This window comes from Macaca nemestrina, chromosome 5, assembly GCF_043159975.1.
Source record: "Macaca nemestrina isolate mMacNem1 chromosome 5, mMacNem.hap1, whole genome shotgun sequence".
Lineage (NCBI taxonomy): Eukaryota > Metazoa > Chordata > Mammalia > Primates > Cercopithecidae > Macaca > Macaca nemestrina.
The window spans coordinates 101,245,654-101,534,011 of NC_092129.1; the positions used below are offsets into that span (position 1 = coordinate 101,245,654).

At 38.1% G+C, this 288,358-nt stretch overlaps 1 protein-coding gene, 1 long non-coding RNA gene, 1 other non-coding gene and 1 pseudogene across 5 annotated transcripts; 2 read left to right on the forward strand and 2 right to left on the reverse strand.

The window, feature by feature from the left end:
• Positions 1–57,569: 57,569 nt before the first annotated feature.
• LOC139363160 (uncharacterized) lies at positions 57,570–233,641 on the reverse strand. 2 transcript variants are annotated; one of them, XR_011623091.1, is made up of 3 exons: positions 232,363–233,641; positions 207,206–207,317; positions 57,570–57,671 (listed from the first exon to the last, which is right to left on the reverse strand). It is a non-coding gene; the product is annotated as an uncharacterized lncRNA (long non-coding RNA). The 2 variants fall into 2 exon arrangements; XR_011623092.1 differs by lacking the exon at positions 57,570–57,671 and adding an exon at positions 181,311–181,540.
• Positions 114,143–114,658, forward strand: LOC105496717 (small ribosomal subunit protein eS10-like; annotated as a pseudogene).
• Positions 233,642–243,455: 9,814 nt separating the features above from the next.
• Positions 243,456–276,223, forward strand: LOC105496044 (T-box transcription factor 18). Of its 2 annotated transcripts, XM_071096762.1 has the most exons (9): positions 243,456–243,747; positions 244,609–244,617; positions 244,887–245,091; positions 247,285–247,386; positions 250,814–250,985; positions 259,544–259,711; positions 263,564–263,628; positions 269,628–269,722; positions 270,806–276,223. In XM_071096762.1, the coding sequence occupies exons 1-9, from the start codon at positions 243,456–243,458 to the stop codon at positions 271,528–271,530; spliced, it is 1,833 nt and encodes a 610-aa protein (XP_070952863.1). In that variant the 3' UTR covers positions 271,531–276,223. The 2 variants fall into 2 exon arrangements, with proteins under 2 accessions (XP_070952863.1, XP_011764386.1); XM_011766084.2 differs by lacking the exons at positions 243,456–243,747; positions 244,609–244,617 and adding an exon at positions 243,803–244,062.
• On the reverse strand, positions 261,222–261,324 carry LOC112429354 (U6 spliceosomal RNA). Its single transcript, XR_003021546.1, has one exon. It is a non-coding gene; the product is annotated as a U6 spliceosomal RNA (small nuclear RNA).
• Positions 276,224–288,358: the final 12,135 nt, after the last annotated feature.

Below are 288,358 nucleotides of genomic sequence, written 5' to 3' on the forward strand. Positions count from 1 at the left end.
TGCAGCCTGCTGGCCTTCAACATGCCTCAGCTTCCTAGCCCGGGCAGCAGTTGCCAGAATTTTGTTTGCCACCAAATTAAAATCGTTTCTCCTCCAATCCCAAGGCAGCTATTAAAGTCAAACTGAAGCTCAGCGCCAGGACCAGATGAACCCAAGTCTATATGCTCTTCAAAGAGAAGAAAGGACTATTCAAAATAGAGTGTCCTAATGTAATGGTGCCCATGGGTCTCATATCCTACCTTCAATGTCATAGCAGATCAAGTTTTTGGTCACCCTCACAGCTAACTTGCAATTAATTTCCTAGACACTTGTGTCTACCAAGAATGCTATGTGAGCTGTTTTTATTTCCTAGGAGAAAGCCATAAGAAACCAATTTTCATTAGTTCAGGTGGTTTCCTCTTCTCCTTGTTTATTTTTGAAGACAAAGACAATCTGCTGTTTGTTTTCTTGACTGTCTTAAGGTCACTGGATTCCTAGTCTGGCAAGCTTCCTCCCAGTTCGTTTCCAATGCTGAGTGCTCTGAGGTGGCGTCATCCCTCATCCCAGCTCTCTTCCTTCCTTTCCTATTTCCCATCTGCTCAACTGTTGATCCCCCATGCATCTATTTCATAAGGATTTGGGCATCTAGATCTGTGGTAAGACTTGTAGAGAGCCACAGGACAGGTATATGACAAGGTCTTCTGCAAGGAAGTTCAGGTCTTCTAAGGACTCTGCATGATCTCATTGAGTTTTAACTATTCCTTGGATCCCTGCCACTCACAACTGCTTGCTTTTTTCATAAGTCTTTCTGTAAAAAATAATAGAATTTCTGTAAAAAGAATTCAGCTAAAAAAGAAGAGACATCTTGGCAAAACTTAAAACTTAGGCAATATTTAATTTTCTAGGAGAGTTTTATAGAGCAAAAGTCACTTTAGTTGTTTGGGAACATTAAAATATGTAATGCCTTAACAATTTGTTTTGCTCATAAAATTATCATATTTGATATATTCAGTATAAAATAGAGTTTACTGAGAAATATTTGAAATTAGCTAAATTGTATTTACTTTTAAATGTTTTTAATTTTTTTTTTTAAAAGAAGTTCTGTGCTGAGAGCTCTGAAAAATATAGCAGCTCTACTTTTTGCCATTGTGTGAGCTAGCCAAAAACCTGGAGGACAATAGTTCAAATATTGCTAGAAGGATTCTTGGGAGATGTAAAAACAACAGCAACAAAAAGTCCAAATAAGCAGTATTTTCTTCCAAGTTTTCCTCCTGGGTTCTTCTTTTTCTCCAGGACTCTTCTCCAGAGTTTGTGGATGGGTTTGGGAGTCCCAAATATTCATTGACTCCCAAAACCTTTTTCTGTGTCAGACTCTGAGTGGGCAGATTCTTCTCTTTGCTGTCCTAGATTATCTTATTTCTGGCTTCTTATTTCTTCACTGACCCTCTGCTCTCAGGATCTCTTTCCACACAGGTTACTCTGAAGAGTTTGAAGAAAAAGTACAGATGTGCATCTTCTGTTTTGTGACCTAGCACGCAGGCCTCTTTGAGGTCTGAATCCATGGTCCTTTCTGGTCAAAATTCCCACTAATAAAGAAAGGGTTGTGGTTTAGATGGCTTGGTAGTTGGCTGTTACAAATGTTTTTCTATGACCAGGTGGCAAGGTGCTTGAGGGTAGATGTATTTTATTCATCTCTCCAGAGTCTAACTTTGTACCTAACACACAATGCTGACACAATATTTGATTAACGAATGAACAAAAATTTTAAACATACAAGACCCTTACTAATGGTTTTTAAACATATATGCATATTATTTTAGATTTTTAAATTATTGCTATGAGGTACTTATGCCAACTCTGTAGTTATAAGCCAAGTAAAATGTTGCCATTGTATCTAAAAAGAAATAATGTTACAAAACATTTAGTTGCTACCATAATTAAAAATAATCTATGATATTTGAATTTTTTGGAGATGAATGTGAACATATAACATGATCCTGAAGATGTGCTTATTTAACAATAGCTTAGTTCTATCAAAATTCTCTTTTACCAAGAAATTCCATGAGTTATATATTTTTTTTATCAAATATTATGTTAATCTGGGTCCTACAAGAAGCAGATGTCAAGACAGGATTAAACATGCAAGATTTTATTAAGGGAAGTATCTGCATGGGAGAGACCAGGGACGGGCTGGAGAAGACAGGGAGAGACATCAGGCCATGATGCACATCTGACCTCAAGTGAGGAAAAGAGGAAGAGTAGGTTTGGAGGAGCATCCTGGACTGCTGTGTTATCTAAGGAAGTTTCAGTGACACTGTCTAGAGTCCTGGAGCCAAAGTTGGCTGTCAGAAGAGTCCCTAGTCTACCAGGAATGAGACTGTCTCAGCAGTCATTGGCTGGGAGCAGACTGTGGGAGGCACGGCCTCCATGCAAACACGATGGCACATGGTCAATTAGAAAGGCTCTCTGTAACAGAGGTTGGCAGGTGCATACTCATGGTGGTCATGTCTGTACTTTGATATGAAACACCCAGGAATAGCACTATGTAAGGAAATATCTTTTTCTTTACACTTGAAGTCAGATTAATAGATAATACAATAAAACTGCTTTATATTCTTAAGTATACACTTTTATGTGTAATATGTCAAATCCATATTTTTAGCAACTCAATGATATTGATAGGATAGTGTAGCAGACTGATACTGGTCTCCAAATCCTATTCCCTCCTTTTTCCTTTCAATAAAATTCCAAATTTTTAGGTAAGTTCAAGACCATCCAGAATAAGGATTGATTACCTAATATTCTTTGTGGTAGATGTGGCTGTGACTAGCCTCTGACCAACAAAAGTGGCAGTATTGTGTACAACTCACAGGAAATGTAGTTCATACATATTTCATACTTTCAGAGAAGTGGTGAACTCTTCTCTTCCTGTTGGATGGAATGCAGATGTGATAGTTTAAATTTTAGAAAACATATTGAATCCTAAAGTAGAAAAACTCAAGCTGAAGATGACAAAATAATGACCTAGAAGAAGCCTGGAACCCTGATTCCAGGCTTCTATACTAGCCCTGGATTGCCCAACCCCAGACTTTCTTTATGAGTAAGTTTAATAATATGGTTTTTAAAAATAATCTGGTTTTCTTCTTAATAATTTGGTTTTGGTTTTCTTTTACTCAGGATTAAACCTAATTTTACTAATACAGGAAGCCGTTTCTGAAATTGGGCCTAGAAAGACTAAAATGACATGCTTCTTATGACACAGGTAATAACTGGTAGAGTTTAGATTTTAGTCATTTCTCCTGCCTTTTAGATTGAATACCCATGGACTTAAGTGTGAAGTTTAATTAAATTAAAGTTCACTGTGTCTCAATTATCTAGGCACTACTGAACACTCAAAGAGAGGTCTTTTTTCTTTGTCCAAGCTTCCTTACCTATAAAATGGAAACATTCTCACCCTATCAATAATATGGGACTCCTAAAGTATTGTCATGAGACAACAATATAGATAAAAGTACTTTGTAAACTCCAAGACCTCAGAACAAAAGAGCTATTTTATCATCATCAATGTACTGACTTCAGATTTAAATAAAAGAAAGAAAAGTGTGTATTCCATTATATAAGACAGGGTTGACCCCAAGAAGTTTCAGGCAGAGTTCGAATCAGATTATTAAGTGGTATACCAGAGGATGAGGAAGAAGAATAATTTATCACTTAAATAGACAATATTTCATATTCTCCACTAATTGATTCCATGTCTTATCACCCCAACTGGATCATAAATATCCTAGATGCCAAGCCACATCTCACCCTTCTGTGTTACATTTACAGCACTTGATGAATTGGTTAGTTATAAAGGATATTGTTCCTTGCATTTCAAGAATCTGTGAGAGTCATTAATCCTACTATTTTCAAAAGATGACGTTCTTTTAAATTTTTCATCTCACCTTTTCTCTTTCCTGACTTAAAAAAGGTGAAAAAATGATTGGCTAGATTTCCAGTTTTTGGTAATTTCTCTAGGCTTTTCAGCCAAAGTCTTCTCTTTGTAAGTATTATTTTAACTCCTGATCTTGATTCAAACTCTAAAACATGGAAAAAAATCATAGAACCTTTTTTCTTAAATTAATTCAGAATAAATTGATTTGTATAATTCTTAGCTAAGAACCATGTGTATGTGAATATGTAGCATTTCATTTGAAGATATTGAGTAAACATAGGGAAGTAATAGAAATTTTGTTATGGAATATTTGTTGTATCATAAGTCTAACTGAAAGAATTAATGAGTGAGAAGCCATAAGGTCATAATCTCCCTTGAATAAATGGCCTTGCACTGTTAGACCACTCTCTGTGAAGTAAGACCTGTAGTGAGAAGACAGGGTTGTAAGCTTCTCCTTTTATATGGTTCATGTAAAATAAAGAGATGCCTTCCCTGCCTATTGAAAATGATATCATATTAAATGAGTTTGATTGTTATATTCCATTGAATTCCACAAGGTAATAGAATATATATAAAATTGCTACATAAACATAAAAAGGGAATCACATATATGAGACAATTCATGTAAAGAGCCCTTTAAATATACTGGCCACGAGTTGGCATTAAATATTTGGACAATAAATCCCAATGTTGCGGTAACTTCTCCTTACTTCAGCTAAAGATGGGGGTCCTTACCACAGGGCCATGAAAAATTAGGCTTACAGACAGTTTGAAGGGTGAGTAGGGCAGGGTTTTATTGGGTGAAAAGGGAGAAAAGGGGAAACAGAGACTCAGCAAAGCGAGAGTGTGTGCTTCCTGCCAGTGGGCTTTCCGCCTCACAGATTGAATCCCAGGTTTCACCCAGGAGGAGGAGGAGCCAGGCTCCTCCCCACTGTAAAAGGCAAAAACTTCTGTGGCTCCACCCCAATGCGCACTCCTCCCAGTGTGCAGGCCAGTTGGATTTTATCTCTGGGGACCCCTCCCACCTGGCTGTCTCACCAGGAATGGTGGGTAGACAGAGATTTAATAGCTATAGTGCTTATCTATTTAATGATATAGATGAATTTTCAGATTTCAGTAAAAAGGAGTGGTTAGAAGGGTGAGACTGGTCCTGAACTTTTATGGACGTTTCAAAGGAAGTGTTTTAGGAATGGTTGATAGTATTTTGGGTAGCTCTAAGTATATTCAGAGCTACAAAGTGCTCCTTATTGCAAAATAGTAACGTAACCAAAATTTACTTCTGAGCAGGTTATGACAGGTGAAAGTAGCATAGTATAGTAGTGGGAGTAGCCAAAAGTCATGGGTTCAAGCCTCAGGTTAGCCACTAACTAGCAATGGGATATTGTACAAGTTACTTAACCTTCCTGAACATCAGCTTCATTCCTGGTAAAAAAAAAAAATAAAATAAAAAAATAATAAAAAAAAAAAGCAAAAAGATTTTGCTTTGCCCTTTTAAATCTATATATACCTTCCAACTTGAATATTGTAAATTCTGCCTTTTATGCAACAAAATTGAAATATAAGATATATGACTCCAACATAAATAGTTGCTCATGGAGCTGAAATTTTGATGCATTTGCATTGAGAAAATACTACACAGGGGAAATATTAAGTTGGGGGAGAAGGTGACATCACATTTGGGCTGGGGACTGACTTGTAAAACAGGAATGGTGGGTGCAGAGATTATGTTCCTTAACTCTGAAAGTTTTGAATCACAAATGCTGTGTGTACATGATTCAGATGAAATCTGAAACAATTATTAGATATTTTCTAACTACCCAGGGGTTTGTAATTGTGTTTGACAAAACACATGGTTGACATCACATTTTTCAATTTTTATCCAGATGTTAGGTGTCATATGAGCCAGCCAAAGGCGGTCTATACTTCACAAAGGCAATTGGAAGTGATGAAAAAAATCAGTTTCTTTGGTTGCCACAGAGAACATTAAAAAACCAAATTATTGACTTGGGCTTGACATTAGCATGGCTGAGTTCAGCCAAATTGAACTGTGTTTTATGGCCTAGCTGGGTGATTATTGGTTAAGATTCTTCCCTTTGCTGTTTATGCTATCACTCTGCTTTTCTCTCTCTCTTTTTTTTAATTTAAGTTACGTCCCTCTTCCTTCACTTTCAGCAGACAACCTCACTATATGGTTTAGGGTATTTTCAGCAAACGAGAGAAAACGCAGCCCACATTGGCTTAGGCAAAAGTGGAATTTAGTGGTTAAACTAATTGAAAAGTCCAGAGAAAGTCTGGCTTCAAATGAAACTCAGAGTAGGGACTTAATCTATATCACCAGGACCTGGTTTTTCTCAATCTCTTTCTCTTTCTGGTTTAATTCCATTATTAGAAAAAGTCTTTCTGCCATGGAAACAAGAAAACTCATCCTCTCTGCTCAAAGTCCTGCAGGAAAATATACCTGCCTCTTAACTAGATGCCTGAGCAAACATCCTATCGCAGCCTGTTAACTCAGTTGCAACACATGACTGGACCGGTCACTATGGACAGTGGAATGTGATGTTCTGAGTGAGTTAGGACTGGGTCATGTGTGCCACTCCAGAGTCACAGGGTTGAAAATGGAATGGGGTGGTTTCCCAAGGGGAATAAGGGTTTGCTTGCCAAAAGAAGGTGGTATGAATGGCTCTGGGGCCAAACCCAGTTGTCCTTTGAACTGGGAATCTATTCTGTCAAGACAAGTGGAACCTCTTCCAACTTCCCAATTGATACTCTCTTTCTTCCCATCATCTTAGAAGAAAAGAATATTCCTTTCCCTGTTTACGGCTAGCCTACCCAGCACTGGTCCTGACTCCTTCCATCTAGTCCAGGGTCTTACTTCATCAGTCATAGTTACTATTTCACATGTCTTCACCTTTTCCCTTTCTATGGGCTCTTGTCTTAGTTTGTAAACATGCTGGGGTCTATCTTATCATAAGGTACACACACACACTCGCACTCAAATTATTTAGACTCATCTCTCCTTTTAGGTGCCATTTAATATGTCTCTTCTCCCTGTTAAAAGGGGTTCTCTCCCCAGAATGAGTCTATGCTTCTTGTCTGTACTTTTTTCATGGGTCACTTACTCTCAACATAATGAAAAAGGTTTTTGTCTCTATACCTCTCTGACACTACACTTTTTATCTTAGTAAAGGCTTGTTCACAAACAGACCTTATTGTGAGCATTTTAGTAAAGGCTTGTTCACAAACAGACCTTATTGTGAGCATTTTGAAGAGGGAGATATTTAATATAGGAAATTAGAACCATTATAATCATTGTGGAGCAAATTTCAAGGAAGTTGCTGGAGGTTCACAAAGTCCCAGTAAAAATACAGCAAATAAACACTCTTGTCTGTATCACTGAATTGAATGATTCTCAGGCCAGTACCCAGAAGTAAATTTCTGAGGCCATCTAAGGCCATCTGCTGATATTCGAGCACATAGCTTCAGAGAACCACATCTTCTCCCACATTCTATTCTTATGTAAGCATCTTAAATTTACAGCATCTAAATGGAGACATGACTGTCAAGAGAGTTGGAGTGATGTAGTTTCTAAGGCTTTCAGTCTCTAAAGTAAAAGGGAGTGCTTAAAAAGGTGAGACTAGCCCTGAATATTAATATATTGTATTTTGCACATTATCACTCACAGGCATTTCTTTTTTCCTTTACCCCTTTAGCCTTGTGGCTAAAAGTTCTGTCCCTGACCTACTATGTGCTCCCACTGTGAGCTCTCCTTGAGTTGCCTTATCTATTCTCATAATTCCAATCACCTGCAGTTGATGATGCCTTAGTCTATTACTCCTCTGCAGATGTCTCCATAAATTTCATGTCAGTCCAACTCTCTGCTGGGCCTTTTCCTCTGATTCATCCCTGAAGATTCCAAACTCAACTGATTTGAGAATGAAATATTTGTTTTTGCTCCTGATCCTGCTCTTCCTCCATAAACCTGTCTCCTTTAGCCACATATTCAATCAATTGCTAAATCTAATTTTTAAAATCTTTCCTATCTTCCTCTTCCCTACCACACTCTCCTGGCTCAGTAGCTCATTACCTTTTCCTTGGGATACCACCAACTTCTATTTGGATTTTCTGCTTCCAACCTCACCCACTTTGACTTTGTTCTTCATAGCCTCTAAAAGGACTGATCTGCAACACAAATCTGCAATGATTCTCCTTTGCTCAGAACTCTTGAATGAATGATTCTTTAAAAGGTAACAAAAAAAGAGAGTAATAATTTATCTAATAATTCTCAATAATTTATCAAAGAAAGTAGATGGATTGCCTGCAAGTATTTATAAAAGATCCAACAAAGTTGAGCATTGTAATGGGAAGAGAAAAAAAATGCACTCCAAATGCTCTGGTTCTAATTGCCCAGAATGAGTGTTTCAGTGTTTCGAAGGAGAATAATATGACGAAGAACCCAATCTTTTATGTTCTAGTCTTTATTATGCGTTTATTAGACGGTATGGTTAAGTTCATAAGCCTTGAATTGATTTCTCATACATTCTTAGTTTATTTCTTTTTTTTCAATATGTCAACCTCAATGTGTGGTCTCTTTAGATACCAGTTAGAATATGATGTATGGGAAGACGTTGATAAAGAAAAGAAGACCGGGCACGGTGGCTTACGACTGTAACCCCAGCAGTTTGGGAGGCCAAGGCAAGCAGATCGCTTGAGGTCAGGAGTTCGACACCACCCTGGCCAACATGGTGAAACCCTGTCTCTACTAAAAATACAAAAATTAGCCGGGCGTGGTGGCGTGCATATGTAATCCCAGCTACTTGGGAGGTTAAGACAGGAGAATTGCTTGAACCCAGGAGGCAGAGGTTGCAATGAGCTGAGATCAGGCCACTGCACTTTAGCCTGGATGACAGAGCAACCATCTAAAAAAAAAAAAAAAAAAAAAGAAGAAACTTATCTACTTGCTTTCTGCTCCCCCAAAATATATTTGGTTAACCTGAATCAAAGCCTTTATTGATAGTCATGTTCCAGACACCCCCTTCATCTGGGCCAATTTGAATCTGTGAGGAGAAGGGATACAAGTAATGTTGCCTAAACGTCATTTGGAGGGCAGGGATACAGAGGGCACACACACACAAATACTGGTAAGATAACCTTCTCTTGTGGAAGTAGGGTTGTTCATATATATATTCATATAAAATATATATTCGTATATGTTATATATATTCATATATATTATATGTTCATATATATCATATATATTCATATATATTATACATATTCATATATATTATATATATATGTAACACCTGGATGCCTAAGCTGGCCAGTGATCTCTGTGGTTGTTAATTCTTCCTTGCTTACTAGACAGGGTACTTTCTTCAGTGTTGGAGGGTCACTGAGAATCAGGAGCTGTTTTCTCAACTGTGTCCTGTCTTTCTGCATCCCTCTCCTGCCTCTACCTTAGCTTTTTAACACATCAAAATTCACCCTTATTGCCCTCAGCATTAATTATTTTCTTCGTCCCCCTCCCCCTCCCCCTCCCCCTCCTTCTCCTTCTCCTTCTTCTTTCCTCTTTTTCTTCTTTCTTCTTACTTCTTCTTTCCTCTTCCTCTCTTCTTCTCTGCCATGCAGTGGGTTATCTATTGTGGGTTTTTTGCATTCCACCTTCATACTGGCATTTGAGTCAATATGGAACCAGAAACTGATGCAGGATTAAATAGAAAATAAGACAAAACAAAAATTTGTATTTTACCGTTTTAAGCAAAGCTGCTGAGGAACTGTTATACCAATTTAGAGATTAAACCTCTCACTTGTTGATTAATATTTTACCTCTAGTAGTGCAAGCATTATATTTTTAAAGCAAAATTATAATCTCCTGGTAATAACATGTTTGGCTTGAGCCTGATTAAATGGTAAATACAGTAGTTCCCTACTTATAAAAGAAATGGGAAGAGGAAAGTTGGATGGTTAATGCTGTTAATGATAATAATGTTTATTGTTTATAGGGTCTTTCTTGAGCATTAGAACTCTCAGTCTATCCATTCATGGAATTAGTGCGGCATGGTGGTTAAACACATAATCTCGGACTATGACTACTCAGGTTCAAACCTAGGCATTACCAGTTACCAGCTGTATGATTTTGGATAAGTTTTTTTTTTTTTTTTTTTGATGGAGTTTCGCTCTTATTGCCCAGGCTGGGGTGCAATGGCACGATCTCAGCTTGCTGCAAACTCCACCTCCTGGGTTCAAGTAATTCTTCTGCCTCAGCCTCCCAAGTAGCTGGGATTACAGGCACCCACCACCACACCCAACTACTTTTTTGTATTTTTAGTAGAGATGGGGTTTCGTCATGTTGCCCAGGCTGGTTTTGAACTCCTGACCTCAGGTGATCCACCCTTCTCGGCCTCCCAAAGTGCTGGGATTACAGATGTGAGCCACGGCGCCTGCCCCCCCCCCTTTTTTTTTCTTTTAACCTCTCTGTGCCTCTGTTGTTTTCCCTCTAAAATGAGAATAGTAGTAGAGAATAGTAGTACCTAACTCGTGGAAGATTAAGTAAAGTGATATGGATATAGTATTTAGAACCTTTCTTGGAATATAAGACTTAAACATAAGATATACTTTTTAAATGTATAATTGAGGACCAGCCTAAGAGCTATTTTTAATAGTGATATTAAATATTATATTTATTTATAAATATTATTTGTAATTCATAAATATAAGTAGTTATGTAAAATATTTCTTAAAATTTATAGTTTTAGGGAATCAAATTTTTTTTTCTTCAACTTTTATTTTAAATTCCAGGATACATGTGCAGGATGTGCAGGTTTGTTATGTAGGTAAATGTGTGCCACGGTGATTTGCTGCACAAATTAACCCATCACCTAGGTATTAAGCCCAGCATCCATTAGCTATTCTTCTGATGCTCTCCCTCCCCCACTCCCCCAATAGGCCCCATTGTGTGTTGTTCCCTTCCATGTGTCCATGTGTTCTCATCATTCAACTCCCATGTATAAGTGAGAACACATGGCGCTTGTTTTTCTGTTCCTGTGTTAGTTTGCTGAAAATAACCACTTCCCACTCCATCCATGCTCCTGCCAAGGACATGATCTCATTATTTTTTATGGCTATATAGTTTTCCATGGTGTATATGTACCACATTTTCTTTATCTAGTCTATTTTTAATGGGCTGATTCTATGTCTTTGCTATTGTGAATAGGGCTGCAATGAATATATGTGTCATATATATTTATAATAGAATGATTTTTATTCCTTTGGGTATATACCCAGTGATAGTATTGCTGGGTCAAGTCTTATTACCTATCTAATAGGTCAAGTCCTATCTAGAGGTATTTCTGCCTCTAGATCTTTGAGGAATCATCACACTGTCTTCCACAATGATTGAGCTAATTTACACTTCCACCAACAGTTTAAAAGTGTTCCTTTTTCTCTACAACCTCACGAGCATCTGTTATTTTTTGATTTTTTAATAATTTCCATTCTGACTGGTGTGAGATGGTATCTCATTGTAGTTTTGACTTGGATTTTTCTAATGATAAGTGATATTGGGCTTTTTCTTCACATGTTTATTGACTGCATGTATATTCTCTTTTGAGAAGTGTCTGTTCATGTACTTTGCCCACTTTTTAATGGGGTTGTTTGTTTTTTTTTCTCATAAATTTGTTTAAGTTCCTTATAGACTCTGAATTTAGACCTTTGTCAGAAGGATAGATTGCAAAATTTTCCCCAATCTTGTAAGTTGTCTGTTCACCTCTGATAATAGTTTATTTTTCTATTCAGATGTTCTTTAGTTCAATTAGATCCCATTTGTCAATTTTTGCTTTTATTGCAATTGCTTTTGGTGTTTTCATCATGAAATCTTTGCCCGTGACTATATCCTGAACGCTATTGCCTTGATTTTCTTCCAGGGTTTTTATAGTTTGAAGTTTTACATTTAAGTCTTTAATCCATCTTGAGTTAATTTTTATGTAAGCTGTAAGGAAGAGGTCCAGTTTCAATTTTCTGCATATGGCTAGTCAGTTCTCCCAGCATCATTTATTAAATAGGGAATCCTTTTCCCATTGCTTGACTTTGTTAGGGTTGTTGAAGATCAGATGGTTGGAGATGTGCAGTCTTATTCTGAGTTCTCTATTCTGCTCCATTGATCAGTGGGTCTGTTTTTGTGCCAGTTCCATGCTGTTTTGTTTACTGTAGTCTTGTAAAATAATAGTTTGAAGTCGGGTAGTGTGATGCCCCCAGCTTTGTTCTTTTTGCTTAGGATTGTCTTGACTATTTGGGCTCTTTTTTTGTTTGTTTGTTTCATATGAATTTTTAAGTAGTTTATTCTAATTCTGTGAAGAATGTCAATGGTATTTTAATGGAAATAACATTGAATTTACAAATTACTTTGGGCAGTATTTTCATGATATTGATTCTTCCTATCCATAAGCCTAGAATGTTTTTTCATTTGTTTGCATCCTCTCTGATTTCTTTAAGCAGTGGTTTGTAGTTTTTCTTGTAGAGGTCCTTCACTTTCCTTGTTAGCTGTATTCCTAGGTATTTTATTCTTTTTGTAGCAATTATAAATGGAAGTTCATTCATGATTTGATTCCCTGTTTGCCTGTTGTTGGTGTATAGGAATGCTAACAATTTTTTCACATTGATTTTGTATCCTGAGACGTTGCTGAAGTTGCTTATCTTCTTAAGAAGCTTTGGGGCTGAGACAATGGGGTTTTCTAGATATAGAATCATGTCATCTACAAACAAAGGTAATTGGCCTTCCTCTCTCCCTACTTGAATACCCTTTATTTCTTTCTCTTGCCTGATTGCCCTGGCCAGAACTTCCAATACTATGTTGAATAGGAGTGGTGAGAGAGGGCACCCTTGTCTTGTGCCGGTTTTCAAGGGGAATGCTTCCAGCTTTTGCCGATTCAGGATGATATTGGCTATGAGCTTGTTATATATGGCTCTTATTATTTTGAGGTGTGTTCCTTCAATACCTAGTTTATTGAGAGTTTTTAACATAAAGGGATGTTGAATTTTATCAAAGGCCTTTTCTGCATATATTGAGATAATCATGTGGTTTTTGTCTTTAGTTCTGTTTATGTGATGAATTGCAGTTATTGATTTGCATATGTTGAGCCAACTTTGCATCCCAGGGGTGAAGCCTACTTCGTCATGGTTGGTAAGCTTTTTGATGTGCTGCTGGATTTGGTTTGCCAGTATTTTATTAAGGATCTTTGCATTGATGTTCATTAGGGATATTGGCCTGAAGTTTTCTTTTTTTGTTTTATCTCTTCAGGATGATGTTGGCCTCAGAATAAGTTAGGGAGAAGTCCCTCCTTTTCAATTTCTTGAAATAGTTTCAGTAGAGATGATACAGGTCTTCTTTGTACCTCTGGTAGAATTCAGCTGTAAATCCATCTGGGCCCAGGCTGTTTTTGGTTAGTAGGCTATTTATCACTGCTTTAATTTCAGAACGCATTATTGGTCTATTCAGGGATTCAATTTCTTCCTGGTTCAGTCTTGGGAGGGTGTGTGTGTCCAGGAATTTATTCATTTCTTCTAGATTTTCTAGTTTTGTGCATAGGGGTATTTATAATATTCTCTGATGGTTGTTTGTATTTCATTTGTTTGTTTTTCTGGAGATGGAGTCTCACTCTGTTGCCCAGGCTGGAGTACAGTGGCACGCTTTTGGCTCACTGTGACCTCTGCCTCCCAGGTTCAAGCAATTCTCCTGCCTCAGCCTCCTGAGTAGCTAGGACTACAGGCACACGCCACCGCGCCCGGCTAATTTTTTGTAGTTTAGTAGATTTGTATTTAGTTTCACCATGTTGCCCAGGCTGGTCTCAAACTCCTGAGCTCAGGCAATCCACCCGCCTTGGCCTCCCAAAGTGTTACCATGCCTGGCCTTGTTGTTTGTATTTCTGTGGGGTCAGTGGTGATATCCCCCTTATCATTTCTAATTGTGTCTATTTGATTCTTCTCTCTTTCATTATTTATTTATTTATTTTATTTAGATGGAGTCTCACTTTGTTACCCAGGCTGGAGTGCAGTGGCACCATCTTGGCTCACTGCAACCTCCGCCTCCCGGATTCAAGTGATTCTTCTGCCTCAGCCTCCTGAGTAGCTGAGATTACAGGTGTGCACCACCACACCCAGCTAATTTTTGTATTTTTAGTAGTGACGGAGTTTCACCATGTTGGTTAGGCTGGTTTCAAACTCCTGACCTTGTGATCTTCCCGCCTCAGCCTCTCAAAGTGTTGGGATTACAGGCATGAACCACTGTGCCTGGCCCTCTCTTTCATTCTTTATTAGTCTAGCTAATGGTCTATTTTATTAATTTTTTTCAAAAAACAGTACTAGGATTTGTCGATGTTTTAAAAGCCTTTTTGTATCTCTATTTCTTTCAGTTCTTCTCTGATCTTGGTTATTGCTTGTCTTCTGCGGGCTTTGGGGTTTGTTTGCTTTTGGTTCTCTAGTTCCTTTACTTGTGATATTAGGTCGTTAATTTGAGATCTTTCTAGCCTTTTGATGTGGGCATTTAGTGCTATACATTTCGCTCTTAGCACTGCTTCAGCCATGTCCCAGAGATTCTGGTACATTATATCTTTGTTCTTATTAGTTTCAAAGAAGAACTTCTTGATTTCTGCCTTAATTTCATTATTTACCTAGGAGTCATTCAGGAACAGGTTGTTCAGTTTCCATGTAGTTCTGTGGTTTTGAATGAATTTCTCAGTCTCGAATTCTAATTTGGTTGTGCTGTAGTCTGAGAGACTGTTGTGATTACAGTTCTTTTGTATTTGCTGAGGAGTGTTTTACTTTCACTTATGTGATCAGTTTTAGAGTAAGTGCCATATAATGATGAGAAAAAAATGCATATTCTTTTGTTTTGGGACATAGAGTTCTGTAGATATCTATCAGGTCCACTTGATCCAGAGCTGAGTTTAGGCCCTGAATATCTTTGTTAATTTTCTGTCTTGATAGTCTGTCTAATATTGTCAGTGGGGTGTTATAATCTCCCATTATTATTGTGTGGAAATCTAAGTCTCTCTGAAGGTTTCTAAGAACTCACTTTATGAAACTGGGTACTCCTGTATTGGGTACATATATATATATTTATTTAGAATACTTAGCTCCTCTTGTTGAACTCTTTACCATCATGTAATGCTGTTCTTTGTCTTTTTTTAATCTTTGTTGATTTAAAGTCTGTCTTTTCAGAAACTGGGATTGCAAGTCCTGCTTTTTTATGTTTTCCATTTGGTGGGTAAATTTTCTTCTACCCTTTTATTTTGAGCCTATGTGTTTCTTTGCCCATGACACGGGACTTTTGAAGACAGCATACTGATGGTTCTTGACTCTATTCAGCTTGCCATTCTGTCTTTTAACTGGGGCATTTAGCCCATTCGCGTTTAAGGTTAATATTGTTATATGTGAATTTGATCCTGTCATCATAATGCTAGCTGGTTATTTTGCAGACTTGTTTATGTGGTTGCTTCATAATATCACTGGTCTGTGTACTTCACTGTGGTTTTGGAGTGACTGGTAATGATTCTTTTTTCCATAGTTAGTGCTTCCTTCAGGAGGTCTTGCAAGGCAGCCTAGTGATGACACATTCCTTTGGCATTTGCTTGTCTGAAAAGGATGTTATTTCTCCTTCACTTATGAAGCTTAGTTTGGCTGGATATGAAATTCTGGGTTGGAAATTTTTTTCTTTAGAAATGTTGGAATATTGGCCCCCAATCTCTTCTGGCTTATAGGGTTTCCACTGAGAGGTCCACTGTTAGTCTGATGTGTTTCCCTTTGTAGATGACCTGGCCTTTCTTTCTGGCTGCTCTTAACATCTTTTCTTATTTTGACCTTGGAGAATCTAATGATTATGTGTCTTGGGGTTGATCTTCTCATGGAGTATCTTACTGGGGTTCTCTGGATTTCCTGAATGTAAATGTTGGCCTGTCTTGCTAGGTTGGGGAAGTTCTCCTGGATGATATCCTGAGGTATATTTTCCAACTGGATTCCATTCTCCCTGTCTCTTTCAGGTACCACAATCAGTTGTAGGTTCAGTCTTTTTACAGTCCCATATTTCTCAGAAGTTTTGTCTGTTCCTTTTCATTCTTTTTTCTCTATTCTTGTCTGCATGTCTTATTTCAGAAAGATAGTCTTCAAACTCTGAGATTTTCTTCTGTTTGTTCTATTCTGCTATTGATACTTGTGATTGTATTGTGAAGTTTTTGTGTTTTTCAGTTCCATCAGGTTGGTTATATTCCCCTATAAATTGGCTATTCTGGTTATCAGCTCCTGTATTGTTTTATTATGCTTCTTAGCTTGTTTGCATTTGGTTACAACATGCTCTTTTAGCTCAGTGAAGTTTGTTGTTATCCACCTTCTGAAGCCTACTTCTGTCAATTCAGCCACCTCAGCCTCAGCTCAGTTCTGTGCCCTTGCTGGAGAAGTGCTGTGGTCATTTGGAAAATAGGGGGAACTCACTAGTTTTTTGAGTTTTCAGCATTTTTGCATTGATTCTTTCTATTCTTTGTGTACTTACCTACTTCAATCTTTGTGGTTGCTGACCTTTGAATGGGGTTTTTGTTGGGTCTTTTCTGTTGATGTTGTTGTTGCTTTCTTTTTGTTTTTTCTTTTAATAGTCACCCACTCTTCTGTAGGGCTGCAGTGGTTTGCTGGGGGACCACTCCAGACCCTAGTTGCCTCAGGTTTTTCTGTTACCTGGAGGAATTACCAGCAAAGACTGCAAAACAGCAAAGGTGGCAGCCTGCTCCTTCCTCTGGGAGTTCCATCCAAGGGGGATTCTCACCTGTTGCCAGCCTGGATGCTTCTATAGGAGGTGTCTGGAGAATCCTCTTGGGAGTCTCACCCAGTCAGGAGGGATGAGATTGAAGACCCATTTAAAGAAGCAGTCTGGTTGCTTTTTGGTAGAGCAGATGTGCTACATTGAGGGAAAGACTTCCTCATTCAGACTGCCTGGACTCTCCGAGCTAGCAAGTTAGAAGGGCTGAGTTGTCTGAACCGTAGAAACTGTGGCCACCCCATCCCCAACCCCCAGGGGCTTTGTCCCAGGGAGAGATTTGAGTTATTTCCATATAACACTGGCTAGAGTTGCTGAAATTCCCACAGGGAGGCCCCATCCAGTAAGGAGGGATGAAGGTCCACTGTTAGTCTGAGGGGCTTCCCTTTCTAGGTGACCTGGCCTTTGGGGATTGGGGTCCCACTCAAAGAAGCAGTCTGACCACAATCTGGCACAGAAGCTGTGCTGCACTGTAGGACACTCCTCCTAGTCTGGACTGTCTGGACTCCCTGGCAGGCTAGAACTGCCAAGCCAACCTAAACTCCAAGATGGAGGGTGCCCCTGCCTTGAGTTTTAAACCGGACTTTTCCTGTTCAAAAGTGGAGTTTAGACTTGTTTTATAATAAAGATGCTAGGAGCTTTTTGGCAACCAGCATTTTTTTAAAGAAATGCTTTATAAAGTAGTTGGTCAGTTTGAAATCATTAGGTATTTCTCCTAGAAGTCAAAGACCACGTTCAAAGCAAATTATATGCACGCATCCTGAAAGTGTTAATGTGCTAATCTGCTGGTTCCCTGATCTAGGCAAAATGCCATCGTATTCCACATGAGCAAAATACCATGTTTTTTGAAGATTTCATATAAATATTACCCACTGTGTTTTCACATTTCCAAGTGTTATACTTCCTCATTAAAGTCAACAAGCTGGAACTGACATAGGGATCAGTAGAATAATTTCACTTCTAATTACAACCCTAAGTTCTTCTAATAAGAAAGAGTGAACTGATTCAGCTACTAATTCTTTCACTCTAGTAAACATTTTTATTCTTCATTATAACAGTGAAAACATTACTTGTGAGACAAATATTTTCTGCTTCTCCCTTGGGAAATATTTCTGGAGTTCACTGATAGTGCTGTTGAATGTTAAGTAAAAGGGATAAGCCATCCTTTAGTTCCTGAGAGTATACTTTTGATGCAGTAGGAGGAGAATGAGGCAGAAACACAGAGAATAGGGTGAAAAGTCACTTTGGTTATTGGGTCTAGGGAAGGCTCCATACTCAAGAAGGGCTATGAGGCAGAAGAATAGATTTAACAGGAAATAGAAAAATGCTCTGCCCATTTTTATGTCTTGGTATCTGTACTTTTACAAGTTAATGACTTTCATTCCTCAAAATAGAGGTAACCTTCTGCTCTTAGCTTAAATTAGGAGATTCTCAAGCATTCAGATTTTGTATAATTTAATCAATTCATCTTCCCAGCTTTAAAGAAATGGCTACAATTGAAAGTGCTCAAGTTTTTCTTTTTTTCCCAAAACCCCTTTCTCTCCAAATCTCTTATTCTGTTTCTTCTTTTGGTATGGACTTCCTTTTCATTGTGTCTAAAGCAACTCATCTCTTAAAGATAATAATGATGATTCATGCATATTTGGGTTTACAATCTATTCAGAGGAGTATGACACTACAGGTTGCATTTTTTTTGTTTTGTTTTTAATTGTACTTTAAGTTCTAGGGTACATGTGTACAATGTGTGGGTTTGTTACATAGGTATACATGTGACATGTTGGTTTGCTGCATGCATCAACTCATCATTTACATTAGGCATTTATCCTAATGCTATCCCTCCCTCAGCCCCTGACCACGTGACAGGCCTGGTGTGTGATATTCCCAACTCTGTGTCCAAGTGTTCTCATTGATCATTTCCCACCTATGAGTGAGAATGTGCGGTATTTGGTTTTCTGTGCTTGTGATGTTTGCTGAGAACGATGGTTTCCAGCTTCATCCATGTCCCTGCAAATGAAATGAACTCATCCTTTTTAATGGCTGCATAGTATTCCATGGTGTATATGTGCCACATTTTCTTTATCCAATCTCTCATTGATGGACATTTGAGTTGATTCCAAGTCTTTGCTATTGTGAATAGTACCGTAATAAACTTACGTGTGCATGTGTCTTTATACTAGAATGATTTATAATCCTTTGGGTATATACCCAGTAATGGGATTGCTGGGTCAAATGGTATTTCTAGTTCTAGATTCTTGAGGAATTGCCACACTGTCTTCTACAATGGTTGAACTACTTTACACTCCCACCAACAGTGTAAAAGCATTCCTATTTCTCCACATCCTCTCCAGCATCTGTTGTTTCCTGACTTTTTAATAATCATCACTCTAACTGGTGTGAGATGGTATCTCATTGTGGTTTTGATTTGCATTTCTCTGATGACCAGTGATGATGAACATTTTTTCATGTGTCTGTTGGCTGCGCAAATGTCTTCTTTTGGGAAGTGTCTGTTCATATACTTTGCACAATTTTTGATGGGGTTGTTTGTTTTTTTCTTGTAAATTTGTTTAGGTTCTTTGTAGATTCTGGATATTAGACCTTTGCAAAAATTTTCTCCCATTCTGTAGCTTGCCTGTTCATTCTGATGGTAGTTTCTTTTGCCATGTGGAAGCTCTTTAGTTTAATTAGATCCCATTTGTCAATTTTGGGCTTCTCTTGCCATTGCTTTTGGTGTTTTAGTCATGAAATCCTTGCCCATGCCTAAGTTCTGAATGGTATTGCCTAGGTTTTCTTCTAGGGTTTTTATGGTTTTAGGTCCATCATTTAAGTGTTTAATCCATCTTGAATTAATTTTTGTATATGATGTAAGGAAGGGATCCAGTTTCAGCTTTCTACAAATGACTAATCAGTTTTCCCGGCACCATTTATTAAATAGGGAATTCTTTCTCTATTTCTTGTTTTTTTCAGGTTTGTCAAAGGTCAGATGGTTGTAGACATGTGGTGTTATTTCTGAAGCCTCTGTTCTGTTATATTGGTTTATATATCTGTTTTGGTGCCAGTGTCATGCTGTTTTGGTTATTGTAGCCTTTTAGTATAGTTTGAAGTCAGGTAGCGTGATGCCTCCAGCTTTGTTCTTTTTGCTTAAGATTGTCTTGCAATGTGGGCTCTTTTTTGGTTCCATATGAACTTTATTTTTTTTTCCATAATACTTGTGAATATATATTTGTTAAATTTACAAAGAACTATATTTTCTGCATGAATTATAATTTTTAAATATTAATTAGAAAATATGAGAAATAATCACAAAATAGGAAACATCTTAAATTTAAATATCAGCATCACTGCTCCTATTATTCTTTTTTTTTTTTAACTTTATTTATTATTATTATACTTTAAGTTCTAGGGTACATGTGCATAACGTGCAGGTTTGTTACATATGTATACTTGTGCCATGTTGGTGTGCTGCACCCATCAACTCGTCAGCACCCATCAACTCGTCATTTACATCAGGTATAACTCCCAATGCAATCCCTCCCCCCTCCCCCCTCCCCATGATAGGCCCTGGTGTGTGATGTTCCCCTTCCCGAGTCCAAGTGATCTCATTGTTCAGTTCCCACCTATGAGTGAGAACATGCGGTGTTTGGTTTTCTGTTCTTGTGATAGTTTGCTAAGAATGATGGTTTCCAGCTGCATCCATGTCCCTATAAAGGACACAAACTCATCCTTTTTTATGGCTGCATAGTATTCCATGGTGTATATGTGCCACATTTTCTTAATCCAGTCTGTCACTGATGGACATTTGGGTTGATTCCAAGTCTTTGCTATTGTGAATAGTGCCGCAATAAACATACGTGTGCATGTGTCTTTATAGCAGCATGATTTAGAATCCTTTGGGTATATACCCAGTAATGGGATGGCTGGGTCATATGGTACTTCTAGTTCTAGATCCTTGAGGAATCGCCATACTGTTTTCCATAATGGTTGAACTAGTTTACAGTCCCACCAACAGTGTAAAAGTGTTTCTATTTCTCCACATCCTCTCCAGCACCTGTTGTTTCCTGACTTTTTAATGATTGCCATTCTAACTTGTGTGAGATGGTATCTCATTGTGGTTTTGATTTGCATTTCTCTGATGGCCCGTGATGATGAGCATTTTTTCATGTGTCTGTTGGCTGTATGAATGTCTTCTTTTGAGAAATGTCTGTTCATATCCTTTGCCCACTTTTCGATGGGGTTGTTTGTTTTTTTCTTGTAAATTTGTTTGAGTTCTTTGTAGGTTCTGGATATTAGCCCTTTGTCAGATGAGTAGATTGCAAAAATTTTCTCCCATTCTGTAGGTTGCCTTTTCACTCTGATGGTAGTTTCTTTTGCTGTGCAGAAGCTCTTTAGTTTAATGAGATCCCATTTGTCAATTTTGGCTTTTGCTGCCGTTGCTTTTGGTGTCTTAGACATGAAGTCTTTGCCCATGCCTATGTCCTGAATGGTACTACCTAGGTTTTCCTCTAGGATTTTTATGGTATTAGGTCTAACATTTAAGTCTCTAATCCATCTTGAATTAATTTTTGTATAAGGAGTAAGGAAAGGATTCAGTTTCAGCTTCCTACTTATGGCTAGCCAATTTTCCCAGCACCATTTATTAAATAGGGAATCCTTTCCCCATTTCTTGTTTCTCTCAGGTTTGTCAAAGATCAGATGGCTGTAGATGTGTGGTATTATTTCTGAGGACTCTGTTCTGTTCCATTGGTCTATATCTCTGTTTTGGTACCAGTACCATGCTGTTTTGGTTACTGTAGCCTTGTAGTATAGTTTGAAGTCAGGTAGCGTGATGCCTCCAGCTTTGTTCTTTTGACTTAGGATTGTCTTGGAGATGCGGGCTCTTTTTTGGTTCCATATGAACTTTAAAGCAGTTTTTTCCAATTCTGTGAAGAAACTCATTGGTAGCTTGATGGGGATGGCATTGAATCTATAAATTACCTTGGGCAGTATGGCCATTTTCACAATATTGATTCTTCCTATCCATGAGCATGGTATGTTCTTCCATTTGTTTGTGTCCTCTTTTATTTCACTGAGCAGTGGTTTGTAGTTCTCCTTGAAGAGGTCCTTTACATCCCTTGGAAGTTGGATTCCTAGGTATTTTATTCTCTTTGAAGCAATTGTGAATGGAAGTTCATTCCTGATTTGGCTCTCTGTTTGTCTGTTACTGGTGTATAAGAATGCTTGTGATTTTTGCACATTAATTTTGTATCCTGAGACTTTGCTGAAGTTGCTTATCAGCTTAAGGAGATTTTGGGCTGAGACAATGGGGTTTTCTAAATATACAATCATGTCATCTGCAAACAGGGACAATTTGACTTCTTCTTTTCCTAACTGAATACCCTTGATTTCTTTCTCTTGCCTAATTGCCCTAGCCAGAACTTCCAACACTATGTTGAATAGGAGTGGTGAGAGAGGGCATCCCTGTCTTGTGCCAGTTTTCAAAGGGAATTTTTCCAGTTTTTGCCCATTCAGTATGATAATGGCTGTGGGTTTGTCATAAATAGCTCTTATTATTTTGAGGTACGTTCCATCAATACCGAATTTATTGAGCGTTTTTAGCATGAAGGGCTGTTGAATTTTGTCAAAAGCCTTTTCTGCATCTATTGAGATAATCATGTGGTTCTTGTCTTTGGTTCTGTTTATATGCTGGATTATGTTTATTGATTTGCGAATGTTGAACCAGCCTTGCATCCCAGGGATGAAGCCCACTTGATCATGGTGGATAAGCTTTTTGATGTGTTGCTGAATCCGGTTTGCCAGTATTTTATTGAGGATTTTTGCATTGATGTTCATCAGGGATATTGGTCTAAAATTCTCTTTTTTTGTTTTGTCTCTGCCAGGCTTTGGTATCAGGATGATGTTGGCCTCATAAAATGAGTTAGGGAGGATTCCCTCTTTTTCTATTGATTGGAATAGTTTCAGAAGGAATGGTACCAACTGCTCCTTGTACCTCTGGTAGAATTCAGCTGTGAATCCATCTGGTCCTGGACTTTTTTTGGTTGGTAGGCTATTAATTATTGCCTCAATTTCAGAACCTGCTATTGGTCTATTCAGGGATTCAACTTCTTCCTGGTTTAGTCTTGGAAGAGTGTAAGTGTCCAGGAAATTATCCATTTCTTCTAGATTTTCCAGTTTATTTGCGTAGAGGTGTTTATAGTATTCTCTGATGGTAGTTTGTATTTCTGTGGGGTCAGTGGTGATATCCCTTTTATCATTTTTAATTGCGTCAATTTGATTCTTCTCTCTTTTCTTCTTTATTAGTCTTGCTAGTGGTCTGTCAATTTTGTTGATCTTTTCAAAAAACCAACTCCTGGATTCGTTGATTTTTTGGAGGGTTTTTTGTGTCTCTATCTCCTTCAGTTCTGCTCTGATCTTAGTTATTTCTTGCCTTCTGCTAGCTTTCGAATGTGTTTGCTCTTGCTTCTCTAGTTCTTTTAATTGCGATGTTAGAGTGTCAATTTTAGATCTTTCCTGCTTTCTCTTGTGGGCATTTAGTGCTATAAATTTCCCTCTACACACTGCTTTAAATGTGTCCCAGAGATTCTGGTATGTTGTATCTTTGTTCTCATTGGTTTCAAAGAACATCTTTATTTCTGCCTTCATTTTGTTATGTACCCAGTAGTCATTCAGGAGCAGGTTGTTCAGTTTCCATGTAGTTGAGCGGTTTTGATTGAGTTTCTTAGTCCTGAGTTCTAGTTTGATTGCACTGTGGTCTGAGAGACAGTTTGTTATAATTTCTGTTCTTGTACATTTGCTGAGGAGTGCTTTACTTCCAATTACGTGGTCAATTTTGGTGTAAGTACAATGTGGTGCTGAGAAGAATGTATATTCTGTTGATTTGGAGTGGAGAGTTCTATAGATGTCTATTAGGTCTGCTTGCTGCAGAGATGAGTTCAATTCCTGGATATCCTTGTTAACTTTCTGTCTCGTTGATCTAATGTTGACAGTGGAGTGTTGAAGTCTCCCATTATTATTGTATGGGAGTCTAAGTCTCTTTGTAAGTCTCTAAGGACTTGCTTGATGAATCTGGGTGCTCCTGTATTGGGTGCATATATATTTAGGATAGTTAGCTCTTCCTGTTGAATTGATCCCTTTACCATTATGTAATAGCCTTCTTTGTCTCTTTTGATCTTTGATGGTTTAAAGTCTGTTTTGTCAGAGGCTAGTATTGCAACCCCTGCTTTTTTTGTTCTCCATTTGCTTGGTAAATCTTCCTCCATCCCTTTATTTTGAGCCTATGTATGTCTCTGCGTGTGAGATGGGTCTCCTGAATACAGCAGACTGATGGGTCTTGACTCTTTATCCAGTTTGCCAGTCTGTGTCTTTTAATTGGAGCATTTAGTCCATTTACATTTAAGGTTAAGATTGTTATGTGTGAACTTGATCCTGCCATTATGATATTAACTGGTTATTTTGCTCGTTAGTTGATGCAGTTTCTTCCTAGCCTCGATGGTCTTTACATTTTGGCATGTTTTTGCAATGGCTGGTACCGGTTGTTCCTTTCCATGTTTAGTGCTTCCTTCAGGGTCTCTTGTAAGGCAGGCCTAGTGGTGACAAAATCTCTAAGCATTTGCTTATCTGTAAAGGATTTTATTTCTCCTTCACTTAGGAAACTTAGTTTGGCTGGATATGAAATTCTGGGTTTAAAATTCTTTTCTTTAAGAATGTTGAATATTGGCCCCCACTCTCTTCTGGCTTGGAGAGTTTCTGCCGAGAGATCTGCTGTTAGTCTGATGGGCTTCCCTTTGTGGGTAACCCGACCTTTCTCTCTGGCTGCCTTAAGATTTTTTCCTTCATTTCAACTTTGGTGAATCTGGCAATTATGTGTCTTGGAGTTGCTCTTCTCGAGGAGTATCTTTGTGGCGTTCTCTGTATTTCCTGGATTTGAATGTTGGCCTACCCTACTAGGTTGGGGAAGTTCTCCTGGATGATATCCTGAAGAGTGTTTTCCAACTTGGTTCCATCTTCCCCATCACTTTCAGGCACCCAAATCAGACATAGATTTGGTCTTTTTACATAATCCCATACTTCTTGCAGGCTTTGTTCATTTCTTTTTCTTCTTTTTTCTTTTGGTTTCTCTTCTCGCTTCATTTCACTCATTTGATCCTCAATTGCTGATACTCTTTCTTCCAGTTGATCGAGTTGGTTACTGAAGCTTGTGCATTTGTCACGTATTTCTCGTGTCATGGTTTTCATCTCTTTCATTTCATTTATGACCTTCTCTGCATTAATTTCTCTAGCCATCAATTCTTCCGCTTTTTTTTCAAGATTTTTAGTTTCTTTGCGCTGGGTACGTAATTCCTCCTTTAGCTCTGAGAAGTTTGATGGACTGAAGCCTTCTTCTCTCATCTCGTCAAAGTCATTCTCCGTCCAGCTTTGATCCGTTGCTGGCGATGAGCTGCGCTCCTTTGCCGGGGGAGATGCGCTCTTATTTTTTGAATACCAGTTTTTCTGCCCTGCTTTTTCCCCATCTTTGTGGTTTTATCTGCCTCTGGTCTTTGATGATGGTGATGTACTGATGGGGTTTTGGTGTAGGTGTCCTTCCTGTTTGATAGTTTTCCTTCTAACAGTCAGGACCCTCAGCTGTAGGTCTGTTGGAGATTGCTTGAGGTCCACTCCAGACCCTGTTTGCCTGGGTATCAGCAGCAGAGGCTGCAGAAGATAGAATATTGCTGAACAGCAAGTGTACCTGTCTGATTCTTGCTTTGGAAGCTTCCTCTCAGGGGTGTACTCCACCCTGTGAGGTGTGGGGTGTCAGACTGCCCCTAGTGGGGGATGTCTCCCAGTTAGGCTACTCAGGGGTCAGGGACCCACTTGAGCAGGGAGTCTGTCCCTTCTCAGATCTCAACCTCCGTGTTGGGAGATCCACTGCTCTCTTCAAAGCTGTCAGACAGAGTCGATTGCGTCTGCAGAGGTTTCTGCTGTTTTTGTTATTGTTTACTGTGCCCTGTCCCCACAGGTGGAGTCTACAGAGACAGGCAGGTTTCCTTGAGCTGCTGTGAGCTCCACCCAGTTCGAGCTTCTGAGCAGGTTTGTTTACCTACTTAAGCCTCAGCAATGGTGGGCGCCCCTCCCCCAGCCTCGCTGCTGCCTTGCCGGTAGATCACAGACTGCTGTGCTAGCAATGAGGGAGGCTCCGTGGGTGTGGGACCCTCCCGGCCAGGTGTGGGATATGATCTCCTGGTGTGCCTGTTTGCTTAAAGCGCAGTATTGGGTTGGGAGTTACCCGATTTTCCAGGTGTTGTGTGTCTCAGTTCCCCTGGCTAGGAAAAGGGATTCCCTTCCCCCTTGCGCTTCCCAGGTGAGGCGATGCCTCGCCCTGCTTCAGCTCTGGCTGGTCGGGCTGCAGCAGCTGACCAGCGCCGATCGTCCGGCACTCCCCAGTGAGATGAACCCAGTACCTCAGTTGAAAATGCAGAAATCACCGGTCTTCTGTGTCGCTCGCGCTGGGAGTTGGAGACTGGAGCTGTTCCTATTCGAGCATCTTGCTCCGCTCCCCCATATGAACTTTAAAGTAGTTTTTTCCAATTTGCAGTTCTCTTTGAAGAGGTCCTTCACATTCCTTGTAAGTTGGGTTCTTAGGTATTTTATTCTTTTTGTAGTAATTGTGAATGGGAGTTCACTCATGATTTGGCTCTCTGCCTCTTATTGGTGTACAGGAATGCTTGTGATGTTTGCACATTGATTTTGTATCCTGAGACTTTGCTGAAGTTACTTATCAGCTTAAGGAGATTTTGGGCTGAGACAATGGGGTTTTCTAAATATGCAATTATGTCATCTGCAAATAGGAACAATTTGACTTCCTCTTTTCCTAATTGAGTACACTTTATTTCTTTCTGTTGCATGATTGCCCTGGCCAGAACTTCCAACGCTATGTAGAATAGGAGTGGTGAGGGGGCCATCCTTGTCTTGTGCTGGTTTTCAAAGGGAATGCTTCCAGCTTTTGCCCATTCAGCATGATATTGGTTGTGGGTTTGTCATAAATAGCTCTTATTATTTTAAGATACATTCCATCAATATCTGGTTTATTGAGAGTTTTTAGCATGAAGGGCTGTTGAATTTTGTCAAAGTCCTCTTCTGCATCTATTGAGATAATCATGTGGTTTTTGTCATTGGTTCTGTTTATGTGATGGATTACGTTTATCAATTTGTGTATGTTGAACCAGCCTTGCATCCCAAGGAAGAAACTGATTTGATTATGATGGATAAGCTTTTTGATGTGCTGCTGGATTCAGTTTGCCAGTAGTTTATTGAGGGTTTTCACATCGACGTTTATCAGGGATATTGGTCTAAAATTCTCTTTTTTTGTTGTGTCTCTGCCAGGCTTTGGTATCAGGATGATGCTGGCCTCATAAAATGAGTTAGGGCGGATTCCTTCTTTTTCGATTGATTGGAATAGTTTCAGAAGGAATGGTACCAGCTCCTTTTTGTACCTCTGGTAGAATTTGGTTGTGAATCCTTCTGGTCCTGGAATTTTTTTGGTTGGTAGGCTATTAATTATTATCTCAATTTCAGAACCTGTTATCAGTCTATTCAGAGATTCAACTTCTTCCTGGTTTAGTCTTCAGAGGGTCTATGTGTCCAGGAATTTATCTATTTCTTCTAGGTTTTCTAGTTCATTTACATAGAGGTGTTTATAGCATTCTCTGTTGGTAGTTTGTATTTCTGTGTTTGTATATCATTGGTGGTGATATCCCCTTTATCACTTTTTATTGAGTCTATTTGATTCTTATCTCTTTTCTTTTTTATTAATCTTGCTAACAGCCTATCCATTTTGTTGGTCTTTTAAAAAACTATCTCCTGAGTTCATTGATTTTTTGAAAGGTTTTTTTGTGTCTCTATCTCCTTCTGTTCTGCTCTGATCTTAGTTATTGCTTGCCTTCTGCTAGCTTTTAAATTCGTTTGCTCTTGCTTTCCTAGTTCTTTTAATTGTGATGTTAGGGTGTTGATTTTAGATCTTTCCTGCTTTCTCTTGTGAGCATTTAGTGCTATAAATTTCCCTCTACACACTGCTTTAGCTGTGTCCCAGAGATTCTAGTATGTTGTGTCTTTTTTCTCCTTGGTTTTAAAGAGCACTTTTATTTCTGCCTTCATTTTGTTATTTACCCAGTAGTCATTCAGGAACAGACCGTTCAGTTTCCATGTAGTTGTGCGGTTTTCAGTGAGTGTCTTTACCCTGAATTCTAATTTAATTCCACTGTGGTTTGAGAGACAGTTTGTTGTGATTTCTGTTCTTTTACATTTGCTGAGGTGAGCTTCACTTCCAATTATGTGGTCAATTTTAGAATAAGTGCCATGTGATGCTGACAAAGATGTATATTCTGTTGATTTGTGGTAGACAGTTCTGTAGATGTCTTTTAGGTCAGCTTGGTGCAGAGCTGAGTTCAAGTTCTGGATATACTTTTTAACCTTCTCTCTCATTGATCTGTCTAATACTGACAGTGGGGTGTTAAAGTCTCCCATTATTATTGTGTGGGAGTCTAAGTCTCTTTGTAGGTCTCTAAAGACTTGTTTTATGAATCTGAGTGCTCCTGTATTGGGTGCATATATATTTAGGATAGTTAGCTCTTCTTGTTGAATTGATCCCTTTACCATTATGTAATGGCCTTCCCTGTCTCTTTTGATATTTGTTGGTTTAAAGTCTGTTTTATCAAAGACTAGGATTGCAACCCCTGCCTTTTTTTTTTTTTTTTTTTTTTTTTTTTTTTTTTTTTTTTTGCTTTCCGTTTGCTTGGTAGATCTTCCTCCATCCTTTTATTTTGAGCCTGTGTGTCTCTGCATGTGAGATGGGTCTCCTGAATACTGCACACTGCTGGGTCTTGACCTTTTATCCAATTTGCCAGTCTGTGTCTTTTAATTGGGGCATTTAGCACATTTACATTTAAGGTTAATATTGTTATGTGTGAATTTGATCCTGTCATTATGATGTTAGCTGGTTATTTTGCCCATTAATTGAAGCAGTTTCTTCAGAGCATCAATGGTCTTTACAATTTGGCATGTTTTGCAGTGGCTGGTACCAGTTGTTCCCTTCCATGTTTAGTGTTTCCTTCAGGAGCTCTTGTAAGGCGGGCCTGGCGGTGACAAAAATGTCTCAGCATTTGCTTGTCTGTAACGGATTTTATTTCTCCTTCACTTATGAAGCTTAGTTTGGCTAGATATGAAATTCTTGGTTGAAAATTCTTTTCTTTAAGAATGTTGAATATTGGCCCCTACTCTTCTGGCTTGTAGGGTTTCTGCAGAGAGATCTGTTAGTCCGATGTACTTCCCTTTCTGGGTAACCCGACCTTTCTCTCTGGCTGCCCTTAACATTTTTCTCCTTCATTTCAACCTTGGTGAATCTGACAATTATGTGTCTTGGGGTTGTTCTTTTGAAGTAGTATCTTTGTAGTGTCCTCTGTATTTCCTGAATTTGAATGTTGGCCTGCCTTGTTAAGTTGCGGAAGTTCTCCTGGATAATATCCTAAAGAGTGTTTCCAACTTGGTTCCATTCTCCCCATCACTTTCAGGTATACCAATCAAATGTAGATTTGGTCTTTTCACATCGTCTCTTATTTCTTGGTGGCTTTGTCCATTTCTTTTCACTCTTTTTTCTCTAAACTTCTCTTCTTGCTTTGGCTTCATGACCAGTGCAATCAGAAAATGGAAAGATCTCAATTTGCCCTCAGTGGTAAAGCCCTTGCTTTGCTCTTTTGACTACAGATTGCCAAGAAATGAAATGTCACAAAGCCCTCATCCTCTGCATTTCTCCAGCCATTTCCACCTTTTCTCCTGCCAGTCCTCCCCTGATCACCTTGCCTGATCACCCCACATTGCTGGGCACTTCACACCTCCTTCTCCATGCTCGTTTCTCTCATGACATGTTCTTCTTTCCCTTTTTTTTTTTCTTTTCCCTTCTGTTCATTCTTCATGTTTCAAAAGTCTCTTCCTTAATGCTTTACCCAGTTCCCCACAGAGTTAATTAATCTTTCCTCTGTCCTTCACAGATATTGGTCTATCTCTCTTCTCAGTAATTCTATGAGTTACTTAATTTTTCTATTTTTTTTTATCCCTCCCGATGGCAGGGATGGTACTTGATTCACCTTTGTAACTTCGGCTTCTAACCGCATGCTTAGTCCACAGAAGGCATTCAATAAAGGCTGAATGGATGGTGCTTAAATGAATAAATAAATGAGTAAATAAATAAATAAATGATCCATTCTGAAATTATGGGAGCAGAATTGTGCTACATTTGTTTGCATAGTATTGTAAAATTAGGATTCTCTACAATAAATGGAAATTGTATTTTGTGTGTGTGTTTATACATCCACAATACATAATAGAGACGAGCTAAATACACCCACAAAGACATTGAATGCTGTCTGCCTGTGCAGCCTCGCATTGTATTGTCTCAGCCTTCGTGTGTCAGCCTTCTCTGGATTCATCCTCCTTGCTATAGTTCTGCCCTCCACAGGGTATATAAACCTGCTGTGTCCTCATCTAGAAATATCTTCCCTTTCTTTCTCACTATGGTAATTTCAGCTTATCTTAGATCCCACCCAGTGCTCACTTCTTCAGGGAAGGCTTTTCTGACCTCCTTTGCTAATAATAATGAAAATAACCATAAAAATGGCAATAATAACAGGTAATACTTATCGAGAATATACTCTATGACAGGGTCTTACATTGATTATCTCATACAGTCCCCCCCAACAACCCTCTGATGCAGGACCATCATTAATCACATTTAAAAATAAGGAAAGAAAGCTCGGAAAAACTAGGCAGCTTATCCAAGCTTACATAGCTAAAGCATGCTAAACTATGCTAGTCATATATTCTCTTCACAGCTCTTATCACAGGTGCAATTTGACGTTATTTGTATGAGTTTTTGATTAATAACTTTGTAACCCAGAAGACTATAAGCTCAATAAGGTTACTATATCCCTAGTTCCTTACATAGTTATTGTGCCAGGTGCAGTTTAGATAATCAATAAATATTAGTTGAATGAATGTATTTGTTGTGTGGTTTCATTTTTATTGGGGCAGTGTTTTCATTTCTCTATAGCAATCACAAAGGAATTTTATAAGCACATATTAGCATGTAATCTTTTAATTAGAGTTTGATTTCTCACTCCACCAACTATAATTATAGTAAGTTTATGTATGCTGATGTCGAAAAAACTGGTCTCCCAGAGACATGACTATTAACTACATACACACTATAGCCATGCAGGATGTTATTTCAGTTCCGAAAGTCCTAATATTTGGTTAGTGATACAGCACATTGCTGTATATAATCCTGAAACAATATATTTTGTCATTAAAAAAAGATCTTCCGCAACATGTTTTCCTTTTGGCCCAGTGGCAATGTTATGTCATTCTCCAGGAATGTTCCTTTTGTATCCAAAGGCAAATTTGGCTTAGAGAAATGTTATCAGCAGTTCACCAAGAGGTTTAATTGTATGCTTTGAATAGCAGAAGAAGGGAAACCCTAAAATTTCAGTTTAAATCTATTAAGCTGAACATCCCAAGCTTGGTTGACTGCCAAAATACACCATGATAAGACTTTCAAAAGCTAATAATGGAAGAGATTAGAAATTGGTGTCCATTACATATTTGTGGAAAGCTCTTTCTTTGCATTAAGACTTAACAGCTGAACTGAATAAAATATTCACCCTTCATTTTTGTTTCATCTAGCTATAATTGCCATTTCGGCCCATGGACTCAATTCTCTTTGTGGTGTCTTGGTGCTATTCCTTCATCAAGAAATATGGTGAAAATCCTAAGTAACAGAGGTCCTGTAAGATCCTTCATTTCAATATGGGAAACAATGGATAAGAATGCAAATGAGACACTAAATAAACTATGTTTACAGTTGTAAATTATTTGTAGGTTGCAATTTTCATTAAACATAAGACCTTGTTACTTCTTAACTGCTCATTGACAAATCTTTTCGAGGCTGAGTTCTTATCTATCTACTATCTACTGTATCTATGTTTTGTGGCCAACCAGGTAGAGGCTTGCACAGTTGTGTAGGTGGCCTAGGCACAAATATTTTCCTGAAATACACAATTGATCTGGGTGAATGTTGTTTCTTTTGCCATTTTACTATTTATCTTTTTAAAAATTAGAGTGTAATTATGCTCATCTAATTGTAGAAGAATTCAAATTTAACCATATTTCTGAACTTTGAACCATTTTCTAGAAAATAACCATTGCACACAAATTCATTGAACTAGAGTGCTCTAGGAGGTATCATGGGCTTGACATCAGAAGATCTGGAGTCTGTTCATTATGTGGGCAACTATTTGGGGTAATCTTGGGTTAATCACTTTTATTTCCTATTTCCAAAGTATAGTGTATAATCCCTAAACTCCCTTCCTACAAGTGCTGAGTTGAAACATTAAGTATCACTGGCATCCAATTTTTTGCCAGCATGGAGTTATTTTATTAGTACCTCTCCTCCCCAACCCTGCAGCATTGCCATTGCTGCTATGGAAATACTTTTTTTCATACTGTATTTTTACCTAACAATTATTTTTCCCATTTTAATGAATCAAAGGCATATTCCGCTACAGTTCTAATAAATCCACAAAGGACACTGATATTTTAATTTGCCTGTAAAATATCTCAAATAAAGGCATGATTTCCATTGAATGTAATTAAATATTTTAAATAACTCTCAGTGACCAAAGTTAAATGACTGAGTAACTCATAGACACCCCTATCATTTCAGAGACTCCAGGTCGAAAACTCTGCCAAGAACAGTAGAAAGGAGTGAGCCTTTTTTAATGAGTGCAGAGAGATTCTTTAAATTCTCAATTCTGAGACTAAATGCATTTTAAATGACCTCAGTCCTTAGAGGTGAGGGGAAAATGTCACTAGAGTACAAAATCCTCTCTGGGAGGGACTCCTCATTTACCTTTGTAATTAAGGAACCCACAGAGCATTTGTTGTAGAGTAGGTAGGCCCTTTTGTAATTGGAAAATAAATATTAAGAAGTAAGAGGAGTGAGGCGTGGGAACAGAGTGGTCAGGGCACTAAGGTGGAGTAGTCAGTTACAGGGTGGATCATCAGAAGCTTCCAGTGACATCTACGACCATGGCAACACCACCAGTGACATCTGGGACCATGTTAATACCAGCAGATCTTATAAAGTAATGAGATCCTTCTGTGAAGTACATAGTGTCAGAGACTTATTCCTCAAGATTCTGATGTTGAAATTATCTTTGGAGTCATTCCAGCATGGGATTAGATTTGACTCCACCATTTATCAGTTATGTGAATTTGGTTGAGTTAAATTCTCTCTTCCTCTATTTCCTGGGTATGAAATGGAAATAACCACCCCTTAGGGTTAGAGTGAGATGATGAATGTTGAAAGCCTCTCACATCATAGACATGTGACAAATATCAGGTCCTTTCTCACTCTTACAATAGGTTACACAGAACAGGTCAGGCTGATGGCCTTAGGCATATCTCTCTAGGTTCTACAGTGAAACTATTACCTATTAAACGAATGATGAAGATTTTTGGCATCCCACTTAATGTTGCTGTGAATGACTAAGTCTCCAAATAGCCAAAAAAAAAGTTCTATTGAATAATCAAGATGATTTTTGCTTTTTTTTTTTTTTTTTTGCAGTTCCTTGTACTATAATTCAATAAAAACTTTGGCAAGAGTCCAGAACATTTGTTTAGACCTTGGAAGAACCCATGAAGATCACCATCCCTGCACAATAGCATTGAGCCACTATCATCCCCCAGCCCTACATTTATTATTCTTCAAGGCGGAGAGAGGTATGCCACATGCCAGGCTAAGCTATGACTAGGATCATTTCTCAGAACAATTCTCTACCAAGGCACCAATGCATAAAAAACAGGCACGTATCCCACAAGCCTCGCTTTCACAAAGCTAAGAGACAGACATTTTACTACAATGCTAGTTAGATGCCAAACAGAAACAAAAAATGAACACAAGGTTTCTTAGGGAAACAAGCCCTGTCTGGTTAGCATGTGCTCGACACAGAGACAACTGTCCTTTCCATCCCGTCTATGGAGGGAGAAACATCAGTACCATGAGCTCTCCTGAAACTCACTGGCTCAGAAAAGGAAAAGAATGTGGCTTTCAAGAAACACATTTTCATCAAGCTGAGCAAACATGGCTTTGACGTCAGGGAGGGAGTATACACACGGGTAACAAAGGAGATGCGCACCCATAGGGATTTTGTGGTACCTGGGCGACTGCCCAGAGCACTAAATCCTGGAGTTGAGAATCCCTTTGAAGACCCTTCACAATGCCTGGGAATTTCAAAGAATATCCTCATAATTCAGAAAACCCTCCAAATGTCATTTTACCTTGTTCTTTTGCCTCCCCATTGTGGTGGCTGTCCCTGGTGACAGACTGTAGCCCAGCCATAGCCTGGGGGAGGGAGTGGGTTGCAGCAGATGTGCACATCTGGATCACCTGCCACTAACCCATCAGGCTCCAGTTTCTCCATGGCTTTGGCTTCCACCAGACATTTCTGGGGGTGACCTCCTCTCTGAGATAACTGAATCTTTTAGAATGAGGGTTTAACTGCTGATTAAAACATTCTGTAATGTTCAGGCTGTTCAGTAAACTACACTTAGTCCTCTTTGGGGTATGGAATCTTGCTCATTTCCTTGTATGTAAATAATTGGGTCTTGGATTGTAGTCCTCCTAACAAATTTTAAAGTGGACAATACATAGCTTGGGGTATTGGGAGAACTAAAGGCATCTTTTGCATTCTGCTATATAAGTAACCTAGGCAAAAGGCAGCTTTGATTCCAATTCTACCTTCCCTCTGTGGGTTTTACACACAGTTCCTCTGAATACAGAAGGAAATTCAATATCTGCATGAGTGACATTCAACCCTGTCCTGCCTTATTCAGTTCTTTTGTTTTTAATCATTAAATGGCGAGCATACAATGACATTGCACATCTGTTTCTGGTCTGGGAAGATCAGTAAGGACGGGGGTGATTGAGAGTTACATTAGGTGAAACAATTACAAAGAAACGTTAAAAAGTATACGTGTACCATTTCCCCATTTAACCTAATACATCCAGCATTTGGGAAAGGATAATGTGAGGCTCCGTTGATGTGGTGACTTTTGGTGATGCATTAAAGTCAAAAAAATGGGACACTTTGCAATAACCTAGCTGGAAAGACTGCCTGCTAGGAGAGGTGTCTATGAGTGATGGCAAAAGCCATTGGCATTTGATGGCTGAGTTTGCCCTTGTGTGACTTTGAATGTGTGAGTGCTTCTTTATGTTTTGTCTTTAAAGACAACCTGGTATTTTAATTAGAATTTGGCATACTTTTCTGTATGGGATTCTAATTATCTTAAAGACCCTTGATAATTTTTAAAAGCAACAGACTTATTTCCAAGTAGCTTAAGCACTAGAAGAAACTAATATATTAATATTCAGCCCGATGGAAATGCAATTTCTAGTTTGAAGAACAAACATATGTTGAGAATTGCAAAAGTCAAAGTCCTCCAAGCAAGGTTAAGTTGCTCTTTAATACACTGAGTGTATGTATTTAGAAGTCTGGGGATTTACAATTGGCAAGAGGACTATAACTTTCTTTTTTTTTCTGGTTTGGTGTGTGTAAATTTGTAGTGCAAGTGTTTCATTTCTCTACACATTTGCATTTAATTTGCTGCTGATTTTAATGTGAACCAAAGAAAAAAATTAGTAGGTAAAGAAATCCTGTTTCAGAATAAATGCATTACATTTTGAGGACCATGCTAAGGTTTTCAGTTCCAGCTTGTAACAATGCTATAATCTCAGGGAAGTTTGTGCAAAACCCTGCTCAGAGCGTGAATTCTGAGCTTAAAGTAAGCATTTCTAAAGATTCCAAATAGTTGAGAGAGCCCAATTCTGCATTATAAAGTAACACTTTATCTTTATCTCTGTTTTATTTCATTGTCTAGAAGTACAGGCTGTCACTTTCCAACCAACTTCTTTTCTAAATCACTGGTGTGAAATATACGGCTTCTACCTTGTAATAAGAATGACAGCATGCATACTTTTTCCTTTTCTCCCACCTTTAACTTTTATAGAGCTTTTGTTTTCAAAAAAAAAAAAAAAAAAAAAAAAACTTGCTACAATGGACTGAATGTTTGTGTTGCCCAAAAAATCTTGTGTTAAAATCCTAACCCCCCAATGTATTAGGAGGTATGGCCTTTGGGAGGTAATTAGGTCACAAGGGTGGGGCCTTCAGAAATAGAATTAGTGCCTTTATAAAAGGGCACTAATATAGAGCCTTCTTACTTTATTTCCACCATGTAAAGATACAACAAGAAGTTATCAGTATGCAACTCAGAAGAAGGTCCTCACTGTTACCCAACCATATTGCCACACTGATATTAGACTTCCAGCCTCCTGAACTGCAGGAAATAAACTTCTGTTGTTTATAAGCTATGGCATATTGTTAAAGCAGCTCATACCAAGACATTTGCTTCTTGAGAAACTTAACAAAGGGAAGGCAAATCATTAAAAGAAAGGACTATGACACTGCAGTGACATTTAGGTTCAGAGTGATTTACGGGATGCCTTTGGGAAAATTTGGGAAGTCTTACACATTAGAGATTTGACTCCATAAGGATATTTTAGGGTCAGTGCCTTAGAGATTAATCTGGCAGCCACTTAAAGAATAGAAATCATGAAACTTGAAACATCTTCTCTACTTTAAAGGAGCATATGCAGTGGAAATTCATGATTTCTATGAACTTTATCAGGCAGTGAGAGTGCGTGGGCTCTCCATGGACCTACTCTGGGCTTCACTAATCCCAGCAGGTGTCCCCCTAGCCGTGCTGTACACAAGACAGCCTATCATGGGGTGAGAATAAAAATAGAGAGAAAAAGGACACATTTTTGATGTCACTGTTTATGGAACCCGAATCTTTGGTCTTCAAAGGTCTTAGCCTCATAGAGCTGTGGGCTGTTGTTTTTCGTTTATTCCCCTAAAAGAATGTAGAGGGGAAATATTACAAATATCCCCTGCCTTGGCGTTTGATTTTTTAAAAAATTAATAAAAACAGCTCCTAGCAGCTGGTTGAAACAATTATGCTCTTCACAAAAGTCTTTGCAGATGACACTGAATGTTAAGAAAATAATTCTTTCAATTAGTGTGTGGCCACTGCACCTGTGAACTGTAATCATCCAAGGAAACATATCTGTGAGTGTCAGTGAGAACAATTCAGGAATTCATCTACTCTGCCTTCTTCTATTGCCATGTTCACACAGATGTTAATCCTGGGAGTGCACACACTGAAAGGGCCACCCGCCTGTATCCCAGGAGCATGAGAAACCTGAGTGCAGATCAGGAAAATTATTAATTTCCAACTGTCTGCCATCAGTATCATTTCTCTTTGTTTCTAGGGCCACTATGTTTTGTTATTGTTGTTGTTTCCCAGGGAGCATAAGCATGCAGTAGATTTATTGTTCTATGTTTCCCCATATAATGAAAAGCAAGTTTTGCTGTTAAACATATTTGTATTCTATTTGCTGCTTCATTTCCAGTATTTTTAATGTTCTCTGAATTTTTTCCTTTCTTTTTTTCTAAACTTTTATCACAAATTGTTAAGAGAGTAAGACTGCCTTTTTATGTTTTTTTCAAACTGTGATATATAATTCATTCATAACTATGATGTATAATTTATTCATATTAACTAATGAACAGAAATTTATTATGAGTTAATACATTTCTGTTCCTTATATATTAGCCAATCTGTGTTGTTCTATTATGGCAGCAAAAATGGACTAAGAAAGTAAACATGAGTTTCACCTTGTGCATCAAGTATTGAATTCCTGAATAACAAACCCCTCCAAAACATAATGACTTAAAACAACTACCGTGCATTAATGCTTATAAGTATGCAGGTTAGCTGATAGTTCTTCTGGTCTGGGCTGGCTCAGTTGTTCTTGGCAGGGCTTATTCATCTGTGGTCAGCTGGTGGTTCAGCAGGTTGACTTAGTCTAGGTTGGTGTTGCTTACATGTCCAGTGATTGGCTGGCTATTGGTTGGAATGATGAGGATGGCCAAGTCACATTGTCTCACATCATGCAGAGGGCTAGCCCAGGCTCATTCAGAGAGTGACAACAGGTTTCCAGGGGAACCAGAAGTAGCATGGAAGACACATTAAGGCCCAAGCACAACAGTCGAAAGGTCCCTTATGCTGTGTTTCATTGGTCAAAGCAAGTCATAAGTTCATTCCAGATTAAAGAGGCAGGGAAATAGACTCCACCTTTTAGTAGGAGGAGCTGGAAAATCACATTGTAAAGAGTATAGGCGAAGTGTAGGGCAGAGTGAAGAATTGAGGCTATTTTTGCAATCACATTTAAAACATTTTAAAATCATATTCTAGAAATTAAAATGTCATATATTTGCACCTTATTGAATTTGGGAAACCTTGCCCATGAATCAGTTATTCCCTGAGAATCACCTGGTTTTACTTCAATATATCATAACCTCTAAGGCAACATTGTGGATTAGGAAAACATTGTGTTATAAAAAGGGGGACTAGGCTGGGCATGGTGACTCACACCTGTAATTCCAGCACTTTGGGAGGCCGAGGTGGGAGGATCACTTGAAGTCAGGAATTTGAGACCAACCTGGTCAACACAGCAAGACCCTATCTCTAAAATAAAATGTAAAAACTCAGCTGGGCAATGTGGTGTGCACCTGTAGTCCAACTTTTTAAACAATGTACTACTCAGGAGGCTGAGGCTAGACAATTGCTTGAGTCCAGGAGATTGAGCCTCCAGTGAGCTATGATTGTGCCACTGCACTTCAGCCTGCGGGACAGAGTGAGAACCTGTTTCAAAATAAAAGTGGGTGAGGGAGTACCACTGAGGAATTTCTCAAATCCTTTAATATTTGTGTGCCTGTCAATGGTCTTGGCATTCCTCAATCATATTTGACCTTTTTTCATGGAGTCACATGTATTCCAAGGAAAGTGCTGCTTCAGGATGTATTTCCTTTGTTGGACATTCACCCATGGAGTGCAAGGTATGGCATTCTATAATTAGAGACAGAATGATAAAATAAAATGGACAAAGGTAAGAGAGGCATGTTTTCATTCCCATAACATGCTCAGTTTTCCCTGTGAGGGAGGTCCCCAGAAATAAATGCCTCTATATAGTGTCATCGAGTCCTTATTATTGGAAGGGTCCTTAGAAGTCTCCTAATGAGAAATCTCAAGACTTTACACTCCCTTTAGTTTAATTAGATCCCATTTGTCAATTTTTTGCTTTTGTTGCTGTTGCTTTTGGTGTTTTAGACATGAAGTCCTTGCCCATGCCTATGTCCTGAATGGTATTACCTAGGTTTTCTTCTAGGGTTTTTATGGTATTAGGTCTAACATTTAAGTCTCTAATCCATCTTGAATTAATTTTCATATAAGGAGTAAGGAAAGGATCCAGTTTCAGCTTTCTACTTACGGGTAGCCAATTTTCCCAGCACCATTTATTAAATAGGGAATCCTTTCCCCATTTCTTGTTTTTCTCAGGTTTATCAAAGATCAGATGGCTGTAGATGTGTGGTATTATTTCTGAGGACTCTGTTCTGTTCCATTGGTCTATATCTCTGTTTTGGTACCAGTACCATGCTGTTTTGGTTACTGTAGCCTTGTAGTATAGTTTGAAGTCAGGTAGCATGATGCCTCCAGCTTTGTTCTTTTGACTTAGGATTGTCTTGGCAATGTGGGCTCTTTTTTGGTTCCATATGAACTTTAAAGCAGTTTTTTCCAATTCTGTGAAGAAACTCATTGGTAGCTTGATGGGGATGGCATTGAATCTATAAATTACCTTGGGCAGTATGGCCATTTTCACAATATTGATTCTTCCTATCCATGAGCATGGTATGTTCTTCCATTTGTTTGTGTCCTCTTTTATTCTGCACAGCAAAAGAAACTACCATGAGAGTGAAGAGGCAACCTACAGAATGGGAGAAAATTTTTGCAATCTACTCATCAGACAAAGGGCTAATATCCAGAACCTACAAAGAACTCAAATAAATTTACAAGAAAAAAACAAACAACCCCATCAAAAAGTGGGCAAAGGATATGAACAGACATTTCTCAAAAGAAGACATTCATACAGCCAACAGACACATGAAAAAATGCTCATCATCACGGGCCATCAGAGAAATGCAAATCAAAACCACAATGAGATACCATCTCACACAAGTTAGAATGGCAATCATTAAAAAGTCAGGAAACAACAGGTGCTGGAGAGGATGTGGAGAAATAGAAACACTTTTACACTGTTGGTGGGACTGTAAACTAGTTCAACCATTATGGAAAACAGTATGGCGATTCCTCAAGGATCTAGAACTAGAAGTACCATATGACCCAGCCATCCCATTACTGGGTATATACCCAAAGGATTCTAAATCATGCTGCTATAAAGACACATGCACATGTATGTTTATTGCGGCACTATTCACAATAGCAAAGACTTGGAACCAACCCAAATGTCCATCAGTGACAGATTGGATTAAGAAAATGTGGCACATATACACCATGGAATACTATGCAGCCATAAAAAAGGATGAGTTTGTGTCCTTTGTAGGGACATGAATGCAGCTGGAAACCATCATTCTCAGCAAACTATCGCAAGAACAGAAAACCAAACACCGCATGTTCTCACTCATAGGTGGGAACTGAACAATGAGATCACTTGGACTCGGGAAGGGGAACATCACACACCGGGGCCTATCACAGGGAGGGGGGAAGGGGGAGGGGGGAGGGATTGCATTGGGAGTTATACCTGATGTAAATGACGAGTTGATGGGTGCTGACGAGTTGATGGGTGCAGCACACCAACATGGCACAAGTATACAAACATGGCACAAGTATACATATGTAACAAACCTGCACGTTATGCACATGTACCCTAGAACTTAAAGTATAAAAAAAAAAGGAAAATAAAACACTACATATAAAAATCTATGAGATGCATTAAAAAAAAAAAAAAAGACTTTACACTCCCACATGGCTCGCCCAGTGCCACATTGCCAGTATTATAATTAGATATCACAGCTTCAGCTCATTTATGAAGTGAGTGCTCCACAAAGATGACTTTAAAAGATTCCTTTCTTAGTATGAAAGCAGCAGTTTTGGTTTTAGCAATTAAGGTAACTTAGTCATAAAGATGTTCCTAACTATCTTTGTAACACTGGACAAATGACCATTCTGACTTCAGTTCCTTTATTAGCAAATTAAGGATCCTAAAATAAAAAGGTTATTATTATAAAAGAAATTTATTCATCACTTACTGCACAATGGGTAAGTTAACCAGCACTTTCAAGCACTAAATCATCTAGCAAATATTGTACTCCTAGGAGGTGTTAGCAGGTTTTCCAGGAACTGGTCTACAGAGAAGGCCTCTGTTCCTATGAAGCTGTCATTTTAAGGGGGAATACAGGAGTGTCTGATAATAAGGAAAGAAGTATAATTAAGAAAATGTGAATAGTAAAACATACAACTATAGCCTTTTTATTCATTATCATGGACCAGAAAGTTACCTGTCACATTGCTATATCTTATTGTGTTTTAAATTAGTAAAATAAATTAGGGAAGAGAGCAGTGATCTGATAGGCTACTTTTATATTAAGAGATTGGATATGCCACAAGGAAGTGACATTTAAACTAACTTAAATGACAAAAGGCCAGCATGCAGAGTGCAGCGAATATTCCAGGAAAATGAAACAGCAGAGATAAAGGCCTTGAGAGTATTTGAGAAATGGAAAGAAAGTGAATACGAGTGAGACTGAGTAGATGATAGGTCATATGGTGACCAGATGAAGCTGGAGCCAAGACCCGAGGCCAGATCATGTAAGACTTTCAAAGCCAGGGGAAGGCATTTATCTGGGTTTTATTCTAACCTCTGAGTAAGGTTTTATGCAGGGGAGTGGTGTGATCTAATTTACATTTTAAATGTATTAATCTCTCTATTATATAGCACATAGATTATAGGGAACAAGAATAGAAACAAGGAGATTAGTTCCTGGGCTATTGCAGAGGTTTAGGTGAGAAACAGTGGTGGCTTGCCCTAGGGTGGTGGTGGCAGGGATGCAGAAAAGTGAATATATTTGAGAGATGCATTGGAAGTAGAGTTGAGATGACCTGGTGATGATGCATTAAATGTGTTGAGTGCAAGAAAGAGAGGAAGCAATAATAATTCCTAGGTTTGGAGTTTGGAGCAATTGGGCAGATGTGGTTTTATTTATTCAAGGAAATGGGTGGACTAGAAATAAAGAGTTCTGTTTTAGCCATATTAAGGGTGTGTGGCAGATTGTATATTCCAAAGTGGCCAGAATGCTCCTCTGCAATGTGACCTTTCCATTTACCCATCAAGAGGTGCAGTCTCATCCCTTTTCTACAAATCTGACTTGGCCTTAGAGACTTGCTTACAGCCAATAGAAGGCTGTGGCAGTGATGCTGCCTGACTTCCAAGGATAGGTCAGAGGAAGCTTTGCAGAGAAACACTTGCTCTCAGGATGGTCCCTCTTGGGCCTCTCTGTCTTAGAGCCCAGTTGCCACAAAAAGAAGCCCAAGCCACATGAAGAGGCCCCATATAGGTGTTCTGGTTGACAGTTGCAGCTGAGTCCAGCTTTTCAGACTTCCCAGCCCAGACACCAAACATGAGAGTGAAGCCTCCAGATAAGTCTAGTCCCCAGCCATTCAAGTCACCCTGGCTGTTGAGTTTTTCCAGCCGAGGCCCCAGACATCACAGAACAGAAATAAACAAACCTTGCTCTGACCTGTCCAAATTTCTGACCCACTGAATCCTTGGGCATAATGAAATCGTTATGGTTTTACAACAGTAAGTGGTGAGTGTTTCATTACTCAGAGGCACATAGAGCTGTGTAAGATGATTTCACTAGATATCTAAGCAGAGATATAAGTAGGTTGTTGGGTATTTAAGTCTTAATTTTTAGGCAGTAGAGATACGGATTTGAGAGTTTCAGTATTGGTCAAAGTGAGAGCAACCAGGGAGAAGTCAAGGGGTCCCAGTACCCAGCAGAGCACTCCAATATTTAGAGTTCTAGCAGAGTGGATAGAGTTGGCAAAGTGACTTGTAAGTATGGAAACCACACATCCAAGCTTGCCCAGGACAGCTCCTGTTACATCTGTTGGTTTAGCATTACATCTGTTGGTAACTTTTTTTTTTTTTTTTTTTTGACACAGAGTCTCACACTGTCGCCTGGGCTGGAGTGCAGTTGCACCATCTCAGCTCACTGCAACCTCTGCCTCCCAGGTTCAAGCAATTCTCCCACCTCAGCCTCCCAAGTAGCTGAGATTACAGGCATGTGCCACCATGCCTGGCTAATTATTTGTATTTTTAGTAGAGACAGGGTTTCACTATGTTGGCCAGGCTGGTCTCGAACTCCTGACCTCATGATCTACCTGGCTGGGCCTCCCAAAGTGCTGGGATTACAGGCGTGAGCCACCGTGCCATGCCGGTAACTTTTTAAACAATGTACTATCATCATTAATAGTTGCACTAAATGAGCAGGAATAGGAAGAACCCCATTTTGTACTTCTACTTTCTGTTGTGGTGATATCTGTAGTACATAAACGTAGGTGTAAGTTCACACATAAACGGGTAGTTACATCTGAAAGTTGAGCAGTAATAGATAACCCAATCCTCCTTTTCCAGCTGATTCTAGAATATATGTAATATTCCCTTTCCAGACAGCATGCAGTGGGCTTCTAATAAACTGTGTAAAGACACAAGTGACCAGGACCAGCTAACTGGCCTCAGCAGTAGTGAGACATATTCGTTGTTGTTGCTCCTGTCAGTCACTTGTTCATGTCCTATGAAATAGCCAAGGCCTTGAGGCTACCACCTGATAAGGTCAAAAAGAAACATGTGAGATAGGAAACAGAGGCCAAGCAGTCCTGCCTATAGAGATAGTCAGATAGCTCTTATTATAGTGGATGACTGTTTTACAGTAGGAGCTATAGCTATTTATTTTTCTACTGTTAGGTTATACTTTTAAAATTGTACAATAAACTCTATAGCAGCAATGAGCTCAAAAGATGAAAGTGCACATTTAGTTAAAAAGTAAGACTTGAATTTATGTTGAAAAAGTAAAGTGGTAAGACTGTAACTTGCAAAATATATATTTTTTGCTAATATATATCATCCATCATGGGGCCATAGTAATATTCATGACCCCATGAAAGGTAGATGACAAAAATCTGCTGAGAAAGCACGAGTGTCTACTTCCAAAGTGAGTAGTTATTCTGAGAGGGCATATCTGCTAAAAACTACATAACACATGAAGCTGCTGAAGATGGGTTTACATATGTAAGATACAATGCATTTCTCTGAGTTTCTCTTCAGGGATTTAGCCTGCTAACTTCCTTGTCTTTTGTTCTCAAACTCAACTTTCCTCTTCCTCTTTGCCCCTAGTTACTGTAAAATAGCCTACCCCTTTCCTGTCAGCTCTAATCAATAAGTCACATCTGTTCCCTTGGTTACCTGTACCCATTGTTCCCCTGAAACTGCACATCTCACATGCTCCACCTCTGTACCTCACATCCCCCTTCCCTTCTATATTTAGAAAAATATGTACAAGTAGCCAATCAGGTCAGCTCAGATTGTGTGGTCCAACCCCAGCCCATGGGGGAGTGACACAGAGGTAGGGGCAGTGTTAAGGATAAAAAACCCCTAGACTTCTTTGTTTGGTGTGCTCTTGAGATCTTGATTGATGCAGGTAGCACCCTTCTGCAGAAATAAATTGCCTTGCTGAGAGAATTAAACTTTTGCCTGAGTGCTGGTTTCACTTCACAGCACCGAGCATTTATTCCTAAAGCATTTTATATCTAGCAATTCTGGGGGCTCGTCTGGGATCCCCATTCTCCTTCTGGAAGGGGTCTTCTATCACCCTACCTAGGAGAGATGCGTTCCACTGCCCCATTGCGGTGGCCTCAGGTAGAAGAGATTGAGACCCACCCATTGTGACAAATGAACCTGGACTCTCAGCGATGCAGGGAGGAGAGGCTTGCAATACCACAGCAACCAGGTAAACTCTGTGCTCAGATCAATGTAGGAAATATCGCAGGGGCAACAAAGCACTTCCTTGGTGGTTGGGGGTGGGGGTTGGGGCATTCTGGAGGTTGAGTGTGTTAATGGTAACAAGCACTACTGCTGTGTGGAGTGACTGAGTCTAATCTGCGATTCTGTGGTCCCCTCATATGGCTTAGGGTGGTCCTTCGGGGGTCCCATTAGGGGTTTATTCTGACCTGCCATCAATGCTAAGAGGGACCTGAAATATTCCCACAAGGGAAGCAGCCAGAGCAGACAAAGCAAAAGAAGGATGCAAGAAGCCTCCAGCAGGTGGATGCTAAAGGATAGACAAATTGAGCCTTAGCAAAGCTTCCAGTGAAGGATAGGCAAGAGACCCCCTAATATGAGGGGGTGAGCCACAAGGAACCCCCCCAAATAGGCAAGAGGTCCCTAATATGAGGAGCTGAGCCACAGCAAGCTCCCACTAGGAAAGTGATTCCTAATATGAGGAATTGAGCCTAGCCAGGGCCCTTATGGGAAATATTACAAGCAAAAAAGATAAAGTTAGCAACAAAGATACCTCCAGATAGTCCCCTAGGTCTCATGTTAAAGCACTGGAAAGATAATTAAAATACTAAACATAAGAAAAAGCAACAAATGAAAAAATACTGCTGTTCCATTTAGACTCAAGAATCATTCCTTGAACCCTTAGTTTTCTGGCCAGAATTTGGGTTGAATGAGGAATGGATTTGTGAACTTCTAATAGAAAATGTTGCTAGTAGAAGACGTGCCTCCCGAGAGGAAATAGATTATGCCCTATATTGGTGGCAAGGACTTGTCCTTTCCCCTCCTCCAAGGATTGAAAGGAGCAAGTCAAAAACTAATCTCTGGAGGAAAATTAGTTGTACATGCGCCCCATTAAGGATAGAACCATCTTGAATGAAAAAGACAGTGAAGGAAGGGGCTTAGGGGATCCTAGCAAAAAGTACAGCACACAGGATCCCCTGGGCCATTCCCCACCTAATACACCTAACCCTTCCCCTCAGGTATCACTCCATAAGTCTATCCTTCCCCAGCCTAAGTCCCCCTCCTCAAAAGGACTCCAAGCTCCTAAGTTGCCAGGTGGCTTTTGTCATCCAAGCTCCGCGGCAATATGTTGTCAGTGTCATTGTACAGCCCGTAGTGCACCTCCGTGGCAGGCAAAGTCCATGCTCCTGCCCTACCAGCTGGTCCAGGTTTCCAGTACCCTATTGACGGTGGCTCTGCAGGACACACAGGCTGGGCCACAGCCTATGCCCCGAGCAGACTACATTATAGGTCATCTGCCTTACTTTTGCCAGGGCCAAGTAATACGGGGCTTCAGCCAAGGCTCCAGGCAGCTAGGCATCCCGGCAGCTAAGTTTCCTGAGCAAGAAGTAGAATATCTTTCAGCTGGTATATCCACTAGCCTTTATTGTGGTCAAACCAGTGTTAAAGGTGGAAGTATCCACCAGAAAAGAATTTGATTCTTTAAAGTCACTTATATTAAAATGTGCCACCAGAAAAAAATTACAACTGTGTACGTATGAAGCTATTCTGTTAAAAAGGATGGTTTAACATTAATTATTGATAATTCGCTTAACCTATCAAGTTTCTTAACGAGAGATCCAAATCTAAAAAGAAAGCACACGTTTAGATTTAAGTGATTACCGTACAAACATCCGGCCAAACTTATGAAAAACCCCCTTCAAAAGTGATTAAGGGAAAAAGAACATAATAAGTGTTCAGTAATTAATAGAAAAAGTTCCTAGAGAAATAAAATCAAAGTGTTTAATAATTAGTCTGTTCAAATTTATAAGCTGTCTGCACTTAGTCAAGCTTTAAATTACCTGCAAGACCCAGAAAGAACCATCTATACTAATTCTAAATATGCCTTTGTGGTAGTTCGTATATTTAGAAAATTTCAGACTGAATTAATAGTAACAGCCAAAGCCTTGTTTATGAGGAGTTAATCACTTAAGTCTTAAATAACATTCAGTTACCAGAAAAGAAAAAATAGCTATTGTCCATGTCTCCAGGTACCAAAAAGTCTGTCTTTCAAAAATCAAGAAAATAACCTAGCAAATCAGATAAGCCAAACTGGCTGCCGTTTCTCCTGTAGGCACTAAAGATAACTCAGAGAAATGTTATTCAAACCTCTTATGAAGGAATTCCTACCCACCTACATTAGAGGATCCATTAAAGACCCCAAGCCATGTATAGCACAGTCAAAGTTTATGCGTGTATAGGAATTTATACTCTTAGCCAAACAAGTCTAGAGACTTGGTTGAGATAGATCAAATGTCTTCTATCTTCCTATTCCAAACTACCTCTCAAAATAATCCACTGCCAACATTCCTACATGCTTGGTTTATCTTCCACTTTCTCTTCCCTCAGAACTCAAAATTTTCCAGTACAGGCACCACCCCTAGAGTGCCCAGTTCATCGACACCAGCCTGAGGAGCCCGCCTAGTGCTTCCCACCAGTGAAACTGCAGTCTGGACAGCAAGAAAAGATGGAGCCATCATACCCAAGTCAAGAAAGCACCACCATTCCCAAAGTTGTAGGCCACTATCCAAAGGAAAAACCCCCTCAAACTAAGGTTAAGAAAAGTTTAACTCTCTTTTATCTATTCTATTACCCTTTCTTCTTTCCTTATTCTATTGCTGACCTTGTTATCAATGTAGCTTAAGTCAGACTCACCCCAAATCATTAACTTTGATGCTTGCCTTGTTATGCCTTGTGAGAAGGAGGAATACTGGCAAATGTATGTCACTACTTTAGAAAAATACCTCTGCCTCTTCAGAGAAGCTACTGACCCCACACCTTGCTCGTGGCAGGCATACCAGGGCACCCCAAGTTGAGAGATATATTCTCAATGGGCAGATGTTATCCTAACTACCAGGGAACACAGTGGATCTCCCCAGAAGGCTGTACCGACCTAAAATCTTACCTCTGCCTCACCAAAAGAACCACCCCCTCTAATTGTCAACTTGACTATTGTAACCCAGTAACTATCTCTATTAACGCCCTTACCTCCACCAACCCGGCACCCCCTTTAGAATGCTTTTACGGCTCAGGAGCACAGGCCAATGGATATGACCCTATAGGGTTCTTTAAAATATGCTTTATTGACCCCCCTTCTTCTCCATCAGAACCTTCTACCCTAACTAAAATCAAAGCCAAAGTAAATATTGTAGAAGTAAAAGATTTAAGACAAACTCTAACAATTGAAACAGGATATGAAGATGTTAATGCCCGGTTGGAATGGATTCAATATTCCATCCGCACATTAAACAAAAGCAATTGTTATGCTTGTGCACATGGCAGACCAGAGGCCCAGACTGTCCCCTTTCCACTAGGATGGTCCTTCAATAAACCAGGCATGGGCTGTATGGTAGCTCTTTTCCAGGATTCCACAACCTGGGGCATCAAATCTTGCCAAGCTCTCTCTCTGCTGTATCCCAAAGTTCAACACCCTGTGGGTCAGCCTCTGAGCACCATTCAACTTCTGTCTCCCAATGTCAATTTCACCTCATGTCTCTCACGACAGGGGGAGAATTTGGTGTTCCTTGGAAGCTTAGTGGGATGCAATGAGCTTAAGCCTTTCCAAGAGCTTACCCATCAATTTGCCCTTAGTCATCCTTGAATGGATGGATGATGGTATTATAGTGGATGCTTATTAGACACTGCCAAGCAACTGGAGTGGCACTTGTGCTCTTGTCCAATTGGCTATCCCTTTCACCCTGGAAGTTCATCAACCAGAAAAATGAAAACCACAACACCGAAAAATAAGAAAAGCCCCTTATGGGTCTTTTGACACTCAAGTTTACATAGATGCCATTGGAGTCTCACGAGGAGTGCCTGACATGTTCAAAGCCCATGATCAAATAGCTGCAGGAATTGAATCCATATTTCCATGGGTAACTATTACTAAAAATGCAGCTTGGATAAATTACATCTATTATAATCAGCAGCAGTTTATTAATTATACCAGGGATGCTATCAAAGTAATAGCTGACCAATTAGGGCCTGCTAGCCAAATGGCTTGGGAAAACAGAATAGCTCTAGACATGTTATTAGCCGAAAAAAGTGGAGTTTGGATTATGATTAAAACCCAGTGTTGTACCTTCATCCAAAACAACACTGCCCCCAAAGGGAGCATAACAAAGGCTTTACAAAGACATCACTTTATCCAATCAATTAGCTAAAAATTCTGGAGTCAATGACCCTATTTCAGGATGGCTAGAAAAGTGGTTTGGTAAATGAAAAGGAATCATAGCCTCAATTTTTATTTCTCTTGCAATCGTAATAGGTGTACTCATTCTTGTTGAGTGTTGTGTCATACCATGCATCCGTGTGCTAATACAAAGGATTGTACAAACAGTACTTACTAGAGCCTCCCTTAGTTCTCCTATACCTTATTCAAGTAAGCTTTTCCTTTTAGAAGATCAAACTGGACAGCAAAGCCAAGATGTGTTAGAAAAAGTTTGGAGAGAAAGAATCATAAGAAAATTTAAAAGGGAGGAATTGTAAGATACAATGAATTTCTCTGAGTTTTTCTTCAAAGATTTAGCCTGCCAACTTCCTTGTCTTTTGTTCTCAAACTCAACTTTCCTGTTCCTCCTTGCCCCTAGTTACTGTAAAATAGCCTACCCCTTTCCCATTGGCGCTAATCAATAACTCACATCTGTTCCCTTGGTTACCTGTACCCATTGTTCCCCTGAAACTGCACATCTCACACACTGCCCTTCTGTACCTCACGTCCCTTTCCCCTTCTATATTTAGAAAAATATGTACAAATAGCCAATCGGGTCAGCTTAGATTGTGCAGTCTGACCCCAGCCCATGGGGGAGTGAAACAGAAGTAGGAACTGCGTTAAGGATAAAAACCCCCTGGTCGTCTTTGTTTGGTGTGCTCTTGCAATCTTGATTGACACAGGTGGCACCCTTCTGCAGAAGTAAATTGCCTTGCTGAGAGAATTAAACTTTTGCCTGAGTGCTGGTTTCACTTCACAGCACCGAGCATTTATTCCTAAAGCATTTTATATCCAACACATACCACTCTGTGAAGTATGACTTTTCTTATAGATTAAATGGCTACTATCCTAAATTAACTTCACTCATTCTTTAAACAGCTTTATTGAGGTAAAATTGGCAGACAATAAGCTAAATGGATTTATAGTGCACAATTTGATAAGTTTTGAGATATATATATATCTCCATAAAATCATCCTTACAATCAAGATAATGAACATATCCATCACCCCAAGAGTCTGTTCATGTCACTTTCTGGAACACAGGCTTTTCATGTTGGGCTCCCTCTGTAGTGATTTGTGGGAATAGCTGAGGGCAAAATTCATGCTTAATCACTGTATTCTCCACCACCACACAGTCATAATAAGACAAAATTCTAGCTTTACCTGAGAATGTTCTTATGTGAAGCAATTAGTGTGTTAATTTACTAAATCTCATCCATTGAACATCCATCTTTTTAATATTCTGTGTGATGAGAAGTATACACATAAAGTATTTCTGCTGTATGTTCAAGTATGATGGTTGCCTTGAGGAGAAGCACTTGGTGATTGAGTTGTAAGCTGAACTCACAAACTTTTTTCTGGGACACTATTTTTTACTCGAAATATTGAGTGACAGAAAAATATGTTTATTTGGACTTGTGTGGTTGGCAGGCATTTTCTTGAAAATAAATGAAATGGGCTTGTTGTTTGAAGGAAATCTTAACCATATTTGCTGCTAAAGATAAAGTTTCAGCTTTCAAAGAAAGTTAAGATTTTGGAAAACTCATAGCTGACATTGTGATATAAAAATCTCCTAATACTTAAAAACTTTTCTGAAGAAATCAGTGATGATATTAGCAAATGTGATTTTGAAAAATATTGTGTAAAGAAATGCATCAATATTTGGAAGAGTCACATACTTTAATGAACCAATATTTTCTTAATAACCATTGCATGATGTTATAAAACCAGGCATGGGTAAAAAATATTTATTCAAAGTGTGAATAGAACAATGGATTTTGATGCAACAGACTTGAGTTCATTAACATGATTTTCAGTTTCACAGTGTAACCATCATTTAAGAAGCCCTTCCACCTGGCATGGTGTCTCAGACCTATAATCACAGCAATTTGGGAGGTCAAGGCAGATGGATCATTTGAGATCAGAAGTATGAGACCAGCCTAGCCAACATAGCAAAACCCCATCTCTACTAAAAATTACAAAAAAATGGCCGGGTGTGGTGGTTCACACCTGTAATCCCAGCACTTTTGGAGTCCAAGGCAGGTGGATCAAGACCATCCTGGACAACATGGTGAAACCCCATCTCTATTAAAATACAAAATATTAGCTGGGCATAGTGGTGCACGCCTGTAGTCCCAGGTACTCGGGAGGCTGAGGCAGGGGAACTGCGTGAACCTGGGAGGTGGAGACTGCATTGAGCCAAGAGAGCGCCATTGCACTCCAGTCTGGTGACAGAGCAAGACTCCATCTCAAAAAAAAAAAAAAAAAAAAAAACAAAAATTAGCCAGGTGTGGTGGTGCACACCTGTAATCCCAGCTACTCAGGAGGCTGAGGAACAAGAATTGCTTGAACCTGGGAGGCAGAGGTTGCAGTGAGCCAAGATTTTACCACTGCACTCCAGCCTCCAGCCTCCAGCCTGGGCAACAGAGCAAGGCTATCTCAAAAGAAAAGAAAAAAAAAAAAAAAGAAAAGAGAAAAGAGAGAAGAGGAGAAGAGAAGAGAAAAGAAAGTGAGAAAGAGAGAGAGAGGGAGAGAGGGAAAGAGGGGATAGAGCAAGACTATCTCAAAACAAAGAAAAGAAAAGAAAGTGAGAAAGAGAGAGGGAGAGAGAGAGGAAAAGAAAAGAAAAGAGAAAAGGGAAGAAAGAAACAGCCTCATCAAATTTTGGTGTGGCATCAAATAATAGTATTCTCAATTATCTAAAAGGCTATTTAAAATACTCAGCCCTTTTCCAGCTACATATCTCTGTGAATTTGGATTTTTTTTTGTTTCCTTCGACAACAACAAAAAACATAATGCAACAGATTGAATGCAGAGGCAAATATAAGAACCCAGCTTTCTTCTATTTAGGCAGCCATAAAAGAGATTTGTGAAATTGTAAACATTTGGTGTCCTCAAAGTCCTTAGGTGTATAAAAGTGTCCTGAGACCCAAAGTGCGATAACTTCTGTGGGTTTAACCCTGAGTTAAATCCAGGTATGTTGTATGTTATTTGATTCTCACAAGAATCCTAAGGGGTAGACTTTACCATCCCCATTTTCTAGATGGGGCTAAGAATCTCAGGTTAAAAAACTTCCCTAATGATTTGTTCCTTTGACTCTCTAATGCCAAAATGCATGACTTCCCAGAATTCGTGTTAAAGTCCAGTTAGTCTCATCAAGGAAAATGATAACTGAGGGACACAGACTCAAAGTCTGGCAGGGTATCACCTTGTCCACTCTGCCACCTCATTCTTCAAGGAAATTTACTGGAGGAATGTTCAGTACTTTATGGGAGACAAGACTCAATTTTCTTGGCCTCTAGGAGCTGGGACTTGACTATGGCAGCAGCTTGCTTTTCCTATCTGGGACTGACAGGAGCCAATCATCAGAGCAGCTTCCCACCCCTGGAACCCAGCATTGATTGGCTCCCCTCAAGCCTCCATTTCCAGCTCTCCTCCTCCACCCAGGCCAGTTTTCTCCCTCCAGCATCACATCTGAGTGATGCACAATTTCCACCAAAGCCCTACAGCCACCCCTCTTCTGCCACATCTTCACCAGCTTCTGCTGGACCCCTCAATTCCCCCAGCCAGAGCTGCCCTGTGGAATGCTCCACCAGTGGGCTTCTGCTCTGGTTCTTTGTTGTTAGGAGGCTTTTCTGTGGATGCATTCAACATCCTTTTCTCCTTATTTGGGACCTGACTTCCCTTCTTGAGGCCATTTCCCTCCATCTTAAGAACAGAATGTGTCTTCTTGAGCTCCCAGAAGTCTGGGCTAGGAAGAGGGGACAAGAGGAATCCAACTTCATCTGCTAGACCTAGGACCAACCTCCACTCATCCTCTACACAGAGCCTTCACCATGTGGTTAAGCCCTCTCCCTCCCATCCTTGGCAGTGCATCTAATAAGGCAGTTCCTCTCATGACTGCAAGACCACCCACATAGTCTTTTGGGGTCTCTCTTCTGGTTTCTTCTGTACCCTCTACCTTCCCCTCTTCCTAGGTGATTTCACTTAAAATTATTTTATGTTAGCATTATTTTTTTCAGTGCTGTGACAGGTAGAAATTGGTATATTAATATGTTCTCGTACAGCTAATAAAGACATATCCAAGATTCGGCAACTTATAAAGAAAACATTTTAATGGACTCACATTTCCATGTGGCTGGGGAGGCCTCACAATCATAGAGGAAGGTGAAGGAGGAGCAAAGTCATGTCTTACATGGTGGCAGGCAAGAGGGCATGTGCAGGGGAACTGCCCTTTCTAAAACCATCAAATCTCATGAGCCTTATTCACTATCATGAGAACAGCATGGGAAAAACCTATCCCCATGATTCAATTACCTAGCACCAGGTACCTCCCATGACACATGGGGATTATGGGAGCTACAATTCAAGACAAGATTTGGGTGGGGATACAATCAAACTATATCATTCTGCCCCTGGCCCCGCCCATATCTCATGTCCTCACATTTCAAAACCAATCATATCTTTCCAACAGTCCCCTAAAGTCTTAACTCATTTCAGTGTTAACTCAAATATCTACAGTCCAAAGTTTCCTCTGAGTCAAGTCATGTCCCTTCAGCCTATGAGCCTGGAAAATCAAAAGCAAATTAGTTACTTCCAAGATACAATGGTGGTAAAGGCATTGGGCAAATACTCCCATTCCAAATGGGAGAAATTGGCCAAAAAGAAGGGGCTACAGGCCCCATGCACGTCTGAAATCCAGTGGGGGCAGTCAAATCTTAAAGCTCCAAAATAATCTCCTTTGAGTCTATGTCTCACTTCCAGGTCATGTTGATGCAAGAAGTGGGTTCCATGGTCTTGGGCAGCTCTGCTCCTGTGGCTTTGCAGGGTACAGTCCCACTCCTGCCTGCTTTCACAGGCTGGTTGAGTATCTTTGGATTTTCAGGCACACAGTGCAACCTGTTGGTGGATCTAACATTCTTGCACCTGGAGGATGGTGGCCCTCTTCTCACAGCTCCACTAGGCAGTGCCTAAGTGGGGACTCTGTGTAGGGGCTCTGACCCCACATTTCCATTTTGTATTGCCCTAGAAGAGGTTCTCCTTGAGGGCTCAGCCCCTGAAGCACACCTCTGTCTGGACATACAGGCCTTTCCATACATCCCCTGAAATCTAGGTGGAGGTTCCCAAACCTCTATTCTTCACTTCTGTGCACCTACAGGCTAAACACCACGTGTAAGTAGCCAAGGGTTGGGGCTTGCACCCTCTGAAACAACAAGCTGAGCTGTACATTGGCCCCTTTTAGCCATGGCTGGGACTCAAAGAACCAAGTCCTGAGACTGAAAAAACAGCAAGGCCCTGTGCCTGACCCATGAAACCATTTGTTCCTCCTAGGCTTCCTGGCTTGTGATGGGAGGGGCTGTTGTGAAGACCTCTTACATGCCCTGGAGACATTTTCCACATCATCTTGGTGATTAACATTTGGCTCCATGTTACTTATGCAAATTTCTACAGCTGGGGCTTGAATTTCTCCTCAGAAAATGAGTTTTTCTTTTCTATCACATAATCAGGATGCAAATTTTTTTCTGAACCTTTAGGCTCTGCTTCTTTTTTAAACCTAAGTTCCAATTCCAAACCATATCTTTGTGAATACATAAAACTGAATGCTTTTAACAACCAAAGTCACTCTTGAATGCTTTGGTGCTTAGAAATTTCTTTCTCCAGATGCCCTAGATCATCTCTCTCAAGTTCAAAGTTCCACAGATCTCTAGGGCAGGGGCAAAATGCTGCCACTCTTTTTGCTAAAGCATAACAAGAATCGCCTTTACTCCATTTCCCAATTAAGTTCTTCCTCTCCATCTGAGACCACCTAAGCCTGGACTTTTTGGTCAAAACTATTCAGCGAGTCTCTAGGAAGCTCCAAACTTTTCCACATCTTTCTGTCTTCTTCTGAGCCTTCCAAACTCTTACAACCTCTGCCTGTTACCCAGTTCCAAAGTTGCTTCCACATTTTTGGGTATCCTTATAGCAGCACACCACTCTACTAGTACCAATTTACTGTATTGGTCTGTTCTCATACTACTAATAATGACATACCCAAGACTGGGTAATTTATAAAGAAGAAGAGGTTTAATGGATTCATAGTTCACATGGCTGGGGAGGCCTCAAAATCATAGGGGAAGGTGAAAGAGGAGCAAAGGCATGTCTTACATGGCAGCAGGCAAGAGGGCAGGTGCAGGGGAACTGCCCCTTATACAGCTGTCAGATCTCATGAGATTTATTTACTATCATGAGAACAACATGGGAAAAACCTACCCTCATGATTTAGTTACCTCCCACCAGGTCCCTCCCATGACATGTGGGGATTATGGGAGCTACAATTCAAGATGAGATTTGGGTGGGGACACAGCCAAACCATATCATATGGTAATGAATAAATCTGCATTACTCTTGCCCTCATGAAGCTTATAGTCTACTTTAGTTTCTATATTCATATTTATTGCTCATCCAAAGAACTTGCCCAAAGCCATTTAATAGACATAAAGAAAATATTTGATTAAAAAATGATGTTCTTTTTACTAAGTTTTTGCAGTTATTCCAATATACATATATGGAACATTTATATACTCATATAGAAACTCTATACTCCCTTTTATGGTTTCTATAGCCCTTTGATCATTTTAGTATTTATAGTGCTCTTATTACTATGCAATATTTCATGTATGCATCTACTCTTAAAGTACACTCTGAATATCTTGAGGGAAAGAGCTATATCTAACTTACCTTTTTTTCCTTCCCACCTTTTCCTAGTACTAACTAACAGCTGCTGAGTACATCTAGAATGACTGATATCTCTTGCTGATCAAACAATAATGTGTTTTATGGATTATTATTTACAAAATTATACAAATGAAAGGCATAGTAGTTTACTAATGAAAGACATGGTTATTATTAATATTGTGCTGTTGCTTTAATAACAAGACATACTTTTATTAAGTGTTTTTGCACCCCAGGTTATTCTCTCTTTCTCTTGTATGTACAAAAGCAGATCATCCTGAGCTAAGTAACAGGGTTGTTTCAAATATTCTTAAAAAGTTAGAATCAGCTCCAAATAACACTGGGTATGGGTGCATAATACCTGATTAGGGGGGAAATTATAGATATAAAGACTTTGGGCAAATTCATGTTTTACGCATGTGGTATATGTACAGACTTTAGACTTTTGTCTCACTGTTTAATTCTCACCTTCCTCCAACCCTCATCAAAGAAAGAAACCCTAAAGGTGGACTGAAAAGCCTCATATGTCAAGAAGCATCTTCAGATAGAAAGCTCTTTTCTGAGCCCCTTTGGATAGTCAGTGGGCAAAACCTACCCTTTCTGGCTGGGAACAAAACCCACAGGCTATGATTAAGGAATTCATTGGAGAGTGTGGTTTCCATCTGGAGGAAGCATATTTTACACACACCTTGTCTGTGTTAGAAGAGGACCAGGGACACTCTGTGAATGTGTTTGGCTGACTGGCACATATCTCAGTAGAAGATCTCTTGTACACCTGTCCCCACTTACATGAGTGTCAGAACCAGGGCTTCGTCCAAGTTATCCCACTGGCCTCACTGTGGGGCTGACCAGAAGACCTGTGATCTGTGTAGTGAGAAAATCATTTGGTGTATTTCAGTGTTTGCATAAGATTTTTTTTTGTGTTGAGTATGGGTGCTCTGTATCATTGCCAGAGCATCGGGCAAGACACAAAAATCTCCATGGAAAACTATCTCATCTTTTAATTTTTCCTCATTGTTCACAAAACCTACATGGGTGCTCACTAATTTCTCCCATCTGAAATTTGGGCAGTGGTCCTGAGGTCTTCCTATTGGTAATTCCACACTGGAAATGTCATTATTAACTGAAGACAGATTATACCACCCAAATATCCTCATGTGTGTCTCATTTAGCTTCTTTAGCATTATGATTAGAATAAATGGCCCAGCTTCTGCTTGGAGCTTCCATAGAGAGCACCAGGCCTTGCCATGTTGGGTGAGAGAGGATCATCCATGCCTTTGTGGAAAAATATAAGATAAGTGACAGGCAGTTTCCAATAGGAGTAAAAATCACCTCTCTCTCAAAAAAAATAAAAAAAAAAAAATCACAAAGCTCCAATCAAGGACCTTGATGACAAGTGAAATTAAATAAAACATGAGTGATGAAACACTGTAATATGTTTATGGTGAGCTAGTCCAGACAGCTGATAATTAATTGTTGTCCAAATAGCAACTTGGCAGTAGATGACTGTAACCAGAACACAGAGCACTAGTTAGTTAAAAGTACTAATAAGATTTTTGCTTCTTTTGAAGACTCACTTCCAAGGGGAGGAAAAGATAGAGGAAAATCATGGACCTTCCATGTGCCTGGACTGCCTGCAAGTCTGTATTCTGACCCATTGTTGGCTTTTTGCTTTTACATTCCTTTCTGCCATAGTAATGCTATTTGTGCTGTGCAGTCCCAAAGCAAATGTCTGTGTGTGTTTTATCCTGGGCTACCACCCACAGAACCTAAAAAATCTGAAAACAAATAAATGCAGATGCGCACAATTTAAGTAAGTTAAAAAACATGTTCTTATTTATCTGCCTAGATTCTTACATTTAAAATAGCTTTGGTTTGAATCCTCTTCAGCCTCCTGTTTTTCCTGAATCTGAAAGCTGTCCTGCAGAGAAGAAAGATAGTGTTTAGAAAAAGAAACAGATTCCTCAAATGAACTTAAATAAAATGCACATATAAAAAGAAGCCAAGAACTAAAAGAAGGCCTTGGAGATTTCCCATTTGAAGTCTCAATTTCCTTACCTGTGAAATAAGATTGGACCAGATGATCTCTCTGGTTCCTTCAGCAATCCTGCTTCTTAAACTATTAGTGGCATAGAATTCAAAGAATGTGTGGAAGCTAAATCCAAACATGTATAATTTAAATGCCACTTAGAAGTAGAAGAAATGAGCTCAGCATGTTGGCTCACACCTGTAATCCCAGCACGTTGAGAGGCGAAGGCAAGCAGATCACTTGAGGTCAAGAGTTCGAGACCAGACTGGCCAACCTGGTGAAACCCCATCTCTACTAAAAACAAAAAAATAAAACTAAAAAAAAGTGCCAGGCATGGTGGCACACACCTGTAGTTCCAGTTACTTGGGGGGCTGAGGCAATAGAATTGCTTGAACCCAGGAGGCGGAGGTTGCAGTGAGTTGAAATCGCTCCACTGCACTCCAGCCTGGGTGACATAGCGAGACTCTGTCTCAAAAAAAACACAAACAAACAAACAAAAACCAAACAAACAACAACAGCAGCAACAACAAAAAAAGAAGTAGAAGAAATGATCATACAACATAATCCCCTAATCTGAATTTTTCCCATGGTTCTCGCAGTTTGTATACAGAGGTAATAGAGCTAAACCTCGGATAGCCAGAAATTTGTTAATTAGGCTTTCTACCTGATGACACACTAATAAGTATAAGTCTGGGCCTGCCCACTTCTTTTTGGAATTTTTTTTATATCTTCATCCATGTTTTGGTTTGAATGTATACCCACAAACTCATGTTGAAATTTAATTGCCATTGTAAAAACATTAAGACGTGGGGCTTTTAAGCAGTGATTAGATCTTAGTAGCTTCATCCTCATGAATGGATTATTGCTGTTAGTGCAGGAGTGGGTCAGTTCTCATGAGAGAAAGGAAACCCTCTCACACCTGCTGTCTTGCCTTCTGCCTTCTGCCATGGAATAACCCTAACCAGATACTGATGCCATGCTCTTAAACTTCCCAGCCTCCAGAACGTTGAACCACATAAACTTCTTTTGTCTGTATATTACCCAGTATGTGATATTCTGCTATAGCAGCAGAAAATGGGCTAAGACAATACCATTCCACTTCCACCTCATAGGCACCCATTCTGTGCATGTCCCTGCATTCCAACTTCCACTTATTTTTCTAAAATATGCATCCTAAAATATAGTATTATTATATTTTTTAAATTTTTATGTAAAATTTACATAAAAATCTATGTTTATATTTTTATATATGAATTGCTTCTGATCACTGTGTATTATTATGTTGATTGGATATATGCTCCATTTTGCTTATGTATTTTCCTATTGATAGACCTTCTCATTGCCTTGACTTTTACCCATAACTCTGTAAACAACATTCTTATACAAAAATTACTATGGAACATTTACTCAGGAATAGAATTGCTGGATCTTAGGGTATGTGCATATTCAAGTGCACTAGCTGCTCACCAAAATGAATTCAGAAACCCACCCCTAGTCTATGTCTGTTTATATTTCCACATCCCACCTTTATATTAATTTCTAATTCTTGACAATTAATGGGTTAAATGGTATTTACTGTTTGAATTTTTATACCTCTAATTATTCTTGAGGTTGAGTTGCTGTTATAAATGCAACAATGCTGTGTTCACTATCCAGTTTTCCTTTTCTAGCCACGGAGGAAGAATATACTTTACAGCTTCCCTTGCAGTTAGGTTGTGGCCATGTGAATGAGTCCTGGCTAATGGAATGTGGGTGGGATTGTAATATTATCATTTATTATATTCTGAGAGATTCTCAAAATGTTTGTGTAGTTATCTTTACTCCCCTCTCTCCCTTTTGCCCTCTATACAATTAGGAGGGGTGTGGGGGGTTCAGCAGGGATCCATTCTCATATGTGACGTAAAGAATGTACTATTAGCAAACATCACCATCATCCTCTAAAGTATAGCAACATGGTGCCCTTGTTGCCCTGGCCAAAACCTTATATATGAAGTAAATGGGAAAATGTCCTACTTGTGAAGGTTTCTTGTAGCTCAGAAAGTTTTTAGGGAATTTTTCCAAGTTTTGAAGAGAAACAAAAGGAATGAACTTCTGTTTTCAGAGGAGGGCTACATAGTACTGTACTATCTGTAGTTGTCAGTGTTGTGTAATCAGATTAGTGGTTTTAGCCTTTACTAAAAACAAACAAGAAGGGATCTGGCTTGAACCAGATAATAGTGAAAATATTATATTGACAATGTTACATTTGGTACTGTACCCCTTAGAGGAAATATCTTTATTCAACTAAGAATCAAGATATTATAAGTAAGGAAGTATATGCTTCCCATGCAAGCCATTGTCCAGCTTTTTACCACAGTTGCTAGAAATGCTTCTAAGTTTCAGTAACTTAAGAAATATAATTTTATTTGCATCTGAGAGGAGGGAGTAACAGTCTTTCTTTTAAAACAACATAGTCCATTTTATTTATTTTCTTGAGTACTCTTCATAATCATTATCCAATACTGGGCATGTTTTCTTACTCGCAGGGTTTATAATGCAACACACAGTCATCAATTTCCCTGTCAATCATGGCTGCTAATTATTCTTTTGTTCCTGTATGAAGAATTTGCATTGTCTTAATGCTATCCGTCCTCTTGCTCCCATCCCCCAACAGACCCCACTGTGTGATGTTCCCCTCCCTGTGTCCATGTGTTCTCATTGTTCAACTCCCATTTATGAGTGAGAACCTGTGGGGCTTAAAACCTAGATGACGGGTTGTTGGGTGCAGCAAACCACCATAGCACATGTATACCTTTATAACAAACCTGCACATTCTGCACACATATCCCTGAACTTAAAGTATAATTTAAAAAATTTTTGCATTGTCTTCAGTCTAAAGTTTAGCATCAACAGAATTAGTGGAATGAATTAATAGTACTGTTACAAATTCATTGCAAAAAGTTCATCACCCAGGCACATAGTCATCAGATTATCTAAAGTCAAGAGAAAGAAAAGAATCTTAAGAGCAGTGAGGTAAAAGCATCAGGTAACCTACAAAGAAAAATCTATCAGATTAACATCAAAGCTCTCAGTAGAAACCCTACAAGCCAAACAGTGTTGGGGTCTTAGCTTTAGTCTCTTCAAATAAAGTAATTGCCAGCCAAGAATTTAGTATCCAGCTAAACTAAGCTTGATAAATGAAGGCAAGATAAAGTATTTTTCAGACAAACAAGTGCTGAGAGAATTTGCCACTACCAAGTCAGCACTATAAGAAATACTAAAAAGAGTTCTAAATCTTGAAACAAAACCTCAAAATACACCAAAATAGAACCTCCTTAAAGTGTAATTCTCAGAGGGCCTATATAACAATAACACGATAAAAAAAAAAAAAGGTATCAAGCAACCACTAGCACAGTGAATAATACAATACCTCAATTCTCAACACTAACATTGAATGTAAATGTTCATTCAATGTTCACATGAACATTGGATGTGAACAATGGCCCAAACGGTTCACTTAAAAAATACAGAATGTCAGAATGGATAAAAGTCCACCAACCAAGTATCTGCTGTCTTGAAGAGACTCACCTAACATGTAAGGACTCACATGAAATTAAAGTAAAGGGGTGGGAAAAGATATTCCATGCAAATGGAAATGAAAAGTGAGCAGGAGTAGCTATGTTTACATCAGACAAAGCAGTCTTTAAAGCAACAGTTTAGAAAGACAAAGAGGGACATTATATCACAATAAAATGATCAGTCTGACAGGAAAATATCACAATCTTAAATATATATGCCCCCTAACATGGGAGCTACCAAATTTATAAAACAGTTATTACTAGACCTGAGAAATGAGATAGATGGCAACACAATAACAGTGGAGAACTTCAATACTCCACTGACAACACTAGACAGGTCATCAAGACAGAAAGTCAACAAAGAAACAATGGACTTAAACTATACCCTAGAAAAAATGAACTTACCCGATATTTACAGAACATTCTATGCAACAACTGCAGAATATACATTCTTTTCATCAGCACATGCAGCATTCTCCAAGATATGATAGGCCACAAAAAAATTCCCAATACATTTGAGAAAATCAAAATTACATCAAGTACCCTCTCAGGCCACAGTGGAATAAAATTAGAAATTAGTTCCAAAAGGAACCCTCAAAACAATACAAATATATGGAAATTAAATAATCTGCTCCTAAATTACATGTGGGTCAACAATGAAATCAAGATGGAAATTAAAAAAATTTTTGAACTTAATAATAATAGTGACACAACTTATCAAAGGCTTTGGGACATAGCAAAAGCAGTGCTAAGAGGAAAGTTCATAGCATTAAATGCCTACATCGAAAAGTCTGAAAGAGCACAAATAGACAACTTAAGGTCACATCTCAAGGAACTAGAGAAATAAGAACAAACCCAACCCAGCAGAAGAAAAGAAACAATAAAGATCAGAGGAGAACTAAATGAAATTGAAACAAACAAACACACACACACAAAACACAAAAGATAAATGAAACAAAAAGCTGGTTCTTTGGAAAGACAATCAAAATTGATAGACCACTAGTGAGATTAACCAGGAAAGGTAAAGGTCCACATATGCTCCATTAGAAATGAACTAGGAGATATTACAACCAACACCACAGAAATACAAAAGATCATTCAAGGCTGGTATGAACACCTTTACATGCACAAACTAGAAAATCTAGAGGACATGGATAAATTTCTGGAAAGATACAGCCCTCCTAGATTAAAACAGGAAGAAATAGGAACTCTAAACAGACCAATGACAGGCAGTGAGATTGAATTGGTAATAAAAAATTAGCAACAAAAAAAGTCTAGATGGATTCACAGCTGAATTTTATCAGGCATTCAAAAAAGAATTGGTACCAGTCTTACTGAAACTATTCCAAAGATAGAGAAAGAGGGAATCCTCCCTAAATCATTATATGAAGCCCGAATCACACTAATACCAAAACCAGGAAAGCACATAACAAAAATGAAAACTACAGACCAATATTCCTGATGAACATAGATGCAAAAATTCTCAACAACATACTACCTAACTGAATCCAACAGCATATCAAAACGATAATGCACCATGATCAAATGGGTTTCCTACTAGGGATGCAAGAATGGTTTAACATACACAAGCCAATAAATGTGGTTCATCACATAAATAGAATTAAAAACAAAAGTCACACGATCATCTCAATAAATGCAGAAAAAAGCACTTGACAAAATCCAGAATCCCTTTATGTTTAAAACCCTCAGCAAAATCAGCATAGAAGGGGCATACCTGAAGGTAATAAAGCCATCTATGACAAAGCCACAGCCAACATTATACTGAATGGGGGAAAGTTGAAAACATTACCCCTGAGAACTGGAACAAGGCAAGGATGCTGACTTTCACCACTTCTATTCAACACAGTATCAGAAGTTCTAGCTAGAGAAATTAGAAAAGACAAAGAAATAAAGGGCATCCAAATCGCTAAAGAGGAAGGAAAGCTGTTCCTATTCACGGATGATATGATCGTATACCTAAAAGCCCTAAAGCCTCATCCAAAAAGCTCCCAGAACTGATAAATACATTCAGCAAAGTTTAAGAATACAAAATCAATGTACACAAATTGGTAGCACTACTATACACCAACAGTGACCAAGCTGAGACTAAAATCAAGAACTCAGCCCCTTTTGCCACAGCTGCAAAAATAAAGTAAGATACTTATGAATATACCTAACCAAGGAGGTGAAAAATCTCTACATGAAAAACTACAAAACACTGCTGAAAGAAATTATAGACAACACAAATGGAAATACATCCCACGTTCATGAATGGGTAAGATCAATTTGTGAAAATGACCATATTGCCAAAAGCAATCTACAAATTCAATGCAATTTCCACCAAAATACCATCATCGTTCTTCACAGAACTAGAAAAAAGAATCCTAAAATTCCTGTGGAACCAAGAACAAATCTGGAGGCATCACATTACCTGACTTTAAATTATACTACAATGTTATATTTACCAAACAGTGTAGTATTGGTATAAAAATGAGCACATGGACCAATGGAACAGAATAGAGAACCCAGAAATAAAGCCAGATAGCTATAGCCAACTGAATGAGTGAGATCAAGCATTGGTTACATGTTGCTCACTATGTCCAGGTTATGTTTATGTTGTTGTCATTTCCCCAGAGTTACATACAAGGGTGACACTAATGAAGATTGAGTTTAATTGCTTTTTAAAGTGTCTTCAAAAATATTATACTGTGAATCAGCGTTGGAATTTTATTATGCACATAGAAAGGCACACAAACAGAAAACTTTAATGTATAATAAAATCTATATCTAACATGAGTCTAAAATAATTTTTTAGTAAGATGCAAATGTATAAATTCTAAGTGATAATACATTGTCAGTTTAATTGGAGGCATTTTTTCTTCTTTTTGGTGGAAAATAAAATAATGGTGCATCTTAAATTTAATAAAACGTAGCAGTGATCCTACATATGTCTTTTCACTCACCTTTTAGGTAGACTGAGAACTATGGGAGTGAGGGGCTCCAGCCTGGGAGTCTTATACAATAATTAATTTTGGATCTCCTGGACAACAGCTGATAGAACACTTGGGTTTCATTCCTGTGCATGCATCTCATTCTGTGTTTTAAGCAATGATCTCCTCTTGTCTTTGCTAGACCAATATAGACCTTGGCCATGGTTCTTTCTCCTGCAGCATCTAGTTCTGGTCTTCCATCTTCATGATCCACAAAGCTAACGCACCTAGTCCCAGGCTGGAGCCCCTCACTCTCACAGTTCTCAATCACATCCACCTGACAATGCAAGACCCACTTGCCTCCTTCTAGAGCTCTTCCTGGCCAGATAATGCTGGATCTTAGCCATTCAGACTCCAAAGGATACTATTCACTAGAGGACAACGCAAGTGTGCAGTAACACAAACAAAAGCAACTTTAAGGCCTTTAAAAGGAACCTTCATCTGCTTTAATTAGGAATACCCTGGAGAAATGTCACCTCACAAAATACCTTTGTCTTCTCTCCATTTTCTCTCTTTTTGATTTCTCACTGAAATAACCAAATTTCTCCTGTATTCTATTGATATCAATTTGTCTCTCATTAGCATCTAAGGTCCACCTCCAAACTTACCTTTGAGTCTCCTTTTAAATATCCAAACTTTGTGGAAGGTTTTAACAACCACTTGCAAGCATCTGATTTAGAAATCTTAAGCATTGGGCCACCTTCATCTTCGGACTATAATGACATACCAAAACTATGCATATGGATTTGTGTGGAATGAAATACATATTCTGAAACCAAACCATCTCTACATAAGGGAGCTGGGTGTAGGATGTCAATTAGTCATGACTGCACTCCCCTAACTACAAAAGCAACTCAAAGTTTATGATAGGGAGTAGCATTATCTTAAATGTGAGGATCTGGTAGTCTTTTTTTTTTTTTTTTCCAGTTGCAAGATTTAATAGAGTGAAAACAGAGCTCCAAAACAAAGGGAGGGGACCCAAAGTGGGTAGCCGTTGCTGGCTCGAATGCCTGGGTTTATATCCCAATCACTGTCCCTCCCACTGTGCTCTCAGGCAATAGATGATTGGCTATTACTTTAACTCCTGTTTTTGCCTAGTTAGCATTTTAGTGAGCTCTCTTTACTACCTGATTGGTAGGGTGTGAACTAAGTTGCAAGCCCCATGTTTAAAGGTGGATGCGGTCGCCTTCCCAGGTAGGCTTAGGGATTCTTAGTCCGCCTAGGAAGTCCAGCTAGTCCTGTCTCTCAGTCCCCCTTCTCAACAGAAAAACCCAAGTGCTGTTGGGGATGCTGGCCAACAACCTCTCTAGCTGCTTCCTGCTGATTTGGGGCATAGTAGGGGTCATACAGTTGAGATTTCCTTGGGGGAGTGCCTTTGATGTCATCAACATCGAAGCATGGGCTAGAAGGCTGGTCCAGGGGTCCACAGTAGATCTTAGTCATGGACTGTATCTGGGGCTCCATTTGAAGACCCATTTATAGTTTCACAGTTTTGATTCTGGAAGAGACAAACTTAACAAGGAGGTTAAAGATACAGGGATTGAAATGTATGGCCTGCAGTGCAGAGGATTATTTCTTTGGCACATTTCACAGGCCCTGACTATCTGCTTGATAGTTTTGAAAAGGCCTGATCCAGTAAATAATAACTTGGCCATCTGATGGGTGCTATCAATGCCGAAGTGAAAGGTTTGGTGAAGGGTTTTAAGTAATTTCCATTGGTTAGCTGCAGGCAAAAGTATTTTTCCTTCTTTGGTGGCTAGCCATCCTGAGGGGAGGAAACTATGTCCTCGTGAGGTTCCCCATTCTACTTCTTCTGCTGAGTACTGGGGCTTGGTTTCCTGGAGGAGATTACCCCATACTAGGGGTCCTTCTATAAACATTTCTAATGGAGGGTCCTGCCTTGTGACTCTTTTGGCTTCAATATCCACTTGGCAGTTCCCTTCTATTTCCCTTTCCTTTCCTTTCTGATGACTCCAGCAGTGTAAGATTGCCACCTCTTTAGGTTTCTGTACAAAACCTGGCACAAAGTCGCATTCAAAGGCCAACAGACTTTTAGAGGGAGATGCAGAATAAGGCTAATACACTCAAAATATCTCCAATAGGAAGACTTTATTCATCCTCAAATGCTGCATTTCACTGCTTCTGTGATGCACATATTTTATCTTTTGTACTGGAATGTGTCTTACGGTTGTTACAGTTAAGGAGTGCTTGTGAAGTGATTGCTCACCTGCACATATTCAAACTGGGTCATAGCTGTTTATGTTGTTGTCATTTCCCCAGAGTTACATATAAGTGTGACACTAATAAAGATTGAGTTTAATTGCTTTTTAAAGTGTCTTCAAAAAGATTATACCATGAATCAGCATTGGAATTTTATTATGCATATAGAAAGGCACATAAACAGAAAACTATAATGTATAATAAAATCTGTATCTAAAATGAGTCTAAAAGAATTTTTTAGTAAGATGCAAATGTATAAATTCTAAGTGATAATACTTTATCAGTTTAATTGGAGGCATTTTTCTCCTTCTTAGTGTAAAATAAAATAATGGAGCATCTTAAATTTAACAAAATATAGCAATGATCCTACATATCTTTTCACTCACCTTTTAGGTAGAGGAAGTAGGCAACAAAAATGTATTCCAGTTTTTCACAGAAACTGCCTCTAAATTCTTGGTAACTTTGGTGGAAAAAATAACCTCAACATCCCATTATTGTTTATTTCAGATTAAAGTACTAGATTTTACATATTCTATAAAAATACTCTTACTGGGTAGCTCTATAGCTCTCCCTCTCTTGCAGAACCCTCATCACGGTGTGTTAAGCAGTCTTGCTAAAGTGAGAGGTATAATAAGAAAGGAAGTACAGGGTTCTTGACTAGAGGACAAATTAGAACTGAAAATTGACATGCCCCACCCTTATTCCCCACCAAATGATAGTGGTTACTTGCCAGACCTCTAGAGATTAAGTCTCTAGCCTAACGTTTTATATAACCTGGCATGCAAATCACAAAGAGCCTTCAAATAAATTAGTATAATGCTTTTGAGAGTTTCAAACATTGACTCATCCAAAGTTTAAGTTTATCAAAAGCAAGGAAAATCTGGGTGCCAGTGATTGTCATAACATACTCTCCTCTGGATTGCCATCCCTTTCTCCTGGATTAAAACTGTTCAGTTTTTAAGTGGGTGAGGATGAGTACAGACTTTGGGTTTAGTGGAGTGATTACTGGTGTAATAAAAAGCTAGATGTAAGTTAGATTGAGGAATTTAAATGGTACTGCTTCTTTCAGCATCCATGGATTAAGAAATTCCAGATTGAAGCCAAGGGTGGACAGTTTATGCTATAAAGTAATGTGGCAAACACACCAGCTTTTACATGTACCATTTTTCTTTATTTAATGTCATTTTTTTTGGCCACTTAAGAGAAGTAACAATTTTTTTATTTTATTTTTTAATTAACAAATAATAATTATACATGATCATGGGATACTTAGTAAAGTTTTGATACAAATAGTGTACAGTGATCAGATCAGGGTCATTAGTATATCCATCATCTCAAACATTTGTCATTTATTTGTGTTGGAAACTTTCAAGATTCTCCTCCTATTTGAAACTACATAATGTATTATTGTTTTTTTGTTTTTGTTTAATTTTAAAAACACTGTGCTGTCAAAAATGCTAACAACCATCTGTGTCTTTAGCAAGCTGTCATCTTTTTGCTGGTGGAGAACGTCGCCTTAATGTTGATGGCTGCTGACCGCTAAGGGTGGTGGTTGCTGAAGGCTGTGGTGGTTGCAGCAATTTCTTAAAATAAAACAACAATGAAGTGTACCCGTTTGATTGACTCTTCTTTCATGAAAGATTTCTCTGTAGCATGCAATGCTGTTTGTTAGCATTTGACCAACAGTAGAACTTCTTTCAAAATTGGAGGCAATCTTCTTAAACCCTATCACTGGTTCACTGCTTTATCAATTAAGTGTGTGAATATTCTAAATCCTTTGTTGTCATTTCAACAATGTTCACAGCATCTTTATGAGGAATAGATTGCATCTCAAGAAACCACTTTCTTTGCTCATCCATATGAAGCAACTTCTTTTTTTTTATATATACTTTAAGTTATGGGGTACACGTGCAGGACGTGCAGGTTTGTTACATAGGTATACATGTGCCATGTTGGTTCACTGCATCCATTAACTCGTCATTTATATTAGGTATTTCTCCTAATGCTATTGTTCCCCTAGCCCCCACCCCCTGACAGACCCTGGTGTGTCATGTTTCCCTCCCTGTGTCCATGTGTTCTCATTGTTCATCTTCCACTTATGAGTGAGTACATGTGGTGTTTTGTTTTCTGTCCTTGTGATAGTTTGCTGAGAATGATGGTTTCCAGTTTCATCCATGTCTCTGCAAAGGACATGAACTCATCCTTTTTATGGCTGCATAGTATTCCATGGTGTATATGTGCCACATTTTCTTTATCCCGTCTATTATTGATGGACAATTGGGTTGGTTCCAAGTCTTTGCTCTTGTGAATAGTGCTGCAATAAACATATGTGTGCATGTGTCTTTATAGTAGCATGATTTATAATCCTTTGGGTATATACCCAGTAATGGGATTGCTGGGTCAAATGGTATTTCTAGTTCTAGATTCTTGAGGAATTGCCACACTGTCTTCCACAAGGGCTGAACTAACCACCCACATTGTAAAAGCATTCCTATTTCTCTACATCCTCTCCAGCATCTATCATTTCCTGACTTTTTAATGATTGCCATTCTAACTGGCATGAGATGGTATCTCATTGTGGTTTTGATTTGCATTTCTCTAATGACCAATAATGATGATCATTTTTTCATATGTCTGTTGGCTGCATAAATGTCTTCCTTTGGCAAGTGTCTGTCCATATCCTTTGCCCACTTTTTGATGGGGTTGTTTGTTTTTTTCTTGTAAGGATTTGTTTAAGTAGTTTGCAGATTAGCCCTTTGTAAGATGGATAGATTGCAAAAATTTTCTCCCATTCTTTAGGTTACTGGTACACCCTACCAATAGTGTATTTTGCTGTGCCTGAGCTCTATAGTTTAATTAGATCCCATTTGTCTATTTTGACTTTCGTTGCCATTGCTTTGGGTGTTTTAGTCATGAAGTCTTTGCCCATGCCTAAGTCCTAAATGGTATTGCCTAGGCCTACTTCTAGGGTTTGTGTGGTTTTAGGTCTTACATTTAAGTCTTTATTCCATCTTGAGTTAATTTTTGTATAAGGTGTAAGGAAGGGATTCTGTTTCAGCTTTCTACATATGACTAACCAGTTTTCCAAGTACCATTTATTAAATAGGGTATCCTATCCCCATTGCTTGTTTTTGTCAGCTTTGTCAAAGATCAGATGGTTATAGATGTGTGGTGTTATTTCTGATGACTCTGTTCTGTTCCATTGGTCTATATATCTGTTTTGGTACCAGTACCATGCTGTTTTGGTTACTGTGGCGTTGTAGTATAGTTTGAAGTCAAGTAGCGTGATGCCTCCAGATTTGTTCTTTTTGCTTAGGATTGTCTTGGCTATGTGGGCTCTTTTTTGATTCCATTTGAAGTTTAGAGTCGTATTTTCCAATTCTGTGAAGAAAGTCAGTGGTAGCTTGATGGGGATAGCATTGATATATAAATTACTTTGGGCAGTATGTCCATTTTCACAATATTGATTCTTCCTATCCATGAGCATGGAATGTTCTTCCATTTGTTAGTGTCTTCTCTTGTTTCATTGAGCAGTGGTTTGTAGTTCTCCTTGAAGAGGTCCTTCACATCCCTTGTAAGTTGGGTTCCTAGGTATTTTATTCTGTTTGTAGCAATTGCGAATGGGAGTTCACTCATGATTTGGCTCTCTGTTTGTCTCCTGTTGGTGTATAGAATGCTTGTGATTTTTGCACATTGATTTTGTATGCTGAGATTTTGTATGCTGAGAAGTTGCTTATCGGTTTAAGGAGATTTTGGGCTGAGACAATGGGGCTTTCTAAATATACAATCATGTCATCTGCAAACAGGGACAATTTGACTTCCTCTTTTCCTAATTGAATACGCTTTCCTTCTGTTGCCTGATTGCCCTGGCCAGAACTTCCAACACTATGTCGAATAGGAGTGGTGGGAGGGGGCATCCTTGTCTTGTGCTGGTTTTCAAAGGGAATGCTTCCAGTTTTTGCCCATTGAGTATGATATTGGCTGTGGGTTTGTCATAAATAGCTCTTATTATTTTGAGATACGTTCCATCAATACCTGGTTTTTTGAGTGTTTTTAGCATGAAGGGTGTTGAATTTTGTCAAAGGCCTCTTCTGCATCTATTGAGATAATCATGTGGCTTTTGTCATTGGTTCTGTTTATGTGATGGCTTACGTTTATTGATTTGTGTATGTTGAACCAGTCTTGCATCCCAGGGATGAAGCCAGCTTGATCAAGGTGGATAAGCTTTTTGATGTGCTGCTGGATTCGTTTTGCTAGTATTTTATTGAAGATTTTTGCATCAATGTTCATCAGGGATATTGGCCTAAAATTTTCTTTTATTGTTGTATCCCTGCCAATCAGGATGATGCTAACTCATAAAATGAGTTAGAGAGGATTCCCTCTTTTTCTATTGATTGGAATAGTTTCAAAAGGAATGGTACCAGCTCCTGTGTGTACCTCTGGTAGAATTTGGCTGTGCATCCGTCTGGTCCTGGTCCTGGACTTTTTTGGTGGATACGTTATTAATTATTGCCTTGATTTCAGAACCTGTTATTGATCTATTCAGAGATTTGACTTCTTCTTAGTTTTGGGAGGGTGTATGTGTCTAGGAATTCATACATTTTTCTAGACTTTCTAATTCATTTGCATAGAGGTGTTTATAGTATTCTCTGATGGTAGTTTTTATTTCTGTGAGATCGGTGGTGACATCCCCTGTATCATTTTTTATTGCATCTATTTGATTCTTCTCTCTTTTCTTCTTTATTAGTCTTCCTAACAGTCTATCAATTTTGTAATCTTTTCAAAAAACCAGCTCCTGGATTCATTGATGTTTTGAAGGCTTTTTTTGTGTCTCTATCTCCTTCACTTCTGCTCTGATCTTAGTTATTTCTTGTCCTCTGCTAGGTTTTGAATTTGTTTGCTGTTGCTTCCCTAGTTCTTTTAATTGTGATGTTAGGGTGTCGATTTTAGATCTTTCCTGCTTTCCCTTGTGGGCATTTAGTGCTATAAATTTCCCTCTACAGACTGCTTTAAATGTGTCCCAGAGATTCTGGTATGTTGTGTCTTTGTTCTCATTGGTTTCAAGGAGCATCTTTATTTCTGCCTTCATTTTGTTATTTACCCAGTTGTCATTCAGCAGCAGGTTGTTCAGTTTATGGGTAGTTGTGTAGTTTTGAGTTAGTATATTTATCCTGAATTCTAGTTTGATTGCACTGTGGTCTGAGAGACAGTTTGTTGTGATTTCTGTTCTTTTACATTTGCTGAGGAGTGTTTTATTTCCAATTATGTGGTCAATTTTAGAATAAATGTGATGTGGTGCTGAGAAGAATGTATATTCTGTTGACTTGGGGTAGAGAGAGTTCTATAGATGTCTATTAGGTCCACTTGGTCCAGACCTGAGTTCAAGTCTTAGATATCCTTGTTAATTTTCTGTCTCATTGATATGTCTAGTACTGACAGTGAGGTGTTAAAGTCTCCCATTATTATTGTGTGGGAGTGTAACTCCCTTTGTAGGTCTCTAATAACTTGCTTTATGAATCTGGGTGCTCCTGTATTGGTTGCATATATATTTAGGATAGTTACATCTTCTTGTTGAATATATCCCATTATTATTATGTAATGGCCTTCTTTGTCTCTTTTGATCTTTGTTGGTTTAAAGTGTGTTTATCAGAGACTAGCATTGCAACCCCTGCCTTTTTTTGCTTTCCATTTGCTTGGTAGATCTTCCTCCATCCCTTTATTTTGAGCCTATGTGTGTCTTTGCACTTGAGATGGGTCTCCTGAGTACAGCACACTGATGGGTCTTGAGTCTTTATCCAATTTGCCGGTCTGTGTCTTTTAATTGGAGTATTTACCTCATTTACATTTAAGGTTAATATTGTTATGTGTGTATTTGTTCATGTCATTATGATGCTAGCTGGTTATTTTGCTCATTAGTTGATGAAGTTTCTTCATAAAATTGATGGTCTTTACAATTTGTCATGTTTTTGCAGTGGCTGGTACCGTCTGTTCCTTTCCATGTTCAGTGCTTCCTTCAGGAACTCTTGTAAGGCAGGCCTGGTGGTGACAAAATTTCTTAGCATTTGCTTGTCTGTAAAGGATTTTATTTCTCCTTCACCTGTGAAGCTTAGTTTGGCTGGATATGAAATTCTGGGTTGAAAATTCTTTTCTTTAAGAATATTGAATGTTGGCCCCCACTGTCTTCTGGCTTGTAGGGTTTCTGCAGAGAGATCCACTCTTAGTGTGATGGGCTTCCGTTTGTGGGTAACCCAACTTTTCTCTCTGGCTGCCCTTAACTTTTTTTCCTTCATTTCAACCTTGGTGAATCTGATAATTGTGTGTCTTGGGGTTGCTCTTTTCAAGGAATATCTTTGCTCTGTATTTCCTGAATTTGAATGTTGGCCTGCCTTGCTAGGTTGGGAAAGTTCTGGATAATATCCTGAATAGTGTTTTTTAACTTGGTTCCATTCTCCCTGTCACTTTCAGGTACACCAATCAAATGTAGATTTGGTCTTTTCACGTGGTCCTATATTTCTTGGTGGCTTTGTTCTTTTCTTTTCACTCTTTTTTCTCTAATCTTGTCTTCTCACTTTATTTCATTAAGTTGATCTTCAATCTCTGATATTCTTTCTTCCACTTGATAGAATCAGCTGTTGAAGCTTGTGTATCCTTCATGAAGTTCTTGTGCTGTGTTTTTCAGCTCCATCAGGTCCTTTATATTCTTCTTTACACTGGTTATTCTAGTTAGCCATATCCATTTTCAAAGATTTTAGCTTCCTTGCAGTGGGTTAGAACATGCTTCTTTAGCTTGGAGAAGTTTGTTCTTACCCACCTTCTGAAGCCTACTTCTGTCAACTCATCAAACTCATTCTCCATCTAGTTGTGGTCCCTTGCTGGTGAGGAGTTATGATCCTTTGGAGGAGAAGAGGCATTCTGGTGTTAGGCATTTTCAGCCTTTCTGCTCTGGTTTTTCCCCCTCTTTGTGGTTTCATCTGCCTTTTTTGTTCAATGCTGGTGACCTGTGGATGGGATTTTGGTGTGGATGTTCTTTTTGTTGACATTGATGCTATTCCTTTCTGTTTGTTAGTTTTCTTTCTACCGGACAGGCCCCTCAGCTGCAGGTCTGTTGGAGTTTGCTGGAGGTCCACTCCAGACCCTGTTTTCCTGGGTATCGTCAACAGAGGCTTCAGAACAGCAAATATTGCTGCCTGATCCTTTCTCTGGAAGCTTCATCCCAGAATTTGGTGTCTATCAGCCTCTACTGGGAGGTGTATCCCAGTGAGGCTACACAGGGGTCAGGGACCCACTTGAGGAGGTAGTCTGTCTGTTATCAGAGCTCAGACGCCATGCTGGGAGAATCATTGCTTTCTTTAGAGCTGTCAGACAGGGATGTTTAAGTCTGCAGAAGCTGTGCCCACAGCTGCCTCTTCCCCTGGGTGCTCTGTTCAAGGGAGATGAAGATTATATCTATAAGTCCCTGACTGGGTCTGCTGCCTTTTTTTCAGATATGCCCTGCTCACAGAGGTGAAATCTGGACAGGCAGTCAACCTTACCTAACGGCAGTGGGCTCCACCCAGTTTGAGCTTCCCAGCAGCTTTGTTTATGCTGTGAGCATAAAACTGCCTACTCAAGCCTCAGCAATGGCAGATGCCCCTCCCCCTCCAAGATCCAGCATCCCAGGTCAATCTCCGACTGCTGTGCTTGCAGCGAGAATTTCAAGGCAATGGATCTTAGCTTGCTGGGCTCCGCAGGCATGGAACCCACTGAGCCAGGCACTGGAGGGAATCTCCTGGTCTTCTAGTTGTGAAGATCATGGGAAAAGTGCTGTTTGGGCAGGAGTGTACCATTCTTCCTGGTACAGTCTTTCATGGCTTCCCTTGGCTAGGAAAGGGAAATCCTCTGACCCATTGTGCTTCCCCAGTGAAGCGATACCCTACCCTGCTTCAGTTCACCCTCCGTGGGCTGCACCCACTGTCCAACCAGTCTTAATAAGATGAACCAGGTACCTCAGTTGGATATACAGAAATCACCCATCTTCTGCATCAGTCTCGCTGGGAGCTGCGGACCAGAGCTGTTCCTATTCAGCCGTCTTGGAAGATCTCCCTGTATTATTGTTAACTATAGTCATCCTACAGTGGTATAGAGCACTAGAACTTATTCTTCCTATCTAGCTATAATTTTTGTATTCTTTAACAAATCTCTCCCTATCCTTTCCTTTCTCCTCTCCTGCCCAGCCTCTAATATCCTCTGTTCTACATTTCACTTCCATGAGATCAACCTTTTTAGCTTCCACATATAAGTGAGGACATTCGCTCTTTAATTTTCTGTTCCTTGCTTACTTCACTTATTATGCTGTCCTCCAGTTCTATCCATGTTGCCAGGAATGACAAGATTTTTATTATGTCTTATGACTGAATAGTATTCAATTGTGTATATATGCCACATTTTTATTTTCCATTCATCTGTTGTTGGACATATAGGTTGATTCCATATCTTGGCTATTGTGAATAGTGATAAAGTAAACATGGATGAGCAGATGTCTCTTCCATATACGGATTTCGTTTACTTCAGATATATCAGCAGTAGTGATATTGCTAGATCACATGGCAATTCTATTTGTAGTTTTTTGAGGAACCTCCATACTGATCTTAATAATGGCTGTACTAGTTTGCACTTCCACCAATAGTGTATAACTTCTCTTTTCCCCACATCCTGGCCAGCATTTGTTACTTTTGTCTTTTTGGTAATAGCCACCAAACCGGAGTGAGATGACATACTTCATTGTGGTTTTGATTTGCATTTCTCTGATGATTAGTGATGCTGAGCATTTTTTCACGTATTTGTTGGCCATTTATATGTCTTCTTTTGAGAAATGTCTGTAAAAATTATTTGCAATTTTTTTTTATCAGGTCGTTTGTTTTTTCACTCGAGATGTTTGAGTTCTTTATATATTCTGGTTATTAATTCCCTGTGGGTGCATAGTTTGTAAATATTGTCTCCCATTCTGTAGGTTGGCTTTTCACTCTGTTGATTGTTTCTTGCACCATGCAGAAGCTTTTTAGTTTGATATAATTCTACTTGTTTATTTTTGCTTGTTATCTGTGCTTTTTAGGTCTTATTCATAAAATATTTTCCCAGACCAATGTCCTAAATTATCTCTCTTATGTTTTCTTCTAGTATTTTTATAGTTTCACATTTTATGTTTAGGTCTTTGATCTATTTTGACTTGATTTTTGTAGAGGGTAAGAGGTAGGGGTTTATTTTCATTCTTCTGCATATGGATATTCAGTTTTCCCAGCATCATTTATTGAAAAACCTGTCCTTTTCCCAGTGAGTGTTATTAACACCTTTGTCAAAAATCAGTTGGCTGTTGATATACATATTAGTTTCTAGGTTCTTTATTCTTTTACATTGGTCTATGTGTCTGTTTTTATGATAGTTGCATGCTGCTTTGCCTACTACAGCTTTGTAGTATATTTTAAAGTCTGGTAGTGTTATTCCCCCAGCGTTTTTTTTTTGTTCAAGATTGCTTTGGCCAGTTGGGGTCTTCTGTGGTTTCATATCAATCTTAGAATTTTATTTTCTATTTAAATCCAGAATGTCATTGGTATTTTGATAAGGATTGCATTGAACCTGTAGGTTACTTTGCGTATTATTGTCATTTTAACAATATTAATTCTGTTGATCCATGAGCATGAGATGTCTTTCAAAAATGTGCCAATTTTAAGATTGTATCTGATTTTTCTTAGCTTCTGCATCTCTACAGCTTTCTCCTTGCATGATTCTTTAATGAAATGGCTGAACAAGTTTTTTTGTTCAAACTTGACTCGTTTTTTTTTTTTTTTCTGAAAGTCTCCCCTAAGCCAGATTTCTTTTTAGCCAGTCCCAGAAAGTTCAGTGTACAACTGATAAATCCCATCCTCTGAACTTCTTATAATTTAGCTGATAGTTAGTACTCACTTTGTAGGGTCATGTGTTGGTGTGTTTGTGTGGTGAATACCTCTTATCTCCTTGGCTAAAACTAGGAACAAACTAAAAGCAATACCCTGTCCCCAAGCATGTCAGGGTAATTTCTTCCAATACTAATTTAGTTTTTTCCTCCCTTTATTTTTCCTTCTCCATTTCTGGGAACCAGCTTCTGTGCTTCCTTGCCCAAGGGGAGGAAACAAATATATATATATGTGTGTGTGTGTGTAATACATGCAAATATATGTACTTACATGCAAATATATATATACACACACATACACATATACATACACATAGACATATACATCTATAATAGAGATGAGATATAGCTTTATTGCCCAGGCTGGTCTTGAACTCCTGCGCCCAAGTGATACTCCTGCCTTGGCCTCCCAAAGTGCTGAGATTACAGGCATGAGCCACTTCACTCAGCTCCTAAAGAAAGATTGTTACTGGGATTACTCTTCCTTATAGTCATTGACTCTCTCTGTTTTTGTTTGTTGTTTGTTTGTGTTTTTTTTGTAAACACCTAAACTCATAGAAGGAATTATGCTGAATATTCCAAGGAGGGAACAGAACAGCAGGGTGTGTCTCAAGATGAGAAGAGACAAAAGGAAGATATTCCCTAGCTGGGAAACAGAGAGGCATACAGGTACCTCACCTAGTGGGAAACTTTGATCTTGATAGCTCTCCGGGCAAATGTCAGAACATCAGAAAAGAAATGTCTGAGCATATCTAGGGAGGCTGGATCCCAGGCATGTTGGAACAGTCTTGGCAGACATTCCTGTGTCCCACATATGGCCTATGAGCAAATTGCCCTTGGACTTCAGAGGAACAAACAGGCTTACACAATGAACATATCCATGATGAACACATTGTAATGAAGACTAGACACCTTTCTATACCCTCCTGGTATCTCTTAAGACTCTGGGTTCTCATGGGACCATTAAAGAAGGAGATGAAACCTCAACAATGAAACAAGACTTAACATCCCACTAGTCTGGCCAAATGTGGTCTTTATATTACTTACGCTGATTTTTTTAAAAAACTAAAAAAAAAAAAAAAAAAAAAAAAAAACAACCCACAAAAAACAATATTTCTTAGTCATATTTGACTTGGTATAATTTTCTACCTGCTATATGTGTATTTTTGTTGTCAGATAAATTCCTAGTGCCAGGCTCTGAATCATAGAAATATTATTTATGCAGTATACTTTTTAAGAATTGTTTATTTTCAGAGAGCTTGGGACTAATTTTTTAGTCTAAACAAGTAGAAAATTGCATGACATATCAACAATTAACATGATTAATGTGCCCCAAAGAATTTTTGTCATTCACTTAAATGGTGAAATTAAAAGTACATCATTAAATTTGCAGATGATGTATAATTTTGGAAAGCAGCCTCTGGCAAAAGGCATAACACCGAAATCTATTGTGACTACGATAAACTGGAAAAGGGATGCCTTAGAAATTAACTGGACATGGATGTGAGTAAGTATAAGAGAGAGAAAAAAGAACAGATAGAACCTTTTTTCAGGTTTTTGATGAGAGTACAGGTTATGTAAGTAGAGAATGGGCAACACTTCATTCCAGTGTAGTTAAGGAGAAAGCAATCTGTCATTACAAGGCAATGTAATATAATACTATGAACAATTTATTCAAGAATGGCCTGTTCATGCCTTCATGTATTTACTCACTCAGAGAGAGACCAGGTAGAGCGTGATCAAGAACACAAGGAGCACCTAGAGTCACACTGCCAGGGTTTGAATCCTGGCTCAGGTACTTACTACCTTTACCTATATCACCTTTGGGTAGTTTTCAGGCTTCTCTGTGCCTTGATTTCCTCATCTGTGAAATGGGGTTGAAAATAATACTTTAAGATTTAGTTGAGTTAATATTTTTTAAACACACAGAATGACTTCCACCTCTAGTGAGCTCTGTAAGAGAATGTGTTGAATAAAATATATTTGCTCAACATTGATTTATTACTATTGAGTTTAAACCAGTTCTTAGGGCACTGTAATAATGCCAAAATATATAAGACATGGCCGTTGCCCTCAGGAAGTTTATGACTTCACAGGGAAGACACTGGAATGGTACACAAGTCTAAAATTCAACTGTAAAATAATTTTGAAAGTAGCTCAGCAGAGACACAAAGACATTTGAAGCATGCAGCGTGGATTATAAATCTTCTAGGGTGACAATGTAAAAGGACTTCAGTTTAGTCTGCAGTGCAGAAAAACAAAAGGTTTTCTTGAGAGCAGGCTTTTCTCCATTGCTATAGAAGTTAGAAATAAAACAAAGTAGACTCTGATGTTATCTCGTGAGTATTTGAAGCTGATGAAGAAGAGTTCCTTGGCAGAGGTAACTGTCACATGTAAGGATGTGTGACATCCTTGGGGGAGATCTTAAGTATGACCAGCCTAAAGATGTAGAGGCTGCCTCTCAGAGTCCTGCTCATCTGCAATGTAGCAATAGAAAATGCATAAAAAGTCTGAGCGCAGTGGCTCATGCCTGTAATTCCAGGACTTTGGGAGGCCAAGGTGGGCAGATCACTTGAGGCCAGGAGTTTGAGACTAGCCTGGGCAACATGGCGAAACCCCGTCTCTGCAAAAAATAAAAAAAAAATTAACCAGGAGTAGTGGCGCATGCTTGTAATCCCAGCTACTCAGAGATTGAAGTGGGAAGATCGCCTGAGCCTGGGAGTTCGAGGCTGCTATGAGCTGTTATTGTGCCACTGCACTCCAGTCTGGGCAACAAAGTGAGAACCTGTCTCAAGAAGAAAAGAAAATTAAAGAAAATACATGAAAAATCCATTGTCATATAATAACTGTGAATTTAATATTATCAATTTATTTATGGGTCTGAACGTTATTAATTACAAAAATTGGAGTAAAACACAGGTTTTGCTATTTCAATGTCAGATGCATTCCCTGGACTATCAGGCAGTATTTTAATGTAATTTTTATATAATTTTGATCATGACCATTTAAGTAATATATACTTGTAAAACATCATCTCTATTTTCTCTCTGAATGGACTAGGGCAGTGCGAGCTGAAATGAAACCAAACCAGTCATTACTGGAGAAGAAATGCAGCTGACTCCAGCCTTAGGTAAAATAATCTCCTTGCCACTTTTCTCAGAGAGAAATAGAGATTTACCTCTGGTCTCTCCATAATACATTTTAATTTTTTTGAAGCAACAGTAGAAAGTTGCTAGGATAAAATCTTTATGCTAGGTTTATACTGGTAGATTTAATGCACAGCAGAAAGGAAAGAAGAAGTCTTAGAAGCAGAGAGGAGAATATAGACAAAAACATAACAGAGAAACACCACCACTATAAATGATTTCTGTTGCAGTAAAAATGAAGGTAAATTAATAAGTAAACCAAAACTTCATAACAGTCAAATTGCAATTGAGAAATTTTTTAAAAAGATGGTAAAGTAAGAAAAATTTAAAAAGAAAACACAAAAATATTTGTAAGATGTGTTTTTAATGAAAATGGAAATTTCAGAAATAGCTCCTTTTTCAGAAATATCAATAATCACAGAGAGATGACAGCAGAGAAGGATAAAAATGCAGGAACATCTGGATCCTGCTTGGAACTGGACTCGATTCTCTAAGACAAAAATAAAATGCCAACAATATTTTCATGACAAACATGAGCACTGGGATATGTTCTCCCTGGGAAGCCTAGTGCCTATTTCCGCATGCTGAGGAATTGAACTTTAAAGCCTTGTAGCAAATTACCCCATGCAGCCTTTTGACACACTGGGAGTTTATTATTGGGGCCACTCAGCACTACGTAAGTCCTTATTAGTTGTCTCCCCCACTGCCTTGGTACTGACTAAGCAGGGTCCAGGTAACACTAGCAAGATGGGGTTTTACTACCACCTGAGGGACATGTGCATTTCAGCCTCTGTACAGGCTCACGCAGCTATGATCCCCAGTGTCAAAACAAGAAGAACTCTAAATCTTGAAATCTCCAAGAAATCCAGAAGAGAGCTGGTTGGTAATTTGTTGGAATTGTTATTTTATTTTCAAAAATTTGAATTTCTTGGCTCTTGAGAAGGTTGAATTTGAGGGTGAGATGTTAGTGTGACCTTCCCTGACATGCTGAATTATTGGAAGCTGAGACTGGGTATTGAAAGTTGTGATCAGTCAGTGGATGGACAGTCTATTTTTGAGGGCAAATTTCTTGGAATAATTTCGTAATGGCCAAAGTGTATCCTCAGATCTTTTTGAAGTCTGTTACAGACTGAATGTGTCTCCCCAAATTTATATGTTGAATCCCTAACACCCCTCCATGTGACTGCATTTGGAGATAGGACTTTTAGGGAGTAATCTAGGTTAAATAACATCGTAAGGATGGGTTCCTAATCCCATAAGATTATTGACCTTATAAGAAGAGGAAGAGAAAGCAGTCTCTTTCTTCTCTCTCTCCCTCTCTCTCTTTCTCTCTCAGTCTTCCTGCCATGTGAAGACATAGCAAAAAGGTAGCAGTCTGCGAGCCAGGAAGAAAGCCTTCACCAGAACCCAACCATGCTGCACTCTGATCTCAGATTTCTACTCTCCAGAATTGTGAAAAAATGAATTTCTGTTGTTTAAACCACCCAGTTGTGGTATTTTATTGTGGCAGCCCAAGCAGACTTAAGTAGAACCAGAACTACCAGGTCCAAATTCTAGCCCTGAAGCATGCTAGCTGTGCGGTACTGGGCAAGTTACTTAACCTCTCTGAGCCTGTTTATTACATCTGCAAAGTGAGAATGATAGTAACTCCCTTATAGGAGCACTTAAGAATTAACTAAAGTGATGCAGTTAGCACAGTGGCTGATAATAGTAAGCAATTAACAATCAACAATCACCATTTTTTAATTATTTATTACCAGAAAGTGTTACAAAAGCCTTGTAATTTTACCCCTCCAAAAAATCTGAAATCCTAAATTTAAAAACTGATAATAAAATCCTGTTTTAGCAAATGCCAAAAGCCCCAAAAGAAAAAAAGCCCTGACTTTTATGTTTAAGAGACATTATTGACTTTCTGACTTATTTATTTGATAAGCATTTAATGAGCTCTGTTACATGTTTTCAGAGATGGAATGAAATTATGGTAATCTCACATGCTCTGACTTATACCTATGAAGCTTCTAAAGAGGTATATAGAAATAATATAATAATATATAGTATATAAATATATAAATAATATATAATATAAATTAATATATAATATAAATAATATATTAATATATAATATGAATAATATATTATATTAATAATATATAATATAAATAATATATTAATTATATATTACATATTATTAATATATTATTTATATATATCATCGTACATTCTGACTTGTACTTTTGATGAAGCTCCTAAGTTTTATATATAACTATATATAATATTATAATTATATATTATAATTATAACATATATTACTATATCTCTATATACACACATATAGTAATGCAAGTTTAAATGCCAACAGGAAAGGTACTGACATGAAGTGACAATGAAGCCCAGAGAAGAGGGAATGCACAGAAACCTGGAGTTCTGGGGAATGCCTCCCAACAGGAACTAGGGAGATACTGAAGGTCTTGGGATGGACAAGAGGCAAAGAGAACCCTGACCCTAGAGAACCAGTCTGGTTGGGCCTGGTATGGGATGTTTAGCAAGGCCATGGTATGGTTGCAGTGACATTTCAAGGAAATGCATCTGGTTCTTGGTTCAACATGAACTGGAGATGAGGAGAAGAAATATGTGCTATTTGTTAGTAACTATACTAGGCACATTTTCCCTATTTGCAGGTGGAATAAGTACTTGATACTTAGATGCCCCTGGGAGGAATGGATAGTAAGACCTCTGCTTGTAAGGCCATTCTTTGGGTAAAGGATAAAAGCGTGGCCGTGGGTGCCAGGACAGACTTAGGCAGAATATTCAGGGTTTGGGGTGATTGGATATCAAAAGTGAAGAAAAGGCCAAAGGTGATGAAATTGTTTCTAGTCTGGGACACCAGGAAAGGTGATGCTGCTGAAAAAGCATAGAGAAGTGAAAAAGAAAGCTGATTTGAGAAGGGAAGTTGATAAATTTAGTTTTAGTCCCATAAGATCTGCATTTTCTTAAAGAATCAGGGAATTCTTTGGGCTAATAAGTTATTGATGCATTGATTTTAAAAGGCAGTTTCTCACATTTCCTTTCCATCTTTCTTTCTGTCTCTTGACCTTTTCCCTCATATACTTTTTAATTTTTGTATGACCTTGATTTCATGATTTTTTAAAGCTACAAAAGGAAGTGGGCCTATTTTTGTTTCTGCCTTAACACGCTCCTTTCCCCATATTTAAGTTGTTAGCAGCAGAAGCCATTGTGGTTTTCTGAGCCACACAACCATTCCTCAGAAAAAGATGTTGAAACCTCACTGTTAAATAAATATGAATAATATTCCCTCCAGTCACTATTCTCCAAGCTGTCCCTATTATAAATAGGCTGAGTTAAGTATTGAGCATGTAAACATTGTATTTGTCAAGAATGCCATTCTTCCATCAATTTTTTAAAGGATGAATATTATCGTTTCTTATGTTATTTGTCGTATCATCCCTTATGTTAAATATCATTGCTTATCTGTACATGATGCCATGCTAGATTCTGTATGGCCAACTTCAGTAGACACTCAGCCCATGGGCAGAAATACTGAATCATTTTAGGAATTACATGTGATTAATTAGATATAAGTAAAAGGTTAAGACAGAGAAGCAATTAAATGCACTGATTTCGAACTTGGCATTAGAAAAGTGCAGAATTTAGAAGCAAATATATTTGTTAAGAAATAATAATGATGTATTAAACGTAGCATAGTATTCTCATGTTTGTTCCACTGGGAGAAAAATCAGCCTGTGTTTTTCAATCTATGATTTAAAAATAGTGGCTACAGTTAGGTCCAAGTACAGAAGGAATAGTTCCCTCTATGTGGGCAAAGTCACATGGTCTTTTTATTTTTGCATTTCAGTACAGCTCTGTTTTTTGTGTGAATGTGCCATTTTCACTTATTTCCTTTTCTCTTTGTTTCTGTGGATTTTCCCCTAATAGCCCCTTCTATTATTCACATATTTTAGTCCTGTTCCCCAGGTGTGTGGAACATTGTTCCTCCTTCATGCCATCTGATCCCACTGATTCATCAAATGCTCAATATCCTCCACAGTGTCTCTCTTTTTCACAATGTGAGTCAGCCTCTCTAACTCTGGATTACTGTCTAATTTGATCTGGTCAGTTCTGAAGATATTAGGTAATATTAGACCCATCTCTGGCCCCATGGAATTGCATTTAATATCTCTCTTCTGTTTTCTACCATGCCAAAAATCAATGTGTAATAAAGATGAATAAATCATTTTCCAACTGTAATAAGATCATTGTATTTTAATTATTGAGCCAGAAAAGTCTATCCTCAGAGCAGATGTTGAATCCAGGTCATTTGGGAGAACACCAGGCAAGCTCACCAATATAGGATGACCAAAATACAGTCTGTGACAAAAGATCTTTTCTCAGGATTTTAACCAGAAAACTTGTTATTAAAAGGTAACAATACTATTATTTGTGTATTTATTTATTCATTAGTATTTAGGAGAGCTTTATATTTTCCAAACAAAAGAATGGGAATTATCTGAATTATTTTTGCTCAAGTTCTGCTTTTTGTGCTATTATTATCCTCAGTAATCATCGAGTTTTGATTCTTAGATGTATGCAATTATAAATGGGCTCATTTCCAACTCTGAATTACTCAGCCATGAAATAGGGTAAGAAACTGATTGTGGGATAAAGGGAACCTTTTTCCCTAAGGGCACAAATAGGATAAACCTTTATAAATAGTTAAGGCTGTGTACACCCAAGTTCATTTTTATTGTTGTATTCTGATTAATAAAATAGAGTGCTAATAATACATATTAAACCAATGTATTCAAAATCTAGAACCCAGAAAAAACATTGTTTAAAGTAATACTATATTTAGAGTTTTCATATATAATTTAGCAAGTCTGATGCTACTGTGGTAATTTTATAGTTGTCTCATATACAAAGTCGATAAACATTTTAGTGATGTTTAAAACATAATCTTATCATGTGTTTATTATACTTGAAATACGTCCAAATGAAACTCAGAAAGCAACCCTGTTGCTCTTTAACTATTTGTACAATAGCTCTGGATTAAATTTTAGAATGTTTTAGGAAAATGGAAACATTTCACACATACAATACTGATTCAGGATACTTTTATATAGGAAACATATGTACATGGCTTGTATTTATTAAATGGGCATTAGAAAAAAACTTTCTGATTAATGTCCCCAGGGATGGAAAAAAGGAAGCCTTTCTCCTTCTATGAACACATTCTTTGGTGTCTCTCTCAATCTCCCCAACTCAGCCCTCATCACTCTCACAGCTAGTAATTCTAAATTTGTGTACACACACACACATACACACACACACACATCCTTCATTGATGTGTTGTGTTGAAAGGCCAATGAAACAAAGTGGTCATGCTGAAATAAGACAAAAAAAAGATGATATAAAAAGTATAGAAGGAGCTAAAATGGTCTGATAGAAACACAGAATTGGAAAAGAAAAAAATACAAATAGAGACAAGATGAAAAGAGGTGTAGGAGGCAACATAGATGTTATAAAGTTTTAAAACAATAAAAGGAAAATGGGAGTGAGATGAAATGTTGAGGAAAGTAAAAGAGACACAAATGGATTATGGATGTTGATTGAGGGGAAGTAATTAAAATCAAATATAGGAGTAAAACCAGAGATATTAAACACTTGGAAATACCAAGCATGTTAGGATACAGAACAGAGAGAAATGTTGATGAAAAAAGATATTTAGAAAAAAATGGGGCTTAGAAATACAAAACTCAGAAATGGAAGTTTATTTTGAAAGTTAACAATACTATGGTAAGAGGAGTAAAAGAGACTTTCTGGTGTAGTTGAAAGAAATAAAATTTTGCTAAGTATCAGATCTTCGAATAGTAGCTCTGACATGAACAGGTTCTATGGCTACAGGCAAGACACTGCTTGGTGGCTTAGTTTCCTCATTTATAAAGTGAAAAAGATAGCAGTTTTTAAAGTCCTTTCAACACAGAACAGTAAAATAACTAAGAAGAAAATTTTAAAAAGTAATGTAAATGCTTGGAGTTCATTGAATTTATTTTTTCTTATTGAAATTTAGAGTATGTTTGAAAAGCATTTTAGGAAGATGTTCACAGATGCCATTTGCACATTATTTGGTCAATGTGGTGATGCATTAAACACACAGGTAGTCTTGCTCACATGATTTAATGTTTCTGGCACTGTTCTCTCATATTCTACTATGTGTATTCCAACCTCCAGAGAGTCACTTTCTCTCACTGCTGTATGCAGAAAATTAAGATAAACTTTGGGCCAGGCTCAGTGGCTCACACCTGTAACCCCAGCACATTGGGAGACCAAGGCAGGCAGATCACTTGAGCTCAGGAGTTCGAGACCAGCCTGGGCAACATGGCGAAAACTCATCTCTACAAAAAAATAGCCAGGCATGATGGTGTGCACCATCGTTCCAGCTACCAGAGAAGATAAGGTGGGAAGATCACCAGAGCCAGTGAGAGCAAGGCTGCAGTGAGCTGTGATCACACCACTGTATTCCAGGCTGGGTGACAGAGAGAGATTTTGTCAAAAAAAAAAATGATAAACTTTGGGTCATTTCTAAGTTCAGAAAATAGAGGTAGGGAATATATGGAAGAAGTGCATTTTCTTCCCTGGGGAAGATTACCTTACCCCAGGGATAAGGTAATCACAAATTGGGGACAGGTAAAGAACTGATAAGGAGCCAGGAAGAACACAAGGGAGAACCAAGTTGAAGAAGCCGAGGTTGCCCCTGGAGGCATATTTGCAGGTCTTACAATAACTTGGCTAACTCCCAAAATAATAGGGGTCTTTTTCAATTAAAAAAAAAAAAAGCTCTTTTTTTTCTTTATTATTATCAACGGCTTAACAGTCAATGGTCCTTGAAATACTGTTTAACCTAAATGTAGCAGAAAAAGTAAACAGCATTACGAAAGCCATTGTGTCTCTGATCCATAACAACAGAAAGAGATGAAATGCACTTTGGATTTCTTTAAAAGTGGAAGTTAAACGTCTTATCATTTGGGGGAAAGCATTTTAATTTCAGAGTCTAAAAGATGTAAGCTGGGAGCAGTAAAATTTATTTAATTTTATTTTTTTGGAGATAGAGTCTTGCTTTTTTGCCCAAGCTTGAGTACAATGGCATGATTTTGGCTCACTGCAGCCTTAACACCTTGGGCTCAAATGATCCTCTTGCCTCAGCCTCCTAAGTAGCTAGGACAACAGGCACAGGCCACCATGCCTAGCTAATTTTTTAAAAAGTGAGGTTTTTTTAGTGGAGATGGGGTCTTGCCAAACACATAAGAGGGAGTGTGTCTAAATAATCTTTACAGTGTTCCTTGGCGGCTGAAAAGGATCCTTTACATCAATTTGCTGGCCTAAAATTTCTTGTTTCGCTCCTGTTTTAAGACACACATTTCACTGTGGTCCATGAAAGAAAATCCAGCTGCTTTTGTGTTCTGAATCCTCACCAGCATCCTGGTTCCATGAAAGAGAACAGGAGGGGTATCAAATCCTGAAGAGGGTGTCCTAGGTTGCCTTTCAAGTTGGCTATGCCTTGAAACATTCGGGAGTGCACGTAGTATGGACTTTACCTTTTTCTCAAGTTTCTGATGCAGCAACAGAGATATGAGATCCTCACTTCTTTATCTGATAGCCTGGTTTTGGAGCTTGGAAATGTGGGTTTTGGACAATAGGCATAGTATGCTGCTCCATAGTGGGGAATGGAATGGGAATAGGTAACAGTTCTTTGACTGTGAAGGCTGGGAGGGGGCTGACAGCAGCCAGCTAGGTCAGGGCAGGTTTGTCAACGTTTTTACTCACTTGCCTTCATCCAGTGTGGACAGAAGCTTTTATAGGAAATAAGAATCTAAGCCCCAAAACATAATTCAAGCTGAGAAAATGTGTGTTGTGAGTACACTGCATCAGGCCTCCTGCGGGTCTCCTGAGACCTAAGCATTTGTGTAGTTTTTAGATCAATGATGTGCCTCAACTCACCAACACCAGAGGTGTGAATAGAGCCATTCAATCCTTTTGACCAAGAATTGACCTGTATAAAAATGCATCCAAGTTAGCGGTTTAAAATACGTGCTTATCTCAATGGCATAAAAACAATATTGTTTGCTGACTCCAAGGAATTTGCCAATTGTCTGGAAAAATAAGAGCCCAGATATTCATAATTTAAATTAAAACCTAAACCCAAAAGGAAGAGAAATTTCCAAGTGTATTTGTGAATGGGATGAGAGTGAAGGACCAAAAAGGGGCAGCTGAGAATCATGATAATTTTTGAAGAAATTCATATGGTAATTTGTTAAGAAAAAAACTTTTTTAATAAAGAATCCCATGATATCTTTTAATCAGTCCTTTTTCCTTCATTGTATTTCAATTCATTTATCGAGCATCTACCTGATTTGGTCCTGCCTCCTGTCCTGACTCCTATGTGTTCTTAACCGCACAGAAGGCATGATTGCTAACTTGGGGAGCTTATAATCCTACATAGAAAAAATAGCCAGGGAAAGACCAGGATACTTGTGCATCTTCAGAATAATTTATTAATCTCTCTCTCTGAGCCTCATCAGTAAAATAGTGAGAATCACCTTAGTATTTGCTTCATGATGGTGCCATGAAATCATACATGATGTAAAGGGCTCAGCACAATACCAGACACACTATAAACACTCAAAAATATTACATGCGATGTTGTTAGCATTAATTATTATGCTATGTGACAATTATTTTCTTGGCTTCATCAGTCTGAAATTGCAGAAATATGAATTTATCTAGGTCGATCTCAAGAATTTTGGGATCCCCCTAAACCCAGTTCTCATTTCCCTCATCAAGCTTTCTTGGCTTATTCAGAGACTGGCCCTCTTGAGACCTTGAGCAGATCTAACTGCTCTCTCCTCATGGGTTCTCAGTTTTCCCCTCTAGAGGGTGAGTCCATTTGCTTAGAACAGGAGCACCTCTCCAACCTGGTATGCCTCACCTTGGAAAACTCTCTTTCCTCTTTCACCATAAGGACCAGACACACACACAAGGTTAAGTGCAAAATTGTTCGTTTGCACAGGGAAAAGACTAGCGTCATTCACTTTTAGCTGTATTTTGTCATTTTTAGTACTAAATAATAAATGACTTTCTTGCCCAATCTGTATAGACTTTCAGGGAAAAATACTCTCCTAAGTGAGCTTTGAATTCCGTCTGACTATTTGTGGCATAAAAATCCTTAAAAGAAAGAAAGCCAAGGGGATCCAAGAAGAAACAAAGGTGGAAAGCAATGACAGGGCACTGTGAGTCCCCACCCTGGAGATTCTAACTTACGAGTCTCTAGTGAGGCTTATATGTGTGTTTACCAAGATCTCAGGTGATTCACAGGGAACCTTGGGAGGCACTGGAAAAAAGCAGTCAAAATAGGGGAGGAGACAGAGAATTGGTCCAGGTCTTTGAAGACAAGAGCCAGGAATTTTAATTCACTATGGTGGACAATGAGAGAAACGCTTCATTATAACCAGAAGGATCATGAAATTCACTCATTGTCAAACTGTCTACTTGTCAACTTCACATGGTGAGAATAAGAAAGCTGTTTTTAAGTATTTTCTAGAAATACAGATACAAACAATGAGGTACAATCATTTGCATGTTAAATTTGCAAACACTTAAAAGTTACAGTACTTAATGCTGGCAAGGATATATCTTTTACATTATGTTGCGATATAAATTAGTATAACACTTTTGCAAAGCAACTTATTAATACATAAAACCATTGAAATCTTATACTCTTTGATCCAGTAATTCCACTTCCAGCAATCTAATCAAAAATGTAAGGCAAGTCACAGAGTTAAAGATTCATCACAGCACTGTGTACAACTGTAAAAAGTTATGCAATCATTAATATGTTAAATATGTAGACACACAAAAACACCTGATAAATAAATTGAACGAAAAAAGCAGGATCTAAGCCTCTATGTTTACAGCCATTTGAAAGCATTTTTAGAAAATAAAAAGTCTGGAAAAAATATTAAAATTATAATAATTATATTTAGAGCAAGGGTTTGCTTTTTCTTTCTCTTTTCTCCAAACTTTAGGTTATGAGATTACCTCACTTCCTGAATTAAAAATAAAATTATAAAATCAGTTTGTTTTATAATTAGCTTATGTAATAACTCATTTAATAACTGTAAATTTAATTTATATTCTAAAACATCTATAAACCAGTGCCATGCTTTTTATGATTTCCTGATCATGGAGCTCAACTGGAAATGGAAATAAAATTAGAGAAATGTGAAAACTTTGGTAACTTTATTATGGAGACAAATTAGTGGACAGAAATCAAGTCCATTTTAGTTCTATTTGGATCTAAACTATCTCATAAAATAACTCATTATAAATATTTTGACTGAAGGCATTAAGTGAGTACTTTTTTGGGAGAGGGTGTTCCAGCTATATTCACAAACTTTCTTTCCTGGGTCTGGAGCTTATTACATCCCTGGTGCTTTAGTGTTTTTTCTTTTCTTCTTTCCTAATTTTTTTAATTAACATTTTTTAGAAAATATTTTGACCATAAGGAAAGTTAAAGAACTCAGCAATGAATCCCATACACCCACCACCTAGGTCCTAATTTAGTTTAATTTCTCACAGTTACTCCAATTCTTCAACTTATTAGAAGAAAACAATATATTTTATACTTCATCTGCACATAGTTTGTTTTTACCATTACTATGGTGGAAATGGAATGCTAGGCTCTTGCAGCTTCACCACTAGAACTAAGGTGTCCAGAAAATATTTGTCAAGGAGAAGAAAGAGATTTAGATTTGTCTGAGTCACCATCTTGGAAGCATATTTTTCCTTGGAAGTTTGTTCAAAAAGTCAGCATTCTTCCTTTTCTTTCTTCATGGTGCTGTCTTCTATTTTTTAGGACTCAGCACTGTCTCCAGCACAGCATTTGCATTATGGTATTCTGCGGTTAATATTTTATTAGCAAATAATTTTACCTTCAATATACAACTTCAGTGCAACTAAATACTATATTTTAAATGTATTTAATTCCCATGGAAGACACATCTATTACATAAAATTACAAAATAAAGAAGGAGAAAAATAATTCAGTTTTCAATATTGGATTTGTGTGAATGTTTTCAAGAATACATATAGCTTGTTAAGAATTTTTTTAAAGTGATATTTGCCAGAAAACTTGAACAGCTGGTGAAGCAGGCTCTAATAGCGAAAAGTATAAACATCAGCATCCATCAGATCTCAATTCAAAGTTCCATTCTGCCACTTTGTAGCTGTGTGAGTTGGAAAAGTTAATCATTCTTCTCTGGATCTTCCTTAACTTGAGTTAATAAAACCCACATTACAATCTTCTTGTGCAAAATAAATGCTTAGCATGATGTCTTGCACGTAGTAGATGTTCTAAAAATGCCATATATTATAATTTTACTATATAATGGAAATGTCTGAAAGGCACTTCCTCTAATCGTCCTTTTATCAAAAATTCCAACTTGAGCACTACTTGACCTTTCTAAATCTCTCTCTCCTCAGCTCTATAATGGAAGCTCTATAATGAGATTGTTGTGAACATGAAATAAGAAATTATGTGAAAATGTTCTTTGTGAATTTGTGAATCTCCACATCAACTTAAAGTTATTATTTATATTATTACAGATGGTCCCTGACTTATGATGGTTCAGCTTATGATGTTTTCAACTTTATTATGCAAAAGCTATGTGCATTCAGTAGAAATCATACTTTGAGTACCCATACAACCATTTTTAACTTTTCAGTACAGTATTCAATAAATTAAAAGAGGTATTCAACACTTTATTATAAAATAGGTTTTGTGCTAGATGATTTTGTCCAGTTGTAGGCTAATGTAAAGTGTTCTGAGTATGGTTAAGGTAGGCTAGGCTAAGGTATTAAGTTCAGTATGTTAGATGTATTAAATGCACCTGATGCTAATGACCTCTGTGTTTTATCTTCAGCCCAGAACCCTTCTGAGCTTCAGAGGCAAACGTCCAACTATCCATAATTGTGCTCTCTCTGAACATTGCACAGACACCGTAAGCCCAGTGTTTTCAAACACATGCCATCATCCTCTTCTGCATTCCCACTCCATTTGGGCCTTTAGAAAAGCATCACCATTCACAAAGTTGTCCATGACAGAAACTGAAGAATTGTTTTAAAATTCTCCTTTTCCCTCAACTCCCACATTCATATACTTATTAAAGCTTGTCAATTCTTGCTCTGAAATAGTTCTCCAAATCCATAGGTCTCTCTTATCATCTCCAATAATCTAATTCAAGCCACTGATACCTGTCACCTGAATTTTAGCCACCATCTTCTAACCGATCCTTTTTCCAAAAGTTCTCAGTAATCCTTTCCTTACTTATAGCCAGAGTAATATTTTCTAAAATGGAAAATCTGGACATTTCTGATTTCTCTTCAAAACTCTTTGAGGGTTTCCCATTGCCTCACATGTAGGAGGTGCTTCATAACCAGGTGGCTCCCACTCAGCTGTTGCCCTTTTTTCCATTCTTCTCTATGGTCCAATTGTGATGAGTGTGGTGCTTCCTGGTATCCTATCCTCTCGTATCTTGGGCCTTCACTCATGCTCTTCATTTTGCTTGCTTTAATGACTCCATCCTGCCATCCTCTCCCCCAATACACACATCCAACACCTGATCCAGTTAGCTACTTGCCTCCAAACTTAAAAGTCATCTTTGAAGTGCTAAGGTTCCCCTGCCCTTTGCTGTCAAAGAAAATTATACTTCCCTTATTTTAGATTGGTCACTGTGTACTCTAGTTATTTTGTCAGTTACTCTCTCTAGATTGTAAACTTTTTTCAGGGGGGGACCCTGTGTCTATCCTTGTCTATCACTGTATCTCTAAGACCTGACAACAAAAACTGATTTGATTCTTTTGGGGATTTTTAAATCCAAACTTGCTTCTTGGATTATTATTAAGAATTGTATTAATTTAGAATCCATCCTAGGTAGAAAAAGCAATAATGTAACATATGTTACTGACAAAGTTACAAGAGAATACAGACTTTTTTAAGCCAAAGGTTGGCAAACTTTTTCTAAAAAGGGCCAGAAAGTAAATATTTTAGGGTTTGTGAGCCATAATGGCCTCAACTGCAATTATTCAACTCTGTCATTGAAGCATGAAAGCAGCCTTAGACAATACGTCAACCAACGAACATGGCGGTGTTCCAGTAATACTTTATTTACAAAAACAGGTGGCAGGCTAGATTTGGCCCACAGGCCGTGGTTTGCCAACTCCAGTTATAAACAAATATGGAAGAATTTTGATCAGTAATATATTATCTCCTTAGAAATGTTTATGTAGAAAAGACCATTGTATATAAGTAGGGAATTTGGTGCTATCAAGAGAAGCTTGTTTATCTTTTAAATGGAAATGTTGGTAGTATTAAAAGTAGAGAGGCAAAACTCATTAAGAAAAGATCCTAATGGGTTGGCAGACATTACATAACTTTAAAAATGCAATTAACAAATACTGTCATTTGTCTCTCTAGGGATAAGAATAGCTACATTGTGAGGTAGGCTGTAATGCATGAATTGAATATGGTAGTGCCGTATAAATAATATGGCAGAGATCTAATCTGGAAAAAATAGGTGTGAATCAAAGGGGCTACAGGCTCCAAATGGGAAATGCAGCAAATGCTTTCTGCCATCACTTTAGAACAGCAGTGGATTAACACACGTTTCTCTTATTCCACTGGGCCATTGCCCACTAAATGAGAATAACACACACTTTACATCAGAAAGGAAGTGCCAAAATATTGAGAACTTCTTTTATTACATCAATCCTAGGCTCATGGTCTTCATTATTCAGCCTTTTATTGTTCCTTGCAAAGAGATTTTATCCAGAGTACACTACCTATAAATGTGAAGGGCATGCTGCCTTCAGCTTGAAAAAGTTACACACAGTGTCCTAATTGACTTGGATCCTTGAAACTGTCCACATTAGTGGATAATTAACGTTAAAAAAAAAAAAAAGAAGGAAAGAAAATTACCTTTGGCTTAAAAAACCCAAGTCTACACTTTATGTTCAGTCTAAAATCAAGGACGCACTTTCAACCTTTCACCTTCTGACTCTGCTGTGTAAGGGCCAGGTCGGCCTCCAAACAGGAACACTTCCAAGTGACTGGTATTTTTTATTGGTTTTCAGTATACGATATTGAAGCACTTTATTGTCCAAATGTAATTATATTTATTTAAGACTGTTACTGGAGGAGGGAAAATAAATATCCAGTGGACCTTTATAAACTTTTAATATAACTTTCTGTAAAATATTAAAAAACATACTTATCTCCACTTTTCATACTCTTTTTGGCTCACTCTGTAAGAAATATTTGCTCTTTCTATTAATTTGCATTAAAAGTCCTTATGTGCTAAGAAGACAATAACAACAAAACTACTATTTTCAAAGGCTTAAAAGAAGTTCTCTTCCTTTAATCATAAATTATTCTTTCTTGCTTTCCTCTGAGTATACCAAGCCTAGATTAAGCTAGACCAGACTTTTAAAATTTAGTTTCTATCTTGTTTTAATAGAAACAAAACATTTATCCTACTGTCTGAGAGCCTGTGTGATACCAATCATCTTTCATGGTGATCTCTCTGTGCCTCAGTTTCTTCATCTATAAAATAGGAATTATAATCATGCCTATGTCATAGTGTTGTAGGGAAAAACAAATGTGCTAATGTACAAAGACTTAGAACCCTGCCTGGTACATGTTAGGCTCTCTGTGTATAGGCTATTATTATTATTGTAGTTATTATTTTTTCCAAAAGGAACTGATTATCTTGTATTCTGTTACACAGAAATACCGAACTTACAGATCCCTATAGCTACGCACCACATTGCTTGGTGGCTTCACTAATGCTGTTGCCTCTCCCTGGAATTATCCAAGTCTTCTTCAGTCTGTGGATCTATCCAAGTCTATTTCATCTTGAAAAATCTCTTTCCACTTACAAATAACCTCTTCTGGGAAGTCTTCCTTGATACCCTTCTCCTATTCCATGTGGAGACCCTGATCTCTTCCCTCTGGGCTAGCTCTTTACTTTGAGTCTGTGATGCTGAATTATAATTTATTTGTTTACATTTCTGTCTACCTTTTTGAAGTTAGGAACTGTGTCTTACTCATTTCTGTATCCCTGTTGCCCAGTACAATGACTGCCTGATTCCCAGAGGGTTTTCAATCAAGCTTGTGGAACTGAAGTACTGCTCAGCAGCATAACGTTCCTATGAAGCAAACAGAAGCAAATTAGAGGCCATATATTCGAGAAAGCATTAGGATTTCAGATTCTCTAAAATTCCTGATCTGGGCAAGGAAAGCCAGAAATATATAAAACATCTCACCCATCTTTAAATTGTTCTCATTTAATCAACAATATTTATTGACTGCCTACTCTGTGCTTAGCCCTATTCTGGATCCTTGGAATACAAAACAGAAAAAGAAAAAGTAATTCCTACTCTCATGGAGCTTATGTTATAGGAGAAAAGAATAAATAATAAGTAATAAATACATAAAGGAATAAAAAATAAATGTAAATAAAAAGTAAATTATAGAGTGATTTAGAAAATAATGCTATGGAAAAAAAAAGAGGTGGAAAAGGGGCTTGGGGGAGTGGGTTGTGAGTCAGGAGGAGCAGCCTCTTGCAATATCAAGTAGGTTAGCACTGGCCTCACTGGGAAGAAAAATCTGAGCAAAGAATTGAAAGAAGTGAAAGAGTCTACTAAGGACATATGTGGGGAAGAGAGTTCCAGGCAGAAGAAACAGCCAGAGCAAAGCCTGTGAGGTGGAAACATGCCTGGTATGTTCAAGGCAGCCTATGTGGCTCAACTGGCATGGGAGGAGAGTGAAGTGGGAGATGAGATCCCAGAGGTGATGGGACCAAGGCATCAGGTCAATGTCTTTAATGTTCAAGAAGGCCAAGTATAAGAAGGCTCAGAATATTGTTTTTGAAAAATGAAATACCCTCTGCAAATGTCGCGTTGTATTAGAAAAGTCATCTAGAGCAGCTAGGATTCTCAGAGAAATCTGGAAAAAAGACAAAGAAACTCAGGCAGTAAGCCTAAAGGAAATAAGGCAGTGAAAAGAGAAATTTAATATGTTTTGCTTCTGTTATCTTTTTATTAGACCTGCAGGAAAACTTTGTTCATAAGGAACCTTATGTAGTTGCCTGCAGATGCAATTTTTGTGCTTGAAGCCTAAAGGCTTAAAAAACAGAGGAAAAGGCCAAACATGAATTGGAGGTTCTTACAGTTATAATTCAAAATTAGCCAGGCTAGGGAAAATGTCTATGAGCCGAGAGATATTTCTGATTTTCGTCACAGGCCTGTCAGTAGTTTGTACAATGAGAGCAATGAGTAAATAATTTTTCTTTAACTTTGGAATATATTTATGTTATGGAGACTTAGGCAACTCTAATAATGTATTACAATTAATTGTTTAATTCATTCTTTCACTAATGTTTATTAAGTACCTACTATGTGTCAGGCACTCTTTAGACACAAAGGATATGGTCATCATTAAAACAGACAAAATTCCATTTCCTTATGGAGTCAGTGAAAGAATGTCCAAACTATGTGTTAGATGGTGGAAAGTGCTATGGGGGAAAATAAGGCAGTGTCTGGGGGCAAGTAGTGAAAGCAAGGGGGTTAGGAAGATTGCTATTTATACAAAGCAGCCAGAGAAGGCCTCTCTGACAAAGCGACATTTAGCAGACCCTTGAAGACAGTAAGGGAGCACATCATTGGGATATCTAGGTGAAAAGTATTTCAGGAAGAGGAAACAGCTAGTACAGAGGGCCTGAGGCAGGAGAGCATGTGAAGGAATAATGCTTTACAGCTTACTGATCACTTTCATATCCTTTCTCTCATGTCATCCTCATCAGATCCTTGGGAAACAGAAATGGCAAGTATTACTTCCCGTTTTTATTTTTTTGCCAATAAATGGAGGAAGTAGCAGCAGTTTGGTCAATAAATGCTAATAAGTGGTGTCACCAGAGCTAGAGCCCAAGTTATTCCTAAATTACTGCTGAGCCATGTACTCACTACCCCCATGGTGCCTTGACAAAGCCAGATGTGCTACAGGGCTTCTCAGGAGCCCTCAGGAATAAGGGAAGTTGTAAGTACCTTATGTGTGCAGGGTGGTTATGTATGAGCAGAAATCTTGGAGGTGCACAGCAGTTGGGTGCACAAAATGCTGGATATGGTTTGGCTGTGTCCCCACCCAAATCTCATCTTGAATTTCCACATGTTGTGGGAGGGATCTGGTGGGAGATAATTGTATCATGGGGGCAAGTCTTTCCTGTACTGTTCTCGTGATAGTGGATAAGTCTCATGAGATCTGATTTTAAAAAAGGAGTTCCCCTGAACAAACTCTTTTTGCCTGCCACTTTCTTCATAAGATGTGACTTGCTCCTCCTTGCCTTCTCCCACAATTGTGAGGCTTCGCCAGCCACGTGGAACTATGAGTTCTCCATTAAATGTCTTTCCTTTGTAAATTGCCCAGTCTCGGGTATGTCTTTATCAGCAGCGAGAAAACGTACTAATACAATGCTCGTAATTGCTCCTCATTCAGCCTGAACAACGCTAACAGACACAGGGGTGGCATATGTCTGCCTTCAAGGGATACCCTGTTTAAGACCCCCTTCTGAGTCCTTATTTCCTGACCCAGGATCCAACTCTTCCCACGATGCCTGGGAGTGAAAACACCCTCCCTTCTGGGGAAATCTGACCTCTCACCCACAAGAGTGTGGTCTCTTGCTCTGACCCCATCAGGGCAATAGCGTCAGATCAGAGTATTCCAGCAGCAGTACCGTTCCCAGGCCTTGGGGGAATTCAGCCTTAAACACCACCACATGTTGGACATTACCGGACGGTCCCACTTGTGCTTTGCGTAGCCTGGCCCAATTCCCTTTTTATAGTGACTTTTCCTGCATGAAGGAAAGGTTATGCCTGCATAGCCCTCCTGCAGCTTTATCAGTCTCAGTTCCTGAGGCCCTGTCAGCAACTGCTCAAACAAGAACACACACGCACACACACCTCCACAGAACAAGCAGTAGTATACAGGCACCCTCAAAACTTCACTATTAAGTTTAGGTAACATTTATATGAACAATCATCATAGTTTGTCTCTCATGTATTTGTACAGCCATGCACATGTATACATATGTACCTACAAATATACATATTTACGTATTTAAACATGTGCACATACATGCATATGCACACATACTCACGTGGCTAAGCAAATATTAGTTAATTATTAATTTTAAGTACTTAATATTTATCATGTTCTCACGATTGGCATGGCAAGTAACTGATTTGTGTGAGGGACTGTTTTAGATTATACAAGACAATCATTAAAATAAAAAATTCTTGGACATCTTGCATTTAACTAGGGAATAAGGATATCAAACATAGCAGAAACTCCCCAGGATAGACGTTGGCAGCCTGGCTTCCCACTCTCCTCTTTCTCTGGGGTTATCTAACTCCTTAGAATGATTTATGTGTCAGTTTTGCAACAGTGATTCCTCGAATCCCCCTGGTGAGTTTTGGCTGCTTCTTTTTCATGTCTTAAATTTTTATATATGTGTTTTATACATAAATTAAATTTTTTGGTTTCAGGGGGACAAGTCCTATGACATGATAATCAAAACACCACTATATTCTCAGGCCTCAGTTTCTAACAGTAAGCAAGAATATTTTTCTTTGTTTGCTTTTTGTCCTTTGCTTCTGTTTTTACTAGTATCCTGTGAATTTGTAGAGTAATTTTATAGAGCATAAAGAACAGTTGAAATTGTTGAATATCCAAGTCATTTAACGAATACGAACGGTGAAGGTGATGTATAAGCATAACAGGCATTCAGTGAACCCAGACTCTGCATCAATGCCCTACCACCCACAACCACCCATTTTCCTCCTCAAATTATTGGTTTGGACTCTTCTCTAGACTCTGAACACAACCCTGTAACTGAGTTGTGGATAATCAAATTTACCCTCAGAGCAACCAGTGCTTTGACAACCTATAACAATGTGAGATCTAAAGAGTTTCAAATTTCCCTATATTCATTATTTGTCCATTAGCAATGAAACATGCTGACCACCTAACTTCAGTTTTGGGGGCTTCTTTGGTCAATAATACAAAGGCATTTATTCTTATACAAATCATGAGAAACATGATTCTGAATTCCTTCCCTAACTTATGGTACTTCTTCCTGAAATGATCCCCTTCTCCTGTTTGTTGTGCAATGATTTTTCCTGGACATCTAGGAGATAACGGGATGCTTTGGTAGAGATGTTTATTACCAGGCATTAGTACACTTACTATACTCAGTTTTACCTCCAAGTCCTTAGTTATGAATGTCATACGGAGAAAATCCTAAAATGACTAGATATAATTTAAATGTGTTAGGTCGACAGTGTTTAAAGGAATGAATGAGTGTAAGAGGGAAAATAGGGCACTGATGTTTTCATGAGGGCAATGCTTATTGGGCAACAGTTTATCAGTTGGCAAAGGGAGGTACTTGTTCAATACTGGTGCTTTATTCTAGCCAAGAGGGAAGGAAAGACTAAAAGATCAAGGACACAAATGAAAAACAAACATAGAAAGCTGCAAAGTTAAGAACACTGAGAGGAGGAAGCCACAAGGGAACTGGATTATATTTCAGAGTTTAAAAAAAAAAAAAAACACTCCAAACCTACAATCTGTCTTGTAAATTAATTCCACACTTAATTTTTGAAATTCTTTCTTATTTTTCCAGACTTGAGCCAATATGAGGGGGATGAAATGTTATAGGGAAGTGGCAGCCAGGCATATAGTGGTAAACTAGTTTACTTTTACAATTCCCTTTCATATGTAGATTCAGCACTGCCTTTTCCTTTGTCATTGCTTACAAAGATCTAAGCTTCCTTCCTAAGGCATCATCTTTTATTAATCAGCTTATGCACAACAGAGTCCAAGAGACTGGAACTGGGTTCAGACAGATGTTGATAAATGTCTTAAGTTTCTTATAAACTAAATCAAGGCCAGACATGTTTTATTAATCAGTTAACCTTCATACACACTTTGTCCTCTGTATATTGTCTCACACTTTATATGCCATCCTGTTTACACTGCTTATCCTGAGTCAACTCAAGACAGTTAGCCTTTATTTAGAAAGACATGTTTCTATATATATTCAGTGGCCAACACAAACAGTCATTTACAGTTGCATATTTAGCAAAACAACATTAGGTGTTAGACAGTGAAGAAAAGGACCATCATGCGCTTGCAAACTATGTTTATTTTATCTACTAACCAGGATAAGAATATAAAACTGGTCAAATGCCTGCTGGTAGAAATATTTACGAACTTATCCTTCAATATCCTTATACCTCCACTCAGAAAGCCAAGAACCTACTGAACAAACACATTGCTTGGTTCCATCTTTTACTTCCTTTTAAAAAATTCTTACCTGGAGCCCAAAACAGCAAATGTAAATTGCTGCAACAGTAGGTCCTCTTCCAGATGGTAGCTACAGTGATTATATTAGTTCAAAGCATATTATAAGGATAAATAAATAATCAAGGCAAGAATAATATAATTCATGCCGTGGAGTAAACTATGTAGAGTAACAAATAATCTTCAGGTATAAGCTATGGTGTTAGCACAATGTCAATGATGAATTCTTCCATCAAAATCTAGGGTAAACCTTAGCTAGAAGCAAATTGCCTGCCTGCCCTAATCTGTATCTTTGCACTCTTCGACTGTTCCACTTTTGCATCTTCCATATGTGTTGTCCACATGGGTATCCTACTCTGGTCCACTCTGTGTCCCATCTTGTCACAGAACTGTTTTCAATTGTACAGAAGGTCTCTCGGCTGCAATTGCTTCATGGTTTATAGATAGGCCTCTACCACAAACACACAGGGTTTTGGTCTGTATGGTTTTACTATTTTTATTTTGGTACCCAGTTCCTACAGCTGACTACAGATGATGGAGGAAGAGCAGGCATTGAGTGCTCCCTGTCACTCTCTCCCCGAGCCTGTGAAATGATCTTTCTTTCATCTGTACAATGCTGGGAAGAGTTTTCTGTACCTCTTTGATTTTAGTTGGAACAAGAACACATCTTGAATTAAGAAGTGCCTGAAACATTCTGTCTCATTACTCCAATGCCCATTTCTCTTTAGCTGTTTCCCCTGTTTTCTTGGTACAAAAATACCCATTACAAAGGAACTCTCTGCCCCAGGTGAACACCGGGCACATCAGTCAGGGATCAGTAATTTGCTTAAGTGCATGCCCAAGGTTTGCCAACTTACAAGAGAGAAGCCTCCAAAGTGAACGATAAAGTGGTTCTCACAGCACAATATTTCCTGAGTAAGCAAACTGATACAAAGATTAGAAACTAAAAAAAAAAAAAATCATTTTTTGTATTAATAATATGTCAATAAGTAGTAATGATTTATAGAATGCTATATAGAGTATTTGGCATTTTGCTTGCTCCTAGATTTTGGATCCAAGACTGTAGGTAAGAAAAAATATTTTAGGCCGGGCGCGGTGGCTCAAGCCTGTAATCCCAGCACTTTGGGAGGCCGAGACGGGCGGATCACGAGGTCAGGAGATCGAGACCATCCTGGCTAACACGGTGAAACCCCGTCTCTACTAAAAAATACAAAAAAAAACTAGCCGGGCGAGGTGGCGGGCGCCTGTAGTCCCGGCTACTCGGGAGGCTGAGGCAGGAGAATGGCGGGAACCCGGGAGGCGGAGCTTGCAGTGAGCTGAGATCCGGCCACAGCACTCCAGCCTGGGTGACAGAGCGAGACTCCGTCTCAAAAAAAAAAAAAAAAAGAAAAGAAAAAATATTTTTGGCAACTAATGTCTTAGAATTTTAGAAAATACGCATTGGTAATATGACTTTAAAATCATAGACTGCTTTGATCTAATGCATGCTGTATGTTAACATAAGATAAAATATTTCTTGCATTTTATAACACTAACTTTTTATGAGCATTAATTTTTAAAAAATAGGCAGAACTTACATACAATAAAATATACAGTTGGAAGACAGTACATTTATTTATTTATTTCCAGTTAGAAGACAACTAAAAAACTGTATCCACTTGTGTAACCACCACCCAAAACAAGATATAAAACTTGCTCATCACCCCGTAAAATTTCCCAATGGCCTCTTCCACTCAATTTTTACCTCACCTGAAGCAACCACTTTCTGATTACTATCACTATAGGTAAGTTTTGCCCAGTTCCGGACTTCATATTAGTTAAACTATATAGTATGTATATTATTTGTGTCTATCTTCTTTCTCTAAATACAATATGTGACATTCACCCATGCTGTAGTTGGTAAGCCCCTTGATTTTTGTTTTCAAAAATATCATGAGTCTTGTGCTGGATCACAGCATACTGAGAAATTGGAAAGTGTAAAATAATAAGTTTTTTATATAGTTAAAAATTACCTCGAAGATCCTTCGACCCTAACCCTCAGCCTAGTTTGAGTCTCCTGGATGATGCCAATACTACCTGGGACCCTGGCCTTTCTGGGAAAACCTCCAACACAGAGAACCAAACATTACATGAGGCATCGAAAGCACCACAAGTTCATACTTTAAAAAACATTTAGAAACGTTATTTAAGTTTCCCTGTGATGAGAGATTATCCTTCATAGTTTTAATGTGTATGGGGGGCTATTGTGAAAACAGGAAGGAATTTCCTCAAACAAATATTTGGCTCAAGTTTTAGTTTCATTTCTGAGTCAGAACATCTACAATTCTAAAAGAGGGACCCTGTTTCAAATTGCTTGACTCCTGTGAATTATTTGCAAATCCTAATCATATTTCTTCAAGGATGGATTTCTATATTTGATGTAAAAAAGACTATCTAGAAATTCATCAATTTTACATGTGTTCTAGCTCCTTTCTTACTTTATAAAGTTGTAGAAATTTACTCCAAAACTGAACAATGTTTGAGCCACTTGTCATGTTGTCCTTCACTGTCCATGTGATCAATAAGATATATTATGCTTTGTTTCCCTGAGTAGGGCAGGAATTAGGATTATTGACAGTACCAATAGATCACAGTCAGCTTTCTCCTTTCCTCTATATAGGGTAATTCCTTAAAGAGATAACTCTCATTAAACCTTTTATTCCAACCTTCCTATTGTTTATGGTAATATTTCCATTCGACTAGCCGAAAAGTAAACAACTACAACACAAGTGATAATGACAGTGATAAATTAATAATTGACACTTGTCAGCCAAGGATTATCTAAACACTATTTTGAATACACTTAAGAACTTTGGAAAATATCTGAAAAACAAAAGACTTTAAAAAAAGGTTATATATTTCTAAATAAATATTGGGATGTAGGGCAGTAAATCAAGAAAATTATAACATGTGTTTCTTTTTTTTATTATTATACTTTATGTTCCAGGGTACATGTGCACAATGTGCAGGTTTCTTACATATGCATGCATGTGCCATGTCGGTGTACTGCACCCATTAACTCCTCATTTACATTAGGTATATCTCCTAATGTTATCCCTCCTCCCTACCCACCTCAACAATAGGCTCTGGTGTGTGATGTTCCCCTTCCTGTGTCCAAGTGTTCTAATTGTTCAATTCCCACCTATGAGTGAGAACATGCTGTGTTTGGTTTTCTGTTCTTGCAATAGTTTGCTGAGAATGATGGTTTCCAGCTGCATCCATGTCCCTACAAAGGACACAAACTCATCCTTTTTTATGGCTGCAGAGTATTCCATGGTGTGTATGTGCCACATTTTCTTAATCCAGTCTGTCATTGATGGATATTTGGGTTGGTTCTAAGTCATTGTTATTGTGAATAGTGCCACAACAAACATACGTGTGCATGTGTCTTTATAGCAGCATGATTTATAATCCTTTGGGTATATACCCAGTAATGGAATGGCTGGGTCAAATGGTATTTCTAGTTCTAGATCCTTGAGGAATCTCCACACTGTCTTCCAAAATGGTTGAACTAGTTTGCAGTGCCACCAACAGTGTAAAAGTGTTCCTATTTCTCCACATCCTCTCCAGCACCTGTTGTTTCCTGACTTTTTAATGATTGCCATTCTAACCGGTGTGAGATGGTATCTCATTGTGGTTTTGATTTGCATTTCTCTGATGGCCAGTGATGACGAGCATTTTTTCATGGGTCTGTTGGCTGCATAAATGTCTTCTTTTGAGAAGTGTCTGTTCATTTCCTTTGCCCACTTTTTGATGGGTTTTTTTTTTTCTTGTAAATGTATTTGAGTTTTTTGTAGGTTCTGAATATTAGCCCTTTGTCAGATGAGTAGATTACAAAAATTGTCTCCCATTCTGTAGGTTGCCTGTTCACTCTGATGGTAGTTTCTTTTGCTGTGCAGAAGCTCTTTAGTTTAATTAGAGCCGATTTGTCAATTTTGGCTTTTGTTGCCATTGCTTTTGGTGTTTTAGACATGAAGTCCTTGCCCATGCCTATGTCGTGAATGGTATTGCCTGTTTTCTTCTAGGGTTTTTATGGTATTAGGTCTAACATTTAAGTCTCTAATCCATCTTGAATTAATTTTTGTATAAGGTGTAAGGAAGGGATCCAGTTTCAGCTTTCTACTTACGGCTAGCCAGTTTTCCCAGCACCATTTATTAAATAAGGAATCCTTTCCCCATTTCTTGTTTTTGTCTGGTTTGTCAAAGATCAGATGGTTGTAGATGTGTGGTATTATTTCTGAGGGCTCTATTCTGTTCCGTTGGTCTATATCTCTGTTTTGGTACCAGTACCATGCTGTTTTGGTTACTGTAGCCTTGTAGTATAGTTTGAAGTCAGGTAGCATGATGCCTTCAGCTTTGTTCTTTTGGCTTAGCATTGACTTGGCAATGCGGGCTCTTTTTTGGTTCCATATGAACTTTAAAGTAGTTTTTTCCAATTCTGTGGAGAAAATCAATGGTAGCTTAATGGGGATGGCATCAAATCTATAAATTACCTTGGACAGTATGGCCATTTTCACGATATTGATTCTTCCTATCTATGAGCATGGAATATTCTTCCATTTGTTTGTGTCCTCTTTTATTTCATTGAGCAGTGGTTTGTAGTTCTCCTTGAAGAGGTCCTTCACATCCCTTGTAAGTTGGATTCCTAGGTAATTTATTCTCTTTGAAAGTGTTGTGAATGGGAGTTCACTCATGATTTGGTTCTCTGTTATTGGTGTATAAGAATGCTTGTGATTTTTGCACATTGATTTTGTATCCTGAGACTTTGCTGAAGTTGCTTATCACCTTAAGGGGATTTTGGGCTGAGACAATGGGGTTTTCGAAATATACAATCATGTCATCTGCAAACAGGGACAATTTGACTTCCTCTTTTCCTAATTGAATACCCTTCATTTCTTTCTCTTGCCTGATTGCCCTGGCCAGAACTTCCAACACTATGCAGAATAGGAGTGGTGAGAGAGGGCATCACTGTTTTGTGCCAGTTTTCAAGGGAATGCTTCCAGTTTTTGCCCAGTTAGTATGATATTGTCTGTGGGTTTGTCATAAATAGCTCTTATTATTTTGAGATACGTTCCATCAATGTCGAATTCATTGAGAGGTTTTAGCATGAAGGGCTGTTGAATTTTGTCAAAGGTCTTTTCTGCATCTATTGAGATAATCATGTGGTTTTTGTCTTTGCTCTATTTATATGCTGGATTACGTTTATTGATTTGTGTATGTTGAACCAGCCTTGCAACCCAGGGGGGAAGCCCACTTGATCATGGTGGATAAGCTTTTTGATGTGCTGCTGGGTTCGGTTTGCCAGTATTTTATTGAGGATTTTTGCATCGATGTTCATCAGGGATATTGGTCTAAAATTCTCTTTTTTTGTTGTGTCTCTGCCAGGCTTTGGTATCAGGATGATGTTTGCCTCATAAAATGAGTTAGGGAGGATTCCCTCTTTTTCTATTGATTGGAATAGTTTCAGAAGGAATAGTATCAGCTCCTCCTTGTACCTCTGGTAGAATTCAGCTGTGAATCCTTCTGGTCCTGGAATTTTTTTGGTTGGTAGGCTATTGATTATTGCCTCAATTTCAGAGCCTGTTATTGGTCTATACAGGGATTGAACTTCTCTTGGTTTAGTCTTGGGAGAATGTATGTGTCCAGGAATGTATCAATTTCTTCTAGGTTTTCTAGTTTGTTTGTGTAGAGGTGTTTATAGTATTCTCTGATGGTAGTTTATATTTCTGTGGGGTCGGTGATACATATCATGTGTTTCTTAAGAAGGAGGGCCTCTGCTTCCTCCTTTTCCCTTTCTTCCTCTTTCCTCCTATTGCTTTTTCTCCAAGTATTTCTTCTTTATGGACCCTTCTAGGCTTTAGTTTGTTACTTACAATGTAAGTTACATATCTGTTTGTTCTCTGCCTCATCTCAACAACCTGACATATAATAGATGCTGAATAAAATTTTTGCCTAAGCATATATAGTTGATGACTGGCAGACACAGGAGGAAGCTTGGTTTCTGTCTAGATCTCTTACTCCTTATAACCACATCAATTGTATTTGTCTGATAAGTCTGTTGCCTCTTCTTCAGCACAGCCACCACTGATTAATTCTAGACTCTCACCTGGGTTTATGCAATTTGTTTCCAAATTTGTCTCCACCAGTTGCCTCCGTAACAGTGCATCCTCCACAAGGTCCCAAGAAGACTTCTGTAAAACTCAAATTTGATAATGTCACCTTCCTGCCTACACCATATGATAGTCCCCCTGATGTAAGATGAAAGACAGAAATCCTTCCCATAACCTACAAGCACCTACAAAATCTAACTCTTTTCCACCTCTCTACCCTCATATTCCTTCTTTTCTCTCACTGCTCAATGCAGCAACTCAGAACTACTAATATATATGAGAGCCGATTCTTTGAATGTATGTTTCCTGCTTTGTCATTGTGGTTGCTGTTTTTTGTTTTGTTTTGTTTTGTTTTGTTTTGTTTTTACTGAAAGCTTATCAGCTGTCTACAGATGGCTGATTACTATTCCATTATCCAAGACTTCCAGGACCACCCCTTCCCCTCCCTAAGCACCTGGGCCCTCCTCTGATATCCCCCAAACCAGTGATATCATCTGCATCTCCATGAACTATATTAGCACTTGCCTGTCAGTCTTTCACTCCCCTTGCCCCAAATTTTCCTCTTATCAAAAGCACTCTGTGTGGTTGATCTAATCAACTTAGCTTCCAAATTCATGAACCTCTTCCTCTTCATTTCAACAGTACATTTCCAAGATGCTTTGTTGCATCTTATCTTTGCCTGAACCTCATGCAACTCTGCAATCATAAACTTTATTATGTATCCAACTGTATTTACAACTCTCCCCACTTTGACTTTCTCACTCCCTTCCTCTCATTACACTTGCCCTTTTAACTCATGACCTCTAAACTTTGGCTGCAATTTTTCTAACAGTCTTCCCATCCCCAGGGCTCATGTTCTTCCACCAAAAAATAATTTATGTTCCCTGAATACACTCCCTCAGAGTCCATTCACCATTAACCTGCAGGTAAGGTTAGGCCCCTATTGCTTCACTAACTCTGTGGAGCAAATACCACCAAATCTCTCTCAATTAACAGGTCCAATGGGCTCTTGTCAATCCTTATGTTTTTCATTTTTCTGAGGCATTCACCTTTACTGACTTCTCTCTCTCTCGGTTTATTTATCACTGTTCTCTGGTTCTTGCTGGTATTGTCCTCCCAGCCTTCTTCAAGCATTTGTATTCCTAGGGGACTGTCCTCAGCTCTCTTTTCTCCTTGGCCATCTCATCACCTCCATGGCTTCAACTATTAGTCACATATTGATGATCCCAAAATGTTTGCCTTTAGTTCAGATTTCTCTCCTAAGCCCAGATTTGTATGTACCAGTGCATCCTGTACTTCATCACAAGAAACTCCCAACAAATCCAAAGATGAGCCTATTGTCATTCCCTTAAAATTGTATCTTCTTCCTGCATTTCTGTTGTTATAGTTATGAACTGAATTGCCCTCCACCCAACAACTCATGCCAGAAATGCAAGAATCTTCACAAACATCCCCATTTTCTTATGCCCTGCATTGAATTAGGAATCAAGTTCTTTCTCTTCTACATTATTAACATCCCATGTTGTCCCTTTCCCACTCTCATCACTGTGTTGTTCCAACCCACCAACCTTTGCAACAGTGCCTGCAAACTGATTTCTGTACCCCAAAGGCTCATACCCTTCCAGCCCTTTTTCCTAAACACAAATCCAATCTCATCTGTCTCCTCCATCTCTAGTCTCTACAGCTGCGGCGCCTACCTTGGTTACATGTTAGAATACCTAGGGAGATATTTTTGAAATACCATTACTCCATATCCAGGTTGAATTGGTTAGACTGAGAGTAGTATATTTGTTGTTGTTGTTTTCTTAAATCCCTAGGGATTCTATTGTAAGGCCAAAGATAAGAACAAATTCTACAAAATAAAATCAAAAGGCCTTATTTAGACTTGCAAGGTCCTACTTACTGCCTCATTTTCATCTTTTCTGGCTCCATTCACTCTACGGGCAGCTGTATAAAATGACGTAGTTCCCTTCCCCATTGCCCTTGCTAACACTGTTTCTTCTCTCTAAAGCTCCTTTTCATCACTTGTCTGTCTAAAAATACATATTCATCTATCAAGGCTCTGATCATGTCACCTGTAATGGGCTGAATTGTGTCCCAAAATTCATATGTTGAAGCCCTAATCCTAGGACCTGAGAATGTAACTATATTTGGGGATAGTGTCATTAAAGAGATTATTAGGTCAGACACGGTGGCTCATGCCTGTAATCTTAGCCCTTTGGGAGGCAAAAGTGGGCAGATTGAGCTCAGGAGTTCAAGGCCAGCCTTGGCAACATGGGGAAACCCCATGTCTACTAAAAATACAAAAACAAACAAACAAACAAATACTGGACATGGTGTTGTATGCCTATAGTCTCAGCTACTTGGAAGGCTGAGGCTTGAGAATCACTTGAACCTGGGAGGTGAATGCTGCGTTGAGCCAAGATCGCACCACTGCACTCCAGCCTGGGCTACAGAAAGTGACTCAGCCTCAAAAATAAAATAAAATTAAATTAAATTAAAAAAATGAAAAAGAGAGAGAGAAAATTAATTAAAGCAAAATGAGATCCTATGGGTGTGCCCTAATCCGATATGACTGGTATGCTTTATTAGAAGAGGAGCTTAGGACACACACATGAGCATGCAGAGGAACAACCATGTGAGGACACAGCAAGAAGGCAGCCAGTTACAAGCCGAGGAGAGAGGTCTCAGAAGGAACCAAACATACCAACACCTTGATCTTGGACTTCTGCTTCCAGAACTGTGAGAAAATACATTTATGTTGTTTAACCCACCTAGTCTATGGTACTTTGTTATGGCAGCCCTAGCATATTAATATATCACCTGTACACAATCTTTTCTGAAACTACTCCTTCCCTCCAGAAAGTGTTGGCTCCTTCTTTGTTTCTGCCTATATTCTACACCCTTGCAGGCTTATAGATTGGCAGGCATAGCTCTTTACTGTTCCTATTTGGCTATTGTTTTCAGAAGGCCAGGACTCTGAGACTCAGGAAAATAGATGTCTCCTCTCAGTTGCCTTTGTCCTAATAGGTGCTACAGTCAATAACTACTTGTAAAAGTGAACTAGATTTGTGAGATGACTCAAAGGGAGAAGTGTTCCTCTATCTGCCTCATTTCTTATTTGGTGTCTAGAACAAAGTGAACTTCTCAGGTGTGCCAAGCCTACATGTGCCACTCAGCCACTCCACAAGCTGCTTCCTCTGCCAGCACTGCTTCTTTTGTCTTCTTTCTCTAGAAGGCTGACTCCTCAGTTTCCCTTAGACTCATCCCAGCAGTTCCGCCCCTGGAAAGCCTGCACTAATTATCACAGATTGGGTGAAGGTTCCCAAAGATCTCCCACAGCATGTCTTGTTCACCCCAATTAAAACATACTCCATTAATTGTAAATGTCTGTTCACTAGACTGGGTACCTTTAGATTGTGGATTTTTGAGGGAACATAATGTATCTTTTTTTGTTCTTATCTTTAGGTTGTCAAAGCCTATCACAATTCCAGCATGCAATAGGCACTCAATGAAAATTTTTAAGAAACCTTGGCTCTCCCTTAAGGTAACATGGTATAAGAGTTAGAATTAGATAGAATTAACCATTTAATGATCTGGAAACTAAAACTAGTGCCTCCCTTATAGTATGTATTAGACAGGCTAGGCTATGTAGCTTGAAACAAAAAGGCTTGAGTCCACCCTAGGTCATCTGAGTTCTACTTTACATGGGGAGTCAAGCTGAATGTGATGGTTAATACTGAATGTCAACTTGATTGAATTGAAGGATACAAAGTATTAATCCTGGGTGTGTTTGTGAGGGTGTTGCCAGAGGAGATTAACATTGCAGTTAGTGGGCTGGAGAAGGCTGACCCACCCTTAATCTGGTGGGCACCATCTAATCAGCTTCCCGGGAATATAAAGCAGAGAGAAAAACATGAAAAGTCGAGACTGGTCTAGCCTCCCAGCCTACATCTTTCTCTTGTGCTGGATGCTTCCTGTCTTCAAATATCGGATTCCAAGTTCTTCAGTTTTGAGGCTTGGACTGGCTGTCCTTGTTCCTCAAGCTTTCAGACAGCCTATTATGAGAACTTGCAATCATGTAGTTAATACTTAATAAACCCCACTGTACATGTATATATCTATCCTATTAGTTCTGTCCCTTTAGGGAACCCTGACTAATACACTGCAGGAGCAGCCTCCATCTGAAACATGGGCAGTCATTGTGACAGAGGCAAAAAAGAACATGGCAAACTTCAGCCTGACTCTTAAAATTTCTGCTCAGAAGAGACATGATAGTTCCACTCAGATTCCACTGGTGCATGTTCAAAGGCCACACCTGGGCTTAATAATGAGGAATCTAGTCTTACCAGAGACAGAGAGGCACAAAATGCAGGTAAATAGAGTAAAACCTATGACTCAAAGATTGCTGGTTCTTAGTATGAACTAATTTTTAGGTCAGTTTATGTTTTTTTTTAAAGTATATTTATATCTTCCTCTTCTAGCCAACATAGAGTAACAGGGGTCAGATTTACCTTTCTTGCTGAAACAATTAAAAAATCAGACAAAATGTATTAACACTTTTCAAGATATTGGACATAAAGCAAGGAAGGTGAATGATTCATTTGGGACAGGAAACAAGTAAGGTAAGCCTCATGTTTGCCCTGGCTTTCAGGCTTGAGGGAGTTTCCAGCCTGTGATGCAAAAAGAGGGAATATAAGCAGAACCCAGCAAACTCCCTGAGTTGGGAAAATTGATATGAGAATTTGGAGAGACAGAGGGCTACAGTTCACAGTGCAGAGTAATGGAGGGCAGAGAAAACTGGCAAGAGCCTCAGAGGGCTGCCCTTGAGTATTCAGCAGAGTGCTCATCAGCAGGTGCATGCAAGGAAACTGACCAAGGCCAAGTAAAAAGAACCACCCAAAAGGATTAGGGGGAACAGTGTCTGGAGCTCATTTAGGACCATTGCCCATTCCCACCTGTAGAATGGAAAACCTCTATGTGGCATTGAGTACAGGACTCAGAAAATTCTTGTCTCCGGTGCAAAATAATTATATCCAGAATAAATCCTGCTGTTGCCCCACGTAAGAAATCTTAAAAGCAAAATCTGAGGGAATCAAACCGTTTCCAAGTCACTTGACTACCTTCCACAACAAAGCTTAAAAATATTTACAGGAATTTAAAAATATCCGGCACCCAAAAAGATAAAATTCACAATGTCTGGCACCCAATAAAAAATTTTAGGTGTGAAAAGAAACATTAAAATATGACTGTATTACAAGAAAGATCTCAAAGTGACAACCTTAGTTTCTGTCCACAAAAACTAGAAAAAGCAAGAAAAAATTAACCTCAAAGTAAGCAGAAGAAATAAGATAATGAAGATCAGCGGGTAAGCCAATGAAATAAAAAGCAGATTAGAGAAAATCATTGAAACCTGCTTTTCTTAAGAAGATTAATATAGATAATAAACCTCTATGCAGACCTATTCGATCAGGATAAAAAAGGGAGACAGGGCACAAATTACCAATATTCAGAATGAAAGAGTTGTCAATACTACAGATTCTATGATATTAAAAGATTATGAAGGCATATTATGGATAACTTTATGCTAATAAATTTGACAACTTATATGAAGTGGTCAAATCCCTTGAGGAACAAAAAATATCAAAGCTTACATAAGAAGAAATAAACTTTCTAACTGCCTCTATATCTATTAAAGAAATTGACTTTGTAGTTAAAAGCCTTTTCACACACAAAAAAACCTCAGGCCCAGATTACTTTATTACTGAATTCTGCTAAATATTTAGTTCTATACGTCCAACATTACCTTGTAGAACAAAGACATCACAAAAAATCTACAAATTTATTCCTCATGAACACAAAGACAAAAAGTTGTTAACATTTTAGCATATAGAATCAAACAGTATAGAAAAAAGATAATAATTCCAGACTAACTGTGGTTTATCCCAGAAATGCAAAGTAGTTTTAACATTCAAAATCAGTCCATGTAATCCATAATGTTAACAAACTAAAAAAGAAAACCATATGATCCTTTAAACAGACACACAAAAATAGATAAAATCCAACATCCATTTGTTATTTAAAAATAAATTTGCTCTCATCAAACTAGAGATAGAAGGTAGCATTCTCAACTTAATAAAGGACCTTTATGAAAAACCTACAATGTGATACTTAATGCTTTCCCCTCCCAAGATCAGGAATAAAGCAAAGATGTCCACATCTAGTCAAAATTGTAGGGAAGATTCTAGTCAATTCAATAAGCCAATAAAAAGAAACAAAAGATGTCCAGATTGAAAAGGAAGTAGAAAATTATCTACTTGTAGATGACATAGGTTTGTCTGTAGAAATCCTAATAATATCTATAAAAACATCTACTAGAATTCACTACGTTACAATATACAAACTCAAGATACAAATATCAACTGCATAGTAAGGAAATATTGAAAATTGGAATAATTAATATAATTCCACTTACAATACCATCAAAGATATGAACTATTTAGAAATAAATCTGACAAAATATATGCAAGACATGTACACTGAAAACTAGAAGACATTACTAAGGGAAATTAAAGAGAAACTATATAAATATAGATTTATACTGTGTTCATAGGAGAGAAGACTTGATATTGTTAACATGTCAATTCTTGTCAAGTTGACCTATATATTCAATGTAATCCCAATCAAAATTCCAGCAGGGTTTATTTTTATTTTTGTTTTTATTTTTTAACTGACAACCTTATTCTAAAGTTAAGATAGAAATGTAAAGGACATAGAACAGCCAAAATAAAATGGAAACATATTTAAAAAGTTGGAGTACCAACACAATTTCTTGTATTTTTAGTAGAGACGGGTTTTCACCATGTTAGCCAAGATGGTCTTGATCTCCTGACCTTGTGATCCGCCCGCCTTGGTCTCCCAAAGTGCTGTGACTACTGCACTTTCATCAGAATGGCTAAATTAAGAAGACTGACCATGTTAAGTGCTGATAAGGATGTGGAGGAACTGGAATTCTCATACACTGCTGCTGAGAATGCAAAATGGCACAATTATATTGGAAAATAGTCAGTTTGCTAAAAAATTAAATATATACCTATCACAGGAGCCAGGTATTCTATTCCAGATATTTACCCAAGAGAAATGAAAGCAAAAGTTCATACAAAGACTTACACACAAATGTTCACAATAACCTTATTTGTAATAGTCAAAAACTGGCACAACCCTAATGCCCATCAACAGACAAATGGAGTTAATGGGTAAACAAACTGGCAGATCCATGCAATAAATTACTATTTATTAATAAAAAGAAATGAACTATTGATAAATACAACATAGATGAATTTCAAAATAATTATGCAAAACAAAAAAATCCAGACTAAAAAAAGAGTATATACAGTTTTGTTTCATTTATTTAAAATTCTAGAAAATGTGAACTAATATATAGTGACAGAAATCCAATCAGCAGTTGCTGATGGAGGGAAGATGGGTGGGAAGAAGGAAATGTACTGGAGCAAGAGATCACTACTGGGAATGATGGATATCTTCACCATCTTGACTGTGGTGACAGCTTTATTAGCATATACAAATGCTCAAACTTGTTAAATTGTACAGTTTATCACACATTGATTATACAGCAATACAGTTCTTAAAAGTGGAATCAATGGAGCAATGGTTGATAAAAGTGTATTTATGCTTAATTACACACAGAATGAATAAGTTCTGGTTATCATAAATATAACTTTAGAATGCTAAAATCCCTTTTACCCACTTATTCAACTTCTTATTACCCATCAAAGAAAAACATGTGCACGTGTGAATGAGATCATTTTCCCCATACTTTTATATACAGTTGTATATTTTTAAAAAGTATGGCTTTCCAGCCCCAGCCCCGGACCCTGTAGCCACCGAGATGTTGATGCCTAAGAAGAACCAGATTGCCATTTACGAACTCCTTTTTAAGGAGGGAGTCATGGTGGCCAAGAAGGATGTCCACATGTCTAAGCACCCGGAGCTGGCAGACAAGAATGTGCCCAACCTTCATGTCATGAAGGCCATGTAGTCTCTCAAGTCCCAGGGCTACGTGAAGGAACAGTTTGCCTGGAGACATTTCTACTGGTACCTTACCAATGAGGGTATCCAGTATCTCCATGATTACCTTCATCTGCCCCCAGAGATTGTGGCTGCCATCCTACGACGTAGCCGTCCAGAGACTGGCAGGCCTCGGCCTAAAGGTCTGGAGGGTGAGCGACCTGCGAGACTCACAAGAGGGGAAGCTGACAGAGGTACCTACAGACGGAGTGCTGTGCCACCTGGTGCCGACAAGAAAGCCAAGGCTGGGGCTGGGTCAGCAACCGAATTCCAGTTTATATATATATATTTATATATTTATGGACCAGAAGGATAAATGACCTTCAAGGTCATAGCTACTTTCTACTTGAACTAAGACTGGGACACCGCTTGTCCAGAGCCCATGTTCCAGGAGCCTTTGCACACATAGTTTTGCTATCTCATATCGTAATTCTGAATTGGAATGTTGAAGAAGCCAAGGATCTGAGTAATGTAATTTAAATAATTTCCCATTAAAGAAGTTGAAAAATTTTTTAAAATCTGTGGCTGTTGCAAGTCCTGCAATATCTGGGGAACTGACTTCTACAGAACAGTTTGTTCCCTAATGCTGATGAATAAATGGGGCATCATTGCTCAACAGTTTATTTACAAATGAATCTATAGAAGCATAAAATTGAGAACTGTTCTCGATTAGTTATTCTTTCATGTTTACTCAGTCAAGTATTAAATCTTCCAAAATCATGAATCTCCTTTGGGAACAAATCTTCTGGTTTTGATAGTTTCCACTGTTGGAAAGGTTTTTACTGATATTTGACCTATGCTTCTTCCTTTCCTTACTTTTATTCTACTTATCCTGTTTAGATCAGGTCCCATCATTTCCTCCAAGTGCTTATGCATGTCAGCTATGTTATGACTTATCCTAGTCAACATTTAGTCAGGCTCTCCACAGGCACTACCTTAGTATTTTTATGGACCTTATTGTCTTTGCTGGAATAAATCTCTCATAACGAGATACAATATTCTGGCCATAATTTCACTATATTTGTAGAGAAAGGGGCTAACTAACTGTTCTTGTATCCTCCATGTTATTAAATGTAATATGTGAGGTCGAAATTTAAAAAATTTTAAAAATGAAAAGCAAAAACCCTTGAGTTTTTCCTTTCATGTTACATAGTACACTTCTGTCAATGCTTAGCACACCAATTTCTCTGTTTTTTTAATGCTTACTAGGAACTCATTATTGATAGGTTTTATTTTTCAGATCACATTTAAGTAAATAGAGAAGTTGCTGTATCTGTCAGTATTTACTATTTGTTACATTTAACGTCTTTTTTACTCTTAATTTCCTCATCTGTTAATTGGAAAGAATTCCTAACTTGTAGAGATATTGTTCACACAGTACAAGAGAGCAATACACCAAAGACTAGCACAATACTTTGCACGAAGCAGGTGCTTTATAATCATTGTCTCTCCCTGCCGTATTGCCATTTTCTCTCCCTACCAGAGCCTTTTACCATCTTAAATACTCCATGTGCCGCCTAGACTATGCCTCTGTTCCCTATGGCTGGTTGCTGATTGATATTATGGCTCTTTCATTAGCCTCTTCTCTTGATCAGGTCATTATTTCCTTTTGTTTAAGTACCTACAGCCTTGTTTTTCAACCAAGTGCAGTTTCTCTGATCCAAACAGATTTAAATTCATCTGTCAGTAAAACCTCGGGAGACCATACTATGTCCTTTACTAAAATTCCAAAATAACATCTGCTGAATCTTAGAGTTCAAGCCAAAAGAAGTTATGAAGTTTGTATGGTTTAAGTTGTTCTTTGTAAACTCTGGCTGTATGCTGCTAATGATCTGTGTTTTTAATTGGTGTCTAATTTATTATTATATAATTCACGTCTTCTAGAACATAGACACAAGTCTATTTTAACATAACATGGCCTTTTTCTAATTATAAAAGTAGTTACTAGCTCATTATGGAAACTGAAAAATCAGGAGAAGTATAAAGAAAAAAGAAAAAAAATGCCTGCAATCACATTGCAGAGATAACTCTGTTAACATTTTGGTGTATTTTGCTCACATGTGTTTTATCCAAGTTAGATATAAGAAAGTATATACATATTCCTTTTTTAAAAATAGTACAGTAGATTTTAATGATTACTATTTTGTGTCTTCAATCTTCTGTCTTTCCTCAATTTTCCACAATTAAATTTGTTTCATGTAAGGCAAGAAATATTTTACCTCCTTAATATAGCATACATTTAAATCATAATTCAACAGCCAATATAAGCACATATTTCAGCTCAGTGGATTTTAAAGACTCAGAGCATTACTATAGATTTTAAACAGAAATATGATTTGGGGATTTATGTTTTTAAATATTCCTGCTTTTCATTAGGGCTGTCTTTGAAACTCATCATTATATCCTAATGATTCTTAATTTCTCCATTGCATTTTTCTTATTATAAATCTTTAAAAGGTAATAAAAATAGCAAATCCAAACTTAGATGACATAAGGGACAATTTTGTTTTCACTGTCTTTCCATAAATTAATGTGCCCTAATTTTCTTTCCTTATAATACCAAAGACCATCTTAATCTTGCAGCAACATCCCATTCATATTTTGGCTTGGCTTTAATCTTCAACTCACTTCTCCACTCCATCCCCCAATGCTTTTATTAATGCATCCTTATTATGCTGAGCATGATTCTTTATCATTGATAGGTTTTCCTAATATTTTCATAATTTCAGTAAATTTCAACCAAGTGGACTGAACACAGATGCTGCTTCGTTCTTTTGACTGACTACATGGACTTGTGTGTACATCTGAAACATTCTTGAAGGCCTATATTTTAGCTCTGGAATGATTAGAAGGCTCACAGAAAGATGAGTAGTTCTAATCTGCCCAGGAGTGCCTACATTATTGCAAGGTTTAATGTGTCTACTTGTGGGGGAAAAGCTGTTCCACTTTTCCTCTGTTGTAGTTTCTGAGGCCTACACTTCATTGCTTCAGACTTGAGTACTTCACTACTACAAACTTTCCTGTCATACAGTTTTGCATCTTCCCTCCTTGACATTCTCATTCCTGTTGCGAGGATTCTGCCAGGCTTTAATATTTATGAGCACACTAACTGGATTTTGTTCTTTTCTGTCCCCAGAATCTAACCCAATGCCTGCCATTTCTATGCTTGAATCGAAATGAACAATCACTTTATACCAATCTCCTTTACTCGTTAGAAATCATTTCAGATAAGTAACTTAAATATCATTACGAAAATGTCAACATACTGTGTTGTGATTAAACTAGGGGGCTTGGGAGTTAGTTGGCCTAAATGAGATTCCCACTTCCACCACTTACTTTCTTTGTGAACTTGGGCAGGTGATGAAACTTTGTGCCTCAATTTTTCTATGTACAAAATGGAAATGATCATAGTACTTACAGCACAGGATTGCAATTAGCTGCACACTTTTCAAGACAGCACCAATCATGCAGTACATGCTCAGTAAATTTTGACAGCAATTATAAATGTCTGTAATATAGCACCCTCAGAGATCATTCTAGACCAAGTTTTATACTAGTAAGTCCGAGAAAATAGGGTGAGATTATCTCAAAACTGGGTCAAGCAAATTTTCTCCATTGGATAAAAGCACCGAAACATCATGCTATCCTTATTCTACTTTGTACATGCCTCCTCTTTCAGGCCCACTGATTTCATAGTTTTGGATTGTCAATTTTTCAGCTAGTACAACTTTTCCTGTTTGAACCTCAATCTCTATAATTTCTGCCTATATGTATGTACGTTTTCCTTTCCTTTTTACCCTTATTTTTCTGACAATAGCATTTATATATTATACTTTTTGGAGAAACATAATTTTATTCCTCACATTTGTTTCTCAATTTTCTCCACTTTCTGCACTTCTCCCCTCTCCCCAGCCCTAACTGCTCTAACTTCAGATCATGTTAACAGGTCATTCTCAGCACAAAACATTTAGGCAGATGTTTTCTTCAGGGGCAGACTGTGTAGGAGAGTATCTCTTTGATTCTTTTTCTGTCTTTCCCTCTTCTACTTCTTTCATTCCCCTTCCTTTGTTTGTATCCTTTTTTTCTTCATAGCATGTGGGAAATGAGGATTCTGCAGTCACCCTTTAAGGTAGTCGACATAAAATCTAAACAAGATAACTCAGACTCTACAGAGGAGAGTGAACTAGTCTCCCACTCTCAGACTCTGCAGACAAAAGTGAGCTAGATAAAACATGGGGGTGTTGAATACACAACCTAAAACTGGATGAACCTTGCTTCTCCAGGACTGGCCCCCATTAGTTATTGATGGTAAGTCTTGCTTCCTGGAAGATGACTACTGTAAAATGGATAAAAACAGTCAAGTAAAACAAAAATATCTTTTGATCCTATTCCTATTATCTGAGTCTTTTAAAAAAAAAAAAAAGCAATTAATTATCATTAGAAAACATTCATTCATGTTTTATTCCTTTTTGTCTTCCTAAGAGGCTAAACAGCAATAATTAGGAACATACAAGTTCCAAACAGGGCAGCAAAAGAATAAGGAATCCATTCTGCCGAATTGGCAAAACCTGTATGTGATTTACATAAGCACCCTTTCTTTATTCTTCATTTTGATTAAATGTACCTGTTTCAGAGAGCATTGCCCATGCTATTGGTTTTGCAGGTAATTTACAGATTAAATTACTCAAGATCTAAAATAAAAGTTAGAAGAATTAAGCATACTCTGTTAAGAATTCAACATCATCATCATTATCATCATTATTCTGTAAAGGTTTGGTTTTTTAGGAAAGAAGGTTTGATTATCAAGGCACTTTTCTAAAGCCCTTGTTTTGATGGGCGAGTGATGAAGATTGCTGAGCATCTTATCTTTTTTAGGTTGTTCCACTGTAGATGTTAATAAGGACTAAGCAGAAATGATGAACCCTTGTTACTTTATGTTCCTTTAAAAATAATTTAATTGTACTACACGATCTTAAAATAGAATCAGTTAGTACATATTTCTTCTGTATTTGCTTATATGTGTGAAAAATGTCTCTATAAACATTTAAGAGATTACCTTTTATTCTCCTACTTGGGTTTGGGTCCCCTGAAATTAAAAATGAGTTATTTATTCTGGTAGATTTGGACATAAAATTGGCCAGGCTTTTCCTTTTATCACTCACAATTGTCTTTTTTTTCTCTCTCAAATTTACGAGGTCTTTATATCCGCTCCATTTTCTTTACTTTTTCCTTATAGTTCCTCTTCCAACAGTGTTTGCTTTTTACCAGTCCCTGAAGAACTTCTGTTGTCATCATTTAACATTTGAATGGCAATAATATTTTACAAAATGCTTTACAATTGCTTTTTATAAGTTATTCTCAGGCCTTCAATAACTGTTAGGTTATTATTTGTATTATAACATAGAGTTTTGCTATTATTTGTAGCCACATAGACATTCTTCCTGACTCTGCCTTTTCCAATAGATTTGGCAAGATTTCGCTGGAAATTACATTCAGTTTTAGGCAGTACAGTTTTTTTAATACGCTAATTGCAGAAGCCTTAAAACTTTCTTGTGGCTTTTTGTTCTTATATAGGAAATACCATTTTAGATCAAAAGGAAAGTATTTTATTTTGTCTCTTCAGACTCTCTGAAACATACAGGAATATGGAGTAATTTGATGCACACAATATTGAACCTGGAAAACCCTCAAACAGTACATGAGATAAAAAGTACAGTAGTTCTAAGAAATACAAGTTATTGGAATACATATTTAAAGCTTCAGGCCTATTTCTGTATGGGATTTTAAGTAGCATATTTTTAAAAAAGATCTTTGTGTCTCTGCAGTTAGCAGAAATTCTGATACATATCACCACTCAGTTGAGGAATTTAATATGAATGTTGATTTATTGATGTAGGTTATTTTAAGAATATATACATGTTTCTTCCCTTCCTGTTCCCAGATAGTCCCCAGAAGAGTGAAGCTTTGAAGCTATTTTTCCAAGTACTAAAACTTACTCAAGTCATACAATATTTAGTCATTGACTACAACTTCAGACAATCTATAACTTGGTTTTTATAAGAAACCACAACAAATACCTAGTACGTGTTTCCATCCATAGCACATTGGGAACCCCTTTAGAGAAACTTGGAGAAGGATAAGTGCTTTTGAAATGTTTTCCTTTTGGAATATCTTTATACTCTTATGTCCGCAGATATGTGCTTCCTCTCATAGTTTCTTTAAGTCTTACAAACCAAAAAACAAGTTAAGCTGTAGCCAACATTATTTTTCCTCTTGGTAATATTCTTAACTTTTGAGTTATCTTGGGCTTGTTTTTCATTTGCTTTATCACACTTTACTCAACAGTTAAATTTATTTTCCTAGGAATTTCTTCTCAGACTTACTCATATTCAATCACAGATTAAATGATTCTATTTCTACAGCATATCGTGGTAAACTAGAGAGGATTTTGGAGGTGTCTATAAGGAGTTTGGTGAAAAATAGGTACATATATATATGTATATTCTTTCTTTACCTTATATGGATATGTTATGAAAAGCAAAACATAAATGTTAGGCAGGATATTAAATATTGAATTTGTGCATAGCACCTAAATAAAATATTTCCAAATTTTTTAAATAAGAAACTAGATCTTGCTTTTGTGTACTTAACATTTTATTATAGAGTTTTATGATTTGGTTGGTTATGCATATATCCTAATCAAGATTTTTTTCAAATGATGGTTTTTCTTTACATTCTTAAGAGAAATAATTTGTGAGAAACTTTGTTTATATGAATAGGAGGTAGCAAATAGCAAAAATGTATTTATCACTTTTTCTCCATATCACAGTTCTTACATCCATTGAGCAGAATTCAAATTATTTGAACACCTTAAATTAAACATGAATGGTGTATTCATGCTTTAAATCTAAAGCTTGTTTTTCTTTCATTGATAAAAGTCCTTATTGCACAACAAGAAATTTCAAATCCAGTTAATATATTTTCTAAAATCAAACATTTCAAAATACTTGTGAAATGTTTCCTCAATAATACACAGATGTCATTTTCTCTTAAAAAGTTTTTACAAAGATCCAAATTATTGTATCAACTAAACATCTGTAGCAAATTGTTTTAGCCTCAATTTTCTAAAGTTGAAATTTCTGCTTTGTCATTACATGTTAATATATTTCCTATAATTTTTGCAAATTTTTAAGTAAGTCATTTCATGAAGCTAAAAACTATATGTCAGCAAATCTGCAAAGTGAAAATTATCCAAGTTTTTCAATTTTTTTCTTGCTTATAAACTGTTGACAAAACTTTTCCTTTGGACAGTCAATGTATTTATGTGTGAAACAGCAGAAAGAAATATTCTCATTGTACTTTGCAAAAATCTGAAAATAGACAAGACTGTGGAAGCTTGGATTTTATTAGATTGCCATTTTGATGTTATCATCTGCATAATTCATATCTAAAGATGGACATTTATACATGAGAGCATGTTTGTGAATAAACCATATATTACTACATCTCAGGATGTTCAGAAGGGATGTAAAGGCTTTCTGCAGTGTTACCACAACACATGATTTATTTCAAATGACTGTTGCAACCTCAGTAATTTGGGGACTTTCTGCAAAACAAATTTGGTCCTCCCAATTATTTTTCTTCAGGGTTCAAATGAGTGTTATTGCTGTTATTAGCATTACTCAGCCATGAGAAATTTTTGGGTTTATAATCCTCCAGATCAATGTTGTCTCTAAGTCACCTGACATGTTATCAAGGAATTCACAAATACTGTTATTCAAAAATAAACTGTTTTGGTTTCCTTTGTCTTATTGGCTCCAGATATGTATGGACATGCTTTACAAAGTGTAAAGTGGACAAGTCTATGATTGTGTGAGAAAGCTTGATTTTTATTGCTAATCGTACAACTTTGTAAGTAGGTTTTTGTGTTCAGTTTATTGCTACTCTTGTCACTAATCTGTTTTTTAAAATCATGATACTTAATTTGTACCTAAAAAATTCATATTTTTTGCTGGGTCAGGATGAATCCTTTATAGTAAGGTGTCAGTATTTTGTTTTATTTGGTAGTTTTTCTGTGTAAATAAGATATTTTGTTTAAAAAGAGAAAATTTTTCAAAGCACATAAGTCCATATTTTAAATAATCGTTATATTATTGTTTCAGTAACTTAAACATTTTATGTGGAGTATTGGGTTTCTCTTGTGTATATGATGATATACTTACTTCAGTCAGTTTGTCTTATTGGCTCCACATATGTATGGACATGCTTTATACAGTGCAGCAAAGTGAACAAGTCTATGACTGTGTGAGAAAACTTGATTTTTATTGTTAATCACACAACTTTTGGTTTGAAAGTAAATGGCTATAAAAAGTAAACCTACTTACATATAAAGTTCTCATATGATTCACATGTTTGAGTTTTTCCAAATAGAGTGCCTAACATTTTTAGGAACATTTTTAAACATCCCATGAAAATTAAGTGACTTTTCAAGTACTGAAACATTAATTTTCATTTAAGTTAGTAATTAAAGTTCTAGAAACTAAAAAATCTTAATATCGCTAACTATAATATATATGACAAAATGCTTTTTAAAGTTTGATTTTCTGAAGCTATAAATTCTAGAGTCCTCTTAAAAAACGTTTATACTAGAATTACTTTTTAAAAAATTTTATTTAATATATATATTTTTATTATACTTTATGTTCTAGGTAATTATTCGGTGTTTTAAAGAAATGAACAGGTTTTTTTATTTCTCAAACCCCACAACAATCATTATAGAATTAACTTAGAATATCAGATCTCAGCCAGTTGTTAACATCGAAATCTATTTGATAAATTTTCAAAAAAGAATAAATGAGAAAGTTAAGAAAATCACTTTAGCCCTTCTTTGGCCTTCTACTCAGCTACTCCTGAGCTGTACAGAATTTTCTTGGTTCTAGTTTTTGCAGGTAGAAATTTCCGAAAACACTTTTGGAAGCCATTATGGTATTAAATACTTTAACTATAGTTATTTCTTATATAATAGAGGTTACTGATTTTCCCTTTAGTTGTCTCTTTAAACCAGTCCTTCTCCTTCACTTTTCACTGCCATCACCCGGGGGCAGGTCTTCAAAGATCCCTCCCTAATTTCTGAACCCTAAGTACTCTCCCTGGGCAAAGTTATCCTATGCTTGCCTGCCAGTCTGTTGTTAAAAGCTGATCACATAGTAACCCTGCCCTGAAGGCTCAATGGCTTCCCAACATCCATAGAATCAGCTCCATATTTAGCTTGGCATTCAAGACCCTCCATAACGTAGGTCCAGTTTACCTTTCCAGGTAGCCCCTTGCTGTTCCTCTATATCTGCTCTCTGTGTAGATAAACTCGGTGATCTTTGGGAGAATTCTTGAGGGAGAAATGCAACCAGTAGTGAGTGATATGTAGAGCAAGTTCTAAGTGGAGGTAATAATATAAGGAGAACCTGGACCAGTTTCAGTGTTTCTAACATGTCCTTGGAACACATTGTCCCCATAGCAATTCCTGAAGGGATGTACTACCCATTCATTTCAAATAACCTCTTCCAGGAAGTTCTACCTGATCAATCACCCAAGTATGACATTTCTGTCTTGACTCATCATACATTATGCTTTGGCACTTACTAAATTCTGCCTTGTGCTATAGCTGTTTCAGTTTCTTTGGTTTATTTCTAACTATATATTTTTGGCTTTACCAAAGAAGAACCCTCGATGAGTTGCTTTTGAATGTCACATGGTACCTGAAACAACAGCTTTTGCATAATAGGAGTCTCACTGTGCATTTATGGAATCACGAATCACATCAACTTTGTTTACAAAACCTATTTAAATATTTATATATTTTATTAATACAACCCAACACATTTTGAGCAGTTTATCTGAAAACAAGATGGAATTTAAAGCAACTGAGGTTTCTTACCAACAAATATCTGGTATTCCAACAGTTTAATAATCATAATGACAACATTTAGAGAGAAAGCAACAACTCCTTCATTCTCAAAATAAAACTGTGAATTTATTTAATGACAATTCTTTCTCTGCTGCCAAATTCAGAAGAACATACTTTGTACGCAAATTAATTTTCTAAGGTTAAGTATCAAATGCAAGAAAACATTAGTGGTCAGTCATCAAAGGTACATTCTGAATCAAAATCAAAATGCTCAACAATCTTCTATGAAGAAGCTAAAAAATGCACTCTGGGTTTTATCAGAAATTAATAATTATTTTATTCCTGGTATTTAATACTGATTTTGAATATGTATAAAAGCAATAGTTTGAAATATCATAGCTGACTTGCACAAGCATATCTGATCAGTTGCTTAGTCTAAGGAGCAAGAAAGCCAAGCAGATGGAGAAAGTTTGCATTGTTTTGCAGTAGTGACAATCTATTTATGATTTTATTTTCTATTTGACCTTCTTAGGATGTCTATAAATGAGTTTACTGCTTAATACTTTTTCTATAATATAAGCCTTCTGAAAAAAAGAATAAATTATAATAATAATAAAATAAGCACATACATTCAGAGAAACTCTTCGTTTGCCTTTTTTGTGCAGGAGATGTCAACAGTAATAGCATACAGGCTTTCTAAAATAGTTTTCAAGAATATTTTTATGAACAGATTTGGTGGCAGGTTTTGTGGCAAATCAGATTGTACTCATTCAATATCATTGGCTGACAAAGCTGTCTTACTGAAGACGGGAAAAAAATAATTTTTAAAGACAGTTTTATGAACAGATTTAGGTGCACAGACAGCTAAAGCTGGAAAGGACATAACTAGTTCAGCTACTTCATTTTTTTTAGGAAAGGAAATAGAGGCACAAAGACATTTCATTAAATGACTAGTTTAATGACAAGTCATATGAATGAGAAAGATATGAGAATATAGATGTCTTGACTCCTGAAATAGTGCTCTTTACACCATTCTTATTTTACTTAGTTTTGCTAATGACATTCTAGTTTTATTTGTAATGCTTAATAGCATGGGTATGCCACACTGCATTTTACAAAAGTAATAAAACTTCAGCAACAGGAGCAACTCTTCATAGTTAGCTGCTCTTAAATCTTTAATGAGAAGGGGAAAGCAGCAGGGGAGGGAGGGGCAAAGATAGTTGTGCAAGAACTATCTGAAAAAGAAGCTATGGGAGGTTTTCATAGGATCATAGTTGCAAGTCAGGTTAGAGAGTAAAATTTTTACAATGTTGAGATCTCATGTCTGACCACCTAAGGAATTTGCCTCAAAGTGTCACCAGTAGGAACTTCACTTGCTTAATGAGTTGGAAGAGGGGTCAAGGCGGTGACAAAGTTGGGGTAAGGGCTTGGAATCACTAGTATACAAAGGAGAACTCCCTCAGCAAAGGGTCATATTTTATCTCTGCTGAGCTCTACTTATTTGCTCAAATACAATTCAGGCTGTTTGTTCACAGCCCCTTCGTCAAAAAGCTCAGAAAATTATCCTTTCATATTTTTTTAATTTGGGGGAAACGAACAAAATCACTCTATTCCTAGAAGAAATGTCCCTCTAATTTATAATTTAAATCTGAAGAAGACTTCCCCCTTTCCCAAGAATGCCTATGAGGAAAACAATCATTTTTCATGATTGAGAACAGCTTTATTGTTGACTGGTTGACAAAGGACTTTGGCCCAAAGGTCTGATTGAACCTAAAGAAAAAACTGTTACACTGAACAGTCTGGAAGAGTAAGTGTGGGTGAGAATAAACTTTCACTCTTCTGTAAGAAATAATTTCTGCAAGTTAAGCACATCAATGTCTGTCTCTTTCAAGTTAGAATTAGGAACCACACTGGCAAAGAAATAGGCTGAACTAAATCTATTTTTATCCACAATCCATATTGGCAGAACTATTTATAATTCAAACTGACTTTTCTGGGATATTCAGTATGTTTTATGTATCCCCAAAACTCAGCCAACTTTCAATAGTCAGAGGCAAATACATTTATCACAATATGGCATATTTCCTGAAAAATTACATCATGTGTAGCTAAGAGAATAATAGAAAGCTTTTGACTATTTATTGCTTATGATTATACCCACTATTTTTTATGTTAATTAAGATAGTCAAGAATGAGTTGTGTTTAAACCCATGAAGCAAAGCTTGGTTAGAGCTTAGGATTTTGATTTTTTGTTACTGCTTATATTCTCATAAGTTGTACAAGAAGAAAGTTAAGCAAATCTGTTCTTGATCCCATTTCTTCTGACCTAAGAACATTTTAGGAAAAGGTCTCTTAAACCTATTAATAAACATTTATAAAATTTTGTACAATTATACACATTTTAAATGTTTCAATTTTGTATCTATGAATCGTAATTAAAAGTAAACTATCACTTTGATAAAATATATACAAATGTAGGATTTTTCAAAATAAATTTCAAAAATGGTTTAAAAAGAAAATTAGCAGCATACTATAACATTATTAAATATTCCCTTTTTCTAAAGCTGCAGTGAAATGACATTATCATAAATCCTGCTGGAAATGCACATTATTAGAAATTCCTCTGGAGAACAGTCTATAGCAAGCTTGAGTACCTTAGCCTAACAAAGCTATCTTAAATATGTACAAACAGCTTTAGTCTCAAAATATTTTTGCAGTGTCGTTTTGTGAATAAATTTCTTCAAGTAAAAATAACATGTATTTTTGTAAATTAAAAAAAGACAAAGAAAAGTAACCTGTATTCCCAGTGCCTAGAAAACCATGATTTCACTGGTAACATATTAATGTATCTCTTTCCAGTGTTTTTCTGTACATTCCTTCTAAAATTTGAAATGCATTCCATAAAGTGTTTTATGAACCATTCTGTATATTAGTATATAGGACATATTTTCATATCACTAAATGTTATTTCTCAAATAAATTTTAAATTTTAATTATATAAATAGTCCTCTGTTATTGGACGTTTATGTCATTTCCAAATTTTAAAAATCTTAGAACAGTGCTGTGAACATCCTTATCTATTAAGCCTTTGAGCATATTCGTAATGAGTCCCTTAAGAAAATGTCCTAGTAATTCAATTTCTGGGTCAAAGTTTATTATGTATGTCGTGGCTTTTAAAACATAGTGCCAATGTGCCTTCCAAAATTGTTAAATCCATTTATTTTCTCATTATCTGTGACCAAGTGTCCTCATTTCTTCCAGTCTTTGATATCTTCAAAATGTCGGCAGTTTGCTTGGTGAAAATTACATTTCTTAATAGTTTTAATTTTCATGGCTATACTTATCAATGAAGTTAAATGATTTGTTATATTATAACTGGCCAACCAGACTTTTTTTTTCAGTGGCCTATTGGGGGTCTTACATTCACTTATTTTTTTCTAGTACTGTACATGTCTGACCTCACTGATTGGTAATTGCTGTTAAGATATCAACCCTTTATCAGAGATACGGAAAAGCTTTTTCCAGGTTCACAATTTGTCTTTGATTTTATTTATGGTGGTTTTCCAAAAACAAAATTTAAAAAACAAATTATGAGGTTGAAGTTATTAATAGTAATCTGTTAGAGGACAAAGACTATTCAAGTTGAGGAGGAAACAGAAACAAACATAGGTAGACACAGGTGAGACCAAATTCTGTATGGTCGGTCTCAGCCGCTCCTGTCTTCTCTCACTATCAGAATCCTGCCCTTCTAAAACACCAAACTAAGCCCACTTTCATAAAACGTGTGTGTTACCACACTATTTGGCATGGATCAACTTACTGTCTTGTCTGGCTCCTAGATAATTCCTGTAATCATTTATAAATTCTCAACCTGATGGTAAGCAATTTAAGGACAGGAATACTTTTTTATATTTCTTTTCTATTCTTCATAGTTCTAGCACAAAACTCAGCAGGTAATAAGCCTTAAACAATTACTTGTTCATTGATTACAGATGTGTTTCTTCCCTTGTATTCTGTGACCAAATCACTGTTTTTCCTTTCTCACAGATTTTATTGAAGCTACATCTCTGTGAAAATCACTGAGCCATTTCAAATGAAATGATTTCTGTTCAGTCAAATCTGTATTCAAAGTAACCGATTTCCTCAAGTCATAGGTAAATTCAGTCAAAATAGTTGATTTGGTTTGCGTTGACCTGGCTTGTGCTCAGTCACTGAAAACACAGCCTAGCATGAAGTTGGTTTTCCTTGTGGTATCTGTTACTGCTTGCTGAGTGAGCTGTATGGCAAAAGGGCTATTGTTCATTCATGGAACAATATTAAATAATCAAAGAAGCTATGAAAGACTGGATTTTAAAATATTTCTGGACACTCTTTTAGAAATGTACAATGTGTTTTTAATATAATATATATATTTTGAATGTATTTATAACTATACATGACCTAGCACAATTTTATAATTTTAAAACAATAACCTTTATGAATTCTATACAAAACTCGATATTTAGAAAGTAACATTTTAGGTTCGTGTACATCTTTTAAGAGATTCTGGTCTAAGCTTGCCAGTTGAAATCTATGTACTACATGGTAAAATGTGTACCTGTGTGTGTATTTGAACATGTACACAATAGTACATGTGTTGCCACATTAAAATCTTGAAGCAGTTGCCAAATAAGGAAAATTAGCTGCTATCACTTTTTAAATGTGAGAAATGTGGCCTTAAAAGTAAGTATTAACTTGTAAATATACTATTCTTTGGGTAAATGCCTGTTTTCTGGTATGCCTTTGATGATCAATTAACATATTTAAAAGGTAAATATATATTAGACTTTTAAGTAAAGAATTTTCTAATATTTAACTGAAGAGAAAATAAAATGTTCCTCTACAGAATTTGAAACTGACTTAATGTATGAGTTGGTGCATAAGAAGTAGTAGACCTTTGAAGCTTAAAGTTTAATTCTTTTTAGATCATCTAGAACTTGAGTATGTTCATGTCTGTTTCTCATAAATGCACATTATAAACACTATCTGTCATCATCCTATGAAGTGTGGTGCAGTTGATAGTTTTAGTGAGCAAGAAATCACTTTCGGGTAAAAGTCATTCTTTAAGATTAGTGATAGGATCTGCTAAACGGAGTCTGCAATGGAGAAGTTTTCACCAGAGGACTTGTGAATTATGCAAACACTGGGCCGCATTCTTTGACACCACCTATTACTAACTAACTATTTGGAGTTCCTTTAAAGGAAAAAAAAAAAAAAAGTAGTTCCTACCACCACCCAGTAAAAAAATGTACTCTGCAATCTTTTCTTGTTTTGCATATGATTGGTAGCATACCTTTTAACTGCTGTAAGTAATAAAAATATATATGTGCAAGTTGGCTATAAGAAATGCCAAAGTTTCACCTAATAAAATTTTGGTATGCCTCAGTTTTCAAAGTAAATTTGATTTATTTGAGCCACCAGCCATCCGATGACAGCCCTGTGTTTTTTTATATGAGTCATGTCCCAAGGGGTCTAGAATATGCCAATGGTGTACCTTGGATTGGATCCAGTGTCCGCAAACAGGTTTTCATTAGACTTTGATGCCGGTCGCATTTGGGAGCAGAGAGGCTGCTGAAAACCAGCTTTACTTTGGGATCACCTCTGTCTTTTAGAAAAAACAACAAAGATCTTTTTTAGCAAAGCTTTGCGCCTCCACATTGTAGGTGTATGGTAATATTTTAGAGAGCAGTAATCTGTTATTGCAGGTGGTCGGGCTTCAAGCACTTCCGTATTTTGAGAATAGATCAGACAAAGTACAACAACTTTTATTGAAAAATTGCCGAATTTGAAAATTAGAAACACATTTTCTGTGGCTAAGATTAAGTTAGCATGTATTACAGTCACTTGGACTTTTCTGTAGCTCTAAAGGGAATATAATTACATAGGTTATTCCACATGTCATGAGATTGGAACCTTAATCACACTTAGAAATCTTTATCATGCTGACGTAGATCCTTACTCTTTAATCTCTTGAGTAATCGAAAGACTTTTCTATTTTTTTTTTTTTTAAAGAATATGGAGTAGGCAACTCAATGAGAAATAAAGCAAACCCACCTTTTATTTTTATGCAGTAAAAGCCAGTTTTATTTCTGATTTTAAGAACTGTATTGTATTCTTTCATGCTCTCAGAGAAAGTTATATGTGAAGATGGAATCAAAAATTATTTAAAATTTGTTTTTAGACACATATGTATCCACGTGAATGTGTGTATATATACTGTATAAAGTTTAGGTAGAACTTCATTTAAAAGTGAGATTTAGAGTCTTTTTTTTAATATCAAAGAAAACACTAGATGTATGTTGTTTACTTGGTGAAAATAAAGCCTAAGAGTTTTATCCAATAAAAATAAAGGAACAACAAAAAGAAGTCCAATTTTTATCTAAGGCCAAGAGAATTCCAAGAGACCAAAGGTAACAGAAATATTACTAAAGATCCAGAAAATAAACAGGACATTAGTTGTCATTCAAGAATTTAATAACGGCCGGGCGCGGTGGCTCAAGCCTGTAATCCCAGCACTTTGGGAGGCCGAGACGGGCGGATCACGAGGTCAGGAGATCGAGACCATCCTGGCTAACCCGGTGAAACCCCGTCTCTAGTAAAAAATACAAAAAAATAGCCGGGCGAGGTGGCGGGTGCCTGTAGTCCCAGCTACTCGGGAGGCTGAGGCAGGAGAATGGCGTAAACCCGGGAGGCGGAGCTTGCAGTGAGCCGAGATCCGGCCACTGCACTCCAGTCTCGGCGACAGAGCAAGACTCTGTCTCAAAAAAAAAAAAAAAAAAAAAAAAAAGAATTTAATAACATTGTCTTCTCACTTGGAGAATTGATCCTGTTTCAAAATAGGAAAAAATATTTTATTGCTCTTTCTCTCTGTAATATACAGAAGGGTGCTGCATATTTTCAAATGAAAAATATATTTTGAACCCCTCTAGTTTGGATCAAAGTCAGGTCTACAGTAAGAACTTCAATCAACCAATCAAACAAGTACAGAATTTATCTATTTTATAAATAGAAATAAAAAATGACAGAGTAGACTATTATATAATTAAGTGGTCAGTGAGATGGTGTAGGCTACTGGCTTTCAAATTTTGCCTAGGTAACCCCTATTTTTTTATTAACTTAAACCACAGCTTCCATGTTCTTAAGTGAACATCTAATATTTTTATTATAGCTTTACATAGATACATAGGGTGTAATCTCCAATGCATTATAAATATCAGCATTTTCACTCTTAAATATATTCAATAAAGTCTAAGTATCATAGTTATTTGATACTCATCATCTATTTTAAAAGTATACTGACAGATTGCAAATGTGCTCAAAGGTATTTCTAGGGAATGAAAATGCTGTGAAGCTAAGTTGGAATGATACACAAGATATACATTTATTTAAAAATATACAGTTTGCACAGTTACGAGTAAAATTTATGCTACATGTATTATACCTTGAAAAGCTGTTAAAATATACAAACAAGTTAGAAGTTTTAGATTATTCCTTTGACTTATGTTTTTTTCTACTTCCTCTGTAGAATCCCATCCTGGTATAGTATATTTTCAGTACTTTTTATCTCTTATTGATGGTCCCGTAACTCTCTTCAACAAAAATGTATATATAATTGTAAATTTAAATATTTTTATAACATAGGACATAAAGCTATAAATATTAAAACATTTATTTGATATTGGAATTTTATAATTAGCACTCAACTGATCAAAAGCAACATGCATATACACCACATTTTTATTATTAGATAAAAAAATTAAAACACTTACTGGAGATGTATAAATTAATGAGATGCATAGAACTGTTTCTTTTACATTTAATTATTTCTTTTCCATTACTAATTGCCAAGTTGAGACAAAATTCAACATCAATTTTGTTCCAATTCTTTTGTTTTTATACATTTAAGCACCAAGAAACCCTTTCTGCATAAATCACAAGATGGACAAGAGTCTGCAGAAACAATTCGTCCCAGGTTTTTAATTCCTTTAGGGATCTATGTCATATGATGACCTATTATATAAGCGTTTTAATAATCTAAACTCAATTAGGTCCTCTCTCAATTTTATTAAAAGCAAAAACTTGAAAGTCACCTGACTTGCAAAAAGTCAGTCATTACAACCATACAGTTGTATTTTTTTAGCATTTATGCCAGTATTTTGAATGTTTTTATTTGCTTGGCACAGTGGAAGTTTTTACAGTTTGGTAAGATTTTGGTTGGGTAAGAGGTGTGCCTTTCTTTTATAAATGGGAAGAAAGTTGGTTGTTAAAGGAACACCTTTATCTAGGTGAGTTCTCATGCAGATCAGTGTTACAAAGGAGTATACATGGAAACTGGGAATCTGAAAATTGGTTTAATTAAAGAAATCCTTAGCTGTGTATTCTTTAGAAAGCTTTCTTCATGTTCAGGAGCATCCAGACTCAGTATGAAGATTGGTACAGTCATCAAGAAGCTTCTAATTAAACTAAAGAGCTTCTGCACAGCAAAAGAAAATATCATCAGAGTGAACAGGCAACATACAGTGGGCAAAGGATATGAACAGATACTTCTCAAAAGAAGACACTTATGCAGCCAACAGACATATGAAAAAATGCTCATCATCACTGGTCATCAGAGAAATGCAAACCAAAACCACAATGAGATACCATCTCATACCAGTTAGAATGGTGATCATTAAAAAGTCAGGAAACAACAGGTGCTGGAGAGGATGTGGAGAAGTAGGAATGCTTTTACACTTCTTGTGGGAGACAGTGTGGTGATTCCTTAAGAATCTAGAGCTAGAAATAACATTTGACCCAGTGATCCCATTACTGGGTATATACCCCAAGGACTGTAAATCATGCTACTATAGAGACACATGCACCCGTATGTTTATTGAAGCACTATTCACAATAGCAAAGACTTGGAACCAACCCAAATGCCCATCAATGATAGACTGGATAAAGAAAATGTGGCATATATACACCATGGACTACTACTATGCAGCCATAAAAAAGGTTGATTTGAGTTTATGTCCTTTGCAGGGACATGGATGAAGCTGGAAACCATCATTCTGGGCAAACTATCACAAGGACAGAAAACCAAATACTGTGTGTTCTCACTCATAGGTGGGAATTGAACAATGAGAACACTTGGACACAGGGTGGGGAACATCACACACCAGGGCCTGTCGTGGGGTGAAGGACTGGGGGAGGGATAGCACTGAGAGAAATATCTAACGTAAATGACGAGTTGATGGGTGCAGCATGCCAGCATGGCACATGTATTCCTATGTAACGAGCCTGCACATGTACCCTAGTATAACAATAATTTTTTTAAAAAAAGAAGAAGTTTGCTGGCAGTAGGAACTACATCTGGGTGCCAGTGCTGGGAAGGGGAACAGATACATCACAGCAGCTGGAGCTGAGCAAGGCTTGTAGCAATGGGCAGGCTTCAGATATTCAGAAAGGGGCGAGGAGGGCATTCCAGGGGAGGGGCTCGTTTAAGCAAAGGCATGAAGACAGAGTTGACATGTTCTGTGCAGGAGAGGAGAAAAAGACTGCCTCAAACACCTGTGTTGGGTGGGCCCAAATGAAAATCCAATCCTGAATGCAAGGATATTGGACCTAATGTCATGAGAAGGACCCTCAAGAATTATTCTAAGTTTTATCCCCGAACTCTTACTTTATCAATTCAAAATGTCAGTGGGCATATTTGGTTATAAAGACCCTTTCTAGAAAAAAACAGCCCTTGAAATTAACTTAGCATTCAGAAAAGTGCATTAGAGAAATCAGTTTCTGTGTAAAAAGTTTACAGTTACTTGGAATTGATTCTTCATTCAACACATTTATGAAGTCACAGCTATTACATGCACTGGGCATTGGGTGGCCTTATGGACATCTTTTCAGCCCACACCACAAAATCTAGATTCCTCATGTACTGGCCACCCAGAGCTCTTCTGTTAGAGTGATGCTGGATAAAGGATACTAAAAATGGTTGCTGATGTTGAGGGGCACCCTCAAAATTTCCTTGATACTCTATCTTCTTGTTTGGCCTAGTGCCTCCTCAAAGTCTACAGTTCCTATCCTGTGCTATTACACTACCTAGATAAAATAAGAGATGATTTTTTCTTATCTAACTGGTGAGCATAGTTGGTATCAGTGGTATAAAAGTTTTAAAAAATCATAAACACACAAACACAAACACCTACATTCAAATGTATTCACCTCTAGTTTGTGAAATAAACCACATCTAAAATACAGATTTTTTAGAAGAGTTTCCTTTCAAATTCATTTCTGTCAGAAATAGTCCCCAAGCACTCTGTGGTTACTGATCTTATTTTTAGGGCAAACCATATTTATATCAGCTCCAAGCCTTTTCAATCTTTGTAAAAAGATAACAAAGATGAAAAGGAAAGCTGATACCAAAAAGTTGCCCCAAATTCTAGAAGAGTCCACTTTTCTTCTGTATGTTGTATTCAACTTTCAGTCTACAAACCTGACTCTCCTATGCCAGGCAGCACTCTCTTCCTCTCTGTACCCACACAGACTTGCATGTACAAAAATGACCTATGAAAGTACATGTTTTTCTGCATTACATTGTTATGGGCTGTGTTTTGTTCATCTTTAAATCCTTAGAACTTAGCAGGTTCTTAGTACATGATTATTGCTCAATATATGTTTGTTGAATGAATGAACAAACTAATAAGACCCTGGTACCCACTACGTAAATAAAAAAGAAAAATAAGCTAACAACAAGCATGGATTACAGTTTTGTGCAGGCATATTTTTTAGGATTCATTAATTACAGTGGACCTATGACATTTAAAGTTTTGATTTTTGTTTTTGTCTTGTTTTGCCCTACAGCAAGTGTGTGTGTGTAAAAATGTGTATGTGGTATGTATATGATGTGTGGTTTATATGATAAAATAGCCTTCACTGTCACCTGGAAATCCTAGAGTTTGATCTTATGTTTCTGCCTCTATTCTATTCCCACAATTTTCTGTGCTCTTATCATATCTGCTTGCTGCCACCACACACACAGACACACACACACACACACACAGACACACACACACACACACACACGGGAGGGGGAGAGAGACAGAGAGAGAGAGAGATTGAGAAACACAGACACACATACATTCCATCTCTAAGGTGAAGTGGTAAGAAATGGGAGATAAAATACAGAAATATGGAATGATCAGAGTCTCTCCTCACTTTTCGGTGAATCATCTAGCCAACACAAAGTGAGATTTGCCATTTTAATTGCCTTGCCAATAGCTCTCTTTTGGTTTCCTTGATCTTTTGGGGTAGTTTTGTGGGTTTGGGGTGTTGGACATTAAAAGCAGCGATGTTGGAGGTAGAGGCTAAGCTGGATAAACATGAAGGACCCTCAGGGTTCTTGGGCATGTGGAGACCCTCTGGTGGAAAATGAAGTGGCATGTCTGAGATTCCTGCTGATGTGGGGTAGGGACTAAGTAATGACCCAGCTTGTGAAATCAGCCCTCTGGGGCTGGCATAGAGTCATAAACCAGGCCAATTAAATTCTTAGAGGAAAATATAATTGTGTAAACTTCAAATGTTGAGTTGAACTATTCAACAGTAAGTTGTTCTTTTAACTGCCAACAGTGCCTGAGCCCACTTCTTCCTGTTATGCCAGCAACTAATGGCAGCTCTGGGTTTGGGTTTCTGGGTACTGGGAGGGAAAAAAAAGCCTTTTCCCAAAGTTTTAGTGTCCCAACAGTAAAACTGAAGTGATAGTGATAATATGGATGATATTAAGATACTTAAAGTTGATACTGGAATGAACTAAGACTTCTGGGCCATTGGAATGGAGTGAACATAATAAGAACTATATCATTCTTGGTGGGCCAGAGGGAGAAACGTTATGGAATGAATTGTGTCCCCCTAAATTTCATATGTTGAACTCCTAACCCCCAGTACCTCAGAATGTTACTCTATTTGGAGATAGAGCCTTTAAAGAAGTAATTCAGGTAAAGTGAACTCATATGGTGGGCCCTAATCCGAAATGACTGGTGTGCTTATAAGAAGGGGAGATTAGGACACAGTACTGCACATGCGCAGAGGACAGACCATGTGAGGACACAGCAGGAAGGCAGCCATCTGCTAGGCAAGGAGACAGGACTCAGAAGAAACCAATCCTGCTGATACCTTGCTCTTGGATTTCCAGCTTTCAGAGCTTGGAGAACTAAATTTCTGTTGTTTAAGTGACCCAGTCTATGGTATTTTGTTATGGTAGCTTTAGAAAATGAATATAGTCACCTCGTCTGGGAAATATTATTTTCTAAGTCTCCTTATTTTCTAACTCAGTGAACTTTGTAAGTGATGGACAGTATGGAGAAGATTTAGGTTCTGAGAGGCCTGAAGCTTATACAATTTTTGAGCCTTCTCCTCAAGAAAAAAAATTAGGTTTAAGAAAGCAAATATTTACAGAATAAAAAAAGAAATCACAACACATTTTAAAATTGTAAAGTGCTGACAAATTAAAAAACACATGACCACGTGAACATTGCCCAGGCCTCTCTCTAAGGGCTGTTTAAATAGGAGCCCTCAGTGAGGCTTGTGCTTGGTTAGCTATGTGGTAAATGACCTGTTGAAATGACAGAAGGAGACCAGATTCCTCTATGGCTAGGTTTTCTGTCTCTTCATCCTCTTGTTAGCTTCACTACAGCAAATTTGTAGATACAAATTGGCTCTTTCTCGTGAGCCTCTACTAGGCCCTTAGTTTATGTTTCCGTCTAGCCAAATCATCTTTTCACACAAACATGGTGCCTTCTGGAAGAATCCTTGCAAATACCATGCCCTGTGTCCTAGTCGTGATCAGCTACTCTTTTCAGCAGCCTTTTGTGTAGATCCCTGTAATTAAGCACTCTTGGCCCTGTCAGTTGCAGGTGATGGAGCAGAGTCAGAGTTGGTGCCCCTGGTACAAAAAAAGCTCCTCTGCAGTTGCACTGAAAACCTGAGAATTTTGGTGAAATTTTCCAGTTTCAGAATTCACTGGATCTCAAATTGGATCACTAATCTGAGGTCATTTCCTTGACCCTTTTTCCATTTTCACAGGCAAAGCTTCCCTTTTGCTCAAGACAAAAACTCATAAAACTGTGCCAGAGAAATATGATTTTTTTTCACACTTCACAAAGCTGTCAAAAAGCCTACGTTTGCCAGTTTTGCTTTTAACACGCAAAACCTTTCATATGGCTCCAGGCACAACCCAGAATCTTGTGGCCAACTAGTTGGATTTCTTTCCAAAGGAAACAGTAGAAGCATTGTCGGAGAAGAAGATGGTATTGAATTCAAACGGAGCTGGCTGGGGTGTTATTCATATGCAAAAGTACAGAAGCACTGGCTTCTTCAGGGACAACTTTTATTTCAGAAGTAGGTTTAACAGCACACAGCAGGCATGGGATGTGTGTGTGTGTGTGTGTGTGTGTGTGTGTGTGTATTACACAGTAATTTCACATTTTGGATAGAGATCATGTTTTTCAACTCCATTTTGCAAATGAGACATCTAGAGAGCAATCCAGTAGAGGCATTGGGACATAGGCGGATCAGTTTTATCAAATTATATCTGAGCCCCTTACACATGACTCAGTCTTAACAGCTTGTCCTGGGACTTCTCATATTTTATGCTTTCCTTTTTATTTTTTTCCATGCACTCTAAGGATTTGGTTAACAAAAATCTATTATATTTGACCATGTACTTTCTCCCTCATTTCTTCTATTCTCTACAACAGTGATGCCCAAGTGTGGTCCCTGGACTGGTAGCATCAGCATCACCGGGTAATTAATTAGAAATGCAGATTCTCACTGAATCAGAGTAAGTATACTAAATGGGGCTCAGTAGTCTGTCATTGAACATGCCCTGTAGGACACATTGAGCCCACGAGGTGAGTGCTATTATCCAGAGGCTTAGGGAGGCTGTGTGCCATACCCACAGCCAGGATGGTACTTGGGGATAGCTTGGAGATTGTTACCTATGGCTGCCCAACCAGTCTTCATAAAGCCCTCTTCTCTGCTTGCTAGTCTCTGCTTGCTAGGCAACATGAGATAAACCCCTATATTTTATTGCTTCCTACTCACAAGTCCTTTATGATAAAAATTCTGGACATATTATCTCCAAGGGCACATAGCTGGTAAGTAGTGAAACCAAGATTCCAAGGAGGTATGCTTGGATTTGACTCCTGTGCTTTCTTCTATACCTTGCTGCTTTCTCAGAACCAATTGTTCATAACGTGTAGCACTGGACTTGGTGGAGGACACAAAGTTAAACAATAGAGGGTCCTGACCCTTAAGGAGTTTAGGATCTAATGGGAATGCTGGCCTGTGGCTTTACGCATTCATGGGAGGTAAGGTTCAAGAGACCTAGAATGCTGCTTTGGGAAAAACTGAGGCCATAAAGTCAACAGCTCTAGATTTGAGTCCTGGTTCCACAAGCAATGGGCAAGTTATTATTAACCTCTCCAAACTTCAGTTTCAACATTTGATAGTGGCAATAATACCTACCTCATGGGCCTGTTGTGAGGACATATTGGGATTGTATATATCAAAGGTTTAGTCCAGTGCCTGATGAACAGGAAATAAATGTTATTAACATTCTTGTTATCATTACCTACCGAATAGGGTTGTTGGCAGAGAGGAAAATAAGGATTATAAAATTCCAGGCATGAATGATTAAAGCACTGTAAACTAGATGGATAGAAAGATAGATAGATAGATAGATAGATAGATAGATAGATAGATAGATAGATAGATAGATAGATAAATTTCCAGGCACGTCATGGGCCTTCAAGAAATGGTGTGCATTTTTATTTCTTTATTAATAAGTGAAATTGTATACAGAAGTATTGGCTGAGATGTCATCTCCTTATGCAGATCAGTTGGGTGATGGCTGAGAGAGCTAGAAGCTGAGAGGAAGAGAGGGAAGTACAAAAGGAGTGTGGAATAACTGGGATTCCCACACTTGGGTATACTAAAAGCAGCTCTGTGAATATTGAGATGTGCTATAGGCTTGATCACTTAAATATTACTTCTTCAACCTTTTTTGAAATACTGAATTTGGAGAAAAATGTAGGTCAGCAGTCACAGGATGTGAAATATAGGACACATTTCACGGACGTCAAAAGATTCTTGTAAATTTTGCAAAAAGGGATACAGCAAAAAATAAAAATAAAAAATCGATGGGGCCCAAACTGAATTTGTCACCTCTACTCTGTTTAATCACATCAGGCATTTGCTGAATGCACTTGGTTAGCTGTGTTTTCTTAACCATGGAGTACAGTCACAGACTGTCTAAGGAAACCTTAGCAATCATACACTATCTGTAGCTTGGGGTCTATGTACAGACTCCTGCCTAGAGATTGTGTTCATATGCTTTTTTAGTTTTTTACTAAAATCAAATCCAAGTCACATAGATAGAATGTAAAAAGTAGCTTTGCATTACAAACCTTCATAGAAATAGAACCTATTTGTTACAGAGCCAATTTTTTTCCAGGATCTTTGGGAAGAATACATTTTATAAGACTGGAATATTCTGAGTTTTTAATTTTTTTTTAAGGAAAGAATGGAATATCTAAAGTACCCTATAATCTCCAGAGAGATGAGACAGGAAATACCAGCTCGAAGCTTACAAAAATGGTAATGACCAAATTTCCCAAGAAAGTAATCTTACATTTTATGGTCATCAGTTCACTTTACACATGAATAAACAGTGATAAAATAAGGTGATGTATAAGCAAGTTGGTAACCAGCTGTGCCTTTTATAATTATACAGATGCCCTAACTCTTGATGGAGGAGGCGTTAATTTTTTATAGTGTAGGACAATTACTACATTTGTTCATACAATTCTCTTGGAAGGCAACAATCCTGCATTAACTAAAGAGTTAACATATGACATATTGTTTACATCAGGTTCCTGCTACCTGGTTTCATGCTACTCATTTCCGATTGGCAGAAGCACAGTTGTGGAGCCAGACTATTGAACTGCAAACTAAGCTAAACAGAACTGAACGCAACTTTGTCCCGGTTGCCCCTATATGGTGTGTCTGCACACCTGCTGGCCTCGGCAGCTGCTGGGCTAGCCCCTTGTTTATGGGGCTCCCCTCTGCCCCTGGGTCCACTTTTTCTGCCCTCACTTTCCACTTCCACCCCCTACCCCCATTTCCTTCTCATTCTTGTGGGGTCTTGCCCACTGCCTGGGAGAGGTCTCTGATGAGCCATCAATGTTTTGCCTTCTGCTTCTTAGTTTCCTATTCTTTGCCAGTCATTTAAACCTGAATGTCAGCTTGACTATTCTTGTATATTCTCTGCTCAGATTTGGCAACTCACCTGCTGACACATGGTTTTCAACCTTGGCATTCTTTCTCCTCTACCAGACTTCAGGGCTGACACTGCACAGTTCCTCTCTAACCACCCCAATTCCTCTCACCCTGGCAAACTGACCTGAGTCCCTGCCACATTACTTCTTATCTTCCTGATACATCCCTTCCACCCTCTGCACACACACACACATACAGTAAGATATAATATTTGCCAGGGCTACCTAAAGCAGTTCAAAACTCAGGCATTTATGATTGTATAGTGATCCAATTAGCAAATGTGTTCAACGTTTTTCCTAATTTAGGATATTTAAGAGTCATCTATATTCAATATCGTATTATATATTTATGTGAGTATGTATTGTACATGTATGTGAGTATGCTGTCTTTGTATGTCATGGGAATATAATTATGATCTCACTAAAAAGATTTCTTTTATTGTTTTGTATTTTATATTTGTTTTATATTACTGAAAAAAGTCTCAAAGAATTTCTTCCTATTAACTGCTAAGAGATAGGTACTACTATAGCTGCTTTAATAAAGTTTCATTTATTTCCATATAATTGTGCTAAAACATAAAACAAACTACTAGCATGATGTTCTCTTAAAACTAATCAACCCCTTGAAATATATTTACGCTGGTAAATTATTTCCTAAATAAGCACAAACAGAATTAATAAGCAAGCTTTGCAATATTGTTTGATGAATCTTCACTTACACGTGGTTACAAGGATAAACTTGGATTAAATAAGCACAAATAGAATGAATAAGCAGGTGTTGAAATATGTATTTTAATACACAGACCTATGAACAGTTTAAACAATTTCACTTGGGTTACATTCACAAATACCACTATTTACCCACCAAAGGAACTCACCTTCTAACACCACCAGTTTGAGCAATAATAGCAATGATGTCTAATACCTGTGAACACCTTATGATGTTCCAGACACTGTTATAACTGTGATCTCCATGTTAGACAATCCTCATAACTACATGCAGTAGATACTATTGTTATCTTCATTATCTCCATTTTACATATGAAGAAACAGAGACACCAGATGTTAAGTAACTCATCCCAAAACACATTGCTTATAAATAGTCAGAGAAGAATCAAACCCAGTCTTCCTCCAGAGACTGCATTTCAAGCCCCTTGGCTCTGTAGCCTCCCTAACTACAGTTCAGAATTTTACTACTAGCAGGGGCTTCCGAGAGGCTGCAGAAAACAAAGGGAGAAACAGAATTTGGTAACTATATCTAATTTCATTCCTTCCCTCAAACTCCAGTAAAAACAACAGTAAAGGGATTTCTTTTAAACACAAATTCAGAAAGAGGAGAAAATGTGAGATGAGATTACAGTAACAAAATTTAGGAAGTTGGAAAGTTGATGGATGAGTAGGGATTAAGTAGCTATCCCAAGAATGCTGAATACTAAGCCAGCAGTGGAGAACCTAATTGCAACTAATGAATACCCTATAATTGGCCAAAGTCTTAGGAATTAGTGGCACTAGGAATCTCTTGACTCAGTGTGAGGGCAGAATGCTTGAAATCTGTTGAGTAACGGATTCTTAGATCTCAGCATGTGTTCTCTCACGCTCCATTTTTCTAACATTTAAGAGTTCTTTACATATCTGATAGAATCGGTGAAATCATCTGAACTCATAGTTTTGAAGTTTTCACAATGTCAATTTCTTCAATAGATACTATTTCACACTCATGAGAATGGTTAAAATATAACACTGACAAAATCAAATAGTAGGGGGACATTGAATAGCCAGAAGTCTTATGTCATGCTGGTGGAACTATAAAATAATAACACTACTTTGGAGAACTGTTGAAAAGATTTCTGGAAAGTTAAACTTACATTTACCCATCATCAAACAATCAATTCTACTTCTAAGTATTTATCCAAGAAAATTAAAAGTGCATGCCCACAAAAGGATTTTTACAAGAATGTTCACAATAACCTTACTCAGATTTGCCAAAGCTTGGGAACAACCTGAATGTTGATGGAAATCAACAGGAAAAATGGACAAAAAATTTGCTGTATGGCCATACAATGGAATGCTACTCAGCAATAAGGGGAATGAACTATTAGTGCACTCAATAACATGGATGAATCTCAAAAATAGTGTTGAGCTACGGATGCTAGACACAAAGAAAGTACATTTTGTATGATTCTTTTTATTTGAAATCTAAGAATATGCAAAGCTATTCTACGGGCTATGGAGTCAGACAGTGGTGCCCCTGGGACAGAAGTCAGGGCTTGACTAGAAAGAAGCCTGAGGGGATGCTCAGTAATGATGGAGATGTTCTGCATCTTGTTTGAGGTGGTGCTTCCATAGGTGTATACCAGTGTCAAAATTCATCAAACCGAAACCCTAGATTGGTGCATTTTGTTGGGCGTAAATTATACATCAATAACTTTAAAATATTTATAAGTAGCAAAACAGATTAAAATGCATTTATGAATTTGATTTTAAGTGACGACAAACTTTATGTTTCTGGCACTTTCCAAGAGCTTTATACATACAAATTAATTTAGTCCTTGTGTTATCTCAATGAAATATGTGTATTACAAAAATTTTACAGTTGGAGAAATTCAAGCCTATAAAGTAAGAAGCTTTCCCAGTCACACAGTGAGTCCATGGTAGAGCTGGGATTTGAATCCAAGTAACATGACTCTAGAGCCTGTACACTTGCTTCTCAATAACTAGAAAGAAAGATGGGGTTCTAACAAAAATAAGGTTGACAAAAAGTGACATCTAAATAATAAATTGTCTGCAAATAGAGCTCTTTTGACAAATTTTGCTCTAGCACAGAGAAGAGTTTCTTGTAGCTCTTGTGGGGCTAGGTTCTTGACAGGTGTGACAAAGGAGAATAAAGCAGGAAGGTTCTTTCAGATCCCGGCTTCTCCTGTGGGTCAGGTCTTCAGTCCGTGTGGAAAATTGCCCATGTTCCTGGGCTGGCATTGCCTAGACACTGGGAACTAAGGAGGTGCCACCAGATCTGAGTCCTGTGTGGTCGGACCACTGGGGTGTGGCATGGCATAGCAGATCTGGAACAGTATCTTTAACATCAGTCGGACCTAATTTCCAGGACCTTTTCTATGATTTTATAATTGTATGACTCTCTAAGCCTCAGTTTTGTCATCAGTATCCACAAGATGATAACACCTATGTCAGGCAACTGTTGTTAGTTTGAAATGAGATAGGATACATGTAGCAGGTTCATCTAGGTGTCTGTTCAATGTTTATCCTTGCCTTTCTTCCTCTTCACCAATTGATGCCCTATTTTGCTCAGGGAACAATGTACCCAGCTAAACCCCTTTTCAGATGCCCTCTCAATGAGGGGTGATCATGTGACGCAGCTCTGACTTAATAGAAATAACATAAGCAGAAGTCTGCTGGTAGTTTGGTTAGTCTTCTTCTTCCTATCTGGAACTTCAATGTGCAGCTTGAGGTGAAGCAACCATATTGCAACTATGAGGATGAAAGCTGTTTGCTAATGATAGGAGAGGAAAAATAAGCTAGGGTCACTATTGACCATTGGAGCCTCTGCGCCAGCTCAGGATGGTCTATGGAACATGAGGTCCCCAGCGGTGAGGCTACTACATTTTGAATTTTTGTTACATACAGCTGAGTGCCATCCTTGTCTTATATCCAGGAAGCTGATAAGAATCATTAATAGTTAACAGGTAACTGTCCCTTCCCCCTAAATAAGCTGACAGTACCCCTGTGTTATTTCTATTTCTGGTATAGAGTTGTAACAAGTATATCACTGGAATACATTCTCTTTTGAAACAGAGAGATGACTATACATTGCATCTCTTTTCATTACTGGTTTGCCAGGCATAGAAATTAATGAATACTATTCTCAATCATAGTTTCAAAACATGTTTATATTAACACTTATTTATTTCTTGCACAATTAGGATATGCCTGGTAATTTGTCAGTCTTATGTACTTGTCTTAAAGACATTTAAAGGGCAAGGTTGCCCTCACCATCCTTTTCTTCAAAGCCAGTTTATTTAGTATGAAATAATAATAGAAATAGGCCGGGCGCGGTGGCTCATGCCTGTAATCCCAGCACTTTGGGAGGCCGAGGAGGGCATTTCACGAGGTCAGGAGATCGAGACCATCCTGGCTAACACGGTGGAACCCTGTCTCTACTAAAAATACAAAAAATTAGCCGGGCATGGTGGCGGGCGCCTGTAGTCCCAGCTACTCAGGAGGCTGAGGCAGGAGAACCGCGTGAACCTGGGAGGCGGAGCTTGCAGTGAGACGAGATTGGCTACTGCACTCCAGCCTGGGTGACACAGCGAGACTCTGACTCAAAAAAAAAAAAAAAAAAAAAAAAAAAAAATCAGCACTTACTAAGCAAGCATTCACTATCTTGATCAATGTAATTCGATGTACTTAATCCTCGCAAAAATTAATTGAAGGGACACTATTATTATAAAGAGAAAAATTTTAGCAAAATCAGTGCCCTCTTATAAATATTTTATGGAAAAAAAAAAACACACACGAGAGAGAGAGAGAGAGATAAAGCGCGATTAAGCAACATCATGAGTGAGAAGGCCGGTTTTGCCACCAGCAGTCTGACTCCAAGCCTTCCTAGCGTTACTCACCTGCCCTGATTTTAACTGCTGCCTAACGCAGCCTGGAGTCACAACTGGTCAACAAGATTCAGAAATATTTAGTTGCTAAGTATGCACGCACACACGTGTGTGTGTGTGTGTGTAAGACAGAAAGAGAGGAAAAGAGAACAAGAAAATATGACGGATGGTAAGATTTTTGGAGTGGGTGAAGGTGAAAGATTGTAAAGGAAAATTTCCTTTTAAATGTCACTAAAATGCAAATGAAAATTTCATGTGAACATCTAGTTTGTGGTTTTTTGAGACTGTTAAAATTTTTAAGCTGATGAACAACCGTATGCTAGGTCTTCAAAACTGGAAAGAAATTCTAATAAAGTTGTCATCTGATATAGTACAATTCTAGGATGAAAATTTATTCCCTCATTTGGGGAAAAAAGTTAGAGACACACAATATACAGAAAATTAGACTTTATGCTAAAGGAATGTGGCAAAGAAAATAATTTCTTGCTTAAAAAAATGACTCCTTCAATGAAGAGCCATTATCACAAGATAGATATCCTGAACTTACTAATGTATTTAAAGGTATCTTCAACTTACTGATATATCTAAAATAATATGAACAATTTTTTCTATAACTCAGTTTAAGGTAGATATGAGAAGATTGTTGCATGAAATTAAACTTGACTAAGAAGTACAAGCTGAGTGTAAATAATAATACAAAAGGTTGTATTACATAGCACAGTGGAAAACCTGGCTTTATATTTTTTTGTTTTTAAAAATGGAAGTAAACAGTAGATTAACTGAACTAGATATAGTGAGCATTTCAAATTGAAACAATAGTAAAGAAATTATTTTTAAATCTTACCTTTTGATCTCTCTTTGAGTTATTTTGAACTATTGCATCATATTATTTCTGGCTGAGGATTTTTGAAACCACGTGTATGCAGGATTAGTCCTAGACAACAGCAAATACAGTCAAGCAACCAAGAGGTAGGGGTGGAAAAAGAGGGAATGGGTGATGGCTAGCCAAGGTCAATATTGAAAAGTCACAAGGACATGTTAGGAGCTAAGCTAGTAAAATAGAGCATACAAGCATTGCAAGTAGTTTCCAGAGAAATTCAAGTGTTTTTAACAGGTTGAAATGTTACATATCTGCTATTGTCACATGGTATCTTAAATATTCTTATTTGACACATTGTAGATTTGTTGAAATATTTAATTCTCTGAAATTTGCCATTTCTGGTAAATACTGTTTACCATAACAATATCATTTATGTTGAAAAAGTAATTGATAATTTCTAAACCCATTCCTAATTAGAAAAGTAGGAATAGAGTAGAAGTAGCAACACGATAAAAAAAGGATCTGTATTAAACCTACAGCCAAACCTACTATGCTCAATGGTAAAGCACAAGCAGTGTGCCCAAGAAATTCAAGAACAAGGTCCTGCTCACTAGTACTATTGTTAATGATGGTTGAGGTTTTTAGCTAATGCAGTAAGACTACACCGTGAAATAAAATGTATGACTAAGGAGAAAACTTATTATGTACATGTGAAATTATTTTACTTTTAAAGAGCCACACCAAAAGCTTCTTAAAATAAGTAAGACAATTCAACAAAGTGGTGAAACACAAAATAAATATCCAAAATAACTTTCCTTTGTGTACGCAGTGACCAGTTAGAAAATTCCATTCATAATAGCAATCTAAAACATGAAATCACTAGGATAATATTCACGAAAAGTATAACTTTTATTAAATAAACTGAAAAAGTATTTTGAAAGATATTAGAGAAAGACACGCCATGTTTCTGAATTAAGAGACTAAGTATTACAAATAAATTACTTGTTTGCCGGTCAAAATTTTAAACTATTTTAACTTAAAAATAATTCTAATATTAAACTAGCTAATAAAAATAGAAATGAGAATGGCTTATAAAATCTTAAACAAAAGGAATATTAAAGTCAGACTCAAACTACTATATAGTAAAATGTAATATAGAACTCTTGCGATTAACACCACATGGTATTGGCAAAGAAGTGACAGATCTATGAAATGAAGTGGATAACTTTGAAATAGACTCTAGTATGTAGACTATATTATATTTTAAAGGAAATGTCACAAACTAGTGGGAAGGCTTTTGCATCCGCAAATAAGGTTGAAAGTACTAGTAAACTTCAGAGAAAACTAAGATTCTCAGAGAAAAAGAAACAAACAGGGAATAAAAGTAAAAATATGTTTTTAAAAACTTCTACAAATGAGATTATCATGGTAGCATATTACACAAATAGGATCATTCCAGAACTCATGAAGAAAGTTCATTCTATATTTTGTCATTTATATTTACTCTACGTTTGATTTTAAGAAACACCATTTGATCTAGCATGATATGCGTTCTTCTCTAGGTTGTCCTATGTCTCAGAGAGCGTTTATTAATCTAGTGTGTAACCAGCTTCATTTTTATAATGGATAATAAAAAAGGATTTGAAATTATTTAAGAGTTTGCTATATTTGCAGCTGCTGGCTTGGGTAGTCCCCGGCCTGTGATAAACCCTGGCGTTTGTTTAATCTGCTCTCTACCAGCAGCTGACACACAGCATGTTCTGCTCTTTGTATTTCTAATTTTTTGTGAACCCTTTGATCAAAATCTGATGATGTAAAAAACAAAACAATAGAATCTGTTGCAGTGGCCACTAAATGAGTTCAAGAAGTTGTTTAAAGTATTGTCATAGTTGAGAAAGCGATTCCTTTCCTTCAAACTAGATCCAAGTTCTTGATGTTAAGGGAGAAAGAATTAAGTATTATTTTATGTATTCCTGGTGAGAACATGCTGCCATAGCCCAACTGATAAATATTCCATGTGAACTCTTGGAGTCACAATCCAAGGGTCATCTCAGCCAACACTTACTGGAGTTTCTTTCTCCATCACAGAAAAGTAAATACTTATCTTTCTCTGCTTATGGGATATGTAACTAAATATTTTTATGGTCTAAGCATATGCCACCTATCACTACTTAATCTTCATTTTTAAAGAAGACAGAAATATAGAAAAGGCCCTGTATTTGATCCAAACTCTTCTTGTATAATCTAGAAGAAATCACCTAACCTCTCCAAAATGTAGTTTCCTAGCCCATAAAATGAGAGTAACTTGAACACCTGTCCACTGGACTTTACAGGGTGGTTGAGAGAATTGCTTAAGTTTATGTCTGGAAAGGTGCTTTGAGAGCTATTTATATGTGTCTACCTATACCTGTACTTATATACCTATAGCTGTATCAAAATGCAGTGTGTAATAATTAGATTGATGGGCTCAGATTATCACCATAATATTTCTATTTTGGGCCAAACTATTTCTTTTCAGGAGGGTCACAAAGATGAAGTAAAATGATTTGTGGATTATTTATTTGCTTGATTGTTTTGTGAGTGGCCCCATCCAATGTAGCTTGATGCCCTTCTCTCCATTGCCAATAGTCAAGCATTCTGGCCACCACTCCTACAGTTTAGATCACCATCAATAAAGTGAGATGCCAGTGCCTGGCCACTGAGATCTCAGAAGCTCCAGACATAGATTTGTCTAACTTAGTTGTTCTCAACCAGCACCAATTTTGCTCCCTATCTCCCAGAGACATATGACAATGTCTGGAGATATTTTTGGTTGGCACAGCTTGGGTGATGGCACTACTGTCATCTGAGGAGTAGAAGCCAGTGATGCCACTAAACATCCTACAATGCACAGGACAGTCTCCCTTCCCCCAGAAATAATTATACATTTCCAAGAATCAATAGTGCCCAAATTGAGAAACCTTGGTAGAAATCACCATTGGGCAATTCTGAAATGGTCCATCACTTGCACATTCAGAGTAACTGACTGATGTGAATGGAATTCAAATGGTTCTTGTTCTGGCTCATTTATACCGTCATATCACAAGGTTTTAATGAGTCTAATGTGTCCATTTCTTTATTTACATTCTGTTAGGCAGCATCCGGGGAATTCAGCCAACTGAACATTTTGATATTGTATTCACTACAGTCAAGTAGAATTCTTCGTGATCTAAAACACTATTTTTTCTACATAGAGTCTCTGCAATTGGTACTCCAGGTTTTGTTCTGAGCCTAGGTAGAAAAGCACTTACTTAGGGTTGAACCACTCTGTTCCATATTAAAGTCATTCAACTGTTAGATTGTAGGGAATTCTAATCTGCTAGAGGGCAGGGAGAAAAATGCAGACAGTAAGGGATGTCAGATGGTTTTCTAGGCACATGAGAAGGAAGTTGCTGAACTAGATTGGCCAAAGAAAATAGGCAGGAGGCTAGAGACACCTATATCAATTTAACACCGTAGACAAGAACCCTGGTAGATTATAACTTGCACTATGTTTGAATGAAAATGTCTCACTGCAATCATCAAAATACAACATAGAATAATGAAACGATTAAATGGATCAAAGTTACACACCCAATAAGATACTGCCTCTATTCTGCATTTTATTCTTATTTACCACTGCACAGTAATGTTGCTATTAGGCTGGTAATAAAGTACCACAAGTTGACTTGCTGAGGATGTCATTCTATATTTTAAGATAGCTTTCTTAAGTTTCACTGAGATTTAGGAAATTATTTTGAAGAAATACATCCAAAGAGAAATCATTACTGATTCTCATATGAAAATAATATGCCTTTTAATTTTTTTCTTTTATATCTCTGTGACATTGACAGTGTGACTAATGCATTTGGTGGTATGAGAAATCCGCAAGGCAATGACATCACAATATGTAATTTGTCCCTTGTGTACTAAGGGAAGTCAGTTCTTTTGCATATTTAAAGAATCAAAAGGCCTAACTTGAAATGGGAATAGTATCCAGAGTAAACAAGTTGAAATGTTCTCTTCCCCCTATGACCCAGCTTTTGCCCCTGTAGTTTTAAAGTTTGGAATTAGGTTGTCATAATAGTCTGATTTCCATTTATAATTAGCCAATGATTTGAAAAAGAAAGAATAAAGGAAGAATCCTGCCTTGCATTGAAATTATTGATGTATAGTATTCTGTGGGTTCTGGTGCTTGATGAAGTTCTTTACACTGATTTTTTGTTGTTGTTGCCAGCAACTGAAATACCTACTAATGCTTTCTGGCTCTAAAAGAATTGCACAGCATTGGCTACATATGTTTACCATTATCTACAGAACTGTCAGACCCTTTATTCCAGAGGAGGCATGTGTGGAAATAGGCCAGAATGTGAGGGAACACAGTTCCGGTAGTGAAATAAGCAACTGGAGAACATTCCCAGGGAAGTGGCTGAGTTTAGTTCTGGCAGAAATCTCATTGCTGCTAGTACCAAAAAAAAAGGAAAACAAATATAAAGGGTAAAATGTATCTGGGGAAACCAAAAGGAGGCAAATACATAGGAATTGCACAGCCCATCAAAAAATAATTCTGATCTTTCTTTTCATTTATGCCAAGATCTTGGTTATTGGGCAACTTCTGATTTTGAAACAGCAAAATGCCTATCTGAACCTGGATTACTGATGAAGACATAATGCTTAAGACTGGCAACTTTTTGACATTTGAAGAGAATTTTAAGTTCGTTGTGGTTATAGAATTTGAAAGTTATCATTACAGTTGAATTAAATTATAGCTATTATTTTTATTTCTCCCAAACTGTATCAATTCACCAAATCAAATATGGTAAAGTAAAACAACAAAATCAACTTTTCAGTGTGCCCCATAAGGTTTTATTAGGAATGACTTAAAGCATGGAAAATCACCAGAAGATATACTACCAATTTATGATACTCTTTCTTTTTTCCCCAGCTTGACTAAAGTCTAATTGATTGATAGAAATTGACATATTTATGATATACAATATGAAGTTTTGGTATAGGTAGACATTGTGCATTCATTTAGTTAAGCTAACCAAAATATCCATCAGCTCACTTACTTTTGTTTGTGGTAAGAACATGTAAGATCTACTCTCTTTACAATTTTCAAGTATACATTATTATTAACTATAGACACCATGTTGTACATTACATATCTTGAACTTATTACTTTTCTCTAACTGCAATTACGTGTCCTTTTGACCATCACTTCCCTCATTCCTCCACCCTCAGCTTCTGGTAACCACCATTCTAATTTTTGCTTCTATGAGTTTGATTATTTTAGATTCCATGTATATAAGTGAGCTCTGGCAGTATTTGCCTTTCTGTGCCTGATTTATTTCACTTAACATCCTCCAGGTTCATCCATGTTGTCACAAATGACAGAATTTTCTTTTTTAAGGCTGAATAGTATTCCATTGTATATATTATTTATCCATTCATCCATTGGTGAACACTTAGGTTGATTTCATATTTAGACTATTATAAATAACGCTGCAGTGAATATGGGAGTACAGCTATCTCTTTGACATGCTGACTCTATTTCTTCTGGCTATATATACACAGAAATGTGATTGCTGGATCATGTGGTAATTCTATTTTTAATATTTTGAGGAACCGCCATTCTGTTTTCCATAAAGAAGAGAATTTTAAGAACTGTCTAATTTATATTTCTATTTCTACTATTTCTATATTTATATTTCTACTAACAATGTACAAGTGTTCTCTTTTCTCTCCTTCCTCACCAACATCTTTTATCTTTCCTCATTTTGACAATAGCCATTGTAACACACCATGTAACAGGTGTGAGGTTACAGCGCATTGTGGTTTGATTTGCATTTCCCTGATGCTTGATTATGTTGAACATTTCTTTTTCATATACCTGTTGGCCATTCATATGTCTTCCTTGGAGAAACGTCTATTCAGATCCTTTGCCCATTTTAAAATCAGGTTATTTGCTTTCTTGCTATTGAGTTGTTTGCATTCCTTATATATGTTGGGATATTAACCCATAATCAGATGTATGATTTGTAAATGTTTTCTCCCATTCTGTAGGTTGTCTCTTCAGTCTCTTGATTCTTCCCTTTATTGTGGAGAATAGTTTTAGTTTGATGCAGCCCTATTTGTTTATTTTTGCTTTTGTTTTTTGTGCTTTTGGTGTCACATAAAAATATAATAATTGCCCAGGACAATGTCAGGAAGCGTTTTCCTATGTTTTCTTCTAGCAGTTTTATGTTAATACTTTCAGGTCATATGTTTAAGCTTTTAATTCATTTTGAGTTGGTTTATGTAAAGAATATGAGATGAGGGTCCAATTTCATTCTTCTTCATGTAAATGTCCAGTTTCCCTAATACTGTTTACTAAAGAGATTGTACTTTCCCCATTGTATATTCTTGGAACCTAATTTATAAATTTTCTTTAATGTTTAATTAGGTTAGTAAGTGACATGGATGCACTTGTAAAATATGGCTAAAACTTCAAAATATGGACAACTTGACCCCACAAAGCTTTTGGGACCAGGAAGAATCTACAGTTATACAAATTGTTTAACCATAAACCTAAATGTATCTTGGTCTTTCTGATTCAAGTAATAATACTATGTATTAATCACTTGTATATCAATCCTTCCATTTAAGCTTAACAGCAATAGTTAAAATAGGTTTTATCTCTTAAAAGGCAAGAAAATTGAAACATGAGGATTCACATAATAATTCATTGCAGAGCTAGGATTTGAACCCAAGTCTGTCTGACTCTAACCCCACATTGTGGGATTACTAAACTCATTTCCTCTTCTTCCTGAACCCACACTTAAGGCTTTATTTCCCAGCCTCCTTTTTATCTTGTGCTGAGTTCCATGTGTATTGCAATGTAAACAGAAGTGATGTTTACCCATTTTGTGACTATCCCACAAAATTCTCCATGCAGAATTTTCCTCCAAGTGATTTCCTCTTTCACTGACTTGAAAAATGCATAAACACATTTGATATGTTAAATATGACAGAGGCATAGGAAGGAAAGAACCTGAGTTCTTATATTATCACTTGAAATAAGACATCTTTCAATTAGACACATCTGTTTTAGAATTTACATAAGCAAGAAATAAACTTCTATTGTATTTGAACCACTATACATTTGGGTGTTGTTTCTTATAGAAGCAAGCATTACATTACCTGTATATTACCGATATAATACATGTCTTTCTCCGTACTATAAAGAACTAGAGAAATCCATACAAAAGGAACCAAATAAATATATATACTGGCAGAGTGTGTAAATGACTTTTAAATCCTTAAGGTTCTGGGGAAGAGGTATTTGGACAAACAAGGAAATATCTCATCAACTCTTTTAAAGAAACTCACATTTGGAAAGGTTATATCTTATATTTATATTATTAAGAAACAACTCAAGAACCTGGTTTAGAGTCACAAAGGTATAAAATCCACTAATGGATATTTGAAAAATGAATTTTCTGTGTGTAGACCAGTACGGTGTCTACAGAGATGCTCAATAATTATTTTTATTCCATGGTATTCATTGGACAAACTCAGAAGATGGGGGACGGAAAGAAAACAAAAGGACTCTGTATTCCTCAATAGATAATTCAATTCAGAGCAAACAAGTTAGTTGCAATTATATAGAATTTTCAAACTCTTAGGGATATCAAACTTCACTTCTGTAAAATCTAGTGATCGACTCAGTAATAAAACTGGACTCCTTTAAAAATTAGCACTAATGTGATAAGGTTGTATGGTAGTTATGTTTGTATAAAAACACATCCCTATACACCTACATTTTTTCACATCTGTCCTTTCTCATAACAGAAAACAATATTAAAGAAGCCTTAGGGAAGATGCTAAAGTTTTGTGGGATTGCTGTAAAAATGTCATATTATCTAAAACTGAGTTTAATGTCTGCAAGGAGAGTATATTCTGGCATTGATGTCTAAGGGTTCTGTGTAGTGGATGAGACACCACCTATGCATCTATGGAAGAGGAGACCTTTGAAGACGGAGGGTGAATAGTGTCAATGTTCCAGAGAGGAGCTAATGAAATATGTTGGGAAGGTCATGAACTCTGGAATCAGAGACACTTTGCTCTTCTACTATTTAGTCTTAGCTTTGGCTAAGACGTCAGATATCTTGGATCGTGTGTTGTGATATATCTGCAAAAGGGGACCGTCCTACATAGCTTAATTGTTTTATTGGAATTGCCAATAATGTAAACAAGTTGTTTGCAGAAATAGATTCTAAGTAGAACTTGTTGCTGTCATCATTGGAGCACCACCTAACCAGAGGACAGGGTCCAGTCTCCAGGGGAGGTAAGTGGATAAGCCTGGCTGGAAAGCTACAATCTGTGGTTTAAAAACCAGAGGAGGGATGTAGTTCAAGTCGGGGGAAATTGGTACACAAACACACAGGAAACAAATGCTCAGTCGTAAGAAGGGAGAAAAAATTCCAGGAAGCGTGTGGAACCACTCCAGAATCACTAGGTACTAGGCTTATGTGGCATAACTGTCAGTAGACCTCAGTCATTGGGAAAGAGAACCCCTACTATACTGACAGACATGGCCAGGATTGATTCAAGAACTGGATAAAGCTTAGCCTTTAGGCTACAGGTTTATGGTACCTGTATCTGTGTGCATTTGAGGTTGGCTGGGACTGAAATTCTGGAAAGTAAGCTATGTTCCTCAAAATTTTTGCTCATTTTTTATTTAAAAAATGTTTTTCTCTAGCTTTATTGAGATATGATTAACAACTAAAAATTGTATATATTTAAGGTATACAATATGATAATTTGATAGATGCATACATTGTGAAATGATTACCATAATCAAGTTAATTAACACGTCCGTCATCTCACATTATCTTTTTCGTGTGTGTGTGTGTGTCTGGTGTGAACACTTAGGATCTATTCTCTTAGCAAATTTCAAGTATATAATACACATTATTAACTATAGTCACCATGCCGTACATTAGATCCTCAGAATTTATTCCGCAACCACCATTCTACTTTCTGCTTCTATGAGTTCAACTTTTTTAGATCCCACATGTGAGATCATACAGTATTTTCTTTCTGTGTCTTGCTTATTTCTCTTAGCATAATATTCTCCAGGTACATCCATGCTGTCCCAAATGGCAGAATTTCCTTCGTTTTTTATTTTTATTTTTTGGCTGAATAATATTCCATTGTGTGTGTACATATTACATTTTCTTTATCCATTAAGAAAACCCCACTAAATTGCACTTCCAATGTTGTCTATTAAAGTTCTTCATATAAATACTGTATCCCCCATTCTCTGTTTTCTTCCTTTCCTCTTTGTTTCTTTCCTCTAGCTGAAATGCTGCCTTATAGGGGTGAAATATGTAAACTGATCTTATTGAACATGATGAAGGCTATAAAAGGAGACACAGAAATGTGTGCAAAATGCAATAAGAACAGAGAAAAGAAGTCCCATGTCTTCCACAGACAGTCAGGACGGTTGATGTGGGAGTATATTTGCAAGAATACTGCAATCCTGTCAGGGTGAGAAGCAGAAAGACAGCTAAGTGCAGGCCAACCATAAAGAATTCCCTTCTGCTTCCTTAACCCTAGTGCTCAATCATGGGCTCTGTCAGCAGGACACAGGGACAGTCTCTAGAGATAAGCCCTCCTAAGGCCCCCCCTTGCTCAAAACAGAAGGAGGGAGGACACAGTGATAAGCATCTCCAACTGGAGGAACCCGTAGTCGAGAAGGCAGCTCCACTGCAGGCCTCCTAAGGTTGGATATGGATATGATTAGGGTCTGCAATAAGTGACATCTGTTTGCTCTGACCTTTGGGTAATGTGGCGTTTCTTTCTCTGGGGCAGATGCTAGAAAGGTGTTTATTGTGAGTTGACAGGGGTCTTGGTGGGTGGTGAGGTGTGAGTCAAAATTCGACTATGCATTTTGGCATTTTGTCTACAGATGTTTCTCAGATGTTTGTGGGCGGGCATGTCTTTAAATGAAAAAATACTAAATGTATGTTTCTTTTGTGGAGAAAAGGAAAAAACTCACACTCAAAAACTTGGCGCCTTTCTGCCTTCAATGGCACTCTTGTTTAATGGCCAGTTTGAAATTACTTGCTGTATTTTCTGAAGAGAAAATTTGCTCATATAAGAAAAAAATCTTGTTAGAATGAAATTAACAAGCTGGTGAAGAACTTGAATATGGCAGTGGGAGAAGTATGGAAACTTCATGGGGTTCCAGGTATGAGTTTTATGTAGTCTAGCCTTCCTTTATCCTCCCAACGCACACTTCCCCCTAAGCAAGCCAAGATGCTGGTTTTGATGAGGATCATTCCTAACCCCAAATGTTCACTGCAGTTGGAATTAGGGGGATCTTCATAATTCACCATCTACACTCGTTTCACTAATAATTATATTATAGTACCATGGAAATTATATTCTGTTCAAAATGCTGATGTTATATATGAGAGAGAGAAAGCCCTTGAAGGATATTCAACTTGCAATCCCTTCAGAATTAAGTTAAAATGTGAAAAATTGATTTGCAAAGGAAAGAAGAAAATCAAAACCACACTTTTAAACTATCTTCTTTTCATACTACAAGAAAAATAAACTTTAAAAGTCCATTTTACTTTTGATTTCCAGAAACTAAAGTTTCTTAAGAAATCCTCTATCTAATTTAGTTTGAGAAAAATATCCCTGAAAAACTTCACAAACAGATGAAAGAAACTTCTTTAGAGTTGATTCATCTGATTAGTCAATAAATGGAAAAAAAACAATGATGATGAAAGAAGCCTGGAAACCAAGAGCTTAAACATTATGTAGCATTTCCCTGCTTTGTATCAAAACTTCTTGAAATAATATTTTTGACAGACGCTCACTTTGACCTCTACTTGTTAGCAGCTTTATGGAATTTACCTCCCAAAAAAGTTTATTTTCAAAATAGGCTTATTTATGGCTAAGAAGACCAACTTACTCAATTTGGCTCACTTAAAATTCTCAAACCTTAATGGATCTCTTAACAGGAAGTATTTTATCTAATATTGCTGCTTAGAAAGAAGATAGCTGATGAAGGATTATAAGAATAGTTGCAAAGAAAATAAAAATTTGTGTTACATTTGTTAGTGACTATGTTCTGGTATATAAATAAAGATTGCTTCTTTAACTTAGCTACCTATTTTCTAAGTTTTCTATGCCTATTTTCTAAGTTTTCTGCAGAAATGAAACAGAGAAATATGACATGGAAAAGCAAGTCTACATAATAGTTTGTTTACAGCCTTGGTTTCATTTTCTCAAATTAGGAAAATGTGTTCTAGCAAATCTAGAGAATGGAAACAACTTATTTAAGATTCATGATTTCCTCATTTCGACTCCTTACTATACTAATGACTGATGTTGGGTGTCAACATCTCACAGGAAATGGGGCTATCGTTACTGATATTTGGGGACCCCACAGAGTCTAGCTAGTGGCAGTCAATAATTGTAGCTCAGCCAGAGAACTATCTGTTTTTTCTTGTTTTTCTCATCTTCTCAGTCTTACCCACTTCTTTCATTCCTTTTCTCACCTCTAACCTAGTTGGAGAAAAAAATGGTGGTAAGTTAAGCTCTATTTTTTTCTTACCCAAAAAGTATGTAGCAAAAGGTCCTAGGAACAGAAGACATGACTTTCATTGCTAATGTGCAGTGGGGTGGCAATCAGTGTTTATGAATCTCAGTATTACATGTGGCCACAGTACCTACAAGGCAAGTGTGTCAGTCAGGGTAGGTGTGCTCAAAGCAGATTGGCAGGAGGTTCTTCTCCCCAGACCCAGGCTGACAGGGCACCCCACCGTGTGACACTGTCTTCTCATCCAGTTTTAGAGTTGGCTGTAACAGGGCAAAAGAATGTGGAGAATGTAAGCCATTATCCTGGAATAGACATATCTCATCTCTCCTCTTTTTCCTGGTCAGAATAAGGGACATATTCATGCTTACCTTCAAGAGAACTGGGATGGTAATTCTCTAAATTCCACAAGGAAAGGGAAATATTTGTTAATTTACTCTAGCAAGCTTGGGTTGCTTTTATTTATTTATTTTTTAACTAACCTTTCTGGACATGGGCACAAAATAAACTGATTAAAAATAAAAATTCATGTCTTACATGTAATAACCATTCAATACATATTAATGAACAGCAGTTTATTAGTTTTATATTGCTGCATAACAAATTGTCACCAATTTAACGACTTAAAACAACACCCATTTATTATGCCACAATTCTGTAGGTCAGACATTTGGCATGGTGTGACTGTGTTTCCTTCTCATAGTATCACAAGCCTAAAATCATGCTGTTGGCCAGCCTGAGTTCTCATCTGGAGGCCCAGGAGAAGAATTAGTTTCCAAATTAATTCAGGCTATTGGTCGAATTCATTTCCTTGTAGTTGTAAGACTGAGGGTCCCCTGGTCTCTTGCCCTGCTGGTTGTCAGCCAGGTCAACTCTCAGCACCTAGAGACTGCCCACATTCCTTGCCATGGAGACCTCTCTACATTCAAAGTCAGCAACAGAGAATCTCCCTAGCATCAAATCCCTCTTATGCTTCCAATCTCTCTGAACTCCTCTGTCTCTCTGACCTCTTGACCCATATTTTAAGGGCTCATATGATTAGGTCAGGCCCATGCAGGCAATCTCCCTTGAAGTTTAACTGATTTAGAACCTTAATTACATCTGCAAAATCCCTTTTGCCATATAAAATAACATAATCACAGGCATGGTATTTCATTTTATTCAGAGATTCCATAGATACTCCAGCAGAAGAGATTATATAAAGGTGAGGGGTATCAGAGGTCATTTTAGAGTTCTGTCTACCATAAGCAACCTGGGTTCAAGACTTGGGTTCAAGACCTGGCTCTACTAGTTATTAACTCCATAATTTGAGGCAAGCCATGAAGCCTTTCTTCTCTCAGTCTCAATTTCCAAAACTATAAAATAGGAATATTATTCCCAGCACGGCTAACTCCATAGAGTTAGCAGGAGTTGTAAGAATAAAATGAAATTATTTGAAAACACTTTGTAAACTTTAAAGATCAATACAATGTATATTATTATTGAATTTAAATTCAATTTTACTTCTGAGAGCTGGTGAGACCAGATTTTTTCTTTTTTTCTTTTTTTTCTGAGAGGGAGTCTCACACTTTCGCCCAGGCTGGAGTACAGTGGCACCATCTCTGTTCATTGCAAGCTCCGTCTCCTGGGCTCATGCCATTCTCCTGCCTCAGCCTCCAGAGTACTAAGGTGCCCCACCACCAAGCCTGGCTAATTTTTTGTATTTTAGTAGAGATGGGGTTTCACCGTGTTAGCCAGGATGATCTCGATCTCCTGACCTCGTGATCCGCCTGCCTCAGCCTCCCAAAGTGCTGGGATTACAGGCATGTGCCACCACATACAGCCAAGACCAGATCTTTTAAAAAGCAATGGCAGAAGAGGAGCAAGGCATTAGGGGCTGAGGAAGGGTCTTGAGAGACACACGGCTTTTTGGCTTTCTGCATACACAGAACACAAATTTGATCTGCTAATCATAAAATAAGTGAAAGCACATGATACATATTTCTTTTCTAATGCATGAAATAGGGATAAATTTCAGAGAATCACTTTGGCAAGAGGTTTTTGGCTTCTGCTCTATATAATAAAAAATATGCCTTATCATATATTTATGTGATATTTTCCAAAGGAACTGAAACACTTTACAGACAGTGCAATTCCACTACCAAATATGCCAGTGAGATAGTGGCAGATGTGAAGCATTTGTCTACAGACAAGGTTAGCATATAGACAAGGCCATCTCAGAACACAGAACCCCAATACAACACATAAATGTTTTCCTTTTTTTCCTTGATTTAGGGTATCTCCCACAGTTAAAGAACAGTTCAGGATTTTTACGAACCCTCAAGCCCACCCTATTAGCACATGTCTACCCCGTATTCCTTTTATATTAGAGACTGAGCATGAGAGCAATTGCATTCTTCCAGTTGGACATTCTTACTTTCTTATTGGTATTAAATACATACACATTCCCATTGATTGAATGGATTCTGTGAAGGTATCACTTAATGCACAGTCTTTGAGCTTGCTGGCTTATAAACAAGCACACAAAGTGATTGTCAGACACTCAGTTGTGTTCTGAGATATATCCTTTGGTTTAAATTCCTTATCAAAGACACTAGCAAGGACATTTGAGTAAGTTCATTACTTACAAAAATGTACTCTCAACATCACTTAAACTTTGTTCTCTTTAATACTTTCTCCTTACCCCATGGAGGTTGGAATGTAGCTGATTTTATTTCTAAAAAACACTACCGAAGAGGAAATAATTTCCAACATACACCATGAGAAATGAGGTTAGATATAAAGAAGAACTTTCTAACAGTAATGTTCAATCTTGCAGGGAGCAACTGACAGAGCTTTTATGACTTGCTGTCTGAGAGCCCTTAAACAGGGAAGCTATCTACAGTATTGATCCTGGTGCGATCCTAGAGATGAATTTGGAGAAAATAGAGATCAATTTCTAGTGGCTTCCTTCCATAATTCTATTATTTTTATTTATTTAATTATGAATTTTAAGGCTGAAGTTAAAATAGCTTCACATTTACACTAAATTTTTATTTCTAAAATCCTTTGAAAAACATTTAATTAGTTATTTTAAAATCACATTCCTCCCCTCTCCAAGCTGAGGGTTCTAGATTTGAGATTCCTTGTAGGTTCCTTCACCTAGTGGATTTGCTTTTCCCTCCGTTCTACAATTTCCAACATTCTAACACCAAGAAACCAAGCTTGTACTAGATTCTGCAGGACTGTCATAGGCAGAAATACTACCATGGGATCATGTACTGATAATGGGCCTACTCTTGGTGGTTATTTGGATCCCCAAGTGCTATCAGAAATAGGTATCATCTGTAATCTCAATAAGTAAATAAAACTATCGATTCTAATGGCATACATTCTTTCAAATATAAATAGTAACACTTTATTATTATTTTTACCTTTGACTACTTTTTAATTTTATTATTGACTAAAAATATAATTATATATAAGCAGTTAGAACCTCCCAAAATGTTGGATCATTTAATTTCTGAGGCTGTGACAGACTTCACGGAATTTGTCTTATATGCTCAGAGTCATCTTAAATTTCACAGATCATTTGCATGCTTAACAGTTAGACTGGGATCAATTAAAACTCTTTTTAATAGCAAATTTCCAAGCTTATACATTCTTATGATTTTAGGTGACAGAATAACTTTCAAGTTTGGGATATACAGAGGGTTTGACTATTGATGAATCTTAATAATGATGACATAGTATCTTATAGAAGGTTATTTTTTCTTTACCCTATGCTAAGGCTATATATACAACAAGATTTTTAAAAGTGAATTTACAGCCAATTAACTTTGGAAAAGAAAATGTGATAAAAAAGACCACCCAGCTGATACTAGCCCTTAAATAACCTGCTAAAAAATACTTGTATACCGAAGTGAGATCCAGATACAGTTCTTATGCTTTTTGTTTATTGTTTTTAAGATTATTTGCTTACTTCTTGGTAAAACAACAATAAGTTGCTCACGTAGCTGTACAATATTTGGTGAACCAAAGATATTGTGTATAGGCCACAGATCAAGTTATCTAGCCATGTAATTATAAGATAACATGACAAAGCACAATAGTGCAGAAAATACAAAGTGCTAAAGTGTTGAATAGGATCCAAAGCAGTAAATAATTAATCCACTCTCAATCTTGCTTTTTTAAAAAAAGAAATACACCATCAGCCCTAGCCTCATACACACACACACAAACACACATATATTCCTTCCTGACAGTCACAGTCTCTCATCCTCCCAGCACATGAAGGTGTATAGGCAAAAACGAAGGAGGCTGGTGTGGCCGGAAAGACTGAAGTGTTTCTCTCTGAAATCATCTCCTGCCCTTCTGAACATCGCCTTTAAGATTCTTCTCACATAAAGAAGATGAATAATAATAAGTCAGAGTTGACTTTCTTGGTGGATCCTAAGCTTTGTTATATATTTTATTTTTAAAAAATCTCTTTGGTGCCTCTGTATTAGTCCTCAGAAGATTTAAGAATCTCCTGGTTCCTGAAGCTTTCCATATTTTATGAGTACGCCTGAAACTAATCTAAAGTGTTACTGCTTTATTGCACTTCCTTTAGCCAGACTGAGTGAAACAGAAAAACAGTAGGACAAATTCTGAATCTGTATCATTCCTGAGGCAAGGCCATTGAGGCAAGCACTTTGGCTGTCGTCATCTGTAAAGAGCTAGCATAAGCATCCTAGTGGATGGGCTTTGATTGTCAAAATACCATCACTCACTTCAACAGGGGGAAATGCTCGCTAGGGGCCAGGCACTCCACAAAGCGTGTTTGTGTATTTAATTCTATCAAGAGCCATGTGAGATGTATTACTATCCCCATTTACAGAAATGAAAACTGAGATTCAGAGAAAGTACGGTTCATAGTAAGCTTGATTCAAACGTTAGTCTGGCTGACTACAAAGCCCATATCCTTTCCCTTACCCCTTCCTTCAAGCTGAAGAACCAACTATATATATATATATATAGTTGTCATTCAGTAGTATTTGAATGCCTACTTATATACCCAGCAGGGCTTCCATATGCTTAGCTAGGAAGTCTTTATGGCAGAATTAGGAAATTCTGGGCTGATAGACTCCCAAAATAAGGGTCAAGTGAACTAGCTGTAACAAATTCAACTGTCTTTTATCAAAACTATATCTGAACCTTAATACCCTGGGAAAGGATGACTCACAAAACCAGAGGCTCTTGTTGACTTAAAGGAAAGCTGCACTGTGTGTCAGGGGCAGATCTGCTTAGCAGAGACTGTTTGATGAAGGACCTGAATTGTGACTCGCACAAGCTAAATGCCTGATATGGGCCCTCTCAAAAAAATCTGGAAGCAAAGCCGCTCTCTTGGATGGTGCTCTTCCATAGAGCCAACATAGAGTTACTGTCCTAATGTGTTGATAACAGCCCGAGTGACATCAGACTGTGAGGTCTTCAGGACAAAGACCTCATGGTGGTTTTGGCACAGTGTATCCTATTGAGCCTTGTATGTTTATGGAGAATATTAAATAACCATTTAATTGGTGATTGGGGAATAACAGACTGGGGTCCAGGGAATATAAAGGGGTGGGGCCAGAGGAATTTTTTGACAAGAAAAGATAAGAAGCTACAGGCTGTGGGAAGCTTTTATGAGATAGAACAGTCTCTGTGCTGAGACTGTAGGCTGGGTGTGGAGGCATGAGGCAATTAGGTCTGCAGACTAAGTGAATAAAAAAACATTTCCAAGAAATTTTAAAGGTGTGAAGAATTTGAGAAGACAGATGGAAGAGGAGAGAGGGCAAGCTGACTTGACAGGCTTGTTGGCAGACTAACTGAGATTTCCTGACCAGGAGAAGTGCTAAATGAGGAGAGTCATGTATTTTTCCTCAACCAAGAGAACACTAAAGGAATGCCGCAAAAATTCCAGAGACACTACAATCACCACTTATTTTACGTGGAAAGGCAAGAGGCTACCAAAAATATATTTTTTAAGCTAGATGGCTTTGCAAAAACTCTAGCCCTGATTGAGGCAGGAACAGATATATTCTGGTTACTTTATACCTCTACCAACAGTATTGAACCCAGTGCTTTTGTGTGGTGCTAATGAGTGACTGATTAAATCTGCAGTCCCAGATTTACAGTGGAACTTTAGGCCAAAATGTGGAAGAGTGATGTGGTTTTACATAAAGGCAAATTCAGAAGACACACAAGGGGGAAACAATAAAGGATTCTTTTTTTGTTTGTTTTTCCTTGAAACAGTCTCGCTTAGTCGCCCAGGCTGGAGTGCAATGGTGCAATCTCAGCTCACTGCAACCTCTGCTTCCCGGATTCAAGCAATTCTCCTGCTTCAGCCTCCCAAGTAGCTGGGATTACAGGTGTGTGCCACCACACCCAGCTAATTTTATTTTGTAGTTTTAATATAGACAGGGTTTCGCCATGTTGGCCAGCCTGGTCTCGAACTCCTGACCTCAGGTGATCCACTCGCCTCAGCCTCCCAAAGTGCTGAGCTTACAGGGATGAGCCACCACACCTGGTCAAGAAAGGACTCTTTATTTCATTTATAGATTGTGAAAGTATCTCATTAAACCTTGAGTCTGGACCCTGGGCATTATGGGGCAACCTTAGCTGTGTGGTATCATACTGTTTATCAACAACGAAAAAAAATTTACTCTTAATGTAAAAACACTTGAGAAGAATCCTGGGCTGGCTGGAGGAGCTAGTCTGAGAGGTGATGTAAGGCCACAGTGGCAAGCATTGGGAAAAATATGATGTTGTCAATCCTCAGTAGTTCAAGCAGGAATAACCAAATGGGATTTAGTGAAGGACACCAGAATGTAAAGAGAGGTGGGGGTATGACTTTAGTCTTGAGAAGGCCAAGAATACAGTATAGGCAACCAGAACAGGAACTTACCAGAAGAGATCAAGGAAGATGCCAGCAACAAGAGGAAAGCACTGAGACCACTACTCTGACCAGGCATTCAGGAACTATCAGGAGAAGGGGGCTCTGAAGATGGGTGAACTCTAATTCAAGGCCAAACAGAGAGAGTCATCATGAGGAGAGCAGACTCACTGTCAGACTTAGCAAACAGTCCTGGAGCCCAGCCTTGGGCTCTGCCCTTTACTTCATAGGAACACATAACAGGAGCCCCATGTGGCTGCTGGGAGCAGTCCTGGTCAGGGAATGGGGATTGGAGCAATGCAGGTTTTGTCTCAGAGAAGATGGACTAGAGAACTTTGACGGGCACTAGCACTCAGGGAAGGACATTATGGACCTGATGATGAGGAATTAGGGAAGGCAAGGATGACTGAGAGAGGCTGAAAGATGCTCAGAGAAGTTGGTGAAGGTCTCTGGCTTATGACATCCAAATTAGTCATATCCAGTTCAATCCATTATCAGCACCAAGGACATAAAGATTATATAATGGATTCTATTTTATTCTTTCACTGTAATTTTTATATTAGAGCCTCCTTATTTGTTTATCTTAATTGTGGCCAATAGACTTCAAGATGAACTCCATGACCCCTCATCTCTTGGTATTCACACTTTTGTGGCATCTCCTCCCCTTGAGTACAGATGGGGTCTGTGGCTTGCTTCTAACCAATGCATTATGGCCAAGGTGATGGGATATTATTGCCATGATTTTATTTTATTATGTAAGACTGTGTTGCTAGCAGACCTGCTCTGAAATCTCTGTGTGTGTGTGTGGGCATACATGTGCACGTGTGTGTGTTTCTCTCTTTCTCTGATTGCTGGCTTTCAAGAAGACAGCTACCTTGAATCACACAGCTGCAAGAATATGAACTTTGCCAACAACCTGAGAGAGCCTGAAAGCAGCTCCTTCCCTAACCAAGCCTCCAGATGAGACCCCATCCTGGCTGACATCTTGACTGCAGCCTTGAGAGGACCCAGTTAAGCTGTACCTCGACTCCTGAGTCACAGAAACTGTGAGAGAATAGATGGATGTTATTTTAAGCTGCTAAGTTGCTGATAATTTGTTACACAGTGTAGAGAACTAATATACTGGTACTACTCTCTATTTTCAACAATATCTATTCTCAACACAACAGTCAGAGGATCCTGTTAATATGTAAGTCTTTTTCTATTTAAAACCCTCTGGGGTCTTCCCCAACGCAGAGCAATATCCACAGTTACACCATAGCTCACGTGGCCACATGCACACACTGCCTCACTATTCTGGCCTCCTACTGCTTTCTCATGGCTCACTTTATTGATACTGGCCACCTTTTCAACTCTCCAACATGCCAGGCATGCTCTATGGGCCTTGGTTTCCTCTGTCTGGAATACTCTTCCCTCCAGTATCCATGCAGCTCACTCCCTCAGCTCTTGCATATCTTTGCTCAAATGTCATTCTCTTGATGAGGCCTTCCCTTTTTATTCGCAATAAAAAATTGCAACACTCCTCCTACTCTACCACTCTTCACTGTCATTTCCTGCTTTTCTTTTCTCCATAGTACTTAAAGCATCTGGCATATTATATGTTTTACTTATTTGTTTATTGGCTATCTCCCCACAGCAGGACATGAGCTCCATAAATGCAGAAACTTATTTATCAGCTTTTTCCATTGCTTTATCTCTAGTGCTTAGAGCAGGTCTGACACATAATACCTGTTCAGTAAATATTTGTTGAAATAAATTTCAAAAATTTATATGAAATCTGCTTTTAGGTTATATTTCCAGCCATATTGTAAAATCTTCCATTTAAGCATAATATAGGCATCATCAAAAAAAATCTCAAGACTATTATATACATTGTCTGCTCTAACAACAAAAACATGGACCATTTCAGGAAAATCACTTTCTACTGTAGAAGAAAACCAACATTAATCCAACTCAGTGAAACCCACCACATATCCAAATTTCCCTTTCATTATATGGATCTGAAAGCTGAACTCTGCTACCCTAAGAGCAGGCCGCCCAATAATGAGCTGGCAGAAAACTGAAGCACCAAAATCAAGACACTTTCTATACAACAAAGGTGTTCTCAAAGTAAAGTTCTACCAACTTTCTCTATGATTATAAAATGAGAAAGCTGTTTATTTAAGCAATTTTAAGAGTAAGCTTTGGCAGCACCCACTTATCACTAACTGGCAGAACTAAATATCTAAGATCTTGAATCTAGAATCTTTACTAATATCTGTTGGGCAGCAGGAATTGAGGTATGATCGCATGGCCCAGCCCCATACTGAACAGGACTTGTGGGGCAGGGAGGTAGCAAGACTCAGGAGCTGCTGTGTGGCAAGCAGAAGTCCAATAATTGCACATACTTGGAGAATAATCACTGGAAAAGACAGAGCCCTGGTGTAGTGGAAAGAGAGTGGACCTTAGAGTCAGAAAGATCTGCTTTGTTTGAATCCAAACTCTGCTCCTGACCTCTCACCTTGGGAAAATTACGCCATCTCAATTTCATTTATTTATCTATAAAATGGGAATACTGTACCTGCCTCAAGGAGTTGTGATAATAAATAAATGTGATAAAATGTGTAAATTCCTTGGACTGGTGGCTGCCACATAGGTAGGAGCTTAGTCAATGGTAGCTGTTATTCAAAATAAAGACATTAAAAGAACAACTTCAAGTAATGCATCATCAATGTGGAATAAAAGCATACACTAAAGACAGCTTTGAGCAATGCATTATTAGTATAATAATAAAAACAGCATGGTTAGATTTGAATAAAATGACACAGATCCCCAGTGAGAGCACAGAGCTAGAAACCAAAGAACTGTCTTCACAAATATGTAATGTGATGTAGGCATTTGCCCTTTTCTTGACACATATGAATGATGACTGAATACTAGGATTTTCTGATACTATAAACACTGTCACGTTTTTATGTTACTGGAAACTAATACTGTGCTTGGTTTTTAGTTTACTTGGGGTTTAGTGTAGATATACTTCTCCATATTTATAGGATACAGCTTCCAAATTTCTTTCAAGCCTCAATTCTAGTAACAGCTTGACCTAGAATACCTTTACTTTATTAAGGTAAACTTCTGGAGCATATACAGATTAATTCAGTGAACTTAACCTTTCATATTCACACCATCATGCCTGACAAGGATACATTGCCATGATGTTAAGCAAGGGATGTAACAGCACAAGAGATCCAACTTTCCAGAGCTGTGTTCTATTGTTACCATCAGACAGAGCAAAGGAGTCCCACAGGGACTTTATGAGCTGATCCAAACAATAACCAGACTTCCCAGCTGGGGTGAGGGCTCTCATCTGGGTGTGGTTTCTGGAAACAGCCTCCTGGACTGCAGCCATATTTTCTCAGCATGTGCTGCCTCCGGGAGGTTTGCTTTCTTATGTTGAAGGTGGTGCTCTTTGTGATGGGGCTGGCAATATTATTGAGGTGATAACACCCCACCATGGTGTCATGAAAGCCAAACACCTCTCTCTGACCTTTTTGTTCCTGTAGCCAGTGACTTTGCAGAAATATCTGTGGCAATATCAAAGCCTCACTTGCCTTTGCAATCCCTCTCCTTGCTGACCACATAGGAGATGCAATGGTCTGGATAATGCTTTCCAAGCCTGCCCACTCTGTCTGCTCCTCCAAGGCCTATGTGCAACATATTAGCTGATATAACAGAGAGAAGAGTCTAGTGGTTCCCAGAATTTGGGATTTAAAATACAATTTTTCCAAAAAAGACCATTAACAAGAAGCAAGTACAAGCTATTTGGTTGGGCCAAAAGTAATTGCAGTTTTTCACAGCATGAGAAATTCATGAAGCATACACAAGTATGAGTAACTGAATCAATGAAGCAGAAGAAAGGATATCAGAGATTGAAAATCAATTTAATGAATTGAAGTGTGAAGACAAGATTAGAGAAAAAAAGAATGAAGAGGAATAAACAAAGCCTCCAAGAAATATGGGACTATGTGAAAAGACCAAACCTACAATGATTTCTGGTGTGCCAGAAAGTGAGAGGAAGAATAGAACCAAGTTGGAAAACACACTTCAGGATATGATCCAGGAGAACTGCCCCAACTAGCAAGAAAGGCGAACATTCAAATTCAGGAAATACAGAGAACACCACGAAGGTACTCCTCGAGAAGAGCAACCCCAAGACACATAATCGTCAGATTCACTAAGGTTGAAATGAAGGAAAAATTATTAAGGGCAGCCAGAGAGAAAGGATGGGTTGCCCACAAAGAGAAGCCATCAAACTAACAGTGGATCTCTCTGCAGAAACCCTACAATCCAGAAGAGAGTGGGGGCCAATATTCAGCATTCTTAAAGAAAAGAATTTTCAACCCAGAATTTCATATTCAGCTAAACTAAGCTTCATAAGTGAAGGAGAAATAAATTCCTTTACAGACAAGCAAATACTGAGGAATTTTGTCATCACCAGGCCTGAAGTACAAGAGCTCATGAAGGAAGCACTAAATATGAAAAGGAAAAACCAGCAACAGCCAGGGCAAAAACATACCAAAATGTAAACACCATTGACGCTATGAAGAAACTGCATTAACTAATGGGCAAAATAACCAGCTAGTATCATAATAACAGGATCAAATTCACACATAACAATATTAACCTTAAATGTAAATGGGTTAAATGCCCCAGTTGAAAGACACAGACTGGCAAATTGGATAAAGAGTCAAGACCCATCTGTATGCTGTATTCAGGAGAACCATCTCACATGCAAAGACACACATAGGCTCAAAATAAAGGGATAAAGGAAGACCTACCAAGAAAATGGAAAGCAAAACAAAACAAAACAAAAAACAGGAGTTGCAATCCTAGTCTCTGATAAAACAGATTTTAAACCAATGAAGATCAAAAGAGACAAAGAAGGGCATTACACAATGGTAAAGGGATCAATGCAACAAGAAGAGCTAACCATCCTAAATATATATGCACCCAATACAGTAGCACCCAGATTCATAAAGCAGGTTCTTAGAGACCTACAAAGAGATTTAGACTCCCACAGAATAATAGTAGGAGACTTTACCACCCCACTGTCAATATTAGACAGATCAACGAGACAGAAAATTAACGAGGATATTCAGGACTTGACTCAGCTCTGGACCAAGTGGACCTAATAGACATCTACAGAACTCTCCACCCCAAATCAACAGAATATACATGCTTCTCAGCACCACATAGCACTTATTCTAAAATTGACCACATAAATGGAAGTAAAACACTCCTCAGCAAATATAAAGAAGTGGAAATCATAACAAACAGTATCTTTGACCACAGTGTAATCAAATTAGAACTCAGGATTAAGAAACTCACAAAAAATCCACACAACTACATGAGAACTGAACAACCTGCTCTTGAATGACTACTGGGTAAATAACAAAATCAAGGCAAAAATAAGAAAGTTCTTTGAAACCAATGAGAACCAAGACACAATGTACCAGAATCTCTTGGACACAGCTAAAGCAGTGTTTAGACGGAAATTTACGGCTCTAAATGCCCACAGGAGAAAGTGAGAAAGATCTAAAATTGACACCCTAACACCACAATTAAAAGAGCTAGAGAAGCAAGAGCAAACAAATTCAAAAGCTAGCTGAAGACTAGAAATAACTAAGATCAAAGTTGAACTAAAGGATATAGAAATAAGAAAAACCCTTCAAAACACCAATGAATCCAGGAGCTGTTGTTTTTGTTTTTGTTTTTGTTTTTGTTTTTTGTTTTTTGTTTTTTTTCTGAGAAGATTATCAAAATAGAACGCTAGCCAGGCTAATAAAGAAGAAAAGAGAGAAGAATCAAATAGACACCACAAAAAATGACAAAGGGGATATCACCACTGATCCCACAGAAATACAAACTACCATCAGAGAATACTATAAACAACTCTACGCCAGTAAACTGGAAAATCTAGAAGAAATTGATAAATTCCTGGACACATACACCCTCCCAAGACTAAACTAGGAAGAAGTCGAATCCCTAAATAGACCAATAACAAGTTCTGAAATTGAGGCAGTAATTAATAGCCTACCGACCAAAAAAAGCCCAGGACCAGATGGATACACAGCCGAATTCCAACAGAGGTATAAAGAGGAGCTGGTACTATTCCTTCTAAAACTACTCCAAACAATGGAAAAAGAGGGACTGCTCCCTAACTTATTTTATGAGGCCAGCATCATCTTGATACCAAAATCTGGCAGAGTTAAAAAAAAAAAAAAAAAAAAAAAAAGAAAAGAAAATTTCAGGCCAATATCCCTGATGAACATTGATGCGAAAATCCTCAATAAAATATTGGCAAACCAAATCGAGCAGCACATTGAAAAGCTAATCCAGCTGGGTGCAGTGGCTCATGCTTGTAATCCCAGCACTTTGGGGGGAAGAGGCAGGCGGATCACGAGGTCAGGAGATCGAGACCATCCTGGCTAATATGGTGAAACCCTGTCTCTACTGAAAATAAAAAAATAAAATAAAAAATTAGCCAGGCATGGTGGCAGGCACCTGTAGTTCCAGCTACTTGGGAGGCTGGGGCAGGAGAATGGTGTGAACCCGGGAGGCAGAGCTTGCAGTGAGCAGAGATCATGCCACTGCACTGCACTTTAGCCTGGCCAACAGAACAGAACAAGACTCTGTCTCCAAAAAAAAAAAAAAAAAAAAAAAGCTAATCCACTGTGCCACTGTGATCAGATCGGCTTCATCCCTGGGATGCAAGGCTGGTTTAACATACACAAATCAATAAACGTAATGCATCACATAAACAGAACCAATGGCAAAAAACACATGATCATCTCAATAGATGCAGAAAAGGCCTTCGATAAAATTAAACACCCTTCATGCTAAAAATACTCAATAAACTAGGTATTGATGGAATGTATCTCAAAATAATAAGAGCTATTTATGACAAACCCACAGCCAATATTATACAGAAAGGACAAAAGCTAGAATCATTTCCTTTGAAAACAGGGCACAAGACAATAATGCCCTCTCTCACTACTCCTGTTCAACATAGTATTGGAAGTTCTGGCCAGGGCAATTAGGCAAGAAAAAGAAATAAAGCATATTCAAATAGGAAGAGAGGAAGTCAAATTACCTCTGTTTGTAGATGACATGATTGTATATTTAGAAAACCCCATCATCTCAGCCCAAAAAATCCTTAAGCTGATAAGCAACTTCAGTAAAATCTCAGAATACAAAATCAATGTGCAAAAATCACAAGCATTCTTATATACCAATAATAGACAAACAGAGAGCCAAATTATCAGTGAACTCCCATTCACGATTGCTTCAAAGAGAATAAAACATCTAAGAATACAACTTACAAGGGATGTGAAGGACCTCTTCGAGGAGAACTACAAACCACTGCTCAATGAAAACAAGAGAGGACACAAACAAATGGAAGAATATTCCATGCTCATGGATAGGAAGAATCAATATCGTGAAAATGGCCATACTACTCGAAGTAATTTATAGATTCAATGCTATTCTCATCAAGCTACCATTGACTTTCTTCGCAGAATTAGAAAAAACTACTTCAAATTTCATATGAAACCAAAAAAGAGCCCACATAACCAAGACAATTCTAAGCAAAAAGAACAAAGCTGGAGGCATCACACTGCCTGACTTAAAACTATACTACAAGGCTACGGTAACCAAAACAGCATGGTACTGGTACCAAAACAGATATATGAACAATGGAACAGAACAGAGACCTCAGAAATAACACCACACATCTACAACCATCTGATCTTTGACAAATCTGACAAAGAGAAGCAATGGGGAAAGGATTTCCTATTTAATAAATGGTGTTGGGAAAACTGGCTAGCCTTATGCAGACAACTGAAACTGGACCCCTTCCTTACGCCTTATACAAAAATCAACTCAAGATGGATGAAAGATTTAAACGTAAGACCTAGAACCATAAAAACACTAGAAGAAAACCTAGGCAATAAAATTCAGGACATAGGAATGGGCAAAGACTTCATAACTAAAACACCAAAAGCAATTGCAATAAAAGTCAAAATTGACAAATGGAATCTAATTAAACTAAAGAGCTTCTGCATAGCAAAAGAAACTACCATCAAAGTAAACAGACAACCTACAGAATGGGAGAAAATTTTTGCAATTTATCCATCTGACAAAGCTCTAATATCCAGAATCTACAAGGAGCTTAAACAAATTTACCAAAAAAGGACAAACAATCCCATCAAAAGGTGGGTGAAAGTTATGAACAGACACTTTTCAAAAGAAGACATTTATACAGCCAACAAACATATGAAAAAAAGCTCATCATCACTGGTCATTAGAGAAATGCAAATGAAAACCACAATGAGATACAATCTCATGCCAGTTAAAATGGCAATCTTTAAAAAGTCAGGAAACAACAGATACTGGAGAGGATGTGGAGAAATAGGAACACTTTTTACACTGTTGGTGGGAATGTTAATTAGTTCAACCATTGTAGAGGACAGTGTGGTGATTCTTCAAGGATGTAGAACTAGAATTACCATTTGACCCAGCAATCCCGTTACTGGGTATATACCCAAAGGACTATAAATTTTTCTACTATAAAGACACATGCACACATATGTTTATTGCGGCACTATTTACAATAGCAAAGACTTGGAACCAACCGAAATGCCCATCAATGATAGACTGGATAAAGAAAATGTGGCACATATGCACCATGGAATAGTATGCAGCCATAAAAAAGAATAAGTTCATGTCCTTTGCAGGGACATGGATGAAGGTGGAAACCATCATTGTCAGAAAACTAACACAGGAAGAGAAAACCAAACACCACGTGTTCTCACTCATACGTGGGAGTTGAACAATGAGAACATATAGGTACAGGGAGGGGAACATGACATACTGGGGCTTGTCAGGGGTGGGGAGCAAGGGGAGGGATAGCATTAGGAGAAATACCTAATGTAGATGACAGGTTAATGGGTGCAGCAAACCATCATGGCGTGTGTATACCTATGTAACAAACCTGCGCGTTCTGCACATGTGTCCCAAAACTTAAAGTATAATAAAACAAAAAAAATTAAAAAAAATTTTTTTAAGTAATTTTGATTTTTGCCATTCAAAGTGATGGCAAAAACCACAATTACTTTTGCACCAACCAACACTACCAGAAAACAATAAAGTTTAGCCTTTGGAGTCAAACTATCTAGGTTTATCTTCCAACACTGCCACGTAATAGTTATGAGACCTTGAAAAAAGATTCTTAACCACTCTGTCCCTCACCTTTAGTCTCTTTTAAATGAGGATAACAGTCCTACTCCCCTCCAAGGCTTCTTGTGAGAATTACAGATAAATTACTTGCTAAATGTAGAAAAGCACTAAGCACAGTGCCTGGCACATGCTACTCATTCAATTACTATGGCTTGTTATTGTCTTCACTGTTACAATTTCATAAAAGAAAGATTATTTTAACATCAAAAAAAAAGTAGAAAGTATCTCAGAGTAAGGAGCAATTCTTCCCAAGAAAACACAGTTGGCAAAATAAGTATATTGGTATAATATATATTATACATATAAGCCAAAAATGATGACTTAAAATTTCATTTTATAAACGATAAAATACAACAGTTTCCTTGAGACCTGTTGGCCAGTTTGCAGACACATTTAACATTGTTACTTGAAGTGAAAGTCAAATTCAGATCAGCCTTGTACTTCCTGATTTAAATAGACATTGTTGAAAATACAGTTTCTCTTAGGCTTACTTTGAAAAGTGAAAGTAGTACAGTACTATTACACCCAATTCAAACTATTTGGAGCTAATTATGAGAAGTCAAATTTTTTTTAACTTTTTTTTGTATTATACTTTAAGTTTGAGGGTACATGTGCACAATGTGCAGGTTTGTTACATATGTATACATGTGCCATGTTGGTGTGCTGTACCCATTAACTCATCATTTACATTAGGTATATCCCCTAATGCTATCCCTCTCACCTCCCCCCACCCCACGACAGGCCCTGCTGGAGAAATGAAATATTAATAGCTCCCAAGGATGGTAGTTGGAAGGTTTCAGCTTCAGGCAGGTAGCAGGAAAGAGCCTTTGGGCAATCCTGACTCAGAGCCTCTGTCCCAGGGCCCAGTCCACAGGTAGGTTGCCTTTGTTTCTTTGCCACAGACCTATGACTGCTGCCCTAATACATAACCAGACATGTCTGGCTCCAGAAAACCTTGAGTTATGGTGCTTTTGTTACCCTTTCCTTGTCCATCGCCCTATTCCTGTCTATCACTTGCAAAAAGAGTGGCGTAAGAATGGAAACATCACTCTACGTGCCGAGTGATTTTCATACTGTTGGAAAATCTATACTTCGGGTTATGTTACCATATCTTAATTCTCCCTACATGAAGGAGATAAAAGGGTACAGCACTGTAGATTCCTGTCTGACTTTGAAAAATGTCTCATACCTTAAAGCAAGAAAATATGTTAGTTGACCTCTCAGGGTCTCTCTCAGCACCAGTAATCAATATCAAATGTCATAGTATTAGCTGATAACAATTATATTGGAAAGATCTAGAAGAACAATGGATGGTATATCAAGAATTAGTTCAGAGACTTACACCTGAAAAATGTTTTGAAATAATTGATGATTACAACAATAACAGTAGTTTTCATAGTTACCATTATCCTTGTTGTTTCTAACATGAAAGAGTAATGTTTCAGTTAGGATGTCAGCTGAGAACAGAATTCACCAGAAGGTTCAAATGAAGACACTTTTTATCTAGGTGTAGGTAGGGTTAGGGAATAAGCAAAGGATATGAAGATATCCACAGACTAGCAAAAGCAGGAAGTCTAAAAGTCCAAGGGAGGAAAATAGTGCTCCCAGAGCTCACTGAGGGAGGGCTGAAGCCATGGAGTAGGGGAGAGCCTTAGCTACGGAGCCTTAGCTAGGAAGAGACCCAGTTGTGGTCAGAAAAGCAGTGCTGAAATAATGAAAGAGGAGGAAGAAATACCTCAGTAAAGCTCTCTGTTTTCTCCCACCTGCAGTCAATAGCCAGTGCCTCTTAGTGAGTGAACTCAAGTGCAGGCCAATCAGACAGGTGGCCCAGGTTATGTATGTATAGGGGTCAGTTTTCTGAGCACAGGGCAGAGCAAGGCAGAGAATGTACCTAGGACAAACAGAGTAACTAGGACAAGCCTTTACTACATGCTATACCCTGGGCTGAGTGTTTTACATGGATTATTTTATCTAATCATCAAAAAGACTCTATGTGGTAAGTACTAGTGTTAGCTTTGTTTTACAGGCATGAAAACCAAACCTACAGATGTTAAGCAATATGCTCATTGACTCATCTGCCTGCAAGTAGTGAAGCCAGGAATTGTGAACTCTGATAATTTGATTTCACTAGGTAGTTAAGAAAGATAAGCAAATAAAGTTTGAGATGTGTATTAGTCTATTTTCACACTGCTATAAAGAACTTCCCTGAGACTGTGTAATTTATAAAGGATAGAGGTTTAATTGACTCACAGTTCCACATAGCTGGGGAGGCCTCTGGAAACTTACAATCATGGTGGAAGGTGAAGGGAAAGCAAGGCACCTTTTTCACAAGGTGGCAGGAGAGAGAAGAGAAAGAAAATGGGGAAAGGCACCTTATAAAACCATCAAATCTCATGAGAACTCACTCACTATCATGAAAACAGCATGGGGGAAACAACCCCATGATCCATTCACCTACCTCCCTCATGGGGATTACAATTCGAGATGAGATTTGAGTGGGAACACAGAGCCAAACCATATCAAGATGTTATGCTAGATCAAGGTGTCAGCAAAACATAAGTCTTGGGGCTAAATCTAACTTGCCACCCGTTTTGGTAAATCAAGTGTTATTGGAACACAGCCATGCTCATTTGGATTACATTTTGTCTCTAGCTGCTTTCACACTGAGGCAGAATTGAGTAGCTGCCACAGTAAACAAATGTCCCACAAAGCCTCAAATATCTACCCTCTGGCCTTTTACAGAAAACGTTTGGTGACTCCTTCACTAGGTAGAAGAAAAGATTTTATAGGAAAATTGGCTAGCCATAAGTAGAAAGCTGAAACTGGATCCTTTCCTTACTAAATTAATTCAATACCGATTAGAGACTTAAATGTTAGACCTAAAACCATAAAAACCCTAGAAGAAAACCTAGGTAATACCATTCAGGACATAGGCATGGGCAAGGACTTCATGTCTAAAACACCAAAAGCAAGGGCAACAAAAGCCAAAATTGACAAATGGGATCTAATTAAACTAAAGAGCTTCTGCACAGCAAAAGAAACTACCATCAGAGTGAAAAGGCAACCTACAGAATGGGAGAAAATTTTTGCAATCTACTCATCTGACAAAGGGCTAATATCCAGAACCTACAAAGAACTCAAACAAATTTACAAGAAAAAAACAACCCCATCAAAAAGTGGGCAAAGGATATGAACAGACACTTCTCAAAAGAAGGCATTCATACAGCCAACAGACCCATGAAAAAATGCTCATCATCACTTGCCATCAGAGAAATGCAAATCAAAACCACAATGAGATACCATCTCACACCAGTTAGAATGGCAATCATTAAAAAAAATCAGGAAACAACAGGTGCTGGAGAGGATGTGGAGAAATAGAAACACTTTTACACTGTTGGTGGGACTATAAACTAGTTCAGCCATTGTGGAAAACAGTATGGCAATTCCTCAAGGATCTAGAACTAGAAATACCATTTGACCCAGCCATCCTATTACTGGGGATATACCCAAAGGATTATAATTTATGCTGCTATAAAGACACATGCACACTTATGTTCATTGCGGCACTATTCACAATAACAAAGACTTGGAATCAACCCAAATGTCCATCAGTGACAGACTGGATTAAGAAAATGTGGCACATATACACCATGGAATACTCTGCAGCCATAAAAAAGGATGAGTTTGTGTCCTTTGTAGGGACATGGATGCAGCTGGAAACCATCATTCTCAGCAAACTATCGCAAGAACAGAAAGCCAAATTCTGCATGTTCTCACTCATAGGTGGGAATTGAACAATGAGATCACCTGGACACAGGAAGGGGATCATCAGACACTGGGTCCTATTGTGGGGCGGGGGAGGGTGGAGGGATAGCATTAGGAGATATACCTAATGTAAATGACCAGTTAATGGGTGCAGCACACCAACATGGCACATGTATACATATGTAACAAACCTACACGTTGTGCAACATGTACCCTAGAACTTAAAGTATAATAATAAAGAAAAAAAAGTAAAGATTTTACTTGGAGCCTCTCCCTGACTTCTACACTTCTTACTATCATCCTACAAAATATTCAGAATGAACCCCCTCTCTTTCAGACACAGCACACGCCTGCCTGATGCATTTCAGGCAAAGGAAGGAACAGGCATGGCACCAAACTACAGATTAAGGCAGCTGATTAGAAATAAACGATTAATTTCAATTCTGAAAATAATTTTTATTATACAAATTTTGGAAGATATTAAAATAGTGAGATAGAAGATTAAAATTATGCTGCCCAACAATATTTTCATTATACATAAACACATATCATTTTTACTTTTCACAAAAATGAGTTTATACTATGCATACTGCTATTGTAACCTATCTATTGAACTGTCTTTTCACCTAAATGTTCCACAATATATTTTCCTTCAGGGTTATTTTAATGGTGATTGAAGTAATTCAATTAAAATAATTATTATTTATTTAAATAAAGCTAGTCCTACCCAAAATTTATTGAACACCTTCCATGTGCCAGGCACTCTCCTAAGTGCTAGGGATGAAACAGTGAACAAGCGAGAGATTTTATCTACCTTCAGAGAGCTTTATTCTAGGAGGGAAAACATAGAATAACAGAAAAATAAATAAAACAATTGCAAACTGTGATCAATGTTATAACAGAAAGAAATAATAGAGAAAAATTATGCAGAAGTGTTTTATATAGCCTGATCAGAAGTCTGTCTGTGGAGAATGCATGTTAGTTGAGACCGAAAATGATAAGGAACGAGTTATGCAAAGGATGGGGCAAGAGCATTCCATGCAGAGGTAACATCAGAGGCAAAGACCCTGAAGATTCAAAGGAAGCTTATTCAAGGAACAAATCGAAGATCAGTGTGGCTCAAGTTTGGTGACTACTGAGAAGAAGGTCAAAGGTCTGTAGAGTATAAACACCTACAATATGCAATGAAATACTACTTAGCAATAAAAGGAATACATTCCTGATACAGGCAGTAACATGGATGAAATCTTGAAATCATTATGCAGAGTAAAAATAGCCAGGCACAAAAGAGAAGACACGGTACGCTTTCATTTATATGAAATTTTAGAACAAGCAAAATTTGTTCTATGGTGATAGAAATTATAACAACAGTTGTCCCATAATTAGAGACTAGAGCAGGGGTTAACAAAGAAGGGACATAGGGTATTTTGGGGGGTATTGGAACTGTTTTATATGACAGGAGTGTTTGTTACATGGGTGAATAAATTTGTCAAGACTCCTCAAATTATACACTCAATATCTGTGCATTTCATTGTGTGTAAATTATACTCTAATATAAATTTTTTAAAAAACAAAGGATGCACAAACACACACACACAACCACACACACACATTGTGGCTGGGGCCATTTCTTGAAGGGACTTTGAGCTCATGGTCTGAATGTAGATTTTATTTTCAGGGCAATGGGAGGCCCCAGAAGGTTTTAAGGAGTAGAACGATATGTCTTGATTTATAGTTTAAGATTCCTGTTGCTGTTGTGTGGAGAATGTATTCGAGGATGAGGAATGTGGAAGCCTGAAAACCAGTTAAGGTCTACTGCAGTAGTTTAGGTGAGAAGTGATGGTGACCCTTAGGACTAAAGTGGAGGCAGTGGGCTAGATTGAACATATATCCAAAATCAGCCTCTTACTAAGTGATAGTTGTTCTGTTTTCTTTTTGTACTATTTCTGTTATAAAGCATGGTACAAAGAACATCCTAATAGATCAATATTTGAGCACATCTAATGGCTATATTCTTGGGTTAAATAAATTCTTAGGAGCAGAACTACTAAAATAAAGTGAGTAAACATTTCTATTTAGATACATGTTATTGAATTATCCAAAAATCAGCAAGATAACCTTGAGTGTCTATGTTTCTAAATCTCCACTGCAACAGACCATTCTTAATAATAAAGTTATGCTTACACTAATTTGCTTGTTGAGCTGAAGAATAGCCTCTGGGTGTTATTACAAATTACCATTTTATCACTATAAAATTAGAATATTTTCATATTGTTTAGGCATCTGCATTTAATTTTGATTTATCCATCTCTGTTTTGAAAGGTGGTTGTTTTTTAGTAACTCTTGATTCTATGATATTGTTTAATATTTAAGCTACACAATAATACACTCGATAAAAAAAAATGTGGTACATATGCACCATGGAATACTATGCAGCCATAAAAAACAACAAGATCATGTCTTTTGCAGGGACACTGATGGAGCTGGAGGCCATTATCCCTTGCAAACTAACACAGGAACAGAAAACCAAATACTGCATGTTCTCACTTATAAGTGATAGCTAAATGATGAGAACATATGGAAACATAGAGGAGAACAACACACACTGGGGCCTATTGGAAGGTGGAGGGTGGGAGGAGGGAGAGAAGTAAAAAATATGAATGAATACTAGGCTCAATACTTGGGTGATGAAATAATCTGTACAATAAACCCCCAAGACATAATTTTATCTATGTGACAAACCTGTACATGTACCCCTTTAGTTAAAATAAAAGTTTAAAACAATTTTTTAAAAAGTAGGTCTCCATTCCTAAGTCTTGTAATGAGTTTTATGAGTTTCTTCCAACAACAAAAAAGTGAATTGTACGTCGTAGATGCATCAGGTAGCCAGGCCAGGTTCCACTCCCTCATGTGAGACTTCTTTTGGCATACCATCCTCGGTCAGCCAATTGAGTTCCCAGTGAGTCACAATCTTCTAACTGACTCAGCATCCTTCCCACAATGTCTGTGTGAATGTTTCCTGTTTCTCACTTCTTATTGTTACACAGAGATAGCACCAGAGAGGTCAGATGGTAACTTTGCATGAGACGATTCCAGAAGGTCATTGTCTGTTCTCTGTTTTTTATGCAAAATGGAGTTTGTTTGAATGGTTGAACCCTGTGAACCTGCTGCTTTAAAAGTAATGTTTCTCAGCATTTGCTTCTCTGCAGTGATAATTATAGTGTGGGAATTGAACTGGAATCTGGTTTTTTCTTGTGTTCCCCAATGTTTCATTCTTCAAATCCCTTTCTTTTCAATATTTATACATTCTTATTGGTCAAAGCTGTCAACGTAGATTTAATGTTCATTCACTTGTGTGTACTAACAACAAACAGATTTATAGTAAAATTATTTGTGTCAAGCCTATTTTCTGTATTTTCTACCTGACTTTTATTAAAATAAAAATTCATGGATGGTTAATAACTCCTTCAAGACCAAGGATTTCCGTTCTTTTATAGAAGACTCCTAGTATAATATTCACCTTTGCTCCCTATTCTCCTGGCAAGCCTCTCATCTTGTTCCTATTAATATTTAGTAAATGTCTTGAGTAGCCATTATTTTTAGTAGAGGAATTAAATTCTTATATATTAATATTTCTATTTGGAAGTTTGTTGTTGTTTTTTCTTTCCTTCCAAGGTTCTCTGGTTTTTTTCAAAGTGGTTCCAGAATCTCCCTAGCGTTTTCCACAACAATTTGACTTTATTAAACTGGTTATTCAGATTCTCAACACACACAGTACAGGTATTTGTTACAAGTACATGGCAATTGTTATTATTACAATTTATGACTCTGGAGACAAAGTTCCTTAAGGACCAAGAGCATTTCTTGTGTATCTTCAGATGCCTTCAATCTATCTTTTTTGGCAAATGCAGTGACTGCCACATGATGGATAATCAATATATGTTTGTGGATGGGACCTAATGAAAGAATGAAAAAATGAGAAATGAATGGTGAATTAAAGAAATAAAAATATAGTCTGGGACTCTGGAATCCTCTATGGAGGGGTCCCAGATATTTTCTCCCCTTAGCACCATGTTTTAACTAGTCACACCCTCAGAACACTGAAAAGCTTAAATATCCAGATAGTACTTCACACAAATAGTTATCAAGTACCTTAAAGTGGGATAAGCTTACTTATAATAGGAATTGTATGAGAAGCCTGAAATCCTGAGTATTTTTCTCCTATGTTTAGTAAGACATTGTGCAAGGAATTTAAATATGTGGTGCCCACATCATCCTTCTATGAAATTCTTAACGGATAGTTAAGATCTGCAACAACAACAACAAAAAAAAAAAAAAAAAAAAAAAAAAAAAAATTGAGAACTTTTTCTGAGATTGCTTTGTAACTGCTAAATTTGTATAATAAAATCATAAAAATGGCTACCAGCAACCATAACCATCATTAAAAATCAGCAAATATCTTGATTTCTTTATAAAACATATATTTAGTATGAAGAACATGAAGAAAAAGACATGATTCTAATCAGTTAACGAAGTATGTATAGAAAACAAATTTTGTTAAAAAATAAAAGATTTATATGATAATATATACATAGCCATGGAAAAGTTCTTGGCTGTAACCTAAAGTTTGCTAAATATAACTAACCTAGCTTGAATGAGATGGGACACCAGGAATGATGACAAACAGTGTCTATTTCCTAGAAATAAATTTTGGGTTCTGGGTGAAAGCACTCTATGAGTCTCAGGTATAATTCCAGGAGCAGGAACTAGATGATGTGCAAAGATCCTCTGGATGGTTTGAGCTAGTTATTTTGTAGTACTATGATAACATTGCAGCCTCTTTTGCAATGCTCTTGCCCTTAGTATTTAAATTCTCTTCTAGGAGATAAAATGACATAAAGAACAAGTCCCTAATTATATTGGTCAGTGTTCCCTAGAAAGAAAGAACTAATAGAATAGATATATACATATAAAGGGGAGTTTATTAAGTATTAACTTACATGATCGCAAGTTCCCACAATAGGCGGTCTGCAAACTTGAGGAACAAGGAGAGCCAGTCCGAGTCCCAAACTGAAGAACTTGGAGTCCAATGTTTGAAGGCAAGAAGCATCCAGCATGGGACAAAGATGTAGGATGGGAGGCTAGGCCAGTCTTGCCTTTTCACGTTTTTCTGCCTGCTTTATATTTACTGGAAGCTGATTAGACAGTGCCCACCAGATTAAGGGTGGGTCGGCCTTCCCCAAACCAATGACTCCAATGTTAATCTCTTTTGGCAACACCCACACAAACACACCCAGGATTAATACTTTCTATCCCTCAATCCAATCAAGTTGACACTCAGTATTAACCATCATGCTAATCCAATTAAAATCATGTGAACAGTGCTTGTAAAACTGTAGGTCATAATACAGTGGATTATAACATCAACTTAATGGGACACAACAAACACTTCTTTTAAAGTGAAATAAAATAGAAAAATGAAAAAAATGCATTACATGAAATAATGCTAAGTGTTATTTTGTGACAATGTTGTATAAATTGTGTGTTTTTATATATAGATCTGTATCAAATGTATATTTTGTTCTTTGAACGTGGGTTGTGTCCCCAAAACTTTGAAGGCCCCTGAATTAGGAGTCCAGGGCAGATTTGTTTTAATTAATAAAACAGAGACACCTCCCATTAGGGGTCAACAGATACCTCATACAGGAGAGCTCTGGCTAACATCTGGTAGGTGCCCCTCTGGAACGAAGCTTTCAGAGGAAAGATCAGGCAGCAATCTTTTCTGTTCTGCAGCCTCCACTGGTGATACCCAGCAAACTGGGTCAGGAGAGGACCTCCAGCAAACTCCAGCAGACGGGCAGCAGAGGGGCCTGACTGTCAGAAGGAAAACTAACAGAAAGGAATAGCACATAGACTCAGAGACCCCATCCGAAGGTCACCAACATCAAAGACCAAAGGTAGATAAATCCACAAAGATGGGGAGAAACCAGCAAAAACATGTTAAAAATTCCAAACACCAGAACAACTCTTCTCCTCCAAAGGATCACAACTCCTTGCCAGCAAGGGAACAAAACTGGATGGAGAATGAGTATGATGAGTTGACAGAAGTAGGCTTCAGAAGGTGGGTAATAACGAACTCCTCTGAGCTAAAGGAACATGTACTAACCCAATGCAAAGAAGGTAGGAACCTTGAAAAAAGGTTAGATGAATTGTTAACTAGAATAACCAGTGTAGAGAACAATATAAATGACCTGATGTAGCTGAAAAACACAGCACAAGAAGTTCATGAAGCATACACAAGTTTCAATAACTGAATCGATCAAGCAGAAGAAAGGATATCAGTGATTGAAGATCAACTTAAATAAATGGAGAAGACAAGATTAGACAAAAAAGAATAAAAAGGAATGAACAAAGCCTCCAAGAAATATGTGGCTATGTGAAAAAAACAAATCTGTGTTTGACTGGTGTACCTGAAAGTGATGAGGAGAATGGAACCAAGTTGGAAAACACTCTTCAGGATATTATCCAGGAGAACTTCCCCAATCTAGCAAGGCAGGCCAACATTCAAATTCAGGAAATTCAGGAAAATTCAGGAAATACAGAGAACACCACAGAGATATTCCTTGAGAAGAGCAACTCCAAGACACATAATCATCATATGCACCAAGGTTGAAAGAAGGAAAAAAGGTTAAGCACAGCCAGAGGGAAAGTTCAGGTTTCCCACAAAGGGAAGCCCATCAGACTAACAGTAGATCTCTCTGCAGAAACCCTACAAACCATAAGAGAGTGGGGACCAAATTCAACATTCTTAAATAAAAGAATTTTCAACCCAGAATTTCATATCCAGCCAAACTAAGCTTTATAAGCGAAACAAATAAAATCCTTTACAGACCAGCAAATGCTGAGAGATTCTGTCATCATCAGACCTGCCTTACAAGAGCTCCTGAAGGAAGCACTAAACATGGAAAGAAACAACTGGTACCAGTACTGCAAAAACATACCAAATTGTAAATAACATTGACACTATGAAGAAACTGAATCAACTAATGGGCAAAAAACCAGCTACCATCATAATGACAGGATCAAATTCCCATATAACAATATTAACCTTAAATGTAAATGGGCTAAATGCCCCAATTAAAAGACACAGACTGGCAAATTGGATAAAGAGTCAAGACCTATCAGTGTGCTGTATTCAGGAGACCCATCTCACGTGCAAAGACACACATAGGCTCAAAATAAAGCGATAAAGGAAGATCTACCAAGCAAATGGAAAGCAAAACAAAGCAGGTATTGCAATCCTAGTATCTGATAAAACAGACTTTAAACCAACAAAGATCAAAAGAGACAAAGAAGAGCATTACATAATGGTAAAGGAATCAATGCAGTAAGAAGAGCTAACTATCCTAAATATATGTGCACCCAATACAGTAGCACCCAGATTCATAAAGCAAGTTCTTAGAGACCTACAAAGAGACTTAGACTCCCACACAATAATAGTGGGAGACTTTAACCTTCCACTGTCAATATCAGACAGATCAATGAGACAGAAAATTAACAAGGCTATTCAGAACTCAGCTTTGGACCAAGCAGACCTAATAGACATCTACAGAACTCTCCACCCCAAATCAACAGAATATACATTCTTCTCAGCACCTCATCACATTTATTCTAAAATTGACCATATTATTGGAAGTAAAACACTCCTCAGCAAATGCAAAAGAGTGGAAATCATAACAATCTCTCAGACCACAGTAAAATCAAACTAGAACTCAGGATTAAGAAACTCAATCAAAACCACACAACTACATGGGAAATGAACCTGCTCCTAAATGTCTACTGGGTAAATAATGAAATGAAGGCAGAAATAAAGATGTTCTTTGAAACCGATGAGAACAAAGACACAATGTACCAGAATCTCTGGGACATTTAAAGCATTGTGTAGAGGGAAATTTATAGCACTAAATGGCCACAAGAGAAAGCGGGAAAGATCTAAAGTTGACACCCTAACATCAAAATTAAAATAACTAGAGAAGCAATAGCAAATAAACTCAAAATCTAGCAGAAGGCAAGAAATAACTAGGATCAGAGCAGAACTGAAGGAGATAGAGACACGAAAAGCTCTTCAAAAAAATCAATGAATCCAGGAGCTGTTTTTTTGAGAAGATCAACAAAATAGACCTAATAAAGAAAATAAAGAAGAAAAGACAGAAGAATCAAATAGATGCAATAAAAAATAATATAGGGGATACCACCACTGATCCCAGAGAAATACAAACTACCATCAGAAAATACTATAAACACCTCTACACAAATAAACTAGAAAATCTAGAAGAAATGGATGAATTCTTGGACCCTCCCAAGTCTAAACCAGGAAGATGTTGAATCCTGAATAAACCAATAACAAGTCCTGAAATTAAGGTGGTAATTAATAGCCTACCAACCAAAAAAAGTCAGGACCAGATATTTTCACAGTCGAATACTACCAGAGGTACAAAGAAGAGCTGGTACCTCCTCCTGAAACTATTCCAGACAATAGAAAAAAAGGAACTCCTCCCTAACTCATTTTATGAGGCCAGCATCGTCCTGATACCAAAATCTGGCAGAGACACAACAAAAAAGGAAAATTGCAGGCACATGCACATGTATGTTTATTGCGGCACTATTCACAATAGCAAAGACTTGGAACCAACACAAATGCCTGTCAATGACAGACTGGATAAAGAAAATGTGGCACATGTACATCATAGAATACTATGCAGCCATTAAAAAGCATGAGTTCATGTCCTTTGCAGGGACTTGGATGAAGCTGGAAACCATCATTCTTAACAAATTAACACAGTAACAAAAAACCAAACACTGCATGTTCTCACTCATAAGTGGGAGTTGAACAATGAGAACACATGGACACAGGGAGGGGAACATCACACACCAGGGCCTGTTGCAGGGTGGGGGCCTAGGAGAGGGATAACATTAGGAGAAATACCTAATGTAGTTGATGGTTTGATGGGTGTGGCAAACCACCATGGCACATGTACTCCTATGTAACAAAACTGCACATTCTGCACATGTAATCCAGAACTTAAAGAATAATAATGTTTTTTAAAAGAACTAAAATAGTAAAAATGGAGAACTGCATCTCAGGTTGAGTGACCAGGCCATTTCTGAAAATGCTGTAGCTGGCAAAACATGCAAGCTGCAAAGCGAGTTCCCATCAGGTACACAGGAGTGATACCAGCTGCCCCCAAATGCAAGGAGCATGGAGAATTTGGCCCAGTTTTCATGACAACAGCAGCAGGTGGCCCTGTTGGGAAACAGGTTGAATCACCCAAACCCTACATTCACACTGAGAGAGCAAAAGACAGAGGATAGGAGCAAAGCATGTGAAAGCTTTAAGAGACCTTGGAGACCACACAGCCCACCCCCACATTTTATATTCTAGCCAACAAGAGGGTGTGAAAACCTCCTAGTGTCCAAAGATGGCTTCAGAGCTTCTCTCCCTTTCCCCTACTCCACTCCTCTACTAGATAATCCTGCCTGACATGTGGGATTTCATGGGATAGAATTATGTTGGCATCCTCAAAATTGTGACTTCTCCACTTTACATAAGGCTAATTAGCATGAGGTCTTTCCCAAGCCGAAACTTGCCCGTGATTACTAAATGATATACAGTTGTTTGCAATATAGATAACGTTCCAATAGGGACCTCGCTAAATATCCTCTAAAAACTCCTATTATCCAAGACCTCTGGCTGAACTTCAAACCTCTGTTAAGGAGTGAAAAGAACGGTGCTGTACTTGCTAACTGCCAACCCCTCCACCTTCCCTAGTTCCATTCCAAATTTTAGAAATGTTAGGTGAATTATCCTATTTGCCTTGTAAAAAATTTTGGACAAAGTGAAGCATCAATCCCTACAAGAGTGTAGTTAATTAAAGCTAATTGTGTTGATTGAATTTAATACTCAATTCTGGAGTGCTTATAGAAGGAAAAGCCTGACGATGTATTATTAAGTTCTTAGTAGCTTTTGGCTTTCTTTATAATAGTTGTTGTGTTCCTGTGTTGGTCAGTAGTATCTTCAGGGTTATAAAATAAAAAAAGAAGTCTGAACAATTCATTGGCAAATTTCCCAAACTTAGGTCAGCCTTGAATATATGAGAAATGGTGCTACATGGAGGGCAAATACAAAAAAGAAAATCAGTTTGATTTTCCAAAATCTGTGCTAGTTTGGCTGGCTGCTGGTTGAACTCCTGCAGCAGAGAAGGACAGTGGTCAGTGTGCAGTTCCATCAATCAATACCAAAGCTGCGTTTGTGTGATAGTACTAGACAGTCTCTTTAGATTTGCTGTGGAGGTTACTGCTAATCTAAGAGTTTTTCTGCTTGTCACTGGTAATTTTCTTTAGAATTCAGGGCAATATGAACAGATGCCAACTGCAAACTTATGTTTAAAAAAGGAAAGACTGAAAATCCACACTGACCAATATTTACCAAATATTGTGTGACTACAAAAGTACTAAGACTTTCTGGCTGCATGCAGTGGCTCAAGTCTATAATCCCAGCACTTTAGGAGGCCAAGGCGTGTGGATCATGAGGTCAGGAGATCGAGACCATCCTGGCTAACACAGTGAAACCCCATTTCTACCAATAATACAAAAAATTAGCCAGATGTGGTGGTGGGCGCCTGTAGTCCCAGCTACTCGGGAGGCTGAGGCAAGAGAATGGCATGAACCCGGGAGGTGGAGCTTGCAGTGAACTGAGATCTGGCCACTGCATCGCAGCCTGGGCGACAGAGCGAGACTCCGTCTAAAAAAAATAAAAGTACTAAGACTTTCTAAAAACCAGACATACAAGAACTTGTACAGCTCAATGAAATCATCTGTAATGCTCCAAATACCTGACTCTGCTTTCCTTGTTTGGAATATACTTGGAACTCCTTGAGTCTGTAGAATTTTGATATCTTGTATAAGTTTTTTAAACTCTCAGTGCCTCCATTTCCTCATCAATGAAATGGAGATTTTTTTTCCCATAGAAATCTATCTTGGAATACACATGCAGCGTAATTGCAAAAATATTTTTGAGGATTAAGTAAAATAGCATATGGAAAGTTTCAAACATAGAAACTAGCTTATAGTAGGACCCTCATACATGGAAGATGTAATTATGTTTTATGTACATATAGCTCCTTCCACAAAACATGAACCTTCACTCTCTGAAATATACTCAGAAGCAAAAAATGAAAGTAAAAATGTTATTCTGCTCATCCCTCAACCTTGCCCCATTCTGTCCATTCTCTACACTACAACTAGCTTGCAGAGGTTGGGAGCTGGGGGTTGTCTGCCTAATTTCTCTGCTTAAAGACTTCTTCAACATGTTATACATTTGGAATTCTCAACCATCTGGACTTTGCCTAACTTCCTAGCCTAACTTCCACACTGAGAATCTCATTGTTAGTGTGCTATCTCATGCCTTTTTGGTTTTGAACTCAATTCCTCATTACTTGCAGTGTCTGTCCCTGATTCTCCCTCCACCAAGTGCTCTGTAATAGCACCTCTTTTTCCCACTATGCGGTTCACCATTATTCTCTCCCTCCACTGTGCTCCAGGAACATGCTGAGGCATTAAAAATACTTGCTTGCACACTTGTCCCCTTCACTAGAGTAAACAGTAGTGTCTTAGATACCATGGCTAATATTGTATGGAGAATAAAAGCACATATTCTGGAGCTCTGCCCTTTACTAGCTCGGATGGATGACTTAACCAACCTCTCTAAACCCACCTAGAAAGCAACAATCATAATAGTACCTGCTTCATAGGGTTACTGTGAATATTAAACAAAACAATGGACACTCAGCACTTTACAACATTTTGTGACACATTCCAGTAACTGCTAATTACTTTGTTTTACTTGTTTGTTTATTCCTTGATGCTTTACAGTACCTAGGGCCTAGAACATAGTAGGTTTGGTTAATATTGAGTAAATTGGCAATCCAAGAAGCACGTCAGATATCTATTTCTTATGCTTAAGTTTTTAAAAAAATGTATATATATATATATTTTTTTGATTCACTCAATACATTGCAGCAGCTTACAGTTCATGTAAGGAGAGATATGATGAACTTTGGAAGAAAGATGATCCATTTTAAATGTATTCTCATTGGAATATGTATGTTGTTATGATTCAGTTATAACTCAAAAAATGCTACTTTTCTGAAAAGTTGCTCCTCTGGGAATTGTGAAGTGAATGAATTATTCACACTGACTTCACATAAAAAGGTCTTCCCATGGGAAAATGTGACTGCAAAAGTGTTAAAAAGAAAAAGGAGGGGGAAGCAATGATCCTATCTGTAGTGGTTGGATCTACAAGAGACATGCCTAGATTAATAGGGCTTTTTACTGTCACAGTGTCCCTCAATGTTTTAAAGGTTGTGTGCATTATTGGTTGCCTTAATAGGGAGCTGAATACCTGGTGTAACATGTCTCTGGCCCAGGATGGTGCCTGATAACCCTAATTCACGATTTATATTTGTATTAGTCTGTTCTCATGCTGCTAATAAAGACATACCCAAGACTGGGTAATAAAGAAAAGAGGTTTAATTGACTCACAGTCCTGAGGCTGGGGAGGCCTCAGGAAACTTACAGGTATGGCAGAAGGGGAGGCAAACACATCCGTCTTCACATGGTGGCAGGAAGAAGTACATTTTAAAAAATAAAACCTGACCCTGTAAATGTAAATGAACTATTATTTGACTTCTTTTTAACATTTTGTTCTATCCCTGTGACTCTTATTTCACCATCTCTTAAATGTGCACACTTGTTTCTTCACTGGCAGATAGTAGATGGTGTAAACTTTGTTTTATATATGCAGGAGGCAAAGGTTTCATTATGTTAAAGATTTGTGTTCTGTACCTTTCCCCAGTAATATATTTCAGATAGAAAATCTGCATTCTTTATGAGTCTGGTCCTATAACTCCATAGATTTGAATTATCCTCAAAGTCTGGTTATGCATCAAAAGATCTCTTTTTTTTTTTCAGAATATCATGCCTAAAATGAAAAGCTGCTATGTTGTTCATACACTGTTCTTTGAGGAACAGCTTTTCACAGATGGAAGGGCATAAAAATGATGGGCTGTTATCTTGTAGCCTCAAACTTCACTCTCTGAACATATGAAATATTGATATTAAATCAAGCTGTACCTAGTTTCTACCATATGAATCCTTCCAAGTTCTTGATCTCTGTTCTGTTGCTGTTTCATTTTAGGCAGAATTCCAGTGGCAGAGTAGGGATTGGTGGGTGGTGGGGAGTGGGGTGCAGGATATGTGGACATCAGTAAAAGACAAATTGAAATTGGACTAGCCGGTTTGCATATTTTAATAAATTCATGGCTGGCAGAGAACAGTAAAAACAAGCATCATGACAATATGGTCAGACAGATAAATGTGAATTTTTTGCTCAATGTGAATTTTTTGCTTATTTTTCAAAGACATCACCAAAAGCTGACACATAGGACTTTAAATACTCTTAAGTAACAAGTTGTGGGAGAAAATAAATTCTATAAAAATTCTAATTAGACAGAAAATTGGTTAAGGTATTCTAGGTGCTATAAAAAACAGATTCAAAGCTTATAATGGCTCAAACACTCATTTCTCATGCATGTGCAGATGAAATGAGTATTCCTGATTAACCGGGGCTCTCCTGTGAACACTGATTCAGAGGTGTGGGTTCCTTCTGTCTGGAGGCTCCACAAGCTTTAACAGCTTTCAAGGTTACCATGCCCCTCTGCATTAAATCATGTGAAGAAAAGGAGCACAGAGAAACAATAAGGTGAAGTTTTTATGCACCTGGCCCAGAAATGCTACATATCACTTCTACTCACATTCCATTGGCTAGAACTCAGTCACCTGGCTACACCCAAGTGTAAAACAGTCTGGGGAACGTCTGGCTTTTTACAGCAAGAAGAAAAGTTCTTGCTGATCATTGAAAAGTCATTGCCCCAGCTAGTATACTTTCCAGAAGATCGTTTTCAGAAATTTTATTCAGAGATAATTTAACAAGATTATAAAATAGGTGAGTTATTGGTATAAAGAGTCCTTTCCATAAAAACAAAACAGAGTAAAACCAAACCAAAAGACAACTCTGATTTTGAATACGTCCTGAGAATATAGTCTGTCCTTTCAGTTCTTGTAATTTTCTGACCATTCTGTTTGGAAGCAATACAGTAGAAGGGAGCCATATACACCTGGAAAGATCTTGGATAAATCCCTCAAACACCTGATCTTTACTTTCCTCATCTGTACAATAAGATAATAGTAGTGTCTGGATCCTCCATTGTTATTATGTTCAAATGTGATGGTTTCTGATGCTAAATTAAATACAGCCTAAAGCTGCCTCCTCACATATTTTAAGTTCAGCCTAAAGGTTTCTCCCTACCTTAACCTAACTGGATGTATAAACTGTAACCTAACTGGATGTGTAAACAGACTGTAACCTACACTTGTAACAAATAGGTGAGTAACAATTTGCTAATTGTTCTTTGCTCAATTCAATCCTGTTACATTCAATTTGCTTAAAGTTTTTCTTTTAACACTGGTGAAAGACCCCACATCCAACATAGTGTTTTGTCTATTGTAAAGACTGAATAATTATTAACTATCATCCTTACACTTTAGGACATTGCTCATTAGAGTTTCTCTCATTGCTAGCATCTGAAGTATAATATATTCCTTCATTGGGCTTCCAATTTCCAACTCTACCACAAGATTTTGAATCTTATAGCTTTTCTACCAATCACTGGGGAGCTCTATTTTTAGGATGAGGAGGTCCTAATTAAACTAATACTGTGCATGGATTCAAGTCTGCTTTCCCCTCTCCCCCCACTCCCTGGCCTTGGACATTCTCTTTCATTTCTGTAAGGAGACAGAACTCAGGACATATGGATTAGTACAAACCTAACAATGTTACCAAGCAAATAAATCATAGCAAATATCCTGTGATCCTATCATGCATGTAAACCTTATGCCAAGGGCTTGTCAAATACCTTCTCGTTTAAACCTTACAATAACTCTGAGGCTGATATATAACCCCCATTATATGTATAAGGAAATTGAACTTCAGGGAATGTAAGTAATATTCCAGTTACACATAGATAAGAAAGCAGAGACAGCAATCAAACCCAAATCCATCAGCCTTCAAAGCCCAAACCATCTTACTCTAGGAGATCTGCCTCTCATTGGCATAAGAAAGCAGAGACAGCAATCAAACCTAAATCTGTCAGACTTCAAAGTCCAAACCATCATACTCTAGGAGATCTACCTCTCATTGACTACGCTGAGTATAGTCCAAACCTTGGTACTTAGTATCTGGTAGAACAGCTACAGAGTCACAGAGACACAGAAGGGAATTAAGAGGAAGGAAGTGAAATTTCTGGAGTATTAGTCATAAAAGCTTTCTCTATTGGTAACAGGTAACTACTGTTCTTTCCAGTGACTCCTAGAAAGGTAACAGTTATTCCAGGTTTTTTAAGGACACTCATCCACTAGCAGATTACATACACCCATCCTGGGGATAAATTGTACACCATTTGGAGGTTAATACTTTCAAGACCTAAGGCATAATTTAGATGAAGAATTTGCTAATTGGCTCTCAGGGGCCCATCCACCAACAGGAAACTATTTTATTTTCTAAACCAAATTCTACTTATACAAGTTTTATATCTAGCTTTAAAACTTTGTATTTTAAAATCAATCTTGTACATATTTGAAATATGTTAACAAAGTAAGACTGACATCTTTAGGCTGAAATCCACTCAAAGTTTGCCATCTATCTCCCTTATAATGGTTCTTATCCAGAAGCTTCTCTCACTGTTCCATGCTCCGTTGCATTGGTTTATCCATCTTAAAAATCCGTTGGAAAATCAGAAAATGTCACTTACATGAAGCAATAATCAATATTTTTTTGACATATGTGGTTTTTGTGACTCAAGAATTAGGATTAATTTTCTTGAAGAAAAAGAATTATGTCATGAATTAAATACAGATCTTCAGCTTTCCATTAGTTTGTGGGCATTTTGTTGAGCACAAATTAAATGAACACATCTTAACACATTGAGCATAAAAAGAAAAAAAAAAAGAACATGTTTTGCTTCCTCACAGAGGCAAAGGTGGAGAAGTAATATATACACACAATATAATCTAAGAATATTTACTAAGGAGTAAATAACAAATGATAAATCTTCTTATAAGAAGCAATAAATCAACAAATGATAAACTTTCATAGGATGCCAACTTAAAGTATTGCTCTTGGGTTAGATTATGAATCTCTAGAAATAAATGATTTAACTGAAATTCGAATTCCCTTAATGTGCTATTAAATGAAATAAAGAACAATGTAATAACCTGCTTTAATATTTAGGATTCATAAAAATGAGTAAATAAACAGGAAATATAAGAATTAATTCCATAAATACACATGTTAAGAAAGAGGAAACCCCATTAATGGGAATTATTCTTTTTCTGTGTATTGACATTTAAAATTGTTTTTAAAAATCTCTTCAATTTAGCAGAAATGAGTAAAATTTTGTTGTATAATTTCAGTTTCTCTATGCTTATTGTTCTTAAGTGAGGAAAAAAGACCTAACCCTTGATTCTACTGCTCTCATATGACTTCAGGAAAAAAGAGGGGGGATTAAAGAAATGACTCCCAAAGAAAGACCAAGGGAAGAATATAATATGGATCCTAGAAAAGCAGAACCATACGGAAAATATTTTAGCCAGAAACTTCATGCTGTAATATTATAGTATTGACAGTGTTGATTTCATTATCCAATGTTGATAAGCACTCCAATTATAGATTTAAATCAAAATAGAAAATATAGATTACTCTTCATTTAGAAAAAAATATTCCACCAAATGGATGAGAGAAAAACCTAGGTTTAAGTTATATAGCAGTCAGGATATACATAAAAAAGAAAATGGAGATCAAGTAGTTGTGAAGCAGATGTACTCTTTTTCTGAACTCTTTCAAAATACAATAGCATTAAATTATTGACACAAAGTCAGTTTGTCCTGATTCCAGTGGTCTTGATTCTGCAACTAATAATTTGCACTCTAAATTTAAAATGATCAGAAGCAGTGTGTTGAAGATGACAGAGTTCTGGACCTGGAGTCCACAAGCATCATCCACCACTTCCTGCTGTGTTCCTTATCCCTGTGTGCTGTGCCCCAACGTTGTGTGTGCTGGAGTGTTCTCCATCCTGCCTGCTGCCTCTTGCTGTCCATCATTCTGCTCTCAGGGTTCTGACAGGCTAACCACCCAGAGCTGCTGGCTGACTGCGGTAGGGTGAGTTTGGAAGATGGGTGGTCACACAGAGAGCTCTAGAGGAAAAAGCATGCTAGACAAGGTCTTTAAAAGTCTTTAGGAAAGACAGCTCATGCATTTCTAGAGTCATAAATTGTCACACTAAGCCAATGATCTCATTTTAGTGATATTTGTTATTGAAAGAAATATGGGTAACAACTTGTCTTAAAATCATTTCATGATGTCGTAGTAAACAATATCAAATCAGCCCAGGGCTCTGGCATTTTACACGCTTTTAAACATTAGCAAACAAACAAAAAAGAGACCTCTTCATCCTCCTTGAGCAAAAAGGAGGTGGAAATGCAAAATCAAATCATCATGTCTATTTTAAAAAACATATTTCCCCATTTTTGCCATGAAGAACAGTACACTGTTTGCAAGTTTATTTTTATTTTGTATGTATGCTGTAGTGCTCAACATTTTAATTGCCACTTCCTCAATAAAATTATTGGAAATCTTCCATCTTGCCATTAGCACTTGCAAAATAACTGTTAACAATATGTTATCCAGACACAGAAACTTTATAATTAATGTTGGAATAGCCTTCAAAGTCTAGTGACTAAAATATATCCTATAAAAATTACTGGACTTCATTCAATGCTGCTCTGCTGTTTTAAAGTTCAATAAATGTGTTGAGGGGGAGATATTTGGCAAACTAAGTTAGGCAGTCTGGCAGTGAGACCCGAGATGCTGGAGAGTTTGGTTTCTGTTGCATGGTAAATGTATGAAAGGCCGCCAGAATTTCAGTGCAACCCGTGAGAGGCTGAAGGAGAGCTGACCAAATGCAAGTCCCATTGGGATTCTGAACAATCATTCGGGGCTATATTCCCACCTTGTCAGTTGATGAGGCTCTTGGGGCAGGTTCCATTTAAGCAATAAAACACAACAGGCCATGTATATATCTGGGTGATTATAGCATAACTCAGATTGTGTTATAAGTCATGAGGCTGAAGGCCAAGTGTCTTAACTTCATGAGAAGTACAATATTGGCCCTGAAACACATTGCCTGAAGTGTCTTATTGCTGTCAAGAAATGGAATTTCTACAGTACATTAAGAAAAGGAAAACACTTAGCACAGTGGATTTAAAATAAGCATGGCTATGACATCACTGACAGCTAATCAAAACTCTAATTGCAACCAGAGTTCTGAGGCTATTGTATAGAAGGTCTTAACAGACACAGGCACAAATACAGGGATGAATAATGCTTATGCCCTATGCCATGAGAGGAACTTCAGTAGCACAGGACCCTGAAGCAAGAATGGGGTGGGCTGGCAGGCCAATCTCTTTAGCAGTGAGCTGATAATTTTGCAGTTAACTCACCTTGAGAAATTAAACCAAGATAAAGGAGTGCAAACACTCCTTGAATACTCTTTCTGCTTCAGTTGCAATCTTCATGTTCATACAGTAAATATTTCTTTAAATTATTGAGATGAGACATAATAAATAGAATATATATATCTCAAATTCAGATGCCATAGAAGAGATGAAAGGTTATAATGAACTGAGAAGAATTTGAGGGTCACATGTTGCTCATGATCCATGCAAGGAATTTCTAGTGATATTAAGTTAAAGTTGTCCAAAAGGATTGAAGTCGGTATGTGGTCATAAGGACGCAGTTCAGATTTTACATCTGAATCTGCCTAACACCACAAAGTGGAACATACATTTCAAGGTCCAGTTAACAGCCTCAATAAATTTAGCCATGCCAAAGCACACACTGAGAAGGTATGTTAAGAAGGTGCCATGGGAAGGCACATAACATCATAAATGAAAGCAAAAAAAGGCTGGTCTCAGGAGTCAGAGGATTTGGGTCTAATGATTTTCTGGGTCACCATGGATAAATACTTAATTTTTGTGGGCTTTACTTTCCCTCAGGCTGGCTCCCCTGGATTCTGGTTACTGGTATTGCTTCGTCAGACCCCAAATGAAGCTACTCTGTGTCATTTCCTAAAAGTTCACTGACAATGCCATAAAGAGGGAAAATATAACTGGGAAATGCTGCCTTGACAAATCATGGGATAATATGTGTATATTTGGAGGTGAAAGTCATGTAACAACTTTGCCTTCAGTTTATAGCCTTATAAATAAGCAATTACTAATGCACCCTTACTAATGGCATCAGAGCAAGAAATTCTGCATGTTCTTGTGGGAGAAAACAAGTAGGAATTTGTCCCATCAAAGAGTCCCCTCAAATTCTGGAGCAAAGGCCCCACAAGAATATGTAGCTCCCTTCTCAATATATTGAACATTTTTACCTACATTATATTCATCAGCCATGGTTATACTCATTTATAGGTAATAATTGTGTACTACCTGTGATAAAATATTTCTCATAGTTTTGTGTATTTATGTATTTCTAAGCATCTTTATTTACATATCTTGGGTTCCATTGGAACAATAAAGATGTTAAATGAGTAACCAAATGACTAAAATTGGAGCTAAATACAATTTTAATTCCTTAAAAATGTTGTGCTTTTACATCTATATTCTTACGAAACAGAACAATTGTTTGATTATGCCAAAATTTTTATCTCAGTATTTCAAAATTTAGCTTTGTTTAGACAACCCATGAAAGATTGTTATGAGTCCTGTTAGTCAAATGAATAAGGGGTCAAAGCCCCTAATGAATGTGGGGCTTAAAACCTAGATGACAGGTTGATAGGTGCAGCAAACCACCATGGCACATGTATACCCATGTAACAAACCTGCACGTCCTATACATGTATCCCAGAACTTAAGGTAAAATAAAACAATTAATCAAAGCAGTCCTATTGGTTTTAATGGCATCTGAAGTTTAACGCACATGTTAGTCTAATTTGAAATAAGCCACATTTCCAAATTTAGTTTTAAGTAATGATCCTGTAATGGGTATTTAATAAATGAGATTCCTTATTATTATAACCTTCTACACATGTAATGATAGACAAAGGCAAAAACTGTAATTAAGACAAACAATTAGATTCTTACTTATTCAACTAATGACTTAGGATGTAAAATATTGTCATAATCTCTAAATTAGTCACTGAATAAGTTGAATAAGAATATTCCACTAACACTACCATTAAGAGAGTGTTATATCTCATGAAAAATGAAGTATTATACAGAGATACCAGCACTAGGGTCTAAGGACCAGCTGATAACACGTCAGTCAGAGCCACTAAGAAGTTACGTATATTCTTTTGTTGTACACCAATGCAATAAATATGTACAAAGCTGCTTTCAAAGGAGGCACGTCTAATACTTCTAGTAACGGTGTAACATAGTTTCACCTTTGAAATGATCTGCCTAGGAACCTACCATGGGCTGCCACAATGTGACCAGTTCCTAATTATCTGAATTAATGAATATCCTGGATAAGTTAAGTCAACAAATAAACCCAGCTCTCTTATTTTAGACATTGTTTATAACACACCTGTTAGAAGCATTGCTGGGGTATTGATGATATTTGGTTATAAGACCCAAAATGTATATATTCTGCTCCAACAATCATCCCTCTGAAGAGGTACCTGGTGGGCCACCACAAACATGGACACACACACACACACACACACACACACACACGGCACAAGGGAAGCAAAGCACAGAGTGCTGGAGGGTGGGGAATGGGGGGTGTTTGTTTTTTACTGGCTTAGCCCTGCCCAATCACCTCCAGTACCAAGTGAAGGTAAAACAAGTTTGACTCTTTATTCGACATAATCTACACGAATAAATGGACCCTTTTCTTTATCCCCAAGCCTTTACATTAAGTTCTTATCATCTTCTGGCCAGTCATATTGTACAGAAACCAAAGCAATGACTAACAAATGCAGGTATGCTTTGGGAGAGAACAAGACAGCATTTGGTGTTTTTGCTGCACCAGCAGCAAGATGCAGGGTCACAGTAAAGAGTTCATAAATGCATGGGCATGAACAAAGTGACAATGACCACCAATCAGTCATCCCAGGCTATGAACAATCAGCTTAACAGCCATTCCTTGATTGGGGACGAGCGTGGAAGAGGCTGAGCACAGAGGGATTGAAAAGGTAGGAGGATTCTCTCTCTGCTTCAGTTTTCTGTCTGACCAACAATCTATCGGTTCTATATGTTTAATGAGATATGTTGGGAAATGGAAAAGAATTGTCAGATTTTTTAAATGACATATTAGGTGGGGTCAAAAGAAAGTCTGCTTTCTAACGGTGTCTCACAAGAAGTAACTTTAGGGAAGAAAACATTAGGAAGGTGGAAGTTGTGGGGGAGGCAATAGAGATCTGGGAATTACCGGGAGGGGCATTTCATGGCAGTCTATGGACTATAAAATGCTACATGGATAAGCTTGCCGATGGCTCATAATTCACTGAAATCCCTTTCCCCCACCAACCCATATATACCATGTAGCATAGGGATAATGACATTATGAGTCCACTCCACATGAAGGAGCAGGTGGACCATCTGTTCCACAAACAGAACCTGTCTACTGTGTAATCATTAAAATTATGTAACTTACATCTTTCTCCTCTGGATGAGCAAAATAACTTTTTTTAAAGAAAGAAAATAAGAAAGGCTACAAAGATGGGAATCAAATACCCAAGAAAAAAGGGAAAGCAAGAGCCTAAAAGAAACCACAAAGAAACGAGTCAGACCTCAGTAGTTAGGGTGATCGGTACTGTGATAAATCAAATAGTTTCCCCTGAAGAATTCATGTCCACCCAGAACCTGTGAATGTGATAATATTTGGAAATAGGATCTTTGCAGAGGTAATCAAGTTATGATGAGGACATACAGGATTAGGGTGAGCCCTATATTCAGTATGACTGGTATCCTTATAAGAATAAGGAAATTTGAACACAGAAATAGAGGCAAGATAGAAATGTGAAGATGGAGGCAGAAATTGGATTATGCTGACATAAGCCAAGGAAAGCCAAAGACTGCTGGCAACTACCATTACCTAGGGGGGCACAGAAATGGATCTCCCCCTGGGGTTTTCAGGGAGAGCATGGCCTTGCTGATACCTTGATTTTGGACTGCTAGCCTTAAAAACTGTGAGAGAATAGATTTCTGTTGTTTTAAACTACTCAGCTTATGGTAATCCATTATGGCCCTAGGACACTAACACAGACACTAGTGGTGCATTACTAGAACTTGTATGTTTACTACATTGCTTTTTCTTTGCATGACAATTTATTCCATTCGTGCATGTACACACACAGACACATACACACACATACACACACACACACACACACAATTAGCCCTTTCCATAGGAAAATAATACTATTTATCCACTCTCGGAAAAACATGCACTTGGAGTTTTTTCCCACTAGCAGGAATTTATTGGTACCATATTCTCCCTCCACTTTCTCTTCATTTCTCTTGTAATCATCATCACGCATTTGCAACACAGACAATAAGGATATGAGTACAATTTTTAATTATGGAGCAGAATGTTTCTCTATGCTATCAGGCTTACAGGAAGATAAGATCTACAATCCAGTCTCATTAGGACTATTATCTCCTAAATATCCGAATTAACTGATCCAAGCCACAGTGAGGTCATGAAAATGATTACAAAGATTATGTAGACAAATTGCATTATTTGTCTTTGGTATTTTCTTTCACTGTAATATATTTTGTATTCAAGAACTTGGATGAAATAGCCTTGCTTCTCTAAGTTGCAGTAATGCCTTTTTATGTGCTTAAAGAATTTTTTCCTCTACCTCATGGTACTGATTAAGAATTTCTTCTCTAAATTAGCTTAATTTGCATCAAGGGATACATAAAAATGAATGGGACTAACCATTATCTTATACATATATTCAGAAATAATGATGATCAGAACTATCCTGCTGTGAGTTTTATCAATCACAGGAATATTGGCAAGGGTAGATTTATCATATAATGGGCCTAAGGGAACCCAACTTTTGGTTGCACTTAGATGTTGCCAAGTGTCCTGACTTGAGCTGAGGTTTTGGTCAAAAGCCCAGCTCTCAGCATTTTTATCTCAGTCCCTATGTCTGTGCCCTAAATAGAAATGATTACCATGATAACAGTAATGAGAATGACAGCTAACATTCACTGAACACTTGCTATGTCTTAGGAACTGTGCTAAGAATTTTACCTATGTGAACTCACTTAACCATCATAAAAATTCTATGATGTAAGTGCTATACTTAGGAAATAGATTTAGAGATGAAAGATAATTATACCTGATGGGATCCATCCCAGCAGGGAACAGAGGGAAGCTTCAGAAGAGGTAAACAAAGAGAATTAAATGAAGGGCTATTTTCAAAATTGTGGGAATGGTTAAGGGAAACCAGCAAGCAATGGTGAAGGGATAGCACCATTAGGAAGTCCTTACTGTCCCAATCTGGAACATTGCAAAACCCGTCAACAGCAGCTGAAGTCTTTGAGACAAGGGCACAGTTGTTGACAAACTGTGGCCTGGAAGGCAGACATCAGGGAGAATAACTCCCCTCCCCTCCCTCTCTTCTTCCTCTCTTGGATCTCCTGAAGCGTCTCCTATTAGTTGAACCCAACTGTAAACCAGAGGTAAAGAGAACTTGGTAATGCAGTCCCTAGAGGCCAGCCTCCAGGCTGCAGAGCAGGGTGAAGATTGGAGAACAGATTTGGAGAGACAGATGAAGCCTAGTACAGTAATTTACCCAGGACATACAAAAGCATTTTGGTGGGTGAAAGCAAGTGCAAATCTGGGCAGGGCTTACATTTTTGACCACTACACTGTTTATGAGAAGGAAGAAAATTCTTACAAAGAACCCAAGGGGTATTGCAAAGAATGATGTTTCTCTCTCCTACCCTTGTAGAAACCCACCACAGCCTTCCTGCTCCAGCTAAATTAATCTTTGCAGAGAGCTCCTCTGATGCAAAGAGGGTTTCTGCAGAAATGAGGGAGCACACAGCCATACCTCACTATAATGTAAGCTCCCTTATTATGGAGATTTTAATCAGCTTGTTCACTGCTATCTCCCTATAAATTCAGTTGCTGAGATAAAAGAACTGTCTTTTAGACCAAAAGATAATGAGTTGTCCATCTTCAAAATGAAACCACCAAGAAACAGAATATAGCAAATGAAATATTCTGACTCCCTGCTTATCTGTCTTGTTTCCAGTCCCTCATTTCTTTGATCTTTATGGTTGTGAAATGGTTCTAGTCTTTAACTGTTGAATTTCTTTACAGGGAAAATCTATTGAGTGTGATGTGTTATGTTTTGTGCTAAGAGCTTTATGTACATTATCTTACTTGGTCCTTATCACAGATCTTTCTGAGATAAACACTAGTAGTAACCCAGTCTTATGGTTAAGTAAACTAAGACTCAGACCCAGGTATATCTGACTCCAAATGCCAAATAAACTACTTATCTCATACTGCCATCTGATTCTGATTCTTAATATCACTTTGGGAGGCTGAGACGGGCGGATCACGAGGTCAAGAGATCGAGACCATCCTGGCTAACACGGTGAAACCCCGTCTCTACTAAAAAAATACAAAAAACTAGCCGGGCGAGGTGGCGGGTGCCTGTAGTCCCAGCTACTCGGGAGGCTGAGGCAGAAGAATGGCGTGAACCCGGGAGGCGGAGCTTGCAGTGAGCTGAGATCCCGCCACTGTACTCCAGCCTGGGCGACAGAGCGAGACTCCATCTCAAAAAAAAAAAAAAAAAAAAAAGCAACAACTGAGCCACTCATGATGGTTCACACCTGCAAACCCAGCACTTTGGGAGGCCAAGGCAGGTGGATTTCTTGGACCCTGGAGTTCTAGACCAGCCTGGACAACATGGAGAAACCTTACCTCTGCAAAAAATGCAAAAATTAGCCGGGTGTGGTGGCACGCACCTGTAGTCCCAGCCACTCAGGGGACTGAGGTGGGAGGATCCTTTGAGCCCAGGAGGTGGAGACTACCGTGAGCCATGATTGTGCCACTGTACTCCAGCCTAGGTGACAGAGCAGGACCTAGTCTCAAAAAAAAAAAAAAAAAAAAAAATTAAAATAAATACATAAATAATGGAGAGTTATAACATGTTCATGGAATAGAACTTCAATATTACGGAATATATTGTTCTATAATATGTCTCTCATTGTTCTATAAAGTTATATTGAAATATCTGTTTTAAATTCCTTCATAAATAGAGAGATATGCCATGATCATATGTTGAAAGCTCAACATAGAAAGGTTCTAATTACCTCCAAATTCAGCCATAAAATGATAAAACTACATGAAAAATATTTTGGAAAATATAAATACAAAGAAAATGTACAAAAAATAATAATGGAGGTGGCTAAGTTGTTTTGATACCGTATATGTGGATGATGAGAAACTGTGAGTCATTAACAGACAGTTCAAACCTAACTGTGAGAATCAGGACAACACTTTGGTAGCTTAAAAAGAGGCCCTTATCTCTGAAGTGGAAGAGTAGACACAGCTGAGCAACACCCTAGAGTTTCAATAGTTGAGTCTCAGAGCTCCAGAGACACTTGAACTTTCACCCAAGGCGAGTCTGTTATGCTAAGAACCCTGGTTGGGACACCCTAAACTACTGGATGGGACACCTGGATGCGTTACTCTGAAAACAGTTCTGCAGTGTTTCCTGAGACTGTTGGAACTGTGTGTCATCTCATTTTGGGTAACAGTATGAGAGAACTTCTTCACCTACAAAAAGGATAGGTCTCTCTTGTTAGAAAGAAGTATGGAGTTGTTTTGTTACTGCATGGACATTCTTGTGTGTATACAAGAGTGCATACGGAAGCTGAACAGTTTCCCTTGATGACTTTGCAGCCCTTCCAATGACTACCTTACTGCAGTCTTCCTGTTGTCAACACTGGTGCACCCCAGAACTTGCACTGGCAATGGAGGCCTAAACGCTTCTCCATACTCACCCACCAGCCCCAGCTCACCTATACCCCAAAAGGTTGTTTTCTGCCACCTGACAAAAGCAGACTAACTCTGGCTCAAAACACCAGCAAACATATCAGCCATCCAGACCACACCTCCTCCATCCAGACCACAGCCATCCAGACCAGACCTCCTCCATTGAAGTCTGAACCCTGGCCTTGGGAGGACACCTTCTTTCCAAGATCTTCCTTCCTTGGATATGTTTCCTCAGCCCTAGGAATCACTTTAGGGTCACTTTTATATCTTTATAGTTATTCCTATACCATAGTTTAATAATTCTTTACTTTAAAAACCCTTTGTTCATATTACATTGTAGTTTATGGTTTGTAATTAGACCCAGACTGGTAAAAGGTACTATATCAAGGGATCCCAAATGTAAGATTAAATAATCAAAAAAATTTACTGGCTTGAGGACACTTTCTTGGTGAATTATATTTAGTACTCTGGCAAAGATTCTAGGTAATACAACAAACTCACTGCTAGAGTAGCTCTTTGATGCTTGAAAAAAGTTATGGCAAATGCTGAGAACACTGGAAATGCCTGAGTTGCCTTGGCTTATGGTAGAGGAAGATATAAGGAGGCTGAGGCAAGAGTGTGTGCTGGAATGGATATATTGTAAGACTAGATGATTATGTTCTACATAAAGACTGGAGAGCATACCATTCACTAAGGCCATTAAAAATGCATGGAAGGGAGTAGTACTGAGAAGTACATGGTACCTCTCCTCAGAAGGCTAGGGCTGACTTTAGGGAAGGCAGTCACTCATTAATATTCATGATGATGATGTTGCCTGAAAGTAATAGAGGCTAGGTGAGTGTGTTTAATCACCAGAAGCCAGGAAGGTGCAATTACCATAATCCCTTGCAAGGTTGTTGAAGTAGCTAAGAGTCTTGCCTCACAGGGAATTGTGAAGATGGTTAATAGGACATGACATCCTCAAGTTATACAACTGACCAGTAGCTAGAAAGTGTGCTGTGTAACCTCTACAACAAGAAAAAAGGGAAGAATGGAAGAACAGGAGGCTGAGGACAGTCACCCTAATTAAAAGTTACAATCTCTTGCTCAGTTTCTGGAGTTGGGCCTATTTGTAGATCCAAAACCCCTTGACTTGAAGGGGTCCCTAGAAGAAGAACACTGCAACACTGCAATAAACATATACCATAATGATTTCCCTAGTCCTTCCCCAAAGGGACATATATTCATATACTTGGGTGACTGGATACACTGGGAAAAGAGGAATACCCAGACATATCAAGACATAAGGTCTGAGTTGACACTGATTCCCAGAGACCCAAAGCATCATCATAGCCCCCTTTTAGAGAGGGAACTTTCAGATGCCTGATAATAAATGGAGTTCTGGTTAAAATCTAGCTTATAAGGTCTATGGACCAAGCAGTCATTTCCTCAGTTCCCTATTTTATGACTGGAATTGACATACTAGGCAGACGGAGTTACCCTACATTGAGTCCTCAGCCTGTGGAGTAAGAGCTATCATAGTGGAGAAAACTGAATGGAAACCTCTGAAACTGTTCTTGTCCCACAGACCAAGACAGTCAATCAAAAACAATTGCACAAACCAGAAGGGAAGGCAGAGATTAGTGTCTCCATTAAAAAGATGCCAGGGTAGTGGTCCTGATTACATTTCTGCTTAATTTGGCAGTCTTCTCCCTGCAGAAAGCAGGTGCCTCTTTCCAAGCCTTAAGCTTCTTTATCCAGAAACAGAGTGGAGAATGATTCTGTTGTCATGATTATTACACATGGAAATTTCATCACCTGAACTCTGATTTATTACTCAAATTATGAATACTTGCAAATCACACCAAATATTAGGACTCTTTCATTTTTTGTAGAGTTTTTGGTTTTGTTTTGTTTTTCTTTTCTTTTCTTTTCTTTTTTTTTTTTTGGAAGAACTCAAGAAAGAGAACAACCTGGCTATGCTTTTCGACAGGGAAGATTACATTCTGGACACATTATATCCATCTTGACTGCACTCCATCAACAAGAAAATTCATGACATTCTCAAAAGTGGCACATTTGTGTTTGGTGGTTTGCTTCTCCAAGTTCCTCTACATGGATTGTTCTTTTCCCTATATTTTGCCAGATACACTACAGCTTCTATTTTAAGACCCAACACAAGAGCTTCCTTGACCAGGAGACTTCCCTGAAACTTCATCTACACACCACACTAGTTTAGTTGTCCTTTCTTGGTGCTCCAGCAATATCCTCTGCAATTTAAAAATTGCCAACAATATTGCACTTATTTTATAACCACATTTTAATGTATCTGTCTCCCTCTTCAACTGAGAGCTCCTTGAGGGCAGAAACTGTGTTGCATTTATCTTTGAGCCTCAATGGTTTAGGATAGTGCCTGACACATGCTTGGTAGTCTGTAAATACTTGCTAAATAAAGGAATAAATGATAAAATAAATTTAAATGTTCCAGTGTGATGCTTGGATTATATACCAGATCCTTAGAATGCAGCACTTTATGAGCGATTTCCTCCAGAACACATTAGACTGTTTCATGAATGTGTATGTAGGCAATTTTCCAGCTCATTCTTTTGAAGTGGAGCAACATCCTACTCCAGACCACCCAGCAAGGACCAGTCTCTTTGCTTACTACTCCGCACCCAGACTGAAACATTGGCTTTCAGTTGATTCCAGGTGGACTTCTTGGCACATATCATCTCCACAGATGTGTCCACAGGAGGTCAGAAGAGTTATCAACAGCAGAATTATTGATTAACTTGTAGGACAGTGTGTTCCCTGAGGGCCTGGGGTATGCTGGAGCCTCACACCTGCTTCATCTGTCAAGGGTCCCTTTAGGTGATGCCACTTTTTACTCCAAGCTTATAGCATCATTTTACCAGGCTCCAGAGGACTACATCTGTCATGTGCCCAGTGAGAAAATTCTGTCATGGCAGTTAGGTCAGTTGCAGATCTTGCATCTATCTTAGGTTAGATCTTACATTAATTCTCAAGCCATACAAGTCTGATTTCACCATCTAGAAGAACCTGCTGCAATCAAAGCTACAACCAAGATCTGCATGCACCACATACAGGAAAGAATTACAGCACAATTAACATAAATAATTAACTGTTTAAACATCTGTGCACAGCAGCTAATAATATGTTGGTTACTCTTTTATACCTATTTCCACTGCCTGATTTGCTTTCCCCAGGTTCAAAGTATAAAAATATGAGACATCAATAAATTCAGATATATGTCTCTACCAGAGCAGAAAGGATCCAACTACATGTTAGGACCAAACAACTTCACATAGTTGGATCTTTTATCATTGTTCAGGGACATGAAGGAAGGAAGTGAGAATATTACCAGCTTTTGAAACACACTAACCTAGATTCTTATCTAGGCTCCACGACTTACCAAATGTGCAACTTTGGACAAATTATTTCATTTCAGTTTTATGCATTCAGCTGCTTCCATCTTATCATGCTGCTTCTCATGACATATGATCTTTGGTCTTGAATATATGATTCTAGATGGGAAAAAAGATAGAAAAGCAAGTAAAATACAATTTAAACACTTTCCAGTTACTCAGGAAAGTATTGGCTCAGGTTTCTAAGAAAACAGAACAGGCACTCAAATGAAAAACAATATATACATGCCTCTCCCAGAGGCTCATATAGAGGCTCATATAGAATATATACTATGGAATAACAATATCCTGAACACTTAGGATCAGAGCTGCCCACTTAGTCATTGTTCTGACCCCAAATGAGTGTTTATATCACTTCTCTATGTAATGTACTTTTTAATGTGGAAGTAAAGTCCATCAAGCAAATTCCAAATGTCTGTGCCATAAAACTGTGCCCTCTGGACATCTCAGCATAATTGATCCCAAATTCTATCTGCCTACAAGTTAAGATTCAGTAGCTAGTAAATCTACTAGTTACTAGCTACTTGACCTTAGCTGCTCATCTATAGAATTGTTTATAACACATATCTCATGGGGTCAGTGTGAGGATCAAATGTGGTAGCATATTCATTTTATAACATTGCCATCAATAATTGTCAAGCTCTTATTTGTGTCTTCAGCATTATGGATAGAGTGATAAATGAGAAAGAATAACCATTCATGAGGAGTCTTAAGTCAACATTTATAACACGGTGCCTGCCAAAATATTCTGCTCTACAAATAGTAGTGGTAGGATTTGAAATCTGACAGCCAGAAGGACATTCAACTGTTTATACTCAAAAGAAAGATGCATACCCTTGCCATATCCTGATTCCATGTCCACAACAAGATTCTGTGGTCCCCATATCTATATTACTCAATTTTGTGATCATGGGCACACTCAAAGATTATTGCAAAACATTTAGTTCTAGAAGATTCCAAGGCTTATTTATACCAACTGCCCAAGGCTGGTCAATTTACAAAAGAAAGAGGTTTAATAGACATACAATTCCATGTAACTGAGAAGGCCTCACAATCATGGCAGAAGGCAAGGAGGAGTAAGTCACATCTTACATGGATGGCAGCAGACAGAGAGAGAGAGAGAGAGCTTGTGCAGGGAAGCTCCCATTTTTAAAACCATCGGATCTCTTGAGACTTATTCACTATCATGAGAACAGCACAGGAAAGACTTCCCCCCATAATTCAATTATCTCCCACTGGGTCCCTACCACAACATATGGGAATTCAAGATGAGATTTGGGTGGGTGGGGATACAGCCAAACCATATCACCAACCCACACTTAAAAAGCTCCCACTGATAAATACTTTTGCTGCTGCCTATGTATGTAACATTTATTTAAACTTAATAAAAGGAATAGTATTTATTTCCAAAAATATCCCCTTAAGTGGTATGATATCACTTATTACCTATGCATAGTTTTATGTATATCAATTTCTTCTAGCTGAGTTTCTGTTTTTCTCATTCTTTCATAGAGTAAGTTATCAGATCTAATTTTGAAATATGAAAGCTATTATTCAAAATGTACCAATATTTCCAGGTGCACTTTATGGAAGTGCAGAACTATTTCTCAGAAGTATAAAAGAGTCATTGAAAAATGCTTTAAAGTGTCAACAAGTTAAAATTCTTATGAGTTGAACAGGGTCAAACTCAGTGGAGTGGAACCTCGAGATCCATTTGTGCCAGTCCCACATTCATGATGGGCCTCATATTCAGACTTTTGACAACCTATGATAAAAAGGGAATTATAATAATTATATATAATAAGTTTTACTTTGAGAGATAAAAACATTATTTTATTCCTTGTACACATTTAAAATATACTACGGTTATTTTAACTCCATGTAATGTTTATTGTCTAATACACTGCAAGTGTCAAAAACAGCCCAGGCTCTCTCAAACTTAGAGAAGACCTGGAGGAGACAAAAGATGTTCAGACAGCCTTTATATTCTAATATATTTAGTTTGTCAAAGCTTTATATTGGAACATCAGTGATCAAACAATTTTTCTAGTGATCAGAATTTTGGAAAACTTACACAAGTGAAGGTCATGAGAGTAACTTATAGCAAAACCCCAAATTAATGATTTACTATTAGAAGTATAGCATATCATTTACACTAAGGACAGGAAAGCTGTTAGGAAAGTCTGTTTAGGGGCTGCCATCATGAGTAGAAGCAAATTGCTGATTTTATATCTTTTGTTCTTCAACAAGCATTTATTGAACACCTAAAATGTTCTGAGTAGCACCTCAGGTATAATGGCAAGTGGTAAAGAGACCAGTAGAATTGGTCTCTTTAGGAGATTTCACTGGCCATTACAGCGGATGCTTAATCCTTAATGCTGAGCTAAACTTTGATCCTTAATGCTGCAGTTGCTCCTGTAGGAATAATTAATAATTAGCTCCCTACTCTACCTCATTCTAAACTTCCCTCATCCTTGGCTGGCATTGTGTTGACTTACCGGAATTAGACAATCATTCCTGAGGAGTCAAAGCCTTCAATTATACTGTTATGGTTGATGGAATTGCCCACTACCCTTTATCGCTGGCCACAGAAGCACACCAGTAGACAACCTAGTGAGTCCTTTGGCTATCAGACATAATTATTCCATGCCCCCAAATTTGTAATCACAACCCAACGTCCTAATGATAATCAGAATTAACTATCCCAGGCTTTGTTGGTCTAGTTATGCTTAATAAAAAATGGCCAGGTAATAATTACAGCTTTCAGGTCAATGGATCTGACTTTGTCTCCTAGAAGAAGTCACTACCATCTGTGACCCAGGAACTCTAACTCATCAGAGCCTAAAGAGGCAGGTCAGGGAAACAGAAATTCCATAAATGGACTACTGGGAATGGATAAATCCTACTTCCACCTTATATTAATTTGTATCATCATTCAAGAAATACTTTCTACCACTCCAAGATGGTATTGTTTGTTCAATTTATGTATTAAGGAAAATGCTTGTGGTGGATAAAAGGAAGAAGAACAGGAATAAGCAGTGAGAGAGTGCAATTCAGGTCTAACAACTGTGAAAGAAAGTAGGGAAGGTGAAATACTATCTTTGCTAGCGTTCCCCAAATTAATAGCTGCATACCAAGTGTCTTGATGCTGTAGTAGCTGAAAATGAAGCTAACAATACTCACCACCACTACACACACACACACACACACACACACACACACACACACACACACACACACACACACATTACATTTCCAGTCCATATAGTATCTGAACGTCATAAATCTCCACTCTACCCAGAGAACCAGCATGGTTCAGATCTCCTATTATGAGTGTCAGCTCAGCCACCGTATCTTGCAGTCTTCAAAAAGTCTGGATGTTCCATTTTTTCCCAGAGTAAAATTACCCTGTTCACGGGGTCTTTGAGAAAAAGACCTGTATATATTTATCATATGTATCTGAGTTGACACTGCAGGTTGTTTTTCCAAGAGGAATAGTCCCTTTTTCACTAGACTCTGGTGCTGTGAACTATACCCAGTCTAGAAACCGAAGGGTATAGGTAATGATTTTTCCATGGCTATAACTGATGTCGGCTGTCTGCTTTTTAGATATCAATTATTTTTGTTATACAAATCAAGAAACACTCAAGTCAACTTCCCCTCTCTCTTGGTTCTAAGAAACTTATAATCTATTAGCCATCACCACAGATCTGTGGTCAAGGTTCACTGATAGCTACTCTTGTCTTACTGCCAATTATAGCCATCATGTCCCTTTTACCTCTGATAACTAATGCTGCTACCAGCCTCAGCGGTTATATAATAACACCATCGCCATTGATATTGGGATCCAAGTTCTGTGACCTTCAGAGGACAACCACAGCCAAAGATCTCAAAGATTTTGGGGGTTCCCTTCACCAGTGCTTACTGCTTTAGATAATGGATTTTTCCCTCTTGCCTCTCAGGAACATGGTCAGGGGTCCCATGTGCAAATTCAGTTCTAAGATTTCCACCACACTGAGCCTTCTGACGTTTCTTCAATACTCTGGAAAAAAAGTTCTGACATTACTACCTTACTTACTGTAGGCCACTGCATATCCAAACTTCAAGGAGTTATCTCAACAAATTATTAAGACTAGCTAGAGACATACTCATTAGAACACTGAATTGTGTGAAATCCCTATGAATTCTCTCTTACCCAACCCATATGCTGCACCTCACCCTAGTTAACCCCCTCAAGATCCCATCCTGCATGTATTCCTATTTTCCTGCTGGTGTGTGTGTGTGTGTGTATTCATGTATATATATACACACATACATATATGTGTGTGTGTTTACACACACACACACACACACACACATCCTGTTTCTTCAATCCTGTTGGTAAGTAATTGTTTCTTCTGAATCAGTTCCCTGCTTAGGCTATGCTGGCACCTAACCCCAGTTACTGTCTGGAAGCAATGAAATATGGTGGGGACAGATCTTAATGACCATGAACATCATCTTCTGAGGCATCGACTTACTCGAAGTAATCACATAGTCTCCAAGGCCTGGCAAAGGGTTACACATACTGGTTACACCTGGCAAGGACTTGCTTCCAATGGCCAAGGGATTCAGGAAAATTGGGGGTTAATAGCTCTCAGGCATATTCACCCAAGTATCTGTACCCCAATTCTCAGAACTCTTTTCCTTATCAGAACTCTCATTTAGACACAAAGGAACTATTGAGGCTGCACATTTAGTTGTTTTTTTTTTTTTTTTTTTTTTTTTACAGACTTGCCATCTTATAAACAGATCGAGGGACTGAATTTCAGCCCAGTCAGTCATGCAGTTGCAGGAGATGAAAGTTTTGTTAAAATTGCCATAAGGTCCTCTGACTGTAACAGCATGGCATAGGTTATCAGTTAGCTGTCTTAAGCCTATATATATATGTATTTTTTTGCAAGGCTTCTGTTGATGTCAGAAGCAGCCATCCAACACTGCAATCCTTATAATTATTGTTTTCTCTGATAATGTTCAAGTTCAGGAGATACCATGTTCTAATGCTATGTCACTCACCTGTACCTCAGCCAAATTAACCATATGTAACAGCTTTAACAACATATTAAAGCATATTAATATAGTAAAGCATACTGGGGGTTAGTACCATGACACTTCTATACCAATTGCCTTATACTGTGTTTCTTACAGCTTTGTAACTCAAAATGTGATCCACAGACCAGCTACATGGCATCACTTGGGAGCTTGTTAGAAACACAGAATCTCAGTCCCCAGCCCAAGGGTATTGAATCAGAATCTGTACTTCATTGAATTACTCAGGTAATTTTTATGAACATTAACATATGAGGAGGTTTACTCTAGAAAACAGATCCTGAAGCAAAGCTTATATGTTGCCACTTTTTTGGATAATACAATCCCAGTGAAACCAGACAAAGGGAAAACTGACGCAGAAAAAAAGGAAAGCAAATGCATTGTCAATTCACCATAACTCCTCAGGAAATCACAGGCTGAATAATTGGTCACATGGTATTTCTTCAGGAAGAACACATATAATCACAGCAATTTGAAAAAAAGAGCCTGTTGTTGGGAGGAAATGGGGGGATGTGAGCAATTTATGTGCTGACTCATTTCTGGTTCCTATCTATCGGTCAAAGATTGCCACAAGAGGCTTTAGTTTCCCAGCACTTCTGGGTGTACTACCTAGCCCCTTTACACAGCCACCCCAGAAGCCAGAGTTTCTTCAGGTCCCATGAGACCATATCTAGCTGCTGGATCGTACCCAGACACCCAGGGAAAGTCTCTGTTATAAAACACATTAACCAAAGTAAATCTAGAAGAAGAGCATCTTAGAATAAGCAGTATAGTGAGGTGAAAACTTTACAAAATCTATTAATAGTTGCAGAGAAGATAAGGTAAGTGAAAATATATTGCTTATTATTTATAGAAAGTGTTAAATGTTTCAGTTGAAATTTCAATTTGGTCATATATCTTCTAGAGTAATTTATATCAGTCTCTTTTCTGCAATGTTACATGATCTAATCTTGAAATATGAAGGCTATTAGTCTACAGTGAAGTGAGAGATAAAAGATGGTGCATTTGTAAGGCAAAACAGAAGGATTTTCTTAAAGAAACATTCAGGGGAAAAGGGAAGAACTCTTCACAAATAAAATATGATAGCAGAAATGAAAACTATATGGAAGGAATGGAAGTAAATTTGAAGAAATTTCCAAGAATGTAGAGCATAAGGACTAGGTAACATATGAAAGAAAAAGTAAAAAATAAATAAATAAAATAAAAGGTCAGTTTAGGAAGTCCAACAGTTAAACAAAAGAAGTTTTAGAAAAAAAAGAAAAAAGATACAAAGCTAAGGGGAAAATCTACCAGATAATTTCAAAAAATTTTTTGTATCTGAAGGACTTACGATTCTAGATTGAAAGCAGCCCATCTAATGTTCAACATAATAAATTTTAAAAAGATCTACACCAAGATATGTCACCATGAAATTTTAAGACACTGGGAAGAAAGAAATTATAGGACTTCCAGTAGGAAATAACAAGTTACATCCAAAGAATAAAAAATCAGAAAATCAGATTTATCTACAGCAAGATGGAAGCTAGAGGAAAACTGATACAAATAATGGATTTAATGACTTTAAAAATTGATATAATAAATTTGGAGGAAAATGGATTTTCACCTGAAATTCAATATCAGCAAAACTAATAGTTTTTGCAGGAATAAACAATGCAAGAGTAAAACAAATACATTTTAAAACATTCAAGCTCTGAACATTTTTACTCAGTGTGTGTACTTTATCAAGAAGCTATGGAAAGAGGTATTCCACCAAATCAAATAGTACACCAAGAAATAGAAAACACTGAGTCCAGATGACAGAAATCCAAGAACAGAGAGAGAAAAAGAAACTCCCCAGGACTCCCTTAGATCCCAGAACCAGAACTGTGCTTAGAGAGTAACTAGGACAGATTAGAACGGGTCAAAAGACTCTGAGATGCAAACCTAGTAGAAAGTGTAATGTGTCTGAATATATTGAAGAGAGGATTTGACATTTAGGTATCAAATAAGCTCACCTGCAATACCATTTCCATAGTTATATTAATGCAAATACTAATACAGATCTAAGTAAAATTGTGATGTAACTATATCTGAGGAGGGGAGATGGGAAGTCTGCAAGTGAGTGATGAGGGAGAGAAAGAAGAGGTGTGAGAGAGAACTAATTTCCCCCCGACCCAGTGTTGAAAGTCAGTAGATAATGCCTTAAAATGAAACATTAAGAATCTTAAAAACATGGTTTATTTGTAAAAAAATTATTTGTTAACACAATTTCATGTTTTAATTATGTTGCTATGAAGTGTTTGGTGCCATCTGGACCTATTCCTCTTCATTAATCATATTTTTAAGTATGCACACAAACACCCCTCTGCCCCAATGCATGCGTGCACACACACAAATGCATGCACACACACTTTATTTTTAAAACACTTTTACTGAGATATAGTTCACGTATCATACAATTGACTCATCCAAAGTGAATTTAATGTTTTTAACATATTCACAGATACATGTGAGTATCATTACAGTCGATTTTAGAACATTTTAACCACCCCAGAAAGAAACCCTGTATGCCTTAACTATCATCTCTCCCCACTCTCCCTCAATCTCTTCCAACCCTAGGTAACTACTAATCCACTTTCTGTTTGTTTCTATAGATATGCCTGTTCTGGACATTGCATAAGAATAGAAGCATGTAATATATGGTATTTTGTGACTGGCTCCTTTCCCTTAGCAGAATAGTTTTCAAGGCTCGTCAATGTTGTAGCATGTATCAGTACTTTATTCCTTTTTATGGCCAAATAATATTCCATTGTGTGGATATACCACATTTATTCATCCATTCACCAGTTAGTATTTGGGTTGTTTCTACCCTTTGCCTATTATGAATAATGCTGCTGTAAATTTTACGTTTGTTTCTGGGTGAACATACGTTTTCTTCTTTCTTGGGTATATATTTAGAAGTCAACTTGTGGACTCATATGACGACTCTATGTTTAATCATTTAAGGAACTGCCAGACTGTTTTCTAACATGGTCACACCCTCTTTTATACTCCCACCAGCATTGCTTGGGTTCCAATTTCACCACATCCTCACTAGTACTTGTTATTATCTGACTTTTTGATCATAGCCATCCTAGTGGTGTGAAGTGTTATATCATTACAGATTTGATTTACATTTCCCTAGTGGCTAGTGATGTCAAACATCTTTTCATGTGGTTATGAGTTATTTGTATATCCTCTTTGGAGAAATGTCTGTTCAGATCTTTTGCCCAGTTTTAAATTGGGTTGTCTTTTTATTATTCAGTTGTAAGAGTTCTTTGTGTATTTTAGATGCAAGACCTTTATCAGAAATATTATTTGAAAAATATGTGTAGAATTTTGTTTTTACTTCCACAGGTTTTTTGGGGGAACGGGTGGTATTGGGCTACACGAGTAAGTTCTTTAGTGGGGATTCGTGAGATTTTGATGCACCCATCACTCAAGCAGTGTACACTGAACCCTATTTAGAGTCTTTTATCCCTCACCCCCTTCCCACCCTTTCCCTATGGGTCCCTAAAGTCTACTGTATCATTCTTATGTCTTTGTATCCTCACAGTTTAGGTCCCACTTATGAATGAGAACATATGATGCTTGGTTTTCCATTCCTGAGTTACTTCATTTAGAATAATAGTCTCCAATTCCCACAAAAAACCCTCCAAAAAATCAATGAATCCAGGAGTTTGTTTTTTGAAAAGATCAACAAAATTGACAGACCGCTAGCAAGACTAATAAAGAAGAAAAGAGAGAAGAATCAAATCGACGTAATAAAAAATGATAAAGGGGATATCACCACCGACCCCACAGAAATACAACCTACCATCAGAGAATACTATAAACACCTCTACGCAAATAAACTGGAAAATCTAGAAGAAATGGATAATTTCCTGGACACTTACGCTCTTCCAAGACTAAACCAGGAAGAAGTTGAATCCCTGAATAGACCAATAGCAGGCTCTGAAATTGAGGCAATAATTAATAGCCTACCAACCAAAAAAAGTCCAGGACCAGATGGATTCACAGCTGAATTCTACCAGAGGTACAAGGAGGAGCTGATACCATTCCTTCTGAAACTATTCCAATCAATAGAAAAAGAGGGAATCATCCCTAACTCATTTGATGAGGCCAACATCATCCTGATACCAAAGCCTGGCAGAGACACAACAAAAAAAAGAGAATTTTAGACCAATATCCCTGATGAACATCGATGCAAAAATCCTCAATAAAATACTGGCAAACCGGATTCAGCAACACATCAAAAAGCTTATCCACTATGATCAAGTGGGCTTCATCCCTGGGATGCAAGGCTGGTTCAACATTCACAAATCAATAAACATAATCCAGCATATAAACAGAACCAAAGACAAGAACCACATGATTATCTCAATAGATGCAGAAAAGGCCTTTGACAAAATTCAACAGCCCTTCATGCTAAAAACGCTCAATAAATTCGGTATTGATGGAACGTACCTCAAAATAATAAGAGCTATTTATGACAAAACCACAGCCAATATCATACTGAATGGGCCAAAACTGGAAAAATTCCCTTTGAAAACTGGCACAAGACAGGGATGCCCTCTCTCACCACTCCTATTCAACATAGTGTTGGAAGTTCTGGCTAGGGCAATCAGGCAAGAGAAAGAAAATAAGGGTATTCAGTTAGGAAAAGAAGAAGTCAAATTGTCCCTCTTTGCGGATGACATGATTGTCTATTTAGAAAACCCCATTGTCTCAGCCCAAAATCTCCTTAAGCTGATAAGCAACTTCAGCAAAGTCTCAGAATACAAAATTAATGTACAAAAATCACAAGCATTCTTATACACCAGTAACAGACAAACAGAGAGCCAAATCATGAATGAACTTCCATTCACAATTGCTTCAAAGAGAATAAAATACCTAGGAATCCAACTTACAAGGGATGTAAAGGACCTCTTCAAGGAGAACTACAAACCACTGCTCAGTGAAATAAAAGAGGACACAAACAAATGGAAGAACATACCATGCTCATGGATAGGAAGAATCAATATCGTGAAAATGGCCATACTGCCCAAGGTTATTTATAGATTCAATGCCATCCCCATCAAGCTACCAATGAGTTTCTTCACAGAATTGGAAAAAAATACTTTAAAGTTCATATGGAACCAAAAAAGAGCCCGCATCTCCAAGACAATCCTAAGTCAAAAGAACAAAGCTGGAGGCATCACGCTACCTGACTTCAAACTATACTACAAGGCTACAGTAACCAAAACAGCATGGTACTGGTACCAAAACAGAGATATAGACCAATGGAACAGAACAGAGTCCTCAGAAATAATAACACACATCTACAGCCATCTGATCTTTGAGAAACCTGAGAGAAACAAGAAATGGGGAAAGGATTCCCTATTTAATAAATGGTGCTGGGAAAATTGGCTAGCCATAAGTAGAAAGCTGAAACTGGATCCTTTCCTTACTCCTTATACGAAAATTAATTCAAGATGGATTAGAGACTTAAATGTTAGACCTAATACCATAAAAATCCTAGAGGAAAACCTAGGTAGTACCATTCAGGACATAGGCATGGGCAAAGACTTCATGTCTAAAACACCAAAAGCAACGGCAGCAAAAGCCAAAATTGACAAATGGGATCTCATTAAACTAAAGAGCTTCTGCACAGCAAAAGAAACTACCATCAGAGTGAAAAGGCAACCTACAGAATGGGAGAAAATTTTTGCAATCTTCTCATCTGACAAAGCGCTAATATCCAGAACCTACAAAGAACTCAAACAAATTTACAAGAAAAAAACAAACAACCCCATCAAAAAGTGGGCAAAGGATATGAACAGACATTTCTCAAAAGAAGACATTCATACAGCCAACAGACACATGAAAAAATGCTCATCATCACTGGCCATCAGAGAAATGCAAATCAAAACCACAATGAGATACCATCTCACACCAGTTAGAATGGCGATCATTAAAAAGTCAGGAAACAACAGGTGCTGGAGAGGATGTGGAGAAATAGGAACACTTTTACACTGTTGGTGGGATTGTAAACTAGTTAAACCATTATGGAAAACAGTATGGCGATTCCTCAAGGATCTAGAACTAGATGTACCATATGACCCAGCCATCCCATTACTGGGTATATACCCAAAGGATTATAAATCATGCTGCTATAAAGACACATGCACACGTATGTTTATTGTGGCACTATTCACAATAGCAAAGACTTGGAATCAACCCAAATGTCCATCAGTGACAGACTGGATTAAGAAAATGTGGCACATATACACCATGGAATACTCTGCAGCCATAAAAAAGGATGAGTTTGTGTCCTTTGTAGGGACATGGATGCAGCTGGAAACCATCATTCTTAGCAAACTATCACAAGAACAGAAAACCAAACACCGCATGTTCTCACTCATAGGTGGGAACTGAACAATGAGATCACTTGGACTCGGGAAGGGGAACATCACACACCGGGGCCTATCATAGGGAGGGGGGAGGGGGGGAGGGGGGAGGGATTGCATTGGGAGTTATACCTGATGTAAATGACGAGTTGATGGGTGCTGACGAGTTGATGGGTGCAGCACACCAACATGGCACAAGTATACATATGTAACAAACCTGCACGTTATGCACATGTACCCTAGAACTTAAAGTATAATAATAATAAAAAAAATAAAATAAAATAAAAAAATAGTCTCCAATCCCATCCAGGTTCCTGTGAATACCATTAATTCATTCCTTTTTATGGCTGAGTAGTATTCCATCATATATACATGTACCACAGTTTCTTTATCCACTTGTTGATTGACAGGCATTTGGGTTGATTCCACATTTTTGCAGTTGTGACAAGGGACTAATACCTAGAATCTACAATGAACTCAAACAAATTAGCAAGAAACAAATCAAAGAATCCTATCACAAAGTGGGCTAAGGACATAAATAGACATCTTCAAAAGAAGATACACAAATGGCCAACAAGCATATGAAAAATGGTCAACATTACTAATGATAAGGGAAATGCAAGTCAAAACCGCAATGTGATACCACCTTACTCCTGGCAAGAATGGCCATAATCAAAAAATCAAAAAATAATAGATGTCGGCATGGACGTGAACAGGGAACACTTCTACACTGCTGGTGGGAATGTAAACTAGTACAGCCACTATGGAAAATGGTGTGGAGATTCCTTAAAGATCGAAAAGCAGAACCGTCATTTGATCCAGCAATCTCACCACTGGATATCTACCCAGAGGAAAAGAAGTCATTACATGAAAAAGATACTTGCACATGCATATTTATAGCAGCACAATTCACAATTGCAAAAATGTGGAAAAATATGTGTAGAATTTTATTTGGCATGTTTTGGTAACTCTCTACATGATCACAATCTCCATTGAGACACATTTACTGTATTCAAGTTAACTTCAGCATGTTTTGTAATTAAACCCTTAGAATTAAAATTAGATGTGTTGGATACATATTCAGTATTTTCCTTCCCCTCATTAACAGTTCTGTTAGAGTCATGCATACTCTACACACCAACACATGGAGGGTTGAAACATGTATACCGTAATGGTTATGTAGGGAGGAGGCACTCTGGAGCAAGAGAGCCTGGGTTCTAACACAGGCTTCACTACAAATTAGCTGTGTTGCTTAGGATGCTACTTCACTTTTCTAAGGCTTAATTTCCTCACCTGTAAAATGAGTCTAGGGATAATATCTACTATATGGTGATGTACTAGTGATTAAACTGGGCTAATAGAGTAATGATTTGGCTGCAATTTCAGACAAAAATAGTAATAGCTATTATGTTTATTATTGTTATTATTAGGATATGTACTCTGTTCCAAGTATTCTGTTTGTCTATGTTATCTAATTTAAACCCTCAGAAAATTATATAAAACCAATATTATCATAGATAGTATTTTCCTTATCTCAAAATTCAGGAACACTTAAAAATATTATTGTTCTATACCATAAATAAAGCATTCAGGCTGGGAGCGGTGGCTCATGTCTGTAATCCCAGTACTTTGGGAGGCCGAGGCAGGCGGATCACAAGGTCAGGAGATCGAGACCATCCTGGCTAACGCAGTGAAACCCTATCTCTGCTAAAACAAACAAACAAACAAACAAATAGCCAGGCGTGGTGGCGGGTGCCTGTAGTCCCAGCTACTCAGAAGACTGAGGCAGGAGAATGGCGTGAACCTGGGAGGTGGAGCTTGCAGTGAACCGAGATCACACCACTGCACTTCAGCCTAGGCCACAGAGCGAAACTCTGTCTCAAACAAACAAACAAACAAAACTCATTCAATAACCACTCCCTGGCTAAAGACAATTACTGGATTAGATTATTTGTTAAAATCATTTAAATTCAGTTTTTCAAAATCCTGGTTTATTTACCTATCCTTGTGGGGTTTAATTATTTAAACCTAGTATGACTTAAATATATACTTGATTTGTTTAATGAAAAATATTGACAGTGTTTATTTTGGCATCCAGATAAATTCTTTAGCAAACATTCACTTTTTTATTAAATGGATTTTCATAGTCTTTCCTCAAACATGTTTTAGTGATTTATATTCACTCATCACATTAATAAAATAAACGATAAGCAATTAATTAAAATGTTTATTTAAAAAAATACCAGAGCATAGTATTTCAGGAGACAGAAGTTTTTAAACAGCACATGTTAAAAAAGAAAGAAGGAAAAAGTTTTGTGGCATGTACTATAAAATTCCATTGTCTCTGAAAATAGTCATCATGTCTTGTGTATTTGCTGAATTTTTAATTTATAGATGGCATTAGAGTGCTAATTATAAAGACACCTTTTGGAGGGCTGCAGCAAGTTTCTATAGGCAGTTATTATAATAAAATACATTAATTTGTGTAAACTATTTCATCTTTGGATAAATAATATATATGCTCAGATTCCACAATTATTTGAGAACCAAATGCTGAAGTGAATGCTATCATATCCCTGGAATATTATTTCTTTTACTCCTAAGAGCAGTGAGTAGAGGCAAGTTTTATTATTACCCCTATTTATACAGAACAGAAAACAGAAGTTAAAAGACGTTGTGTGTCTTGGCAAAAGTTCTACAGCTCTGAGTATTTAAGAAAAATCTATTCTGTTGCTTGCATCATGAGTAGGTGATGAAGTCTTAATTAGTGAGTAGAGTGGGCTCTCCTTCTCCTCTGCCTCCCCCTCCCTCTCCCCTCCCCACCCCCTCCCCCCCACCCCATCCCCATCCCGTTCCCCCTCCTCCTCCCTCCTCCCCCTCCCCCTCCCCATCCCTCTCCCCCCATCCCCTCCCTCCTCCCCCCTTCTCGTTCTCCTCCTCCTTCCTCCTCCTCCTCTTCTTCTTCTTCTTTTTCTTTTTGTCCAACAACTCTTCCATTCTTGGTGCTCTACAGCAGTGATACTTCAAGTATAGTCCTGGACCAGCAACAGCAGGATTACCTGGTAACTCGTTAAAAATGCAAATTTCCCAGGCTTACTGAATCAGAATAGGAGGATGTAGGGTGGGTGTGGTCCAGTATTCTGTGTTAAACAAGCCCTCCAGATGATTCTAAAGTGTAAGAATCACCACTCTAGAAATTGCTGTCTCAATGATCACTGTCAACCTCTTAATTCCAAATTCATTGACCTTAGTTTCTATGAAACTTGCTCTTTGGTGGCATTTAATATAACTCACCAACATCTCATTCTTGAAACTCTGTTTTCTTGAACACATTTTTGTCTGGTCACCCCTTCTGAAACATCCTTTCACTAGTTTTCCTCTTTATTCCTAAAGGAGGAGATTTCCTAAGGTTCCTAAATTCTCTTTTTACCTCTGCTCATGATTGTTCATTTCACCAGCTCTCACAGCCTTAAGCATTATACATATATCACTGACTTCCAACTCCCATCTCCTCCGAGAACTTTCAATTAGTAAATTACTTTGTCATTAACACCATTTGTTAGGGACACTACAGGAAAAAAGAAAAACATGCCCTCAGGAGCAGATTATAGAAATTGACAAAACATTTGCATGACCATTAAACCTTCATGTTTTATGGGCATTATCTCAGCTTTCCCCAAGTTACTAAAATCACCTTTCTCCCTAAACTTTGCTTTTTGAGTTCAATATCAGTTAAAAGTACCATCATCTATGTTGAAACTATGTGACTCCTCACTTTCCTTTATCCCACATACCTGCCCAATACCCAAGTCTCTTTGTTTCTGTAAAACCGTGTCTCACATGCATCTCCCTTCCTCACAGCCGATGCCTGTGTCATGTTCTCATCTATGCTGTAGTAGATTGTAGTATATAATAGACTGCAGTATATTACTACCTGCTTTTCCATTCTTTTCTCCATCTGATATATCTTTCACAGTGTTGTCTGACTTATTTTCCTAATATTTAAGATTTAATATTGAAAGTCACAACATTACTCTGCTTAAAAACACCCAAATACACAAATGAATCACTTTAATGCTCCAAAGTGCCCACAAAGACAAAATTCACAAATGAAACACTTAAAGTTCTGAATGTAGCTTTAAATTCACCTTTCCCACATATACACTAGGCTGTGGTGGAAGGTATCAAGGTTCCATCTATCCTGTTGCTGTGTTTTACATGGCCTCCATTCCCAAGGCAGCTAAACCTATAAAGCAATTATTTCCACATTCCAGTTATTTTCCTTTCAGGAGGCTTCCCATAAGTTGTCACAATAAGGTAGCTTTAGAGAGGGTGATCATAGCCTCTCTTAAAGGGGCACAAACTTGCTATAATAATGGAGAGAACAAACTGCTCAACAGTGCACAAATTGCACCCTGAATTTGTGGCTAGAACATCCTGCAACAAGGGAGTAAAAGAGCAGAAGGGAAATCCTCATATTCACGCAAGTACAGAAACCCATGATTAGTCTCCTTGGGCTGACCTATGCTCACTATAATAATAAAAAACACACCCCTGGGTGGAGAATTAAAATGTTAATGAGACGTGATATATGTACTAGTATGTACAGCAATATCACATGCACATCCAGGAGAGCACCCACAATATACTTAACAACAATGCCCATTCCCATCCCTTTGTGAATAATGATGCAAGATTCCCATAAAGGAAGTTTCCTCAGTGCCAGATGGTAATGTCTTATTCTAGAACAGTCTGCTCTGACCAAACTATCAGAGTGTATTTTCATTTTGCAATAAACTTCTTTACCTACCTTCACTTTGGACTTGCTCTCAAATTTTGTGTGATGAAGTCAAGAACCTGAACCAGCCCACTGAAAAAACCACTTCTGCTTACATCCTATTGTCCAGAATTTAGCGCATAACTGCAGCAATTGCAAGGAATCTGGGAAATGTAGTTTCTATTCCAGGAGCTATGAGTTCCCCTAAAGATTATCGGTTCCAATACTAAGGAAGAAGGAGTAATAAAAGGTGCAAGACCATCAGCATCCTCTTACCCAATATTTCAAGCTTCCATTCTCAGAGGAATTCCCTAATACACAGTCTCAGTCTCACTCTCCAACAATACATAAAGGAAGCATTTCTGTACTTGAAAGATAAGTGGCCCTCCCACATCAGCATTTTACTGTCAGAGTAGAAAATACCTTAGAGATCATCTCCAGTGATAGTCTATAAGTGATTTGTTACTAGTCTATAAAGAGGTAAGATCAAAAGTTGAGAACAAACACTTAAAAATTCACAGAAATTTTACATTTCTGTAACATCTAAGCTCATGATCAGTATACTTACCTCGTTGAATAGACTACATACCAGTTTGAGTGTAATCTAATTCTCTCAGTAAATCATATGTGGCACAAGCTGTGTGTAAGTTATGTATACTAGGACCATGTATCAGTCCAAAAAGAATTGGAAAATTTTTAAATTAGTCCTTCACATAGAGTTTGAGAAGCATGGATCTAAGCCAATTTAAGGGAAGATCTGGGGCCAGAACATGGGATTTCTGACTTCTGGACCAGCATTAGCTGTCAGGTTCTTAACTCTTCAGATGCTGGCATTTATGCCACCAATCCACATCTCTGACCACCTCGGGGGTTCCATAGCCATTCCTCATTACAGCTCTAAACCTACTGTGGGTACTTCTGAAATCTGATTGGCTTCTTTATATCCAGACTTCAGTGTTCCTGGGATGGCTCTTGCACATCTGAGTTCTACGGGATGCATTCCCCAGCATTTGCCTCCACTCCTATCTTTTATCGTCAACACCATTCTATATCCTTCTCCAAACTGCATAAACTGTAGAAAAGTATGACTCTCTTACCCAGCTTTAAAAATTTCCACTGCCTAAATGACACCACTGCAGTATTCCCCCTTCCCTAACACACACACACACACACACACACACACACACACACACAGACGTATGCGCGCGTGAAGAAAGCAGTTTGGACACAACCCACTCTCATTTGAATCAACAGTCACCCTTTACTGGTCTGACCAAGTTGTTAAATAACTAATTCACTGAATTGTTATTGATTTTTTTTCAAAATGTTAGTGTTAGTGATTGTTCACATCAGTAGTTTTCACAGATGATTTCATATGTCTGTTCAGTTCAATGTCAATTTCCCATGTGATTCACATTTCTGATGCTGAAGCATTTTTCCAGTATTTAACATTTAAAACATGAGCAGACAAGCTTTCCTTTACATACACTTTACAGCCTTCTCTTTTCCCAGTGGCATATGCCCCATGCTTGCCTCTACTTCTGCTCGTGAGAAGACTTTTAAAATTCTCCTCTTTCTGGTAAAATGTATTTGTTGGATGGTTACCCTGAAATTGGTAATTTGGCAAATTGATTTTCAGACAACTGATCTAGAGTCACCACCAAAGGCTACTTCCTCTCATAGCTAAATTATGTCTTCATTCACAAAGCAAATGTTTTCAGCAGCCTGCAAGCAAATGTTTGGTGGAAAAATTATTCACCAAAATTACTGTTTTTACATATATTCAGGATGCCAAATAGCATATCAAAAAATTCTCACCCCCATCCCACCTCCCCAAAATGTGTTGTTTCCTGTTGGCTTCTTCCATGTGCTGAAATGAAGAGTCACAGCAGTTTGTCTGTGGATGTGGGGGTGTGGAGGGGGGAAAGGAGAAAGCAGAGAAGAGAGAATGAGATGAGGAAGTACAAGAGTAAGGCCTCTCCTTGCCTTTACTTTATGTGGCACTTTACCATCCTAAAGCACTTTAAAATGTATAGTCTCACCCAACCTGCACAGTCAGTTAATGCATTTGCCAGGGCCCACATTACACTCTTCATTTTTCATTTGAGGAAATGGAGGCTCATAAAAGTTAAAGAACTTACCCAAAGTCATACAGGTAGTGAGTGAAAGAATCTGTACCAGAAACAACCTCTCAATTCTTATGGTTTGCTTTGTCCTGACTCCTACTTGGGCACTTTTGGACATTTTTCCCTAAAAGAATATTAGCCACATATTTTTACCTACATTTTCTTTAGGTATTTTCATTGGTTTGCCTCTGACTATGCTTTCCTTGCTTTATTAGTAGAGTTAATTGATTTTTGATTTACCATACAGTTTACTTGGCTATAAACTCCTGAAGGCCAAGGCCACATCTTCTCCGTGGTCTGTACAGTTTGTAACATGTATCTCCTGTCACTCAGTGGATTTCCATTAAATTATTTTCTTTGGCTAGAGTCCTCCTTGGGTGTTTTCAATATGGCCAGTGAACATTAGCCAATTCAGCAATTTCTAAGATTTTGGAGGACTTTTAAGACTCCCATACAAGTTCAGAAAAAAGAATAATGTTAAGCTATTTTAAACAATAAATGCAATTTTTTTAAAAACAGACAACACAGATGTTTTTCTAGTCTCTTTGACCCAATACAGATTAGCTTGCAATGTCCATTGTCTCTCCTAGAATAGAAAGATTTCTAGTTTTCTTCTCTGCTGTACTTATCATCTGGAAAATGTGATGGTACTGGTGTTGAACCAACTATCCTAAATGGTATTACAATATACTGCTTGGTGAGAAGGTAAAATGCAAGACTGTAATGGAAAAAAAACTTAACAAGAACACTGTAACCACTTTAGAATTATAAAGCTCCTTCCACAGGGTAGTTGGGACACTAAAACTTCCATCAAAGCACATGAAAATAACATCAGTGGTCTGTTATCCTCTCATAAATTAACCAGAATTGAGCAAAGACATTAGAGCAATGTCAGCCCTTGTCAAACCAATAACAAGATTTGACATCTGTTAAATCATTAAAGATACAAATAAAGTGTTAACCAAGACAGAGTTTGAAGGATGAGTGCTGACAGCATGCATTAGGACTAAAAGTAAAAGACCAGAAAGGAGGTGATCAAATCCTGGATTTTGGAATATCACTACAGCTTGTCGGCAAAACTATCCCAAGTTTCAAGTCACTGGCAACTACTCTGGTAATAAAAAGACTATGGAAATATGTAATAGAATGGCTTTGGGGCTTTTAACACTGATATAGCAGTTACCACAATAAGTGGGTATCCTTTGGTTCTTCACATCCTCAACTTCCTGCGGGCACCTTGTTTCAATTCCATGAAATATGATTCTCCCTGACCTCAAAGAGAACTTTGGCCTTGAACCAGTTCCATAAGTGCAAAGCCAAATAATGGCCTACAGCACCCAACCTAGCTTTTACACCTGATTCAACAGTAGATTCCACTTTCTCTGTCATTTGAGTCCAGGGGCATACTGGCCTTAGTGTTTCTCCAGCACAGAAAAGAGAAAAGTTTCCCTTCAAAACTTATGACAGAAAGCTAGGGAGTCATCAAATTGTTTTATTCTCTTTTTCCTGGGCACAAAGACATGCTACATTTCTTCAGATTCTTCTGCAGGTACAATGGGCTTTGGGAATGATATCTTGCCAGTAGAATGTGAACAGAAGTCACAATGTCACTTCCAGGCTGAGGTAATTAAGAACAGGTGCACCTTCTCTATACTCTTTCCTCCCTTTCCACTGCAAACATGAAAGTCAAGTTCCAAATGGCATTGCTACAAAAAGGAGTTAACTTCTGGGTCCCTGAGTCACCAGTTGAAAGAAGGATGCACAGAAGAGCCACCTGATTCACTCAGGGCTCTTAAGTGAGAAGAAAACTATTGAGTTATTCCACAGTTATTCAGGGATTATGTTATATTGCAGTTAGCATTAATTTTGATGACTAATAAATAACTGCTAGAATGTTGATAGTTCCTAAAATAAATAATCCTAAGATTTTCAAGATAAATGTACCAAAAATGTACCATATAAAGATTTAGATGATACATGAATGGGAATAAACATATATCCAACTGAGCTCAAGGAAACCTAACTGGCCTGAAGGAGAACAGAGACCAGTCTCCATGTGTCAATACATGGGGACTCCTACAGCTACAAGGAGAGGTACAAAGGAAGTACTATTTCATATCACACCCCACCACACCCTTGGACCTGGCAGTCAAGGAAAGATCTTCAGCAAGAATAGCCAGAGTGCCTTAGCTCACTGAAAAGGACTTTCACTGCTGTGTGAGGATGGGGCTGGGAAGGGAGGAGAACACAGAGCAGGAGGAAAAGGCAACAAAACTGGACCACTTTAGCAATGCCTCCAACATGCAAGATCCCAGCTTGTACCCAGGCTCAGCAATGGGAAATTGGGTTGACCATGGAGATGGCATCAGTAACAGAGGCAACAGCAAAGTTCAGCAACTTGGTGGCATTCAGCAGTAGCAGCAGAAGCTCTAGAAGCACCAATCTTCTAGGGAAAAAGTGTGGGAATTCTGGGCCAGCTGGCCTAGGCTGAGGCTCTGGGTTGCCTACCGCATAAAAGGCTGCTTGGGGGAACTTCAGTTTAAGGTGAGTATAAGAGCCTGGAGGAGGAGGAGGCAGGGCTGCAGTCCCAAAGACCTCACTGGTAGAAGCAGGAAAAAAAAAAAAAAAAAGGACTATAGGGATTTATTGTGTCCTTCTCTTAGCAGGATTACTCTAAAGATCTAAAGAGTAGTCTACTGGTTATTCTGGAATCCATTACAGAAGAGGAATCTAGAGGCATACCTTTCAAACAGAGTAGAGCTGTCTTCTCACTCCTTTTTTAAAAAATCTCCATTTTCCTTGGAGAGTTTTACAGAGTTGGCAAATATGGCCAAGAAAACCATGCCACAGGAATAGGCAGGCCTCTCTGTCTGCCCATACTGGGGACTAGGAAGACACAACTCAATACCCACTACCTATCTTCATCAGATGAGAAAAAATTTCCCCCCATGTGCCTTTCTCCTTTCTGCCATTATAAAGCCTGCTTCTTTTCTGCCACATTCTCTACATTAGCTAAGGGAAAGAGCTGAATAATTGCTCTAGACCATTCGGCCTGTATCTTCAAACAAAAATAACAAGCACAAGCATGACTGTATATACCTGGCTGACACGCAGACAAGACAGTAATACTTGACAGAGAAGGAACCTATGTGTACCAGTGCCCCCAAAGTCTAGCTGTCTCTGCCAAACAATGGAAGAGTGTTAGCTTGCTCTCTAACTATTTTTATTTTTTTGAAGCAGGGTCTTGCTCTGTCATGCAGGATGAAGTGCATTGGTGCAACCACGGTTCACTGCAGCCTCAACTTCCCGGGCTCAAGCGATCCTCCCATCTCAGCCTTCCGAGTAGTTGAAACTACAAATGCATGCCACCAAACCCAGCTATTTTTTGAAAAAACAGAGACAGGGTCTCACTAGGTAGCCAAGGCTGATCTCCAACTCCTGAGCTCAAGCAATCTTCCTGCCTCAGGCTCTCAAAGTGCCAGGATTGCAGGTGAGAGCCACTGTGCCCAGACATTGCCCTCTTTTTACACCAAATTAGTGTATGTTATAAATAAAGGGTCAGATTTTATTCACTCAAAAGTACTTATTGAGCACAGTTGTGCAAAATACGGAGCTAGCTCTTTTGGAAACACTGATGTAGGCACCTGTCCTGAACTCATGGGGCTTATGCCTAACAGAGAAGATAAGAAATAGTTTGCAATCACTATAATACAAGGTAGGAGTGCTATATCCATCAAAAGAGGAAGACAGAAAATGCCATGGCAGTTAATTCAGAGAAAGACGAAGTTACTCTCAGCTATAAAGTGGATTCAGGATCATAAAATGTTGGTGCTATGTGTCATCATTGGGATCATCTTGTCTAAATACTTCAAGTAGAAGCTCAGGATGTTGAGTAGTTACTCAAGTTCATAGAGCCAGTGATGGAGCCAACAAGCCTTGGGCACCCTCTTCTGACTCCAAGTCCTTGTCCTCCCTGCTGTCATGTGGCTTCTTGGCAGTTTAGTCATGGGGCTACATCAAGCTGAAACAAATTATCTGCTGTTCTAGATTTGGCCAATCAGTACATAAACATCATGAGGTTTCTGATCTTAGGGAGCTTACAATCTACTAGAATACATCAAACATGCACATACATTTCTCCATACTTTTCTAAGATACCATTAACCTTGGGAAATACAATATAGGGTCTTAGATACGTGGTATTGATATTTAATCTATTATCAATCCACAAGTTTTTGCAGGAAGAGAAGGGTAAGAGTTTAGTGGATGCTTAGCAGGTGAAAGAAGGGAAGACGGACGAGGACCAAAAACAGAAGACCTCTCTGGAGGCCAATTGTCTGGATCGTCTTAGGTGATGGATCCAGAACAGAAAACTTGTCTCCACAAAACCTAGCACCACTGCTGGGTCTCAGCAAGTACTCAGTTTAAAAGCACTACACAGGAAGTGGCAGGATGAGGAAGGATGCGGGGAAGAGAGTGTGACCATTTTTTAGGCTGCCCCAAATCCCCAGTACTTAATACTGTAAAAGAATATTGACTTTCTGTAGTGACATGCAAAACCTCCCACTCCAAAATAATATTCTTTACCTTCTTTTGGATATACTTACCTCCTTTTGGAACTAATTCATGCCATGACTTATCCCAATATTAAGGCAATTCAGTCAGCTGCCATCCCCACTGGTGACTAGCAGTGTGGCTGCTACAGAGAGCAGTCAGGGACTGGCCTCTCCTGTACTTGCTGATCTAATGCACATCTTACCAGCACTCACTTCTCTCTCCCAGAAACTGACTCCACTCTTTACTACAGACAAGCAGGGAAGGTGAGGGAGCTCAGAGATCTTGCTCATCTTACTGTACCGACAGGTCTTTGAGTTCAAATTTGGCATTATCCTTTGCTCTGAGGCCCAAAAGAAGAAGTACCCTTGAATGCTATGAAATTGTGAAAAAGGAGGAAGGAAACTAACATTTGTGGTACATTGATGACAATTAAAACAACAATAATAGCCTAACACTGATAAAAAGTTTCTGACATGTCAGGTTATAGAATAATCTCTCTTTCAGCTAATAGGATAGATTATCTCCATTTTAATAAAAAATACTGGGTCTCAGAGAGAGAGAGGGGAGAGAGAGAGGAGAGAGAGAGAGAGAGAGAGAGAGAGAGAGAGAGAGAGAGAGAGAGAGAGAGAGACTAAGTGCCTTGCCAAGCGTTACAGCGGAGCAGGAAGTTGGCACTCAATCCAGGTCTGTCTGATTCCAAAATTCAACAGCAAACTGCCTCTCTGTAGAGAAGCAGCTTTAATCTATATGTCATAAAGTAAAAATAGTCCAGGAAGAATAGCTGTGTGTGTTGAGGTGAGGCAGGGACAGTTGGTTTCCCAAATAGAGCAGCATGTTAAACATACTATTGCTACTGAAGCAAATATCATATCATCATCATCATCATCGTCATCATCTTAGGGAATATATTGCTTTCTGTGAGTAACTGATATGATTTCTTCTTGTCTTTTGATAGGGTCATGTTTTGCTTTTTACTTTTGCTGCTAGGAAGCTCTGAGACAAATTTGAAGTTCCTCTTTAACAACTATCTAGTATTTCTATGTATATCAGAGTTCTCATTTTCTTCTAATCTTGACTCTGGATTGTGATTTCAGTTTTACCTGGTTTTAATCTTTTACTCACCATTTACATATTTATTATATGTATTCTCCAGAGACTTCACAAAACCTTAGTGGAATAAGGTAAGGTATGCATGACATTAAAAAGAAAAGTAATTTACCTGGGTAGGGCTTTCATCTGTAGCATCACACAGATTCTTTAATCCTTTGAATTCTATTGCTAAAAAAATTCTGAAGAAAAATCAAGACACCATCTGGCTGCCTTTGGAAACACAGAGGTAATTCGGGTCTTTGATCTGTTCTGCACATGGATTGGGAGAGGGAGAGAGGACCAAATCTCCCTGACACAGACAATCGTTTGCTTTATTAAACAAGTGTCTTGTATTACACACAGAGAGTATGCATTATGTGGATGCACACAAAAAATATGATGAAAAGTAGATACTGAGCATACTGAGTACTTTGGGTTTTGAGTCATTAACATCACAGCTGTTTCTAATAATTTTTCCCTAAATGCAAGCTTATTTCCACAACATGTACTAATGTAACTGTAACTGCCCCAAAATGTTTCATTTAGTAAAAAATGAAGTCTCAGAAATAACTATGCAACTGAGAGTCCGTAAGCACTTTAGATCACCACCCCTATATGCCTTTACTTTGCTTTTTTTTTTTTTTTCTTTTTTTTTGGTCAGCTATCATTCTAGATGGGGGCAGTTTGAAACAGTTGATATACTTACAAACTTGTGAAATGTGCCTTTCTAAAAAAAAAAAAAAAAAAAAAAAAAAAGATGGGGCAAAAATAACTTCACTAATGAGAGAAGTCAAAGAAAGTTCTAGGTGGAGTGCCCTGGGATTTTAAATGGAAATGCAATGGAGGAGTTGCTCATTTATCAAACACTATATTGAGCGATGATAATGGTAACGGATCGTGGGAACTTGACTGGGAAATATCCCTTAGCTGACCAGGGCTTGGGGATACTTGGCATTTTTGTCAGTTGGTTCGTTTGTTCCATTAAAATTCTGAGGTTTAGACAAACCTCTTCATCATAAAATAAAATCTGGGGTTACCTCACACTCAAGCGCAAAGAACACTTACGTTAATATTCCTTTCAGGTCCCTCCTCCTAATTACCTTTTATTTTTAATTGTTTCCCTCCATCCATGTGGTTGCTAGCTTTTCCAAATGGCTTCATATTTTTGTAAACAGTTGGGAGACTTAAGAGTCTATCTCGCGGAGGTTCGGCACGCAGAGGGCAGTGCCTTCTTTAGGTCGCTTCTGAGACGACCTCCCTCGAGTCCGCAGCACAGAGCAATCGACAGGGCTTCCCTTTCAGTCTGGGTTGCCATGGGCACAGCTCCTGCTCCGGCCCAGAGTGCCACAATCTCCCAGGGCTGCTGCCTTCAGCCAGGTGGAGGGGTCGGCGCGGCGCCAGGTACAGAGCTCCTCCGAGCCTGAGGCGGCGGGAGGTGCCGCGCTAGGTTGCGCCTCCCCAGGCGGGACGCCAGGCAGTGCGGCGGACAGTCCCCAGAGGGCGCCACGTGCTCACCCGCCCGCAGCCTGGGGAGTCCGGCGGAACCTAAATTGCCCACGAATCCCTTTCTGCGGGGTGGGGAGAGGGGGCGCAGGCCGGAGCCCGAATACCTCCCAACCCACCGCTAAATCTGGGCGGATTGTGAACAGCCACACAGCGGGATAGTTAAGTGTCTCTGCCCAAGCCCGGTCCTTCCCCCACCAGGATATATTATCCCGCCACCACCAGGCAGGCGGGCCGGGGATTATTATCCCCGTTGTAACGCAGAGGAGGTTATGGCCCGGACGCGGTCAGGGTCACGAAACAAAAACATGTGGACCCACGTCGCGAACTGAGGTCTGCCGGCCTACCCCGCCCCCGAATCCTATAGAGCCGGGCTGGCCGCCGGTCGGGGCGAGGCCGAGGCCCGAGCGTATTCGGGTTTACGTCTGCGGGGGAAGGCGGTGGGTGGTGTGGCTGGCGAAGTCGGTGAGGGACCGAAGACAGCCGGGCCCGGAGAGTCGGGCGCAGGCGCCGCTGAGGCTCGGAGCCGCAAGGAGGCCCAAGCTCCCCGGGACGCGGCCACTGGACCTTCACAGCCAAAGCGGCGTGCGCCCAACGTCAGAGCGCTACCGACGAGAAAGCCGGGGCCGCGCGCCCAGGAACTAGAGCTCCTCGCGGGGACTTTTGAGTTTTCACTCACTTGGCTCTGAACCTATTTTTAAAAAGCAACTCTTTATTCATATATCTAGAAGACAATGACAGCTCCCTCTCCGTAACACCATTCCCACCCGAGCTGCCCGGGTATTCGACACCAACCGCCTGAGACGATTCCGCGGGCGCACGCACGTACGCCGCGCGCCGTCTCCCGGTTGGCCTCGCCTCCCAGGTTGACGGTGCAGTGCGGGAGTGCAGTGCGGGAGTGCAGTCCGGGACACCGTTTGCGCGGTGGTGCGGTCTTATAGGTTCCAGGGTTTCTGAGGCTTTTGGTGAGCATTACGAGTTCCCCTTGGAGAAGCCCGGCGCCTTGCGTGGCTAGTGGTGTGCGGTGGCCGTGACTGCGCGGCCGTAACTGCGCACCCTTCTCGGCCGGCGCTGGGAGGCGCAGGCGCGGCGCGGACGCCGGCACTAAGCTATAACCCTTGACGGGCTCTGAAACGCAGGGGGCTAAGAGGCCTGTTCAAGACAGCCGCCCCGGGAGATGATGTATTTATTCTTGGCACTTACTGTGCACTTAGCACCGAGAGGGCTGTACTTTGCACTTATCAACAGAAACCCGCGTTCCGCGGCCCCTGACTCCCCGTGGTCGCCGAGTGACGTGCCCCCGTCGCTGGCGCGGTTCTTGGGCCTGCGCTTTCCAACAGGTGGAGAGAGCTGGAGGCCACCGGTCGGACGAGCCCCGCTTAGGCTGACACCCACGCCTCGGGGGTTCGGGGGCGCGGCCGGCTAGGTCTTTCCCGGGAAGGGGGCGCGGGCTGGGCTGGAGCCGGGCTTCCGGAGCGGGGGCTTACACTGGAAAGTGAATGCGCAGGCGGCCTCAGAACTTCAAGAAGCCGCGCTGTAGAGCTTCCTAGGCGCCTTCTTTGATCTCTCTTAAAAAGGGTATCATTGTTAATCGCTGAGACGAATCTCCTTTTCTAGTGACTTAAGCAATCAGAGGGACGACTCTGGGATCCAGAGAAGTTGCGAATTGTTTCGCCTTCCTCAATGCTCCCCACCCAAGTTTGCCCACCAAGTCTTTTTTATTTTATACACATGCACACACAAACACCCCACTGGAGAATTCTCAGTGATGAATTGATTAGGAGGTCGCTCCTGAGTAGTCTTGCCTTTCTCTCCCAACACGCCCTTTCCCCAGATGACTCCGAACCCCTGGCGGAATCCGATTCCTGCTCGGGCTCCTGCGGCCAAGCCCCGCTTGGCCACCGCGACGCTGATTTATGGTCCAGTCGCTCGCTTGAACCCCAACGCTTTGGCTGGGTTAATTTTTGTCGATTGTTCCTCATCACACTCAGATAGTTTGTAGCTTGAGACGGATTTTATTTATCACCCTGCACATGTGAAATACAGTCAGACATAAAAATAACTGACTCTGGAACCTGGCACAATATTGGAGCCGTCGGGGAATAATTTGGCTAACCGATTTGGACGTTTCACCTTCTAAACAGAAATGCAGCTCTCAGTCAAACTGTAAATCAGATTGTCTTCGGCAATGTAAAAAGAAGGAAAAAAAAAGCACCAAAACCAGAAAGAACGAAAACTAAATGAAAGAAAATGCAGATATTGCCCAAAACAATATGAGCTTCAGAAACCCAGACTGGATTTTAATTTCAGGTGTAGAACTTCATCGGAAATATGAATTCCTTATTATTTTACCAGTGGGAACAGCCCCAGGGATTTTAGGGTGTCCCCGGAAACTGGACTTCTTTCTTTTTACTTTATTCAGAGTTTTGTTGCTAAATAATATCAAGTAATAAATGCTACATAAAAATGAATAATCCCGAACTAAGCTTACTCTCGGGTGGAGTCAGGTTGGGGTCCCCTTACAAAGTTCTAATTATAAGTGGAAACAAGGGGACGTGGAATGGCCTGTACAGGGCCAGATAGGAGCTCAAGAAGCAACAAAAACTTGGAAAATAAAAATATCAGAAATTTCTGCAGCGCTCTCCTTGTTTCCACCTTTCCGTAGGCAGATGGAAAAGAAACTGATCGGTTTTTCTGCGCCTCATTTCGTCTCCCTCGTCTTTCTGGAAGTCCATAATATGAACCGCTCGATTCCTCACTGTCTCACAAGGACCCAGTGATCCAATGCCTGGCCATGGGGAGTACTGGGCAAGGCAGGAACTGGGAAAGAAGAGAAAACCAATACAGGCAGACCACTCGATTGATCGCAAAGGGAAAATTCAAAACACAACCAAATAAAACTTCTGCCTGGGTAGGGAACATCTGCTGTAATTTTGCATTATTCTCTCCGCAAATCCATTTCATTCTTCTACAACAAAGTGGAGACCAATCTTGCGTGTTTCCCTATGCCTCCACGATGGAAATCTAAAGATGGGTTCCTGGAAGTGAACTCACAGCGAACGTACCTGTAGGCACCTGCCTACTTTCAGGGTATTTATTTGTTTGAACCCATTTTTGACCGAGACCATTCAGATAACTTGCGTCAAACATTTCTCCAAATAAACTGAAACAAGAGAACTCTGAATCTTAAAATCTACAAAATTAAATGTATATTTAAAGATAACAGGGTGCTTCAGGTAGAAAATTAGAGCGATTATTTTTTAATCACTTTGAAGGTGAAGGGAGATGTCTTGGTAGTTGATAGTACTTGATATCCATTGATAATACTGAATACGTAGTATCACATTATTATTGCAATCAAAATGTGGTTTTAAACGTGTTAAATAATTAAATTGAATATTTTGATGGGAAAAAAAGTCAGCAAGTACTTGGAATTTTTTCTCAAAAGCAAGTTTAATTGGTGTGTTTTTGACATTTGCATGGTCCAGATCTTAATCTGATGGTTTTAATATCAGCCCCAAGCTGGCTTTGCTCAATTGATATATCTGCTTCTTTGTATAGGGAATTCAATAAATATAGCACGCCCTGCTGACGGGTACCTCCCGTGTTGTGTGTGAGTAATTCTTTGCCAATGGATGACCTGATATCCTTTTCAGTATAACAAGCTGAGAAATAAAAGAAAAATATTTGCCACTCCACATATTTATTTGTTAGGGATTTTTTTCTTGATTTTAAAAAAATACAACGATGAGTTCTTTATCTTAGAATCTCAGACCACGAATATCTCAAAAAACATATATTTCAAAAATTAAATCTACAGATGTAATACACACTGTGAACCCTATAAAATGCGTTTACAATGCTGACTTAAAGAAAGAAATTTATAACTTTCATATGTACCTTCCTTGTGCAATAGGCAACTGCCATATGTTTCCGACTTCCATAATTCAGTTTTCCTGGACATCTGTAGCAGGTAGTGAGTGCTTCTTAAAGTACATTTTATGTAATTTGAGAAGGAACCCGCACTGAAGACTAAAGGTGAACATTAAAAAGCACAAAGCTTTCTAGAAATGCTAGTTATTCTAAATTTACATCATCTGTTATGCATGGCCTGAGATAGTATTTTTTTTTTTCATTCCCTTTTCTTCATGTGACTGAATTTGATGTTTTGGTAGAGTTCCTCTCATTATGACTACTCTTTAGCCTTTTACTTGAAGATTCTCATTTGACTATTTCTGAAAATTCAGCGTGGAAATATATTCCAATATGATTATTGCATTTGAAATAAATTTTAAGAATTTTATATTGAAGTGGGAAAAATCCCTAAGCTCTTTCATTTTTTTATTTTTCTTAATTGTTTATGATACACTTTTTAAAGGACAGAAGAGTTTACACAATTTAAAGTGAAGACAAAACCAAAGCAAAAGCCATGCTGCAAAGTCATAACTTCTTGTCAAACTGTTGCTCGTGTGTTTAAATGCAGGGTTCATTCCTAATGCTAATACTATTTTTTAATTTTTCAATAGCTTATTTCTTTTTGCATAATTCCAGTGCTGGCTTTAAATTAATCCATTAAAAATCCTTTCATTCAGCTAAACTGAAATGCCTCATCTGTCAGTACAAAAATATGAATAAATTCCAGCCACGTTTTTCATTGTTTATACTTTCAGCAGATTATATGAATGTGCACAAAATTTCCACTGTTTAAGAACTTTCGGTATCTACAGATGTAAAATATGAGAACAGGACCTAATTTACAGCCAATTAGAGGGTGTAATAATTTTTATTAAAAGCAAAACACTAAATCTAGTGACCCTTAAATGGGGCCTAAACGGGGACATTTAGTTCCATTTTCAATTCATTTTATAAAACCAGCAGACTCAAGGTAACTTTTTGTCTATAAGGAAAGATAACATTAAATATTTAATTCAAAGAATAGGAAGCTGTGTATTTTCAAATATCAATTTAAACATGTTTTTATATAGCATAGACTATTAAAATGCTCATTATAACTAATTAGAGAATATTAGTTAGCTTCCCTATTCAATAGTTTGCTTTATGTCCAAATTGATCTGTTGCAATTGGTATTAGCAATGTCCAGCTAGGCATCTTCGAGTATTCATTTACATCTGGGTGTTAATTTCAGTACCTCCTTCAAGCCATCTTATATGTCACATATTAGTGATAGAGACAAGTGTGGCCTTCTTGAACATTTCTGTTACTGATCCCTCAACACTGTAGTGTTGTGGGAGGGGTGTGAGTCAATAAATGAGGGAGATAGGGTAGCGGTTTTTCACCCACGGGGTGAAAAAAAAATAATTGCAGTGTAGTTTGGAGGTAAAGCAGATACCGCTGGAGATAGGCCATGCATGAATACGGAAGCTTATTCTCGCAGAGGGTGAATTTTCTTCTGGACGCATTACAGATTCGTTACTTCCTCAATATCCCTCGACTTGGTGGACCAAAAGCCCCCTTCTCCCCTTCCTTTCTCCAAGTTGGAAAACTGGGTGTGTAGGGGTGGGGGGCGGTTGGAGGGAGAGAGGAATGAAGACAAGCTTACCCTGGGAGTATACTCTTCATTCCACACTCCAGAAACCGCGCACCTCCCTGGAACCCCAATGAGAAATGATCATTGATTTAAAAAAAAAAAAAAAAAAAAAAGCGCTCAAAGAGAAACTCCGCGGGCTCAGACCTGATTCTGATTCTTCTACCTGAGAACTGTGGAGTTCTTCCGTGAGCTGCATAGGTCCTTTGTAGAGGGCCTCAGTCTCAGCTAATCGGAATTGAGAAGGACGAATTGTTCAGGGTGAAGAATGGAAAACAGTCACCAGCAAGTGGGTAGGCGATGTCGGCGTGTGCAAGTTAGCCACAGGAGTGAGCAGGGAGGAATTGCAGCTCCGGATCCCTTTCTTCACGGGGCCTGGGTTTGCAGCTGCAGCTGCAGACCCGGCAGAGAAATCCGCAAGAGTGCAGTCGTTGAGCCCTGGGACTACTGAATTTACTCCCATAGCCTTTATAAACTTGTAGAAGTTAAAATATTTTCATTAACCCAGATCAGAAGGAGAGGCGAGAAGAGTATGTGCGAAGAGAAGAAAGAGTGGGAAAGAGTAGGGACGGGAATGGCAGAGAGGGGAAGCCCTAGCCCGTTTGTGCGGCGCTGCCTGGTGACTCAGAACGGAGGCTGAAGTTCACGTCCCCAATTAGGCTATGGCTCCTTCCCAGATTAAACTATAGAGGAACGCAGCCAAATAAGTACCCCTCTTGGTGTTTGGATTTGGCCCTTGCCCACCCCTACTCTCCCTCCCATTTCTGCTTCTAGCTCACTTAATCTTTTACTAATAATAAACTTCTCTATGTGTGGCAAAGAAGTCTGGGTCCAGATTATTTGGAGACTCGGGGACCATTTGATGTGCCCTGAGATCAGGGGCAAAGAACAGACTCTTGTCTGAACAGAATCAGGGCTTACCTTATCAAGTCTGAGAAATCAAATATAGGGGTTAAATACAGCCAGTGTCAAGTGTAAAAGAAAAAAAATTCAGTCTTTCGAAAGAAAGAATGAAGACCAGACTCATAGAGCTTTAACATTTATAACTTAAAAAGAAACAATTGTTTATAAATAAAATGTAAGTATCTTATAAATCAGGTAAGATGAAATGGCAAACTATACACAACTGGCCATGTGTCAATGCTAGGTAAACAGTCTCCAGGCTAAAAAGCAGAGTGGAAGCCGACAGAATTTTTTTAAAAAACAAAACAAAACAAAAAACACTATTTCGGAACTGTCCAATTTTAAACTGCACCAAGAAAAATAAAGAAGAGACCGGATATGCTTTTTAAAAGTCCATCTCCTGGCCCTGCACGCCCCCTCCCACCAGTTAGTGTTGCAGGACATGGATTCCACCCTACACCATTGTCCCAGATCTGGGAGCTCAAGGATCTTTTGCCCTTCCCTCTCTCCCCAAGTCCCTGAGACTGATTCATTCTGACAATATTCTCCTCTGGCTGACTTTTATTTAATATAGAATCCGGTTGGTCTTGAGAGAGGCCTGACAGTTGATTTCAGTTTTGTTTCCTCAATGTAGCTCAATACTGGGAAAAGACATTTTATCTCCTAAAGCAACAGAAGACACACACTCTCAGGTATTTAGACCCCAACTGCCAACAGACGCATTTACACTTGAGCAGGTGCACACGCTCACGCACACATGCACACACAGACACGCGCACACGCGAGACTGGATATAGCCGAATTTTCCCGGGAGATTACGTGACCTGTCCCTGCTTTCTTTGCTCTTTTGACTTGGAAAGGGCGAGGGCCTGGCGCTCTCCTTGCAAGGGCGTGCCACGCTGTTGGTAAAAGGCCTTGCTAGGAGGAGGCTTTGCTGTGAACACTCTCAAGGCTGCTACTCCTCCCGTCAGTCAACTCGGAATGTCTTTCCCTCCCATGCCCAAGGGAGGTTCGACGCCCCTTCTCCAGAAGCCAAGGCCTGAGTGGGCTGCAGTCTGTGACACACTGCCCCTCGGGACCTGGGTTAGCTGGTCCTGCTCAATCCAGTAGCCTGAGCCGAACTTTACCCAAGTCGGAGGCGGCGGGGAGCAGCGGTGTGGCTCTACTGCTATGATTCTCCTTAGCCAGTACCAGGACTAGGGGGCAAACGCCTTGTCCTGTCTTCAGTGCCCTACTCGCACTTGAATTATTTCTAAGGGCCACATTCTAGAAACATCGTGGATGTCGACGAGGCCTTCCTTTCCAGCCTTTCGGCTGTGCGGACACCAGTCGCCAGGTGTCCGCCCCTTCTGGGGTCTGCTGCCAAGGGTGAAGGAGAAAAAAATAAAGAAATGGCAGAGGAAAAGAAGAGGGCGTGAGGCTGTATGATCCTGAGAGTGCCTTGCAGGCCTGTGTAGCCCTTTCTAAATCAGTTTGAGCTGCAGGACATATACAGGGAGAACTTCTTTGCGGAATAGGCTTTGCGTCAGCAAACAGCGTTTGTCCCTGGCAGTTTCTCCCGCTCCCCCTACCCTGGCCGCTGAGCCTCAGCAGGCCCGAGGGCTCCGACGACTCTACCCCTGGGCAGCAGCGTCTACGAGTCTCTAAAGCTGTAAGGACCACTCGGAGAAGCACCGGGTCGCTCCTTTCTTGGGGTCCCGGAGAGCCTGGGATTGGGGCGGGGCACCTTAGCTGAATGCAACTTTGGGCGTCTACTCCTGCTAAGTTAGTTCCTGTCTTGTCCCACTCCCACTCCTGGCCCAAACTCTCTAGGCGGCCTCTCAGCTCTCCCCACCGGCGCCCGCCTTCCGCTAAGTTTCAGAAATGGAATTTGCGTTTCTTTTTAAGGATCTAATACCGGCCTAGGGTACCCCGGAGCTTGGAGACCCACCAGGGACGAGACAGCTCTAAACCGGTCGCAAAGCCTTCATTTTGTAAATGCAAAACAGCTCCTCCCAATTAAGTTTGTTTCTCAGGCGTCTAGAGGACGCTTCCTCCGCAAGGATATTACAAAATCATTTTTGACCTCAAGGCTGCCAGGTTTGGCTGGGCGGCTTGCTCGTGCCTCTGCTCATCGCCTGCCAGGTTCCTGCCCCTGCTGTGGTGTCCGGCCTCCAGGGACCGCGCGTTCTCTTCTACAGTAAAAGGATCAATCTCAGTGGCGAATCTACCCCCAAATACTACTCTACTGAAAGCTTACAGAGAAGTCAGAGATAAAAGGGCAGCCAACGGTTGCGGAGATTGAATTAAACAAGGGAGACGAGGGAGAGGAAAAACATCCTTTGTCATATATATATGTCATATATATGACAAAGGATTATATACAGAGAGATGACATATATATATGACAAAGGATTATATGTGTGTGTGTGTATATATATATATAGAGAGAGAGAGAGAGAGAAGAGCGAGAGACACAGACACGGAGTCTTGCTCTGTCGCCAGGCTGGAGTGCAGTGGCGCGATCTCGGCTAACTGAAACCTCCGCCTCCCGAATTAAAGCGATTATCCTGCCTCAGCCTCCTGAGTAGCTGGGACTACAGGTGTGCACCACGACGCCCAGATAATTTTTGTATTTATTTATTTATTTACTTACTTATTTAGTAGAGACGGGATTTCACCATGTTGGCCAAGATGGTCTCAATCTCTTGACCTAGTGATCCGCCCGCCTCGGCCTCTCAAAGTGCTGGGAATACACAGGCATGAGCCACTGCGCCCGGCCTGCCGTGTATTTTATACTAAAGATGGAGTAATGTGCATGTTTAATTTTATTCCACAAGAGATTTGCTCCATTTATACCAAACATATATATATGTTTTGTTAATCCTAACAAAAGTCGAGTGGAAACTACAAAATAAATTGTACATATATATGTTTGGTGTCATTTAATTAAAAATCACTGATTTTATTAAATTTGTTTTAAATATATCAGTGGACTCCTTAAAAGCCTGAAGTAACAATGGTAAATTGTCAAAAGTAGGACAAATACAAAGTTAGTTAAATCACAGAGAAGTTTTTCAAATGGGGAATTTTATTGCGTCTTTATACTTATTTCATTTTGCGAAGTTTTAAGGGGTTTTAAAGTTGTCCATATCGTTAAAGACATACAGAATGAAAATCTCATGACCTACGTTTTAAAATAACTACCACTCTTTGAAAGAAAAGCGGGGCTGCGGAAAGGGCGCGCTTTTTCTGACATTTATATGAGGGACTGAGCGTTAACGTAACATTTTACACTCCTAAAGAATTTACATATTTCTTAACCTGGTATCCCCCAAGAAAAAAATCACGGAGTAAAATTTAAATAAGCCTAAGCCATATCTGGCGCAGATTGAGTGCTGCCAAAAGCAGTAACGTTTAAATGAGGAAGGAGGGGCCTGCGAATTCTTCCCAGCTTCCCCATATTCTGAGTTGTAGCAACATTAAGTGACACGGAAGTGGGACGGCAATTACGGAACCTTGAAAGATTCTTGATATAACTTGTTGAACGTCTAGTTTAAAGCCGGGAGCTTCCGCCTTTCCAGGTCCTGGTGAGGAAAACTGGAGACTACGGGGCTGGACTCAGCTATGGACGTCAGAGAGACAGATCGAGTTCAGCGCGCGTGGGGCTGGCACATCCAAGCCAGACGGCGGCGCTTTTCACTCCTGGTTTTTCGCTACCTTGTAAGGAAGTGGGCGCGGGCTGCGCGGAGTCGGCGCCTCCCGATTGGCCGGCCGTCTGAGTGATGGACAGGGTCCCGGGCTCCGCCCCCGCCGCTTTATTGACACTAATGAGCAAGTTCTTCCCACCGCTCTCCTGCCTGGAAGTGCTGACAGATCAAGGCAACAAATTTCAATTACAATCCCTAATTTGTGTCCACAGAGTGTTTTTTACCCATGTTAGTCCTCTCTGGCGCATCAGTTGAGGCAGACCTCGGAGCAGCAGGAGGAGGTGGAAGGGGTGGGAGCAAAGGAGTGCATCAGTGAGAGAGCACGCGAGAGACCCAGGGAAGGAGACTTGGCCGGCGCGTCGCCGGTTCCTCGGATCCCAACACAAGCGAGAAAGAGGAAACGCCAAATCTGTTTTTTGCCCGCGGTGGGGAAGGGGGCAGATCTCGGGAGGCCCCGAGAGCCTATTAGTTTTTGGTAGGGGAAGAGCGAGAGCGCGCGTGTGCCCGCGTGAGTGTATATGAGAGAGGGGCGGGCGGGCGCGGGGCGGGGGGGATGGCCGAGAAGCGAAGGGGCTCGCCGTGCAGCATGCTAAGCCTCAAGGCGCACGCTTTCTCCGTGGAGGCGCTGATCGGCGCCGAGAAGCAGCAACAGCTTCAGAAGAAGCGGCGAAAACTGGGCGCCGAAGAGGCGGCGGGGGCCGTGGACGACGGAGGCTGCAGCCGCGGCGGCGGCGCGGGCGAAAAGGGCCCTTCTGAGGGAGACGAAGGCACTGCGCTCCCGCCGCCGGCTGGGGCGGCGTCTGGGCCGGCTCGGAGTGGCGCAGACCTGGAGCGCGGAGCCGCGGGTGAGTGGGCCCCTTTCTGCCTAACTTCTCTCCGGCGCTAACCTGAACTTCTGCGAGTCTGTGGGTGTGCGTGTGCGCCGCGTCCCTACGTGGCCAAGGCCACTCAGCCGCGAGCGCATTGGCCGTGTCAGGCGCAAAGCTCGCCGAGCAACCTGGTCACCCTCCAGACAGTTAAGATGCTGCTTCCAGCTTTGCCTCGCGGGCGGCCGCCGCCCACTCGGCGACCCGCGCCTTCGGCCGCGGCTGTTTGCGGCGTCTGGCGGTGCAGCTCTGTATGCTTCCTGCGTCTGCCTCCCTTGGGGTTCCAGCCAATGGGTGCTCTTTTTTCTTTCCTAACTTTTAAAAGCACAGGGCGGGGAGGAGGGGAGCGACGGCATACCCCACCCCGAAACCGGAACGAATGCCCTAAACCGTTTGTGCAAACCAGGAAGAGGGCGGCGTATTTGGAAACTTGGTTTCCCGGAGGGTAGTTGAGCGGTTCCCTTCCCTTCTCTTGATTTCTCTGCCAAGGCCGACGGCGACCGCGGGCTTGCTTTTCACACGTTCTCTGCTGGGCTGGAAGCGCAGGGCGGCCGAGAGTTTGGCGAAAGCGGGGTCTGCAGAGCCTTTTAGAAGATGCCTCCGGCCCGGCGCAAAACGAGGCCCAAAACGAGGCGCCGCAGACGCCTATGGCTTAAGGAGGCCCAGTCTCTTGGGACCAGAGTCCGGGCGCTTTTGCTGCGTGCGCTTAGAGGCGCAGGTTACATCGGAGTTTGCACTGGGGACTCTGGACTCGGGAGCTCCTCTGACTCCGTCGGGCGAGCGTCCCAGACCCCGGCGGCGGCGTGAAAGCTTTTCTGCTGGGGCCTTGACCCTGCGGAGGCCCAGCGGGTGGGATGGACGCTGCCCGCGCGCCTCTCCCAGGCTCAGGACTCTCGGGGACCAAACAGGCCACACTGGAGCCCCGAATGCGCCCCTTCGACAGGCACAGCGTGGGTGTCTATCGACTGGCTTGTTCTTTAGGAGGATCCGATGGCACCAAAGCTTCCCCTTTTCTCCCGGTCATTTTCCCCTTCTCAGCCACTTGGTGGGCCCGCATCAGCGGCTGCCTTCCCCTCAGTTTCCCTCACCGGTACCCTCTCTCTTCCTTTGCTGTCCAGGCGGCTGTGAGGACGGCTTCCAGCAGGGAGCTTCCCCTCTGGCGTCACCGGGAGGCTCCCCGAAGGGGTCCCCGGCGCCCTCCCTGGCCCGGCCCGGGACCCCTCTGCCCTCGCCGCAGGCCCCGCGGGTGGATCTGCAGGGAGCTGAGCTTTGGAAGCGCTTTCATGAGATAGGCACTGAGATGATCATCACCAAGGCCGGCAGGTAAAGGGCAAACTGGCGTGGACGCCTCTCCCCACCCCAGACCCTGTCTTCAGCCACCTCTAGCTCAGTCAGGAAGAAGGGACTGCAGCTCCGCAGGGGTTCTGGTTAGCGTTTTCGGTCAAACGGGACAAGGCCCCAGACCGTGGTTCACTTTGGAGGCTAGCTTTGGCTACCCACCACGAGTGCAGTCGGTGCACAGTCCAACTGCTCTCTGGTTGAATGCCAGGAAGAAAATTACTGTCGCCGCTGATGCCACAGCTGTCGCGGTTGCTGTTCTGGGTTCAGGGTGGTTATAAATTTGAGGTCGTATTTACCCTTGTCCAGGTATTTATTTAGGCTCTAGTTGTCAGTTCTGGAACTAGGAAACAAATTCTTTTTTGTTTTTCCTTTTCTCTTTTATTTTTAAACAGCAGTTTACTCCAGTAAACTATGATTTGCTTTTTCAGATTTGAAACTCCCAGGCAGATTGGTTCTTTATCAGAAGATATCCTGGCAATTTGATAACATGATCTGTCCTGCTATTTCATATTAGACTAGGAGGAAAAGTCACTGGACTCACCCACAATACATGTTTAATTATGTATAGGTGCAAGAATAATTACCCTGATTTTTAAAAAGCATCCTGTTTATGGAGTAGCTGGTTATTTTATTTTATTTATTTTTTGTCCTAAATGGAATCCAACACAGCCTGAATTTGCTAAGGAATACTTACATTTTTTTTTAAATAAAAACTTACATCGGTTTTTTAAAAAGTGTGAAATTCGCCCATCCATTGGTTAGTAAAATAAATGGATTTGTTGGGCAGATCATATTAATTTAAGGTAGGTACATGAATATTTGCATTTTAAGTTTTCAGTTTATTTAGTGCAATGAAATCTATGAATAATAAGCTTCCTTAAACGGAACTTTAAAAAGCACACACAACTCTTTCAGGGAGTACACATGGTAAAAACCTGGATAGCATAAAAAGTATCCAAACTTATTAGAAATTACAAAAAAAACCATATTTTATTGAATCCATATGCTACCTTCTACATTTTCACAGAGCTTTTATTAATGATCCAAATTCAGTCTTCACCAACACAAAGCAATAGTTGTCTTATAAAGGATGTAGTTAAAGACCTTTACTCTTTATCTTACAGGTGCACTGAAATAACACTAAAACAGCCAGCGTATTAAATTGTTCTCATACCTAGTTAGGAGTAATAGACTTTATTTTTTTCTGGAAGTAGTCTTTCATGGTTGTTATAGAAAAAAATTTGGTAAATAGCTACTAAAATTTCTGTTAAAAGGTTAAATTAACAAAAATTAGATTTCCTTGGAAGGGACTTAAACGTAAATCATTAGATGATTTTAAAAAAATCAAACTGCTATATTTGTTTCTTATATACATTAATTTACTGTTGTATTCTTTGCTGCTGTGCCTTTTTAAACTGATGGGTGCATTTACGCTAGCATCTCCTTTGATATACATCTTTGGGAAGCCAGGATAAATGCAAATTTTCATCTGTTTTAATTAGCAAAGTTTTGAGTAAATGTGGTTAAGTAAGAAAACATTTTCATGGTATGGCAGGGGAAGAAATGATTTGGTAAATATACATTGTGTTTAGTTTCTGCTTTCAATAAAGAAGTTTTACTATACCTTTCAAATTTAAAGCAACTTTTGCACTTCACCTTTACCATGCTGCAGACAGGAAGTCCTGTCTCAATAAAGAACATATTGTTTGGTTATAGCATGGCACATTGGCTCCTTGTGGTTTTTTATAACCCTTTAAAAATTTCACATTATAATATATTTTATCACTTTCAGAGATCCAAATTTTGTATTTCTACCATTTGTTACATTTTATTAGTTGTATTACTAAAGTAAATATGCTTATTGATTTTGTTTAAAAAATAAGATGCTTTCTTTTGCGCCATTACTCCCTCAGTGTAAAATTCTTTTACTTTTAGCTATACTGACATTTCAGTAAACACAGAACACATGTACACAGGGCGTAACAAATTACATTTAAAAATATCAGTTTTGATATGTTCTATGTCCCCACTCCTTGAATTACATTGGCAAAGTGAATACTATAAATTTATCCATATTAAAAATAGAGATCCAAGAGGTTTCTTTGCTTGTTCAGTCACCATCCTTAGTCACAACCAGAAACCCCAAACCCTCTTTCTCTTCGCCTTTTTAAATAGGCGCATGTTTCCAGCAATGAGAGTGAAGATCTCTGGATTAGATCCTCACCAGCAATATTACATTGCCATGGATATTGTACCAGTGGACAACAAAAGATACAGGTACAGTGATTAGATACTGAACTATAAAAAAAAAAAACACAAAACACTAGGATTTTGCAGGCTAGTGCCTGTTTGATCTGTGAGGACTGTGATCTTTGTTTCCAGAAGTCTGTAGAATTTCCAGATCCGTACTTTAACGCCCATGGGTGCCAGCGGCCCAGATGGTACCTTTTCTTGCAGCAAATGTGGAAACTTAATTTTTGTTTTGTTTTTAGTAGACACAGAAATGTTTTCAAATATTGAGAACTTCTAAAAGGGGATAATTTGGTGTTGCTAAACTAAATGTGTCTTTTATATTGACTTACATTTCAATGCGAATTTTGAGAGGAAATGTTATGTAATGTTTACAGATATAAATTATATTAAATGGAAAGTCATAATTTCTTCGTGATCTTTTTGTCATGTAAATTTCCTTTATCTTGTTACATACAAAACCATCAACGTTTGTAGACTGTTTTTTAATTTCAGAAAATTATTTAAGGTTTTCTACAAGTAAGAAAAATAAAAATCATATAATTTATTGTGATATTAGGACATCACTAAACTAGTAAAAAATTTTTTCCTTTCTGTTGTTTTTTTGGTTTGTGTTATAGTAACTTTTAAAAACTTTTAATATTTGGATTTTGAAAGGGAACGTATTTATGTAAAGATCAAGTAAATTTTGAAAATATACACGTTCTTCAGTTTCAAACCAGTCTTTACTCTTTTTTTTTTTCCTGCAAGAAAACAAATCAGCAATTTTCAGTGACAATGCTTTATATTTTTCTGAAGCGTTAAACACATTAACATTTAAATAAGGACATTTTGTGTGTTTGGAAGATTAGAAGATACTGTTTTAAATTTTGCTTGTCTTATTTCTCACTTTTTGTTGTTGTTGTATGGGACAGAGCTTTTAATACGTTTTTAAACAAAATCAGATTTGGTTTTTATCACTTCAGCAATTTAAGGAATTGCTTTTTCGAAATAGCCTACTAAAAGTACACAGATTTTAATTAGTACGTGGACATATGGAATACTACAAAAAGGGGTAATAAAAAAGACAGTCTTATTATTTGTTTTGTGTATAAGTTATATTATTTTAATCAAATAAGTCATTAGGGAGTTTTGCTAAAATGATCTACCACATGACAGAAGCTAGAAAACATTAAAGTTCATTATTTAAATATACTTGATTTAAAACCCATATTCTAAACTGGGGTTTTGTGCTGAGGAAGATAATATAATTCTTAATAAGCTTAATAATTATTCTTTCTCTTCTAAGTTTGTCTCCTATTTGTTTTCCCAATGTCTTCCCTACATTTCAGTTGGTTTATTTTACTTAATTGATTCAAATTTACTGTATAGAAATAAAGACATTTCAGAAATTAGTATTATGATGCCAGGTTTTAAAAGATCAAATTGTAAAACGTAATTTGTTTTCACTTATATTGCTTCCCAGGAAGAAATTTATTTGTACTATTTGTGTTTAGAATGTTTTACAAAGAATGTATAACTTGTAGCTTTTATTCTGTCAGTGGGTGTGGAGTTTTGACTATTCTAATTGCATACTTTTTCAAGGTTTTGTTAGAGCATATTACTCTATTTGTTTTGGCAGTAACTCAATTCATTTCCACAGTGTAATTTTTCTTGAATTTCTAAGATTTTCATTTCATTTATCAATGTTTTCAGCAACATTAGGAAAAAATTTGGCTCATTTTCTAATGTTAGAGTGGTATTTGGTCAAGTTAAAAATTATTGTCACTTGTTAGAATATAAAATTAATATTTACAAAAGCCCACAATTAGGAACTTATTGAAATTACATCATACCAATTAAAAGAAAAAGGTTTCTCTCTCTCTCTCTTTCTTTCTTTCTTTCTTTCTTTTTTTTTTTTTTGATGGAGTCTTGCTCTGTTGCCCAGGCTGGAGTGCAATGGCGTGATCTCGGCTCACTGCAACCTCTGCTTCCCAGGTTCAAGCCATTCTCCTGCCTCAGCCTCCCCAATAGCTGGGATCACAGGTGCCTGCTACCATGCCCGGCTAATATTTTGTATTTTTAGTAGAGACGGGGTCTCACTATGTTGACCAGGCTGGTCTCGAACTCCTGAACTCATGATCCGCCTACCTCAGCCTCCCAAAGTGCTGGATTACAGGCATAAGCCACAGTCCCTGGCCTAAAGGAAGATTTCTAAAAGAGTATCCCTAATTTTATGATTACATATTTTTTCCCAAGAAAAGAAATGAAAGACTAGAAGGTGTATTGAGCCCAAAATGAACTATGTGACGGATAATTGAAACAAAGGGCCTCATCAGAGACGTTCTGAAATATTTTATACTCTCATAAAAAGAAACGTGTATATAACACAGGTAGACTTTTCTGAGACTATTTGCAAATTACGACTTTAAATTGTATGCTAATCTTAACATAAATGGAAGGAAAATATCTAAGTATAGAATTTTATTTTATAATTTTTTTCTTCATTGTTATACTAGTTTCTAATTTTTTAATTAGCTTATTTTAAATTATTAAATGGTAATCTTAATATAGTTAAATATTAATATTTCTTGAGGCATTGTTATTTAAATGTTTTATTCTTACTGAGTCAATATATTTGTCATATAAAGAAATAGAATAGGATGTTTTGTTTCCTAATTAGAAAAGTAATATTAATTAGATATACCATTATTTTCAAAGTTTGATTTATTTTTTGATTAGTAATATTTGAAAATGATTTGAAAGAATTTTTTTAAAAGGCTCAGGAAAGAAATATAGGAGATGAATAAGGGCCTACATTTTATGATAATACAGATAATACAGAACGTTCTAATTAAACCAAATACTTTGTCCTCAATATATACCTCAATATATAGTGTCATAGTATTGCAAAAAATACCAAATGATAACAGATAAAACATTTTTTCCTATTAAAAAAAAAGTTTCTAGAACTTCTGACTATTTGCTCTTGCTTTTCTACTGTCTGTTCCATAAGCCTGAACATAGTCTAACATGGGAAGCGATCTTGAAGGAAGTGGGACACTTTGAAATGTAACTCTCAAGTATTTTTGAGATTTACTTAAAGGTGAGCTTTACAAGCTATTTGTTTATTCATGTTGATGGAATATTCAGAAGAAAAATGGAAAATATCAGAGTTGGAATGTCACGGGTGAATAAGTGTCATTCATAAGAATGAAGATACTTGCATTTATGGTGGTGATAGTGTACATATTTTTCACGAAGCCCTTAACACGCCCCTTAGTCTGAATTGTCAGCAGGCCACTGCTGCCTTAGAAAGGTTTTGAAAAGCACTTGAAATCTCATTTTTAGTGTAAAGAGGAAATTGATTTATTTTAAACCTGAAACAAAATAGGCACACATTTTGTCTGATTCTACTGAGTTGGACATTCCAAGGTACAAATAGTATACTGAATGCCTGGTCATTGCCTTCTAGGTATGTTTACCACAGCTCAAAGTGGATGGTGGCAGGTAATGCTGACTCCCCTGTGCCACCCCGGGTGTACATTCATCCAGACTCGCCTGCCTCGGGGGAGACTTGGATGAGACAAGTGATCAGCTTCGACAAGCTGAAGCTCACCAACAATGAACTGGATGACCAAGGCCATGTGAGTAGATGGCCTCTTTATTGCATCTATAGATGGCACAGCCACATCTACACTGTGCCTGACTGAAGGAAATGGATGGTTCTAAGATCATAATGTTCATTGCCTGATTGATTAGTATGTACATAATCTGTGCAAAATCAAGTTTATATTTGCATAGACTGTGCCTGTTGCCTGAGTTATCCTATGGGGCATTTAATAGGTTAAAACTAGGTACTGCATTTTTATTGGAATGAAAGTACTGGAAGCAGAGATGTTCTTAGGCAAAATATTTGTGTGAAATCTCATGAGGTGTTAATTATTATACTGTGAATATGAACACTTTGGAGTTGGGTTAATAAGGATAATGATTTATTGTGTCCTGCCTGCATCCACCTCTTTGTCAGCGGAGACTCATTGCTTCTCAGTAATTGCCTAAGCTTATGCTGTTTGTGTGTTCCATCTGCAAGTTTCCAGTTGTTTTGTAATGACATCTAATGTGTCAAAATGTTGCAACAGTCATTCCTTTTATTCTTAAAACTGCTGAAACATGATACATAAACCAAAGTTCAGCCATTCCAATAATGCAGTCATTTTTAACACCTTAGTAATTTTTATGCAGTATTCTTCCCAGGCAAGATTTCTACACTATTCTGTTAATAAATACGTAACTGGATACTTGCTGATTTCTGTTCAAAGCCAGCATTTTTAAAATTAGGTTTATGTTATTTAAGAGCGTTTTGATTAAGGGAGGATTAAAATGCCTTTCGAAGAATATGTCATACATAAAAGAAATATCAACTTGTTTATTTCTTAAAGGAGTGATGTAAAGATAGCATATTTATGAGAATATCTTTTAAAACAAAATGCAGGTTGTCATAAACTAGTAATATAGTGATGACAGGATATGGTTTGGAAGTTGCCAAACAGTATCTTAAGAAATTGACCTTAATGAAAACATTCCAGTATAAATTTCACTGTGATACAAATGCGGTAGGTGGATTTTTAAGATGTAACTAGTAAGATCTCACACTGCCAGTGTTTTTATTTCTTGATTGTTGCCTTTTATGACTTAAAATAGAAATAAAAAAGTAACATAGTAGATTTCTTTTCTGCACCCAACTTCATGTCCTATATTTTAGTGCATTACTTCTTCACTCTCCTTATTTTTATTCCTTATTTTTACAGTTTAACACAGTTGTAACTATTTTTCACAGGAATTCAGTGAAATAACACTGGTTTCTTCTGTGTCACTGAGGCAGCTGACTGTGAAATATGCTCAGCACATTCACTGAAGGACTTTTTTTGGAATAGAACATTTTAGACTTAATGTCTTTAGCATTACTTGTTATCAAAACCTTAAGTACACTACCTTTTCTCGTGAGTTCTACAGTTTAAAAAACATATGCTCTAAAGAGATAAGTGGTGATAAAAACTATATGCCATCATGTATAAGGTATAAGCTTCTTAATAATTTAAATCAATATAGTAATTTTACAGTTCTAATTCTTTCAGTTCAAATTACTGGTTTTCTATTTAATATCTGATGTACCAAATATTAGATGTAGATCTCGTAATTTATCAACCTGTGTGATACTAACTTTATGATTTCAGTAGACTTTATTTAAAACAGCATTCTTCAGAAAATAGGACGTGTGTGTGTGTGTGTGGAGAGAGAGAGAGAAAAAAAAGAGAGAGAAAAACAGAGACAGAGAGAGCAATTTATTTTAAGGAACTTACCAGGAAAATTTGGGTCCTGACAAGTCCGAAATCTGCACAGCCAAATGGAGACCTAGGGAATAAATGATGTTGCAGCTTGAGTGTGAAGGTAGTTTTGTAATAGAATTCCCCCTTCCTCTGGGGATCTCAGTCTGTTTTCTCATACGGTCTTCAACTGGTTGAATGAAGCCTACCCACGTTATGGAGGGTAGTCCACTTTTCTCAAAAGTCTGCTGATTTAAATGTTGATCTCATCTAAAAAGTACCTTGGTAGCAACATCTAGACTGGTGTTTGACCAAATATCTGGGTACTGTGGCATAGCCAATTTGACAGATAAGATTAACTGTCACACAGCATTTGTTTACAACACAAAATAATAGATTACAAATTGAAATTCAGTTACTTAAACCAAAATAATTATAATATTTTACTATTAGGGAAATAAACATAGCAGAAAATAGGCAAAACATAGAGATGTATATTGTCTAACTGCTGAAAATTTTCCTTTAAAGTTGTAGCAGAATGTACTAGTTGAATAAATAGAGGTACATTAACATGTGGGGAGCAGGGAGAGAGATGTATCTGTGCAATTTGGAAGCAAGTGAATTGCCTTTGGTAATGGTAAAAATGTACATACGTATTACTTGATACCGGAGGAGAAGTAGGAGGGAAAGTGCCCTTTTTCATTATTCATTTAGAAAACATACTTCTGAAGATGTTATCCAGTGTGGTAAAAGATACAAAGCTGGGCATGGTGGCTTGACCTGGGCATGGTGGCTCATGCCTGTAACCCCAGCACTTTGGGAGGCTGAGGCAGGCGGATCACCTGAGGTCAGGAGTTTGAGACCAGGCTGGCCAACATGATGAAACCCTGTCTCAACTAAAAATACAAAAATTAACCAGGCATGGTGGTGCTTGCCTGTAGTTCCAGCTACTCGGGAGGCTGAGGCAGGAGAATCACTTGAACCCAGGAGGCAGAGGTTGTAGTGAGTTGAGATCATGCCACTACACTCCAACCCAGGTGACAGAGTAAGACTCTGCTTCAAAAAATAAAAAATAAGATAAAAGCCATGATCTCTGCTTTCTGTGAGTTTCTAGCCTAGGTGGGGAGAGAAGAAGCTGTGCACACAGATTATCATCCTGCCAGCTCAGAGAAGTACAGATGCCAGTGTCACCGTATTCCAGCCAGAAAAGATGAGAAAGGCTTTGTGAAGCAAGAATCTGTTTAATTACTCAGCTTGATGACCCTAAATGAGGCTAGATTAAATATTAGGAATTTGTTTCTAATTCTGTTGTTGATTGTGTTCAGGGTATAAGAAGACAGTAGTATTGTTATGGTAGGACTTTCTAATTCAAACGTCCCTTTGTTGATGCACTGATGTCTTGGGAACTTACCGCTCTACTCTTAAACGTAGTTGAGGTTCATCCCCTCTACCCCTGCCCACCCTCAGCCCTCAATTCCAAAAGAAGTAATGCTGATCTCTAATTAGTAAAGCTATAGACTGAAATCAGAGGTGATTTTCTAGCTTGCTTTCTAAATGGCTTTTTTTTTTTTTTCCTTCTCAGTTCCAGTTTTACTCTGCCAGATCTGTGCAAGTGTGCAGCATAGTGACTTGAGAACTCCTTGGAGACCTGGGACTTTATTAATTTAACACAAAATGATGGCAGGAATCAAATCTTTGCAGTGCTTTAACTGGACGTAGGAGCACATGAGACATGAGATGATGTGACATTGAGGTTTTCCCCAAAGTGACTTTTCAGGTGTTCAAATATCATGAATTATTTGGAGAGGAATAGTGGTGAAATTCCAGAGTGGAAATGTTCCACCACTCCACAGCTAATCTTTGAATGTTTTGAAGACCTTAATGTCTGCCTGATCCTTGGTGAATCCATAGCCAGCTTTATGCTGGCTTTTATACAAATCAAGACTGTTCCTTGAGCTACCCATGTGCAGAGGGGTTAGTATGCTTGAGTAGGGTAATTCCTTCCCATCATGTACATGTTTCCCAATTCCTCTGGAATTTTCCATCTGAAGGAAAACATTTAGATCAGCATTTTTATTAAAAATTAGAAGACATTTAACAGGTAGTGGTGTACCTTAAGCCTCATAAGGATTTGTACCCATGGTGCTGTGGTGCTTTGGAAGGAAGCTTGGCCAGACAGCCACAGTGGGGCCTGTGGGAGGACCTGTACTCCCAGCTGCTGAGGACTCAGTGATACTGATGCCTTCACTCTTTCTCGCTTCTCCTTGAGAATCAGGTGTGGAAGCAGCATGTTATAGGGGAGATTGCGGAGGTCTCCCTGGTGGAAGGACCTTGCAATTGCTTAGAGGTATGACACATTTGTGTTTGTGGGCAAGTCACTTTCACTCTCTGAGGCTTGATTTTCTAATAGGTTATATATATTGGAATCAGAGAACTTAGGGTGAACCAAATGAACTGATGAACTCGAAAGTACTTATCTGTAAAGAGTCCACTATATACAGCATAATGCGTAAAACAAAAAGAAGCCTACCTTGCTACGGAGTTTGTGATCCATTGTTACAGCCTTGACTCCTACCATTTAAAGTGAGTCAGTACGTGGTGTTACCAAAAAATGTAGGGAGCAACGTTTTTGTTATCTGTTTCTCATTGGTCCTTTGATTGACTTATTACATCATGTGAATTTAGGTCATCTGGAAAAATTCCAGTCAGCAGGGAGTGTTTTCTTATTGAGCTATCCTGTAAGACTAGACACAGTTGCCTGTCTGTGAGATCTTAGGCTCTTTCGACTCATCGGATGAGAAATATACAATATTATGCTATTTTTTGGCACAAATCTAGGTGTCCTTAGAGTAGAAAAATGTGTATTAGCCTGTACTGTGAATGCAGTTTGTATTTATGGACTTGTGTGACTGTAATACTAGCTAAACCCAAGAGAAAATAATCCTTCTGAACAGATCAGAGAGCACTGAACATTGCACATCACATAGAATTATTTGTGTTTTGGAGATGGGCATCATATCATTGTGGTCTTCTTGTTTATAAGACCAGTGGTTCTCCTGGTTCTATTTGCTCTATTAAATAAGCAAAATTTTGTTGAGCATTCATGATTATAAGTTTGATAGTTAATCAAATAGTTCATCCCTGTGCCCCTGCCCACCCCAGAGCCCCCAATTCCAAAAGAAGTTAACACTGATCTCTAATTAGTAAAGCTGTAGACTCAAATGAGAGGTGATTTCCTAGCTTGCTTTCTAAATTGCTTTTGTTTCTCTTCTCAATTCCTACTTTTACTCTGCCAAATCTGTGCAACTGTGCAGCATAGTGACTTGAGAACTCCATATAGACCTGGGACTTTTATTCATCTAGCACAAAATGATTGCAGGAATCAAATCCTTGCAGTGCTTTAACTGGACCTAGGACCACATGAGACATTAAAAAGCATCTAATGCTATCGTACAAAGAAGAACTGAGGCTTGTTTCTCCGTATCTAAAAAAATTCCAGGGATACACAAAATTCTTGTAGATAATACTGAATGCATATTATTTTTCTTGAGCAATCTTCAGATTACTATTGATAGTTGCTCCTTAACATGGAAACAAGACATACATCAGCCATTTATGTATCCTACTCCAATATACCCCACTTGAAGTCTTTTTTGAAATATGGTAAGGATATTTTGAAAAGTAACTTTAAAATATTTATAACTATATGGAGAAATCTGCTAGAGAGAACAGTCCTCATAAAACAAGAACCTGCTTTTCATTGACTAGTAAAAAGAAACCCAAATGAATCTTTGTTTCTGTAATTACAACTCAGTCCAATCTTCTGAAATTGGCTATGCATTTATTTTTGTTTGTTTAATGTAAAGTAACTTTTCTCCAGTTTTTCTTCTGCTTAGAAATTTGTTTCTAAAAGATATGCTAATTCTCCCTGGGAGTTTATAAATGTCATTGTTTTGTCCCTTGTTGTTTGCTTATCAGTGGCATTTTGTTTCTTAGCTTGGAGAAGAGGAAGAGTTCTCCCTTAAACTCCACTGCTCCCCAAAATATCAAGTGAATATCACTTTCTAATGAGATAAATTAATTAAGAAATAAAGAGGGAGAGGGAAAGCAGAGTTAACATTAATGGTTGCTATGACATGATTGGTCATTTGCTGTTTTATATTTATATTAAAAGAGTATGTTAAAAGGTACGTTAACTGATGAGACACCAGATGGGGCTTAATTAACTGCTTCTATAGGCTGAGACCCTTTTTTGAGTTTCCTTTGCTGGGCCTGGCCCTGTGATGATGCCTGCCCACAAAATATGAATTCATAATGAATGCACATGAATGTGGTGGTGAGAGGACGAGCCATGGGCCAGGGGACCCAGCTTCCAGGTTCAGCCTTGAGGATTCAGAAGTCTCTTGCTTATGCAGACCTTAGTTTTCTATCTATAAATTGGAGTATTAATGTCAGTTTTTTCAGACTTAAATATATCTAAGGTAATGTCACATAGAACCCTGCATATTAAACAGGGAAGGGAGGCACCTCTAATTAGAGGGCGGTACACAGACCTCAGAATCCATCTTGCCTACTCCTTTTTCCTAATATAGTTATGAAAAATAATATCTACTGGGTCCACATGTCTGCAAGATACCTTTCAACCCTGCTGAGATATTATGCTTCCAAGAACATAAATTTAGATTTAGATTATACCTTTTTTTTTTTTGAGATGGAATCTCGCTCTGTCTTCAGACTGGAGTGCAGTGGCGCTATCTCGGCTCACTGCAACCTCTGCCTCCCAGGTTCAAACAATCCTCCTGCCTCAGCTTCCCAAGTAGCTGGGACTACATGCACGTGCCACCACGCCCAGCTAATTTTTTGTAGTTTTAATAGAGACAGAGTTTCACCATGTTGGCCAGGATGGTCTCAATTTCTTGACCTCGTGATCCACCTACCTCAGCCTCCCAAAGTGCTGGGATTACAGGCATGAGCCACCATGCCTGGCCGATTATACCTTTTTAAATGAGGATTAGTGAACATATTACTCAGGTAACATACAAAAGAAATGAGAATAAAAATATTCTATATTCACTAAAAATCTGTTTAGAGTGTGCTGATCACTAGAACCATTATAATTAAATGTTGCTTCTGTGTTTTTACACACATCAAGATATACATTTTATTTTCTACTTTATTTTGTACCTTTATTTATTAAAAAAATTTCTTGTTGCAACCCTTTATGTTGATTTCGTAAGTCACTAATAGATCATTAAAATTCTTCCCTTTACATAGAGCAAAGAGAAATTTCCAGAATTTCTGGAATTCTAGAAAGAGAATTTTCCTGAGATTGCAGATTTGCATGTGTCTCCAGGTGATGGTGAGGGTTATTTTCCCTGTTGTCCTTTCCTCACACTCATGCTTCCTCCTTTAGTGTGTCTGGTCGGCATGATCATGTGCTATCTAGGCATTTCTTTCACGGACAGAAGGAAAACTGCAGGGTTAAAAAAAAAAAATCTTGGCCACAGTGCTGGTTGCTGCCAGAAAGTAAAGAATCTTCTTGTGGCAGCAAACACACTTTCCAGATATAGGAAAATCTGTGTTTGGGCTGACCAAATATTCTGAATGTGTCTTATTAAACTGCCCACATCCTAAACACAAGGCAGGCCAACCACTGCATTTCCCTAAGAGTTTTCTGTGAACCTTTGTTCTATAAATTCATAATGGCTCAGAAATTGAATTCAAATCTTATAGCTCAGGAAAGATACAGGTTTCTTAAGGAAACTCCTTAATGAATACCTGAATATGGAATCCCAGCAGCAAACAGAAAATCCCATTGGATGAAGCTGTTTCTTCACCCTACCCCATCAGCCTTGAAAGCATAGAATATATAAAGAAGAAAAAATTCACTCACAATTCCATCATCTAGAGCAATCACTGTTCATATCTTTCTATGGGTCATTTTTACTCTATTTTTTATGTAGTTGTAACAAGCTTATAAACAATTTAGTTCATTTTTTTAAATTTAAGATTTTAAAAGTATTTTATTACATGGTAAAACAAAATAATGCTGTATTTCATTGTGTGGATTTCATTCACCTAAGTAATTTACTCATGTTGGATATGTAAATGGCTTATAATTTTTCTACTGTTATAAATAATGTGATACCCATCTTTGTACATGAAAAGCTTTTCTGAATTTGTAATACTTCCTTAGGATAAATTCTCAGATGTGGAATCATTGGATAGAAGGTAGTTAAACCATATTATCAGATTTCCCCAGCAGCATCTGAGAGGGCCAGCTTTTCTGTTCTCTGCAGTCTGAGTAATGGAAGCCTCATTGTGATAGAGGCACAGACACTGGGCGCTCCTAGCAAACTAGAAACTTTGTGAGCCACACAAAAAACAGATGCTGGAGTGTCCTTAAAATTCCCTTTGCCCTTGAATAGACATATGTAGTCACGAATTGGGGAAACATTTCCTCTGAAAAAAAAAGTATTCCCTTGTCTGGGAATACTTATCTTTTAGGGGATGGGTGTGGTACAATTTAAATGATGATTTCAGTCTCGTTTGTAGTTTTATTGGTTTGGACTCTGTGCTCCATTGGGGTCATTATAAATAAAATGCTTATTAATTTATTCCTGTGTTTTTAGCAACAGAAAATTTGATGTTAAGTTCACATGGTTGTACACAGGGTTTCACTAAAATAGTGCTTTTTATTTTGTATTTTTATGTACATTTTACAAATAACTTCTTAGCCTTCCTTCTCCAGTTCTGATATATCTTATTAAATTGACACCTTTCCAATCAGAATTGGTTGTACATATTAAATATTTTGTCATGGTGTTGAGATTGGGCAGAGGCTCCTGATAAATTTGGCTTTTCCTTCTTTGATACAGATTATTCTTCATTCTATGCACAAATACCAACCACGAGTGCACGTCATCCGTAAAGACTGTGGAGACGATCTTTCTCCCATCAAGCCTGTTCCATCCGGGGAGGGAGTAAAGGCATTCTCCTTTCCAGAAACTGTCTTCACAACCGTCACTGCCTATCAGAATCAGCAGGTATTGTTCTCAGAATTGGTATCTTTGTGGACTTTTCATTTTGGGTGAAGAGAGGAAGTTAGGTATCCTTCTCACTCTAAATGTTATGAATTAGCATAAAGCATTTGCCATATATGACATTCAAAGTGTATATATGTGAATAACAGTTCTTTATCCATGATTTTCCAAGTAAGGCTGCTCTAATGTTGACTTCTTTAGACAAACCATGTCTCATGACCGACAGTGTAGGTTTACTTTCCGTTTTGAGCTATTGAATTATGATATCATAATTAAAATTAGAATGTATTTTTATTACCTAAAAAATAGACATGTAAAATATTAAAAATGAATTGTATCATAGAGCATGTGACTTGATAGCTCACTTTATTTTTAAACTATATTCTAAAAATATTTCAGAAACATCCTGTATAGTCATTTTGGTACATATCCAAAGGGCTATTTCTTTCAAGATATGCTTTAATTGTGATAGAAGATGATAAACATGCTTATAGTCTGAGAGATCAGCAATGGTGGAATAATAATTTCATAAAGTTAGAAATAGTTTGAGAAGTGAAATATTCCCTTTCTATATGGGTAAACGTATATATTTCTCTAAGGCTATGTTTATATGGGTCAGTTAGGTGGAGAATTGAATCAGAGGCAATATGTAATCCATGCTGGAATTCCAGCTGGTTTTCATAAGAAATATCCATGTAATATAAGCCAATGTGGCCTGTGGTAGATTTTTTTTTTTTTCCTTTAATTTCAGTGGTCAGCAGAATTGTTTTAGGTCTCCATTTCTCTTTACATTTATATACATTTCAATTACAAATTTAAGGCTTTTAAATCTCTCTGTTGTGGTTTCTGTTGTTATAAAGCTTCTTAGAAGATTTAGATCCTATCCCATGTGTTCTTTGGGCTGAGAAGCTCAATGGCTCTTATCCGTATGGAGACATCAGTCTCACAACCGAAGCTGTCCTGTCCTCTCACACTCATGTTGCCACTCTTTTATAAGCTTTTATTTAATTTATTTATTTATTTATTTTTTTGAGGCGGAGTCTCGCTCTGTCGCCCAGGCTGGAGTGCAGTGGCGCGATCTCGGCTCACTGCAAGCTCCGCCTCCCGGGTTCCCGCCATTCTCCTGCCTCAGCCTCCCGAGTAGCTGGGACTACAAGCGCCGCCACCACGCCCGGCTAATTTTTTTTGTATTTTTAGTGGAGACGGGGTTTCATTGTGTTAGCCAGGATGGTCTCGATCTCCTGACCTCGTGATCCGTCCGTCTCGGCCTCCCAAAGTGCTGGGATTACAGGCTTGAGCCATATAAGCTTTTAGGAAGGAACATGAAATGTTATTTTTTAAAGGTCCATAGATAATATATTTAATAATATATTAAAATATATGTAATGCATATTTATTAATACATTAATATATCTACTAGATTATCAGATATATTAGTATATTCAAAAATATGTAAAATATATTTAATGTAATATATTTAATAATATGTTGAAATATATTCAATATTTTATATATATTTATAGAATGCTTCATGAATTTGTGTATCATCTTTATACAGGGACCATGCTAATCTTCTCTGTTTGGTTTCAATTTTAGTATATGTGCTGCTGAAGCAAGCATAATAGATTTAATATAGCATATTTAATGTGTTATATGTAACATATGTAATGTATTTAATATAATAAATATATTAAAATAAATATCTATATAAATACATAAATTGTATAATACACTATACAATAATATATTATATAATTATAATATGCTTAATATAATTACATTTAGTACATTATATGAGATATAATTATATATTTTATATATTAAAATATATGAGGGACAGAAAATGATTTTTTGGGGGAAAAAGTAACACATGAGAAAATAGCAGAGGCGTTTAGTATTCTTTTAACAATCTCAATTCGTCGTCTCTTTTTCTGTCTCTCTTCCTCATTTTTGTCTCTCTCTCACACACAAATTAACTCTGCTCTTTCTATATTTTCTTCCACCCTCAGTGGTACAGTAAGTGCAGTTTTGGCACATGTTGTGACTAACACAAATTAATTAACATTGAGAAGTTGATTAAGATGATGGACAGATTAGAGGGGAAATTGATAATGATAACATGCAATCATATTTACTTTTTAGTTTCCTGGCTACTATTTTTAAGAACTTAACGGAACATTGTAAGCAGATTAGTGGTTAATAGCATGAGCTCTGCAGCCTGTGGTCCTGGCTTACTTAAGCTTCAGTTTAAAATAAAACACAAAACTGAGATAATAGCTATATATAAGTTGCTCTAGTAATTAAATGAGTAGTATGCATAAAACTAAGCACAGTGTACATTTTATGCACTCAATACATATGTTAGTAATAAAAATGATGATAGCAGCAATTGTGTTATATCTCTGTTTTAACAAGGCACCATTACATAAATCTGTACTTTTTAAAAACCAATATTTTAAATGAACATTTACATTACTTAATGATTTTTAAACATTATTAAAATAAACAGAAAATTGAGCTGTATTGATCTGTAAAGAAGAATTGTTTCAATGACAGAGTGGCAGACATGATGACTTAATTAGCAAACCTTTTCATTATATCATTTATAATGTAGTTTTATCCACATACTAATATAACATCATATGGATCACATATGTCTTAAGTGTTGCGTGGCCGAATGGAGAGTATGCACAGGCAATGTAGGGGGACTGCAGATGACTTTTTTCCAACAGTTTTTGTCCTTAGCCAAGATGGTGCAATTAGAAGTATGTTCATTAACTTTGTAGAGTTCATTAAGCCCAGGAATTTAGAAGCCAAAACATGATGTGTCTCTTAGAAAATAGGCTGTAAATTCCTCTGGGCAAAGTAGAGATCTGGTAATACGCAGATGGGATGGCATTTATTAGTGTCAAGTTCAGGATGTCATAACTAAAAAAAAAACTATTAATGGAGATGATTAAACCATTTGTAAAAATTTTCCCCCTAAATCGTGGTGTCTTAGTGGGCAAAAAGCTGGTTATGAGTCAACAAATTAGAACTCTTGTTAAAACTAAAACGTCATATATAGGAACCATTTCACTACCTATGCATATCTCATAGTATGTTGTGTACCTCGGTATAACACAATACAATTTATTTTGAAAGAAAGTTAAAATGAAAGCATCACTTATTTTTACTCCATTCAGTATGAGATTTGATGTCATTAGAACCTTCAAGTAGTGGTTACCTCTGTTTAGACATTCACTGTAGTGCTCTGACCAGGTTAGGACTCCACAGATAAAATAATAAAACTTTCAGATAAGAGCTACAAAGAATATTAAAGGAGAGACAAAAATACGGAGGCAGAAAATTAAAGGAGTGTGCATATTATTACCTAATTTTGAAGAAGAGAAAGCTGTGTAGAAGCTTAACAACATTTCAATGGCTGTTAAATAGAAGTTGGATACTAGTTATTCCTCATTACCTTTATTGAGAGAGAAACAGGATTAAACCACATCTCAGAGTTAAAGGGAAGAACTTCAATTGGGAGAGGGAATTGTCAGTTATAGGGCAAGTTACCAACAGATGATTCAGAATCTCCTTTTCCAGGAATATTAAAAAACAAAACTAACATATCTATTAATGCAGATTGAAAAGGAGTGAAGTATCTTTTTTAGAGCAGATCAATTTTTTAGATGATTTCTGAAATTTTCCTTAGCTTTACTGCTAGGATATTAAAATACTTGGGGAATAAAAGAGGGGTATACAATAGAGTCCTCTAACAGTTAATTTTTTAGTCATTGTAGTTTTGCAACCAAGTAAAAACCTTGCTTGACATTTATATAAGATTTGATATATATTTTTTCTACTCTGCAGATTACTCGCCTGAAGATAGATAGGAATCCATTTGCTAAAGGCTTCCGAGACTCTGGGCGCAACAGGTGGGTCTCAGTGAAGACCATTCTGGTTGTGATAAATATACTTGATATTTTATTATGAATTTTCTATTACAGAGTAAATGGCTAAATTTACTAATACGATATTGAAATCATTTCTGGGCCGGGCGCGGTGGCTCAAGCCTGTAATCCCAGCACTTTGGGAGGCCGAGACGGGCGGATCACGAGGTCAGGAGATCGAGACCATCCCAACATGGGCTAACATGGTGAAACCCCGTCTCCACTAAAAAATACAAAAAACTAGCCGGGCGAGGTGGCGGGCGCCTGTAGTCCCAGCTACTCGGGAGGCTGAGGCAGGAGAATGGCGTGAACCTGGGAGGCGGAGCTTGCAGTGAGCTGAGATTCGGCCACTGCACTCCAGCCTGGGCGACAGAGCGAGACTCCGTCTCAAAAAAAAAAAAAGAAAAAAAAAAAAAAAAAAGAAATCATTTCTGATGAGGACCATTGTGCCGCGGAGATGACTTATTTTTGTAGTGTAACGGTGTGACCTACCCTAAGGTGAATGTTCCTGTGTGCTGCTGAGCTGAAAATGGAAGCTCTCAGGGTGTACAGTGCGTGCTGTTTCTGAAGGGGCCTTGAAGAAGCCTGCCCTTACAGGCACGGAAGCTTCAGTATCCCAATTAAATATCCTCTCTGCCTCTACTATTGGTTTATAATTTCTTTGGTGATGATGCAACTATCTGTTGATATTGTCTGTGGAGTATGATAGGGTCTTTCATTAAGTCATATTTCCAGCTGGAATATGAAACTACTCTCCATTGCCAAGAGAGCTGATGTTCTTTAGTTTCCAAAGTTGTCTTGGCTCTGCTGACAGCCACACACTTGTTTATTTTTTCTGTTTCACGTTTTGTGGTGTTTATACTAAGTGGTAGAGCCACAATAATGAATTCCACTCTATTACTTTTATCAAAAAGCAGATCACCTGGTCTATGTGCCAAAGGGTTTTTGAATTTATTGATATGACTCCACTCCAATATAGTTCAGTACAACATTTTCTAAAGCAACTGTTAGTAAGTAGTAATAGAGAGTAATAAGAGACTACACTTCTACAAATGCCTTTTCAGCGTAAGGCTTCTGCTTAAATGTTTTTAAAAGCAACTTGTTTTAAAAAAGAAGTATTTGAACAATCTTTATGACTTTACTCTTCCCCATTCTAATACTTCTTGAAAACCCCAATTATTTTAGAGACAGTTTCTTCTGAAATTTTAGAGGGAAAACAAGCCATTCTTAGTTCTTTCAGTTGATTAATTGGACAAGATGGGTGACAGAGACCTTTCCTCAGAATACACTCAAGTGCTTGCAGAGACGTGATGTCATTTTTATATGCAGTGGCATCATTGAAACACCATGCAACACAAGAACTGAAATGCAGCTGAAATGCACTGAGAGTAGAGTAGCTTTCAACTTAGTGCAGGCAGATCAGGAAGACTAATAGCAGGGCTTCCCTCTGAATTTTTCACTCTGTAGGAAAGTTTGCAGATATTCCTAACACATGAAAGTCGTCTGCTATATTGAAATTATTTTGTTTTTTGGATGTCTGTTTCAATGTAGAGAAAAAAATTGCTTGGCTTTTGTTTTATTACATTAGCTCCTGGTTAACCTTGTTTTTCAGAGGTGTTTCTGAAAATTAAATGTAAATTGAACCATCATTTAATAACTGGAAATGGCTACTTAATGAGGTGACTGGAGAGAACCTTTGGGATGATTTCTGTTCTACCTTGGCAAATGCTTTGATGGAATTATTTTGTGATTTTTGTTACAGCAGAATAGTATTTGTCCATTTAAGAGTCTTGTATTACTTTTAGTTTTTTTCTTAAGCAGAAAAGGAATTTACAGGAGAGAAATATTCAGGCTTGAAGAATATACAACCAGCAACTATATCCAAGCTATCAATTGCTCTAGCAAAGACTTCACTGCTACTGACTCAGGGGTCACATGCTTGTATATAGTCAGTTCATTTTTGAAGGAATAAATTTAAAATATTTTTTGAAGTATATTTTGAACAGATAATAGTGAACAAACCTCTACAAGAAGGGAGATGATAGATGCATATGACAAGTTTTCAGGAAGAATTCTAGATATTCAGCATAATGAAAATACATTTGGTTACTTAAATTTGGTCAGTGAAAAAGACAGTGGTGTTGTTGAATATAAATTACTAGGCCTATTGTTTGATATGGTGAGTTCAAAATGCTAGCTTTGATATGGATTCTTCTATCCCTTTGGCTATTTCAGGAGTATGTAGGCATGACATCCATGGTGCTTGTTACTATTTCTTCCCTGACTCTAAAACTTTAAAAATTTTGGAGGAACGTATAGAAGACAATGAATTATGTTTTAATGCTTTTAAAATTTTGTTAAAATTTAAAATTTTTATTTTGTTCCAAGTGTTTAAACAATATTATATTACATGAAAAGCACATTAAGCCTATATATGACTTTCTTACTAGTGAAATAAAGTTTCAACTTTTTTCCTTGTTGAAACTCTCTTGCTTACTATAGACAAGCTATTTACTAATACTTCTCACTTTGGAATGCTAACTATCTATAAATCATTATTCTTCTATTTAAAAATCTCATTGTAACCTTTCCCATTGACAAATGCAAAAGACACATTGGGAGAAGAGATAATTCAGTCACCTGAATTACATAAGCAAACATTTCTAACTTATGTATTAGTTTCTTTTAAAAAAAGAGACCAAGTTATATGTAAGACTTGGTGGAGGGCACAGTTGTTTGGGGAGCATGGGCATGAAGGGGCATGATTTTTAAAATATAGTAGTAGAGAAGTAAGGCTATGAGAAAAAGTTTAACATATTTCTTTATTACCCCTAGTTCTATTGTGCTGTTGTTAGTGTTTTTCTTAAAACAAATTCTATTTTTATTTTCCCCACCCTGTACATGAAATATGCAAATTAACCAGGACAAGAAATAAACATAGACTTGGGATTGTTTAAACTTTATAAAACAATTTGCCTTAATTAAAAATTATTTCTGGCTATTTATGACTCCTCAGCCTATTTTACAGGAATCAGTAGCTTCGGCCCTTAAAAGCTCTCCTGCAAGACATTTGCTATGTGAGAGAGAATTTATGTGCTGAGAATAGTTTCATTCTTCAGTTAGGCCTTAGGTTTGACCCTATAAAATTTTTTACTCAGGAAAGTACAAAAATTTCTTCTCTTTAAATACTTCAGGAAAAACATAACCATTTTACTAAATAAACTTGGCCATTTGATAGCAGAAATTAGGGTGGTGATAAAATGTGGAAATTGTTCAAAGGCATCTTGTATAAATTATCGCCTTGGCTGCACTCCTGCAGGAGGTGCCTTTTATCTTTTCTTTAACTAGCCAGGAAAGGTCTCCATTACTGGAGAAAATGAAGGCTTTTTAAAAAATGTCCAGATTCAGCTAATAAATATTTTATAACTGTTTCCTGCAAAATATCTAAAATCCTTTCTGGAACTTGCAGTGTGAAACAGCAGCCTTAAGAAAATTATCGATTGCTCCAAATCAGATCACTTGTAGATATGTCACCTTCAGAGCATCTCTTTAAAGCTTAGGGTTATATATTTGTGATGATCAATAACTTCTCCCTAAGAATTTAGTTTATGGATTTGTATTTGAATCGTAATAAAGTTTACACTGCTAAAGCAAATAATGCAGTAAGATACATCTCTGTACTCAGTTTCTAAGTCCAGTGGTTGCTTGTTAATTATCTTAGTAAACTTCCCTCAAGACTGCTCTATAATCACTTTAGTATTTTTAATATTTAAAACTACAATTACTCAAACTCATCTATGTGATAATAATAAGCTGTTTTATATTAAGCTGTGTCTTAACATTCTTTTGCATTTAAAATAGTTGTATTTCTAGAAAGTCACAAAATTTAGTATTGGTATAAACCGAATAGAGGGTGATATTCTAAACAGGACCCAGAATTCATTAGTCCAGTATTAAACACACCCACAGGCAACATGGGGTTTGGAACTGACCACGTCTGCCAAACTGCCCAGAAATCAATACACTAGTACAGAAAATACTATCAAGTGGCATGAACTTGGATTTGGCTTGTAGTTTGGTCACAGATATGATGAGTGGTTTGGAAGAAAAATCACTTAGAATGAAACAGTGTTAGGATTAATAAGGGTTTCAGAGCTTTTGTAATCTCATCCTCTCTTTGTGAGAAACTTAAGTCCAGGGAGATTAGCAAATTTACTTAAGGTCAGACAATGAGTTTCAGTGAGTTGCAGTGCCAGCCCAGTCCCTGTGACCCCAGTCTAGTATCCTTACCACTAAATAATTCTGTCTCTGTGGCACATTGATTACATCAGAAGCCAGATTCTGTTCTCTCTCAGGGTAGGCCAGGTGGAGCAGGTGCAGGTCCCCTCTGTGCTCTGCTCTGCTCTTTGGCAGTCCTGCACTATCCCCTCTGGGGCTGCAGACATCTCTTTGAAGTGCTCCCAGAGCTGCACCCCCAGAGCCTGTGACTTAAGAGATGAGTCAGGCTTATGTGCAGCCTCATGAGGTGTGTTCATGCATGCAAGTCTGTGCATGTATACACACCACCCCTCCACATATGCATAAATACATCATTATATCACTAAGATGGGGTAGGCATATTCCTCCAGAGTGAGTACAGAAATCAATTAACAGAGACTATACCCTGAACACTCTAAGGAAGCAAAGTCTGTGTGTGAAGCCTTGGAACAGATGGATAAGTAGTGTAAGATAATTTTAACAGCACAAGTCACTTACCTTTGGTGTTTAGAGAGCTTTCGCCATATTGTGTATGTGGTATGACTCTCTGGGGTGGATTACTCTAGTCTTAGTTTGCAGGTTATGACTTGGGGTGCAGGGACTCCAGAGGTGGTAGCACCTTGAGCCAAACTATTAAAGATACCTGAAATCACAGGAGATGTCTATTATTGGACATCCCAGGAAGCAAGTATTTTCTACAGTAGAGCTACAGGTTTCATGAAAAGTATAATGTTATCTAGATCAACAAATTACTTAGGGCTGAGGTGGTTGAAGGAAGAGCGATGAGGTCTCAGGTGTGGCTGTCTTGAGAATGATCTAGTTGAGTGAATGGCCTCGTTCCCAGAACCCAGAGGACTTAGTCACTTGATATACAGAAGGGAAGTCTCTGAATCATTCATGGTAGGAGATGGTTGATATATGTATTTAGAGTAGTTGCCCTTGTTTTAAAATATACATATGTCATGTAAATAGCCTATATCAAACTTATCCTGTCTCTTTAAGTATCCATTCATTAAGTGTATTTCAGGGCTTTAAAATAATTTGTGATTTAATAGTAACTCCATATACCAGATAGCCATGTGAGGTCACCTTCCTGCTCTCCTCCAACACTGCAGGGATAGGCCAGTGCCGTCTCTTCATGGCCCTCCTGTTGCTGGTGGGAGCCCAGCCTGGCTACACTGGGTTTGGTAGAGATTGTGCTCCTGAGAAAGAAGTCAATCAATCTTCTTTGGACAAGTGCTCCCCTGAACTGGCTGCCGAGGCATCAAATGATGGGCAGTAATGCCTCTTAGAAAAGAGCTGGTTTTCCAGGAATGTGCTTTCGTGGCAATGCCTTCCTCACTTAGAGGGAGAAGTAACAGGACAAGGAGAGAGGGTGTGTGCCAGATCACAGCAGAGCCTTGGACTCACAGCAGCCAGAATGGTCTCTCTTCACCTCAGCTTCTTAGCCCAAGGGAACAGCTTTTCACCCCTTAGGTCAGCTGAGTTTTCCAGAGAACATTAACAGGCAACTTAGGTGGGTGGTTTCAGTTCTCTCCTGCTGCTGGTAACAGAAATGTTAGCCCATTGCTGAAGCATTTCTTCTTGCCAATGCAAGCTCCTAACCTGACAATGTGGGGGTACTGTCAATACCAGTGTTGTTTTGAGATGCTTGCTGCTGGTGAAAGCTCCAAATGCTCCTAACTAGACTTCTTTTGTCCACCCCTATCCTGACCCCTTCCATTTAGAATGGGTTTGGAAGCCTTGGTGGAATCATATGCATTCTGGAGACCATCACTACGGACTCTGACCTTTGAAGATATCCCTGGAATTCCCAAGCAAGGTAACTCACAAAGTCTCCTGGGTCATATATACAGCCCATTCCTGCCTAGAAACTCGGGCACTAAAAGTGTACAAGTCATTATTTATACTTACAATAATGACCTCATCACCAACATTGTCCTACAGATTCCACCTGTCTTCTGCATGGTATAGGGATGGATCAGGAAAAAATGGCTCTCTTTGTCACAGATTAAATCTTAGATGTCTTAGGCTGTTTATATATTTCATGACCTTTACCTCATCCTTAAATCTCATATTAAAATTAGAGGTGCTCTCATGCCAGGTGCTCTTCACAAGAAATTTTTGATGGTGCCCCCACTCCACCCTTTCTTCACATCTTGTTTGTTTTCTTTCTTCAGCAGAATTGCCTCTGGGCAGGGTTCTCCTGTTGGGTTAATGATGAGAAGGTCAGGCACATTCAGGCAGATTCTCCTGGGCTCATCTTTGAATATTTCTCAGCAGCCCAGGGCTGATTTCTCCTCAGAGGGAACTGCATGGAAAGCGATGTTGCTTCCTCTCTGGTCTGCTCCATAGGTAACACTCTCAGCTCACTCCTACATTTAGGCTTTTTACCACCATCCTGCCCAGCTTCCAGTGAGAATTTACTGTGCTGGGTTTCAGATAATCATTGATTGGACTGGGCTTTTGGATTATTTTGAGACACTGTGCAAAACACCATCACCAGAGCAATGAAGGTTTTACAACCTGTCCAGCCCTTTGGAATTCTCCTCTCCCCTTAAGTTCTGTCAAGTTTGCAAACATCAGTCTGCCAGCAGATCCAGAGGGGGCACCATCGCTGCCATTGGTTGGACACAGGGTTAACTACCCTCTCTGAGTTTCACAGGACTGTTTGTTTGTTGGACCTCTGCTCTTGTATTAGCATGTGATTCAACAACTTGTTTTCTAATTGGAAATGAGATTTTTCAACCAGATAATTCCTTGAAAGCTGAGACCATCTCCTTTTCATCTCTGTAGCATTCCCCCCAACCCTTGCCTTGTAACAAGCTGTGTCTAGCTCATATTTACAAAATTGAAGGAAAGGATGACTGTGGAGTCATTCTTTACATTTCAACTTCTTTTGTAGGCAATGCAAGTTCCTCCACCTTGCTCCAAGGTACTGGGAATGGCGTTCCTGCCACTCACCCTCACCTTTTGTCTGGCTCCTCTTGCTCCTCTCCTGCCTTCCATCTGGGGCCCAACACCAGCCAGCTATGTAGTCTGGCCCCTGCTGACTATTCTGCCTGTGCCCGCTCGGGCCTCACCCTCAACCGATACAGCACATCTTTGGCCGAGACCTACAACAGGCTCACCAATCAGGCTGGTGAGACCTTCGCCCCACCCAGGACTCCCTCCTATGTGGGCGTGAGCAGCAGCACCTCCGTGAACATGTCCATGGGTGGCACTGACGGGGACACCTTCAGCTGCCCACAGACCAGCTTATCTATGCAGATTTCAGGAATGTCCCCCCAGCTCCAGTATATCATGCCATCACCCTCCAGCAACGCCTTCGCCACTAACCAGACCCATCAGGGTTCCTATAATACTTTCAGATTACACAGCCCCTGTGCACTGTATGGATATAACTTCTCCACATCCCCCAAACTGGCTGCCAGTCCTGAGAAAATTGTTTCTTCCCAAGGAAGCTTCTTGGGGTCCTCACCGAGTGGGACCATGACGGATCGGCAGATGTTGCCCCCTGTGGAAGGAGTGCACCTGCTTAGCAGTGGGGGTCAGCAGAGTTTCTTTGACTCTAGGACCCTAGGAAGCTTAACTCTGTCATCATCTCAAGTATCTGCACATATGGTCTGATGAAGCCTTTAAGTTAAATGACATTTGAATCTGTCTAATGTATTTTCTTTTTCTTTTTTAAAAGCTATGTGGAAACTCTCTGTAGTTTATAAAATGTACATATAATAGAAAATGAAGGCTCACTGGGTTTTTTGACTTTATCATGGTGAGATTGTAATTATCTATGGTATATATGTATGCTGTATATACATAGCACATGGAGTATCACAGCCCCTATTGTTCCCCTGCTTCATCCAGTTGCACAGAGTATTGGCATGTGTGTAGTATATTTAAGCAAAGTTCTCAGACTCTTTTAAAAACAAGATGGTAAACTTAAAACTTGGCAATGATACTATCCAGATAAACACTTATAACTTAATTTATCAGAAAAATGCTCTAAACGGTTTCATACTTGACGTGTTGATAACCAATAGTAACCAGCATGTAGAGTCTTGTGATTTCTGTTATTCTTGGACACAGTGTGAGAATCTAAAATACAAAAGCCAGTTGAAGTCTTAGTGTTAGTTCTGAGGTATTTGTAATCAACTTTTTCACTCCTGCTTATTCTTATTTACCACAGATACCATATGACCTTGGGTCTATAAAAAATCATAACCCATAATAATTGTTATTTTCTTAAGGAAGGTAAAGGAGAGGCTTATGATTATTTTTTTGACTTTGCATTGGGCACATAAGAGGTTCTTATTCATCTGTAGAGAACAAATTTCCAGTATTTTTTATTTCTTGCTTATTTTAATTATCAAATAGACCGTTAAAGAATGTTCTATAAACATTTTTAAATTCCAATTTTCACCAGGAGAGGAATATGTGATATGAATGGAATGGCAAAAGGAAAATAAATCCACCTCAAATTCATTGATTCCAATGAGAAATGTCTATCTTTTAAATCAAGAGTAATACTCTTGTTAACTATACCTTATGTTTTTGTATAGTTTGAGCTTCCTGACCCATAGTATATAAGTAAAAAATGCATTTATGCTACTTATTTATATCTTGTAATTCTACACATTCAATCCTTTCCCCCTCCTTAACCTTGTCCGTCTGCCTGCGTCTTTGCCAAAACAGATAGTTCCTAAGCCTGTATGGTGTTAAATAACGCGGTGAGGAATTTCAGTGGGTTATCTCCAGCAATCTGTCTTTTGGGAGCTATAGTGCAAAGGCCAAAGCCCATTACTATAAAGGCCCTCTTGGAGGACTAAGGAGGAAGATACTAATTATGATAAAGGAACTATAAAACTTTTAACCTCAACAGAATTTGTAACCTCAGAACTGGAGAAATTAAAATCAGTATTAAATGTTTTTAATTCCTAAAATAATATATGCATGGTTGAATAGTTAAAAACAAGTAACTTTGAGAGCACATTATGAGATAAATGAAAAAGGCTAAGAATACATGATGAGGCACATTCCCCTTCTGAGGAGAAAGTAAAATAACATGTCTGTGCATTGACCCATTCATTACATTTCATATATCTTAAGCAAAAGAGCATGATTTCCTCTCATTGCTAAACAGAATTGCTTTAACTCATCCCTGGATTTGGTGGGGAAAGGGTACAACTCCTGATTTGCTGTTTCACTTTGAAACAATACAATTTGTTAGATATTTAGGGGGATATACTGTTGAAATTGCACAGGATGTGATTCTGTTTATACATACTAACAAATTTCCTTTTGGATTCCTTAGCAGTTCATCAAATTAGTATTGAATTTTTAAATTTAAAACTAGCTTGAAGGGACATGAAATATTTGCAGTAGGTAGATCTATGTAAGATGTTTGGGTATGGCATTAATAGCTTGACAAAGATTTGGGGAAAGGCGTTAAGAATGAGTCCATCTCAGCTGTAGTGCTTAGTGTATAATTCAAGAACAGAGAGTTTCCCATCTTGAAAAAACATGGAAAGTAATGCTTTATACCCATATGTATTAATAAGAACATTTTCCTTCTTGCTGTTGATAATTTCAGATGATACTACAATATGAGTATAATTTTTTATTAACCTTTTTTTGTGGTAAAATTTTAGCAATCTTGTACAAATGCTGTTTGTTTTTTAGGTTTTACTGTAAATATTAATCACCATGTCACTTCAGAGACTAGCCTTTTATTGCTGAATTAAATGACATGCATACCTGGATAGTTATATATCTGTATTTTATTAAAAAGTACTTAAAATTATATTAAAGTGTGTTATTAAACCCTTTTATGATTTTTGAGGGTAATCATTTTAGTGTCTAAAAATATTGTTTCTAGAATAAGCACACACATGCATACCCCAAATGCAAATTCTGTACCTCTCAATCACATGGCAGAAAGAAATGGGCCTGCTGTTCATTCTTCATGTGTTAAATATAATTTCTTGGTGTGTTGACCATGTCATTGAAGGTGAAGGCCCTGACAAATGTTGAACACATGAAAATTTGAATGTGAGAGGAAAGGGATGGGGTGGTATGTTTTGTTTTGAGTCCAGGGGAGAAAAGCAAGGTTACAAGAATGAGTGGCTTGCACCACTGACTAGTGATGACAGATTACTTCTATGCCCCTTGACTAGTAAACATTCCAAGGGACATCGTGATGGGGTGAGGTTGCTGCTATCAAGACCGGTCACATTTTGAAAATTAACACTTGCTTCCTTACAAGCTGCCTTCCAGAGGTCAACAGCTTTTCACAAGTGAGGCACCCAGTTGTTGACCCTTGATTTCTGGAATGTAGGGGGTCAGGAATCCTTGGTGGCCCCCAGAGGAGGTTGGGGCACAGCGTAACCTATATAAGGAAGGATCATACTCACTCTTTACATCAATTAGCAAAATTCTGAGGAAAAGCAACCTCACTTTTAAAATGTAAATAGCTCTTCATCACCTCTCCAGACCTAATCCTACCAGTAACTCACACCTTAGTATGAAATTAATAAACAGCAGCTTTGGAGATAGCTGGAGGTTTGACTTGGAGGAACAAAAAGAGTAATTTTTGCAGCAGGACAATTCTGGGAAGATTTGTATGGGAAGGAGAAGGTGCAAGAAGAGAGATCCCTAACTAAACTCTGCAGTGTCCCATGAAGTCCTGGTGCAGAGCATTAAAAATAATCATTTCATAAACTTCTTTCAGGAGCCTTGGTAGAGCTGTTGGATGCTACCCTGATGCTGTCTCTAATTAGAGAGATTTGTAAAGAATGCTTTGTTGCAAAGTGTAACACAGTGTTATTTCCTCATGAGAAATTTATTGGCTCATCTAAATGAAGGTTTTTCTAAGCTTTCCCTTAAGAACTAATTGTGTTAAATTATTACCATGTTGTGTTTTAATCTCATTGTTCATCCTTTCTAAAAAGAAATGCTCAGATAAGTTGAGAGTAAGGTTAAATATGTGAGCAGTTAAGTACTCATACATGATTACAACATTCTAGGAGCTCAAACCTTAAAAATTATCAGTGCTAGAAATCGACAAATATATTCAAGTATACAAACATTCAACAGATATATAAACTTAGTATCCCTCTACATGCTGATAGATTTTCAAATAATGTGCTATCTTTTCATTGAACTTTGGTATGATGAGAACAACATTGCCTTGGGAATTAGAGAACTTAGTTTCAAACTATGGATTTCTCAATCATGATTTTGGGTAAAAAATTAGCTGCTTTATGTCTCAGTTTTGGTATGTGTGAAAGGAATGGCTGGGATGATAATTGTCACTATTCCTTTTAGTTTCTAATTCATATGGTCCTATTATATAAATATTTAGCTTGCTATTGGGAAACTAGTTTTATAAAACTATTGTATCTTTTGGAATATATTCTGTTTATTTTTGAATATATATACTGTATGGCTTTACAAAGAACATAACACTATCAATATTATTTTTGATTTGTTGAATTTTGTGGAATTTATCCTTTAAATGGAACTGTGCTTTAGTTTTATAGGATAAATTTTAGTATTTTAATATTAGAAGAAAGCTATACTTAGTAACGTATTTGCTACTTTATAGTGAATAGTAAAAGATATTAATAAAATTTCCTTTTCGTGATGCTCTTAATTACATGGCATTAAATTATTTTGTTTTGAAATAAGTATGGCAGTCTATTGTAATATATGGAGATCATTCCAAGTCCATTCAAAATACATTTAAATCTTCAAGAAAACACTTGAACTTGTCTTTTTGAATGATTTTATTCCTACTGAGACTCAGATACAATAATATGATGCAGTTTATTACTCTGCAATTCACTGAGTTTATACAAGGCTGAATCAACACACACATCCTATGTCCATATTTTAAAATCATATTAATTATGTCACTACAATTACTTAATAAAAAGACCAAGACATTTTTCTAAATAACACCTATATTGAGATACAATTCACATGCCATGTAATTCATCTATTTAAATTGAACAATTCAATGGTTTTAATATGTTCACAGAGTTGTGTAACTATCACCACAATCAATTTTAGAACATTTTTATCACTCTGCAAAAAAACTCCATGCCCATTATTAGTCACCTTCCTTTTCCCTCCACTCCTTCCTTATCACCAAGTCCTAGACAACCACTGACATGCTTTCTGACTTCATAGATTTGCCTGTTCTGGGCACCAATGTCAAAGGAATTATACAATACGTGGTCTTTGGCACTGACTTCTTTCACTTAGCATAATATTTTCAAGGTTCATTCATGTTGTGGCATGTATCAATATTTCATTTTTAATGCTGAATAATATTTTGTTGTATCAGTATACCACAATTGTTTATCTCTTCGTTAGTTGATGGACACTTGGGTTGTTTCCACTTTTTAGCTGTTATGAATAATGCTGCTATAAAAATTTCTGTACAAGTTATTGTATAGACATACATACACTTTCATTTCTCTTGGCTATATATCTAAGAGTGGAATTGGAAGGTTCTGAGGTCACCTTTTGAGGAACCACCAGACTGTTTTCCAAAGTACTTGCACCATTTCCCATACTTACCAGAGATGTGTGAGCGTTCCAGTTTCCCCACATCTGCACTGACAGTTGTTATTATCAACCTTTTTTATTACAGCCAGCCTAGTGGGTGTTATGTCTCATTGTTGTTTTTATTTGTATTTCCCTGATGACTCATGACATTGAACATATTTTTCTGTGCTTTATTGGCCATTTGTATATCTTCTTTGGAGAAATATCTATACAGATCCTTTGACCATTCTTTAATCAGGTTGTCTTTTTATTATTGAGGTGTAATAATTCTTTATATATTCTAGATATAAGCTTCTTATCAGATATATGATTTGTAAATATTTTCTCCCATTCTTTGGGCTGTCTTTTACTTGTATTGATGATGTCTTTTGCAGCACAGAAGCTTTTAATCTTGAAGAGATCCAATTTATCTACTTTTAAAAAAAATTTGTTGTTTATGTCTTTGGTGTGAGGACAAAAGCATTTTGATGAGCTCTTTCAATCAGCCTTTTGACATTCCTAGTAGTAGTAGTAGTAGCAGCAGCAGTAGTAGTAGTAGTAATATATTTCGAAGGTACTTTTCAGGTGTATACATTTAATAGTACTTGATAAATTACCCCTCTTCCCAACACACCTGAATATTCTTGGAGAAATAAATGATTCCTTCAGTATCTTAAAGAAAGACAGAAGGATCCCAAAGTATCACAAACATTTTATTACCATAAGAAATGGTTGGCAATTTCAGTATTTATTAAATTAATAAATATTAAGTATTGACTCTTTCCTTGGCATCATTTTAGTCATTTGGGATACAACAGTGAAGAACACTGTTGGTATAACCGAACATCTTGTAAAAGCTGAAATGCTGGTTTGCTGGCTATATATATATATATATATATATATATATATATATATGAAAAAAAAATATATATATATATATATATTTTCATACTCCAATATACCACAGTTGGCAGGAAAAAAAATCATTGCCTCTTGGCTTTTCTATGAGTTGGTGCCCTCACACTTATTACTGTGTTACATATCCCAGATGGTCACTGCAAAATGCTTGCTTCTGTGCCAAGGTACAACAGGGATGCATTATCGCCTTAACTCTGAGTTTGTTTTGTGGTTTTCTTTGGAAACCCTAACGTCATTTAAAATTCATTTTTTTCAGTTTGGCTGTGTTTACAGCACTGTAATAAGATATTCCTCTATTAATAGCAGGAAGGGAAAACCGTGCTTGTTTAGGACTTTGGAAAACTCCTGCACATTTTTCTTAAAGGTATTTGGTGAAATGGATTGCAGAGATTTGCAGATTCCTTTTTCTTAATTTGTCTAAATGAATTTCAAGGGAAAATGTGTTGAACCATATGTTTTTCAAACAAAATCAAAGCTCTCACTCAGCAACAATAAAGAGAATCTTAAAAAGCACTTCTATCACCGGGTGCGATGGCTCACGCCTGTAATCCCATCACTTTGGGAGGCCGAGGTGGGTGGATCACCTGAAGTCAGGAGTTCGAGGCTAGCCTGGCCAACATAGTGAAACCTTGTCTCTATTAAAAATACAAAAATTAGCTGGGCATTGTGGCGCAAACCTGTAATCCCAGCTACTCGGGAGGCTGAGGCAGGAGAATTGCTTGAACCCGGGAGGCAGAGGTTGCAGTGAGCCGAGATCGTGCTATTGCACTCCAGTGTGGGCTACAAGAGCGAAACTCCGTCTCAAAAAAAAAAAAAAAAAAAAAAAAAAAAAAAAAAGGCACTTCTATCAAGTACTGTTACAAAACCCTAGTAATCCATTGCCTTGGGGAAGTTTGGCCAAGAATTAATGAACACTATGGTAGACCCCTTGCAGATTTATTCATTTTGTCTTTCTAAGTTTGATAACCTTGGTGTATGGGGAAGAAAGGAACTAGAAATTGTATATGTTTAAATATTTGCTGTCTACTCAGTTTTACCTTGAGGATACTAAGAAGACAAACAGACAGAAACATAAGAATATAGAACTGGAAGGTTCTTAGAGATCAAGTAGGAGAGAGTTGTGTGGAGACCCATGTGACCTTCAGAGGTAACCATTGTGACCCATCTACAAGCTTCAGCAACTTCAGTGACAGTCCCCTTGGCAGGCTCCATAGAGCATTTTCAAGCTTCCTTGTCTTTTTTCACATTTTTTTTTTCTCAGTCCTAGATGTCCTTTCTCACCTACCTTCTCATTTTCAAGGACTTACTCAAGGACTTTTGTCCTCAGTGAAGACTTTCCCAATTTCTATTTCTCTCATCTCCCTTTCCCTAGGAGAAATAAGCTCTCCATCTAAAATACTGTCACAGCACTCTGTGCCCTCTTGAAGAACATACCTCAAGGTCCCCTTTTCATTTAGATCAACCAGCCCAGCTATAATGGGAGTCCTCTGGGGTAGGAGCTGTATCTCATTTACGTGTTTGCCACAGGACCTAGCAAAGATAAAATGATTAATAAAAGAAGGAGTACATAAATAAATATGTGAATAAATGAGTTTTAAGCAATGAATTTTGTAATCTTTGGAATAAAACCTCAAATTGGGAGGTCTGGAGGTTTTGCTTGGTCAGCTGCCCATTTGCCATATCAGAAGAGACAAAGAGGACTAGTTTCCTCACAGATGGGAAAGGAAACGCTTCTTTCTTTTTCTTTTCTTTACTTTTTTTTTTTAATTTATTTTTTCCTCCTGCTTGAGCACAGTCTTATGAACAGAGGGTTGGGGCTGACATCTAAATAAGATACTCTTCCTAAAACTGTAGATATTTTATCATCAATGTCTCCCAAAACCATTAGGATGTTATATGAATCTAACAGAGAACTACTCTTACGGGAAGAACGTAGTTCTCTGTATGCAACTTGGACATCATTCCATCTAGGGAGAACTTCAGCTATAGTTTCAGGAACTGACAGTTTCTGTTGCAGGTACCCCCTAGAGTCTAGTTTAGGAATAACATCAGGAAAGTGAGGCTTTTTATGTTCCAGGGCATCCAGCTTGCCACAGATGTGGTGTTGATAGCAGTGGGATAGTTAATGTGACAGACAAGCCCAAGCTTCACAAGAGTTGGACATATTATATCCTGGTAGGTATGGGCCCAGGGTCTCTGAAGGGATTGATGTGTTAGGTTGCTAATATGGTTACTTCTAGTGTATCTCTGTAAGTGTGTTGATATTGCAATAAACATTATTTTATCTAGAAAAAAGTGCTTGTTTTCTTATATAGAATAGTAAGAGTATCTAGAGCACTCTCTAATACCCCATAGATTAGAGGTGCTCCGTCGGACAAAACATTTTTTTTTCTCTCTAGGGAGGGATCCAAGACATTTTGGAGAAAATCTCTTTTCTGAGAAAAAAACCACATTGGTGGTTGTGGACCCAGAAACTGGTGCTGTGTGAGGATAGGTCCTTTAGATGAGTGATGCACTCCATATTGGGGCACGCATGCTCATTCTTGCTGTCTGCCTCATTTCCTTTTCTCTGGAACGTATGGGACTACTTTGGCTTAGTATTTCCTCAGGTTCTTGTGGTAAGAGCACCTAAGAGATTGGGGATAAAATAGGCATAGACTGAGAAGAAGAGGTATAGAGTAGTCAGGAGGCCTTCCAGAGTTCCCTATCCCAGCTTTTACTATACCTCTGTTTTGTGGGTACCAGATACCTGCCCAGATTAATAAAACTATTTTGTTTCTACATTTTTTCCCTATTCTTCATGTGTGTGATGCATCTGTCAGAATTTCAGGGGGAGGGATATGAATGACACCTTAAGTTCCTAACACGTGTTTAACTTGTTTGCTCGAAATTCAGTCATTCATTCATCCCTGCTTTTAGCATTTGTTGAGCACCTGCCAAGTGCCATATTCTGTTGCTGGAGATGTGGTGATGAGGAAGGAAAGTTGTTCTTTTGGAAAATTTCAGACTCATCAGAAGGTCACATGTGCAAACACATAATCATAATACAATGTGGTAAATGTACAAAGAGAGGTGTATTAGTCCCTTTTCTGTTCCTTATACAGAATACTGAAACTGGGTAATTTATAAAGAAAATAAATTTATTTCTTACAGTTATGGAGGCTGAGAAGTTCAAGGTCAAGGGGCCACATTTAATAAGAGCCTCTTTGCTGGTGAGAGCTCTCTGAAGATTTCTGAGGCTTTGTAGGACATCATTTGGTGATGAGGTTGAGTGTGTTGACATGCTAGCCCAGGTATCTCTTCCTCTTCTTATAAAGCCACCCATTTCCTTCTCATGATAACCCATTAATCTATTAATCCATGCATGAGTTAATCCTTTCATGAGGGCTTTGCCCTCACTGCTTTCTTTCTTTTTTTTTTTTTTTGAGATAATAACACATTTCTATTTTGTCATGAACTCAGCAGAAATTTTATATTCATAAATTTGACAGTCTTGGGTTTTTTCGGAATAATTTTTTTTTTCTTTTTTGTTCTTTTGAGACGGAGTTTCGCTCAGTCGCCCAGGCTGGAGTGCAGTGGCGTGATCTCAGCTCACTGCAAGCTCCGCCTCCCAGGTTCACGCCATTCTCCTGCCTCAGCCTCCAGAGTAGCTGGGACTGCAGGCACTTGCCACTACGCCTGTCTAATTTTTTCGTATTTTTAGTAGAGAAGGGGTTTCACCTTGTTAGCCAGGATGGTCTCAATCTCCTGACCTCGTGATCCACCCGTCTCAGCCTCCCAAGCCACAATTTTTTTTAAACTTTAAGTTCTCGGATACATGTGCTGAACGTGCAGATTTGTTACATAGGTATACATGTGCCATGGTGGCTTGCTACACCTATCAATCCGTCATTTAGGTTTTAAGCCCCACATACATTAGGTATTTGTCCTGATGCTATCCTTCCCCTTTCCTCCCACCCCCCCAACAGGCCCCAGTATGTGATGTTTCCCTCCCTGTGTTCTCATTGTTCAACTCCCACTTACAAGTGACAACGTGCAGTGTTTGGCTTTTTGTTCCTGTGTTAGTTTGCTGAGCATGATGGTTCCAGCTTTGTCCATGTCCCTTCAAAGGACTATGAACTAATTCCTTTTTATGGCTGCATAGTATTCCGTAGTGTATGTGTGCCACATTTGCTTTATCCAGTCTATCATTGACGTCTTCCCTCACTTCTTAAAGGCCCCATCTCTCAATAATGCCATGTTGGTGATTAAATTTCAACATGAGTTTTGGAGGGGATATTCAAACCGCAGTAAGAAGTATTTACAAAGAACGGTATAATAGCTAGGGAAGGGTGATGGAAATGGTAAGTGAGTATTCTGAAACAGTACTATTAAATAGAACTTTCTGCAAAGATGTAAATATTCTCTGTCTATACTGGCCAGTACAGCCCCTAAACCATGTAACTACTGGGCACTTGAAATGAGACCAGTCTGCCTGAGAGTCTAAATTTCAAATTTTATTAAATACTAATTAATTCAAATTTAAATTTAAGTTTAGCTCCATGTGGCTAGTGGCTACCATGTTGGGCAGTGAAGCTTTAGAAACTCTGCAAAGCATTAGGAAATGAGGAAGTCAAATTGTCCCTGTTTGCAGATGACATGATTGTATATTTAGAAAACCCCATCGTCTCAGTTCAAAATCTCCTTAAGCTGATAAGCAACTTCAGCAAAGTCTCGGGTTCATAATCAATGTGCAAAAATCACAAGCATTCCTATACACCAATAACAGACAAACAGAGAGACAAATCATGAGTGAATTCCCATTCACAATTGCTTCAAAGAGAACAAAATACCTAGGAATCCTACTTATGGGGATGTGAAGGACCTCTTCAAGGAGAACTAGAAACCACTGCTCAATGAAATAAAAGAGGACACAAACAAATGGAAGAACATTCCATGATCATGGATAGGAAGAATCAATATCATGAAAATGGCCATACTGTCCAGGTAATTTATAGATTCAATGCCATTCCCATTAAGCTACCAATGACTTTCTTCACAGAATTGGAAAAAACTACTTTAAAGTTCATATGGAACCAAAAAAGAGCCCGCATTGCCAAGAAAATCCTAAGCCAAAAGATCAAAGCTGGAGGCATCACGCTACCTGACTTCAAACCATATTACAAGGCTACTGTAACCAAAACAGCATGGTACTGGTACCAAAACAGAGATATAGACCAATGGAACAGAACAGAGCCCTCTGAAATAATACCACACATCTATAGCCAGCTGATCTTTGACAAACCTGACAAAAACAAGAAATGGGGAAAGGATTCCCTGTTTAATAAATGGTGCAGAAAACCGAACACCACATGTTCTCACTCATAGGTGGGAATTGAACAATGAGAACACTTGGACACAGGAATGGGAACATCACACACCGGAGCTTCTTTTGGGGTGGGGGGAGGGTGGAGGGATAGCATTAGGAGATATACCTAATGTAAATGACCAGTAAATAGGTGCAGCACACCAACATGGCACATGTATACATATGTAACAAACCTGCATGTCGTGCACATGTACCCTAGAACATAAAGTACAATAAAAAAAATAAAAGTAAATAAATAAATAGAAACTCTGCAAAGCAGAAAGTAATATGCACCCTAAGAGAAATATGAACAATGACAATGGGGAACAGTTCCCTTAATGCACAGCTCACCCTCTGTGTGGATGATGCTTCTGGAGGGTTACTATGAGTAGTGATAACTCTGTGACTATTTGAAAACTGACCGATGGTGCTAGGTGACTCTGCCAGTCAACCGCTTCATGACAAATAAGTGTATTGAATGCCTAACCAGTTCTGTCCTCCATAGTTAGTCTTATCACACAATTGTCCAGAAATGACCCAGGACACATGTCATTTCCTTTCTATAAGGTAGTGGCTAAAAAGTTTCTTTGGGGGAGTTATACATTGTAATCTCCTTTGACAAGGTTTGTTTTGGGAAGAGCAGCTATTAATTCTGAAGAGAGGAGACTGACACAGAGCATGTACAGTGTCTGACTGACCTCCTAGACGATGAGATGTTGATGCTCTGCCTTTTTCTCCTGGCCCTATGCTCATTATCTCCATATAATGTCCACTGTTGAACCACTGGAGAAAAGCTTCTCTGCTGTTGCCTCGACCTCTTCCCTTCTCAAACCGGAACAAAACCCAGCGAATTATTTGCTGGTGATTGTGATTATTTCTCTGGCCTTACCCCTATTAAATTAAATGCATTAAGAAGACAATGCCTCCCAGGAAAAGATAGAAAAAAAATTACTGCAGAATTTCCCTCATATGAGGTACAAAAAAAAAAAAACCCACTAGAGTTTACACAGCATTTTATATTACACACCACAGATTCCCATCCATTATTTCATTTTGTCTTTCCAACAATCCTGTGAGATGTTTTCATCCTAACTTTGTATGTAAGAAAACTGAGACTCACAGAAGTTAAAGACTTACCCACAATCACTTGGCCATCAACGGAAAAGTTGGGACTCAGCATAAGTCTTCTGATGCCTAAATGGCATCTGTAAACATGGAAGGAAGGAGATTAGGGCAATAACAATTATTAGGGAAATAATTCTTACTGAGAGAGAAGAAGGGAGAAGAGAAGGGAAGGGAAGAGGAAAGAGAATGAAGGTTCTTTCTCCTTGCTAATTTTTTTTCTGTCTTGTTGGAGATCCAAGACACTTTGGGGAAACTCTGCTTTGCTCTGAAAAAACCCATGTGGATGGCTGTTGACCCAGCAGCTAGTGGGTGCCATCTTAGAGGTGAAGTTCCTGTCAGTGAAATCATTGATTGAGAGAAGCAATCACCAAAGCATATCCTTCAACAAAACTTCCCTTCCTCTAGCCACTTACTTCCATCTGGTGAACAACAACCTTACCATGAGTGAGGAGCTGAGGAATTCAGAGCTAGGGCACAGCCAGTGGGAAAGTCCTGGTGATTTTTTAAGAGTTTACCATTAGGGATTAGAAAGGGGGAAATGAAACTCTCAGCTTTTGCTCTTATGATGTTAGTTCCCCTAGAGGTACATGTACAAAACTTCAAAATGCTATGATAAGTTATTTCTAATGGTGAGGTTTCCAGATAAAACTCTTTTTTCCAGGCCTCTGTAAACATTTTTATTTTACTTTTTTGAGACAGGGTCTTGCTTTGTCACTGATGCTGGAGTATAGTGGTACAATCCTGGCTCACTGCAGCCTCCACTTTCTGGACTCAAGCAGTCCTCCTACCTTACCCTCCCAAATAGCTGGGAGTACCAGTGCAAGCCACTATGCCTGACTAATTTTTGTAGTTTTGGTAGAGATGCCATTTAAACATATTTTAAAAATATGTTAAGATATTAAAGATAAAGATAGTAATAATATAAACTTATTTCTGAGAGGTAAATCTCATGATTGTTGACATTAACTGATATTCATATAACATGAATTGTGACCCCAAAGCTACTTAATATATTTTAGTCCCCAAGACCTAAATAAGGAAGATACTATTTAGTATGATTTTATAAATACGTGATTAAAACAAAAATAAGGGGCTGACCTACCAGGGCTACCCAACTGGAAAGGAGCAAAATCAGGATTTGAACTCAAGCCCATCTGATCCCAGATTTGTTTTCACTGTGTTGCAAAACATAATGCTAGATAACAAAAGAAAAAAATAGATAAATTGGACTTCAAATTTAAAATCTTCAATGTACCAAATGACACTATTAACAAAATGAAAAGGTAACCCACAGAATGGGAGAAAGTACTTGCAAATTATATATATGATATGAAATTAGTATCTAGAATATATAAAGAACTACAACTCAACAACATCAAAAAATGAACAACCCTATTTAAAAATAGGGAAAGGACTTATATAGACATTTCTCCAAAGAAGATATACAAATGGCTGGTAAGCACATAAAAAGATGCTCACCATCACTAATCATTGGGGAAATGCAGATCAAAATCACAATGAGATACCACTTTATATCCACTGGGATGATTAACATAAAAGCAAACAAAAAACCTAAAAAATAAGAATTTTTGGTGAGGATGTGGAGAAATTAGAACCATTGTTCATTGCTGTTGGGAATGTTAAATGATCCACTATGGAAAATGGTATGATGGTATTTTAAAAAATGGAAAATAAAATTGCCATATGATCCAGCAATTTTATTTCCAGGTATACACCCAAAAGCATTCAAAGCAGGGACTTGAATCAATGTTTATATATTCACATGTATAGTAACATTATTCTCAATAGCCAAAATTTGAAGAGACTGAAGTGTCTATCAATGCATGTGTGAGTAAACAAAATGCAGTATTCATATCTATGAATTCCTCATCCATGGATTCAACTAACAATGGGTCAAAAATATTTGAAAAAAAATGAATGCTTGCAACAATACTGAACATATAGACCTTTTCCCTTATTATTCCCTAAACAATACAGTGTAATAATTATTTACATAGTATTTACATACATTGATTATTATATGTAAACTACAGATGATTTAAAGTATATGGGAGAATGTGTATAGGTTCTGTGCACATACCATGCCACTTTTTATAAGGGACTTGAGTACCTGTGGAGTTTGGTATTCAAGGAGGGTCCTGGAACCAATCTGCCAGGGATACCGAGTGATGGCTATACATCAACTTTAAAAGGAATGAAATTTTGACACATTACAACATAAATGAACTTTGAAAACATTATGCTGAATGAAATAAATCAGACACAAAATGACAAGTATTATATAATTCCACTTACAAATACATACAGTAGTCAAATTCACAGAGACACAAAGTAGAATGGTGGTTGTCAGGAGTTGCAAGGAGAGGGGAAATGGGAGTTAGTGTATAACGAGTACAGAGTTTGAGTTTGGGAAGATGAGAAAGTTCTGGAGATGGATGGTGGTGATAGCTGCACATTAATATGAAAGCACTTAATTCAATAGCACAGTACACTTAAAATGGTTAAAATGCTGATACAATCAAAGCACTGTGCTAATTTTAATAAGAGTGATTTAAAGTAATCCTCATGGCTTTCTGAAAGTAGATTGCACAATTATCTGTCTATTAATGTTTTCAATCTTTAACAAATATTTATTGAACATAAACTGTGAATCAGGTATCATTCTAGACATCACGAATATTGTAGTGAACAAGACATAGAACTTCTCTGCACACATACAGTATAAAATCTGGTGGAAGAAACAGTAATCAAATAATAACTCAAATAAATGTAAACTTACCACTGTGTAAGTGTTCTCCAAGAAAAGGGCATTGATGGTGCTATGAGAACAAATGCTAGGGAGAACATGATTGATGGAAAAAACACTTTCTAGGTCTTGATTCTTAACAGAAGACATAAAAATGTACACTTGCATCCTGGACACACTGTATTGCTGCCTCTAATATAATATGAATAGTAGTGTTTTCTTGAGTCCCTCATTTTTGCAAGCCAAGTGTATTTGTGATACTGCTTTACTAAGAAAGCATGGGAAATGTTTCTTGTGTGACTGCCAAAGTATGGCGTTAAAAACAGAAGCCTGATACACAAATGCAAGTAGTATGTATTTGATCCTCACCTAACTAGCATTTAATTATCCTGGCAATCAAAACAGGCTATCAACATTCTTTAGTAAATCTCTATAATCATTTCTGTTAGATCATAAGTAAGTAAAAAGGGGTAATCATTTGATTTCATTTGTAGGTAACAAGACACAGGAAAATTCAATCATTTCTGTACTTAAATGTTGCTCACCTATGAGAGACCAAATGATTCATATATACATATATATTTTCATTTTTAGCTCTTATTTTAGATACAGGGGGTACATATCTTAAAACAATCATTTGAAAAAGTATATAAGGAGATATGTGAACTTTATCTAAACACTCCCTGTGTTAGAAAGGAGAGCAGGAGACAACTTACTATTTACCAAAAGAAAATTAAGTCCCTTATAAATGGATCACTGTAGCCCCCCAAAAAACTGAGGGCACAAGCTCTTTCACAAGTCTCCATTTACCTGTTTACTTATATATTTAACTTTTTGAAATCTAAGATGTGTCATTAGTTATTGAACCAGGAAGAAAACATGATGCCAATTAAACTTGATATAATGCCTTATCCATAGTCCTGTGCAACATGTAATCAGTCACATCAGTCCCTCATTACTTTGAAGTCTTCTGCTTTCCATTGCATTGTTTGGAATGCAACAGTCTATCCTTTTGCATATGTCTCAAACAAACTCTAAGTTGATTTCTACTAGTTTGGTTCCATAAAGTGCTTTGTTGTTGCTGTAAGAAAATGTGGAATTGACACCATTCCTTCTGTGACCTTCATTAATGTCAAGTTTATGCCCCATCTTTTTCTTTCTAAGCCTTATGTGCACAGTAGTCTTTTGTTTCAATGCTGCTTCCTAATGTAACCTTGTTGAAGACATTTTATTTGGTAAACTCAATCCTTGTTGTACCAGCAGTGCAAAGAACTCAATGAAAATGATTAAAATTGAACAACCATGCTGCCTGCCCTACAGTGGTTGTAAGATGCCATCAACTCTGAAAAGCATTCCTATTTGGAAGATTTTTGAAATTATTTTAAAAATTACATAGCATGAGGCTGGGCGCGGTGGCTCATGCCTCTAATCCTAGCACTTTGGGAGGCCAAGGCAGGCAGATTGCCTGAGCTCAGGAGTTTGAGACCAGTCTGGGCAACATAGTGAAACCCTGTCTCTACTAAAATGCAAAAAATTATCTGGGCATGGCTGCATGTACCTGTAGTCCTAGCTACTTAGGAGGCTGAGGCAGGAGAACTGGTTGAATCTGGAAGGCAGAGGGTGCAGTGAGCCAAGATCGCAGTGACAGGACTAGTTGGATTTCCTAGGCCAACTAAGAATCCCTAAGCCTAGCTGGGGAAGGTGACCACACCCACCTTTAAATATGGGGCTTGTGACTCAGCTCACAC

Bases quoted from the DNA above. Each gene is read 5' to 3' on its own strand.
- LOC105496044 (XM_071096762.1), top strand. From the start codon at position 243,456: ATGGCCGAGAAGCGAAGGGGCTCGCCGTGCAGCATGCTAAGCCTCAAG. The intron at 250,986-259,543 runs GTGAGTAGATGG...TCTTTGATACAG, and splicing joins AACTGGATGACCAAGGCCAT to ATTATTCTTCATTCTATGCA. The intron at 269,723-270,805 runs GTAACTCACAAA...CTTCTTTTGTAG, and splicing joins CCCTGGAATTCCCAAGCAAG to GCAATGCAAGTTCCTCCACC.